Below are 288,358 nucleotides of genomic sequence, written 5' to 3' on the forward strand. Positions count from 1 at the left end.
AGGAAACAAAAGTTCACGGGAATGTGGAACTCAGTGCCTGAAAGGGTGGGAAAGGCGGAAACCCTCAAAATATTGAAGAACTATTTACAGAAGCAATTGAAACACAGTAGCATACAAAATTATGTGCCAAGTGCTGAGAAATGGGGTGAGAATAGATTCATTTCTGATGACTGGAGTGCTGTAAAATCTCATCATACAAAAAAACTAAGGGTAAAGATTGACTAATTTATGGCACACATATAACACTGAAATTACAACTATTTATAAATAAAAAGAAATGTGCTGCTTGCAGCCACGGTGGACGGTGGGGGATTATGCTACAGTTCCCTCTTACTCCAGTCCTTCCCCCTCCCCAGTACACCTCAGGTCCTCTCTTTCCCTGACAGTACAGTACACTCTGGGCTCCCTCTTCCTCATGGTACAATACACACTGGGCCCTCTCTCTCACACAGTACAGTATATTCTGGGCCCCCACATTCTGAACTCTCCCACTCCCACTCACTGAAAACGTGTTGCTGGTCAAAGCACAGCAGGCCAGGCAGCATCACAGGAATAGGAAATTCGACGTTTCGAGCATAAGCCCTTCATCAAGAATGAGAGAGAGTAGCCAAGCAGGCTAAGATAAAAGGTAGGGAGGAGGGACTTGGGGGAGGGGCGATGGAGGTGGGATAGGTGGAAGGAGGTCAAGGTGAGGGTGATAGGCCGGAGTGGGGTGGGGGCGGAGAGGTCAGGAAGGAGATTGCAGGTTAGGAGGGCGGTGCTGAGTTGAGGGAACCGACTGAGACAAGGTGGGGGGAGGGGAAATGAGGAAACTGGAGAAATCTGAATTCATACCTTGTGGTTGGAGGGTTCCCAGGCGGAAGATGAGGCGCTCCTCCTCCAGCCGTCGTGTTGTTATGTTCTGCCGGTGGAGGAGTCCAAGGACCTGCATGTCCTTGGTGGAGTGGGAGGGAGAGTTAAAGTGTTGAGCCACGGGGTGGTTGGGTTGGTTGATCCGGGCGGCCCAGAGGTGTTCTCTGAAGCGTTCCGCAAGTAAGCGGCCTGTCTCCCCAATATAGAGGAGGCCACATCGGGTGCAGCGGATGCAATAGATGACGTGTGTGGAGGTACAGGTGAACTTGTGGCGGATATGGAAGGATCCCTTGGGGCCTTGGAGGGAAGTGAGTGTGGAGGTGTGGGCGCAAGTTTTACATTTCCTGCGGTTGCAGGGGAATGTGCCGGGGGTGGAGGTTGGGTTGGTGGGGGGGTGTGGATCTGACGAGGGAGTCACGAAGGGAGTGGTCCTTGCGGAACGCTGATAGGGGAGGGGAGGGAAATATATCCTTGGTGGTGGGGTCCGTTTGGAGGTGGCGGAAATGATGGCGGATGATACGTTGTATGCGGAGGTTGGTGGGGTGGTAGGTGAGAACCAGTGGGGTTCTGTCTTGGTGGCGGTTGGAGGAGCGGGGCTCAAGGGCGGAGGAGCGGGAAATGGAGGAGATGCGGTGGAGGGCATCGTCGATCACGTCTGGGGGGAATCTGCGGTCCTTGAAGAAGGAGGCCATCTGGGCTGTGCGGTGTTGGAACTGGTCCTCCTGGGAGCAGATGCGGCGGAGACGAAGGAATTGGGAATATGGGATGGAGTTTTTGCAGGGGGCAGGGTGGGAGGAGGTGTAGTCCAGGTAGCTGTGGGAGTCAGTCGGTTTATAGTAGATGTCTGTGTTGAGTCGGTCGCCCGAGATAGAGATGGAAAGGTCTAGGAAGGGGAGGGAGGAGTCTGAGACAGTCCAGGTGAATTTAAGGTCGGGATGGAAGGTGTTAGTAAAGTTGATGAACTGTTCAACTTCCTCGTGGGAGCACGAGGCAGCGCCGATACAGTCATCGATGTAGCGGAGGAAAAGGTGGGGGGTGGTGCCAGTGTAGTTGCGGAAGATGGACTGTTCCACATATCCTACGAAGAGGCAGGCATAGCTGGGGCCCATGCGGGTGCCCATGGCAACTCCCCACCTCCTCCCACCCTGCCCCCTGCAAAAACTCCATCCCATATTCCCAATTCCTTCGTCTCCGCCGCATCTGGGCCCTCTCCCTGCACCCCCCACTGCTGCCTCACTTCACCAAGGACCCGGGTTTGAGTTCAGCCTCGGACGACTGTCTGTGTGGAGTTTGCATATTCTTCCCGTGTCTGCGTGGATTTCCTCCGGGTACTCCAGTTTCCTCCCAAGATCCAAAGATGTGCAGGTCAGGTGAATTGGCCATGCTAAATTGCTCATAGTGTTAGGTGCATTAGTTGGGGGTAAACATAGGGTAGGGGACTGGGTCTGGGTGGGTTACTCTTCAGAAGGTCGGTGTGGACTTGATAGGCCGAAGAGCCTGTTTCCATATTGTAGGTAATCTAATCTAACAAGATAGTACACTCTGGGCCCTCTCTCTCCTCCCTACAGTACAGTACACTCTGGGCCCTGTCTCTCCCCCTCACAGTACTGTACATTCTGGGCCCTCTCTCTCTCCTCCTCACTGTACAGGACAGTCTGGGCACTCTCTCTCCCCCTCACAGTCCAGTAGACTCTTGGCCCTCACTCCATCACAATATAGTATACTCAAGGCAGTCTCTCTTTCTCTCCCCCACCTGCACAGTACAGTACACTGGCCCCTCTCTCTCCCCCTCACAGTATAGTACACTCTGGGCCAACTCTCTCCCATTACAGTACAGTACACACAGGGCCCTATCTCTCCCCAACACAGTGCAGTACACTTTGGGCCCTTTGTCTCCCCATCACAGTACAGTACACTTTGGGCCCTTTGTCTCCCCATCACAGTACAGTACACTCTTATACTCTCTCTCCCACTTACTGTTCAGAACACTCTGTGACATCTCTCTCTCTCTCCCCCTCACAGTATAGTACACTCTGTGACTTCTCACTCTCCCCCTCATAGTACAGTACTCTCTGAGCCCCCACAGTACAGTACACTCTAGGCTCTCTCTCTCCCCCTCACAGTACAGTACACACTGGGCCCTATCTCCCCCCTCAAAGTACAGTATATCTGGGCCCTCTGTCACTCCCACAGTACAGTACACTCTAGACACTCTTTCTTCCCCTCACAGTACAGTACAATCTAGGCCCTCTCTCCCTCACAGTATAGTACACTTTGGGCCCTCATCCCTCACAGTACAATACACTCTGGGCCCTCATTACACTCACAGAACAGTACAGTCTGGGTCCTCTCTCTCCCCTCACAGTATGAAACACACTGGGCCCTCACAGTACAGTACACTCTGGGCCATCTGTCTCCTTCTCACAGTATAGTACACACTGGGCCCTCACTCTCCCAGGCACTGTACAGTACACTCTGGGCCCTCTCTCTCCATCACATTACAGTACACTCTAGGCCATCTCTCTCTCCCCCTCATGGTACAGTATACTCTGGACCATCTCTCTCCCTCACACAGTACAGTACACTCTGGCTCCCCTCTCTCCCCCTTACAGTACAGTACACACTGGCCCCTCACTCCCTGACAGTACTGTACACTCTATGCGTCTCTCTCCTGCTCATTGTACAGTACATTCTGGACCTTCTCTCTCTCCCTTACAGTACAGTACACTCTGGCCCGTCTCTCACCCCCTCACAGTACAGTACACTATGGGCAATCTCTTAACACCTCACAGTACAGTACACAGTGGCCCCTCCTCCCCCCTCACAGTTGTGAATTCTGGGCCCTTTTCTCCCCCTCACAGTATAGCACACTCTGGGCCCTCCCCCGACCACTGCTGCCTCACTTCACCAAGGACCCGGGTTTGAGTTCAGCCTCGGACGACTGTCTGTGTGGAGTTTGCATATTCTCCCCGTGTCTGCGTGGATTTCCTCCGGGTACTCCAGTTTCCTCCCAAGATCCAAAGATGTGCAGGTCAGGTGAATTGGCCATGCTAAATTGCTCATAGTGTTAGGTGCATTAGTTAGGGGTAAACATAGGGTAGGAGAATGGGTCAGGAAGGGTTACTCTTCAGAGGGTCGGTGTGGACTTGTTGGGCCAAAGAGCCTGTTTCCATATCATAGGTAATCTAATCTAACAATACAGTACACTCTGGGCCCTCTCTCTCTCCCCCTCACAGTACAGTACACTCTGGGCCCTCTCTCTCCCCCTCACTGTACAGTACACTCTGGGCCCTCTCTCTCCCCCTCACAGTACAGTACACTCTGGGCCCTCTCTCTCCCCCTCACTGTACAGTACACTCTGGCCCCTCTCTCTCCCCCTCACAGTACAGTACACTCTGGACCCTCTCTCTCCCCCTCACTGTACAGTACACTCTGGGCCCTCTCTCTCCCCCTCACTGTACAGTACACTCTGGGCCCTCTCTCTCCCCCTCACAGTACAGTACACTCTGGGCCCTCTCTCTCCCCCTTACTGTACAGTACACTCTGGGCCCTCTCGCCCCCTCACAGTACAGTACACTCTGGGCCCTCTCTCTCCCCCTCACTGTACAGTACACTCTGGGCCCTCTCTCCCCCTCACTGTACAGTACACACTGGGCCCTCACTCCCTGAAAGTACTGTAAACTCTATGCGTCTCTCTCCTGCTCATTGTACAGTACACTCTGGCCCCTCACAGTACAGTACACTCTGGGCCCTCTCTCGCCCTCACAGTACAGTACACTGTGGGCCCTCTCTCTCCCCCTCACAGTACAGTACACTCTGGGCCCTCTCTCTCCCCCTCACAGTACAGTACACTCTGGGCCCTCTCTCTCCCCCTCACTGTACAGTACACTCTGGGCCCTCTCTCTCCCCCTCACAGTACAGTACACTCTGGGCCCTCTCTCTCCCCCTCACAGTACAGTACACTCTGGGCCCTCTCTCTCCCCCTCACTGTACAGTACACTCTGGGCCCTCTCTCTCCCCCTCACAGTACAGTACACTCTGGGCCCTCTCTCTCCCCCTCACTGTACAGTACACTCTGGGCCCTCTCTCTCCCCCTCACTGTACAGTACACTCTGGGCCCTCTCTCTCCCCCTCACTGTACAGTACACTCTGGGCCCTCTCTCTCCCCCTCACTGTACAGTACACTCTGGGCCCTCTCTCTCCCCCTCACTGTACAGTACACTCTGGGCCCTCTCACTCCTCCTCACAGTACAGTACACTCTGGGCCCTCTATCCCCCTCACAATACAGTACACTCTGGGGCTTGTCTTTCCCCCTCACAGGACAGTACACGCTGGGCCCTCTCTCCCCCTCACAGTACAGTACACTCTGGGCCCTCTCTCTCCCCCTCACTGTACAGTACACTCTGGGCCCTCTCTCTCCCCATCACAGTACAGTACACTCTGTGCCCTCTCTCCCCCTCACAGTACAGTGCACTCTGGGCCCTCTCTCTCCCCATCACAGTACAGTGCACTCTGGCCCCTCACAGTACAGTACACTCTGGGCCCTCTCTCTCCCCCTCACTGTACAGTACACTCTGGCCCCTCACAGTACAGTACACTCTGGGCCCTCTCTCTCCCCCTCACAGTACAGTACACTCTGGGCCCTCTCTCCCCCTCACAGTACAGTACACTCTGGACCCTCTCTCCCCCTCACAGTACAGTACACTCTGGGCCCTCTCCCCCCCTCACTGTATAGTACACTCTGGGCCCCCTCTCTCCCCATCACTGTACAGTACACTCTGGGCCCTCTCTCTCCCCCTCATTGTACAGTACACTCTGGGCCCTCTCTCTCCCCCTCACAGTACAGTACACTCTGGGCCCTCTCTCTCCCCCTCACTGTACAGTACACTCTGGGGCTTGTCTCTCCCCCTCACAGTACAGTACACTCTGGGCCCTCTCTCTCCCCCTCACAGTACAGTACACTCTGGGCCCTCTCTCTCCCCCTCACTGTACAGTACACTCTGGGGCTTGTCTCTCCCCCTCACAGTACAGTACACTCTGGGCCCTCTCTCTCCCCCTCACAGTACACTACACTCTGGGCCCTCTCACTCCCCCTCACAGTACAGTACACTCTGGGCCCTCTCTCTCCCCCTCACAGTACAGTACACTCTGGGCCCTCTCTCTCCCCCTCACAGTACAGTACACTCTGGGCCCTCTCTCTCCCCCTCACAGTACAGTACACTCTGGCCCTCTCTCTCCCCCTCACTGTACAGTACACTCTGGGCCCTCTCTCTCCCCCTCACAGTACAGTACACTCTGGGCCCTCTCTCTCCCCCTCACTGTACAGTACACTCTGGGCCCTCTCTCTCCCCCTCACAGTACAGTACACTCTGGGCCCTCTCTCTCCCCCTCACAGTACAGCACACTCTGGGCCCTCTCTCTCCCCCTCACTGTATAGTACACTCTGGGCCCTCTCTCTCCCCCTCACTGTACAGTACACTCTGGGCCCTCTCTCTCCCCCTCACAGTACAGTACACTCTGGGCCCTCTCTCTCCCCCTCACTGTACAGTACACTCTGGGCCCTCTCTCTCCCCCTCACAGTACAGTACACTCTGGGCCCTCTCTCTCCCCCTCACAGTACAGTACACTCTGGGCGCTCTCTCTCCCCCTCACAGTACAGTACACTCTGGGCCCTCTCTCTCCCCCTCACTGTACAGTACACTCTGGGCCCTCTCTCTCCCCCTCACTGTACAGTACACTCTGGGCCCTCTCTCTCCCCCTCACAGTACAGTACACTCTGGCCCCTCTCTCTCCCCCTCACAGTACAGTACACTCTGGGCCCTCTCTCTCCCCCTCACTGTACAGTACACTCTGGGCCCTCTCTCTCCCCCTCACAGTACAGTACACTCTGGCCCCTCTCTCTCCCCCTCACAGTACAGTACACTCTGGGCCCTCTCTCTCCCCCTCACTGTACAGTACACTCTGGGCCCTCTCTCTCCCCCTCACTGTACAGTACACTCTGGGCCCTCTCTCACCCCCTCACTGTACAGTACACTCTGGGCCCTCTCTCTCCCCCTCACTGTACAGTACACTCTGGGCCCTCTCTCTCCCCCTCACTGTACAGTACACTCTGGGCCCTCTCTCTCCCCCTCACTGTACAGTACACTCTGGGCCCTCTCTCTCCCCCTCACTGTACAGTACACTCTGGGCCCTCTCCTCCTCACAGTACAGTACACTCTGGGCCCTCTATCCCCCTCACAATACAGTACACTCTGGGGCTTGTCTTTCCCCCTCACAGGACAGTACACGCTGGGCCCTCTCTCCCCCTCACAGTACAGTACACTCTGGGCCCTCCCTCTCCCCCTCACTGTACAGTACACTCTGGGCCCTCTCTCTCCCCATCACAGTACAGTACACTCTGTGCCCTCTCTCCCCCTCACAGTACAGTGCACTCTGGGCCCTCTCTCTCCCCATCACAGTACAGTGCACTCTGGCCCCTCACAGTACAGTACACTCTGGGCCCTCTCTCTCCCCCTCACTGTACAGTACACTCTGGTCCCTCACAGTACAGTACACTCTGGGCCCTCTCTCTCCCCCTCACAGTACAGTACACTCTGGGCCCTCTCTCCCCCTCACAGTACAGTACACTCTGGACCCTCTCTCCCCCTCACAGTACAGTACACTCTGGGCCCTCTCCCCCCCTCACTGTATAGTACACTCTGGGCCCCCTCTCTCCCCATCACTGTACAGTACACTCTGGGCCCTCTCTCTCCCCCTCATTGTACAGTACACTCTGGGCCCTCTCTCTCCCCCTCACAGTACAGTACACTCTGGGCCCTCTCTCTCCCCCTCACTGTACAGTACACTCTGGGGCTTGTCTCTCCCCCTCACAGTACAGTACACTCTGGGCCCTCTCTCTCCCCCTCACAGTACACTACACTCTGGGCCCTCTCTCTCCCCCTCACAGTACAGTACACTCTGGGCCCTCTCTCTCCCCCTCACAGTACAGTGCACTCTGGGCCCTCTCTCTCCCCCTCACTGTACAGTACACTCTGGGCCCTCTCTCTCCCCCTCACTGTACAGTACACTCTGGGCCCTCTCTCTCCCCCTCACAGTACAGTACACTCTGGGCCCTCTCTCTCCCCCTCACTGTACAGTACACTCTGGGCCCTCTCTCTCCCCCTCACAGTACAGTACACTCTGGGCCCTCTCTCTCCCCCTCACTGTACAGTACACTCTGGGCCCTCTCTCTCCCCCTTACTGTACAGTACACTCTGGGCCCTCTCTCTCCCCCTCACAGTACAGTACACTCTGGGCCCTCTCTCTCCCCCTCACTGTACAGTACACTCTGGGCCCTCTCTCTCCCCCTCACTGTACAGTACACTCTGGGCCCTCTCTCTCCCCCTCACTGTACAGTACACTCTGGGCCCTCTCTCTCCCCCTCACAGTACAGTACACTCTGGGCCCTCTCTCTCCCCCTCACAGTACAGTACACTCTGGGCGCTCTCTCTCCCCCTCACAGTACAGTACACTCTGGGCCCTCTCTCTCCCCCTCACTGTACAGTACACTCTGGGCCCTCTCTCTCCCCCTCACAGTACAGTACACTCTGGGCCCTCTCTCTCCCCCTCACAGTACAGTACACTCTGGGCCCTCTCTCTCCCCCTCACAGTGCAGTACACTCTGGGCCCTCTCTCTCCCCCTCACTGTACAGTACACTCTGGGCCCTCTCTCTCCCCCTCACAGTACAGTACACTCTGGGCCCTCTCTCTCCCCCTCACTGTACAGTACACTCTGGGCCCTCTCTCTCCCCCTCACTGTACAGTACACTCTGGGCCCTCTCTCTCCCCCTCACAGTACAGTACACTCTGGGCCCTCTCTCTCCCCCTCACTGTACAGTACACTCTGGGCCCTCTCTCTCCCCCTCACTGTACAGTACACTCTGGGCCCTCTCTCTCCCCCTCACTGTACAGTACACTCTGGGCCCTCTCTCTCCCCCTCACTGTACAGTACACTCTGGGCCCTCTCTCTCCCCCTCACTGTACAGTACACTCTGGGCCCTCTCACTCCTCCTCACAGTACAGTACACTCTGGGCCCTCTATCCCCCTCACAATACAGTACACTCTGGGGCTTGTCTTTCCCCCTCACAGGACAGTACACGCTGGGCCCTCTCTCTCCCCATCACAGTACAGTACACTCTGTGCCCTCTCTCCCCCTCACAGTACAGTGCACTCTGGGCCCTCTCTCTCCCCATCACAGTACAGTGCACTCTGGCCCCTCACAGTACAGTACACTCTGGGCCCTCTCTCTCCTCCTCACTGTACAGTACACTCTGGCCCCTCACAGTACAGTACACTCTGGGCCCTCTCTCTCCCCCTCACAGTACAGTACACTCTGGGCCCACTCTCCCCCTCACAGTACAGTACACTCTGGACCCTCTCTCCCCCTCACAGTACAGTACACTCTGGGCCCTCTACCCCCCTCACTGTATAGTACACTCTGGGCCCCCTCTCTCCCCATCACTGTACAGTACACTCTGGGCCCTCTCTCTCCCCCTCATTGTACAGTACACTCTGGGCCCTCTCTCTCCCCCTCACTGTACAGTACACTCTGGGCCCTCTCTCTCCCCCTCACTGTACAGTACACTCTGGGCCCTCTCTCTCCCCCTCACAGTACAGTACACTCTGGCCCCTCTCTCTCCCCCTCACAGTACAGTACACTCTGGGCCCTCTCTCTCCCCCTCACTGTACAGTACACTCTGGGCCCTCTCTCTCCCCCTCACAGTACAGTACACTCTGGCCCCTCTCTCTCCCCCTCACAGTACAGTACACTCTGGGCCCTCTCTCTCCCCCTCACTGTACAGTACACTCTGGGCCCTCTCTCTCCCCCTCACTGTACAGTACACTCTGGGCCCTCTCTCTCCCCCTCACAGTACAGTACACTCTGGGCCCTCTCTCTCCCCCTCACTGTACAGTACACTCTGGGCCCTCTCTCTCCCCCTCACTGTACAGTACACTCTGGGCCCTCTCTCTCCCCCTCACTGTACAGTACACTCTGGGCCCTCTATCCCCCTCACAATACAGTACACTCTGGGGCTTGTCTTTCCCCCTCACAGGACAGTACACGCTGGGCCCTCTCTCCCCCTCACAGTACAGTACACTCTGGGCCCTCTCTCTCCCCCTCACTGTACAGTACACTCTGGGCCCTCTCTCTCCCCATCACAGTACAGTACACTCTGTGCCCTCTCTCCCCCTCACAGTACAGTGCACTCTGGGCCCAGTCTCTCCCCATCACAGTACAGTGCACTCTGGCCCCTCACAGTACAGTACACTCTGGGCCCTCTCTCTCCCCCTCACTGTACAGTACACTCTGGCCCCTCACAGTACAGTACACTCTGGGCCCTCTCTCTCCCCCTCACAGTACAGTACACTCTGGGCCCTCTCTCCCCCTCACAGTACAGTACACTCTGGACCCTCTCTCCCCCTCACAGTACAGTACACTCTGGGCCCTCTCCCCCCCTCACTGTATAGTACACTCTGGGCCCCCTCTCTCCCCATCACTGTACAGTACACTCTGGGCCCTCTCTCTCCCCCTCATTGTACAGTACACTCTGGGCCCTCTCTCTCCCCCTCACAGTACAGTACACTCTGGGCCCTCTCTCTCCCCCTCACTGTACAGTACACTCTGGGCCCTCTCTCTCCCCCTCACAGTACAGTACACTCTGGGCCCTCTCTCTCCCCCTCACAGTACAGTACACTCTGGGCCCTCTCTCTCCCCCTCACAGTACAGTACACTCTGGGCCCTCTCTCTCCCCCTCACTGTACAGTACACTCTGGGCCCTCTCTCTCCCCCTCACTGTACAGTACACTCTGGGCCCTCTCTCTCCCCCTCACAGTACAGTACACTCTGGGCCCTCTCTCTCCCCCTCACTGTACAGTACACTCTGGGCCCTCTCTCTCCCCCTCACAGTACAGTACACTCTGGGCCCTCTCTCTCCCCCTCACAGTACAGTACACTCTGGGCCCTCTCTCTCCCCCTTACTGTACAGTACACTCTGGGCCCTCTCTCTCCCCCTCACAGTACAGTACACTCTGGGCCCTCTCTCTCCCCCTCACAGTACAGTACACTCTGGGCGCTCTCTCCCCCTCACAGTACAGTACACTCTGGGCCCTCTCTCTCCCCCTCACTGTACAGTACACTCTGGGCCCTCTCTCTCCCCCTCACTGTACAGTACACTCTGGGCCCTCTCTCTCCCCCTCACAGTACAGTACACTCTGGGCCCTCTCTCTCCCCATCACTGTACAGTACACTCTGGGCCCTCTCTCTCCCCCTCATTGTACAGTACACTCTGGGCCCTCTCTCTCCCCCTCACAGTACAGTACACTCTGGGCCCTCTCTCTCCCCCTCACTGTACAGTACACTCTGGGCCCTCTCTCTCCCCCTCATTGTACAGTACACTCTGGGCCCTCTCTCTCCCCCTCATTGTACAGTACACTCTGGGCCCTCTCTCTCCCCCTCACAGTACAGTACACTCTGGGCCCTCTCTCTCCCCCTCACTGTACAGTACACTCTGGGGCTTGTCTCTCCCCCTCACAGTACAGTACACTCTGGGCCCTCTCTCTCCCCCTCACAGTACACTACACTCTGGGCCCTCTCTCTCCCCCTCACAGTACAGTACACTCTGGGCCCTCTCTCTCCCCCTCACAGTACAGTGCACTCTGGGCCCTCTCTCTCCCCCTCACTGTACAGTACACTCTGGGCCCTCTCTCTCCCCCTCACTGTACAGTACACTCTGGGCCCTCTCTCTCCCCCTCACAGTACAGTACACTCTGGGCCCTCTCTCTCCCCCTCACTGTACAGTACACTCTGGGCCCTCTCTCTCCCCCTCACAGTACAGTACACTCTGGGCCCTCTCTCTCCCCCTCACTGTACAGTACACTCTGGGCCCTCTCTCTCCCCCTTACTGTACAGTACACTCTGGGCCCTCTTTCTCCCCCTCACAGTACAGTACACTCTGGGCCTTCTCTCTTCCCCTCACTGTACAGTACACTCTGGGCCCTCTCTCTCCCCCTCACAGTACAGTACACTCTGGGCCCTCTCTCTCCCCCTCACAGTACAGTACACTCTGGGCCCTCTCTCTCCCCCTCACTGTACAGTACACTCTGGGCCCTCTCTCTCCCCCTCACTGTACAGTACACTCTGGGCCCTCTCTCTCCCCCTCACAGTACAGTACACTCTGGGCCCTCTCTCTCCCCCTCACAGTACAGTACACTCTGGGCGCTCTCTCTCCCCCTCACAGTACAGTACACTCTGGGCCCTCTCTCTCCCCCTCACTGTACAGTACACTCTGGGCCCTCTCTCTCCCCCTCACAGTACAGTACACTCTGGGCCCTCTCTCTCCCCCTCACAGTACAGTACACTCTGGGCCCTCTCTCTCCCCCTCACAGTGCAGTACACTCTGGGCCCTCTCTCTCCCCCTCACTGTACAGTACACTCTGGGCCCTCTCTCTCCCCCTCACAGTACAGTACACTCTGGGCCCTCTCTCTCCCCCTCACTGTACAGTACACTCTGGGCCCTCTCTCTCCCCCTCACTGGACAGTACACTCTGGGCCCTCTCTCTCCCCCTCACAGTACAGTACACTCTGGGCCCTCTCTCTCCCCCTCACTGTACAGTACACTCTGGGCCCTCTCTCTCCCCCTCACTGTACAGTACACTCTGGGCCCTCTCTCTCCCCCTCACTGTACAGTACACTCTGGGCCCTCTCTCTCCCCCTCACTGTACAGTACACTCTGGGCCCTCTCTCTCCCCCTCACTGTACAGTACACTCTGGGCCCTCTCTCTCCCCCTCACTGTACAGTACACTCTGGGCCCTCTCACTCCTCCTCACAGTACAGTACACTCTGGGCCCTCTATCCCCCTCACAATACAGTACACTCTGGGGCTTGTCTTTCCCCCTCACCGGACAGTACACGCTGGGCCCTCTCTCTCCCCATCACAGTACAGTACACTCTGTGCCCTCTCTCCCCCTCACAGTACAGTGCACTCTGGGCCCTCTCTCTCCCCATCACAGTACAGTGCACTCTGGCCCCTCACAGTACAGTACACTCTGGGCCCTCTCTCTCCTCCTCACTGTACAGTACACTCTGGCCCCTCACAGTACAGTACACTCTGGGCCCTCTCTCTCCCCCTCACAGTACAGTACACTCTGGGCCCTCTCTCCCCCTCACAGTACAGTACACTCTGGACCCTCTCTCCCCCTCACAGTACAGTACACTCTGGGCCCTCTACCCCCCTCACTGTATAGTACACTCTGGGCCCCCTCTCTCCCCATCACTGTACAGTACACTCTGGGCCCTCTCTCTCCCCCTCATTGTACAGTACACTCTGGGCCCTCTCTCTCCCCCTCACAGTACAGTACACTCTGGGCCCTCTCTCTCCCCCTCACTGTACAGTACACTCTGGGGCTTGTCTCTCCCCCTCACTGTACAGTACACTCTGGGCCCTCTCTCTCCCCCTCACAGTACAGTACACTCTGGGCCCTCTCTCTCCCCCTCACTGTACAGTACACTCTGGGCCCTCTCTCTCCCCCTCACAGTACAGTACACTCTGGGCCCTCTCTCTCCCCCTCACAGTACACTACACTCTGGGCCCTCTCACTCCCCCTCACAGTACAGTACACTCTGGGCCCTCTCTCTCCCCCTCACAGTACAGTACACTCTGGGCCCTCTCTCTCCCCCTCACAGTACAGTACACTCTGGGCCCTCTCTCTCCCCCTCACTGTACAGTACACTCTGGGCCCCCTCTCTCTCCCCCTCACTGTACAGTACACTCTGGGCCCTCTCTCTCCCCCTCACTGTACAGTACACTCTGGGCCCTCTCTCTCCCCCTCACTGTACAGTACACTCTGGGCCCTCTCTCTCCCCCTCACAGTACAGTACACTCTGGGCCCTCTCTCTCCCCCTCACAGTACAGTACACTCTGGGCCCTCTCTCTCCCCCTCACAGTACAGTACACTCTGGGCCCTCTCTCTCCCCCTCACAGTACAGTACACTCTGGGCCCTCTCTCTCCCCCTCACAGTACAGTACACTCTGGGCCCTCTCTCTCCCCCTCACTGTACAGTACACTCTGGGCCCTCTCTCTCCCCCTCACAGTACAGTACACTCTGGGCCCTCTCTCTCCCCCTCACAGTACAGTACACTCTGGGCGCTCTCTCTCCCCCTCACTGTACAGTACACTCTGGGCCCTCTCTCTCCCCCTCACTGTACAGTACACTCTGGGCCCTCTCTCTCCCCCTCACAGTACAGTACACTCTGGCCCCTCTCTCTCCCCCTCACAGTACAGTACACTCTGGGCCCTCTCTCTCCCCCTCACTGTACAGTACACTCTGGGCCCTCTCTCTCCCCCTCACAGTACAGTACACTCTGGCCCCTCTCTCTCCCCCTCACAGTACAGTACACTCTGGGCCCTCTCTCTCCCCCTCACTGTACAGTACACTCTGGGCCCTCTCTCTCCCCCTCACTGTACAGTACACTCTGGGCCCTCTCTCTCCCCCTCACAGTACAGTACACTCTGGGCCCTCTCTCTCCCCCTCACTGTACAGTACACTCTGGGCCCTCTCTCTCCCCCTCACTGTACAGTACACTCTGGGCCCTCTCTCTCCCCCTCACTGTACAGTACACTCTGGGCCCTCTCTCTCCCCCTCACTGTACAGTACACTCTGGGCCCTCTCTCTCCCCCTCACTGTACAGTACACTCTGGGCCCTCTCACTCCTCCTCACAGTACAGTACACTCTGGGCCCTCTATCCCCCTCACAATACAGTACACTCTGGGGCTTGTCTTTCCCCCTCACAGGACAGTACACGCTGGGCCCTCTCTCCCCCTCACAGTACAGTACACTCTGGGCCCTCTCTCTCCCCCTCACTGTACAGTACACTCTGGGCCCTCTCTCTCCCCATCACAGTACAGTACACTCTGTGCCCTCTCTCCCCCTCACAGTACAGTGCACTCTGGGCCCTCTCTCTCCCCATCACAGTACAGTGCACTCTGGCCCCTCACAGTACAGTACACTCTGGGCCCTCTCTCTCCCCCTCACTGTACAGTACACTCTGGGCCCTCTCACTCCTCCTCACAGTACAGTACACTCTGGGCCCTCTATCCCCCTCACAATACAGTACACTCTGGGGCTTGTCTTTCCCCCTCACAGGACAGTACACGCTGGGCCCTCTCTCTCCCCATCACAGTACAGTACACTCTGTGCCCTCTCTCCCCCTCACAGTACAGTGCACTCTGGGCCCTCTCTCTCCCCATCACAGTACAGTGCACTCTGGCCCCTCACAGTACAGTACACTCTGGGCCCTCTCTCTCCTCCTCACTGTACAGTACACTCTGGCCCCTCACAGTACAGTACACTCTGGGCCCTCTCTCTCCCCCTCACAGTACAGTACACTCTGGGCCCTCTCTCCCCCTCACAGTACAGTACACTCTGGACCCTCTCTCCCCCTCACAGTACAGTACACTCTGGGCCCTCTACCCCCCTCACTGTATAGTACACTCTGGGCCCCCTCTCTCCCCATCACTGTACAGTACACTCTGGGCCCTCTCTCTCCCCCTCATTGTACAGTACACTCTGGGCCCTCTCTCTCCCCCTCACAGTACAGTACACTCTGGGCCCTCTCTCTCCCCCTCACTGTACAGTACACTCTGGGGCTTGTCTCTCCCCCTCACAGTACAGTACACTCTGGGCCCTCTCTCTCCCCCTCACAGTACAGTACACTCTGGGCCCTCTCTCTCCCCCTCACTGTACAGTACACTCTGGGCCCTCTCTCTCCCCCTCACAGTACAGTACACTCTGGGCCCTCTCTCTCCCCCTCACAGTACACTACACTCTGGGCCCTCTCACTCCCCCTCACAGTACAGTACACTCTGGGCCCTCTCTCTCCCCCTCACAGTACAGTACACTCTGGGCCCTCTCTCTCCCCCTCACAGTACAGTACACTCTGGGCCCTCTCTCTCCCCCTCACTGTACAGTACACTCTGGGCCCCCTCTCTCTCCCCCTCACTGTACAGTACACTCTGGGCCCTCTCTCTCCCCCTCACTGTACAGTACACTCTGGGCCCTCTCTCTCCCCCTCACTGTACAGTACACTCTGGGCCCTCTCTCTCCCCCTCACAGTACAGTACACTCTGGGCCCTCTCTCTCCCCCTCACAGTACAGTACACTCTGGGCCCTCTCTCTCCCCCTCACTGTACAGTACACTCTGGGCCCTCTCTCTCCCCCTCACAGTACAGTACACTCTGGGCCCTCTCTCTCCCCCTCACAGTACAGTACACTCTGGGCCCTCTCTCTCCCCCTCACTGTACAGTACACTCTGGGCCCTCTCTCTCCCCCTCACAGTACAGTACACTCTGGGCCCTCTCTCTCCCCCTCACAGTACAGTACACTCTGGGCGCTCTCTCTCCCCCTCACAGTACAGTACACTCTGGGCCCTCTCTCTCCCCCTCACTGTACAGTACACTCTGGGCCCTCTCTCTCCCCCTCACTGTACAGTACACTCTGGGCCCTCTCTCTCCCCCTCACAGTACAGTACACTCTGGCCCCTCTCTCTCCCCCTCACAGTACAGTACACTCTGGGCCCTCTCTCTCCCCCTCACTGTACAGTACACTCTGGGCCCTCTCTCTCCCCCTCACAGTACAGTACACTCTGGCCCCTCTCTCTCCCCCTCACAGTACAGTACACTCTGGGCCCTCTCTCTCCCCCTCACTGTACAGTACACTCTGGGCCCTCTCTCTCCCCCTCACTGTACAGTACACTCTGGGCCCTCTCTCTCCCCCTCACAGTACAGTACACTCTGGGCCCTCTCTCTCCCCCTCACTGTACAGTACACTCTGGGCCCTCTCTCTCCCCCTCACTGTACAGTACACTCTGGGCCCTCTCTCTCCCCCTCACTGTACAGTACACTCTGGGCCCTCTCTCTCCCCCTCACTGTACAGTACACTCTGGGCCCTCTCTCTCCCCCTCACTGTACAGTACACTCTGGGCCCTCTCACTCCTCCTCACAGTACAGTACACTCTGGGCCCTCTATCCCCCTCACAATACAGTACACTCTGGGGCTTGTCTTTCCCCCTCACAGGACAGTACACGCTGGGCCCTCTCTCCCCCTCACAGTACAGTACACTCTGGGCCCTCTCTCTCCCCCTCACTGTACAGTACACTCTGGGCCCTCTCTCTCCCCATCACAGTACAGTACACTCTGTGCCCTCTCTCCCCCTCACAGTACAGTGCACTCTGGGCCCTCTCTCTCCCCATCACAGTACAGTGCACTCTGGCCCCTCACAGTACAGTACACTCTGGGCCCTCTCTCTCCCCCTCACTGTACAGTACACTCTGGCCCCTCACAGTACAGTACACTCTGGGCCCTCTCTCTCCCCCTCACAGTACAGTACACTCTGGGCCCTCTCTCCCCCTCACAGTACAGTACACTCTGGACCCTCTCTCCCCCTCACAGTACAGTACACTCTGGGCCCTCTCCCCCCCTCACTGTATAGTACACTCTGGGCCCCCTCTCTCCCCATCACTGTACAGTACACTCTGGGCCCTCTCTCTCCCCCTCATTGTACAGTACACTCTGGGCCCTCTCTCTCCCCCTCACAGTACAGTACACTCTGGGCCCTCTCTCTCCCCCTCACTGTACAGTACACTCTGGGGCTTGTCTCTCCCCCTCACAGTACAGTACACTCTGGGCCCTCTCTCTCCCCCTCACAGTACACTACACTCTGGGCCCTCTCTCTCCCCCTCACAGTACAGTACACTCTGGGCCCTCTCTCTCCCCCTCACAGTACAGTACACTCTGGGCCCTCTCTCTCCCCCTCACTGTACAGTACACTCTGGGCCCTCTCTCTCCCCCTCACTGTACAGTACACTCTGGGCCCTCTCTCTCCCCCTCACAGTACAGTACACTCTGGGCCCTGTCTCTCCCCCTCACTGTACAGTACACTCTGGGCCCTCTCTCCCCCTCACTGTACAGTACACTCTGGGGCTTGTCTCTCCCCCTCACAGTACAGTACACTCTGGGCCCTCTCTCTCCCCCTCACTGTACAGTACACTCTGGGCCCTCTCTCTCCCCCTCACAGTACAGTACACTCTGGGCCCTCTCTCTCCCCCTCACTGTACAGTACACTCTGGGGCTTGTCTCTCCCCCTCACAGTACAGTACACTCTGGGCCCTCTCTCTCCCCCTCACAGTACAGTACACTCTGGGCCCTCTCTCTCCCCCTCACTGTACAGTACACTCTGGGCCCTCTCTCTCCCCCTCACTGTACAGTACACTCTGGGCCCTCTCTCTCCCCCTCACTGTACAGTACACTCTGGGCCCTGTCTCTCCCCCTCACTGTACAGTCCACTCTGGGCCCTCTCTCCCCCTCACTGTACAGTACACTCTGGGGCTTGTCTCTCCCCCTCACAGTACAGTACACTCTGGGCCCTCTCTCTCCCCCTCACTGTACAGTACACTCTGGGCCCTCTCTCTCCCCCTCACTGTACAGTACACTCTGGGCCCTCTCTCTCCCCCTCACAGTACAGTACACTCTGGGCCCTCTCTCTCCCCCTCACTGTACAGTACACTCTGGGGCTTGTCTCTCCCCCTCACAGTACAGTACACTCTGGGCCCTCTCTCTCCCCCTCACAGTACAGTACACTCTGGGCCCTCTCTCTCCCCCTCACAGTACAGTACACTCTGGCCTCTCTCTCCCCCTCACAGTACAGTACACTCTGGCCTCTCTCTCCCCCTCACTGTACAGTACACTCTGGGCCCTCTCTCCCCCTCACTGTACAGTACACTCTGGGCCCTCTCTCTCCCCTTCACAGTACAGTACACTCTGGGCCCTCTCTCTCCCCCTCACAGTACAGTACACTCTGGGCCCCCTCTCCCCCTCACAGTACAGTACACTCTGGGCCCTCTCTCTCCCCTTCACAGTACAGTACACTCTGGGGCTTGTCTCTCCCCCTCACAGTACAGTACACTCTGGGCCCTCTCTCTCCCCCTCACAGTACAGTACACTCTGGGCCCTCTCTCTCCCCCTCACAGTACAGTACACTCTGGGCCCTCTCTCTCCCCCTCACTGTACAGTACACTCTGGGCCCTCTCTCTCCCCCTCACAGTACAGTACACTCTGGGCCCTCTCTCTCCCCCTCACTGTACAGTACACTCTGGGCCCTCTCTCTCCCCCTCACAGTACAGTACACTCTGGCCTCTCTCTCCCCCTCACAGTACAGTACACTCTGGCCTCTCTCTCCCCCTCACTGTACAGTACACTCTGGGCCCCCTCTCCCCCTCACAGTACAGTACACTCTGGCCTCTCTCTCCCCCTCACAGTACAATGTATTACACTCGAGATCCTCTCGGTCACTGTAGCTTCAGTAAATAAATATTAGATTACATTCCGTGTGCACTTTGACCCCTCTCCCTTAGTGACCAAACCGCGTCAGTTTTGGGAGAGCCCATCACCGACAGAGGGGCGCCGCGAAAATCTACTCATCGATAAAACTGGACCCTGGTCTGTGGTGGCTCCGTGAGGTAGTTTTAGAAGGGTATTGTGATTATCGATGTCAGCGCCTGTGTTCCCGTGTCCTCAGTGGAGCAGACCCTGTGATAGCGGGAAAAGATGCCCCCTCCCTGATCTGGCACATTGCGCCGGCCCGAGGTGAAAATGGCTCCTGGCAACGGCGAGGCGGAGCGGTGAGGGAGACAAATATCATCACACATAGAGAGACAAACATAACCATCATCTCACACACACAGCGAGAGAGAGAGAGAGAGAGAGAGACAAACATAACCATCATCTCTCACACACAGCGAGAGAGAGAGAGAGAGAGACAAACATAACCATCATCTCTCACACACACACACAGCGAGAGAGAGAGAGAGAGAGAGACAAACATAACCATCATCTCTCTCTCACACACAGACAAACATAACAATCTCACACACACAGACACACAAACACAAACATTACCATCATCACACAGAGAGACACATACACACACACACATACACAGAGACACACACACACATAACCATCATCACACAGAGAGAGACACACACATAACCATCATTATACACAGAGCGAGAGAGACATAACCATCATCACACACAGAGAGAGAGAGAGACATAACCATCATCACAGAGAGAGAGAGAGAGAGACATAACCATCATCACAGAGAGAGAGAGAGAGACATAACCATCATCACACAGAGAGAGAGAGAGAGAGAGAGACATAACCATCATCACAGAGAGAGAGAGAGAGACATAACCATCATCACACAGAGAGAGAGAGAGAGAGAGACATAACCATCATCACACAGAGAGAGAGAGAGAGAGACATAACCATCATCACAGAGAGAGAGAGAGAGAGACATAACCATCATCACACAGAGAGACATACACACACATAACCATCATCGCACAGAGAGAGACATACAAACATAACCATCATCACAGAGAGAGACACACACACACACAACCATAATCACTCAGAGAGACACAAACATAACTATCATCACATACAGAGAGACACACACATAACATCATCGCACAGAGAGAGACACACACTAACATAACCATCATACAGAGAGAAGTACACAAACACCATAAAGGCAAGGGGGAAAAGAGAGAAAGGGGGAGAGAGAGAGGGAGAGAGACACGGACAGAAACATCTTCATACACTCCGGCGGGGGCTGCTGGGGTCAGGGACAGACATACATTTGCAGTTAGGGAGAGGGACACGAACACATTTATAAATTCGGGCAAAGAGTGTCAGAGACGAACAGACGCGGGGTGAGGTGGGGTTGGGTGGTGGGGAGTGATCAGTGACAGTCACGCCAAGGCGTTTGGGGAGGGGGTTGTTAGAGACAAAGATAGAAATACTCATAGAAACATTAAAGATAGGGAAAGGTGGAAGAGGGAGATTAGACACACACACACCGGTGAGAGGGTCAAATAAAGCCTCAGGTAGGGACAAAGACTTAGGGAGCGAAGTGGTGTCAGTGAGAGACACGCACGCACAGCCATCCAGAGTTGGGGTTCAGAGAAAGAGGCTCACAGCAACACGGTGAGACACAGACAGGGAGAGAGGCTGTCGGAGGGAAAGAGACGGTAGAGGGTCATATACATAGAGATATACATACAAGGTCGGGGGGAGGGGTTCAGAGGCAAAGTGTGCCACAGATAGGGCAAAGAAAGACAAACAGGGAGAGATAGAAACACACAGAGACGGGCAAACAAGAAGACACAGACAGCGTTGAACGGGACATAAAAGTCCGACAAACCAGGAAAGAGCGGGGACAAGTGCCATGTCCGACTCTGAGGATGAAATTCACGACCGGCAGCTAAAAATCGTCATCTTAGGTGACGGCGCCTCGGGAAAGGTGAGTGGTCGAGATCTTGGTCTGTGGATCAAAACCCAGTCAGGGGCCCTGTCTTGTTTGCTGGGATCCCTCACTACTGCGAACATTGATATAAATCATTCCTGATCCTGTGTATTAATTCATATTTTATATTGCAGACTTCTTTAGCAATGCGTTTCGCCCAGGAAGCTTTTGGAAAACAATACAAACAAACAATTGGATTGGATTTTTTTCTGAAAAGAATATCTCTACCAGGTAAGAACATTTAACAAAGTTTCATTCTGTGCACAGTGTAACAATATTAGTTGGAACAATATTATATGCTTAGTATACATATTGGATCCGTGCGAATTTCCCGTATTGTTTTGAATTCTTAGCCCAACATGTATAATGAAAAATGTCCCTGTGAGTTATCACCAAAGTGACACATTTGGGTCTTTGCCTTTCTTGGAGACGAGATTTTAGAGTTGGGGGACCTCAGGCAGGTAGACCTTGCATTGGTAGGGCGAGAGATGAGGTGTTTTTCTGTCCTCTGGAGGCCAGTTAAGAAACAGCATCCCAGCTCATCACCAACCGGTAAGAGGAGATGCTTGATGGGGCTTCTTTCTCTCCATTGTATGCTCTAGCTGAGCAATAATGTGACGAAGTGCTAAAGCCCATTAAGGGCCTCAAATTATCATACTGGTGGATGGGCTGTCCATTGCTTTCCCTACTGCTGGTGGGGAAGATCCAGATGGGTGAATGCAAGCAGGTCACCCACTGGATTCAAGGTTCCACCCCCACCCCCATTTTTAAAAACATTACTGATGGGAAAGTGTTAAATTAAGTCTGGAATTAATGATTCAGATAGATGTTGTTGCATATTAAACTCCCAAAAGCAGCAGTGATTTCATGATCAAATAATTTAAGTTTTATTAAGGGAGAAATATTGCCCAGGAAACAAGAGAAAGCACCCATTGCTTGTCTTCAAAATGGCCATGGGATCTTTTGTGATCATTTGAGAGGGTTGACAGCACTTTGTTGAAGATTATCTGGTCGCCGTCTCTTTACTGTGGGAATTTGTTCTGCACAAATTGACTGATGTGTTTCCAACATTCCAAGACATAGAAAGTACCTAACTATCTGGAAAATGCTTTGTGATTTTCTAGGATGGCATGAAAATACTGTAGAAATGTGAGTTTGTTTTCCCCCTTCTCTCACTTGCTTTTTCTGTCTTTTCTTTTTCTCATTTCGTTCTCTATCCTTTGTCTTTTCAGTTTTCAAAGATATCTATTTAAACCTTGAAACACTGCTGTGAGTCACTGAATTGCACTTTTATTTTGTGTATTATAGCTACAACTTTCATTTGGAAACATTTTAATTTCAGGGAGCATTGATGATTTTTTTGCTCAATTGGCAGTCTTCTCACTCTGCATTGAGATCTCTACTGTATGGACATTGAGGAAAACAGTTTTTACAAAATTTGTGAAGGAATAACTTTGGCTGAGCACCCTGGAGTCTTGCCCATTGGAAACGTACGTCAGAACTTTGGGCACATGCCTATATGGGGACAAAACTGGCTGAGTGATAAGAAATGGCAAGTAGTGTTCAATGGACATTTTTCAGGTGGGAGGAAAGTTTGTAGTGGAACTCCCCAGGTATTGGTATTGGGACCCTTGCTTTTGCTATTAATATATCCCGACCTTGCTGTGCAGTGGACGTCTTCAAAGTTGGCAGATACGTCAAAATTTGGAAGAATTGTGAACTGTGAAGAAGACAGTGTTGCCTTCTAAAAGGATATAGTCAAGTTGGAAAAGTGGACAGATAGGTGGCAGATGAAGTTCAATGCAGAGAAGTGTGAGGTGATACATTTTAATAGGAAGAACATGTGAAAGACAATATAAAATAGGGAGTACAAATCTAAAGGGTACTTAGGAGCAAAGGAACCTGAGTATATTTGTGCAGAGATTACTGAAGGTAGCAAGAAAGGTTGAGTGAGCAATTAATAAAACATGGCATTTATCCTCTGCTTTATTAATAGGGGCACAGAATACATGAGCAAGGAAGTAATGTTAGTTTGCTGAAGACACTTGTTAGATTTCACCTGGAGTATTCTGTACAGTTCTAGTTGTCACATTCTTGGGAAGAATGCAAACACATTGGAAAGAGTGCACTAGTGATTTAAAAGGATGGTTCCAGGAATGGAATATTTCAGTTATGATAACAGAATGTAGAGATTGGAAGTGTGGTTCTTGGAGAGTGGAAAGTTAAGAGGAGATGTGATCCAAGTTTCAAAATCATGAATGGGCTGGGTAAAGTGGGAAGGGAGAAACTGTTTTCACTTGTAAGAGGATTAAGAGTCAGAGGCGACAGATTTAAAGTGATTTAAAAAGGAGCATCTGTGATGTGAGGGAAAAAAATGTTTTCACATTGTGAGTAGTTATGGTATAGAATGCACTGCCTCAAAAAGTGGCGGAGGCAAGTTCAATTGAAGCATTCAAGAAGGTATTAGGTAAACATTTGGATAGAAATAATTGCAAAGATATTAGTGGGGGGGGGGGGGGAAGAGAGCAAGGGTGTGGATGGTCAAGTAGGGAGATTGGCATTTGGTAATTTTTTTTGAAGAGTTGGTGCAGACATGTTGGGCTGAATAACTCTTTCTGCTCCATAACATCTCTGTGAATCTATAATGTGATTTTTCAATATTTGTGAGGTGCGGTTTCTTCTTCCTGTCTCTTCTTGCATGCTTGAAGACAGAGTAGGTTTGTAATTGTTTTTGTTGTGTGAATTGAATAGAGTTTCCTCACAGTTTTTGAAAGGATTGCTTGTCACTACAGAGCCTTTTAGCCCAATCAAGCAGCAAATGCTATCTTTGATTACTGTACATCTATTAGTCCTGGACTGTATAAAGGAGAAACTTCTTTACTTAATTTTTTAAAAATATATATTAATGGTCAAACCGAGCAGACAGGAAAATATAGAATTGAAAAACTTAAAGGTATCAAAAACAAAGCTGGGGTGAGAAAAGTAATTTGGAGTCAAGAAATAAAATGACTTGCAGTTTTATTAGTTGTTTTATTTTCAAAATAAGAGCGAATGTTGTATTATAACCTCATCAATTTTTAAGGAATTGTTTTTGCACTGTGTATTTGTTTTTTTAAATTTATTTTAGTATCTATCATTCCTTTCTAGAGAGGTTTGTATATATTTCTCACAATAGATTTGTCAAGTTTTGAAATGACTTGGTAGGATTTCCATGTCCCATAAAAGATAAGAATGAGGTGAAGCTGACTGTATCATGTACAGTTCAGTGCTTCAAGCATCTCCAGTTTCTGACTGAAAAGAAAGCTCTCTTCTAAATTAATTGTCAGCTTCTACAATAAGATAAAAGACGTGTTATGGATCCTGTTAGATTAGATTTTCTGCTTTTTGCTTAATAAGCATTGAGAACCTTGTCTTACTCTCATTAGAAGTTGGCATTTTGACTTGTGTGCAGTTTAATTTGTTTTCCTTCCATCAGCATCTAATTATGAACAGGACATTGGTTCGGCCACTGTTGGAATATTGCATGCAATTCCGGTCTCCTTCCTTTTGGAAAGATGTTGTGAAACTTGAAAGGGGTCAGAAAAGATTTAAAAGGATGTTGCCAGGGTTGGAAGATTTGAGCCATAGGAGGAGGTTGAACAGGCTGGGGCTGTTTTCCCTGAAGCATTGGAGGCTGAGCGGTGACCTTATAGAGGTTTATAAAATCATGAGGGACATGGATAGGATAAATATGGATGGGGTAGGGGAATCCATAACTAGAGGGCATAGATTTAGGGTGAGAGGGGAAAGATATAAAAGAGATCTAAGGGGCAACTTTTTCACGGAGAGGGTGGTACGTGTATGGAATGAGCTGCCAGAGGAAGTGGTTGAGACTAGTATAATTGCAACATTTAAAAGGCATCTGGTTGGGTATATGAATAGGAAGGGTTTGGAGGGATATGGGCCAGCTGCTGGCAGGTGGGACTAGATTGGGTTGGAATATCTGATCGGCATGAACGGTTGGACTGAAGGGTCTGTTTCCGTGCTGTACATCTCTATGACTCGATGTAATACTCAGGTAAAATTAATCTGTGTGCAGAAGAAATCATCCATTTAAAGCTCAACAATCTCTGTCACTAATGTGGCCAAATATAAGGATTTTGTTAATGTGTTGTGATCAAGCAGAGGGGGGAATTATCACTGACCCCAGAATCTTATGCATGGAAGGAGGCTATTCAGTCCGTTGTGCCTGCACTAGCTCTTCAAATGAGCATATGGCAAAAATGCTATTAAAGCTGTTGCCGGGGGATTCAAGATGGCGGCGACCCAGCAAGTCTGAGTCTACAGTGCTCCTCCCAGGACTTGGGCAAAGTGGATCTCCCACCCCCACCACACTCACCAAATCATCTAAAATAGCTTTTATTTAATATAATTAGTTGTTTGGTAGTGTTAGTATTAAATTTAAATAATCTAATCTCTTAGGAAAAATGACTAAAGGGAGGAGAGCCCACAGCTCTCAGCAAGCAGGAACCCCTCCCCCACCCTCTCCAGCTGCAGCTGAGGTGTCCATAGCCGCCCCGGGGGACTTACCGACAATAACAAGCCTTGTGGAGATGATCACCAAGCTGGACGCGAAAATCGATGCATTTATCAAGGAGTCCCGAAATCGATGGGAATCACTCTCGGCTGAGCTGCAAAAGCATGGCCGAGACATCCAGGAACTCGAGCGCCGAGTCGGAGGGGCGGAGTTAAAGGCCGCGACCTCCGAGACTGCAGCTCAATCGGCCGCGGATCAGGTCCGGACTCTCGAACAGCGAGTCCGGACCTTAGAGAATTACATCGACGACCTCGATAATCGAGGTCGCCGAAAAAATATTCGTTTGCTGGGCCTTCCCGAACGGGAAGAGAAAGGTCAGCTCACAGCATTCCTGGAACAGTGGTTGCCACAACTTTTGGATCTGGAGGCTGGATCAGGCCAGGTGTGGGTAGAATGGGCCTACCGGGTCGCAATACGCAGGCCTGGCTCACGCCCGGTCCTGTTCCGGCTGCAGAGCTATAGGGAGAAGCAGATACTCCTAGATGCCTCTAGAAATCTTGGAAAAATCCCAAAGCCATGATCTATAAAGGATCCAAGATCATGTTATTTCAGGACTTCTCCCTGGCTCTGGCTCGAAGGAGGAAGGCGTTCGATGAGGTGAAGAAGTGTTTAAGGGACTTAAATATTCAATACTCCTTACGCTACCCAGCGACGCTATGTTTTAACCACGAAGGATCCGGGTATAATTTCAGATCTCCAGAAAAGGCTAAGGAATTTTTGGACTCTCTTAAATAAATCGTAAGAGACAATGTATGTTGGCTTGCCTTTTCCCCACTCCGATTTATATCCCCCCCCCTTTTTCTTTTTCTTATCTTACTGTTTATTATTATCTTGGGGAGGGGGAGAGGGAATTGTTTATTTGCTCTCCATTTAACGATTTTCTTCCCCCCCTTAGGGTTCTTCTATTTTATTATTATACGTATGTATGTGTGTATGTACATATATGTGTGTATGCATGTATGTGTATATATGTATATATATATAAGCCAGAGGGTTTAGTTAATGTTGGTGGGGAGAGGTGGTTACCTTATTCTATTTTACTTTTGTCTCTAGGAGCGGGGTTATTTTCCTTTGCTATTTTATATTATTATATTTAATTATAATTTGTTGAAGTTGTAATTTTATAGTTATATATGTTTGTACATGGTATTAATACTACCAAATATACTCAGGTGTGGGTGGGGGTAGGGTGCTCACTGTTAACTCTAGCTCTGTATTATATCTGAATTCTCCTCATCCGATGAAGGAGCGCCTGGGTCAAGGGTGGGGCACTGATTGGGAGAGGATATGATGGACCGTTGGAAAAGAAGTGATACCCCCTGGGAACAAGGGGGATAATCTCCATTCAAATATGTTTTTTTTTATTATTTAGAAATAGTTTTCTTTTTATTATACTGTTATGAGTGTATTAGAGAACCTTTATTTTTGTAAATTCTATATGCTCTATGCTTGGGATGTTTTAGATAGGGTTTCCCCTCCCGAGGGGTCTCGGATTTACCCGGATGATTATGGTTGATTAGTCGGCTAAGTGGTGCACCTGGAATGTCAAATAGGAAGAGATTATTTTCTGTTCTCTCTTTCCATATAAGGAAAAATATTTTGGTAAACTGGGTGGCTGAAGGTTCCCCTGGATTTTCAAATTGGCACAGATTAATTATGGAATGTATTCCCTCGACTTCCTTATAAATATGGTGCACCGAAAGACCGAATTATTTTATAAAATATGGCAGCCCTTTTACATAGATATTTTGGCTATCCTAACAAGGGCTTTTATTTAATTGAGATTACAAACATGGCTGGTCCGGGGCCCCTTGGGAGAGGAATCCCGCACGAATACGGGTTTTGTTATATATGATGTTAACACATTCCGAGCAAGTATTTCAATATCCAACTTCTATGGTAACCGTTGGGTTTTTTTTTTCTCCCCCACTTCTTTTTTTTCTCTCATTTTCTCTTATTTGAAAGATGTAAGTGATTCAATTCTACACTCTGGCTAATTGTAGGTTAGATTAGTAGTTAATTGAGTTTTGTTTTTTCTCTCTCGGTATTTTTCTTTTGTTAAATTTTGATTATTGTATATTTAAGATTTATTTATATATCAATGTTGGTACTTGAGAGTTTTGTTTATTTTTGTAAATTTGTTAAAATGTTAAATTTCTAATAAAAATATCTATTAAAAAAAAGCTGTTGCCACTCAGAGACAGACCACTGAACCACATCAGCCTGTTTTGTCTTTGCAATACATAAAAACTAAAACTTTCAAAGACCATCAAAATTGACCCCCATGATTCCTTAGCTGAGTTTTGAATAACCAATGCCAGTCTTTGAGAATAATGAATTCTTGACAACCAGTTTGTATCTTAAAATAACTTAGCAATTTATGAACAATGCAATAACTTTAGTCAAGCAAAATTAAACAAAGTTAAATAGTTGGTCTATGATATAAATCCAAATATCTTTATTTTCAGCTCCAGCTCCATTCACACAAAGTACAGGCAAACAAGCATAGTTAAGGGATAAATTTGAAAAAACAAAATTCTACAGGCACAGATAGTGATCTCTTCACTGATTTTTTGAAGATGTTGATCATTCAAAACCTTTCTGGAGGAGGGTCACTGAACTCAAACTATTTACTTGGCTTTCTGGCTACATGGACTGAGAAATGGCAGATAGAGTTTAATTTAGATAAATGTGAGGTGCTGCATTTTGGGACAGCAAATCTTAGCAGGACTTATACGCTTAATGGTAAGGTCCTAGGGAGTGTTGTTGAACAAAGAGACCTTGGAGTGCAGGTTCATAGCTCCTTGAAAGTGGAGTTGCAGGTAGATAGGATAGTGAAGAAGGTGTTTAGTATGCTTTCCTTTATTGGTCAGAGTATTGAGTACAGGAATTGGGAGGTCATGTTGCGGCTGTACAGGACATTGGTTAGGCTGCTGTTGGAATATTGTATGCAATTCTGGTCTCCTTCCTATCGGAAAGATATTGTGAAACTTGAAAGGGTTCAGAAAAGATTTATGAGGATTTTGCCAGGATTGGAGGATTTGAGCTATAGGGAGAGGCTGAACAGGCTGGGGCTGTTTTCCCTGAGGCCTCGGGGGCTGAGGAGTGACCTTATAGAGGTTGACAAAATTCTGAGGGATATGGATAGGACAAATAGACAAAGTCTTTTCCCTGGGGTCGGGGAGTCCAGTACTAGAGGGCAACTTTTTCACGGAGAGAGTGGTATGTGTATGGAATGTGATGGAGGCTGCTACAATTGCAGCACTAAAAAGGCATCTGGATGAGTATATAAATAGGAAGGGCGTGAGAAAGTTGCCCCTTAGGTCCCTCTCACCCTAAACCTATGCCCTCTAGTTCTGGACTCCCCCACCACAGGGAAAAGACTTTGTCTATTTATCCTATCCATGCCCCTCATAATTTTATAAGTCTCTATAAAGTCACCCCACAGCTTCCGATGCTTCAGGGAAAACAGCCCCAGCCTATTCAACCTCTCCCCATAGCTCAAATCCTCGAACCCTGGCAACATCCTTGCAAATCTTTTCTGACCCCTTTCAAGTTTCACAACATCCTTCTGATCGGAGGGTATCCCTTTCTGTCATATTCATTATCTTTAAATGTAGTGAATGTGTCGTATTCATCTGTATTCAATTACAGTTCGGTGATGCATTCTATCTTAGTGATCTCCAAGGCAGATGATGCTGTTGGTTTCAGTGAGGTTTCTGCTGTGTTTTTCTGCCATTACTTTCCTATTGCTGCAACCTCTTGCAATCTTTTACACAAGCATTTTTCACCGCTTTTGCCACTATCCAAAGTATATGCCTTTTTCCTGTTTCTTTTGCTGATTTGCCACCAAACATTTGAATATTACATCCCAAACTAGTGCTCTTCTTAATACCAGCCTTTTATTCTCCCTCCAAATAGTTCTACATGACAATCCCACTACTTAAAAGCCAAATATTTAAACAGTATTATTTTCTAACAAACAGTAAGCCATGGGAGATCTGTTCATTTTTATCTTCTTTCTTTACAACTCCTATGGTGACTTCTTCTTGGGAGGCAAAACAAGGGTGTGATTTGGTTGCAAGGGCCATGCTGTCACAGTGTTTGGATGGCTTAAGTAATGAAGGTACAATTAATGAGGTGATGTTGGGTGTCTAGTAATAGGTATATTATCTTCATTCTTAAATTGAGAGTCCTTTAAAATTGCAATCTTATTGCACAGTGTCTATGCCAACTCTTTGAAAGAGCTGTGCAGTTTATTGCCACACACCAGTTTTTCCATTACTCCACAAGTCAGTCATCTTGAATTATATGTCTGTCATCATTTGAAATTTCCTCTGGAATTTGATTTTTGCTCCAGATATGTGTAAAGTAATTTCTGCTGATTTCCCCTCTTTTTTTGCCAGTTACTTAACATCTATGACTTCTGATTACCAACTCTCTTGTCAGTGGAAATCATTTCTCCCTACTTGCTTTGCTAAAATGACTCATCGCTTGGAATCTTTTCAGGGGTGGGAACAATTTTTCCCTATCTACTTTGACCAGACCACATTCAATTTTGAAAACACTGTCAATTTTCCTCTTCAAGGGAAATGATCTGAACTTCTCCAATCTGTCTTTACAACTGTCATTTCTCATCATTCATGTAAACCTGATCACTGCTTTCACATCCTTCTTGAAATGTGGCAACCAGCATTGTACACATACTCCAGCTGAGGTGTAACTAGCATCTCATACAAGATCAGCATAACCTCCTTATTCTTGAATTCTGTGTTGCTCTGAATAAAGCTCCTGCTCCTGTATGCTTTTTCAACTGCTCTTTCTACCTGTCCTGCTTCCTTTCATGATTTTTGCACATATATACCAAGATTTATTTGCTCCTGAATTGGAAATCTTACTTTTCCTGAAATATATCAATGACTTTGATGTGCAGGAAATAATTTCAAAATTTGCAAATGATACAGAACTTGGAAGCATTATCAACTGTGAGGAGGACAATGTAGAGCTTTAAAAGAATATGAACAAATTGGTGGAATGGACTGAAAAGTGGAACATGAAATATGAGAAGTGTGGAAGTGATACATTTTAGTACAAAAAGCAAAAAGGAGACTATAAAATAAATAGTTTTATTCAAAAGCAGTATGTAGGAGCAAATAAATCTTGGTCATGAAAGGAAGCAGGACAGGTAGAAAGAGCAGTTTAAAAAGCATACAGTTCCAGGGGCTGAAATATCAGGAGAACCCAGAGAGAATACCTTTTGTTATTCATTTCCTCTGGTTGAGAGCTTGACCATAAGTGGTAGCTCAGTGTTTAGCACTGTTGCTTCTCTGTGCCAGGAACCTGGGTTTGATTCCACCCTCAGGCAACTGTCTGTGTAGAGTTTGCACGTCCTCCCTGTGTGTGCGTGGATTTTCTCTGAGTTCTCTAGTTTCCTCCCACTGTCCAAAGACGTGCAGGCTAGGTGGATTGGCCATGCAAAATTTCCCATGGTGCCCACGGATGTTCAGGCTAAGTGGAATAGCTAGGAAAATGCAGGATTACAGGGATATGGTGGAGGTGGGTTTGGGTGGGCTGCTCTTTCGCGATTGATGTGAACTAACTGGGCCGAATGGCTTGCTTCTACACTGCAGGGGATCTATGATTCTATGAAACCATACTTGGACAGCAACAAAGTAGTTGACTTAGCTCTTGTATCTTCAGTGTAACTGTGTAATTGTTTGCTGTATTCACGAGAGTGGCTGAGATCATTCCTTTGACGTTTTAGTCCTCTTCCCTTTTTGAGCACAGTTGTTTTGCCTGCAGTTCATTATTTATAAACACTATGTAGGGGCTGCAGGGAGGAGTTCACTTTTTGATCTCTGAAAATATTTCCAATAAGATTCCAGACTGGGTGCTGAATAATCGGCATCTTTGGTTACACACTGTGAAAGGCAAAGAAGTTCACTATTCTTTTTTCTATCTACAGAATGTATTGCAGCAGTTCACCAGGGCTACCTTGAATGTGTTGCATAGTTCTGTGATGAAGGTGGATAAGAGCAGTAACACTGCTTACACTGTAGCATTTGCAAGTTTCTTTCTAAGTCGTCCTGCTATAATTTGGATCTAGGTATCACTATTCCTTTATCACTTGGTAAAAATTCTGCAAATTCTTACCTCACATTATCTGTGCAATGCTAGCTGTGGTTCAAGAGGGTCTGGGCAGCTAGGAATAGGTGTTAAAAGTGATTATGCCAGAATTTGCATTGAACCTTGTACACACTGAATATTTTGATACAGACACTGTCTGCTGCTGCACACGTTTTTCACCTCTGTGTTAAATTTACTTATTTTGATAAAAATATTTAGATAAAGACCTTTGAAAATGTAAATTTCAGACAGTTCATTGAATTTGCTTCAGAAACGATCCGCTTCTATGAATTATTTATTTTTCAAAACTTCTTACCTTCGCATTTACATAACAAGTTCATAATTTCTTTGGCTTAAGTTTGAGATGCAAAAGAAATACCCTTCTTTCTCTTCGGTGGCTGGCAACATAGACTCACACCGACTTAGGTTACAAATAAAAATACGAAAAGATTAAAGTTGAGTGCAAGCATTTTCAATTCCTTGTGAAATATTTAGCACTGAAGAATTAAAACTTGAGGATTTTTAAATAGATTAACATATTGCTGATTGATTGGCAACTATTTGTGGAAAAAAAATGCTAAGTGTTTTGAAACTATCAAAACGTCAAAATGATGGTCAAGGAGCAATCGCTGCAAAGGGTCAGCTTGAAAGAGATGAGTTATTGTTCCATTTTACATGGTCTCATAGAGTTTTGATTAATATAAAATATACCTTTTCTTAAAGGATCCACTGTAAAATATGTTTTAACTAGTCATTTGGGTGACATCCAGTAAATAAGTTTATTCCCATGAATGGATTATTTCAGTCTTCTTAATGAAAAATAGCCAAAGTAATGTTTTTAGTTCCATCCTTGGCTTTTGACACTTAAAATAAGGTTAAGAGTTGTGCCAAAAATATTTTACAACGTTAATGCAAGTCCCAGTGGTGGTTTTAAATTCAACCCAGTATGAACTGGTCAGTGTGCTGGCCTAATGTTTTTAATGCAATGAATGTAAAATTTGTTGTTTTTTGTTTATTTCCTCTATTCGTACAATTTGTCACTTTCTTCCTGTAATATATGGTTGTAGAAAAGAGAGACAGTCCTTGAAACTCTCTCAAAAAGATTTCTATTGTGCGTTTGTTAAATGTCTGCTCTCGAATGTATTAACTGTAGTTGCCAAATGTAGACTGCTGCAAAATACATGGTCCTAAACTTTAAACACTGAATTTTTTGGTTAGTCTGTACTTCAGACACTAATCTGATATGAATAGAAATATTATATGGCTTATTGCATATTCACTTTTATAATGGCTAATGTAAACATATATTTAATATCTAGATTATTTTGTGTCTCCATATTTAGATACTGTGTAAACTATTTGCATGATTTTAAGATTACATTTTTGTAAGAGATGAGACAAAATAAATACACATCCAGTGATCCTTGCATTTAGTTATTATAGTTATTTAAATGAGGATTAATAACTAAGCAGCCGGTTTGATGTGTCGACCTTGTATTTTATATTTTGATCAACCTTTCAAAGGAAGCAATTCTATCTACGACGATGGTTTCACTTTAACTTTTGCTACTTCACCAGCATTGTGGCAGAATGGGACGTTGACTGAAATCATTTACTTGTTTTTGTGTGTTGGAAAATTTAATTTTAGTTCATGTACAACTGGTTCTAAATGTGGATGTAGGTTTGCTCATTGAGCTGAAAGGTTCATTTTCAGACTTTTCGTCACCATATTAGGTAACATCTTCAATGAGCGTCCGGATGAAGCATTGCTGATGATTCGAAGATGTTACCTAGTATGGTGATGAAACGTCTGAAAATGAACCTTCCGGCTCAGCGAGCAAACCTACATCCAGAACCTCAATCTGAGCTACAAATCGCTGGTTCTAAATGTACTGATCTCTTTCTTTGTATAGGTAATTTAAATGTTACACTGCAAGTCTGGGATATAGGTGGGCAAACTATCGGAGGAAAGATGTTGGACAAGTACATTTATGGAGCTCAGGTAAGAACTTTCTGATTAACCTCCATAAATACTGAAATAAGGTAAGTATCTAGATTTAATATTAATATTAATTTTATATTCTGTAATAAACATCTAGATTGTAAAACTTTAAAATAAGAATATTTGTGCATTTCTACGACTTTTAAGTCATTGCCCTATTGAAAGAGATTCTTGAAATGATTTGAATTTCCTTATATTTACAGAGACTGGGTTGTGCAAGAATGTTGTAGAACTGTAGAATCTAACTGAAAAAGTTGCATAATCAATAAGTTTTGTGGAGATGCATTTAAATTGGTCAATGTTCATAGTTGTAGACTAATGTATTAGGTTGTACGTAGAAGTCCACGTGTAATGCAAAAGCCTTCTATATGTCTTACCATTGTTGGCAACTGTTGCTGGCAGAAGTGGTATGCATTTAAGCAAACTGTCTGTATTGTGCTTTATTACATGTTAATTGTATACCTGAAAGTTCTGTTGTACTCAGTGCAAAATTTAAAATGGTACACCTACGACTAAACCAAGAGTAGATATGTGGTGTTTTGCGTGGGCATAATGAATTCAGATTTAATTAACACCAGACTTAACATTTAGTTTTAATGTAATTATTTCATGAATAAAACAGACCTTACCTTGAATTTCTTGCAACTTTGTATAGTTATCTTTGGGATTCCATAATAGTGTTTTGATATGTATAATATTTAAGACCATAAGACATAGGAGTGGAAGTCGGCCCATTGAGTCCACTCCGCCATTCAATCATGGCTGATGGGCATTTCAACTCCACTTACCCGCATTCTCCCTGTAGCCCTTAATCCTTGAGGAGTGTAATTTTGAGGAATGTATTTTTGATTTCAATATTTAAAAATTATAGTAATAGGTTTGAAGTTATTAAAGTCACAGGATTAAATATGCCAATGCTGATTTGTTCTTTTCAGCAGAATATACCAAAGTGATAAGATGCATTTGACTGACACACCCTTCTCATTAAGAAACTTGTGGACTAAATCTTCAGAATGTAGAAGTTGTGTATGCTTTTCTTTAAAGTTTTTTGTCAGCTTATTTCTTGAAATAAATATTTTTGAGTGATCCTGTATTCGCTTAGTATAACAGAAATTGAGTATTGCTGATAAAAAGTACATTTTAAAAACTTTTTGTCTAACATTTATCATAACAGATAAAACAATACCATATTTCAAAATAAACAATTGTGTGTATTCATACACTGAGACGTGTCCTCTTCAGAAAAGCAAAACCAAACTAATAAATACACTTTGGATTCAGACTCCATTGTTTCAGTGTGCATTGTAGGAAATTCAGCTTTGTGTGACCAGTACATTGTTGGAATTCTTAGGTAGCCCGGATCACCCACTAGGTCCCTGGTTGTGATACTGGACTTAAGTTAGTAAATGTGGTGTGATAAAATAGGAGGCATTTGTTTCAGGGGCAAAGAATCTCAGTGTTTATTGAAACACAAAATTGAATATTTATATAAAATAACAGAAAAGTGAACATATCACCAGAAAACCAAAGAAAATGGAAAATTACAAGCACTGGAATTAATACAGTCAAGAACAGATGCTAGTACTAAAATATACTATTATTCTGATACAAGTTAGTTACTGCTACACACAGAACAGCAATATAATCCCAAGTACCTGAATAAAGAGACCTTCCTGACCTTGGTTGCCCTGCACCATTGCTAATCCACCCTCCACTTCCTGCTAACGAGTTGGATTTTGGAGTCTCAATGAAATTGAGCTCACCACTGGAACAGTACAATGTTGAAGTGCAGGTGTCCTGTTCCTGATCTCCATAACTTGTGCGCTGGTGAGGACTTTGGATGCTGCAGGCCTTCAGTCTTGGCTGTGTTTGCTGATGTTGTAAGATGCGTTTTGAATCTGTCGGGTGAATACCTCGATTATTCTTATTTCTAGTGGTTCTTGCAAGCATGTCTTTGCTTTTGAAGATGTCTGAGATCAGGGTTGCAGATCAGGTTGGTGTTGGTGCTCTTGGGTGTCTTCGGTTGTCAGGTCTGTGGTTTGTGGCCAGTCAATGGAGGTTGGAGATGGCTGGGAGGATCGTTCTCGATGTGGTGGTCTTCTCCTGGCGGTAGTTGTGGAGAAAGCTTTACTCGTCTGTTTCAACTACTTCTGACTTCTCTCTCCTTTTCCCCTGAAATAAGGTCCTCCAATTATACAAAGTGGAAGACCACTTCCCCACCAAATCTGAATTTGGTTACTGAGCTGTTGTTCCTCCTCTCGGGGCTGAATGAGTCTCCTGACCACTGAATGAGGTGTGAACGGTTCTCTGATTAAAATTACTGGTTTTGATACTTTTGAATGTCCAGTTTGGATAGATGTAGGTTAAAGTTTTGTTGGTAGTGTGAAGATCACATTCAAAGGCAAACAGGTTTGCATATAGTGTAATGGTGTGGAATGTTCAGTATCTCTTGTGTTCGAGTAAAGGGATTAAATGTTGACTGGTCTTGTATTTTTGTAGGGTTGAGAGTGTGGTGTTGGAAAAGCACAGCAGATCAGCTAGCATCTGAGGAGCAGGAAAATCGACATTTTGGGGGAAAACCCTTCATCAGGAATGAGGCTAGGAGCCTCGGAGGTGGAGCGATAAATGGGAGGGCGTGCTGGGGGGCTGGGGGGGGAGATAGCTGAGAGGGCGATAGGTGGATGGGGGTGGGGGTAATGGTGATAGGTTGGAGGGGAGGGTGGAGCAGATAGGTGGGAAGGAACATGGACAGGTAGGACAGGCATGAGGGTGGTGCTGAACTGGAAGGTTGGATAAGGTGGGGGGAGGGGAAATGAGGAAACTAGTGAAATCCACATTGATGCCATGGGATTGGAGGGTCCTGAGGTGGAAAATGAGGCATTCTTCCTCCACGTATTAGGTAATTAAGGATTGGCTATGGAGGAGGCTTAGGACCTGCATGTCCTTGGTGGATGGGGAGGGGGAGTTGAAGTGTCCGGCCAAGGAGCGGTGGGGTTAGTTGGTGCGGGTGTCCTGGACATGTTCTCTGAAGCGCTCTGCAATTGGCCTACTTGCAGAACCCTTCAGAGAACACCTCTGGGACACCCACACTGTGGCCGAACACTTAACTCCCTCTCCTATTCCACCAAGGACATGCAGGTCCTGGCCTTCCTCCATTGCCACTCCTTAACCTCCCGACGCCTGGAGGAAGAACACCTCATCTTCCACCTCAGGACCCTCCAATCTCATGGCATCAATGTGGATTTCACCAGTTTCCTCATTTCCCCTCCCCCTGCCTTATCCCAGTTCCAACCTTCCAGTTCAGCATTGCTCTCATGTCCTGTCCTACCTGTCCATCTTCCCTCCCATCTATCCGCACCACCTTCCCTTCCGACCTATCACCTTCACCCCCACCCCCATCCATCGATCGCACTCTCAGCTACCTTCCCTCCAGCCCAACCCCTTCCCGTTTATCACTCCAGCCCCGAGGCTGAATACAAGAAAATTCAGGGAGGTTCTACAAAGACAAATTCTATCTGGGTAAAGATACAAAAATGAAATATAAGCCTACAATTAGCTATGTGCAGTACAGACTGTAAAACAATGGGATAAAATTAAAATTATATGCAAGGTAAAATAAGATAAACTGAGAGATACAAGGGGGAAAGGCAGGCAGACAGTCAAATATAAAGCAAAACAACTATGTCTGCCATATTTAATAATTATTTTCCTAATAACAAAACACACACATATAGACACTGTAAGGTGGGGCAAAATTTCCCCATCAGATACCCTGGACTAAAACCCTCTGAACTTGGGATACAAGTTTGTGGAATTCATGTTTGAATTAAGATTCACCACTGATCCTTTTACTTCTTTCTTTCCTTCCACATAATCATAAATCCACATTCTCATAAATTCTTCAGAATCATAGGGGAGGTGATTGCTTAATGGTATTATCACTGGATTATTAATCCAGAGATCCTGGTGATTTCTGGGGACCTGTCTTCAAATCCTATGGCAGATGGTGGAGTTTGAATTCAATTTTAAAAAAAATCATGTGGACGTGCTAGTGTTCGACTGGCATGGACAAAGTTACAAATCACACAACACCAGGTTATAGTCCAACAGGTTTATTTGGTAGCACTGCCTTTCGAGGCGCTGCCTCTTCATCCAAATAATGAAATTAAGAGTCTGTTGATGACCATTAATCCATTGTTGATTGTCAGAAACACTCATCTGCTTCACTAATGCCTTTAGAAAGGAAACTGCTATCTTTACCTGGTTTGGCTTATCTGTGACTCCAGACCCACAGCAATGTGGTTGTCTCTGAGCAATTAGACATGGGCTTAGCTTGTGTTGCCCCCATTCAATGATTGAATAATAAAGAAAAGTCACAAATGTAGCACAGAATATAAGCATTCAGTCATCAAGGCTGTATTATGTTTTGTTTTTGATTAGAGCTGTTAAAGTAATCCAAACAAAAGTAGAAATTTCTGGAGAAACTCAGCAAGTCTTGCAGTGTCTGTGGAGAGAAAGCTGAGTTAATGTTTCAAATCTAGTGACCCTTCTTCAGAGTTTCTTCAGCAATGTTTGTTTTTATTTTAGATTACCTAGTTTGTTTTATTAAACTAATCCAAAACCCTACAGTTTCCCCATATCCCTGTGATTCTTTCTCAATGATGTGGAGGTGCCAGTGTTGGATAGGGTGGGCAAAGTCAGAAGTTACATGATACCGGGTTACAGTCCAACAGCTTTATTTGAAATCACAAGCTTCTGGAGTTTATTTCAAATAAACCTGTTGGACTATAACCTGGTATTATGTGACTTCATTCTTTTTCAAGTCTTTATTCCATTGTCCTTAGAAGGGCACTATTGAATCTGTTTTCATCAAATCTTTGCCCAGTGCAATCCAGATCCTAATGGTTTGGTAGATTGTTAAAAACAAAAGAAGTCCTCATGTTTCTTCCCATTCCTTTACGAAACAACAGAATGCATGGACTTTGCAAAGGTTATTGGACTGGACAGCATTTTAGCAATAGTACTGAAGACTTGTGCTATTGATATATCCATACTAAGTTTAGGAAGCAGACAGGGAGCCCTCGAAGAATACAAACATCTCAGGAAAGAAGTCAAAGAGGAATTAGAAGGGATAAAGGGGCCATAAGATATCTTTGGTAAACAGGATTAAGGTAAACCCAAAGCTGTTTTATGCGTACATAAGGAGCAAGAAGGTAGCAAGGAAAAATATAAGACCACTCAAGGACAAAGGAGGAAATTTATGTGTGAAACCAGAGGAAATGGGTGATGTCCTTAACGAATACTTTGCATTAGTGTTCATAAAGAAGGAGGCCATGGTGGACGTTGAGTCTTGGGAGGAGTGTGTTGATAAACTGGGGTATATCAGTATAAAAAAGAGGAGGTGCTGATGTTTTAAAAAGCATTAAGGACCTGATGGGATCAATATCAGAATGCTGAGGGAGGCAGGTGAGGAAATTGCTGGGACCTTGTTCAAAATCTTTGTATCTTCTTCAGGCACAGAGGACTGGATGATAGCCATCACTGTTCCTTTGTTTTAAGTGCAGCAGTGATAATCCAGTAAAATACAGGCTGGTGAGCCTTATGTCAATGGTAGGGAAATTACTGGAGAAGATTTTCAGGGATAGGATTTACTACATTTGAAAAGATATGCACTTATTAGTGATAAGCAGCATGGCTTTATGTGGGGAAGATTGTGTCTCACAAACTTACTAAAGTTTTTTGACAAAGTGACAAAGATGATTGAACTTTAGCAAGGCCTTTAGCAAGATCCCTCATGGCAGGCTGATACAAAAGGTGAACAAAGTCAAAAATCACATGACACCGGGTTATAGTTCAACAGGTTTATTTGAAACCACAAATCTTCGGAGCTCCACTCTTTCCTCAGGCAGCCAGTGAGAGAGAATACACCAAACACAGAATTTGTAAATAAAAGATCAAAGGATTATTTGCATAAGTCGTATGACCTTTTGATCTTTTACTTATAAATTCTATGTCGGATGTATTCTCTCACTAGCTGCCTGAGGAAGGAGTGGGGATCCAAAAGCTTGCGATTTCAAATAAACCTGTTGAACTATAACCCAGTGTCATGTGATTTTTGACTTTGTCCACCCCAGTTCAACACCACCATCTCCACGAAAGGTGAAGTCACATGGAATTCAGGGTGAGCTGGTAAGATGAATACAGAACAGGTTTGGTCAGAAAAGACAGAGAGTAGTGGTGGATGTCTGTGACCAGTGGTGTTTCACAGGGATCAGTGCTGTGACTTCTGTTGTTCATAATATATATGAATGATTTTGAGGAGAATGTAGGTGGCCTGATTAATAAATTTTAGGCTGGAGACTCGGTGGAGAAATGACAGAATAAGTTGAATGTGGACAAATGCGAGATGATGTATTTTGGAAGATCTAATGTAGGAGGGAAGTGTACAGCAAATGGCAGAATGCTTCATAGTATTAATGTATAGGGGGTTGAGGCATACAGATCCATAGTTCCCTCAAAGTGGTAACATAAGTGGATAAGATGATCAAGAAGGCTTTAGTATGCTTGACATCATCAGTCAGGATAGAGAGTATACAAATTGGCAAGCCGTGTTGCAGCTGTATATACCTTTAGTTAGGCCTCAATTGGAATATTGTGTACAGTTCTGGTCACCACACTACAAGAAGGATGTGGAGATTTTGGAGTGGGTACAAAAATAGTTTAGCAGAATATTGCTTGGAGGATATTAGCTATGAGGTAAGATTGGACAAACATTGTTTGTTTTCACTTGAACATCAAAGAATGAGGGACAAGCCAATAGAAGTTTACAAAACTATGAGAGGCATGGATAGAATAGATAGTTAAAGTCTTTTTTCCAGAATACAAATGTTAATTACTGGGGGATGTGGTTTAAGATAAAATGGGGTAAGTTTGAAGGAGATGTGAGAGGCAAGTTTTTTTTACATAGATGGGGTTAAGTGCCTGGAATGTGGTGCCAGAGAGGGTGATGGTGATGAAGGTGGTGGCAGATACAATGGCACTGTTTAAGAGGCATCTTGCGACATATTTGAATAGGCAGGGAATAAAGGGATACTGACTACATAAAGGCAAAAGGTTTTAGTTTAGAAAAGCATCATGTGTTGGTGCAGTCTTGATGGGCTAAAGGACCTGTTTCCATGTTGAAGTGTTCTTCGTTTTAAGCTGTTCCAGTTTAGTTCCAACGTTGACATCTAGCCACTAATGTAGAAAATTGTTCAGATTCGTCATGTCCACAAAAAGCAGGAAAAAGTCAATTCGAAAATTTACTACCTCATCATCAACTCAATCGTGAGGGAAAGTTTGAGTCATACTGAGTACGAAGAGTGGTTGTGGTTATTGGAAATCAATCCTTTTACCCACAGAACATCACTGCAGCAATTCCTCTGTTCTATGCCTAACCATGTCCAACTGTCTCACCAATGACCTATCCTCCATCATAACATCGGAGTATTTGCTGGTGATTGCTTTTTTTTTGCATCAGTCATGACTTAGATACTGAAGCAGTCTGGGTACATGTGCAACAAAACCTGGGCAATATTCCTGTTTGGGTTGATAAGTGACAAGTGATATTCACACTTTAAGTACCAGGCAATAACTTTTTACAACCATTGCTCATGGCTTCAAGGCCCACTTGCTCCATAACATAACATGGCTAAACACATTGAATAAAAAATATCTGTGAGTACTTGACTTGAGTAGACTCAGAGGCTGAGAATGATGCAATGAATAACCTGTGCCTTGGTTTTTCTAAGTTTGTTTGCCATCTACAAAGCAGAAGTCAGGGATGTGATGAAATATTCTTGACTGGCCTGGATGAGTGCAACTCCAACAACACTCAAGAAGTTCAACCATTCAGGGCAAAGTAGCTCATATGATTGCCAACTCTTCTACTCCCTTCAATACTCACTCCCTCAATTTTTGATGCACAACTGTTCAGTGTGATTATCTACAAGGTTAACTGCAATAATAAAAAAAGTCCTGAGACAATACCTTCTCATTTGATGACCTTTACCACCTAAGAGGATAAGGCACAAGACATATAGGAACACACCCATCTGTAAGTTCTCCTCCAATATACATACAATCCTTGGTTGGAACTATATTGTTGTTACTTCAGTGTTGCTGGATCAAAATCCTGAAACTTCCTTTTTCCCTAACTGCACTTTTGGATCACCTTAGCATGTGATCAGTTTGGATGGGCAATTAATGCTGTCTTGGCGAGTGGAGACAACATCATGTAAATGAATTGAAAGAAAATCATCTTGGATTTGTAGGAGCTTATTTTTCATTATCTAACTTACATACTAGTGTAGTGTAATGATTTTAATGAGGTCAGACAGCTGGACATCATAGAATATGAGTTCGCCGATTGGTGCTGTTAATCTGGTCCATTCAGGGAACCCTGGATGACATAAATAATTTGAGTGCCAAGGATACTGGCATTCTGGTGCCTGACTCTGTCTGAGGCAATACTATAGTCAAAGAATGTTCATTTGTAAATAAAGGGTGAGTTCATGATTGATTACTAGCCTCATTTCACCAGCTAATACAGAGATTTAACGACAATAAGTATTTGTACTGATGTTTGGGGTGCATGGACTTGTGGAACATCAGAAATACAAGAACTCACCAATAACTTGAATTTCCATTAACCTTAAAGTACACAAGAAAAGCATTACTTTCCTACAGTATGTACATTGGCTCACAACATTAGGCATAAGCAAACAACAAAAGCTTTATTTCAAGATAATAGACACACACAAGCCATTGTCTGAAACACCTCTTCCAAAGTCTAGATTAGAGTGGTGCTGGAAAAGCACAGCAGTTCAGGCAGCATCCGAGGAGCAGGAAAATCGACATTTCAGGCAAAAGCCCTTCATCAGGAACACAGGCAGAGAGCCTGAAGGGTAGAGAGATAAATGAGAGGAGGGTGGGGGTCGGGAGAAAGTAGCATAGAGTACAATAGGTGAGTGGGGGAGGAGATGAAGGTGATAGGTCATGGGGTAGGATGCAGTGGATAGGTGGAAAAGACGTGTGAGACCACAGCCAATGCTTTTCTAACATGTACACGTAATTTGAAAATTTTACCCAGGCAGTTACTGTTTTTTTATTTGTATCTCCGATCTCAGTCTTGGATTTAAATTTATCAATGGACAGTGAATTTGCGACAGGTTCCATTACCTTATTTTCCCCTAGTTTAATCGATTTTGAACATAGTGATAGTCCGAGGGTCATAGAGATTTACAGCACAGAAACATATCCTTTCGTTCAACTTATCTGTGCTGACCAGATATCTTAAATAAATCTAGTCCCATTTGCCAGCATTTGGTCAATATCCCTCTGAACCCTTGCTATTCATATACCCATCCAAATGCCTTTTAAATGTTGTAATTGTACCGGCCTCCACAACTTCCTCTGGCAACTCATTCCATACGTGCACTACCCTCTGCGTGAAAATGTTGCCAATTAGTTCCATTCTAAATCTTTCCCCCTCACCTAAAACCTGGAATCCCCCACCCCGGGGAATCAGCCTTGTCTATTTAGACTATCTCTGCCCCTCATGATTTTATAAACCTCTATATGGTCACCCTCAGCCTGAAATGCTCCAGGGAAAATATCGCCAGTCTTTTCAGCCTCTCTCTACAGCTCATAACCTCAAATCCTGGCAACATCTTTGTAAATCTTTTATGAACCCTTTCAAGTTTCACAACATCCTTCATGTAGCAGAGAGAGATCAGAATTACATGCAGTATTCCAAAATTTACCTAATCAAAGTCCCGTACAGCTGCAACATGACGTCCTAACTCCTGTACTCAATACTCTGATCAATAAAGGCAAGCACACCAAACACCTTCTTCACTATCCTATCTATCTGCTACTCCACTTTCAAGGAGCAATGAACCTGCACTCCAAGGTCTCTTTGTTCAGCCACACTCCTGAATACCTTACCATGAAGTGTATGAGTCCTGCCCTGATTTGCCTTTCCAAAATGCAACACCTCACATTTACCCAAATTAAACTCCATCAGCCACTCCTCGGTGCATTGGCCCATTCGATCAAGATTCTGTTGTAGTCTGAGGTAGCCTTCACCATCCATTACACCTCCATGTTTAGTGTCATCTGCTAACTGATTAACCATACCTCCTATGTTCACATCCAAATCATTCAAATAAATGACGAAAAGCAGTGGACCTAGCATCGATCCTTGTGGCTTAACAATTCTATATCACCACTCTCTGTCTTCTACCTTTGAGCCAGTTCTGTATCCAAGTAGATAATTCTCCCTCTATTAGTGTACTGTAACCTTGCTAACTAGTCTACTGAGACGAACCAGTAGAAGTCCATGTAGATCATATCCACTGCTCTGCCATCATCAATCCCCTTTGAGACACGATTTCCCACACACAATGCTGTGTTGACTATCCCCAATCAGTTCCTTACCTTTCCTAATACATATAAATCCTGTCCCTTAGGAGGCGCTCCAACAACTTGCCCACCAACAATGTTAGGCTCACCAGTCGATTGTTCCCTGGCTTTGAAGAAATATTATCTATTTCTTAGATAATAGCACCATGTTAGCCTATCTCCAGTCTTCTAGCTGTAGCTGAAGGAAAAAGGACTCTGGGTAATTCACAATGAAGGACAAGAAAACATTGTGGTTGTAAGAGTTGCTCCATTTTTGAGGTATTTTCAGCATTGGAGCTGATTTCCTTGAATTCTAGGAGCAGTCATTACTGTTTTATGAGCTGTTACATTGTTTTCCAACTTTGGGGGAAAAATGGATTAAAACAATGGCAGTTTAAAAAGGAGGAAGACAGACAAAGGTAGTGACAACGAAATGAGGACATGCCACAACCCAAAGGACTAGCCACACTACTATACACTTCTGAACTAACAGCCAGACTACTGAGACCACTAGGCACACAAACCAACAGCCACTCTCAGACAACAACTCACCAGGACGAAGGACCTGATACCCAGCATGAGCAAAACCAATGTAGTGTACAAAATCCCATGCAAGGACTGCACAAAACACTACATAGGACAAACAGGAAGACAGCTAACGATCCGCATCCATGAACATCAACTAGCCACGAAACGACATGACCAGCTATCCTTTGTGGCCACACACACCTATGACAAGCAACACGAGTTCGATTGGGACAACACTACTATTATAGGACAAGCCAAACAGAGAACAGCCAGGGAATTCCTCGAGGCATGGCACTCATCCACAGATTCAATCAATAAGCACATCGACCTGGACCCAATATACTGGCCACTGCAGCGGACAACTGGAACTGACAACCAGAAGCGGCAGATACAAATCACTATAAATGTCGGAGGAAACATCACAGAAGCGCTTCACAGGAGGCTCCCAAGCACTGAGGATGTCACCTAGACGGTGGACGAAACATCTGCAACACAAATTCCCAGCTCGGCGAACAGAACCACAACAACAACGAGCACCCGAGCTACAAATCTTCTCCCAATCTTTGAAGGTAGTGACCACATGGGAAGTGATTCAAACGGAGAAAGAAATCTATACTGCTGTTGACCCAGCAGTAATCTTCCCAAATGCTGCCTTTGCCGTTTAGTTTTAAGTATCCCTGGATGTTGGAGTTTGTTCTAAGAAAAATAAGCAAACGGTGAAATGTACAGCTGGAGAAACCTGCATGTGGGAGTTCACAGCAGGGGAGCAGCTAAGTGGCTTTTTAAAGTGTAACCTTACTGTATATCTTTTATAAATCTACAGTTGTGAGGAGAGTGGGTTCTTTTTTGATTACATGTTTTATTGATTTCTCTCTCTTGTTTAAACTTTGTAAGTATAAAAGCATAGGTACTAAGCAAGCCTAGAGCAGTGTTTTTAGAGCAGTAAGACTGCTATTTTCTGGGTTTGTCAAGTGTTCAGGTGCCTTTAGTAGAGTGATATGCTCTTCCTGTTGGATGTTGGGGATTAGGGAGAGTTTCTATGTTACTGATGATAATGTCTGCAGGAAAAGTGTTTGGTTGCATATCCTATGGATCACATTGACCATTTGCAGTGGCAGTTAGAGGCAATGAGGAATTTACAGGAGCTTGGGGATGTGATGGATGGTAGTTGCAGGGAGGGGGATCAACCAAAGATATAGTCAGTTAGTTGGATGACCTCCAGGAAAGGTAGGAGAGGGAGGCAGATTGTGCAGGAGTCTCCTGTGGCTATCCCCATCTCAAGCAAGTATGCTATTTCGGAAAATATATATGTCTCAGGAGTACATAACACCGATAGCCAGGTTTCTAGTACGGAGACTGGCTCGAATGTAAAGTGTGTCAGGTTCCAAGCAATCGATTGTGATAGGAGATTGTAGTCAGAGGCACAGTCAGATGATTCTGCGACCGAAAGTAAGTCATCAGAACAGTGTGCTGCCTCCCTGATGTCAGGATAAAAAATATTTTGAGAGGGTGCAGAATATTCGCAAAGAGGAGAGGGACCAGTTGGAGGTCATTGTACACATTGGAACTAATGACATAGGAAGAGAAAAGGACGCGATTCTGAGGAGACAATACAGGGAATTAGGTAGGAATTTAAAAAGGAGGTCCTCAAGGATGGTAATATGTGATTACATCCAGTGCCACAAGCTAGTGAGGGTAGGAATAGGAGGATAGAGCAGATGTATGCATATTTGAGGAGCTGATGTATGGGAGAAGGGTTCATGTTTTAGGATCATTGGAATCTCTTCTGGGGTAGAAGTGACCTGCACAGGAAGAATGGATTGCACCTGAATTGGAAGGGGACTAATATACTGGCAGGGAGATTTGCTGTAGCTGCTCAGGACGATTTAAGCCAGTAAGGAGGGGTGGGTGGGACCCAGGGAAATAGTGAGGAAAGAAATCAGTCTGAGACTGGTACTGTTGGGAAAAGGAGTAAATTAAACAGAGCAGGCAAGAGCAAAGTAAAGAACAAGGTAGGACTGATAAATTAAACTGCATTTATTTCAATGCAAGAGGCCCAACAGGAAAGACAGATGAACTCAGGGCATAGTTGGGAACGTGGGTTTGGGATATCATAGCAAATACAGAGACACGGCTCAGGGATGGACAGGGATGGCAGCTTAATTTTCAGGTTATAGATCCGGTAGGAAGGATTAAAAGGGGGTTTCAGAGAAGAAGGTGAATTATGTTTTTAGGGATAACATCATGGCTGTACTTTGGGAGAATATTCCTGGCAATGCATCCTGCGAACTTATTTGGGTGGAACTGAGAAATAAGAAAGGGATGATCACCTTATTGGGATTGTACTATCGATCCCCAAATAGTCAGTGGGAAATTGAGAAACACACTTTAAAGCAGATATCTATTATCTGTAAGAACAATAGAATGGCTATGATAGGGGATTTTCACGTTCCAAGCATAGCCTGGGGCTGCCATAGTGTTAAGGGCTTGGATGGAGAGGAATTTGTTAACTGTGTAAAGAAAATTTTCCGTGACATCGATGACTGTATCAGCGCTGTCTCTTGCTCCCACGAGAAGGTTGAACAGTTCATCCACTTTACTAACACCTTCCACCCTGACCTCAAATTTACCTGGACAGTCTCAGACTCCTCCCTCCCCTTCCTAGACCTCTCCATTTCTATCTCGGGCAACCGAATCAACACGGACATTTACTATAAACCGACTGACTCCCACAGCTACCTAGACTACACCTCCTCCCACCCTGCCCCCTGTAAAAATGCCATCCCATATTCCCAATTCCTTCGTCTCTGCCGCATCTGCTCCCAGGAGGACCAGTTCCAATACCGAACAACCCAGATAGCCTACCGCAATATCCACCCAGACGTGGTCGACGATGCTCTCCACCGCATCTCCTCCACTTCCCGCTCCTCCGCCCTTGAGCCCCGCACCTCCAATCGCCACCAGGACAGAACCCCACTGGTCCTCACCTACCACCCCACTAACCTCCATGTACATCGTATCATCCGTTGTCATTTCTGCCACCTCCAAACGGACCCCACCACTAGAGATATAGTTCCCTCCCCTCCCCTATCAGCATTCCGAAAAGACCACTCCCTCCGTGACTCCCTCATCAGGTCCACACCCCCCACCAACCCAACCTCCACTCCTGGCACCTTCCCCTGCAACCGCAAGAAATGCAAAACTTGTGCCCACACCTCCTCCCTTACTTTCCTCCAAGGCCCCAAGGGATCCTTCTATATCCACCACAAATTCACCTGCACCTCCACACACATCATTTACTGCATCCGCCGCACCCAATGTGGCCTCCTCTATATTGGGGAGACAGGCCGCCTACTTGCGGAACGTCTCAGAGAACACCTCTGGGACACCCGGACCAACCAGCCCAACCACCCTGTGGTTCAACACTTCAACTCCCCCTCCCACTCCACCAAGGACATGCAGGTCCTTGGACTCCTCCATCGCCAGACCGTAGCCACACGACGGCTGGAGGAAGAGCGCCTCATCTTCTGCCTAGGAACCCTCCAACCACGAGGGATGAAGTCAGATTTCTCCAATTTCCTCATTTCCCCTCCCCCCACCTTGTCTCAGTCCCAACCCTCGAACTCAGCACCACCTCCCTAACCTGCAATCTTCTTCCACCACCGCCCCCCACCCACTCCGGCCTATCACCCTCACCTTAACCTCCTTCCATCTGTCATGTTTCCAACGCCCCTCCCCCAAGTCCCTTCTCCCTACCTTTTATCTTAGCCTGCTTGGCACACTTTCCTTATTACTGAAGAAGGCCTCATGCCCGAAACGTCGATTCTCCTACTCCTTGGATGCTGCCTGACCTGCTGTGCTTTTCCAGCAACAAATTTTCAGCTCTGATCTCCAGCATCTGCAGTCGTCACCTTGTACCAGAGAAGGTGCTAAACTTGACCCACACTTAGGAAATAAGGCAGGGCAGGTGACCAAGGTGTCAGTGGGGGAGAACTTTGGGGCCAGTGGCCATAATTCCTTTAGTTTTAAAATAGTGATGGAAAAGGATAGACCAGATCTAAAAGTTGAAGTTCTAAATTGGGGAAAGGCTAATTTTGATGCTATAAGGCAAGAACTTTCAAAAGTTGATGGTGGGGGGTGGGTTGCAGATGTTCACAGTCAAAAGGACAGCTGGAAAATGGGAAGCCTTCAGAAATGAGATAACAAGAGTCTGAAGAAACTGTATTCCTGTTAGGGTGAAGGGCAAAGCTGATCGGTGTAGTGAATGCTGGAAATTGAGGTTTTGATTAAGAAAAAGAAGGAATCATATGTCAGGTATAGACAGAAGTGATTGAGTGATTCTGTAAAATAAGCAGTAGGAGTATACTTAAGAGGGAAACCAGAAGGGCAAAAAGGGGACATGAGACAGCTCTGGCAAATAGGGTTAAGCAAATCCAAAGGGATTCTACAAATACATTAAAGACATAGGGTAACTAGAAAGAGAATAAGGCCTCTTAAAGATCAGCAAAGCTGCCTATGGGTGGAAGTGCAGGAGGTGGAGAACATACTAAATAAGTATTTTGCATTAGTGTTTATGTGGAGAAGTATATTCAAGATATAGAACGTGGGGGAATAAATAGCAACATCTTGAAAAGTGTCCACATTACAGAAGAGGAGAAGATGCTGGTTGTCTTAAAACATGTGCAGTTGCATCTTCAAACACCTGCCTGACAAATCGCTGCTTACAGACTCTTGATTGCTGGAGTTAGCTGGTAGTGATAACCCAATTTCATGTAAATTCACATTCGGATAGTTAAATTCATTTAAGTTCTTTTATTAGAAGAAACATTTTTTTTATAATTGGGACTGTTCAGTTTCAAAGTGACCTGCAAGTGTCGATTCAATGTTTTATTTCTTGCCAATACAAAAAGCAGGCAGCTGGTTTATTTATTGATGGTTCATTGTTTGAATGGTTAACAACAATGCAGCTCTACATTCTTTGGGATTTTTAGCCCCTACCTCATAAAATTTACAGAGAATGAGTCTTTATTTAAATGAGTCAAGATTAGAGAGGTGCTGGAAAAGCACAGCAGGTCAGGCAGCATCCAAAGAGCAGGAAAATTGACGTTTCGGGCAAAAGCCCTTCATTAGGAAACATTGATTGTCCTGCTCCTCAAATGTTGCCTGATCTGCTGTGCTTTTCCAGCACCACTCTAATCTTGACTCTAATCTCAAGCATCTGCAGTACTCACACCCACCTACTTTATTTAAATGAGTTGAGTTGATATTTGTGGAGAAATATCAACATGTATCCTTTCAGCTATTCAACTCTTGACCTAAAAAGCATAATTCTAGAAATAGTCAAAGGTCAGGCAACGTATGTGGAGAGAGAAGCTGAGTTACCATTTGTATCAGTGATCTTTTGTCAAAACCAGACCAGCATTAAATGGGAAATGGGAGCAGGGTAATGCTGGTAATGATTTTGCGTTGCTATTTACTCTTCTTTGTGATCCATGTTTTGCTTCTTTATTTGTCCCATTCCCACTTCTGCCTAGCATAACATTTGGTTTGCCATTTTAATCAGCTCTGCCTTCCATCCTAACACAGTCCTTCCTCTTTGTTCTTTCCTGTTTCCTGTTTGGAGGTGAGCTATAGCATGTGAGTGGCTTCCTATTGTTAACCACAGGCTCTTCAAGCACTATTCTTGGCTCACAGTTAGAAGGTAAAGCAGTTTTCTGTCAAACCCTATACTGAAGCACTGTTTATAAGTTTATTGTTGCAGTTTCCTTGGCAACAGGTTTTCAAGGGTTTAAAAATGGATGTTCAAATATACAAATTTTGTGAATTTTGATGTGTTTGACATTTTCTTTCTGAACTTAAGTGGGCAGCTTTCAAAACACAGTCATGACAACTTCTGGAATGTACTCTTTTCATGGATAAAATGATCCTGCTCAACAAAGGCAGTTTAAAAAAAATCTCAGATCAATTCATATTCTTAAAGAACAAAGAAAAAGACAGGAATGGTATTTCTAAGCGTTATTCAAAATTTATTTTATTTTATCCACTTGAGTTGAAGTCTTCCTGTTGAAATTAGTACGAATTATATCATAAGTGAACTGGTTAACTGCTTGCTTGACAAATTTGCTTTAAAATGTTAATCTCATAAACCAGGCCTTTAATGGTACAGTGTTGGTTTTGAAGACTGTCAAGTGAGGTCTGACAGAGGATTAAGATAGTCCACTATTTAACATTGTCAAACAGGGCTTTCTGCTAATTTCTCCTGGATTGTTATTTAAATCTTGTGTAGATCTTGTGGCAAGTATTGACACTGTCTTAAAGGGTTTGGAGAGTTGGATTTAGCTGTGAAAGTGATCCAAGATATGTTAGCCAAAATAATCAAGCATAAGAAGGTACAAGAAAACCCTGATATTTTTTTTTCTTGTCATTTTGGCAGTGTAAAACTAAAAGACCCAAATCCTCTGGGGAAAAATATACATTTCTTGTGCAGTACATACTGGAGCTTCGAAATCACTTCTTCCCTTAATGTAATGCTGAATATTGCAAAATGTCTGTTTTATAGAGGCATGATTGCTGTTGAGCATTAATGAATTTCAGTGATGGAAAATGGCACGTTAAATGTTAGTGTGCTGTCAAAACATTGAAGTATATGTGTCTGTTTTGAGGCTTGTGTTTCCTCTGCTTACCAGGAGTGACAGAACATTGAGTGGTCCTAAAATATATGTGATTTTGGCATAAGGGGGAAGAAACAAAAAAAATGTTCATCAGAAAAATCTGGATTATTATATAATAATTACAGTCTGGACACCAGTTATTTTACCCAGTTAATTCACATCTTTGTCCTTAATAAATAATGATGCTAATCATGTTTAGCTGCATCATTCTCATTTCTCTTTTATTTCCATGTCACTTAATCACATTTCTCACGCATTCTTGAGTGTTGATTTTGGTTATTGCTTCAATCGCTATTTCTGGCGGTCCATTCTACAGTCTGACGTCTCTCTGTTTTTGTTTTAATAAATGTATATCATGCTTTGTCTCCAAAATCTGTTAACCTCATCTGATATCTGTAATCCTTTGTTCTGAATGGTTCAATCCAAGGAAATAGATTGTTTGTTTCTATCATCTCTGGCGCAATGCTTTTTGACTTTGAATACCTCGATTGAATCACTATCGTCTCTTCGATGTAGCAAAATGTGCACTAATGTTTCAACTTTTTTTGGTGTTTGTTTTCTTTATAGTTATTGAAATCCTATGTAAATCTGAATTGCTGTCACTGTTTTAAGAATTCTTCCTGCACTGTGGAGACTTAAATTAGATGTAGTGCCTCACCTGTGATTTTAGTAAAAATTTGCTTGAATTCATGTCTTCATCTCCATTTAAAAAAATTCCATAGCTTTTGCCATAAATCCTGGTTATGGCCGTAACCAGTTGAGCTACTTTTAATAACTTGTGAACTGGTCTATCTAATTTCCCCTGCAATTCCATATCTTCCATCTTTGAGTAAAAATGCATTTAAATGCATTGAAGTCCTTCTGCCAAAGTTTACCAGTATTCTCTTACAATGTTACTTTGGCTTTCAGTGTGATTTACTATGCCTCCTAGTTTAGTACAACTCCGTCCAGGCCTGTGTGAAAATCATTAATGTCCTTGGTGATCAGAAATAGACCATTGTGGAACACAGTTAACCACTCTCCACTTTGCTCATTTTTATTCTTGCTTGTCTGTCTTTTCCCAGCTTATAACTTTTCAAATTTACTTTTTCCTGTGCTGTCTTAATTCTTGCTGTATGTTATTTGTGTACTTTGTATGTTTCGACCCTTTCTATTTAATCTTTGAGTGCCGTTATTTTTCCTGCTTTCTCCTTTCGTGATTTAGATGATTCCTTAACATTATAATTTTTGATTGAGAATAAAACATTAATTCGTATCATAATAGTCCATCATATCCATGGTCACATTTAGTAGTGTACAGGAAAAAAATGTTTAGATCCATATGTGGAGAAACAACGATCACAAAAATCCACCAAATTTTAGTGGGAAAGTTTAAGAAAATGTAAGCTTGATCAACAGATATAATAAAACAAAATGGTTCATCATGAATCAAGATGTTCAGTTCCCTCTTAAAATAATTAAAATAGAGAATTCACTGAGCAGAACAAACTTAGAATAATTTAAGTACTGTGAGTGCCTATCCAAGAGGCATTTAATTAATAATAACATTTTTAAAGTGCAAAGAAGTGTTCTATACTACTGTGCATCCCTAATTAAGCATAAATGGACAGTATATCCTTTGGAGACTTAAACATTGCAGCCCATTTATGAATTACAATATTTAACTGCCAGCATCTCTCACTGGTCCACTGGATAAAAATAGTACTGTATTAGTATGTTTTTTTTTGCCTTGTTTTTGACCAACTGGATGTTTTTAAACTACATTCACGAACAGTATCAGAAAAAAACCCTTCTTTATATGGAAGCTGGAAAGATGGTGTGTAATAGTTTTTATACAGTGGAAGACTAAACATTCGTTCATGATTATGACATAAAGTAGAATTTCTAAAATGGTGTGTGGCGTTATTTGTTTGTGCGATGGGGCAATAGTGGGTGAAGAAGAGGTGTTGGGTGCTGGATTTTAAGTTTAGGTGGTTGTCTGTGTCTGTTTGTAGGGTTGTATGTGAACATGCATTTGCACCCATACTTTTCATCTCCACCTTCATTGGGCTAGCCCACTCAAGTAGCGTGAGAGAGTATAACTCCCATTTCATTGCATTAAAGCACAATCAATTCTGTATCTAGGGATAACAATCTAGGAATTTTATTAATGCAGTGGACAGTATGTTTATTACAAAAGAATAGTGATTTAATAAGCATTGTCAATTGCTGAAAATGCTTTTTTTAAGAAAGACTGTGTCCAGTCTGTTTCTTAGTACAGTAAATTAGATTTTTTTACTGTACAACCTTTGAAAAAGACACTTCCCGGTGCTTCTTTCAGTAGAGAAAAGAATAATTTGAAGTGGTTCAAACTCTGATAATGCAAATTCAACATGTTTATTGTCATGTGAAGGTGTGTCAGTATTTATGCAATTTATTGCACAATTATCCAGTACAATTTAGTTTTGAAAATGGGGTATGAGAATAATTGACAAGAGCGAACACTTATTCCCCATATCTCCTCTTGAAATATGGTGGTAAGATGCCGTTTTGAAATGCTGCAGTCCCAGCTGGTGTAGTACACTTAGACTCTGTTTGGAAGGAAGTATTTTAAGAAGGGAGCAATGATTTTTAATACCATCATTACAGACTGTAAAAACATGAGTCATGCTCAATGTAACTTAGGCTGACAATTCTTTAATCCTTTGCATTGTTTTGACTGATTTCAGGTGAATTTCGTTTTTAAACCAGCACAAGCCAGTGAACATTCTAAACTATTGTACTTATTTTAACATTAAGATATAACCTTAAATCAACCAAGATACTTTTAAAAATAAAACTCCTTTATAAGTGGAAAGCACATCAGTTTACCTTTTAAGAATTCTAAAAAGAAGCATCAAATAATTCCACCTGCAATTGCAACTACATTCAATATTGAAGAATTTTCCTGATTGCTATACTTTAACTAGAGCTGGGTTATTGTTCTGAAGCTTCTAAGATTGATTGCTTGTGTAAATCACAAGAATATTTCTTTGTGGAGGTAACAAAATTAAATTTTTAATCTCTGATTTTTGTGTAAGTTATGGTATCTTGATTGTACTTAGCAGGCTGTACCTTTTTTTTTAGATGTATGTTCACTTAGAATGAAGCACTTTGTGATTCTCTAAAGGTATTGCCCAAATTATTAAGGTGCAGAAAGAGGCCATTCAGCCAATCGTGCCTGCACCGGTTGTTTACCGCATGCCAATGTCTTGCCCTTTCCTCATATCTTTGCAAAGCATTTCTGTGGAAGCAATCATCCAATGCCCACTTGAATGCCTCAATTGAATCTGCATTCACCACATTTCCAGGCAGTGCATTCCATGCCCTAACCTCTCACTATATGAAAGAGTTTTTTTCTTGCTTTGCACATCATTTTAAATATGCCCTCTTGTTCTTTTCTCTTTTATAAGCGGGAACAACTTCTCCCTAAATTATTATTAATATCATTGATACTGAACGGTAGCTCAGTGAATTTCATTGGAATATAATCACAACTCTTGAATATTCTTACATCTTAAATGATAATGTATTAGTGTGGAAAAAGGAGAAGACATTGTTGGATTCAGTATGGAGTATGTTAATATACACATAATTTTAATTCAATAAGATCTTCTCAGGTCAAGTAAGATGAGATTGAGTCTTTTTGGTCAGTACTAATCAACCACACAAAAGATATTAAATGCTAAAAAGCGTGTTTAAAGTAACATCATCTCCATTGTATCATGTGTCACAATGATTTATAAAGTCTGACCAAAATGGAAAGTTAATGCTAAAATTTAATTTTTCATGATGCTATGAATGGTATAATGATATTCTTATATTGTAATTAAGTTACAGTAAATATTCAGGATTTTTGAATGTGCATTAACATTGTGGATATGAAATGTGTGCCATTCTGCAGTGAATATCTTTCACTTTTTTCTCTTCAAATTTGAGGGGATGAAATTATTACTTTTAATTAATGATCCGTTAAAGAATCTGGAAGTTTACTGGTGAAAATTGAGACAGTAGAATAAAAAGGTCATATGTATATATTATTTCATTTGTTCATCTGTTGATCAGCAATGTCTGCATTATGCAATACAATATTGAACATTGTTTTAACAATTGTGATCATAATGCCTTTAAAATACTATGGTTAATCCCTTAAGAGTACTTTCTTTAAAAGTCTTTGACAGATCCCATGTTAATTATTGTTACTGTAATATATGTACATTTCAAAACCAATGTTGATTCTGTTGATAATTCTCAAGGAGAATTACCAAAAGCTGAAATTGATAAAATGGTCATGGTTTATCACTAAAGTAAACTTGTACAGGTCTAATTATTATATTTGTTTTCTTGCACTAGAGCTATTACTAATATTACTTTTGAAGTGTAGTTTCATTGTTTTCATTCTTCCTCAGGGTGTCCTATTGGTCTATGACATCACAAACTACCAGAGTTTTGAAAACCTTGAAGACTGGTTTGCCATAGTGAAGAAAGTAAATGAGGAATCTGAACAACAGCCTGTAGTTGCATTAGTTGGAAATAAAAGTAAGTAATTTATTAACTTGAAAAGCATTTTTTTAAATATTGTGAATAATATTCAAAGTTATTTTAAGACTATTCCACTAGGTATTGAGTAGTATTTGTTGCCTTTAAATACATAAAATTGATAGTTAGGAAAAGGCTTAAAAGGCTCATACATGCCTGTCTACCATCAACTCATGCCTCCCACTTAACTTATTCCTTAGAATTCCTTTCTTCCATGTTTCAAGAAGTTTTTTTTTGTGTACTCAACTTTCTGGATCAGTATCACTCCATCTCCCTTCTAACTGCCAACTGACCCTGAATTATTACCTTTTTGTGTACCTGGTATCTACAGTACAGCGGTGAAATAAAAACCTTTTCTTAATTTTACTGTAGATTAATATTTGTTTTTATGACCTATAACCCTTTATGTTTTCACATTAAATAGTTTGCATTCATATCCTAAATTAGTATTTGAATCATGTGTTCTGACTCAAAGATAGAAGACAGAAGGTGGTGGTGGAGGATTGTTTTTCAGACTGGAGACTTGTGACCAGTAGTGTGCCACAAGGATCATTGCTGATCCCTTGTTTTTTGTCATTTATATAAGGATTTAGATTTGAACATAAGAGGTACAGTTAATAAGTTTGCAGATGACACCAAAATTGGAGGTGTAGTGGACAGCAAAGAAGGTTACCTCAGATTACAACAGGGTCTTGATCAGATGGGCCAATAGGGCAATGAATGGCAGATGGAGTTTAGTTTAGATAAATGTGAGGTGTGCATTTTGGAAAGGCAAATCAGGATAGGACCTATACACTTAATGGTAAGCTCCTGGGGAGTGTTGCTGAATAAAGAGATCTTGGAGTGCAGGTTCATAGTTCCTTGAAAATAGAGTTGCAGATAAATAGGACAGTGAAGAAGGCATTTGGTATCCTTGCCTTCATTGGTCAGAGCATTGAGTATAGGAGTTGGGAGGTCGTGTTGCAGCTGTTGAGAACATTGCTGAGGTCAGTTTTAGAATACTGCATGCAATCCTGGTCTCCCTGTGATAGGAAGGATGTTGTGATACTTGAAAGGGTTCAGAAAAGATTTACAAGGATGTTGTCAGGATTGGAGGTTTTGACTAATAGTGAGAGGCTGTGTAGGCTGGAACTATAATCCCTGGAGTGTCAGAGGCTGAGGGGTGACCATACAAAGTTTTATTAAATCATGAAGAGCATAGCTAGTGTAAATAGACAGGTCTTTTCCCTGAGGTGGGAGAGTCCAAAACTAGAGGGCATAAGTTTAAGGTGAGAGGGGAAAGATTTAAAAGAGCTCTGATAAGCAACCTTTTCATGCAGAGGCTGTTGCAAGTATGGAATGAGCTGCCAGAGGAAGTGGTGGAGGCTGGTGCAATTACAACATTTAAAAGGCATCTGGATGGGTATTTGAATAGGAAGAGTTTAGCGGGACATGGGCCAAATACTGGCAAATAGGTGGGTTACTCTTCAGAGGGCTAGTGTGGACTGCTTGGGCTGATGGGCCTGTTTCCACATTGTAGGGAATCTAATCTAATCTAAAATAGGACAAACTGAGGTTAGGATATCGGGTTGGTATGGATGGGTTGGACTGAAGGGTGTGTTTCCGTGCTGTACATCTTTATGACTCCAATCCAAATGATTCAGTTGCTTACCAGTAACTTGATTCAGTAACTTGATTCTCGAAAATTAAAGTTCTCCTGATCAGTTTTCTATCACGTTTTCTAGCACATCATTTGTGGTACGGATAGCATATTCCAGATTTGGATTTATCTATCTGATGAAGTCTGAAATCTGATAATTACTTGGTAACTTCCTGAAAATTTTATATATACACAATGGATGCTCTAAACACTGTGACTGAATTTGCAACATAGAATTATTTCTTGTTACATACATGCTTATTATTGTCTGCTGTAAATCCATTAATTTACATTAATATCCAGAATAAAATCTACTGTTCTTTGTATTTGGCCTGTACGTTTTGTTTAATTTCTGTTCTTATCAATGTAAAGTAGTTTCATATTGACGGCGAGATACATTCTGATTTTTTAAAAACTCCCTATCTGCGTTGTGCATGGATACTTGAGAGACTGCTTTGGTTTTAGTATTTTCCCATTCAGTTTTTCTCTCTACCTGCAAAGGTTCATGTCTCTTGGTGCCTTGCCAAGTTGCCGTGTTTTACTTTTGGACTGAAAGAGACCAGCTTGTTAGTGCTGCTGTTGTAAGGGGAATATTCTCCTTGGGCAATCCTGAATGTTTGAGGATGACTTGCTTTCATTCAGATTTGATTGAACTTAGCAGACATTTCAAAACCAATGAACAGTCTACAACCCTGACCAGATGTGGGACAGATGGTGTTTGAGTGGTCAGATAAACTAGTTGTTTGGAAGTTTATGCGTTCTCTATGATGCATTGACTTCACCTCTGTCTGTTTCAAAGTCCCTATTACTGTCTTCCTGATTAAATTCTGTCCATTTCAAAATGATTAAAAGTTGGAACCCCCATGAATTGGTGGGGTTTACTTTGTTTCCACATGGTGACGTCAGTGCTGCAGCCCCAGCAGTAGTTCCTGTAACATAGTTGGCTTTCCTCAGGTGCTGGACTTATGCTTGAAATGTTGATTTTCCTGCAGCCGTGATGATGCCTGACCAGCTATGCATTTCCAGTACCACACTCTTCGACTTTCCTCGGGTGCAGGACATGATGAACTTTGTACATGCCATGTTGAGAGGCCCATATCATAACATAACTGAGTTTATGAACAGAAATGGCTTCCATCCCATTGATGTGCAAGTAATCTGTGATCACCAGTTGCACTTGTTAGAAATTTGTTTACAGTATCTTTTCAGCTGCTGTGATAGCTTCATCCTTGAAAACACTTGTGTTCCTGTTGCGTTTGAGGGACCAACTACTTGATAAATAGTTACTGAGGGTCAAAGGCTATACTTGCCAGCCATGGCTGATGGTTATGTAATCCCCTAACTGTAATGTAGATACAGTGTAGATACAATGCTTTCCATTTTTCGACCAGAGCCTTGGTAGAGCATATGACAGGCCTCATGAAACTGAGATTTCACTGCTTGGATCAATCTGGGGCACAACGTACAGTCCAGACAGAATGTGCTGCATAATCCCAATATGCTGTGCTTTGCACGGTTGGAGCTGGCAAAAGGGGGATATGATGGACATTGACGAGCTTAAAGCTTAGGAGAAGTATTTCAAGGAGGATCATGAGGACATTGAATGGGAGGAATGTCATCGTCCGCACGATAGAGCATAGAAGCATTAGATGTTTCAAGCCAGAGAGGACTTAATTGACACCGATATCAGTCGAAGACAGCTGGGTACAATGATCATTCATTGACTATAAAATGTTGGTACTGGACATGTGAGTAGCATGTTTCTATGCTGAGAGGCAAATGCAGCTTCTGATTGTTTGCTTGATTTCAGTTCACTTTTAATGTTGCTGAATAAAGATGAATGTTTTCATCTGCTTAAAGTCTTCCTTATATGTGATGGTCCCATATTGTACAATGATGAGATGCTTGGTTACAATGAGTTTCTGGGAATGATTAACAGTTACGTAGGTGGTTCTAAGAGGAAATGTAGCTAAGGACAAATAAGGTGTGTGGCCTCGTGCATAAACAGTGATTGGAATGGAAATGTGCAGTTCAATGTGCAAGATTGTGTCAACCATGCCACCTGTGTGTCAAGAGCAGTGTTAATTTGTGGCTGTTGTGCCACCATGTTGACAGTGAAAGGCAACTCTAGACTGCCAGTGCTTGACTGATTGCATGGCCTGAAATTGCAGTACGTCCCAGGAGTGATGAGTATTATTCCCTACAGTGAGTGAGAGAATTGGGCTAGCATCAGGCAAAGGGATTGCATAGGAGCATGGTACATTTTGTCAATTTCTGGTAAGATTCAACCAAATTCAATCAAAGTACAAAGACCGGTTTAAGACTGGTCAATACCTAAAATAACCTAGTTAGCATTGTGGAGGAAAAGTACTCTAGAGTTATTCAGCAGAACTTTGGATCAATGGGGCAGGTCAGAGACTGGGAATACTGCCAGATACAACTTCAACTAGCAGAGTATTTTCCCCTGGTTCCCCGTGCCTTCAGTTTTGCAAGACCTCCTTGATGCCACACTCAATCAAATGTGGCCTTGATGTCAAGGATAATCAGTCTTAGCTCACCCTTGGAATTCAGCTGTTTCGTCTACATTTGGACCAAGGCTATAATGAAGTCAGAAACTGCGTAACCCTGGCAAAACCAAACTGAGTGTCAGTGAGAGATTTTTGCTGAGAGTACTGCTTGGAACCATTACTGCTGACACCTCACTGATGATGAAATAGATTGTTAGGGTGGTAATTGGCTACATTGGATTTGTCTTGCTTTTTATTCTGTGGGTCTGGAGACACATGTAGGCCAGTCCAGATTTGGACTTCAGGGACATTAGTGAACCAGATTGTCATAAAAAAATCTACAAGAGTTTCATAGTACTTGTTCAATTTTTTTTATTGCAGATTTAAAAAAAATTTTTGAATGCACATATCATTGTTCAAAACCAGGTCCCTCAGAACATTACCAGGGTCTGTGGTTTACACAGTCTATTACAATTGATATTAATTTGATTGGCCTTTTGTTTATAGAATGCGTTTGATTTTCCTTCATTAATATAGATGCCATATTATCTAGCAGCGAGTTTGTACATCCCTGGACATTACGGGCAATTTAGCATGGCCAATCCACCTAACCTGCACACCTTTGGACTGTGGGCAGAAACCCAGGCAGAATGTGCAAACTCCACATAGACAGTCGCCTAAGGCTGAAATTGAACCCGGGTTGCTGGTGCTGTGAGGCAGCAGTGCTAAGCACTGAGCCCCTGTGCTGCCCTCTGAGCCACCGTGCGCCCCTATGTGAAAAAGGTGCAAATAAGGATGTCAATAGAAGAAAATGGATCTGATCTGCTAAGAGCAAAGTCAACAAGACTTGACGTATGGTAACTTGGCAAAGTTTGATCAACATAGCTGAGAATGGTTTAATCAAAAAGTAAATTTGGGTCAATCTGTAAATAAGCAGATTAAAAATTACTGTAAATGACAATATGAAGAAAAACATTCCAACTAGATAGGATGCAGTTATGAATTTCTTTGTAAGTTTAAAGCCTATTGTGTATATTTGAGCAAAAATTGAGTTTCTAAGATTTACATTTTTTATTCAACAAGTAGTCATTTTGAAGATATTTATATGGGAAAAATTAAGCATCATGAAACTGTTAAGATCTCTCTTTCTGGGATGGTGGAGTGGAGATGGTGTAGAGCGGGATGGGAAATGAGGAAAACATTTGTGCTGAAGTCAGTAGTTGTACCCAAAGCAGAACTTCAGCATTTGGAAACATGCCAAAGATTGCTAAACTAATTTGAGACAATACTCTTGCAAGTTGAGAGATTGCTTTCTAATTCAAAAATTTTGCTGTAGGTTTATACTTCAGTCAATAAATCTTATTTTATGTAAGATAATTTAGTACTATTATGTGGTATTTAGGGGATATCCAAGAGCTTTCTGTGCTGTGAAAGCTATTTTATAATGACACTTGATGAAGATTAAACCTGGAGTTGATAGCTGAGAGGAAATTTGTACAATTTAGAACTGGTGTATAGAAGTTGAATGGAAGTCAAAAGCTAATTTAAACTTTAGGCTATGACAAATAATTGGTGACTTATAATGTTCAGCTTTTCCTCTCTCCTTGCTTTCTTCCAATGTCAAAAATTAAAATTGTCTCTGAAATCTTTGCCAAGTTATTTTAAGCTACGTTGTATATTATAGAATGGAAGTCAGTACTTGCATTCTAGGGTCTGATTTGCTGCTTGACCTGCAGTTAACCTTTGACGTCACGCTACATCGTTTCGTCACCAAGCTGAAATTTTGCTTACTTAAGACAGAATTTATGGCCTTGAAAATGCCCCTTATGAGGAGAATGATGCAGTATGTATTACCTTGTATAATAACTCACTATTTTTAAAGAGAAAACAATTTAACAATGCCACAAGAAATCTACTGTTTCATTTATATGCAAACTTATCTTGTTTGTCAAAAGCTTATGGATATGGTTTAATGACAAACAAAGACAAAAATTTGGGGATGACAGAGTTAATTTGGATATATTATTTTAGATGCAGCTTGGGAAGCAAACATTTTATGGCATAACATTCAGCAAAGTTGATATTGTGAATAGGTAGCTATGCCAACAATTCATTGCATGGACAGGTCTTGTTTCATATTAAGAGAGGAGATGTTCCACACAAATACTTGACTTTGTCAGATGCAAGACATTGCTAATGCTGGTCCAGAAAACTTTCTGATGAACTTTCCCCAGACTTTATCATTTTAAATTATTAGCATGGTCAACTCCAAATTGCCTGAAATTTTTTGTTCACAACACATTTTTGATATCATCAATTGTACATGGATTAATTGATTTGGAAGCTCTAATAAAAAAATCTGATATGCGTAAATAGTTCAGCCAGTTTAAAGCCTTTGAATTTGCAAATTAATTTATATTGTAATCTATCTTTGTTTAATTGTATTTATTAATAATGTTTCATGTAAACTAATGTCCTTTGCTAGTGGGAAAGTTTACAAGAAGTTAATTGAATTAATAGAGATCATTTTTGATGTTTCCTGGTATTAAAAAAATATAGAGTAAAAAATGAGGTCTGCAGATGCTGGAGATCACAGCTGCAAATGTGTTGCTGGTCAAAGCACAGCAGGCCAGGCAGCATCTCAGGAATAGAGAATTCGACGTTTCGAGCATAAGCCCTTCATCAGGAATAAGAGAGAGAGAGAGCCAAGCAGGCTAAGATAAAGGGTAGGGAGGAGGGACTAGGGGGAGGGGCGATGGAGGTGGGATAGGTGGAAGGAGGTCAAGGTGAGGGTGATAGGCCGGAGTGGGGTGGGGGCGGAGAGGTCAGGAAGAGGATTGCAGGTTAGGAGGGCGGTCGACCAACCAACCCAATCACCCTGTGGCTCAACACTTTAACTCTCCCTCCCACTCCACCGAGGACATGCAGGTCCTTGGACTCCTCCACCGGCAGAACACAACAACACGACGGCTGGAGGAGGAGCGCCTCATCTTCCGCCTGGGAACCCTCCAACCACAAGGTATGAATTCAGATTTCTCCAGTTTCCTCATTTCCCCTCCCCCCACCTCGTCTCAGTCGGTTCCCTCAACTCAGCACCGCCCTCCTAACCTGCAATCCTCTTCCTGACCTCTCCGCCCCCACCCCACTCCGGCCTATCACCCTCACCTTGACCTCCTTCCACCTATCCCACCTCCATCGCCCCTCCCCCTAGTCCCTCCTCCCTACCCTTTATCTTAGCCTGCTTGGCTCTCTCTCTCTCTTATTCCTGATGAAGGGCTTATGCTCGAAACGTCGAATTCTCTATTCCTGAGATGCTGCCTGGCCTGCTGTGCTTTGACCAGCAACACATTTGCAGCAGTTAAAAAAATATAGGTTGTTCATAAAGAATAGTGTCTTTTAATGTCTGACCATTATATGTTGCTCTTCTAAAATAAGGTTATTTTGGAATGATAGCACATGAATTTTGTATGAAATTATTGATTATTTTGTTCTTCCAAGTGCCAGACTCAAGGCAATTAAATCATACATTGCTCAGGGCACCACTGTGATTTTAACAATTATCATGGTTGCATTTCAAACACTATTAACTATAGTATCTAAATAATAACAGGCCTGTAAACCCAAGATCTATGTAGTAAAGCTGCCATTCAATTAGAATTTGTGATATTGTGCAAAGTTGCTTATATCCAACATATATTTTACTCAATGGAATTACTTGAAGCTAAGTTTGCAAGAAAATGATAATGAGACTCCCGAAACTCTCTTTTTAAGAAAGCAAAGTTCCAGATTTAAGTTTGAACAGAAGCATTAATTGCCAAGGAATTGTGAAAGATTTTATTTTTAAATCAGCTTTGCAATTAATTTTTAATAACTAAAGGCTTAAGGATTTAGTGTCGTAGAGTCGTAGACACATGCAGCATGGAAACAGACCCTTCGGTTCAACTTGTTCATGCAGACCAGATATTCCAACCCAATCTAGTCCCACTTGCCAGCACCCAGCCCATATCCCTCCAAACTCTTCCTATTCATATACCCATCTAGATGCCTTTGAAATATTGCAATTGTAATTTGTTTTAATAATTTGTGAAATGTTACTTAGCAAGTCTGCATGATCATTTGTTCCGGGATATTTGTTGATATTATCTTGATGTTTAATTATTGTGTACTGTTGTAGAGTGGCGTTTTCTTGCAAATGAAGTTCCAAAATCAGCAATTTTTTTTTGGAAATGGCTGAAAAAAATAATGTTCAGCATTTATTAATTTTAACTCTTTTTGATAATACTTCAAATTTTGTGACACCATGATGTACCAACAGGAATGCAGAGTACTGGGCGAATGGTAAGATTCTTGGGAGATCAGATGAGCAGAGGGATCTTGGTGTCCATGTAATAGATCCCTGAAAGTTGCCACCCAGGTTGATAAGGTTGTTAAAGACCATACGATATCTTAGCTTTTATCAGTAGAGGGATTGAGTTTCGGAACTATGAAGTAATACTGCAGCTGTACAAAACTCTGGTGCGGTTGCACTTGGAGTATTACGCACAGTTCTGGTCACCTCATTGTAGAAAGGATATGGAAGTTTTGGAATGGATTCAGAGGAGATTTACTTGGATGTTGCCTGGCATGGAGGGAAAGTCTTATGAGGAAAGGCTGAGGGATTTGAGGCTGCTTTTGTTGGAGAGAAGAAGGCTGAGGTGACTTAATTGAGACATATAAAATAATCAGAGGGTTAGATAGGGTGGACAGTGAGAGCGTTTTTCCTTGGATGGTGATGTCTAGCATGAGGGGACATAGTTTTAAATTGAGGGATGATAGATATAGGACAGATATCAGAGATAGTTTATTTACTCAGAGAATAGTAGGGGCGTGGAACACACTGCCTACAATAATAGTAGACAGGCCAACTTTAAGGGCATTTAACTGGTCATTGGATAGACATTTGGATGAAAATGGAATAGTATATGTTAGATACCCTTCAGATTGGTTTCACAGGTTGGTGCAACATCAAGGGCTGAAGGGCCTGTGCAGTGCTGTAGTGTTCTATGATTAAATGGCAGGATAATCATAGAATCCCTACAATGTGGAAACAGGCCATTTGGCCCAACAAATCCACGCAGACCTACCGTGACATATCCTCACTCAATCCCCTACCCTATTACTTTACATTTGCCCTAATGTGCCTAACCTATTCATCCCTGAACACTATGATCAATTTTGCATGACCAATTCACCTAACCTGCACATCTTTGGACCGTGGGAGGAAACCCACGCAGGCACTGGGAGAATGTACAAACCCCACATAGATAGTCGCTTGAAGCTGGAATCGAAACCTGGTCCCTGGCTCTGTATGGCAGCAGAGCTAACCACTGAGCCACCATACTGTCCAATAGTAATAGTGCTGAGATTATTAAAGGATCTTATATCCTTATATGAGATAAGTATAAAATTCATTATTTCTCATTCATATTATTTGAAATAATTGTGTTTCACTCGGCAGTCAGTCATCTTTTAAAGTCATTCAATGTCCGTTAATGTCAGCCAGTTCAACATGGGACCCCCAAGGCAAAACGCTTAGCCTAGTTGGAGTCAGTGTCAGATTTCTTTGCTTTTCTCACCATCTGATTTGAAATCAGACTCCTTAAGTGTCAAACGAACTTTCTCAGTAGATTTATAGTAAACATAAATTAACCCAGGTTGCATGGGAGCTGTGTATGTTATAATTTATGACTCTGAAGTGGGTTTGGGGCTCTGGTTATCTGTAGCTTCTACGTAGGGGTATGAATTATCAGGCACCAATGTACTTCAGATGGATGAATGATTTCTGCTGCTGAGACGTGGAGATGCTAACCAGATCTACTCACAAATAAAGACTAATAACACTTATTTTTAAACAGTGTTCATGACAGATGAGTGCGAGGAGGAGAGTGGATAGAGTCTAATTAAGAATGTTGACTGTATGTGCTCTTTAGTTGTGATTGATTAGTACAGAAGTGCTATCTCTGCACACGGAAATGATGCTGTGATACATTGCTAGGTGAAAGGTTAAATCTCAAAGCATGTTTTAATTTGTATGCACTGCTGTTGGTAGTGATGCATTAGCCTCAAACTTTACCGTGATACCGTTTTCTAAAACTATTTCTGCAATCTATTTATAAACTTAGTATAGTGGAATACAATTAATCTCCCCAAGGACAGCAGTAGGAGGTAATATTTGTATGTTTTTCTTTTGCATATATGTATTTTAAAAGAAATATGGCCGATCCAGTAGTTAATAAATAACTCTATGGCACTTCATAAATCTTTAAACTTTTATTAATCATTATTCCACTGAAAAAATTAATTGGGATGCCTTTTGCGAACAGTAGCTGTGCTTTTCCATACCTTGAATTTTGGACCTTTTGCAGGATGTTTCTCATTTGTTGGCATACTTTTACCTTGACATACAAATTTACTGAAATAAATATTCTAGTGCCAACATTCAGTAAGAATTGTGCATTTTTGTGTGTGTGGAGGAGAATTTTTCATTTTCTCCTTTCAGGTGTTCATTTTTCACTTTCCTTGCCTGTTTTATGGTTGATTGATTTTAAAACTTACTTCTTTTAATCTGTCCATTTGGTCAACATTAAAATTAACATCCATGCTTTCTCAAGAAGCATTTCTTCACAACATCATATGTTAAAGGTATATTTCATTTTTTTTTGTTTACAAACAATTGTTTCTGTCATCTCCGAAAAGATGGTGATCTAGGGAGCTAGAATTAGATTTAAATTAATGCCTAAACTAAGGAAAGACAACTCTGGTTTCTGTTTCTGATTGTTGTGTGGTGCCGCTTTTGGCAAATTACTCCAGGATCAGGATTTACAGTAATGGTTCACTATCTTGCCAGAGTTAACACTTGATTAAGGTTCTGGAGATAAGCCTTACTCCTGAAAATGTATAAGTGAACACTTTGAGAGAAGTAGGGAGGGTAAAGACAATAAATTGAAGGGAAAATACTATTCTTGCTTTATTTGGGAAAAAGTAAACTCTAAGACTTACTGTTGTAAACTAATATTATTTTAGAAAAACTTAATTTTTGATATGGGAGCACTTTACAATTTTAAACATGGAACAATTTCCTATTTAATTTTATTGGAATTGGATCGTCCTATTTTATTTGAATTATAACAATGCATAAAGAGGCCATTTGGCTCATCGAGTCTGCACTGACACTCAGAACAGCATCCAGCCCAGACCCACCCTATTCTCGTAACCCACATTTACCATGGCTATTTCACCTATCCTGCATATCCCTGGACACTATGGATAATTTAGCATGGCCAATCCACCTCACTTGCACATCTTTGGACTGTGGGAGGAAATGAGGGTACCTGGTGGAAACGCACATAGACACTGGGAGAATGTGTAAATTCCACACAGACAGACACCCAGGGCTAAAATCAAACTCAAGACCCTGGCACTGTGAGGCAGCAGTGCTAACCACTGAGCCGCCATGCCGCCCTTCGTTGCTTTTAGTCTGAGCCCAAGTTCTGGTCACCTCCCTTTTTAATACTTCATCTGATTATAATCCTCTGACTTAGTCACTGACACCGTTCCAGTCCAAGCTTGAGGAACAGCACCTCTTCTTTTGCTTTGACACTTTATAACTTTTGTAATTTAATATTAAGTTAAACAATTTCATAGAATATGTACTGTCCCCTTTTTGTTGGACAGAAATTGTTTGTAATGATTCTGCTATTCACATTGACAGCTCCAATAGACCCATCTTTTATTTCTTTATTATTTCCTTCCCCACCCACTTTTGACCAATGTCATCATCCCTTTTGTTAACACTTAACCTGTACTACCTTTGGTCTTATTTCAGGCATTTCCTTCTGTTGTTTTGTTCCTTTCCTCAATTTCCTAGACTTGGTACTTGATTGCAACATATTGCAACATCTCTAAATTTTACAAGTTCTGAAGAAAGGTCATTGACCTGAAATGTTAATTTCATTCCTGTTGCAATAAGTGCTGCCCGACTTGTTGTTTATTTTCAGCATTTTCTGTTTTATTTAGGGTTTCCAGCAGTATTTGGCCTTTGTATATCATCTGTATTTGGATAATGCAGTCATTGACCATAAGACATAGGAGCAGAAATTAGGCTATTCAGTCCATCACGTCTGCTCTGCCCATTCAATCATGGCTGATACGTTTCTCAACGCCATTTCTTCCTGTAACCCTCATTCCCTTGATACTCAAGAAACTACCTATCTCAGTCTTAAATACACTCAATGACCTGGCCTTCACAGTCTTCTGTGGCAATGATTCCATAGATTCACCACTCTCTGGCTGAAGACATTCCTCCTTATCTCCGTTCTAAATGGTCTTCCCTTTATTCTAAGGCTGTTCCCTCGGGTCCGAGTCTGTCTTATCAATGGAAATATCCTCCCAACATCCACTGTGTCCAGGCCATTCAGTATTCTGTAAGTTTTAGTTAGGTCCCCACATATCCTTCTAAACTCCATCAAGTATATACCCAGAGTCCTCAAATGTTCCTCATATGCTAAGCTTTTAATTTCTGGAAACATTCTCATGAACCTTCGCTGAACACAGTCCAGGGTTCTTCCTGAGATATAGGGCCCAAAAATGCACACAGTGCTCCAAATGTGGTCTGACCAGAGCCTTATAGAGCTTCAGAAGTACTGCTTGCAGGTGTGTATTTTGCTTCAACTGTATTTTTTTTGTAAATATATTTATTAGCAATTTTTTTAACTTTACAAACATAAAATTATTGAAACAAATCACAAATATCCGTATAATAAAAAGAAAAAAACACAAATTACAATACAACTACTATCTACTGACTACCAACCTACTGTATAATACAAAGCAAACCCTAACACTGTACAAAGCAACACCAAAAAAAAGAAAAAAAACACAAAATACAGAACAGCTATGCTCGGTGCAAGGCTCCCAAACAAAGGAACGGGAGCGCTGTATACATACCCGTATTGACTCGGGAGACACCCTCCAGGGCCCAGGGCTTGACAAATCTAATCATCTTGGTTAAACAAACGCCCTAGTTAAGATAACTGATAAATCGATATCCAAATAATTCAGGTAGGGCTGCCATGTCTTATAAAAATGGTCTGTTGTGTGGTGCACCATGTTTGTGAAAAAGTCCAAGGGAATGTGCTCCATCATTAATTTCTGCCATCGCAGCAAGCCCGGTGGGTTCTCAGACACCCAGTTCATCAGAATATTCTCCCGTGCTCAGTGTGCAAGAATATTAAATAGTTTCTTCCCATGCCCGTCTAAAGACGGTAAATTCGGTAGACCTAAGAGGAGAGATATCGGGTCTACTTTGACTTCAGTCCGCAATAGCCTCCCTATCTCTCCCGCCACAGTGCTCCAATAAACACGGAGCCTGTGGCATGTCCAGAAGCAATGGGTAAGAGTACCTACACTTATTTTACATTTGGGGCTCACTGAAGATGCCCCTTTTTTAAACTTCGTCAGACGGTCTGGTGCCACTTGAGCCCTGTGCAGAACTTTTAACTGCGTAGAGCATGTCCTGTTACAGATTGCGATCTTTTGAGTATTCTCCCATATGTTCTCCCATGTTTCAGAAGAGATATCCACTCCCAGCTCTTGCTCCCAGACCTCACATAGCCGGTTAATATCCTGCCAGGCCCTACCACCCAGCAGGCGATAGAGAGTACTAACCGAAAGGGTGCTTGTGGAGCTTAGCAACAACCTCTCTGTATTGGGCTTATAGGGCTTAGTGAGAAGTGTAGTCTTCTTCTGGATGAAATCCCTAACCTGAAAAAAACGGAAAAAGTCTCTGCTGGGCAACCCGTATTTGCGGCTCACTTGCTCAAAAGACAACATAACCTCCCCCTCAAACAAGTCTCCCAAACTAGAAACTCCTCTCACTGCCCATACTTTGAACCGAGTCCATCATCCCTGGTTGGAACCCTGGCATGCCAACTATAGGTGTAAGTGGTGAAGTCTTGGATAAACAACCCTCACTCTGACGCATCATCCTCCACGTCTTGACTGTACTAATGACAGTGGGATTTCAGCAGTAGTCCATAACTGTCCTCATCTTATCCATGAACAATATGTTAATAAGAGGACACTTTGCTTGGGAGGCCTCAATATCCAGCCATATTGAGTTTGGATCGTTACCTACCCAATCACAGACAAAGGACAGCAGGGAACTCAATTGATACCTTCTGATGTCTGGGAAATCAACTCCTCCCCCTCCATGAGGGAACTGCAATTTAGTAAGTTTGATGAGGGACCACCCACGATGCCAGACAAAGGAACTAAACCACCCCATAAGCTTCCGTAGCGTTGACCTGGGAGACGTTATAGGGAGCATAAGCATGGGGTAAAGCAAACAAGGAAGAATGTTCATCTTAATGAGAGATATTTGGCCCAGCCATGAAATTGGAAGAGCCTCCCATCTCTGGAGCTTTCGCCTAATATTGTCGAGCAAATGAGCAAAGTTAGTCCGAAATAACAGATCAAACTTGGGGGTAATAAAAATGCCTAGGTACCGGAACCCTGCCCTTGACCACTTAAAAGGGAACTTAGAGCCGCCTTCAACTTCTGGCACATCCTTAATGTTCCCCAAAGGCATAGCCTCCGATTTTGCAGAGTTAATCTTACATCCTGAAATAGTCCCAAATGAATTGATACATTGTGTCAAATGGGTAACAGAGGTGATCGGGTTCGATAAAAACAGAAGGACATCATTTGCGTACAATGTAATCTTGTGTGCCCTCGATCCCACTTCCGGGGTGGTTATGTGGATGTTCTGATGCATGCCTCTGCCAGCGGCTCTATCACCAACGTAAACAACAATGGTGAGAGGGGGCAGCCTTGCTGACTACCCCTACCAATTGTAAAATTCCCAGACCTCACCTCGTTAGTGATGACCGCGGCCAGAGGGTGGCGATATAAAACCTCCACCCACCTAGCAAAGACTCCACCCAACCCGAACTGTTCTAAGACATAAAAAAGATACGGCCATTCCACCCGGTCATATGCTTTCTCTGCATTTAAGGAAATCACCAACCCCTGAATCGATCGTTGCTGACAAACTTGGACCACATTCAGCGCCTTCTAATATTATTAGAGGACCTACAGCCCCTTACAAAGCCTGTCTGGTCCTTTTTAATAATATGGGGCAACACCCTTTCCAACTCAGTGCCAGGATCTTGGACAGAATCTTGAAGTCTGAATTTAATAGAGAGATGGGCTTGTATGAGGCACAATCCTCAGGAACCTTCCCCTTCTTAAGAATTAAGGAAATATTAGCTTCTCTCAAAGATGGTGGTAGGCGTACATCTCCAACATCGGCCCTGACAAAATCCCTATAAGCGCCTTATACAACTCATCCGGAAGACCATCAGGGTCAGGCGCTTTCCCACTCTGAAGTTGCCTGGTTGCCTCCTGTATTTCCTGAACTGTGAAGGGGACATTAAGGAGAGAGGCTGTTCCATGGTTACCCCTGGGAGGTGCAGGTTCTTAAAAAAGGTCTCCATTTTGGCACTCCTGTCTTCGCAACTTTCAGACCGATACAATTCAGAGTAAAAGCTCCGAAAAGCCTCATTAATCTTTTTAGCATCGTACGTAAGGACTCTGGCGCTGTCTCTGATTGCAGTAAAGGATTGAGGAGCATGTTTTTTCCTAGTCAAGTATGCTAAATACTTCCCAGGCATATCCCCATATTTGAACAGCCTCTGTCTAGCAAATGGAAATTCTTTCTTTGTGTTTTGTGTCAAGTATTGAATTTAAGGCAGCCCGAAGGGCTGTGATCCGCTGTAGCTTAGTCACTGAAGGCCCCGCAAAGTGTGCTGCCTCCGTGGCTTTCAACCATGTCTCAAGTAGACGCTGCTGTTCCTCCTTCTGTCATTTCCAGCTAGCTGAATAGGAACTAGCTAATCCTCTAGCAAAGGCCTTAGCAGTCTCCCATAGCATGGATGTACTAATAGCCATGCCTGAGTTGATAGTCAAGAATTCTTGAAACTCCTTCAAAAAGTATTCCACAAATTTGGAATCCTTAAGGAGAAAAGGGTCCAAATGCCAGTGCCACAAACCTAGCCCCTCACTCTTGGCCTTAACCTCCAAATATACTGCCGCATGATCAGAGATAGCTATATTCCCAATTTTACAACCCATAATCGAACCCAGAAGCGCCAAGGGAGCCAGAAAGAGGTCAATCCTTGTGTGACATTTATACGAGTTTGAAAAAAAGATGTAGTCCCTGCCGGTAGGGTGAAGACATCTCCAAATATCCACCAGCCCCAACTCCTCGCGTAAGTCAACCACCTACTTGGCCTGTGAAGAAATAATTGGGGGCCCACAAGGCATCCTGTCCACTGAGTGATCCAAAAGACAATTAAAATCCCCCACTATAATAAAGTGTTGTGTTCCAAAAGCGCTCGACTTAGAGAAAACACTAATCAAAAATTTGAGGGAATGCACCAGAGGACAGTAGACGTTTAAAATGCCATATTCCTCCCCATGTATCAGGGCTTTAAATATCACAAACTGTTCCTGCTCATCTTTCACTTGCTCTAATAATGTGAACGGAAGATTTTTCTGGATAAGTACCGCCCCTCCCCTACTTTTAGTAGTAAAGGATGAAAAGAATACCCGGTCATAACCCCTCTGAAGTAATTTCAGGTGTTCCCCATCGTCAAGATCGGTTTCCTGCAACAAAGTGATATCAATCCTTTCTCTTTTAAGGCTAGAAAGCACTTTTTTCCTTTTAATATGCAAATGACTTCCCTTAATGTTCAAGGTGCACCATTTAATAAGACACTTAGCCATATCCCCTTTCAGACACCCTTGAACCTCTCAGAGGAGAACCCTGCTTACAAAGCACCGACCATAAGGAAATAAAGACTCATAGAATCGAAAAACTATATATAAAAAATCTACTCTATCGTGACTATAAACAACTATTACTACCAAAAAATTACAAAGAAAACCAACTATAGAACCTTGAATGCAAGACTCTTCCCCCTGCCCATAGGGGGCACTCACCCTACTCATCCCCTCCTTCACAGCTCCTTCAAACCTGGACTGTGCCCCAGCCTTAGGTCAAAAAAAAAACAATGAGATGATCCTTAAATCAAAAGACAAAGTCAGAATGAGCACTCCCACCTATCCCTGGCTTCATGACACTCCTACTTGTGACTAAAAGAAAAGCAGAACAAACAAAAAAATGGAGAGAGACAACAAAGGACATCCACAAAATTTCCCATCAGAAAATCCAGTTATTAACAAAAAATAGGAACAACTTATTCCAAAGTCTTTTCCCCCTTTCCAAAAAGGAAATTATGAGGGAGAAAGAAAGGAATTAAAAAAAAGAAGGGAAAACATAAGGAAAAATAGAAAAGAGAACAAACATTAACTATATTCTTCAGGCTGATCCATCTATTTTAAAGTGTCCACAAAGATTTTAGCTTTATCTGCCGAGTCAAATGTATAAACTGAGTCCTCATGGCTGAAACGAAGTACTGCGGGGTATCTCATGGAGTACTGGATGCCCAGGTTCCTCAGCCTCTTTTTAACTTCATCGTAGGACTTCCTCTTTCAGATTGCAGCTACTGTAAAATCCGGGAAAAACATGATTTTTGACCCCATGTACAGGAGTGCCTGCGGATCTTTTCCCAGGGATCTGGAAGCTTCTATGACTTTTGCTTGTCCTTATATGAGTGGAAGTGCACTAGGACCAGACGAGGATGCTGCACCGGCCCTGACCTTTGCACTGTAACCCGCTCTGCCCTTTCAATCTGAAGCCTGCTGGACTCGATGTGAAGGCCCAAAAACTTCGGCAGCCAGTTTTCAAATAAACTGACTGGCTGCTCACCTTCCTCACCTTCAGGGAGCCTGACAATTCGGAGATTTATCCTTCGACCTTGAATTTCAAGGTCGTCGATATGGTTTTTGCAAGACCCGCACCTCTCGCTCCAGCACCTGGATCCGCCTGGATGAGCACTCCATTGCAGCTTTAGTTCGACCCTCCACCTCCTCCAGCCTCTCCCCAAGGTCCTGGATCTCCTGCTCGTGCTTCTGCAGCATGGATGCAATAGGTTGCACTTGAGCACGAATCTCCCCATGGATTTCCTCAATCACAGCCGCAACTTTTAAGGTAAGTCTCTCCATTACTGCAGCCGATTCTAGTGAGTCTTCAGGTCCCCGGGGGGGTTCAGGAGAGGCTGCTTCTGCTTCTGCAGTCTCTAATGTGGTAGGTGCTGCAGGGGATTGTCCTCCCTGCTGCTGTTTGCTTGCTCCTTTTCCCTTAGGCATCCTTCCACTCCCAAATATTAACAAATATGTGTTCCGTAAAGGTTTTAAACTAATAATTCCCCCACATAATTTGGCCAGGTAATGCAAAAAACACCGGTTTGCCTTGGCTTTTAGGAAGAGCTGTCCACAGCAGTCCTACAGAATCGCCGCCATCTTGCCAAGTCCTTCAACTGTATTTTATCTTGCCCAGTGCTTATTCCCTCTCTCATCCATAAGAAGTTGACTCTTGGGATACATTGCCTTGGATACTAGTTACTCTCTGAATCTCAAAACGTGTGAATATTTGGCTATGGGACGTTTAGGGACAAGCAAATCTGTTGTGAATGTATGTGAACTTCCAGCAATCAGAATTGGAATCCTTGGATAAATCGCTCTTCTCCCACTTCAGTATTAGGGGCTAGTGAAGTCAGTTGTAACGCCATTGCTGCTGCAGTCTGGGTTGAATTCAACTAAAAACAACAAATACTGCAAGGGATGAATATTGGACAAAGACTTTCTTGATTTCAGTGGTTCAGCTATGCATTGGATACACTTGCTGAACAATGAATGAAATTCTGTATCAGCTTATATGCTCTCTGGTTGATATTCAAAGTTACCATCACTGAATACCAAACTATCAACATCATTGGGGTTACCATTGATCACAAACTCAACTAGACCCATCACATAAACACAATGACTACAAGAGCAGATCAGAGGCTAGGAATACTGTGGCAAGTACCTCACCTCCCCACTCTCCAAAGCCTATCCATCATCTACAAGGCGCAAGTCAGGAGTGTGATGGAATACTCTCCATTTGTCTGGATGGGTGCAATTTTTTATTTCACGTGCGAATCACCCTCTGTGTAAAAACAAATTGCCCTCATTTTTTTTAAATCTCTCTCCTCTCACCTTAAAATATGCCCCCAAGTCTTGAAACCCTCCATTCTAGGAAAAAGCAACTGCCACTAACTCTTTCTATACTCATTATTTTATAAACTTCTCAAAGGTTGCCTCTCAATCTACTATATTCCAGTGAAAATGTCCCTGCCTATCCAGCCTTCTTTATGACTCAAACCTTCCATACTCAGCAACATTCTGATAAACTGTTCTGAACTCAACTTCCAGCACCACTAATCCTGCATGCCAACTGCACTGCCTAATCTCTCTAACTTCATCAAAAGTGACAACTGTGCCACTCACTTTCATCTCCCTCAGTACCCGTCTCTCATTCCAGAATGAAAATAGCCCCCAAGGCCCGGAAAGATGAGATGGATGGTGGGCTGTCTGACATGCAACCGCTCATCACACCTGATGTGGGCAGCATCCTGACTGCCCCAATAACTGACTGACTATTTCCATGCCTCTGGACTGGTATTGGAGAATTGCTGTGAACGGATCCCCTGAAGACAATCTCTGTTGGCTGAGGACTGCTGATGACTGACAAGCTTTCACCCTCTGTGCCTGTGTTCAATGACAAGACAAGACAGAAGTAACATGGCTCTGGTATTTCTGGTTGAAGAGACAAAATGCAAACGGGAAAGGCCAGTCAGTTCAAGACAGTGATGTTATGAGTATTTCGTAAGCTCAGAATGAAGAACACTATGACAGTGAGTAAAGTATCTGGAGATGTAGTCTGGTCCACTCCCTGAGCTGAGTGCCTTGTCCCTGAGTACAGTGTCCATGCTGCAGCACTGATAGTTACTGGTGCAGCACTGAAGTATAGGAATATCCTTTTAGTGGATTAGAGTGTGCCATGAGGACTTTTTTGTCTCATTTTGGTTTAGGTTGTTTTCCTTTCCTTTTCTAAGAGTCAATGTTACCATATTGATATGTACCCACGACAAAATAGTCGTCTAAAACTCATCATCCGTGTTTACAAGTGTAGAATTTTTGGGAATGTTAAAAAGACCACTCAACTACATCATCATGAAGTTATGTTGAAGTGTCTGACCTAAATATTATTTCAGTGTGAATAATTTGATTTACATTCTGAAGTATCTAATTTGGGGTGTAAATTCCTTCTTCATCCACCTTCATTTGACTTATAAATCCAGATGTATTCACATAATCTTTGGCGCACGTTGGATGCCAATGTCTGAGGACAGGGGTCATGTGTGGTCTGCCCCTATGGAGTGTACCCAGTATCCAATATGGAGGCTATATGAGGCATATGATGAGCTGAATTTGCCAGCTACCTGCTCTGGTTTTCATGTCAAGGTTTCTTGACATCTAACTTGTTTTGTGAGTTTGGTAAGATGGAAAGCCAAATATTGGGCCATCAGCAAGGTGTTTATCAAGTGATAATCCCCTAAAATTGGTAACTATGTCTAGCGAGAAACATGACACACCACTTGTGAAAAGCTTAAAACATGAAGTGAGATGCTCTTGATGTTGAGTTGGTCCTCACCAGATTTCTCACCTGATTATGCTACAAGTCCTGCAGTAGCCCATATTGCTTAGACCCCAATGAGAATCTCCCTTGGTTGCAGCAATTGGTTAGGATCTGGAATGCACAATTTGAGAGTGGTAGGAGCAAATTCAATTATGATGTTTTGATCATAGCCTTGAGGAACGATTGCTGGACTAGGGAGAAAATGTTGGATTGTGTGACTAGCTGAGCAGTTCTTATAAGAAAGCAGTATGGACTTGCTGATCAAAATGGCCACCTTCTGTGCTTTATGCACCATTATATGATTCAATGTATTATACAAGTAGTAGCTACATGATCTGACATGTATGCTAAATTGGCTTCCGCTGGTGTTTCAAAGAAGTTGTTGTTTCTGGCTCTAGCCTGTATGTTCAACAGTTGTTATATTACATTATGAAGCTTTTTACTGCACTAGTGGGAATAGTTGTGCTACAAGAGACGTATGGCGAACAAGATGTGGTGCAGTGAATTGGGTTAAGTCTAAATCAAAATTGTTTGATGGTCTGCAATGTCTGGCAGCTTTGGGATGCTGCTTGGATGTCTTAATTCTGACTTGCTATAATTTGAAAATAAATGTCTGCCATGAAGCAAATTGAGGGGAAAAATCATTTGCGTCTACTAAGAATTCTCAATAGTTATTATTCCCTGCATCAAAATTCTTTCCCCAACAGCATCAGAAAATGCAGACAGGATGTTTTCATTATAAGTATGAGGTAGGAAGTTCTCCTATGGATTTCAGTTTATCTAGCAAGTGGCCTAGACATAGTGACCAGGAAGGTCTTTAAGTTGACCTCCGAGCCCATATTGAGCCAACATAATTATACTTTAATATCTCTAGTTTAGAAAAGGAAAATAAGTTACCCAGCATTACCATTCTTGATATGTATCCACTGCAGAGTAGTCTTGTAAGACTTATTATCAATGTTTACTCGGATAGAATTTGTGGGAATGTTAAAAAGACCGCTCAACTTCTTCATCATGTCACTGACGTTACATTTTAGTGTCTGATCTAAACATTATTGTTGTGTGAATAATTTGATTTACATTCTCTGAAGTACCTAATTTATTATGTAAATTCCATTTTCATACATCTTCATTTGACTTGTATATCAGGATGTATTCACATGATCTTTGCAATTTTACTAATTGCTGTAAAGATATGACTGACTTTGTTGCTATCAACACTGTCTTCATATATAATTAGTCAAATTTGAAGAGGTAAGCGTGTGGTGTTTTCCTGGTAATTTAGTTTTTATTTGTTAACCATATTTTAATCATTAGAATGAAATGAGAAGACATCTTAAGATTTTGAATCATAGAAATGTAGCACGGAAACAGAATCTCTGGTCCAAATCGTCCATGCCGACCAGATAGCCCAGCCCAAATCTAGTCCAACCTGCCAGCACCCGGCCCATATCCCTCCAAACCCTTCCTATTCATATACCCATGCAGATGTCTTTTCAATGTTGCAGTTGTACTCGCCTCCACTACTTCCTCTGGCAGCTCATTCCATACACGTGCCACCCTCTGTGAAAATGTTACCTCTTAGGTCTTTTTTATATCTTTCTCCTCTCACCTGAAACTATGTCCTCCAGTTCTGGTCTCCCCTACCCTAGGGAAAAGACATTGCCTATATATTATATTCATGCCCCCCATAATTTTATAAACCTCTATAAAGTCGCCCCTCAGCCTCCAACGTGCCAGGGAAAACAGCCCTAACCTATTCAACCTCCCCCTATAGCTCAAATCCTCCAACCCTGGCAACATCCTTGTAAACCTTTTCTTTCAAGTTTCACAACATCCTTCTAATAGGAAGGAGACCAGAATTGCACGCAATATTCCAAAAGTGGCCTAACCAATGTTTTGTACAGCTGCAACATGACCTCCCAACTTCTGTACTTAATACTCTTGACCAATAAAGGAAAGCATACCAAGCACCTTCTTCACTATCCTAGCTACCTGCGAGTCCACTTTCAAGGAGCTATGAACCTATACTCCAAGGTCTCTTTGTTCAGCAACACTCCCTAGGACCTTACCATTAAGTGTATAAGTCCTGCTAAGATTTGCTTTCCCAAAATGCAGCACCTTGCATTTATCTAAATTAAACCCATCTGCGATGCCTCAGCTCATGAGCTTATGTGATCAGGATCCCATTGTAATCTGAGGTTACCTTCTTCGCTGTCCACTGCATTTCTAATTTTGGTGTCATCTGCAAAGTTACTAATTATACCACTTATGCTCACATCCAAATCCTTTATTTCAATGATGAAAAATAGTGGACCCAGCACTGATCCTTGTGACACTACACTGGTCACAGGCCTTCACTCTGAAAAGCAACCGTCCACCATCACCCTTTGTCTTCTACCTTTGAGCCAGTTCTGTATCCAACCAGCTAATTCCCTCTGTATTGCATGTGATTTACCCTTGCCAACCAGAATCCCATGTGGAACCTTGTCGAACGTCTTACTGAAATCCATATAGATCATGTCCACTGCTCTGCCCTCATCAATCCTCTTTGTTACTTCTTCAAAAAAGACCGCCTTGCTGATCATTGAGGGGCCCTATTCTCTCTGTTGTTACCCTTTTGTTCTTATTGTATTTGTAAAAACCCTTTGGATTCTCCTTAACTCTATTTGCCAAAGCCATGTCATGTCCCCTTTTTGCCCTCCTGATTTCCCTTTTAAGTATACTCCGACTGCCTTGATACTCTTCACAGGATACATTCGATCTATTCTGTCTACCTGACATAAGCTTCCTTCTTTTTCTTAACCAAACTTTCAATTTCTTTAGTCATCCAGGATTCCCTACACCCACTGGCCTTTCCTTCCACCCTAACAGGAATATACTGTTGCTTGACTCTCATTATCTCATTTCTGAAGGCGTCCCATTTTCCAGCTGTCCCTTTACTTGCGAACATCTACCTCCAGTCAGTTTTTGAAAGTTCTCGTCTCATACTGTCAAAATTGGCCTTCCTCCAATTTAGAACTTCATCTTTTAGATCTGGTCTATCCTTTTCCATCACTATCTTAAAACTAATAAAATTATGGTCACTGGCCCCAAAGTGCTCCCCTACTGACACCTCAGTCATCTGCCCTGCTTTATTTCCCAAGAGTAGGTCAAGTTTTGTACCTTCTCTAGTAGGTACATCCACATATTGTATCAGAAAATTTTCTTGTACACACTTAACAAATTCCTCTCCATCTAAATCCTTAACGCTATGGCAGTCCCAGTCTATGTTTGGAAAGTTAAAATCCCCTACCATAACCATCCTATTATTTTTACAGATTACTGAGATCTCCTTACAAGTTAGTTTCTCAATTTCCCGCTGACTATCACGGGGTCTACAATACAATCCCAATAAGGTGATCATCCCTTTCTTATTTCTCAGTTCTACCCAAATAACTTCCCTGGATGTATTTCCAGGAATATCCTCCCTCAGCATAGCTGTAATGCTGTCCCTTATCAAAAATGCCACTCCCCTCCTCTCTTGCCTCCCTTTTCTGTCCTTCATTTGTACCCTGGAACACTAACTGCCAGTCCTGTCCATCCCTGAGCCACGTTTCTGTAATTGCTATGATATCCCAATCCCATGTTCCTAACCATGCCCTGAGTTCAGCTGCCTTCCCTGTTAGGCCTCTTGCATTGAAATAAATAAGTTAAATTTATCAGTCCTACCTCGTTCTCTGTTTTTTCCCTGCCTGCCCTGACTGTTTGACTCACCTTTGTTCTCAACTGCACCAGTCTTCAATTGATCTCCTTCTTCACTATCTCCCTGGGTCCCAAACCACCCCCCTCCCCCACCCCCCACCCCCCACCTCTCTCTCTCTCTCTCTCTCATTCATACACACACACACACACACACACACTTCCAGTTTAAATTCGCCCTGCCAGTATATTACTCCCCTTCCAATTCAGGTGCAATTCGTCCTTCTTGTACAGGTCACTTCTAGCCCAGAAGAGGTTCCAATGGTCCAAAAATGTGACTCTTTCTCGCATACACCAGCTCCTCAGCCATGCATATATCTGCTCTATCCTCCTATTCCTGCCCTCACTAGCTCGCAGCACTGGGAGTAATCCGGATATTACTATGCTTGAGGACCTTTTTAAACTCCTGCCTAACTCTTTATATTTTCCCTAAAGAATCTTATCCTTTTTCTTTTCTATGTCATTGTTTCCAGTGTGGACAATGACCTCTTGCTGGCTCCTTTCCCCTTGAGAACATTTTGCACCCTTTCTGAGGCATCTTTGATCCTGGCACCCGAGGGACAATGCACCATTCTGATTTTTCACTGCTGGCCACAGAAGTGATTGTATGAACCTTGGATTAGAGAGTCCCCTAACTCAGTTGATCTCTTGGAACCTGACGTACCCCTCATTGCATTAGATCCAGTCTCGATACTAGAAGCTTGGCTGTTCGTGCTATATTCCCCTGAGAATCCATCACCCCCTACATTTTCCAAAACAGCATGCTTGTTTGAAATGGGGATAGCCAAGGAAGACTCCTGCACTACCTGCCTATCTCTCTTACTGTTCCTGTAGTTAACCCATCTATGTGACTGTATCTGCAACTTTTCTCCCTTCCCATAACTGCCATCCATCACATCCCCTTTCTCTTGTAAATTTCTCATTGCCTCTAACTGTGTCTCCAACCAATCCATTTGATCTGATAAGATTCACAACCAAAGGCATTTATTGCAGTTATAATCCTCAGTAACATGTAAACTCTCCCTAAACTCTCACATCTGACAAGAAGAGCATGTTACTCTCTTAAAGGCTACTTTTTGCATCTTTCAATCTACAGATTAGAAAATAGCACTGTCTCATTCCTGTATAAAACACTGCTTCAGTCTAACTTAATACTTATGGCTTATATTTTTAAGTTTAATCAAGATACATATCTCAATAAAACATATAATCCAGAAAGAACCCACTCTACTCACTGCAGCAGACTTACAGCAAGGCCCCAAGGCCACACTTAAAACTATTCACTTATCTGTTTATGTGCTGTGACCTCTCCAAAAGGCTTCTCCAAGATCAGTTGTGAATTTCACTGTTTGTTAGGTTTTTCTGGACACACTCTGATGTCCAGCGATACATGAATTCAAACAGCTAAGTCAGTAACTGCGCAGATTCACTGCTGTGTCAGTTAGCAGTGTGGGTATCTCTCTCTCTGTCCTGCGCTGACTGATCATGTGCTGCCTTTGAAGTAAGTTAAACTATTGATCCCTCTCGATTACATTTCTCATTTAATATATGTAACTGCTGTTTGGGATTCCTTATTATCTAGATCAATTCTTTCTAGTTTGTTGCCATATTTAAAGTACATGACATTATTCAAAAATAAACAATTTCATTTTATTGTGTAGTTAGCCTTCCTTCTTTCCTTGTTATTCCTTAATGGCTGAGGATTTTAGGAAGGTTATACTCATCAGTTGCAGGCCCACTGGTGACTAATCACCATGACCACGACCAGCAGATTATGGTGCTGGAGAAGCTGTAATCATTGCTGGAGGCACTTGGATCTATCCTTCTTTTCTTTTTCAGGCTAGCTCTTTGCTCAGTCTTGAAAATTTCTATAGCACTCCTGATGTAGCATCACAAGGCAGCAGTATCCATGATTTGTGCTTTGTGCTCGAGATGGTTGATCTGACACTTGGAGAGGGACATCCTTAGGACGTCCTTGAAATGTTGCATTGTGCTTATCAGTTCCAGCAATCAATTCAGTGTACAAAGCATTCTTTGGAATTTTGTCAATGTACAGGCAATTTCACTTTATGCTGTTAACCAACATTTACTCTCAAGTGCAGAGTTTTTTGAAAGTAGTTTTTTAAAACTATCTTTCATATTGTACAGAACCTCATCAATATTCAGAATCTTTTCTTTGGTTTAAATTTTGTGTATTGTTGATCTCAAGCCAATTTCCACAATTTTTGTTTCAGTTTTGTTTCTGTTGTTTTTCTTTCTTATGAGGAGAAGGTCTGTATGACTGACTTCTGTATCTAAATTGACAAAACCGTATAAAATTGAAAACCTTTGGATAATATTGATTAAAGCATTTAGCAGGATTTGCCAAGGACTAAAATGTTTACTAATAACTTCCTAATTTTCAAAGATTCTTTCCATTTTAAGCATGATTTAGTGCAAATTTATTTTTATATCTATGATAGCACTATTTACCATTGACTAGCTTTATGCAGTGTTTAAACTTGATTGATCTCTTCAACTTAGATTTTAGGAGCAAGAATAGATCATTTGCCTTTGAGGCCTGCTTCACCATTCAGTAAGATGATAGCTGATCTGATTGTGCTCTCAACTCCATTTTTCTTTCTGTCTCACATACCCATTAATCAGATTCTGCCATGAACAAATTAAATGACTAAGCCTCCACAGTTTTCTGGGTAACAGAATTCTACATGCTCACAACCTTCTTTGTCTCTGTTTTAAAAAAAAAGTCTTGTTTAAATGTTTCCCCTAGCTCTAGTTTCCATCATAAGATGGAAACATTTTCCTAATATCCAACATCAGAATCTTGTCTTTCATTCAGAATTTTCTAAGCTCCAATAGGTACAAGCTTAAACTATTCAACCTTTCTTCATAGGACAAGTATTTCACCCCAGTAGAGTAAACCTCTTTGAACTGCTTCTAACAGTTATTTCCTTATTCAAATAAGAAGACTAAATGTACACAGTACTCCAGATTTGGGCTCATCAAGGTTCTGTACAATTACAGTAAAATGAAATCTGGAATATTCTATTCCCTTTGTAATAAATTCCAATATTTCATTTACTTTACAATTATTTTCTACAATAGCTTGCAAATAATAAGCTTATCGTAGCACCAAGCATACTAAATACTAATGCCACGTGTTAAGCTGAGTACTTTAAGATCAAAAATGCTTTTAATGTTTTTTTTCTGTGGAAAGTTAAGGAAAATGTATTAGTTTATATAAATAGATTCATCTTAATTTTATTTTATTCATTCATTGGATGTGTGTGACTGGAAAGACCAGAATTACTGTTCATTCCTAATTGCCCTTGAAAAGGAGGTGATGGGTCATTGGAATAAAACATTTATAAAAGTCATGTTTCTAATCTAACATTTTTAAAAAATAAATAAATTTAGAAGAAAAAATGTTAAAAGGTCTTGAAATAATTTTAAAACACGACCTTCTCACAACTGTTTTGAAAGTTGAAATGTACATATCAGTGTTGTTAATGACCTGGATTTTAAAAATTATTGGTAAAGTGACCCTGCAACTTCTTTCTACCTCAAAACACCAACTCTAAAATATAGTAGAATCATAGAATCATAGAGATGTACAGCACGGAAACAGACCATTTGGTCCAACCCGTCCATGCCGACCAGACATCCCAACCCAATCTCGTCCCACCTGCCAGCACCCGGCCCATATCCCTTCAAATCCTTCCTATTCACATACCCATCCAAATACCTCTTAAATGTTGCAATTGTACCAGCCTCCATCACTTCCTCTGGCAGCTCATTCCATACACGTACCACCCTCTGTGTGAAATAGTAGTGAAAATATAATAATGAAAATACTGTTCGGAAAATTGAAAATGATTTGTTGTTCATAGGCAGTCAGCCAAAATTCTTATCATTACTTTCCTTATAATCTTGATATCAGTGAATAAAATAGCTCAGCTATTCAGAATAGAACTTGTAGATTTATGTGCATATAGTAATCACACAATTGCTGAGTCTTTTCTAATTCAGTTATGGTGAACAATGACAGCTTCACCATCATTAGAACTGCAAAATGCTGGTCAAGCACATCTGGTTATCCAAAGAACAAGTTTTAGCAAAAGAAGAGCTTCTTTAAAATTTAATATTGCTTTTGCTCTGCCAGCATGTGTGTACCAAATAAATAACTAAGCTGGTCATTTCATTAAACTGTCCAGATAGTCCTGGGATAACTCGTGTTTTGGCAGCATGATTTGGCTGTAACATTGCTGAAGAATTAGGCAACAGTATTTTCGAGAATGCTTATTTCTGTTCGCAATAGCACGATTTCAGTGGGGATCGGTTCATGCACTTCATTCTGCGCATGCACTGCTGTTTGCGCTGAAGTCTCTGAACCGTTCTGCACATGTGTGATGTCAGTGCCGGTCTTCTCGCTGTACTGCGCATGTGCCAATGTCAGCTGCCAACAGAGCAGCTTTCCGTGAGAGCTACTGCACACAGGGCAGCGTTCTTACATTTTTTAGACGTATTGTTAAATTTACCATCATTTCAGGCTGTGCTATACTTTGTTTTAAACATTTTAGTGATTTTTGAGCGATCAGGAGCGATATTTTCACCTGGTCTGCCCCTCACCCCACTTCTCCCATGGGCCTGATTATTTATATTAAGTGAATTTCTATTCAGCGAGAGCTTGCTGGAGCGCAACTATGTTATCGGAGAACTAACTGTATTGTAGGGATCCTGGTCAATGAGAGCACTTCAATGAAGAATTTTCTGTAATTTCAATGTTCTGGTCTGAATGTGTTGATGTAAGTGATAAATGACTGACAGAACACAACACTACCCTTAAATTTCAAGTAGGCTCAAAATATGTCTTAAAATTAGCCATTTTATAATTTTCTATTTTTAAATAAATCATTTCAAGCCCGAAACATACTACTGTAGCATTATAGTACTCAAAGTAAAACAACATTAATACTAGTGCAATAATTACCAAAAAAATTTAACAATCTACTCTGGTAGCACTCTGGGATTCCCAGAGGCTTTATTTCTGCAATTTGCAAATTTAAGACATTAAAAGAAAGATTTGCCTCATTGATTAGGGTGCTCTTTGTGGTCACTATCCTGCGCAAAAAGGTTAAGTATTAATGGAAAATGTTCACGTTTTCATTACTCAAAGTAAACACATTCCTTGTAGATTTTCTTTTGAATTCAGATTTACAGTTAGATTCAATGTATTCATTCATTTAACCATCCAAAAAGCAAATATTGTTACACATACTGTGTATAAGAAGTCTTTTTATAACTACTTGTGTGGTATGTCACAGATCATTAACTGTGAGTAACCACCTGATCTATAGTAGACTGGTTGTATCATTACAGTTAAATAGACTTTTATTCTAACAGCAAAGCCTGCTGATTTGTGGTAAAGCCTGTGCTAACTACTGTGGAATCTCTTTAGATTGCGGTATAAGATGAATGATCAAGCAGGATGATACGAAATGCTGCAATAATTTAAACTAGATTAATGAGGCAACCCAGAAAGTTGCTCTTTTCAAACATGAGGGCACACTGTTTTCATTGGAAATTAAAAATAAAAGCTTTTGGAAAAGTCATGGAGTTTGTATATGTAATTTGCCAATAGATATACAGTTATAACATGTCACATTATGAACCAATCAGTGCATAATTTTGAAGCAAAATGTCAAGTGCAAGATAGTTTAGTTTTTGGTTTTATATTTCTAAGCATTGTGAATTCGAATTTGGGTTTCTATGTGAAGGAAACTAAACTAAAGTTACTACTTTTAAATATTCATTTTGATTTTATATTGTCATCCTGTTGGTATACCAATGTGGAATGACTACAAGTAGGACTTTAATGGGTGGTTTAATCAAGTGATAACAAAAATACCACACTCTGTGTGCAGTGATTTTGCCATGACTAGGCTTTTCAGTGTGCAACATGACAGATGGTAATATATTAAAATTTTTACTGTACCATATTGAAATCAATTTGCATGCTTCTTTTCCTTTCTCCTTTACCTTTTGTATGGCGGGCCATTGTGTTAATCTTATGTTGCTGTTCAGATTAAACCATATTGCTATATTTTTTGATCAGTTCCAATTTATGGTAGTGATGATACAACGTCAAACCTACTTCTAATCTGTGTATTGTTAGTTGCAGTAATAATTTAACTAATTGTCAATGAAACTCCATTACGAAACTATATACATAAAAGTCACGTGGTTTCTTGAGAAATGAGCTGATTAAGCCCAGTGTTAATGTGAATATCAGTGAGTATCCTTTTTTACTTCCAGATCTTCACGTTTCTACACTTGTTACAAGAAATCATATACTTGATATTTTTCAGAAAATATTTTTGTTCCTTGTAGCTAATTTTTCTTCAGTTTTTTACATGTTATTTCACGTTTGGCCTCTTGTCAATCAATGCCCATTTTGTTTGTTGTTCCTGAAAGGATTAGGGTATGTCCTCCTGAACCAAAGCAATCTTAGTTAGCCAATCAGTAACTTTTATTCATAATTTCGGTGTGACAACCTTTTTTTAAATCATATGCTTTCACAATTATTCTAAAAATTAGAGTAAATTAAATGTGACCACTGCTAACTGTAATGATTGTAATGAGGCCAGTCAGCTGGACCTCATAGACTATAAGTACCCTGATTGAGGCTGTTAATCTGGTCCAATCAGGGAGCCCTGGCTGACATATAAAAAAGGTGAGTACCAGAGATACTGAAACTCTGGTACATGACACTGTATGAGGCAGTACTAAATTCAAGGACGGTTCATGTGTAAATAAAGGATGACTTGGTGATAGGATACTAACCTCTGTGGAGTTATTTCAGTGGCATTGCGAGTAAAGCACCATCCTGAAGAAACGTGCTTGCAGCAACCATATTTGAGTTGGGGTAAGCATTTCTAACCATCATGCATTTGTTTGTGAAGCTTTACTTGTTTGACCCTGCCATCGAGAACTCGGCCCACTACGTGGAAAGAATATGTTATCTTTTCTGGGCAAACAACGTCGTGGCAGATAAAAACAATGAGTAATTATCCTGACAGCCTTTTCTGTCATTAGGAGCCTAACTTGCCCTGGGGGAACAGATAATAAAACTTCTCAAGAATTGATGGACCTAATTCAGAAATATTATGATCTCAAGCCTCCTCTAATTCTGAGATGCTAACGCTTTTGCTCGGGTATTCACAAACCAAGGGAATACATATTGGGATTATTGACCAGGTTACGATGACTTGCAGAACGTTTGACTTTGGTTTAACAGTTAATGAGATTTTTAGAGACCATCTGGTATATGGCATTAATAATGTACATATGTAAAAATGCCTACAAGCTGAAGCCCAACTAGACTCCAAACATGTACTACAACTGGCCTTATCACTGTAAAATGCACCGTATTGAGCATACGATTTGCAGGATATTCAGATGGAAATAGACACCCTCGCCAGTCGAACTGAGCATGGGGAGCACCACATGAGTGCAGGTAATTGCATAATCTCACTCAGGACATACCCTGATCAGAGGGATTCTTAACCCCAAAACAAAGCCAAGCAGTTAAGATTTTCTTCAGGATCCTGGCCAGCAAGCCATTGTAGTTGTTGGTCAGTATAAGGCTTCAAGACAGCAAAATAGTCCAACTAGAACTAAATTGAGTAAGATAACTCTTAGGCAGTATCCAGGAGAGTTCATACCCAGTAAAGTCCATCTACACCAGGTTTGGAACAGCTAAATTGCTTAGCAACATCAAAATCAGAACCAACCAAGACAATCATCTGGTTAAATGGTCATATGGTTCTAATGGTGCTTGATAACAGTGCTGCCATATAAGTGATTGCAGAACCAGTTTTTAATAAAATTCACTCTGTACTCCAACCCTTAACTTTATGCAGGACCCATGGCTAGACAAGCAGTAGCTTTCATTGAAGTAAAGAAACAGCCATCATCCCATAAGGTGCTAGCACATTGTGATCCCAAGAAAGATCTGGTATTGACAAAGGGGTAATATTAGCTCAGAGGTGGCCCAATGGAGAGGAGTTCCTAATAGTGCAAACATCCAAAACTTTAACTAGTGCAGAGCATAAATACACACAGAGAGAAAAGGAAGCATTGACGGTCGTACATGGAGTGAGGAAGTTCCACCGATACCTTTGGGCAAACATTAGTTATAGGAAAAAAACCTCAAACCCATAAGACATAGGAGTGGAAGTAAGGCCATTCGGCCCATCGAGTCCACTCCACATTCAATCATGGCTGATGGGCATTTCAACTCCACTTACCTGCATTCTCCCCGTAGCCCTTAATTCCTTGTGACATCAAGAATTTGTCAATCTCTGCCTTGAAGACATTTAGCGTCCCGGCCTCCATTGCACTCTGCGGCAATGAATGCCACAGGCCCACCACTCTCTGGCTGAAGAAATGTCTCCGCATTTCTGTTCTGAATTTACCCCCTCTAATTCTCAGGCTGTGTCCACGGGTCCTAGTCTCCTTGCCTAACGGAAATAATTTCCTAGCGTCCACACTTTCCAAGGCATGTATTATCTTATAAGTTTCTATTAGATCTCCCCTTAATCTTCTAAACTCCAATAAATACAATCCCAGGATCCTCAGCCGTTCCTCGTATGTTAGACCTACCATTCCAGGGATCATCCATGTGAATCTCCACTGGACACACTCCAGTGCCAGTATGTCCCTCCTGAGGTGCGGGGACCAAAGCTGGACACAGTACTCCAAATGGGGCAGTACCAGAGCTTTATAAAGTCTCAGTAGCACAACGGTGCTTTTGTATTCCAACCCTTTTGAGATAAATACTACTAGGTCTGCTTAAAGAGACCAAGGCAGTGCTGCCCATGGCTTCACGGTGCATTCAGCAGTGAGTTCTAATGCTAAGTGGTTATAATTACTGGTTAGAACGTAATTTGGGAGGTGAGTAGCGAATGCAGATGCATCGAACTGTCTCCCATTAGCAGGTACATGCAGTGGTACTTCCAATGGAAGAGTCGGTCATGATATTACATTTTCTGGATGTGCTTCCAATCACAGCTAACAATATAAGACATTGGATACAAAGATTCAGTCCTTTCAAAACCAAAACAGCTGATATTGATGGGGGAACCAAATGGCTGTTACATCTAGAACTTAAACCTTTTTGGACCTGGAAAACCCAGGACACAGTGGAGGCTGGCACATTATTATGGGGAGCAAGAGTGATTGTCCCGAGCAAAGTTCGCCATCAAATACTCGCTGAACTCCGAGGGGTCTCCAAAAGAATAATGTCGGCGAGGAGCTATTTCTAATGGCCAGGCCTCAATGCAGACATAGCTGTATTGGTGGGGCTGTGCCCAGAGTGTTCAAATATCGCTGCCAGCTGCTCCCCTACATTCATGAAAAAGGCTGCATAAACCTTGGATTTGGTTGCATGTGGTCTAAGTTGATCCTTTCATGGATTCAATGTTCTTAGTCATTGAAAATGCCCACTCAGAATGGTTGGGTGTGTATAGAGTCCATTTGTCAAACACTGGGATGATGGTAGAAAAACTGTGTGCATCTTTTTCAGCACACAAAGACCCAGAAGTGGTGGTCACAGATAACGGGCCATCATTTACCAGCAGGGAATTTGGTTATTTCTTAAAGTTGAATGGGATTCAACATAAAAGGAAACCCTGTATTACCCATAATTGCTTTGCAGAAAGAGCAGTCCAAACTTTGAAGGCTGGCTTTAACAAACAGCCTACAGACTCATTAGATACCAAGATGTCACAGTTCTTATTTCATTGCAGCCACCCTAAATGTAAGTACACGGATAGCACCAGCAGAGTTGCTAATGGGTAGAAGAATCCATATCAGACTTAAGTCTGATCTTCGTGGACATAGAGGAGACGGTGAAATGGCACCAGGATCTCCAATGCTAGGCACAAGCATCTGCCAAGCAAGACAGACAGTTTGATACAGTGGAGGAAGTTTGGTGTAAGAATCACAGAAATGGCCCTATATCAGTAAGAGGCATCGTCGACGTGAGGCCAAGACCAACGACATATGAAATCCAGGCAAGTGTGATGGCCTTGAACAAGCATATGTACCATGTGAAAGCTGCGCATTCAACTTAGGTTGCAGGAGCAAAACATGGGCTGCCACTCGAAACGTTTGGAAAGGTTACCAGAACTCGTGGATTCACCGTCTTTGTCAAGCATTGTCGTGTCTTCAGAATCAGAGACAGACATGACGGATGTAGCTGCCTAGACATCTTTGCTGCTGGAAGAAGATAGTGAAATTTTTTTCAAGGTGCTCCTGGCACAAGAGCCAAGCTCCTGTGCATTACACACCATCCATATTGTGTGCCAAGTCCGAGAAACCTGACCCAGTGCGAAGAGGCTCTCAAAGAAATAAGATTGGCCTATGTCCTCAGTTTCGGATGGGAGCGTGGGGATGTGAGTAGAATATGAGTTCCCAGATTTGGACTGTTAATCTGGATCAATCGGGGAGCCCTGCCTGACAAATAAAAAGGATGAGTGTCAGAGATACTGACACCCTGGTACCCAACTCCAAATGAGATGGTGCTTTAGTCAAGGACTATTCAAGTGTAAATAAGGGAAGATATTGTGACAGGATACCAGCCTCAGTGGAGTTATTTCACAAACAATTGATAGAATCCACTGTTGTGGTTCTGCTCGCCGAGCTGGAAGTTTTTGCTGCAAACGTTTCGTTCCCTGGCTAGGGAACATCATCAGTGCTGTTGGAGCCTCGTGTGAAGCGCTGCTTTGATGTTTCTTCCGGTATTTAAATAAATACCGGAAGAAACATCAAAGCAGCGCTTCACACGAGGCTCCAACAGCACTGATGATGTTCCCTAGCCAGGGAACGAAACGTTTGCAGCAAAAACTTCCAGCTCGGCGAGCAGAACCACAACAACGGATACCCGAGCTACAAATCTTCAATCAGATTTTAAATAGAATCCACTTCTATTGAAAGGTCCTCTGGCTATGAAATATTAATTTGTTTATCTTTCCAAAGATGCTGCTTTTTTTTCTGTTTTTATTTCAAATTTCCAATATCCACAATATTTTACTCATTGCAGATTTTAATTGTTCATTTCTAATAATTTGTTCATGTTAAATATTTGTTTTGGGGGGAATTTCACAACCAGTGTTCAACTAATTCATAGTTAGTAGATTTACAACCTACTTAATATTGGAAACTATATTTCACACATTTTTAAACAATCAACATCCAAGTTGTAAGTACAGATTTTAAGAAGCAGCGCCATTTTGGGGGCAACTAAATCTGATAGCAAATAGATGATAAGATGTTGAATTCATGTCCTTATGGTTGTCTGGAATGCTGGTTGATCACATTGCGCCCCCACTCCCAGCTCCACACCCACACCAGATCCCAGCTACCAGCCCTGCCGAGTTTTCACCATTCCTCCAGACCTCACCCTCACTGAGGACTAACGATCAGTCCTCAGCAAAGGACTTACCTTCATCCCCCTCCGTCCTTGGAGCCTCGTTCCCCCCACCTTATCCCAGACTGTTTCTACATTTCAAATTACAAATTACAAATGCCGGAGGAAAGATCACAGAAGCGCTTCACAGGAGGCTCCCAAGCACTGAGGATGTCACCTAGACAGGGGACGAAACGTCTGCAACACAAATTCCCAGCTCGGTGAACAGAACCACAATAATGAGCACCCGAGCTACAAATCTTCTCCCAAACTTTGATCACAAAAGTTTTTTCTAATTTTGCACTTTGGCTTTAAATATTGAATTCAGCACTTCACTAATGAAAAGCAACTCCCTTATATCTCTGCATTTACATATTATTGATGTCCCACCTTTTCTTAGTTATATACCACTTTTCTCCTCCATCAAGAAATATGGCACAAATTCCCAACAAGTTAATCCAAGTGGGTACTTGACAGCTGCAGCTTTTTGAATGCATGTCATGGTCATCATGCTTCACCAGAACAGCGCCCTACATGGACACCAGTTGACACTGACAAATCACTGGCTTCGCTGGATCATTGTACCTGCTCTCGAACTAACTCGCACATTATTTCAACTCTTCACTACTTTCATTCAGAACTCGTGGGCAATTATGACTTGTATGTTCAGTTACTTTGCATACAGGAATAAGCAAGCATTTCATGCGTCCACACATGGACACATGCATTTTATGGCTCTAAGCTTCCATTCTTAGCCCTCACTCCTTTACTACTTATGTACAAGTTAAACATAGAACAGTTGCTAGCCTTTTACTGTTTACTTTATATTGCTTTTTTAGTGTTCAGGTCTTGTGCTTCATTTCAGGCTCCAGTTTCTGTGATTTGTGTTGTTTTTAAGCACAGAAGGATAGGTGGGCATCTTGTGACAGTCTGAATAGCCAGTCCTATGATGTAATCTGTGATTTTGATGTACAATTTTTAATGTTATTTGTTTTGAGTTTGTGTTTCTGTTTTTTTGACCTAATAACTGGAGGGTTTTCTGTGCATCTAAAGTTAATTATTAAGTTTAAGTATTTCTGTAGCCATGGTGATTTTTGTTTTAAAGTTTTGAGACCTTGCTTTGGAATGATTGGATTTTGTATATTATGAATGAACTTGTGTTTCCATGACACAGCATGGTAAATAATGGGGCCTTAAAGTTTGTTAGAGTGTGCTGGAACTTGTTTCTTTTATGCCCAATGGAAAGCTCATAGCTGAGAGAGAGAGAGAGACACTTTGTCATTGAGTGGAACAGTTCTAAGAATAGATTGGCTGTGCAGAAAATGGTCTTAAGAAGGGAAGGATATTATAGTGAAATAGGTAACTGTAAAAGTATTAGTTATTGTCAGTCCCAGACCAGGAGTATTGAAATAAAACCATGAAGCGGTTATTTAAAGCTGAGAAAGTTTAAGTTCTAACCTAAGAATTAAAGTCAAAAGTGACTTAAACCTACCATGCTATTAAATGCAGGGATTCTGTACTGAGTATTATATACAAGCTGAATACTTTACCAGAAGTGTGTTTTGGCTGCCATTGAGAAACTATTTTGTTTCTTTTCGATTTATAAAGGGGTGTCTTGAGATTAATGAAATTATACTTTTACTATGTATTTAAAATCTTTGCATTTGTTTTATTTTTTGCTTGGGATTATTCTATCTTCAATCTTATGTTAAGACCTTTTGTTAAATTGTTAAAAGCAAACTCCGAACTTCTGTTTCAACAAGAGACCACTTTGGTTAAACCAAACACAGGTTCCTGTTTGGGATCTGACTTATCGAGTAATAACATAAGCTGGGATTATAACAATCTATAAGTCAGATAGGGTTGGGTATGTTAACGTCTGGCAATGTGCTATGTCAGTGTCAGATCTTAACATGCCAGCAGCTTATTCAGTAAATACATTGCGCACAATTAAAACAAATGGCCAAACTTTAAGGGGAGCAATTAGTAAAAGGATGGTAAAAGGAATACTAGGGTGAATTAAAGACTAAAAGGAGATTTACACTTAAGAGGCAAAAAGCATGGCTGAGGTTTTAAATTAATACTTTGTATCTGTCTTTAACTTGAAGGCAGATGCTGCCTGGGCCATGGTGGCAGAGGAGGCAAATTAGTCACTATATGGTTTAAAATTGGTAAGGAATAGCATTTGGATAAGCTATCATACTTGAAGCTGATATGGCAACAGAACCAGATGAGATGCATCCAAGGATATTGAAGGAAGTGAGAGTGGCATTTGGAGAGGTACTGGAAGTTATCTTTCCATTTTCCCTTGATTTGAGGGTGATTCTGTGGGATCGGAGAATTATAAACATTGCACCTATGTTCACGATGGATTGTAAAAATCAGTCAGTTTTAACTTCAGAGTTTGGGTAGCTTTTAGAAGCAATTATTCAGAATAGAATTAATAGTCTTAAGGAAAAACATTGGCAAATTTAGAACAGTCAGCATGGATCTAAGGGGAAATTGTGTTTAACTAAGTCACTGAAGTTTTGAAGAGGTAACTTGATTAATGAGGGGAAGACAGTGAGGAGGTTTGCGTGAAGATAAAAATCACACAACACCAGGTTATAGTCCAAAAGGATTATTTCGAAGCACTAGCTTTCGATGCACTGCCTCTTCATCAGGTGTTTGTGGAACATGACCATATAACATAGAATTTATAGCAAAAGGGTTACAGTGTCTGGAGTTGTAATGATATATTAAAAAAACGTTTGGTTAAAAGTCACACAACACCAGGTTATAGTTTCTAAACAAATTTAGATTAAGTCTTTCATCTTTTACAATGGGATATGGTGGTTTCAGGTCTTTAATATGTAAATCACAGAATTGCATTCTCAAGGTGGTGTCAGCTTATGTAATAATAAGTGTCATCTCAGCTCAGACAATGCATTAAATGTGTGAAGGGAAAGTCTGTACCAATGTTGAGTCAATTCTGTTTCTAAAGTGGGGCTCACAGAATCTTACATGGATTTATGCAGTTATTGAGCAAAATAAAATGTAATTCTGCAATGAATACATTGGGTGAATACAAATTCACCCCATAAACTTAGATTTGTGCATGTGCAGGAGAGACAGAGTGGATGTCTGTATGTGCGTATGGGTGTGAGTGCATGTGAAAGAGTGTGTGTATGTGTGTTTGTAAGCTTGGTCAAGTATGTGTATGAGTGTGATGAGGTATAAACCTGTGAGAGGGTGAGTGCGCGAGGGGTCCATGTGTGTGCATATGAGAGAGAGCTTGTGTATGAGTGAGGGTCTGCGTGAGTCTGCGAGTATGTAGGTTTGTGTATATGTCTGTGTGTGTGTGAGAGAGAGAGTGTATAGTGAAGTGGTATCACCTGTAGTGTGACAAGAACCTAAGGTCCCGGTTGAGGTCTTCCCCATAGGTATCCAACTTGGCTGTCAGCCTTTGCTTGGCCACTTTGCGATGTTGATTGTTCCGAAGTCCGCCTTGGAGGATGGTCACTCAGAGGTCCAAGACCAAATGTCCCAGACCACTGATGTGTTCCCCGACTGGGAGGGAACAGACCTGTCTGGTGATCTTTGTGTGGCGTTCATTCATCTGTTGTCATAGTGTCTGTCTAGTCTCGCCAATGTACCAAGCCTCAGGGCATCCCTGCCTGCAGCGTATAAGATAGACAACATTGGATGAGACATGTGAATGCATGCCGTGTATATGGTGCGAGGTCCCCATGTGTAATGGTGGTAACCGTGTCAACACTCCGACTCGTCTTGCAGTGGCTGCCATGACAGAGTTGTACGGTATTGTGGTCAATGTTGTCCTGAAGGTTGGGTGGTTTGCTGCGAACACTGATCTGTTTGAGGCTTGGTGGTTGTTTAAAGGCAAGTAGAGGCGGAGGGAAGGCCTTGGCAAGTGCTTGTCCTCATCGATAATGTGTTGCAGGCCACGAAGAACATGGCGTAGTGTTTCAGTTCCTGGGAAGTACTGGACAACAAGGGGTACCTATCGGTTGCAGCCTGTGTCTGTCTCCTGAGGAGATCATTGCAATTTCTCGCTGTGGCACGTCGGAACTGGTGGTCGACATGTTGAGCACCATACCCTGTTCTTATAAGGGCATCCTTGAGCAATTTCAGTACAGTCCGTCATGTTCCTTCTGATAAGCCTGATGGTGGGACGAAACTCATTGATATCATGTGTAGTTGTTTCTGTGCCTCCTTGCCATGGGTCCAGAGGCAGAAAACGTTGTCAGTATATCTGGTGCATAAGGTTGATTGGAGGACCTGTGCAGAAATCTTGTTCGAACTTGTGCATAAAAATGTTGGCTTGTTGGGGGTGCAAATTTGGCCCCACTTTAGAAATAGAATTGACTCAACATTGGTACAGACTTTACCTTCACACATTTAATGCATTATCTGAGCTGAGATGACACCTACAGTCATAGAGTCATAGAGATGTACAGCACAGAAACAGACCCTTTAGTCCAACTCGTCCATGCCGACCAGTTATCCCAACCAAATCTAGCCCAGCTGCCAGCACCTGGCTCGTATTCCTCCAAACCCATCCTATTCATATACCCATCCAGATGCCTTTTAAATGTTGCAATTGTACCAGCCGCCACCACTTCTTCTGGCAGCTCATTCCATACATGTACCACCCTTTGTGTGAAAAAGATGTCCCTCAGGTGTCTTTTATATCTTTCCCCTCTCATCCCAAACCTCTGCCCTCTAGTTCTGGACTCCCTCACCCCGGGGAAAAGACTTTGTTTATTGATTCTATCCATGCCCCTCATGATTTTATAAACCTCGATAAGGTCACATCTCAGTCTTTGATGCACAAGGGAAAACAGCCCGAGCTTATTCAACCTCTCCCTATAGCTCAAATCCTCCAACCCTGGCAACATCCTAGTAAATCTTTTCTGAACCCTTTCCGATAGGAAGGAAAGCAGAATTGCATGCAATATTCCCAAAGTGGCCGAACCAATGTCCTGTATCGCTGCAACATTTTGCATATCCTTTTGCACTTAATGTATTTGTAAAAACTCTTTGATCTCCCAACTCCTGTACTCAATACTCTGACCAATAAAGGAAAGCATACCAAGCGCCTTCTTCATTATCCTATCTACCTGCGACTGCACTTTCAAAGAGCTATGAACCTACTCTGTTTAGTAACACTCCCTAGGACTTATATACTTAATGGTAAGTCCTGCTAAGAGTTGCTTTGTCAAAATGCAGCACCTCGCATTTATCTAAGTTAAACTCCAGCTGCCACTCCTCAACCCATTGGCCCATGTGATCAAGATCCCATTGTAATCTGAGGTAATCTTCTTTGCTGTCCACAACACCTCCAATTTTGATTTCATCTGCAAACTTACTAATTATACACTTATGCTCACGTCCAAATCATTTATATATATGATGAAAAATAGTGGACCCAGCACTGGTCCTTGTGGCACCCCACTGGTCACAGGCCCTCGCCCTCCACCACCACCCTTTTTCTTCTACCTTTGAACCAGTTCTTTATTCAAATGGCTATTTCTCCCTGTATTCCTGAGATCTAACCTTGCTAATCAGTGTCCCATGGGGAATCTTGATGAACGGCTTACTGATGTCCATATAGATCAGGTACACTCACACACAATGCCATGTTGACTATCCCTAATCAGTCCTTGCCTTTCCAAATACATGTACATTCTGTTCCTCAAGATTCCCTCCAACAACTTGTCCACCATCCATGTCAGGCTCCCCGGTCTATAGTTCCCTGGTTTGACCTTACATCCCTTCCTAAACAGTGGCACCGTGTTAACCAACCTCCAGTCTTCTGGCACCTCACCTCTGATTATTGGTGATACAAATATCTCAGCAAGGGGTTCAGCAATCACTTCCCTAGCTTGCCATGGAGTTCCAGAGTACACCTGATCAGGTCCTGGGGATTTATCCACTTTTGTGCATTTCAAGACATCCAGCACTTCCTTGTCTGTAATATGGACATTTTTCAAGATGTCACCATCTATTTCCCTAAATTTTATATCTTCCATGTCCTTTTCCACAGTAAACACTAATGCAAAATACTCGATTAGTATCTCCCCCATCTCCTGCGGCTCTACGTAAAGGCGACTTTGCTGATCTTGAGGGGCCCTGTTCTCTCCCTAGTTATCCTTTTGCCCTAAATATATTTGTAAAAACGTTTTCAATTCTCTGTAACCCTATTTGCCAAAGCAATGTCATGTCCCCTTTTTGCCCTCCCGATTTCCCTCTGAAGTATACTCCTACTGCCTTTATACTCTTCTGAGGATTAATTTCATCTATCTTGAATATGCTTTCTGCATTTTCTAAACCAAACCCTCAATTGCTTTAGTCATCCAGCATTCCCTACACCTATCAGCCTTTCCTTTCACCCTAACAGGAATATACTGCCTCTGGACTCTTGTTATCTAATTTCTGAAGGCTTCCCATTTTTCAGCCGTCCCTTTACCTGTGAACATCTGCCCCCAATCAGCTTTTGAAAGTTCTTGCCTAATACCGTTAAAATTAGCCTTCCTCCAATTTAGAACTTTGACTTTTGTATCTGGCCTATCCTTTTCCATCACTATTTTAAAACTAATAGAAGTATGATTGCTGGCCCCAAAGTGCTCCCCCACTGACACCTCAGTCACCTGTCCTGACTTGTTTCCCAAGAGTAGGCCAAGTTTTGCACCTTTTGCTAGTAGGTACATCCACATACTGAATCAGAAAATTTTCTTGTACACACTTAACAAATTCCTCTTCATCTAAACCATTAACATTATGGCAGTCCCAGTCTATGTTTAGAAAGTTAAAATCCCCTACCATAACCATCCTATTATTCTTACAGATAACTGAGATCTCCTTATAAATTTGTTTCTCAATTTCCTCTGATGATTAGGAGATCTGTAATACAATCCCAACAAGGTGATCATCCCTTTCTTATTTCTCAGTTCAACCCAAATAACTTCCCTGGATGTATTTCCGAGAATATCCTCCCTCAGTACAGCTGTAATGCTGTCCCTTATCAAAAAATGCCATTCCTCCTCCTTTTTTGCCTCCATTGCTGTCCTTCCTGTAGCATTTGTATCCTGGAATATTAGGCTGCCAGTCCTGTTCATCCCTGAGTCATGTTTCTGTAATTGGTATGATATCCCAGTCCCATGTTCCCAACCATGCCCTGAGTTCATCTGCCTTCCCTGTTGTGTCTCTTGCATTGAAATAAATGCAGTTTAATTTATCAGTCCTACCTTGTTCTCTGTTTTGTCCCTGCCTGTTTGATTTGCTTCTTTTCTCAATGTACCAGTCTCAGATTGATCTTTTTCCTCACTGTCTCTTTGTGTCCTACCCACCTCCCACCTCCCCCACCTTCATAGTCTAAATCATCATGTGCAGCTCTAGCAAATCTCTTGCCATATATTAGTCCCGTTCAAATTCAGATGCAATCTGTCCTTGTAGAGGTCACTTCTACCCCAGAAGAGATTCCAATGATCCAAAAATGTGAATACTTCTCCCATACACCAGCTCCTCAGCCATGCATTCATCTGCTGTATCCTTCTATTCCTACCCTCACTAGCTTGCAGCATCGGGAGTAATCTAGATATTACTATTCTTGAGGGCTTCCTTTTTAAATTCCTGCCTAACTCTCTATATTCTCCCTTCAGAATCTTATCCTTTTCCCTTCCTATGTCATTGGTTCCAATATATACAATGACCTCCTGCTGGGCCCTCTCGTCGTTGAGAACATTTTGCACCCTCTCTGAGACATCCTCAATCCTTGGAACCTGACGTACCCCTCAGTGCATTAGAGCCAGTCTCGATACCAGAAACTTGGTCGTTCGTGCTACATTCCCGTGAGAATCCATCACCCGCTACATTTTCCAAAACAGCATGTTTGTTTGAAATGTGTATAGCCACAGAAGATTCCTGCACTACCTGCCTACCTCTTATACCTTTCCTGGAGTTAACCCATCTATGTGACTTTATCTGCAAATTTTTTCCCTTCCTATAACTGTCATTCATCACATCGCCTTGCTCTTGTAAATTCCTCATTGCCTCTAAGTGTGTCTCCAACTGATCCATTCAATCTGATAGGATTCGCAATCAACGACATTTATTGCAGATATAATCCTCAGTAAACTCTCCCTAAACTCCCACATCTGACAAGAAGAGGATATCATTCTATTAAAGGCCATTTTTTGACTCTTTAAATCTTCAGACCCCCAAATAGCACTGTCTTATTCCTGTATAATGCACACTGCTCCAGGTTAAATTAGTACTTATAGCTTATATTCCTAAGTTTAATCAAAAGATATACCTCAATGAAACATAGATATAATCAAGAAACTATCCACTCTACTCACTACTGCAGACTTACTGTAAGGCCACACTTATAAATATTCACTTCTCTGTTTCTATGCTGTGACCTCTCCCAAACAGGTTCCTCCAAGGTTAGTTTTCCCAGATGCACTGTGATGTCCAGCAATGCATGAATTCAAACAGCAAAGGCTGTAACTGCGCAGATTCACTGACGTGTCAGTTAGCAGTGTGGGTTTCTTTCCAACTATCTTTCCCTCTCCTGCGCTGACCTCACCATGTGCTGTCTTTGTCTGTTCCTCTCCCTTTTAAATGTGCTGTTGTTTTGCCTTGTTTTTCTCCGAAGTTCCAAAACAACGCACCAGCATCCAAAACAGTAATTGCTACTCCTGGAATTTGAGGAAATCACCTATTTATTAGATAAGCTGATGCCACTTTGAGAATGTAATTCTGGGATTTACATATTAAAGAACCTAAACCACCATATCACACCTAAAAGATGAAAGACGTAATCTAAATTTGTTTAAGACCAATAACCTGGTGTTGTGTGCTTTTTAACTGAAGTAGTTTAATATATCATTCCAACTCCATGTAACCTTTTTGCTATAAATTCTGTGTCATATGGTCATGTTCCACATCCACCTGATGAAGAGGCACCACCTCAAAAAGCTAGTGCTTCCAAATAAACCTGTTGGACTATAATCTGGCGTTGTGTGATTTTTAACTTTGGCCACCTCAGTTCAGCACCGGCACCTCCAAATTATCACAAAGAACAATTCTAGCTTTAGTCTCAGGAATTGGAACTGGGCAGTAAAAGGGGTAATCAGTGGAAGAACACTTTAATGATAATCATAATTTAGTTAGATTTGTGTTGTGAAAAGGTTAAGGAACAGTAAATGGAGAAAGAAGACCAAATATTTAAAAAGGTATCTCAGAATGTATAGAATAGTTACTCTTCCAATGGAAGAGAAAATTTCCCCATTCACCACCATGTGTGATTAACTTAAGTTTTTAACGATGTCATCAGACTTGAAACATAAAATTGTGCCAAGATAACTAGCAGGCCAGAAGACCGGACAGAATATAAAAAGCAGCAAAAATGCCTAAAAGATTAATAAAAAGGGGAACATTAAACTGCAGTAGAAAGCTAGCTAGAAGTGTTTAAAAAATGTTGAAAGTTTCTATTGATATTGTTTAAATAACTTGGTCCTATAGAAATTAGTTTTGGAAATGAATAATGAAAAATAACAAGATGGTTTTTTAGATTAGATTAGACTTACAGTGTGGAAACAGGCCCTTCGGCCCAACAAGTCCACACCGACCCGCCGAAGCGAAACCCACCCATACCCCTACATTACCCCTTACCTAACACTACGGGCAATTTAGCATAGCCAATTCACCTGACCCGCACATCTTTGGACTGTGGGAGGAAACCGGAGCACCCGGAGGAAACCCACGCAGACACGGGGAGAACATGCAAACTCCACACAGTCAGTCGCCTGAGTCGGGAATTGAACCCGGGTCTTCAGGCGCTGTGAGGCAGCAGTGCTAACCACTGTGCCACCGTGCCGCCCATGGTGTAATAGTTGAACAGGAATTTTGCACCTGTCTTAACCTGTAGAGGATATAAATAACATCCGAGTAATAGTTGTAAATCAGCAATTCAAGGAATGGAGAAATCCAAGAAAATTACCAGGGAAATGGTACTGAGTAAACTCTTTGAGGTGCGGGCAGACAAGTCCCCACATCTGTCATCGGAAAAAATAATCAAAGGTATAAGTTACGCTGTTACAGAAGGGAATTTTTAAATGTTTAAGTTATTTGGGCAGATGCAACATGCTTTTTGAAAGGTAAATTCTATATAAACTATCGGGCTTCCTTATTAAAGTAATGTCCTATGGATGAAGGGGAGCCAATTCTTTCATTTCCAGAGGTCTTTGATAAGATGCCACACCAAATGTTATTAGAAAATTAAATCTCATGATGTAGGTGGTGCATATATACGAGATTGACAAGCTAACAAGGAAACAGTGTACTGCGTTCGGCTGCATCCACACAGCTTCATCATTGTCTTTCTAGTTTGGTAGCTAGGTCACATCATTTTTGAATTTGGTGGATCCTCCTGATGTTCTTCCACGAGAGACCACAGCCCACGTATCTCTATCCTTGTTCCATCCTGGGTGACTGTGTCGGAAGACGAGCCATGATCCTGTTGGTCAACTCGGAGACAGGACCCATCAGTCGATGTCGAGTATCGGAGGACGTGCGGGACTTACTCAGCGTGATGCTCTCTAGCTGAGATGTGGTGGACGCAGAAGCGACTGTGCCAGTTGTGGCAGCAAAGGAGCACATTGCCAGGATCTCCGGGGTGATGTCGAATGGCGGTGACTGGCGGTGACTGGCGGAGCAGAGAAGGTGAAGGCTATGGAATGGGAAAGGTGAACTTTTGAAGCTGTGCCAGTTTCAGTAACATCAATTTAATGTCAATTTATTCAATATGTTGCAATTTATATAATTTAATTAGTAATTTATACTGTAATCCAAGAAGGCGCCAGAGTGTGGCGACATTATGCACTTTTCACTATACCTTGGGACAAGTGACAATATCAAATAAATCTATTTAATCTATTATATCTAGTCATAAATGAGTCTTTTTTTGGGTCTGCCAGAGGAATCATCGCTGGGGCTTCAACTTCTTAGAATATTTATGAAAGATTTGAAGGTATGCTTTGTTGCATTTGCTGGTGACAGAAAAATAGTTATGAAAATAAGTTGTGGAGAGAATATAAGGATGCTGCAAAGGCATATAGAGTGGTTCTGTGAGTGGGCAAAAACCTGGTAATGGAGTATAATGGGAAGATGTGAAATTGTCCTTGGCAGGAAGAAAAAGAAAGCATATTGTCTAAATGCTGACAGATTGGAGAGCTCTAAGATACAGAGAGATCACTAACAGTACTGAAGATACAACGAAATCTAATGGAATGTTCTTGTTTAGTGCAAGGGAAATTGAATACAAAAGTAATGACGTTATTCTTCAGTTGTACAGGGCATTGGTAAGACCACATTTAAACTATTATGTACAGTACTGAGCTCCTTATTTAAGGAAGGGTGTGAATGCATTGGAATCATTCAGAAGCCAGAGAATGCTTACCAGACTATTACCTGGAATAGGTGAATGGTGTTGTGAGGAAGGTTAGACAGTCTTTTTTTTATGCACTGGAATTTAGAAGAGTAAGCAATGACTTGACTGAAACATACAAGATCCCGAGGAGTCTTGACAAAGTCGATTTGGAAAGGATGTTCCCTCCTGTGGAACTTTCTGAAACAAGGGGTCACTGTTTCAAAATAAGCGTCTGACCATTCAAGACCAAGATAAGAAGTTTTTTTCTTAGGAGAGTCTTGGGTATTTGGAACTTGCTTATTTAAAAAGTAGTAGAAGTAGAGTCTTTGAACCTATGGAAGGTTAAAGTAGATTCTTGATTAGCGAGGAGGTAAAATGTTAATGTAGGTCAGAATTTTAAGTAATCAGATCAGCCATGATCCCATTGAAAAGTAGAGCTGGTTCGAGAGGATAAGTGCTTATCCTTGAAATGTCAACTCTTCTGCTTCTTGGATGCTGCCTGACTGGCTGTGCTTTTCCAGCGCCACACTTTTTGACTCTGATCTCCAGCATCAGCAGTCCTCACTTTCTCCTACTTCTCCTAATTTGCCCACTCATGTATATGAGAAGTCAATGTTACCAAGATGTGACTTAACAAAAGCCAACTGGAATAGCTACTTTAAGGTAAATCAATTTCACCGCAGTAGGAGGCTTTCAAGGAGAATCTGAAAAGGATTTAGAAGAAAATTATTGCCATATAAAAGGAACTCCCAAACTAGTCCCACCCCAAATGCCAAAGAATTTGTAGGATAAGGCCTAAAGGATACATATGAGATACTGAGAGATCAGTGCTCCAGAAAATCTACAGGAATCTCAACAGTGCACGTATGAAATTTAATGAAAAGGGAATAATTGGCATGAAAACATTGCAAGTTGCAATAAGGAAAAGCCCAAAAGATGCTTCCTAAATACATTATGTGCTGGTGGATAAATAACAATACCTTGGATTGATGTCGCTTTTTTGACCTAATTAAATGTCCCAAGATGCTTCACCAGATCTTTATAAAGCAAAGTATGAACTGAACCATAAGGAGAAATTATCTGAATCAGAAAGAGATGACGATAGGGAAGCCTTAAAGAGCAATTTAAAGAGACAAATTCAGTAGAAAGTCAGAACTGTGCAGGGAGAGTATTTTGTAGCTTGGGGCCAGGACCCATTGAAAATTCAGATGGACTCGAGGCAAGAATTGTGGCTTCAGTATTTCCAATATTTAAATTATTGAATTTTAATCTTTGATATTCAAAATTTAACTGAGGAAAGAGGAGAACTGTTTAATGGACAAAAAAAAACAAGTTTGGAGATCATTGTTCTCGCAATAGAGAAGAATTATGCAGATGTTGTAGTTCAAGTGGAGTGTGAAATATTGTGTGGTATTAATAAACTGAGAGAATACTTGTAATGGAATTTAGCATCTTTTGAAGGCCTAGGTAAATGGTATTTTTAGCTCCTATTAGAAGCAAAAGGAGATAGCTGGGGCTTTAACCAAATTTTCAATTCTTTGTGGCTGCAGATCTGAGGTTGGATGGCTGCTAATAATATACCATTATTTAGAAATGGAGAGTTGGACACAGAAATCGAGGAACTACAGGGTTGTTTGCCTAACCTTGGGCATGTCATTGGAGCAGGTTCTGAGGGACAAGATAAATTACCATTTAGAAATGCATGAATTAGTGAAAAACAGTCACCAAAAAATTTATAAAGGTTGTTTAGTGTTTCATTTTGTTTTTCTACCTAACTAACTTCATTGATTTATTTGAGGAGTTAACAAGCAGGACCAATGAAGGTAGTGCATTTGATGTAATTCATATGGATTCTGGCAATGCTTTTGACAAAATCTCATGTGGTAGACTGGCAAAGTAAGAGCTCATGGAAATTCAGTGCCAAGCAACTAGTTGGATCCAAAATGCTTCATGGCTGGAAGCAAAAGGAAGTGATTAGGTGCTTCTCATAAATCTATACCACACTCCCTTCAAGACCAATATATCCTTTGTTGTAATGTCATTGGGAACCAGTAACTTCCTTAAAAAAAGGTAGTTGAAATTCAGCGTCCCAGTTATTTTCTAGAAGACTAAAGTTGAAAGATTCTTCAGTTAAAAGCAGAACAATTTTCTTCCTATGTACGATTGAACAAACTACACTATCACTCTTATATTTTAACATCTAAAACTAACATGAGTTCATAGGTATAATATAAACTATAAGTTGCACCTTAAATGGCAGATAAATAAGTCAGGAGAGTGATGGAATACTCACCACTTGCCTGGTTCAGTGCAGCTCCATCAGGAGCCACCCCAGCTCCAGATGAAGAATAGTTTCTTTAAATATGTTTTCTTTCCCTCATCTGAAATCTATGCCTTCTTGTTATTGACCTAACTGCAAAGGGAAAAAGTTCCAGTACTTTCCAGGGTCCTCTATTCATTGTGTTCTTCCTTGCCTTAATAGTCCTTCCAAAATGCAATTCAAATGCATCACTCACACTGTTCGAGATCAAATTCCATCTGCAATTGTTCTGCCCATCTATATCACCCTGTAATCTGAAGCTTTCCTCCTCATTATTTTATCACACCCCCAATTTTTGTATTATCTGTGAATTTATTAATCAAGCCTTCAACACTTGTGTCCAGTATACAAACGTTCTCTAAACGTTCATTCATCCTTCTGTATTCCCTTCCTGCCTTTGCCCAAGTGCTGCTATTCAGTGCACTAAGAGATGCAAAGTAACTGGCAGAAGGCTGCTGAGTTTCAATTGAGACTTAAGATAGCCTTGCAGCATGGTCTGGTCCTGGATAGCCCAGTTGCAGATTAAGCTAAATAAAAAAAGTGAACGAACTACAGAGGCTGGAAATCTGAGACAAAAGCAGAAATTGCTGGAGAATCTCAGCAGGTCTGGCAGTATCCATGGAGAGAATTCAGAGTTAACATTTTGCAATCCTGTGGGTGGTGGCCTTCTGTATTGGTTGCTTGATGGGCAACAGCGAAGGCAGTGATAGGAAGACAAATCCTGTCTCTTGAGAAAGGGCAGCAGGTCCATGCTGCGCAAAGTAGTTGCAATTCTCTTGGCACTTCAGCAGTCTCAGTAATCTACTTGTGGACAGGTATCCAATTGTTTTTTTTTAAAAGAGATATTTCTGTTTCATAGAGCTTTTTATTGCTTGAAGGGTAATTGAATTAAATAAATGTATGCAAATGCCTTTGACAAGGTTCCATACAGGAGATTACTAGACAAGGTTCTGTGCTGTGAGATTATGGGATTATGAGATTATGGCACTACAGGTTAAGATCTGATCAAAGTAAAGCAAAGATTTAAAAGTAGATGGAAGTGAGAGTGACATCCCAGATTGTTCTGAGGCAATTTGTTTGCTGTGTGTATCAGTGACTTATATATATGTTTAAGGAAGTGGTGACAATGCCAATGGAGACAATCTTTCACAAAGTGGACATTGAGCAGCAGTGTATTCACTGCAACTAATACTCTGATGTTCTTTGCAAGAAACCCAAGCCAATCTACTTACCAGATCTCATTTGTGCTTAAAATCAGTGCCCAAAAATAATTATAGCATGGCTTAAGAAATCTGCTGTTCTTCTGTGGAACAAACTAAAAACAGAAGACAGTATTTTGAGGAAAATGAGGCATAGACAATTGACATTGAGTGAGAAAGGTCTTATCCATGCTCCGGTCCTTCGTAAACCTATCTGGTTTTGGAATGGCCTGAGCAATCCCTTAGACTTTGCAGTTTTAAAATGCTCCATGTCTAGTCCAAAGGGTGTGGTAGGTTCGGTATGCATTTTGACCGATGTCCCTCAAAGTTTGGTCTGATGCATGTCATAAGACTCAAATTTTCATTTTACAAGTAGGCTCCTGATTGAGAAAAGCAGACACGTTGGGAACAGGAATAGGATGGTTAATTTCAATGCCATTATGTTTGTAGCTCTGAATGCCTGGTGGGAGACTCTGGCCCCATATTTTTGAAGGCCAAAGGGACCATTGATAAAATGAGCAATAAGACAAAATATGGCAGAAGTCAATGTTGTTATGCGTGAGATTGATTGAATAAAATATCATAATTAATCATACTCTAAATGGAAGTGAGTTTACTGCTGAGGAAGAGCAGAAAGAATTATACCAAAAAAAACATGGAAGGCAGCACTTTTAATTGAAGAGGATTGGTTTGTAAACATAATTTTGAAAAGAGTCCTCAGACTTACATTTGAAGCATTGACTTCTGTGCCTGGATATTGAATGTTTAAAATTATGAAATGATAGAAGAACATAGAATACAATGTTTCTACTAGTTGAGTTGCAATGAGGGATCTTGGAGGTTATATACATTGCATTAGAGGACAGAGCAATGTCTTTCTACTGAAACTTCAGTCTCACAATTTAACTTCCAAAATTTCTGGGGTTGAAATCACACCAGCATTCAAGATTGTGTTAGATTGAATGAAGGTAAAGTGTTTAAATGGATAATTTTGATCAAACTACATTCTCATATGAAAGATAAGCACCAAAAGAAGTTCTTGATTTAAATGGCACACAGGAAATTATTCTTCCGTAAACGTGTTGCAGACAGCATATTGCAATCCAGGTGCTTTTTGAAGGTCTCCTGGAGTCAGTATTATGACATATGTTCCTCTTCTGTTTTTGTAGACCTGGAAGAACAGCCTGTTGCTCTGAACATGGCCAATACTCCTGGCATATTGCACCACTGTCACCAAGTATCAGTGCAACACAAAACCCAAACGATTTACATGGTGAGCTTGAGGAGATATTTGTACCATAGTTCACAGGTGAGGAGCAGCAAAGGTAGTAGTAGAAAAGGAGCTGGAACATACTGTCCCAAAGAGACCAGTCTATTTCTTCCTTAGCTGCAGTTCTAGATTTTGGTTCCAAATAAAATAGGTTTCAGTCACAACAGGTTGGTCTACAATAGTCAAGTGAACCTGTCTAAAACACTCTACAAGATCTGAATAAAGTTGTGGAGGTGTTTTCAGTGGCATCTATACCACTGATGATGAAAGATTATCTGCCAGCTCTCTGCTATGGAAAATGGATTAAGTCTAGAACCATCTTCAGCAAAGCTTCTAGTGACACAGGTATGAAGTTGAAGTACAGTATTTCTCAAATTTTCTGATCTGCTTTTGATCAATCCCATCAAAAAACAGTGTGTGATATAGGAGTTAGCTTCAGGGACATTAGCACTATCTCAAGTATAAAAAGTTTCAGTAGTTTTTCCTTTGTTCAGAAATGACTGAGGTAGACATCTCATCCCCTATTTCTTTGTGTTAATTTGATTGATTGAAATGTCCACACAATGTAAGAATATGAAACCTCTGGATGACTAGAGAGCTTTTAGAAACAGGAGTTTTCCAGGAAGCACATTCTCTTGTCGATAACAGTCATGCTAAGTACAGCAAGAGGCCCTTCTAACACAAGAAAATATGGTTTTCAAAGAAGAGATTTAGGGTGTCTTTATATCTTCTGGGTGTGTCACATGACTTAGATATTCTTTCAAAAAATGCTTCTTCAGTCAACTGTTAACAGAATTAAAACCAAAAGAACACCCTTCTGACCTGAGGGTCATTTATAAAGTTGGCCTTAGGGCCTGAGGAACTCTTTCAGTGATGTCCTGAAGCTGCAACGACTGACCTCCAGATGACAACCACTTCCTGGTGTGCAGGTGTGAATCTACCTAGCGGAGAGTTTTCTCCCACTTGATGCCACACTTGTCAAATGTTGCCTTAATGTCAGGGACAGCCATTCTCACCTCACTATGGGAGTAAGGAGGCAAAGAGCTGAGTGTGCCTGGTGAAGCTAAACTGAGCATCAGTGAACAGAGTATTACTAAAAAGTGCAGTTGAGTACCCTTCCATCACTTCACTGATTTTTGTTAGTATACTGATCGTGTGTGATTTGGTCAGGTTGATTTTGTCCTGCTTTTTGTGTGTAGGATTTACTTGGGCAGTTTTACACATTTCCAGGAGAATGTCAGTGTTATGGCTGTGTGGAATAGCTTGGCTAATCATGCCTGTCATTCAGTGCTATTGTTAAATGTTTTCAGTGCCTTTGAGCTATTCAGTGGTTGAGCCATTTCTAGCTATCATGTGGAGTGAATCAAATTGGTTCAAGTTTGGCATCAGTGATGCTGAACACCTTTTGGAGGAGGCTGAAATGGATAATCCACGAAGTATTCAGGCTGAAAATTATTGCGAGTGCTTCAGTCTCACCTTTTGCACGCCATTGAGTGTGGAGATATTTGTAGAGCCTCCTCCAGTGAGTTATTTAATTGTCCACCATCATTCACAACTGGATGTGACAGTGCTGCAGAGCTTAGATCTGCTCCATTTGGTTGTGGAGTCACTAAGCAATGTCTATCACTTGCTGTTTATGCCGATTTTCACATTAGTAGTACAATGTTGAAGCTTCAGCAAGTTGACATCTCATTTTTAGGTATGCCTTGTGCTATCATGGCATATTGTCCATCGAACATGCTCTTGACGTAAGGCCTCTGTTTTGAGATATGAACATTTTGTTGACTTATGATGGCCATTTATGACAGTCAAATTATTATACTGCACATGATGTCAGTGGTATTTATAAGAAAAGTTGCACTGATAACGAACTACTAGAAAGTGAACAGGTTACAAACCAACGCCCTTAGAATGTTCAATGGCAACATGTGCTCAAGCTCAGTAACTGTCCCAAATGTGCAGTTGCTGCAGATATAAATTATCATGCTTATAAAAAATGACATGATAATCCAAAGACCATGTGTCATATATCCAAGGTTGCGAAAGATAAAAAGTTAGGTGGAAGAATGAGAAGGGTGCAACAAGTCAACAAAGGAATATGAATAGACTAAATGATGGGGAAGTGCTGGAAAAGCACAGCCAGTCAGGCAGCATCGGAGGAGGAGGAAAATCGATGTTTCAGGCAAAAGCCCTTCATCAGGGCTTTCATCAGGGCTTTTGCCCAAAACGTCGATTTTCCTGCTCCTCAGATGCTGCCTGACTGGCTGTGCTTTTCCAGCACCACTCTAATCTGGACTCTGACTTCCAGCATCTGCAGTCCTCACTTTTGCCTTAATGAGTGGGGAAGAAGATGGCAGTTGGAACATAATGTGGTTTGTAACTCTGTAGTAAGAAAGGAACAAATAGAATATTCTTAAAATTGGTGAGAAACTATTAGAAATGGGAACTCAAAGGGATTTTGGTGTACTTTGTACAGAAACACAAAGTAAACTTGTATATACCTAAAACAGTTTTGAAGACAAATAGTGTGTTAACCTTAATAGAAGAACGTTGGAATACATACAGAAGAGAGTTTTGCTGAGATTTATAGGGCTTTAGTAAGACTTCACCTGGAGTATTGTGTATGAACATAGAACACAGAAAATAGAACATTATAGTGCAGTAGAGGCCCATTGGCCCTTGATGTTTCATTGACTTGTTGAACCAGTCTGAACTCGATCTATATTATACTATTTCATTTTCATCCATATGTTTATCCAGTGACCATGTAAATGCCTTTAAAGTTGGTAAGTCTACAACTTAGGGCGGCACGGTGGCACAGTGGTTAGCACTGCTGCTTCACAGCACCAGAGACCTGGGTTCAATTCCCGCCTCAGGCGACTGTCTGTGTGGACTTTGCACGTTCTCCCTGTGTCTGCGTGGGTTTCCTCCGGGTGCTCCGGTTTCCTCCCACAGCCCAAAGATGTGCGGGTCAGGTGAATTGGCCATGCTAAATTGCCCGTAGTGTTAGGTAAGGGGTAAATGTAGGGGCATGGGTGGGTTGCGCTTCGGCGGGTCGATGTGGACTTGTTGGGCCGAAGGGCCTGTTTCCACACTGTAAGTAATCTAAACTGTTGCAGACAGGGCATTCCATGCTCCTACTACTCTCTGAGTAAAGAAACTACCTTTGACATCTGTCCTGTATCTGTCACCCCTCAATTTAAAGCTACATCCCCTCGTGCTAGTCATCACCATCTGCCGAAAAAGGCTCTTACTGTCCACCTAATCTAACCCTCTGATTATCTTATATGTCTCAATTAAGTCACCTCTCAACCTTCTCTCTAACGAAAATAGTCTCAAGTGCCTCAGCCATTCCTCATAAGACCTTCCCTCCATACCAGGCAATATACTAGTAAATCATCTCTGAACCCTTTTCAAAGCATCCACATCCTTCTTATAATTGCTGTGATCAGAACTGTACGCAATACTCCAAGTGCTGTCGCACCAGAGTTTATACAGCTGTAATATGACCTTGTGGCTTCGAAACTCAAACTCTCTACCAATAAAAGCTAATACACAGTATGCCTTCTTAACAAACCTCTCAACCTGGGTGGCAACTTTGAGGGGTCTATGTACGTGGACACCACGATCTCTCTGATCATCTACAATGCCAGGAATCTTGCCATTAGCCTAGTACTCTTCATTCCTGTTGCTCCTTCCAAAGTGAATCACCTCACATTTTTCCACATTAAACTCCGTTTGCCATCTCTCAGCCCAGTTCTGTAACCTGTAACATCCTTCGGCACTAACCAAACTCCACCAACCTTAGTGTCATCCACACATTTACTAACCCATCCTTCTATGCCCTCATCCAGGTAATTTATAAAAATGACAAACAACAGTGGACCTAAACTAGATCCTTGTGGTACACCACTCGTAACTGAACTCCAAGACGAGCATTTCCCATCAACCACCACCCTCTGTCTTTCAGCTAGCCAATTTTCAAACCAAATTGCTAAATCAGTCTCAATCCCATGCCGCCATATTTTGTGCAATTGCCTACTCTGGGGAACTTTATTAAATGCCTTACTGAAATCCATATACACCACATCAACTGTTTTACCCTCATCAAGCTGTTTGGTCACTTTCTCAAAGAACTCAATAAGGTTGTGAGGCACGACCTATCCTTTACAAAACCATGTTGACTATGCCTAATCAACTCATTTTTTCTTCTAGACGATTATAAATCCTACCTCTTATAACCTTTTCCACACTTTACTACAACTGAAGTAAGTCTCACTGGTCTATAATTTGAGGGTTTTCTTTACTCCCCTTCTTGAACAAGGGGACAACATTTACTGTCCTCCAATCTCTGGCACTATTTATATAGACAATGATGACATAAAAATCAAAACCAAAGGCTCTGCAAACTCCTCCCTAGCTTCCCAGGGAATACTAGGATAAATCCCATCCAGTCCAGTTGACTTATGTATGTTCACACTTTCTAGAATTGCTAACACCACCTCGTTGTGAAACTCCATCCCATCTAGTCTAGTATCCTGTATCTCAGTATTCTCCTCGACAATATTGTCTTTTTCTAGTGTGAATACTGACAAAAAAATATTCACTTAGCGCTTCTCCTGTCTCCTTGGACTCCACGCACAACTTCTCACCACTATTCTTGGTTGGCCCTAATCTTACGCTAGTCATTCTTTTATTCCTGATATACCTACAGAAAGTTTCAGGGTTTTCTTTGATCCTATCTTCCAACAACTTCTGATGTTCCCTCCTGGCTCTTCTCAGATCTCTCTTTAGGTCTTTCCTGTCTAACTTGTAACTCTCAAGCACCCTAACTGAACCTTCACATCTCAGCCTAACATAAGTCTTCTTCTTGACAAGAGATTCAACTTCTTTAGTAAACCACGGCTCCCTCGTTCGACCACGTCTTCCCTGCCTGACAAGTACATAATTATCAAGGACATGTAGTAGCTGTTCGTTGAGTAAGCTACACATTTGAATTGTGCTCATCCCCTGTAGTTTCCTTCCCCATCCTATGTATCCTAAATATTAAATATTTCTAAGGCTAGATGAGGAGAAATTTCTTCAGTCAGATGATAGTGAACCTGTGAAATTGTCTACAACATGAGGTTGTGGTGGTCAAGTCACTGAATATTTTCAACAAAAAAAAGGCTGCCAAGCAGTGTGGCAAGAGAGTGCGATTATCGCGTTAAGACAGAGGATAAGGCATGATCGTATTGAAATGGCTGAGCAAGCTTGATGGACTGGAAGGATCACTCATTCTCCTATTTTCTATGTTATCAAAAAAATTAAAACTGAGCCACATAAGATATTTGGCCAGCTGACCAAATGCTTCACTGAAGAGCTGGATTTTAAGGAGCTTTGTGAAGAGAGAGGAGAGGCCAAGAGGTAGTAACATTTTAATGGAGAGAATTTCACAATTTAGGTCTTTAGCCAAGAACTAACAAAGGCATTGATAATGATTTCAGTAGCAGATACCCAATTCCATCTGTGCTTCAGGTTAAGTTATAATAGCTGGTAATGATGACTTTGTTGAGGGAAGTGCAGGTTGAAATTGTAGAGGTTCTTGACAGTCTTACAGTTGCCTTTGGATATGGTGCCAGAGAACTGGAAGAATGAAAGTATTATATCTGTTTCAAGTGTTTCAGAAAGTGATGGGAATAAATCTCACTTACAGCAGGGGCAGAGAAACCTTTAGAGACAATAATCCACAGCAATATTAATTAACAATTTGAAAAGTATATGTTAATAAATGAAAGCTAGTATGTTTCTTTTCAAATTAAATCATTGTTGGCTGACTTGATGCAATACAGAGGTGAGGGTACTGCAGTTAAATGTATATGAAGATTTTTAGAAAGCAATTGGAAAATGTCACAATAGACTTTGTGGCAAAATTTAAACCCATTGGATTACAGGGGCATTGGCTTGGTACATGATTCATGAAAGAACAAAAATGGAAAGCAGCAGTGAATTATAGTTGAGTCATGTTTCCTGATGATTAGTATTGAGAGCATTGCTTTTTTTTAGATATAGGTAGTTCTTCTATAACGTGATGGTTGCATTTTTGTGCAACCCCACGTTATAGAAAAATCACACTTTTGAAACAGCGCTTAAAGTGTTGGTGATGTAATTGTGTTACAGCCAACACAAGTTTTAAAAATTCATGATTTAGCAAGTGCCCCCATTCATGAATCGCATTACAGCAAATTTGCTTCAACAACACCCGCGTTCTCGCAGAACGAGATATATGTATTAATGACCTAAATTTCAGTATACTAAATATAATTTCAAACCTGTAGATTACGCAAAACCTGGAAATGAGAACCATGAGGAATAAAGTGGCAGTTTTTGAGAGGAAGTAGACTGATGAATTTAATGCAGGAATGTGGCAAAAAAGCCAGAGGTGACACAAAGGAAAATAATTATGCCGTGAGTCATTATGATTTAAAACATGCTGCCTGATAAACTGGTGGAAACAGATTCAATTATAGCTTTGAAAAGTGATTTGCAGTATAAAATTGGAGTACGCATAAATTGTGAAAGAAAACTTGTAGTGCTGTGAGGAAAGAGCAAAGGAGTGTGTCTAATTGAAGCGTTTTTTTAAAAAGGCAGTACAGGCAAGATTGGTTCAGTAATTGTGCTCTATTGTTCTACAATTCTATGATGCAGGATATGTTGAACTCTTCAATATGAAAGTAATATGATCAGGTTTTACAGCCATTGAGTATATTGAATACATGAAAACTTTGTGACACAATGTGTTGTGCAACCTGTTAATGTACTGACCATGAATTCACTTTCAGTCTGTTGATGTGAACAAGCTTAAGACTGCTTTCCTCCAGTCTCACAATAATGTATCTATCTTTACCAACTGTACATTTTTCAAATTTATATGACTAGGTATTACAGTGCCTCTTGTTTCATTAGTTTGTACTATTTAGTGTTAATGTTGCTATGCACTTCACAATATTGTACATAAAGGTACTTTAAGATAAACAAATACAGGGAATTAAATGAATGTATTTCATCTGTTAGTAACTAATAGCAGTCTGTCAGAGGCATCTGAGTGAAGGCATAAACAGTTTATTTTGTGTTTGGAATTACTTCCTGGGGGTAGTTAATGTGACACACAGTTTGTCAGAAATGAGTAAAACCAGATCAGTGAACCAGATTCTTGCCTAATGCAGCAGAATTACAAAGGATATGCGTAAACTAATTGTACTCCTTTGCTTAAAGGAACTAACTAAGTACAACCAACTTGTGGAGAAAGATTCTTTGTTTATGCAATTCATTAAAAAAATCATTGTAAAGAATTTACAGATCTTGAGTCTTCCTCTGGTGGCATTGTTATGTGAACGTTGTGGTTTAGTCAGCAACATACACAGCTGTAAACACTTTACAGGGAATGCCTTGTATTTTGAAATGAATTGTAACCTCCAACCTGGTATGGCTTCCATCATATTAATATCCATTAGTCTTCATGAAATGTTGTTTGTAAGCAATGGCAAAACTCCTAATAATTACCACTAAGTGTCTTCTGCATTACATTATAATGACTCCCTTTTCCCCTCCTTTCTTCAGTTTTACAAAAATGTGTTTACTTCAACTAAATAAATTTTGTTCTTCCTATATACTGTCACTCTCATTCAAATGAAAGGTCAGCTAGTTGGAATGCAGTTGATTCATTCAATACCTAGATTAAAAGCAAACTAAAATTATGTATGACTAGAATCTTTGTTTTCGACACAGAACATGAAAATAGTTATTGTGGTTAATAAGTAAATAGCTAAATGCACAGTATGCTTGCGTTTGCTTGCAATGGCTCTTTATTTTGCTTCCTTCTCCCTGTGAACCCAGGAAAAGGAGCTTTACTAAGCATCTAATGGGGAAGTGTTTTCTCTGCTGTGATGAACAGAAAATATCAGTGTTCATGAGTAGTCAACGTTGGCTCAATTGGTAACATGCTTTCATTTGAGTCTAGGAGATCATGATTTCAGCTTGCACCTCAGACATTTAAGTGCAATTAGGTTGAGATTTCGCTGTAGCATTGGGGAAATCTTATATCATTCTTCGGATGAAATTATAAAGTGAGACTGTTTCTGCACTCTCTGGAGAATGTAAAACTCAATGAATTATTTTGAAACTGCTTTTCCTAGTTTTTCTCAGCAGACATTACTGATTATTTGGTCATTATTAATTGGTCTGCATTGACTGTGAAGCTAGGAGTTGAGAGAATGGGGGAAGTTAGATGAGGAAGGAAATAATTATAAATTCATTGAAACAAATATGTTTAATTAGTAGAAAAATTGCAGTATAAATGTTATGCTGCAACTGCAGCATGTAAGAGCTCATGGATACCACAGGCAATCCATAGCCCCCAGATCTTCAGTAAATTTCTATAGACCTGCAGCGTGAGGAGCTTCACTTCAAAACTTTTTGATTGAGTTTGAGCTATAGTATAAAGTGTTCTTTTTATTTTACTTCATTTTAGGTTGTGGACTTTAATGAAAGAAAGGACTATCTTAAAACCAAGGACTTTAGAAAAAAGAAATTGCTGCTATTTCAAAACCAGGGTTGCTGAGACTCATTGCACGTAATGTTTATACTACTGCTTTGTTCAAGTAGTGGGAGAAGCTGTTTGTAGACAGGTCAGCCTCTTGAGGTATGTGCAAAGTGCGATTTAGTTGGCAACAGGTAAATGATTGACTTGTGGAATTGAGAAAATTTGTGGATGCTAAAGGTCATTAACCTGATGACCACTATCTGTTTGACTCATGGCAAAACAGTTTGTCGGTATGAATGAGACAGTGAGAAGTCTTTTGACTTCTGGTAAAAAGGAGTGGTGACCCTCTCACTCTCTGCAGTAAACATACCTATTGATGAAAAACAGCTTTTTTTTCTCTCGTCTACTTGCCATAACTCTTTAACAGTAACTTACAGACTTTGCAGTTAGTGTACCAATCATCTGTAGCTATTCCAAAGAAGGAAAAGAACCTGGAGAAAAGAGAATGAAGAACAGAAAGCCTTTTCATGCAGAAGTATTGTCCCATCAAACCCTGTGAACTTTAGTTTTCTTTCACCCATAACATCAGTTTTTTTTTCTGTTTGTTTGCCTGTGTCCATAAATATGTGTAGAGTCAATAAAGTGTTGTGCTGGAAAAAGCACAGCAGGTCAAGCAGCATCTGAGGAGCAAATGAGTCAGGGTTAAGCTTGAAACGTCGACTCTCTTGCTTCTCAGATGTTACTTAACCTGCTGTGCTTTTTCCACCGCCAACTTTATCGACTTTGACTTCTCCAGCATCTGCAGTGGTCACTCTGTCCATATGTATGTGTTGGGGCGAGGGTGGGTGGTGGGGTTGGTTGGTGAGGAGGAGATGGGGAGCAGGATTGGGGGTGGTTGAGGATTCAGTTTTAACTAAGAGTTACATGTCAGTAGTTCATATTTGTTTATCTGTGGTTAGAATCTCTTTTTTTGTAACATGTAGAAGTGTCTATTAAGTATAGAAATGTAATCCATGTATTCTCTTAACCTGGATCAAGTAAGTTGGAGATACAATTTTTAATACATTTTTTTTACAATGTTTAACTTTTGTAATGACTCCAGAATAGACAAATTTTTCAGCATGTTACCCAGTGAACTGTAATAACAAACATTGCGACTCATTAGGGAGGGGGAATGTTATCTGGGTGCTTTGTTCCAGAAGGCAGTCATACCACTTAGATTAGCATCATCTCATTTGGTCAGTGGTTCTGTACACGATTGAGATGGTGGGAGTGGAGGAGACTCAACTGATGCAATTGTCCAACAAACTTGAGATTTTTTCAGCTATTATGAATGAGTGCAAGGGTGAGTGAGGTGAGCAGACTAATAGTAATATTATGGTACAGAAACTATTCAAATGGAGGGACTTAACAGAGTGAGTAATTGTAGAGAACAGTATTTTCATGATGATTGTCACACTTCTCTGTCACCAAGAACAAGAATTCAGTCGGCGTTGTTGCTTGCCCGGTGACAGGGTTCAGAAATTCTGCTCAGAGCTGAAGAGGACTTGCAGTGGAAAGGGGAGGATCCAGTTGTCATGGCCCATGTAGGTACTAATGACATGGGTAGGACTAATCAGTTTAGGCATTCCTGATGAAGGGCTCCTCCCCGAAAGGTCGATTTTCCTTCTCCTCAGATGCTGCTTGACCTGCTGTGCATTTCCAGCACCACTCTAATCTTGACTCTAATCTCCAGCAGCTGCAGTTCTCACTTTTGCTTAAGCAGTTCTGCATAGGCATATGAGGAAATGGGCACTAAATTGAAATGCACAGCACCGAAAGTAATAATTACCTGAACCACATGCATATTGACATTTTGTAAAGAAGATTAGCAAGATAAGCTCATGCCTCAGGGACCCGTGTGGGAGACATGTATTTTAACTTGTGGGACACTGGCATCAATAATAGGAAAGTTGGCACCATACTCTTGAGACAGACTTCACCTGAATAGTGCTGAGGCAAGTTTTCTAATGACTCATATCATGACGGAATTGGAGTAGGATTTAACCTGAATTGAGGGGGTGAAATGAATTGTGTTGTGGAAAATTGAGTGCATTAAATGGAAATAACAAGGTAATAGATCAAGAATTTATAACCTCAAAATTTCAGCTCACTGCCAGTTAGGAAAGCCCTGATCTAATACCATCTTCAGCCTATTTCTTAAGCCATTCATGAATCTCTTTTCCTGTGAGATTTATTTCTTGTTGGACTGTAGATTTATTAAGATTCATGCAGGACTTAATGTGGTAGATGCAGAAAGAATATGTCCCTTGCCTGGGTGGGGTAGGGTAGGTTTCATAACTGGGTTACAGACTCTGAATAAAGGGAAGGTCATTTACAGCTGGGGTGAGGAGGGATTTCTTCCTTCTGAGAGTTGAGAATCTTTGAAATGCTCTTGCCCTGTGGCTGTGGAGGTTCAGGTGTTGATTATGGTCAAGATTGTGATTGACACATTTCTAAATATCAAAAGTATCAACAGATATGGAGACAGTGCAGAAAATGGAGTGAAAGTAGTTAAGTCATGATTTTTTGAATGTAAGAGAAGGCTTAAGTAGCTGAATGGAGCACTGCTGCTTCTACATTTTGCATTATTTATGAGTTCTTGCTGTCAGAAAACTAGCTTCCACATTTTTTTGCATTGCAGCTATCTACACTTCAAATGTACTTAATTTGCTACAAACCTCCATGACATCAGAATGATATATGTTAGTGCAGGTCCAGATTTATATCGAGATCAGAGGAATAGTTAGGCTAAAGTCATTGGAAACTTTCTTTGCTGACTTTGAGGTTGATTGGATCTCAAATTTATTTTGCTTAACAGCTACGATATTCTTCTCCCATTTTTGTTCTGTTCTACCACCATTAAAAGGACATGCTGTCATATATATGCATCACATGTACCAAGGTCACTTGTTCTTTCTACATTCTTAGGAGAAGAACATGCGTCTGTTACTTCTATTCATTTGTATCTTTTTAAGATGAACATTTGTGTATAAGACATGGAATTTTATAAGTAGAGGGATTGAGTTGCTTGCAATAAGTAGAAAAAAGTGTACTATCCTGCATATTATAAGGTCATTGATGCCTCTAAACTTTGACTAGTAAATGTGAGTGATCTATCATGCCATCTCAGAATTTCTGGATTACTGTCTAGAACATGCAGATTTTGAATCATGATCAATATATATTTGGAAGTATTGAGCCTTTGCCAAATTTTATTTGTGAATTTATTGGATGTTATGAGATAGTTTGTTTAAAAAATCTGAAATACCAGTTTTCTACACATTTCACTTTGCTTTCTTCCATAATTTGAAGGTCTGGTTTTTGTTCCCAGTTTCTCTTAAACTGTCTGCAAATAAAGTAGATTGTTTCCACTGGTCAGAGAGATAGTAATTGTAACAGAAAAAATTAAGATAACCAGAAAATAAAGAGGAACTTAAGAAAAGTATCAGAGGTTGTTAAGATGTGGTATTATTTACCACTGCTGAAAATGTGTTGCTGGCTAAAGCACAGCAGGTTAGGCAGCATCCAAGGAACAGGAAATTCGACGTTTTGGGCCAGAGCCCTTCATCAGGAATGAGGAGAGGGTGCCAGGCAGGCTAAGATAAAAGTTAGGGAGGAGGGACTTGGGGGAGGGGCGATGGAGATGTGATAGGTGGAAGGAGGTCAAGGTGAGGGTGATAGGCCGGAGTGGGGTGGAGGCGGAGAGGTCAGGAAGAGGATTGCAGGTTAGGAGAGCGGTGCTGAGTTCAAGGGAATCGACTGAGACAAGGTGGGGGGAGGGGAAATGAGGAAACTGGAGAAATCCGAGTTCATCCCTTGTGGCTGGAGGGTTCCCAGGCGGAAGATGAGGCGCTCTTCCTCCAACCGTCGTGTTGTTATGTTCTGGCGATGAAGGAGTCCAAGGACCTGCATGTCTTCGGTGGAGTGGGAGGGAGAGTTAAAGTGTTGAGCCACGGGGTGGTTGGGTTGGTTGGTTCGGGCGTCCCAGAGGTGTTCCCTGAAGCGTTCTGCAAGTAGGCGGCCTGTCTCCCCAATATAGAGGAGGCCACATCAGGTGCAGCGGATGCAATAGATGATGTGTGTGAAGGTGCAGGTGAATTTGTGGCGGATATGGAAGGATCCCTTGGGGCCTTGGAGAGAAGTAAGGGAGGAGGTGTGGGCGCAAGTTTTGCATTTCCTGCAGTTACTGGGGAAGGTGCTGGGAGTGGAGGTTGGGTTGGTGGGGGGTGTGGACCTGATGAGGGAGTCACGAAGGGAGTGGTCTTTGCGGAACACTAATAGGGGAGGGGAGGGAAATATATCCCTGGTGGTGGGGTCCGTTTGGAGTTGGCGGAAATGACGGCGGATGATGCGGTTGGTGGGGGGTGTGGACCTGACGAGGGAGTCATTTACCACTGGTTGTTGTTGATGCAGAGTCCATAAATTCTATTAAAAGTGAATTGGGCAGTTGTTTGCATAAAAAGCGATATTGCAGGATCGCTGAGTACCATGAAATACAAAATGTGAAGAGTATTGTATCTTAACAGAATCAAAAGTAATGTCAATGAATCAAGCAAAGCAAGCCGTTTCATCAGCTGTGATGAATTTGCTTTTAGGAAGTGTTATGGAACTAAGAAGATTATAGCAATGATGAGTGTTTTCAGTGACAGAAGCAGAGAATACAAGCAAACATTACGCACACTGGGTAATGCATAAACTCAACCAGGTAAATTGGTAGAAGCTCATTGTCAGTTAGGGAATAGAAAGGCTTGTAAAAGATCAATTGTGAAGACTGTAAGATCAAGTCCTAATGGCTTGCAAGGCAAAAGATTGACAGATATTAATGGATAGAATGCATACTGTGGTTAAAAATATATGGAATAAAATATAACGAAAACATGGTGGAAGTTATGAAAATTGGAATGGTACTGAGAAAGCAGAGATCAAGATATAAGATCAGTAGCAGGCACAGGTATTACAATTTAAGTACCAAGGAAATGTTGGAAGTGGAGTAGCATTGCCAACGAATGTCATTATATCTTATTTATGAAGATTTGTTGAGTGTAAGCATAATTAAAAGATCTGAAAATAATTATCAAAATTGAAGACTCTTGTTGCACACATTTGGAATATAGACCTTGACAAAAGCAAAGATTAGGACATTTTGAAGTGGAAGAGGGTAGAGCAGGTCAGCTGGGAGAGAACACAAACAATGAAGAAACTTAAGAGTGCTGAAAGAGGGAAAAACATTTGTAAATATGATCAACTAATGGCAGCATGGTTGAATTGGCTTTATATTAAGCCATGAGAAATGCTGAAGGAGGAATGTCTTGCAGCAATTGTACAAAGTGTTGGTGAGACCACAGCTGGAGTATTTCTGCAGTTTTGGTCACCGAGGAAGGGAGCTCTGGCTATGGATGAAGTGCAGCCAAGGTTTACCAGAGTGATTCCTGGAGTGGCAGGACTGAGTTATGAAGAGAGACTGGATTGCTTAGGATTAGGAACATTGGAGTTTAGAAGAACGAGGAGCGATCTCATAAAATAAAATTCTAACAGGACAAGAAGGGAAATATGCTGAAATGAATATTCCCAATGATGAGTTTGACCAAAACGTCTGTTTCCATGCTGTATGACTTTATGACTGCAGAGTCCATAACCAGAGGTTACAGTTTAAGGATACAGTGTAGGCCATTTAGGATTGAAATAAGGAGAAGTTGCTTCATCCAGGGAATGGTGAGCCTCTGAAATTCTCTGTCACAGAAAGTGGTTGAGACCAAAACATTTAATGTTTTCAAGAAGTTAGATATAGTTCTTGGGGCTAAAGGGATCAAAGGAAATGTGAAGAAAGTAAAAACAGTGTACTGAGTTGGATGAATAATCATGATCAGAATGAAAGACAGAGGAGGCTCAAGACTGAATAGCCTACTCCTTTAATTTTCTATTTCTATGTTTCTATGATTGAAGAAAGACTAGAGGAATGTAGATCAAGAGGAAGAACTAGAATTATGATAAACAAATTGAAACTGAAAATGAAAGGCTTCTACAATCAAACAAAGAGTGGAGTCCATCTGTGAAAAAATGAAGAGAGGATCTGCTCTTATGCAGATCATAAGTAAGCAGAAGGGTATAATTAGGTTCCAGAAAACTCTGGAAACACTCAACAGGTCAGACAACACCTGTGGGTAGCAAAACAATTCGATGTTTCAGGTCAATGACCTTTCATCAGAACTAGTATAATGACTCTGCTCTTCTCTTCTCAGATGATGCCTGACTTGCATTTTCTGTTACTCATTCAGTTTCCTAGCATCTGCTGTTAGACTTTAACTAGGTTGATTGTGGAGAAAAATATCTGCAAGTTTAATGGCTGAATAACTTATTTCATTACAGTGACATTCTGTGATTCTCTAAGAAGTTTAGAGGTAGTGGATGAAAATTGAAATGATTAAGTATTCTGAGGCATGATGGCTTCTGTGTTAAGGCCAAGGAGGTTATTCATTGTGGGGCATGGTATTTTCCTGTTCATAGATGGTCTGCTCATGTTTAATAGCAGATACATTTTAAGGTTGGGCACTTAGACATTGTCTGAGTAGTGCAGTGTTTATTATGCATAGATGTTTTATCCTCCTACAGAAGATTACTAACAAGGATCAATTCTCAATGTAGCCTGACTAAGAGCAATCCATTTGTCATATATCGAAACAGGCTCCATAAACAAACTGCTAATGAATCTGAGACCATTTTGACTTTTCTGTAAACATGAAAATTCTGACACTCATAGCATCTGTCTCTGGCCAGCTTCAAAATGAACCAATACTGAAAGCAGTGATTGAGCAAAATATATTATTAAATAAATTTATTGCTTGTAGACCTGCAAGTATACAGATTCATGCAGTACTTAATCTGCTTTCGTCTGGCACTATTCTCTGGGGAATGAAATGTTGCTGGGAAAAATGTACATTTCATGTAATTGAATCCAATTCTAAAAGTTATGCCAGTCATTTAATGTACATTGAAAATGAAATAAGCAACCCTTTTCACTACTGTTGTATTACAAAGCTGTGAATTATGTGTATATATTGCTTAAGCATGAGCAATCTTGAAATGTCTGTCAGAACAGTACTCCCATCTAGTGAAAGTTACTGTTTTTGCATCCATGAAATTGTTCCTGACCTACACTGCACTTAATAGTGTGTGTGTGAGATGAGTTTTATCGACTTGACTTTTGCTTAGCATATTAATATTCAATATTCAGACTGTCTTTCAATTTTGTTGCCACATGGAGATGGCGAAAGTGAGGACTGCAGATGCTGGAGATCAGAGCTGAAAATGTGTTACTGGAAAAGCGCAGCAGGTCAGGCAGCATCCAAGGAGCAGGAGAATCGACGTTTCGGGCATGAGCCCTTCTTCAGGAATGAGGAAAGTGTGTCCAGCAGGCTAAGATAAAAGGTAGGGAGGAGGGACTTGGGGGTCTTGTCTCAGTCAAATCCCTCGACCTCAGCACCGCCTTCCTAACCTGCAATCTTCTTCCTGACCTCTCCGCCCCACCCCCACTCTGGCCTATCACCCTCACCTTGACCTCCTTCCACCTATCACATTTCCAATGCCCCTCTCCCAAGTCCCTCTTCCCTACTTTTTATCTTAGCCTGCTGGACACACTTCCCTCATTCCTGAAGAAGGGCTCATGCCCGAAACGTCGATTCTCCTGCTCCTTGGATGCTGCCTGACCTGCTGCGCTTTTCCAGCAACACATGCCACATGGAGATGGAGAGTCAAGCCAAATCAGCCTCCCTATCCCTATATTTGCAACATAATAAAATTGAAATACTGAATGACCCTCAACAAAAACAAAGGTTGCTGGAAAAGCTCAGCAAGTCTGGCAGCACCTGTGAAGAGAACTTAATGTTTTGGATTGGTGCCCCTTCCTCAGAACTGCAAAATGACCTGCAAAATTGCCCCAATTGTTTCTAACCAGATTTTTAAAATAACTGGCCAGCATTTATTATCCATTCCTAGTTGCTTTGAGAAGTTGGTGACGAGCTGCCTTCTTGAACCACTGCAGTCCGCATGCTGTAGGTTGACTCACAGTGTCCTGTGGGAAGGAATTCCAAGATTTTGACCAAGTGACAGTGAAGGAATAGCAATATGTTTCCACATCAGGATGGCGAGTGGCTTGAAGGGGAACTTGCAGGTGATGGTATGTGCTGCCCTTGTCCATCTTGGTGAAATTGGTCATAAGTATGGAAAGTGCTGACTATCTGGCAGCCACAGTCTTTCTGTCAAAAATACAGTTTAAAACTATAATAAACTTCAGTGCATCTCTGCTTCTCCAACACATTCATTGTTAGACGGATTGGCACCATAACTGCCTCTGAAGCACCAATTAATATCCAAACATCTGCCATGTGTTCGAAGGACACTGCGTCTCTGGAATCAAAATATCTACACCATTCTTTGAACAAGAATTAACCTGCAGTTAACTTCCAGTTTGTTCTTTTTTTAAAAAAAGGTGCTAGTCACAACTCAAAGATGACCTTGAGCTCTCAACTCACAGTTCACAGTTCCAAACCAAAAATGATAGCAAGAAAAATAAAAGAGATGTAAGCATAAATTACGAAACAATACATATGCATTGAAGCGACCATATTTTTTTTAAACTTTTGTACAGTGTCTTATTTTAGTAGACATACTGTTACAACTTAAAGCAAATGATGTTACATTTCAGATCTGTCAATAGTTTATTATGGTCACCATTTCTGGTGTTTGTTGTGGAAAAGCACATGGAAGATATAGAATGTAGGGAAATAGGTGGTGACATCTTGAAAAATGTCCATATTACAGAGGAGTAAGTGCTGGATATCTTGAAACACATAAAAGTGGATAAATCCCCAGGATCTGATCAGATGTGCCCAAGAACTCTCTGGGAAGCTAGGGAAGTGATTGCTGGGCCTCTTGCTGAGAAATCTGTATCACTGATAGTCACAGGGGAGGTGCCAGAAGACTGGAGGTTGGCTAATGTGGTGCCACTATTTGAGAAAGGTGATAAGTACAAGCCAGGGAACTATAGAGCAGCGAGCCTGACGTCGGTGCTGGGCAAGTTGTCAGAGGAAATCCTGAGGGATAGGATGATTAAGGATAGTCAACATGGCTTTGAGCATGGGAAATCGTGTCTCGCAAACTTGATTGAGTTTTTAGAAGAAGTAACAAAGAGGATTGATGAGGGCAAAGTTGTGGATGAGATCTATATGTACTTCAGTAATACATTCAACAAGGTTCCCCATGGGAGACTGGTTAGCAAGGTTAGATTTCATGGAATACAGGGAGAACTAGCACTTGGATATAGAACTGGCTCAAAGGTAGAAGACAGAGGGTGGTGGTGGAGGGTTGTTTTTCAGACTGGAGGCCTGTGACCAGTGGAGTGTAACAAGGATCGGTGCTGGGTCCGCTACTTTTCATCAGTTGTATAAATGATTTGGATGTGAGTAAAAGAAGCACAATTAGTAAGTTTGCAGATTATACCAAAATTGGAGGTGTAGTGGATAGCAAAGAAGGTTACCTCGGATTACAAGGAGTGGCAGGTGGAGCTTAATTTAGGTAAATGCAAGGTGTCGCATTTTGACAAAGCAAATCTTAGCAGGATTTACACACTTAATGGTAAGGTCCGAGGGAGTGTCGCTGAACAAAGAGAGCTTGGAGTGCAGGTTCACAGCTCCTTGAAAGTGGAGTTGCAGGTACATAGGATAGTGAAGAAGGCATTTGGTATGTTTTCCTTTTTTGGTTCATGTATTGAGTACAGGAATTGGGAGTCAGAAGGATGTTGTGAAATGTGAAGGGGTTCAGAAAACACTTACAAGGATGTTGCCAGGGTTGGAGGATTTGAGCTATAGGGAGAGGTTGAATAGGCTGGGGCTGTTTTCCTTAGAGTGTTGGAGGCTGAGTGGTGACCTTACAGAGATTTATAAAATCGTGAGGGGCATGGACAGGGTAAGTGGACAAAGTCATTTCCCTGGGGTGGGGAAGTCCAGAACTAGAGAGTACAGGTTTAAGGTGAGAGGGGAAAGATATAAAAGAGACCTAAGGGGCAATCTTTTCGTGCAGAGGGTGGTGCGTGTGTGGAATGGGCTTCTAGAGGAAATGGTGGAGGCTGTACAATTCAACATTATACGGCATCTGGATGGGTATGTGAATAGGAACGGTTTGGAGGGATATGGGTTGGGTGCTGGCAGGTGGGACTGGATTGGGTTGGGATAGCTCATTGGCATGAATGATGGACCGAAGCATCTTTTTACATGCTATACACCTGTATGTCTCTATGACTCTGTATTTGCATAGAAGCAATGAATCCAGTGGTGACAAGGATATTTTTTAAAAAAAGCTTTTATGATTGCATTACTGTTTTAATTTTGGAATTTGTTTAAAGTCCTCCTTTCCCTACAAATCAACTGTCGAAAATTCAAATCCTTTTCAAGTATCAATAGCTGTAACTACAAGCAGTTGAAATCTCTTAATCTTTTGTTAATGTTTATTTACACAAACAGCCAGAATTGCCAATCAAGCAGTGTTTTCCCTGGGGCTCAGCCATTTCAAAGGTTTAGTGGATTTTTGGGCAGTCAGCCAGGCCTCATTATGAATTCTTAGCTGAAAGCCATGGTATTGATTAGACTGTTGAACAGCTGCAAAATAGTACAGAATGGTAAGGAAAATAAAAATACAATTTTGTTTTTACTTCTGTTTGGTTTTACAATCTGTTTAATTTCTCATATGAAAGAGAAATGGTTAAATTTTAAAATACATTCATTGAATACAAAACAGTAATATCTCTCTTTTCCTCCTAGTTGACTTGGAACACATGCGAACTGTGAAGACAGAAAAGCATCAACGATTTTGCCAGGAAAACAACATCAGTGGTCATTTTGTGTCTGCCAAAACCGGAGATTCAGTGAGTTGGAACATTTAAAGCATTTTAAAACAGTGTGTTTACTTTATATTAACAGAAGTGGATAAATGGAAAAAGAAAACAATGATCTTGAACCAGACTTGCAAAGAATCAGTAATATGGAAGACATTTCCACCTAATTAATTTATGGGTTGCTTTACTTGGTCACAGTGTCTAAAATGCTATATTTTTCTTGGTCAAGAATATTAGATTTGCACAAATAAGACAAAATTCCAAGATTGACTTGAATTGATGCCAAAATGCATACATGTCATGGCAAATGAATAGGGAAGGATATTTCTGATAAATGGATGTTTAATATTTGCTGCAGTTAAAGAATTTATATTTCAATTTTAATTGTTATCATGTTGTACAGTATATATTGAAAACACATGGGTCTGGACTTTCTGATGGCCAGCCAGTCTTCATTCATGTGTAGACATGAGTTGAAAGTAGGCCCCTGCGGAATTTCCATCCGAGCACACTCTGAAGGAATTGCCTGGGAATTTAAAGATTCTGCTGGGCAAGTCTTCTACATCTGGAGCCCTCTTAAAGTCTCAATTTCAGTCAAGAGTTCAGAATGTACCAATTACATTCAGGAAAAGCTGAACTATTAAATACTAAGTCTAATTCGTGAGTAACTATTCAACTGATCCCATTCTTAACTCAAATACACCCTCAACTGCACTTTGCCTAGATCATTTAGCTGTCAAGATACTGACCTGACACACCCATCTTTCTCCGCTGCCTTACTCTTACCCCTTCTTCACCCCCTCAGGATTCAGTCACACTTTCTGTGTTCTGAATCCCACTCCTCTTCAACTCAGGATGGCCCACCTGCCTCCTGCTGCCAGCCTGAACCTATCCTTCTCTAGTTATGCAGCTGACCCAAAATTTCTGCTGCTTAACATACCTTTTTCCTGCTTCACAAATAGCCTCTCTTCCACCACCAGACTCAACATTCACCCTTGTTGCTTCTGTTGGACCTGATTTCTTTTATCCTTCTCAATTCACCCTCAACATTACACCATTTATCTAGCCAACTGGTCAGTTGACACGCTACTTCCTTTCTTCTTGGCATCCTAACCTTTATTTACCTGGCACCCTACCCTTAACATTACACTTACTTTAAGTACTTGCCATCTGATAGCAGTTGTCAAAACAGCTGTCTGGATCTTTAAATGTCAGAATATGGACAAAGACTGCTGTGAAAAGTGGTAGTGGTTTTTCTTCCCCCAACAATTCTGCATTCCAAAACAACTTTTATTGGTCAGAGTATTCAGTACAGGAGCTGGGAGGTCATGTCCTGTACAGCTGCAACATCAGTTAGGCCACTGTTGGAATTTTGCGTGCAATTCTAGTCTCCATCCTATCGGAAAGATGTTGTGAAACTTGAAAGGGTTCAGAAAAGATTTACAAGGATGTTGCCAGGGTTGGAGGATTTGAGCTGTAGGGAGATGTTGAACAGTGTGGGGCTGTTTTTCCTGGAGCGTTGGAGGTTGAGAGGTGACCTTATAGAGGTTTACAAAATTATGAGGGGCATGGATAGGGTAAATAGGCAAAGTCTTTTCCCTGGGATGGGGGAGTCCAGAACTAGAGGACATAGGTTTAGGGTGAGAGGGGAAAGATATAAAAGAGACCTAAGGGGCAACTTTTTCACACAGAGGGTTGTACGGGTTTGGAATGAGCTGCCAGAGGAAGTGGTGGAGACTGATACAATTGCAACATTTAAGAGGCATTTCGATGGGTATATGAATTTGAAGGGTTTGGTGGGATATGGGCCGGGTGCTGGCAGTTGGAACTAGATTGGGTTGGGATATCTGTTCGGCATGGATGGGTTGGACCGAAGGGTCTGTTTCCATGCTGTACATCTCTATGACTCTATAACTATCAGAATGGAAGCATGGATATGCGTTTCTGAAATGAGCTGAATGACAAACTGCTTAACATTGGCATTCCTCAGAAATTACAGCCTTTATTCTAACGAGCCAATTGCTAAATGGCTATTTGTCCTATGTAAACTACAGGTGGTCTTCATTTTAATCCATCTTTTAAATGTCATTTCATTTGAACATTGATTTATTTCATGAACAAGCAATCAGATCATCCATAACCTGATAAAGATGAGGCTGAATGACTAAAAGTATTGGTATTACCTTCTATGTTCTCAAAATATTTTATCTCACCCTTTATAAAACTGATATTTTTCATGTTGGAGAAATAAATTCTCTATTTGATTTTAGAAACGTCATCACATCAATTAATGCAAGTTATTTTTTATTAACTTGTACTGAATTCCTGAACTAAACTATAGCAGTTTATTTCTTAAATAATTTTGTAAAATTCTATTGTTTAACAAACATATCTTTATTGTGCCAGAATTAGCAGTGGCAATGAATGACTTATGGTTTTTGGAGTGCCAATATTTTTATATATATATATATATATATTAGCAGGTACATTAGTTAAGTTATATATGCCCTATGTTACATCAAAAAAAAATGTTGCATGTTCTCGTCACAATGCTGATTCATAGTGATGATTATTTTTTCAGTTTGGTATATGGTTTTGCAACTGGGTGCCATTTTGGGCTGTGTCAGTTGATAAAGTTAGATTGTTTTCAAGCCACTCAAAAAAAATGCATGTAATTTTTTTTATCCAAGTTTTTGTCATATCTACTTTGTTTTGATTTTCATCAGTTTGGTTAGGACTTGGATAAAATATTTTTTATAAAATACAATACATGATAAACTTTGGGATATGGGTAGACCTAATTTAAATGTCCAATGATGGGATGGAAAAAGGATTAATCTAGTTATTTTGGCAGCTGTATATATTTGCTTATTTCTGATTCTGTTTGATAGGTATTCCTCTGTTTTCAAAGATTTGCAGCTGATATAATTGGTATCAAGCTAAATAAAGCAGAGATTGAGCAATCACAGGTATTGTAAAATCACTGAACTTAATTACTTTATATTAACTTATTAAAATGTTTTAATCAACCTATTGCTGTCTCAGAAATTTTATAGTTCACTTAATGATTTCATGAAGAAATAAATTAACATGTAATTTATGAAGTGCTATTCCAGAATTTATTCAAGTCAAGAGTGCATCTATGAAAAAAGAATTTCAGAAACCAATGACATACTTATGAAACAGTTACTATCCATTTATATAGGCATTATTACAAACAAAACCTGTTTTTCTTACTTTATATTCTTAAAATAAATGGTGATATCGTTTCTGTTTTAAATACACAGTGCATTGATTGGAGCTAAACATTTCTATTGCCATCCAAAAGGAACAAAAGAATAAGGAACATTTTAGCATATGAATAAGACGCATGAGTAGACTATTTGTCCCATTACGCCTGCTCAGCCATTTAATAAGATTGTGGCTGATTTGGTTGTATCTACAAATCTGCATTCCTGGCTATACTAATAATCTTTTATTCCCTTGCTTACCAAAATTAATTCACCTCTGCTATAGAAGTATTCAAAGACTCTGCTTCTATGATCTTTTCAGGAAGAGAGTTCCAAAAACCTATGATCTTCTTTGAGGCAAAGAAGGCCTCCCTTCAATTTTAAGTGGGTTTTTAATGCATTTTTAAACAGTAACTCCGAGTTATTGATTTTCTAAGAAGAGGAAATGTCCTCTTTTTATCTACTCTGATATGACCCTTCATATACTTGAATGTTCAATCTTATATATTTCAATTGAGACAAAGTAGCAAATTGAATATAGAATCACAAAAATCCCTTTACTTCCATATGTTTATTCTCAGAATGTAAGCGCATTGCCATCATTACATATTATAGCATGGATATTTCAATGCTGTACGATGCCTCAGGGTGAAGCAAGGTTCCTGAACTCTTCAGTCTTACTCCAGCAGTTCATCGTTATCTCTTATAGCATACATTACTGACTTTTAATAAGAACGTAAGAATAGAAACAGAAGTAGACTATTTATCTTTTTGAGCATGTTCGTAACTGATCTGACTCCATTTCACGTTCCTGTCTGATCCCGATATCCCAATCAAGTATTCTTCCCAGTCTTGAATATAATTATGAGATGGAAAGTGCACAATTCTAGGGAAGAGAATTCTGAAGGTTTACAGTGGTCTGAAGAAATTTTTCCTTATCTCAGACCAAAATAATCAATCCTTTATTCTATGGCTATGCTCCCATGTTATAGATTTTTAAACTGGTGGAACAACCAGTCTATCCTGTCAAACCCCTACAGAATCTGTTTTAATAAGATCATTTCTCACCTGAACACGAGAAAATATATACTCTGTTTATTCAGCATGTCGTCAACATAGGATAAGCCGTTCATTCCAGGAGCCAACGTAATAAAGATTTGTTGTACCACTTCCAAAGTAAGCATACCTTTCCTTAGATATGGAGAGGAAAACCGAGCACAGTGTTTCCGTGTGATCTGATCAAAATACTATAAATTGTAGGAAGCCATCCTTATGAGTTACACAATATGTCAAAGCTTCATTAGGAGCTTGTAACATACAACAATTGCAGCAACTTGCATTTACGTAGTGTTTTAATGTATAAAACTGCACCAAGATCAGAATGCTGCCGAATAAACTTTGACATCAAACCACTAAAGGACATATTATGACAGATGATAAAAGGCTTGGTCAAAGATAGGTTTTAAGGAGTGTCTTAAACAAGAGAGGGGAAAAGTGGTGGAGACTTTAGGGAAAAAATTTCTGGTTTACAGATTAGGTAGCTAAAGACACAGCCATCATTGGTGGGTGATTAAAACTAGAGATGCATGAAAAGCCAAAATTGATGGACTGCAGAAGATTGTAGGGCTAGAGGAAATCCTGGAGAGGAGTTGGGCAAGTTCATGAACACATTGAATTTGAGGATGAACATTTTACATGAAAGTATTACCATCTGGGGTTATTGCTGGGTGAGAAACCCACGTCAATCAGCAAGGACCAGTGAACAAGGCTTTCAGCTTAGATTGAAATTCCATTAGTCTGATATTTAAACACAGACTGCAATATTACTTGTAAATCTTTTGTATCAATTGTGAGAATTGTCTCACACACAGTAAAAGTAAAACATAAGAAAATAGCATTAATATTAGATGCAATAATGATTAGCACAAATTTTAATTCAGGGTGATCACGTACTTTTGCCAATGCAAGGCAAAGTAGAATAGATCTGGAAGTTTTCATGAAACTGAGAGGGATATGATATGATAGTAATCATGTAGACATGGCTTCAACAGAGACAAAGCTGAGAGCTAAATACAATAGAATTGTATTGCCCATTTCTCCAACTTACAATTCATATTATCTATTAATTCGAAAAAGTGTTTTAAACTCTTTAAAAAGCAGACTTCATGCATGAATGAAATAAACCTAAGTTTGTTTGGGTGTGGTAGTGTTTGGGAGATTTATACCACTGGGAAATGTATAAGGTCTGGCTACAACCAGGTGCTCGCTCTATGGGCAAGTTGAGTTGTCTGACTCTAGGCATGAAGCTCTAGGTCAAATCAGAGGTCAGTTTTTTGACTTGCAGTTCAGTTAACAAAGTTTAAATGGGAGGTTGTCATAGTCTGATGGCCTGACAGCTAATAATAAAACTTGAATTTTTAAGTCAGGTAGTTTCAGGAAAATGAATGATCACAAAATGGATTTAGTCTGATAACAGGGCTCGTGTGCATTATTTTGTTTTATGTTATGAAATAGATGAAAGATCACTGCAAATGATTTGTTTATTCATGAATTATTTGTAAATTAAGTTGGATTAGTCTGGTATAATAAATATCATGAAGATGGTTCAGAAATCCCACTCTCCCTCCAATTTAAGCTAATTAAAATAGTCAGAAAAGCTCAGTAAGAACTTTTAATGAGTTGTAGTTCTGATTTGAAGGGGTTGGCCATGATACCCACACTCAGAGACTGAACAGTTAAAGACAGACTGGTACATGTTGGTGAGCTGTCCAAAGGTGTCACCTGACTCCGTAATATGTTCAGTGGTGCAGAAGGAGACTGGATCAGAGAGTACCTTGGCACTGCACATGTGAGGAGAAAATGGTAATTAATACCAAGGCTTTAATGTGATCAGCACCCCATGACATTAGAAGTGAGGACCAAGACTGCCGAGGAAAATTGGGTAGCCATTTTCCCCTTAGAAATGTTCCAGCTGGCAATTGAGACACAACTCTCAGATTCTGGAGCTAGTGGTGTTGAGCAAGAATATTCTTCTCAGGAGACTCGGGTTCATTTCCCGCCTCAGGCGACTGACTGTGTGGAGTTTGCACATTCTCCCCGTGTCTGCGTGGGTTTCCTCCGGGTGCTCCGGTTTCCTCCCACAGTCCAAAAATATGCAGGTTAGGTGAATTGGCCATGCTAAATTGCCCGTAGTGTTAGGTGAAGGGGTAAATGTGGGGGAATGGGTTTGAGTGGGTTGCACTTTGGTGGGTCGGTGTGGACTTGTTGGGCAGAAGGGCCTGTTTCCACACTGTAAGTAAGTAAGTAAAAACTGAACTCTGGGCATTGAGAGGGGACAGAGAGGGAAAAAAAAGGGCAGAACGGCAACAGAATTGAATTCTCTGAATTTACTACTGAGCTACTTGGAGATAACTGAGAAACAGTGCTGCAGGGGGTTATAAGTCTTCAAGCATATCGTCAAACATTTGTGGTCCTCATGCAGAAGATCTTGCATCTTGTGATGCTGGTCACCATGGCCTGCTAGTGACCATCAAAATCAGTGTGACCTTGAATGCATTCACTTTTGGCTCCTTTCAATACTCATCTCAAAAGCTTTGCCTCCAATGGATTCTTCCAAATACAGAGTATCATCAGTTGCACCCACTGGCAATCGAGGCACCCAGTGATTGGCCAGTGAGATCCATTAGTAGGAAAGATGCACTCGCGCAATATCCAACTAGTCTCCAACCACAACAAAAGTTCTGCATTTGTTAGCATGTTTTCCTGCTAGATGCCACAACTATTTCATCTTCTGCTAGTTTATGCTGCCTCAGTCTTCATTTGTGGATAGATCCAAATGGATGAGAAATTCCATGAAGAGGTGGAAACTCTTCCACACTCTTACTCACTCTTCCACAGGAAAACCAGATATAGGCACAAAGGTGACAAAACCAGTGTCACCTGCTTACTTCTGAAATCATGTTTTCGCTCTGCTAAAATAGGGGGCTTTGGTAAAAACTGTAAATCTGCCCCTTAAAATAACATGCTTCCATTGGATGTTGATGTGAATCCCACAATTCATCTGATCCAATACCTATCTCACTGGCTGTAGTAGATGGAAAAAAAATGATGAAGGATTTCCTCAGGTTCTCCACTTCCAAGGAACTACGAACCTGCACTCCAAGATCTCTTTGTTCAGCAACTCTCCCAGGACCTTCCCATTAAGTAGATAAGTCCAGCTCTGATTTGCCTTTACCTCACATTTACCTAAATTAAATTGGCCATTGGTCCATCTGATCAAAATCCTTTTGTACTCTGAGGGAACCTTCTTCGCAGTCCAGTGCACCTCCAATTTTGGTGTCATCTGCAAACTTACTAACTATACCTCCTATATTCACATCCATATCATTTATAGAAATGAGTGTTAGGAGCGATGACAGAGTGGACCAGGCTGACATGAAGGAAGCTGTCTCTGCAAATGTTTCCAATAGAGGGAAAGAAAAGATGTGTTTGTTGGTAGCATCCTGCTGAGGTGGCAGAAATGTTGAAGGATGATACTTTGAATGCAGAGATTGATGAAGCAGAAAGTGAGAATCGGGGGAATCTTATCATTGTTTTGGGAAGGGGAGGTGGTAAAGGTGAGGGCAGAATTTTGGGAAATTGGTCAGATAAGGCTGAGACATCTGTCAGCTGAAGTGGAGGGGAATCCTCAATTGAGGAAAATGGAGATCATGGTGGAGCACACTAGTGGAAGGTGTCATTATTGGAACATTTGTGACAGAGATGGAGAAACTTGCAGAAAGTAAGGTGTGAGGAAGTTTAGTCGAGGTGATTGTGGGAGACAGTGGACTAGTAATGAATATTGGTGAATAGCCTATCCCCAGAGATGAAAACAGAGAGGTCAAGGAAGAATCAGAGATGGACCAGATGAGGGTGGGAGCAAGCTTAAAATTGGAAGCAAAATTAATAAACTTTTCCAATTCCAGACAAAAGGAGGAAGCAACATCACTGTTGTGAGTGGAATTAAAGCAGGGAGGAATGTTTCTTATTCTCCAAGCATAGCTAGCACCCATGCAAGCACCCATAGCCGCACTCTTGACTTGTACAAAATGAGATGAAGAAATTGTTCAAAGTGAGAACTGAGCCCTGCCAGGCAAAGGAAGTTGGTAATGGATGGAGACTATTCAGACCCAGTTTCAAGATAGAAATGGAGAGCCTTCAGATGATCCTGCACATCCATGGTGAAAAGGAGGTGACTAGGATCAGAAAACTGGAAACTGTGGAACTGATCTATAACACCCAAAAAAATCACAAATGTAAGTGGGAAGAGACCTGAACAAAGGGGAAATAAATAAAATCAAGGTAAGAATAAATAATTTCAGGAACAGGTTGAAACAATGGGTCTGCCAGGACAGTCCTCTTACATTTTGGAAAAGAAGTAGAAGTGGGCTGTGGATTAGAAGTGGTTTGAGGATTATAAGGTGGGAAGCTGTGGAGGTATAATCTCTCGGGGAGATGAAATCTGTGACCGTTCTCACAACAGCTTGATGTTCAACGGTGGGGTCTGAAATAACTCCCCAGAAGCTGGCATTCCCGTCACCAAATCACCCTTTATTTATATGTGGAAAGTCCTTGACACTGATCCTGCTTCCTCAGAGTTGAAAATGTGTTGCTGGTTAAAGCACAGCAGATCAGGCAGCATCCAAGGAATAGGAAATTCGACGTTTCGGGCATAAGCCCTTCATCAGGAATGAGGAAAGTGTGTCCAGCAGGCTAAGATAAAAGGTAGGGAGGAGGGACTTGGGGGAGGGGCGATGGAGATGTGATAGGTGGAAGGAGGTCAAGGTGAGGGTGATAGGCCGGAGTGGGGTGGGGGCGGAGAGGTCAGGAAGAAGATTGCAGGTTAGGAGGGCGGTGCTGAGTTGAGGGAACCGACTGAGACAAGTTGGGGGGAGGGGAAATGAGGAAACTGGAGAAATCTGAGTTCATCTCTTGTAGTTGGAGGGTTCCCAGGCGGAAGATGAGGCGCTCTTCCTCCAACCGTCGTGTTGTTATGTTTTGCCGGTGGAGGAGTCCAAGGACCTGCATGTCCTCGGTGGAGTGGGAGGGAGAGTTAAAGTGTTGAGCCACGGGGTGGTTGGGTTGGTTGGTCCGGGCGTCCCTAGGTGTTCTCTGAAGCGTTCCGCAAGTAAGCGGCCTGTCTCCCCAATGTAGAGGAGGCCACATCGGGTGCAGCGGATGCAATAGATGATGTGTGTGGAGGTACAGGTGAACTTGTGGCGGATATGGAAGGATCCCTTGGGGCCTTGGAGGGAAGTGAGGGAGGAGGTGTGGGCGCAAGTTTTATATTTCCTGCGGTTGCAGGGGAAGGTGCCGGGAGTGGAGGTTGGGTTGGTGGGGGGTGTGGACCTGACGAGGGAGTCACGAAGGGAGTGGTCTTTGCGGAACGCTGATAGGGGAGGGGAGGGAAATATATCCCTGGTGGTGGGGTCCGTTTGGAGGTGGCGGAAATGACGGCGGATGATACGTTGTATACGGAGGTTGGTGGGGTGGTAGGTGAGAACCAGTGGGGTTCTGTCTTGGTGGCGGTTGGAGGAGCGGGGCTCAAGGGCGGAGGAGCGGGAAGTGGAGGAGATGCTTCCAGCTCCTCCGCCCTTGAGCCCCGCTCCTCCAACCACCACCAAGACAGAACCCCACTGGTTCTCACCTACCACCCCACCAACCTCTGTATACAACGTATCATCCGCCGTCATTTCCGCCACCTCCAAACGGACCCCACCACCAGGGATGTATTTCCCTCCCCTCCCCTATCAGCGTTCTGCAAAGACCACTCCCTTCGTGACTCCCTCGTTAGGTCCACACCCCCCACCAACCCAACCTCCACTCCCGGCACCTTCCCCTGCAACCGCAGGAAATGTAAAACTTGCGCCCACACCTCCTCCCTCACTTCCCTCCAAGGCCCCAAGGGATCCTTCCATATCCGCCACAAGTTCACCTGCACCGCCACACACATCATCTATTGCATCCGCTGCACCCGATGTGGCCTCCTCTACATTGGGGAGACGGGCCGCTTACTTGCGGAACGCTTCAGAGAACACCTCAGGGACGCCCGAACCAACCAACCCAACCACCCCGTGGCTCAACACTTTAATTCTCCCTCCCACTCCACCGAGGACATGCAGGTCCTTGGACTCCTCCACCGGCAAAACATAACAACACGACGGTTGGAGGAAGAGCGCCTCATCTTCCGCCTGGGAACCTCCAACCACAAGGGATGAACTCAGATTTCTCCAGTTTCCTCATTTCCCCTCCCCCCACCTTGTCTCAGTCGGTTCCCTCAACTCAGCACCGCCCTCCTAACCTGCAATCTTCTTCCTAACCTCTCCGCCCCCACCCCACTCCGGCCTATCACCCTCACCTTGACCTCCTTCCACCTATCACATCTCCATCGCCCCTCCCCCAAGTCCTTCCTCCCTACCTTTTATCTTAGCCTGCTGGACACACTTTCCTCATTCCTGATGAAGGGCTTATGCCCGAAACGTCGAATTTCCTGTTCCTTGGATGCTGCCTGATCTGCTGTGCTTTAACCAGCAACACATTTTCAACTGTGATCTCCAGCATCTGCAGACCTCATTTTTTACCCTGCTTCCTCAGAGCCAGTTCTCAGAGTGTAAGGATGTCTGAAGCTCCTGTTATTATCTGTCAGCCCGGGCCCTCTGATTAACAGCCCCAGTATGGGAACTCATATTCTATGAGATCCACCTGGCTAACTACATTGCAATCACTACAGGGTCATGATCCACAGGAGATGAGAGGAGTTTCTGAGTGTTAGCACTCAAACCCTGTCAGGTAGCAGTCAGATGACAACAGCATCAGCCTTATCAGCACTTTTGATAATCAAATTGAGGTTGGACCTGCGAGAACAAAGTTCGGCAAGGTCAGATGGAGACAGGTTAGCGTGAATGAGGAACATAGAGAAATTAAGTCAATTGATGTCATATCAACAGTTGAAGAAGTTGAGCGGAAGTCAAAAGACTGAGGGAGGAGTCCAGGAGAAGGGACAGTTATTGGAGATAGATGAAAGGGTTTTATGATGGGGAAGGACTCCCATTGAAAGAAGTGGACATAGAGGCGAAGACATTGGAAAACAGAGTTCAAGGTCATGGCATGCCTGAAATTCATTAATGGTATAAAATTGAGTCCTTTGCTGAGCACAGGAATTTGTAAAGTCACTTTCATTATGAATATGCTGGATTTCCTGACTTCAGTTACATTTGAGGAGGTGGAGGTATTACAATGCTGATTTTGCTTTTGTTCATTGTTGATTGACATCTGATCAGCTCTGTTTCAGAGATCACAATACAGGTTGATAGTTATGTTCTTCCACTGTTCTAACGAAAAGCAGCTGCTGACAGTTTATAGATTCAACCATGGAGGATCAGTGTTGCGCAAAGTACAGGAGGCTGTGTTACTAATGATATCCATTATTAGCTGTCAACCTCTGGAGAGGAAGGGAGAAAGGAGGAATTTATGACACCAGCCATGGTAGTTTTATTAAGCCATTTGAAAATCATGGAATAGTAATTCAAATGAAGAGTTTTCAATTGTCTGTAAATTAGTAATTCATATTCCTTTGAAAAAAATTGAAAAAGTTTATTCTGAGTATAGTCTATTCCTTTTTATTGCATTTTCTATAAAGATATACTCAGAGTAGATAGCAAGAAAACTCTAGTATTTTAATGAGATGTTGATTTTAGGTTTGTACTGCACTGACAAGCATGTACTCCCAAATAGATATGTTATCCAGAAGTTTGGGACCTAAGTGATAAGTTTCCCTAGCTTCCTAAAAATCCATTAGTCTTTCTAAAGGATTGTTTTAGTGGAGACATGTTGGCTGTGGAAAATGTGCGGGTGGTTCAGTGTATTGACATCTAGCCTGACCTCTTCACACCCACAGTGATTCTTATAAAATGCTAGATTCAGCACCTCACATTGGATGACAAATTACCTCATTGTTTCATTTCAGCTAAACCATTATCTTGGCACTGAAAATTTCATTGCTAATCAACGGTAGTGCATCTTTGTGCTAATAACTTATATTAAATAATTTTCTTCTCTACCCTGTCTTATTTAATTTGTTTCAAGCTCCATCCACTCTCTGACTACCTGTGCCAATACAGTGTTGGCCAGCAAAGTGGGTGGGCAGGTGATCTGCTTCCAGTTCTCTGACAGTAATAGCCTTGAGTTAGCTGCAAAGAAATATATGTGAAATGCCTAGGTTACATCAGCGTATGTATTTTATTTGTTGCTCATCCTTTAAAGAAGTAATTGTACGGCTTCAACATTGTATATTACTTAGTTCCTTTCCCATGCTTTTTACCACCAAGTTAAGCACTACTTAATTTTACAGATGTGAATTCTTATTCCTTACTTAGCATTTCCCCATATAAAGTTTACAAAAACAGAATTAAAATTGGCTAAAATTGATTTTGCACTTCATTATTTAACTTGTAAATTTCATATTTGCAGCAGTATTTTAGTTAGAGGTTATCATAATTGCAAGCAGCTTAAAAATAACTGCATTTTTACTTTGGTAAAAAGATCTTTAAATAGAAACTGAACAAAGTTAATTGCTGAGATTTGGCTCTGCCATATTTATTTGTATTATTTTGTTTGAGAGTTGTGACTTAAAATATTGCGTTCTAAGTTTATTGAAAACATTAGAAAATACTGATTCTACTTAGTCCATGATTTCTCCCAAAGGGAGTCATGTTTAAACGAAACAATATTGCTGTCTTTAGCCAGAGTGCTAGGTCAATAAAATAGCTTTAATATGTCTTTTTGCATTTAATTGATAAAATTAAGTGTAATACTTTAATGTAAGATAACTTTTCTAGTGACTGTGAAAATTGAATCTGTTTCTTTGGGTGCAAATGTAATAGTTTCTTTCTTTTATTATATTGCTTTTATTATTATTTCACTTTTGGATGCCGGGCAGATGGCTACATTTTATCATTTTTAATATTTATTTATCCATGAAAAGTGCTCATCACTGGCTAGACCTGCATTTATTGCCCATCACTAATTGCCCAAAGGGCAGTTAAGAGTCAACCACATTGTTGTTGGTCTGGAGTCATATGTAAGCCATTCTAGGTAAGAATAGTAGATTTACTTCCCTAAAGGTCATTAATAAACCAGATTGTTTTTTACAACAATTAACAGTGGATAGCATTAGAGTTGTTTTTCATTCCAGATTTTGATTCATATCAAATTTCACTGTCCACTGATGGTGAGGATTCAAACCCATATCCTTAGAACATCAGTGTGGAGTTCTGGGTTGCTAGTTCAACATGTTAACACTGCATTACAACCTCTCCGTAACTATGATACGGTGAGCATATGAGATTGGAATTCCATCTGTAACTAAGTGAAGACAGAGAGCTACCATCATGTATTTTGGTAAACTAATGAAATTTAAATAGGATCAGCAGAAATTAGCTTTCCGGGTTCATCGAATCTCTACAGTGTGGAATGAGGCCATTCGGCCCATTGAGTCTGCACTGAACCCCCTCCGAAGAGCATTCCATCCAGACCCAGCCTCGCAACCTATCCCCATAACCTTGCATTTGCTACTGCTAACTAACCCACCTAACCTGCATTTCCCAGGACACTAGAGGGCAATTTAGCATGGCCCATCCACTGAACCTGCACAACTTTGGATTGTAAGAGGAAGCCAGGTACCTGGTGGAAACCCATGCAGACAAAGAGAGAGCTCACAAACTCCACACAATCAATCACCCAAAGCTTGAATCAAACCCAGATCCTTGGCTCTCTGAGGCATCAGCACTCACCACTGAACAACCACGCTGCCTGTTCAGGAATTCTTGAAATTCTTGAGATGTCCAACAGCATCTCTGGGCAGGACCACCATCTGGGGGATCCAGGGCTGGCAGAGGGTCAGAAATATTAAAGTTAAATTTTAATTTAGACAAAGCTTTTTTTTAAACTGTGTGTCGTGTCTCCAAGAACAGTCTTGATTGATGGAAAACACAGTTGTAATAGACATAGAAACGTAGAAGGTAGGAGCAGCATGAGGCTGTTCAACTCCTTGAGCCTGCTCTGCTCGTGCATGATCATTAAGCTCAATACTCTAATCACATCCTCTCCCTATATCACTCCCTTTAGGCACAAGACCAATATCTATCTCCTTCATGAAAACACATAATGTTTTGACTTCAATCACTTTTTCAGGTAGTGAATTCCACAAGCATGCCATTCTCCAGGTAAAGAAATTTCCCCTAATCACAGCCCTTACACTTAAACTCTGACCCCTGGTACTGGACCCCCATCATTAGGAACGTCCTTCTTGCATCTCACCTGTCTAGTCCTGTTATTATTTTATAAACTTCTATGAGATTCTTCTTCATTCTTCCTAACTTCAGTGAATACAGTCATATCCAACTCAATCTCTTCTCTAATGTCAGTCTTGCCATCCCAGGAATCAATTTGGTAAATCTTCACTGACCTCCATCTTTAGCAAAAAGGAGCACAGTGGCTCAGTGGTTAGTAATGCTGCCTCTTAGTGCCAGGGACCTGGGGTTAATTCAAGCCTTAGGTGTTCTGCCCATGTAGGCATGAGTTTCCGCTAGTGCTCCAGATTCCTCACACAGTGCAAAGGAATAAGGTGGGTTGCTCTGCCTGAGTGGATGGTCTTCAAAGGATCAGTATACTATCAATGGGCCGAATGTCTCTTTCCACATTGTAGGGTTTCTCTGATTTTATTCCTTTCTCAGTTAAGTAAACCAAAACTATACACAATATTCTCGATGTGGCCTCACTGATGCCCATGCAATTGCAGCAAGACGTCCTAGTCCCTGTACTCAAATTCTCTTGGTATAAAGGCCAATGTAGAGTTTGCCCTCTTTATTGCCTGCTGTACCTACATGCCTGCTTTCAGCCTTAGCCTGGGCTCATTGTGTTGAGAGATGAGTTATTAGGTCGTGTTTCACTAGGTGCCCCTGCATTGACAGTTTCCCGAATATGGCCGTTTTGGAACTTTCCAGTCAGCCTCCAGTTTTCCCAAATGGGAGACTGCATTTGAACTGCCCTAAGCTTCCATAACTATGGAATAGACAAGATTTGGAGATGCCAGTGTTGGACTGGGGTGTACGAAGTTGAAAATCACACAACACCAGGTTGTCACAATCACCTGATGAAGGAGTGTTGCTCCGAAAGCTAGTGTGCTTCCAATTAAACCTGTTAGACTATAACCTGGTGTTGTGAGATTTCTAACAGCAATAAACAAGTAAGCCAAAGCTCCCAGCAGGTCTCCTTGCCTGCCCTCCCTTCCTGCTTTGGGTGCACACAGAGCTGCAGTGCTATTTCTGTTTTTAAACAGTGGTGAGAGGACATGTCCATATTGGAGCAATTACTCCATGTTACTAACCAATTAAAGTACTGCAAGCTGCTGCTTCTTTCAAACTGAGAAGTCACGTGACATCAGATTATAGTCCAACAGGTTTAATTGAAATGGCAAGCTTTTGGAGTGCTACTCTTTCGTCAGGTGACAAAAGCATGTGATTTCAAATGAACCTGTCGGACTATAATCTGTTGTTTTGTGACTTCTGACTTTGTCCACCCCAGTCCGACCCTGGCACCTCCACATCCTGCATGTCAAGGTGGAAATCCTCTAATTGGCAATCTAGTTTTCGGAGGGTGTATGCCAGTCACCTTTACTTGGATATAGAACCTGCCCCCGTGCTAACTGGGAAGGGAGGTTGGGTCTCTTTGAAAACCTGAAGGCCAGAGTCAGTGTGCAGAAACAGTCTTGACTTCTGTTTTATGTTGCTGAGATGAAAATTCATCCAATGTCTCACCAAAGCTATTATGGCACTTAATACAAAAACTGAAAAGAGGAATTGGCTTCAAAATTGTATGTTACCGTTAATAATCAAGTATAATTTGAAATTTGATATGCTTCAATGGTTCTGCATTTGCTGCAGTTTAAAACTTTTGGCTTCAATTATAGACATTTGTCTTAACATAAATATGGTTTTTCTTTGAATTTCAATTAGGATGTGAAGTTTAAAGATTGTATTGAAATTCAAATGTGCACAAACAAATTAGGAATTCTCTAGAGATTCCCATGATACACTGTAACTTCAAAATGGGATCTGATTGTATCTAAAGGTCTGTGGTTTGGGTTGATTTGATTCTACAAATATATTGGCAAAGAAAAGTTGACTGACCAGTTCTGTTATTAGCTGGCATGTTTTTGCAATTAGGTCTTGTTATTCCAGCAATATTTTGCAATTTAGTTTGGATGTATTGCATATTTTTCTGGATGAATAGACCAGGAGCTTTGTGATTAAATAGGACTGCTGGAAACTCAGGATAACCTTATGTGGAAGACAGTGACTCTTCTTGTGATCACATCAACAGGGAAGGTTTGATTAATTCAGACTTTTAAATAAGATGAGGTGGTGATCAATTGAAACCTTAGCAAAGCACTCATTAGCTAACCATCGTGCTCAAGATTTGCCTTTTTATAATACAGAACTCAACTCTGACCACTCAAAAGCTATTTTCTAGTTTCATGTTTATATCATTTAACCTGATAGAAGAATATGCAAAGCATCATTCATGTTGACATGGCTTCATTTAGAAGTGAATCTGATGTATTTTGAACAGATTGACATCACTTGTTTGCTGAAGAAATTACTTTTGAATACTTACAAATAATTACTTGTCCACTGTGAATCATAAAAACACAATGTTTTGCTTTTATACCACAACTTAAATTTTAAAAATATTCAGCTGCTTGTATTTTTTTTGCAACTCTGTACTGCTTGAAACAGTGGATGATGGCAGGAGTTAGGTTAGTGAGGGGGTCTTAAGAGTTAATCTCAGTCTCAATTCAAATGTTTGTTTACATTTAACAAACAACCAAAATTTAGTGTTTTAAAATGTTAAGTTATTGTTTAAAAGGAGTAGGTTTAGTTCATATGTGTATATAAAATAGAAGCAGGAGCCACCAATTCAGCCCTTTAAGCCTATCCTGCCAATTGAGAAGACCATGGCTGATTGGAATGCTTTGATTTTCACATTCCCATCCATCCCCATATTCGTTAATTCTACCAACAAGAATCTATCCACATCTGTCTTAAAAATATTCAATGGCCTCACCTCTAAAGCCTTCTGAGGTAGAGTTCCAAAGTCACTGAACCCTCAAAGAAAAAACTTCTCCTTTCTGTCCTGAAAGGACAACCCCTAATTTTAAAACATTGATTCTTACACTTAAACAGGAATATACAGGCTCTCTGAAGCAGTAACTAATTAATTAGCTGATGACCTTGAGCAGTTTTCTTTACTTTAGCAGAGCTGGCTCATGGGATGGAATCTTCCTGAATGATGTGAATATTGGCAAGTCAGTTAGCAAAATATGAGGAATTGATAAAATAAGATTTGTGATGTTTAGAAAAAGAAAAGTCAGCTTTTCCATCCAAAGTTTTAACTGCGAGGTGAGAATCCAAACGTTGGTTTGGGGTTCTGGATTGCTAATGCAGTGAGATTAGTAATGTGCCACCACATCTCTAAGAGTTTCTCAGTGTTGATAACCTATACAGAATGTGAAGTCAAGCGTTGGGTGGGTGTGGGAACTATAAATTTATTGATATAAGTGAATAAATTTAATTGATACAAGTTTGGCAGGGTAAGTGATGTCTCATGGCTGCAGCATTTTGGTAGCTCCAACAAGCCAAGGATTCCATGTCAAACACATCCGCAACAAGTGTCTGCAGCTTGAGAAGCTTCAGCTCAGAGTTATTGAGTTGAAAGTTGAGTTGCAGACATTGTGATGCATTGTGGAAGGGAAAAGTAATGTTGAAATTTGTTCCAGAGGACAATCACACCACTTTTAGTTTAGCGTCATTGATTTGGCCAAGGACTAAGTATATGACTGCAAATCAATTAGTTAAGGAGATTGAGAGGGGGGGGGGGGGGGAGAGCTTCAGCCCCTACAATTATCCAATAGACTTGAGGTCTTCGCAGCTTGAATGGATGAGTGCAAGGACTAGTGAGGATGAGCAAACTGGTGATGGCACTATGTTACGGTAAGGCATTCAAGTGGAGCGATAGTTGAAATAAATGTACTGGTAGTAAGAGAGAGACATTTCTCTGTTGTTTATGATGAGAATCCATAAAACTGTGTTGCATGTCTGGAGCCGGGGTTTAGGATATTTGCTTAGAGTTGCAGAAAGACTTACAGTGTGAAATAGAGAATGCCATTGCCTTGATCCATGTAGGTACTAACAGCATGTCTAATACTATGGAAGGGGGTGGAAAGGATGATGCAGGGGAGAACTGAATGCATGAAGTGGAAATTCCGCAGCAGTAGGTCAAGCTAGCTAAAGAAGTAATGATAGTCTGAATTTGGCAGGAAAGAAAAGCGATTGCAAATTTAAGAGTGTGTCAGCTCATAACGCCAGAGTTCACCAAGATAGTTTTTTTAAAAAGTTGCATTAAAGGCTTTGTATCTGAATGCCTGCATCATTCATGATAAACAGGTAAATTGTCAACTAAAATAGAAATTCATGCGTGTGACCTGTTTGCCATTATAGAGATATGGCTGCAAGAAATGAAAACAGTGAGCTGAATATTCAAAGACACATGATATTCAGGAAATAAAGAATTTGGGAAAACGTGGTGTATTAACTCTATTAACATTGTACTGTGATATGACCTTTGTTCTAAGGTTCAAGACGCAGCATCAGTTTGGTTAAAACTAAGCAACACCATGGGGCAGAAGTCTTGATGTGAGTTGTTTATAGGCCACCATGCGCATGTAATGTAATTCACTGTATAAATGCAAAAAATAAAGTGTATGTGACAAGTATAACACAATAATCATGAGGGATTTCAAACTGCATATAGTGTGTAAACATAATCTGTATAAATGTTATCAATGGTAAGGCTGTTTAGAATTGAGGTGAGGAGGAGGTTCTTCACTCATATGGTGGTGAATCATTGAAGTTCTTTGCTAAATTGTTAAGTCTGCTCAAGATTGGATTGATAGATTTCTACAAACAGGCAGTTCTTCCAGAATGCGATAGCTGCATTCCTGTGTGAACCTGCGCTATATAAAAATAGCACAGTACAAACAACACTTAAAGTGTTGGTGATCTAATCACGTTATAGCCAACACATACTTTAAACATTTGTGTTTTACAAACAACATTCCCTATTAATCCAATTGTGTAATAGGCAATTCACGTTAACGAAAGATGTGTTACAGTGGAACTGCCTGTATTTAAAAAATCAAGAAATATATGGATAATGCAAGGAAATTATGTTGCAGTATGACATTGATGTTGCATCTGCCATGATTTCATTAAATGGTGGAACATCTCAATGAGCTGAATTGCCTAATCCCGGTTTCTTATGTTCTTATGATTTTTGTATTTAATCACTCAGTATGAATCAAATGTATATGAAATGAGCACATGTCGCTTGAAAATCTTTTGTGCGTGTTAAGGATGGGGCGCAGTGATCAGGTTATGGTTATGTTTAAGGGCATGGTGAAATTGAGTTGGTTGTCGTAATGCATGGGGAATCATGGTTTGTGTGGCTTATTAAGGATTGGACCCTGTTGGTGCTGAGTGAAAGTGGGAAACCTTTGTGGGGAAGGTCATTGGATTGGGGGCATTTAAATAAAGTTTCCACTGTTTCTGCAACGTGGCTAGAGAAACTGAGGAAACTGACCCCCTTGATGCTTAACAGCAGTGTAATACTTCTCTTGTGAAATTTTGTTTAAATAAAAAGCCAAGATCCGTAAAATAAACTGGGCAATGTCAATTTACAGTGAGCTTCTTATTGCAGCCTGAGAACAGCAGTGTTTACAGGTGGTGTTTCAGCTCTTGGGAACCGTCAGTCCATTTCATCCATCTCAAAGAAGTGATTATTTTTATTGGCTTATTTGAAAATCAAACATGATTTTATTTGTTTGGCACTTCATCAAAATGTAATTCATCTGGATGAAGATATTGTGACTTCACTGGTTGAACAATTGAATTCAAAACAGTCAATAGAATGACCCCTAACATTTCGCTACTCGTGTCTTTTTTTTAAAGAAGTATATTATAACAAGTCAAATGTCAAACTTCTGGGTCAATATCTTTGCAGTTACTGAATAACAGAACTAATTTCTGTCAGTGCTGTTCACACGGCTTTTGGAACAACCATCAAGGTACTTTAGTTTTGGTCTGTCTGATTACTTATTTTAAGTGTTAAAATCTACACATGGGTGAGATCCCAGAAAGAAACCTGGTTTGACAGATCATATATTCAATTTTTTGCAATTGGTTGACCCAGTAATAAGTCATTGAGGCGTTTTGCCAAGAGGCTGCAGATTTTCGTAAACAACAGAACACAAGTTTATTGCATGAAAGAAGAAATAACAAACAAAAGCTATGTAAATATGTTTAGACAATAGATAGAAAGATTTTAACAGAAACATACAAACAAATCTTCAACCTGTGTCCCTGCACCATCCATGACAGACCTCCAATCCCAGAGAACTATTACTTCTATCTCCACTTCTATAAATCTTTGCTCAATTGACACTTTCCAGATTCTTTCCTGTGGAGACTGTTTTTCATGATTCCTTTCTGAGTCCACTGACATGAATCTCTCTCAATCCTGATGACCCAGATTTCTTCAGTTCTAACAGCTTGAAGATATATCCTGATTTCTCCTGACTTGGGTGCTCAACATTAATACACTTCAGTTAGTGTGATTTTTTTTTCCCCCAAACTAACTTGATTCTCCTTCTAGGAGAAAATCTTCTACATTGTGTTCTGTTTTGAAGTTAAAAACTAAACTAATTGCTTGAATGTGTTTGCCATGAATGTCTCAAGCTTAAAGTATAAATGTGTAAACACCACAGGTGTTCTCCCAGGTACTCAATTGCAATCACATGCTTTTTTGGAACTGAATTATTTAGGTCACTATTTTAAATTTACTTTATGATCTTTTCATAAAATAGTGTTCACATAATTGACTAACATTCATCTGCCTCTTTTATATATGTTATCATTTGGGACTTCTTAGAAAACACTTTCATCCCAACATCCTGCTTTCAAATGCATCTGTAATGTCCACTTGCATTTAAAATTTGTGCTATTATTCAGAATTCCCAATGTAACATTTGTACTTCCATGCTGGAATTGATTAAATCTGTCAGTTTTCGATTCCTTAATGTTTCCAATCTTCCTGCAATTTCCTGGAGCTTCCAAAAGTGAAAGATGATGTTCCTGGCAACTGCTGTGAACAAATCTGGGTGGGTGGGATGGAGGGAAGGTGATACGTAGAATGATGAGTTTTCACTTTGCATTCACAGCATGTGTCCAATGCATAAGTATATGAGAAATAAGAGCTGGGGTATTCTTTAGCTGCTCGCCAATTCAACAAGATCTCAACTGAACTTCACCTTTATCTTCCCATGCAATCCTCAAATTCCTCAGTTTCCTTAGCATACAAAAAATGATGAAGTGATCATGCCACTGGAGTTAGTAACTTTGCAGCACATGCTAATGCACTGGAGACAAGGCTTTGAATCTCATTGCAGCAATTCAAATTTGTATTCAATAAAATAATTGAATAAAACTCCTGATGGAGAGTTTATGCTTGAAACATTGACTCTTCTGCTCCTCGGATGCTGCCTGACTGGCTGTGCTTTTCCAGCACCACTCTTTGCAGCTCTGATCTCCGGCACCTGCAGTCTCACTTTCTCCTAAAAAAAGCTAGTTTAATACTAACCATGAAACTATTATTGATTGGTATAAAAACACAGCTGGTTTAATAAAAGCCTTCAGGTGTCTGGCCTGCATGTGACTCCAGATTCACAGCCGTCTGGTTGATTAATATCAAGAATGGAAGTCACTCAGTTATATCAAGCTGCTATGAATTTTCACGTTGGATCCACCATATCTCCTATGTTCACATCCAAACAAAAAAATGATCCAGTCCCTCCACTTGGCATTAACGTAGCCTTTGGAAACAACAACTGCAGAGTACTTTTTGTTAACATCTGGAAGCATGTGTTAAAATTGGAAGAACTATCTCACAGACTAGGGACCTGATCAGGTGTAAAAGCATAGCAGGTCAGGCAGCATCCAAGGAGCAGGAGAATCGACGTTTCGGTCATGAGGCCTTCTTCAGGAATCTTGAAGAAGAGCTCATGCCCGAAACGTTGATTCTCCTGCTCCTTGGATGCTGCCTGACCTGCTACGCTTTTCCAGCAACACATTTTCAGCTCTGATCTCCAGCATCTGCAGTCCTCACTTTCTCCACCTGATCAGGTGTACCCTAGAACTCTGTGGAAATCTAAGGAAGTGATTGCTGAGCCCCTTGCTGACATATTTGTACCATCGATTGCCACAGATGAGGTGCTGGACATTGGCTAAAGTGGTGCCACTATTTAAGAAAGGTGGTAAGAAAAAATCAGGGAACTATAGACTGGTGAGCCTGACATCAGTGGCGGGCAAGTAGTTGGAGGGAATCCTGAGAGACAAAATTTATGTACATTTGGAAAGGCAAGGACTGATTAGGGATAGTCAACATGACTTTGTGTGTGGGGAACCCTCACTAACGTGATTGATGTTTTGAAGAAGTAATGAAGAGAATTGATGAGGACAGAGTGGTAGACGTGATCTGCATGGACTTCAGTAAGGCGTTCGAAATGGTTCCCCATGGGAAACTAGTTAGCAAGGTTCGATCACATGGAATAGAAGGAGAACTAGCCATTTGGATACACAGCTGGCCCAAAGGTAGAAGACAGAGGGTGGTGGTGAAGGGTTGCTTTCCAGACTGGACACCTGTGACAAGTGGTGCACCACAAGGCTGGCTGCACTACTTTTGTCATTTATGTAAATGATTTGGATGTGAACATAGGAGATATAGTTAATAAGTTGCAGGTAACACCAAAATTGGAGGTGTAGTGGACAGCGGATCTTAATCAGATGGGTCAATGGGCTTTTGGAGTCTAATTCAAATATATGTGAGGTGCTGTATTTTGGAAAGATAAATCAGGGCAAGACTTATACACTTAATGGTAAGGTCCTGGTGAGTGTTGATGAACAAAGAGCCCTTGGAATGTCGATTCATAATTCCTTGAAGGGGGAGTCGCAGGTAGATAGGATAGTGAAAAAGGTGTTTAGTATTCTTTCCTTTATGGTCAGTGCATTGAGTATAGGAATTGGGAGGTCATAGTGCGGCTATACAGGACATTGTTAGGCCACTATTGGAATACTGCATGCAAATCTGGTCTCCGTGCTATCGAAAGGATGTTGTGAAACTTGAAAGGGTTCAGAAAAGATTTACAAAGGTGTTGCATGGGTTGGAGAGTTTGAGCTATAGGGAGAGGCTGAATAGGCTGGGGCTATTTTCCCTGGAGCATCGAAGGCTGAGCGGTGACCTTATAGAGGTTTATAAAATCATTAGGGGCATGGATAGTATAAATAGACAAGGTCTTATCCATGGAGCAGGGGAGTTCAGAACTAGAGGACATAGGTTTAACATGAGAGCGGAAAGATTTAAAAGAGACTTAAGGGGCAACATTTTTCATGCAGAGTGTTGCATGTATGGAATGAGCTGCCAAAGGAAGTGGTGGATGTAGGGGGAGTTAAAAACTAGAGGGCATAGGTTGAAGGTGAGAGGGACAACTTTTTCACCTGAGGCTGGTGTATGTATGGTATGAGCTGCCAGAGGAAGTGGTGGAGGCTGGTATAATTACAACGTTTGAAAGCCATCTGGATGTGTATATGAATAGGAAGGGTTTGGACGGATCTCGGCCAAATGGTGGCAAATGGGACTATATTTATTTAGGAAATCTAGTCAGCATGGACAAGTTGGACCAAAGTTTCTGTTTCTGTGCTATATATCTCTGACTCCATGACTAGTAGTAAATCAACAGCCTAACATTGTCTGGAAGGTATGATGTCTTGAGTATGGTGATATCCCCGACTCCAGCATCAACATCTCATGGGAGGATAGACTCACCAGAATGGCAGCATAGTGGTATATGTTTGGAAGGGCATTGACCTGCAAGCCTCAGCATTGACCAATGAAAATGTATCAGCCAAACGATGGCAAGGAAACCTTCTATCCATTAACACTTACCAAGATCCCTGGACTGACAAAGCAGTTCTCTTCCACATTGAGCATTGCTTGAAAGAAGCACTGATGGTGGTAAGAGCATACGGTATACTCTAGATGGCTGACATCACCTTCACTCCTTCATGAAGAGTGACCCAGTAGCACTAGTACTGACCAAGGTAGCCAAGTTGTACAAGAAATAGATTCTAGGCTGGATTGGCAGAAGATAGTGAGGGAACTCATAAGAGGGGATACCAATCTGACCTCGTTGTCACCAGTCTACCTGTCACAGATGAATTTGTCCATGATATTATTGGTAGAAGTGACCATTGCACATTCTTTCTGTATAGAAAGTCTCATTTTCATATTGAAGGTAGCCTCCATCACGTTGTCTAGCATGACAACTACTCTTAAATGGGCACGACTTTGAAACGATCATGGATCTCAAAACTGGGCATCCATAGCTGCTGTGGGACATCAGCAGCAAAATTTGGTGTGGGGTAGGTGATGGAGCATGTCTGTTGTCTTGAGATTGTGACTCCCAATTTCTAGATTCCACTCAAGATCTTATCAAACCCATAGAGAACTTCACGATTCAATTAGATAAATTTTCATTTTTCTGGACTCTACAGGCTTAGTTTATTCAATCTGAGCTTAAGTAACACCTACCCATCCTTGGATTCTGTCTGGTAAACTTTCATTGCATTTTCTCCAATGTTTATATATCCATTTGTATACAAGGAGACCAAATCTGTTCATATATACTCCAGACCTGGTTCTGTACAATTTCAGCAAGATGTCTTCACACTTGGCTTTTATTGCAAAATGATTGGTGTGTAACATATCATTTGCTTTCTGAAGTTCAGATTCTTTGCAAGCTATTTTTTTGTGATTCATTCACATTTCTCACTGTATTTTACCAAACTCACCTCATTAAATAACTGCCCTCCCTAAGCGTTCCTCAGATCTAATTCTATTCCCATCTTACAGCACGCTGTTCCCACAACTTGCCACTCGGCAGATAAGCGCCTAAAGTAAAGCATTCCTTGCATGTTTGGAAGGCTGCTGTGCACCTGGACAAATGTTGGCAATCCAATGTTGTCCCTCACTGACATTGTCATGCTGCTTATTGCATATAGCTGATATGGCTGATACTCCCTCATTACCTCAATCTCTCAACCTTATTGCTTCTTAACCACCACAGCATACAGTTTATCTACTCTTAGCTACAACCCATCCCAATGTCCTAATAATATCTCTATGTCGGTGCTACTGTGTTCCTAGTGCCCATTGTAGATTGCACCTTGTCCAGGAGGGGTACATCATATACACGCAAACAGCTGTACAATTCCAAACATGAAGCTTTATTGACAGCCAGAAAAATGGAATATAAACAAAACCAAAATGATTCCTTCACAATCTTGCGTTCTGACTAACAACTATTTAGCATTCCATGATGGTCTGCTACATCCGGCTCTCATCCACTGGAATCAGGTGTGAGTCAGGTTTTGTTTGGCCTGTAGTGCCTGATGTTGAGTTTTGTCTTGCATATAGAGAGCTTTCTCCTTCCCAATGTCCTCTACAGAGATTGGACAAACTGGATCTTTAGGTGTTAGGTATTTGAAGAATTGAAAGGTGATCTCATTAAACTTACAAAATACTTAAAGGGATACTGGAAAAGCGTAGCAGGTCAGGCAGCATCCAAGGAACAAGAGATTCGACGTTTTGGGCATAAGCCCTTCTCGTCGAATCTCCTGTTCCTTGGATGCTGCCTGACCTGCTGCGCTTTTTCAGCAACACATTTTCAGCTCTGATCTCCAGCATCTGCAGTCCTCACTTTCTCCTACTTAAAGGGATAGACAGGATAAATGCAGGTAAAATATTTCTCTTGGCTGGGCAGTCTAGAACCAGTGTACATAATTTTAAAAGAAGGGGGATGCCATTTAGGACCAAGATTAAGATAAATTGTTTTACTCAGAGGGTAGTGATCTTTTGAATTCTGTGATGCAGAGGATGTTGGAACCCCAGTCTTTGAATGTAGAAGTTGATAGATATTAAATTGTCCGTGATATAAAGGGTTATGGGATAATGTGGATAACCAGTATTGAAATGTTCGATAAATGCCAGAGCAGTCTCACTTTGTTGAATGGCCAAATCCTATTCCTATGTTCCCAAGAGGGGAAAGAAGAGAACTCTCCGTCCAAGCAGGCTGAATATAAATGGCAGAAGAAGTCAGCCATAGATGCATTACTCTTACAAACTCAAGACACTGCATGAAAAGTATCTCTATCTTGGGGGACAGGAAAGGTGAATAATATTTTTATGTGCCATTTTCGTGCGCACATGATATGCAACCTAGTGGTGGAATTGGCCACAAATGCATCCTTTAGGAAAACAGGAGACAGAAAAGCACATTAATGTAATTAACCTGTTTGTCTCATGGAACAATGGTTCAGTTAGCAGCTGTTTTGCTTTGTTTATGAAAAAGAGAAGAGAGAAGCCAATTTATGCAGAACCCCAGGCAAAACACTGAAATGCATTAGAGACCGTTCTCAGTCAAAGAGAGCACAAGGAGGAAGGCATATAAAATCAGCTGCTGTTTTGCTGAATTACACCAGGCAAACTGCACGTACTGTAACCACAGAACCAATGAAGAATAAGGAACTTTCTCTCGCTCTCCAGAATCCTCCTGACCAAAGTCCACTCCACAGGCAAAGACCAATTATAGGTCTACAGAAGTCATCACAGTTATTGAAACCGACTTCAAGTTTCAATGACTTGGCTTGAAAGGAGAATCTTCATGATTGCAGCAATCTTAGAGTCTTTCACCTTTACAAGTATCTTTATCTTTACCTACTTTTGTATTTGTGAATTTTTAATTAATAATTTTATCAATTTTATGTGTTTTTTATGTGCTATAGTTTTGCAATAAAGTAACCATTATCTTCTTTAAGGCTAAAACTTTCTTGTTGACTATTTTAAGTGGAAATTCTCAAACTAAAAGGCGACTACATGAGTTCTTAGTTCATGAACTACTCTGAGGATATGATTGGTGTTGATATATCAAGCCATTATGAGCACTCACATCTCTCTGCTTTCTCTCTGTGTAGGAGAAGAGAGAATGTAATTAGTTGACAGTGTGGTGTGGTGTGGTGTGGCCCTCCAGTGATTGTCACTTTACTGACCACTAACAATGTGTGCCCTCATATTCCACCTGGAAAAAAGGCTTATTCCTAGAGCTTATGGATGTCAACAGTGAGCTGTGGTGAGAACCTGAGTCTCCTGATTTGCTGATGCTCAGGCCTGTCTATCTGGGAGATTGTTTTAGGGCTTCACCTGCATTCAGCATGAAAGCAGTGTCAGTTCTGTCCAGTGGAGGAATGCATGGCTGAGCAAAAGCCAGCTGGTACTGCTGGTGGTGTTGCTTTTTGTGGTGGTTTTGGTGATGGTGTTGCTTCTCCTCTTGTCCCTTATCAAAGGTGAAAGATGGAGCTGTGTGAGCTGAACCAATGCAATGATGAAAGTTGGAGCAGGGAAGTACAGCTGAATTTGACTAGAGTGTTAGGTAGATACAACACATCCCTGAGAAATGGTGGGTCCAAACTGAGCATCACTTTTTAGCGGATTTAACTCTATGTGCCAACCTGCGATATATTGCTTTTTTTGTCAGTGCAGTAAAATACAGTTAAATTAAAGAATTGCATTATTCACAATGCTTTTACTGTTCAAACTGTATTTAAAGCAGTTTTCATATTTTTATATAGAGATAAAGCAGACAATTATGTAATACTTTAAATTGTACATCATGCAACATAAATTTATCTTTTTAACCACAAGTTAATTCGGTTCTTTATTCTGTAAAGAAAAATTATGGTGTATAGGTTAACTCATTACTTATTTTGTCCAGTACATTTCTTTCACTGTAGTTATACATTTCAGTTTGAATTTATTAATTGTCATTAATTAGCATTACTGGTAATCCATTTAAACTAAGTGTGTTATTAGTGGTGATAAAACAAAATCATGTGAGAAATTTGTGCTTCACTGTTTTATTTTGCTATAATTGATGATCAATTTACTTGGTACCTGTAGCTGTGAAATGTTTCAAATCTGTCTTCATTTGTTCTTTTCATTCTTTTTCTCTACTCCCTCATTCTTTTGCATTTCTGGAATCTTTTTGTTGACAGCATATTGTCAGGGCTGAGTTGGTAAATTACTCACATGATGCGAATCTATCACAGAATTCTGCACAATTCCGGAGTAAAGTGTGCACCATGCAATAATTCAGGTACTACAGCAGAAGCTTGAAGCAGTTAGTTCCTCTTTGAAAATGTTTCATCAAGTGAAGGACCAAATGTGGTTTATTTATAAAGCATTATTTTATCATAAAATGAATTTAGCTTAATCTTTATTTTATGTACATTTACACCATTCTATATGGTAAATGTTACATTCACTTAGCACGTTTATATAGAGATAAAAATCCATAATGTATAATTAACACTATTTAGTATATTTTCTCTGTCTTTTGTTTACCAAAACCTAACTCAAGCAGAGTAAGAGACAGTTTATTAAGTGTTGTATGTCTATTTTTATGGACTACTAAGCTAATTCTATCTTTTATTGCCTTACTGGGCGCGCAATGTAATGATACATTATTTACCGTTCTCGCAATTGATAAATTTTATTATTAGCATACTGATAATTTCAAATAAATCTATTTTGACTTATATTTTATGTTTAATTTGTTGAACAATCCATAATATCTCTCTTTCTTTCTTTTTTGACAGCGTGTAGTGAAGGCAGATATTGTGAATTACAGCCAGGAGCCTGTGGTGAGAACTGTGAACCCTCCTAGAAGTTCAATGTGTGCAGTTCAGTGATCCCGTCATATCCCCATATTAGTACATTTGGCAAACCTGCTTCATTCACACAGGCCCATTCTTTCTCAGGAACTTAGTTTTGACAGCAACCATCTCAGTAACACAGTAAAAGACTTCACGGACTGACTGTGTTACCGTATGCTGAGAAATACAAGGCAGCCACTGTCCACTACAGAGATGCAAGAGGTTGGACCACACATATGAGTATAATTTTCAGAATTGAGTTAGGAAAGAATTTTCACCATTTTGTTTCAGATGATGGTGTAACTGCATCAGATATGTCTTTTATAACTACCAAAAACCTAATTTATTCAGTAGTGCAGTTTAATGTATATCAGCATTTACAGAATGTTTTAACTCCATGCAAATTAACCTGAAATAACAAGACATAAAGTTTTAAATACCAAAAAGGTCCAGCACATTTTTATTGTAATTTTTAAATAAGGAATATGGGCTTTGTAGCAGATTGCCACAATGATCCAAATCCTAATGAAAGAAACTCCTTGGGCAAATAAAGAGTCAAGCCTGTGAAAATTAATTTGGCTATTGAGCTTAGAACTCCATAAATTTACACTCACATAGCATCCAATTGCATTTTGAATACTCTGAATGATTTTGTCCTTACTTACTTGCCTGGCTGCTTATTACATACATTTATCAGTCTTTAAGTACAACTTTTATTTGATTAAGTTTGCTTTAAGTAATTCAAATTCAATGTCCTTCTAGTCTAATGTAGTATTCTAGGTATGCCTTACTTACACCATTGAATACTTTACATACTTTTGTGAGGTTCTCCCTAAACTATTTTATTTCCAGAGTTTTGCATTACATTTTATTTTATGGGTCTTTTCCTTCTGCTTCCGGAAATCAGGCGTGCTTTTGACCTTTTGCATCCTTTCCTCTATATATCTGTTGGCGGACCTGCCTGTGTGTATTTTGTAAACACTTTTTGTGACACGATCTGAGACTGTACATTACAAAGCCCTGGAATAATGCCTGTATCTGTGTGTTCTACTGTTTTGTCAAGAGTCTTAGTATTGTTTTACTATTTTTTGTCTATACTATCTCATCTTTAAAAACAATGAGTACTATTATCATTGCAGAGTGTTTTTCAAAATATGCATTTATATGGCAATTTTGCCTAGTTTCAATGCCAAATTTTCACTATATATCTGGCAGCCTGGTCTAACTTCACGCCAGTGTGAGAATTTCTGAGGAGAGAACTCTCACTTGCTTGGATTTCAAACTGTTTGGAGTATAATTTTGATCCTTATAACATTAGTGTGTGGAAGTTGTTGGCTTCATGTTATAAACAGTTGGATTTTAGTAACCAGGATAGGAACATCATGCAAAAATGTACATGATGTACTTAAAAAAAACTTCACTCAGTTAATGTGTACTCCTTCATATTTTTCAAATGTCTTTCTACCTATCCTTCTACAAGTTGTCACTGTTGTTAACATAAGCACAACACTACCCTGCCCTATCACTGCTGGAATTTAAAAAGCCCAAACAAAATGAGGTGTAAAATGCTGAAACGTTAGGGCACTAAATGATCATTTCCAGTTAGAAGTTTCAGGGCCTCAGTTGTAACCTGATTTTCTTTTTAAACCGGCTTCTTATCCTGGTTTTATCCAAGATCTGTTGTGGATTTAGTCTAATTCCTTTTCACTGGAAATGGTAGATACTCTGAAATCTCAAATAAACAAGCACTACCATATGAAGATCCACCATCAACTTTATCTGGACCATTCACCAGTAAATCAAGGAGATTTGTCAGGTGTTTCCTACTTTCATACTGGTTATTTCTTCAGTTCGTGCTGCTCAGATATTGTCTTGTAGAATAATTTCCATATTTTTATTATATTATTGATATTGGAGCTTTCCTAAGTTAGTACTGTTCTATGTTTTGTTTTCTTTCCAAATTTTATTGATAATGCAACTGATTTGTAACTGATGGTATATATTGGTCTTGTTCTTTATGACTTCTTACACATCTCTGTACTTCACAGCTGTCAGCTTGGGTATGCAGTAATATAACACTAAACACATTTCACAAGTCTTTGTTTTACAAACATTTAAACATAATGTTTAAATGTTTGTAAATTTCATAGTAAGTAATATTTTACTCTTGCTAGGTACACACAGATTTTTTGCTTTCATGTATATTTTGTTTTAACTGTCTATATTTCAGCACAAACTCCATTGCATTCTATTTGATGCCTGAATTATCGCAGCAAAAAAGGACTCTAGACATTCACATTGTGTACTAATTTGTAGATATTTTCGAATCAACTTGTTCAGAGATTTTACTTTACACCTCTGGAGCAGGTGAGACTTTAACCTGGCCTCCGTGGCCCAGAGATAGTACACTACGACTGTATTCTTGCATTCTGTGAAAGCAGTCAAATATATGTGCTTCGTTGGTAGCATTTTGAACCAAGTCCAAATGCGGTTTAGCAAAGCACAATCTTCATGAACAGATGAAAGTTTTGCAGTGTCAACTCCACATAAGTACAGTGTATAGTATATGGTTTCAAAGTAGCAGTTAAAAGTGTACATAATATTTCGATCACTTTTACTATAATCTTTCTCACTAATATTCCAAACAAGGTACTATATGAGTTCATCTTACTAAGGACCATGAATTATATTATAAAATAATTATCTACAATCTTTTGCAAACATCAGAATTCCTACTGTAATATAAATGATTCATTGTATCGAAAGTAGTTAACTAGATGCCCAATATTTGCAATATCAACGACACAGTATCAATAGTTTAAAAACATTTTTTATATTTCAAAATGATTTTTTGTTATGTATTGCATAAAAATAGAATGACATTGCATTTTATTACAGACTTTCCAAGCATATCTCACTGCTCAATGCACAATATAAAGGATGTAGAAAATAAACTGCTTAAAATATTGCTAAGCTGATGTTGTAACATTGATGTAATTGTTCTTGCATTGTAAATTTTATTCAAGTTTTATTTGTATACAAATATATTAGAATAAAAATGTTTTACTGCTTTGTTGGAATGTATTAGTACATATAAAATGAAATCAATGAGATTTTCAGAAGTTGGCATGATTGATTCATTGAATATGTTTGAACACAATGTATGGTAAACAACCTGATGTTTACTGAAGGTGTTTCAATTTAACTTTTTTACATTGCTACTTTGAAATATTCAATATTGAAGATTTTAAGAATTTTATTTTAATTAAAATGAGTCAACTTAACAATTTGAAGAGTGGTTCTTTATTCTACAAAGGCAAACTATGCTTTTTTGAGTCTTTCCAAAGTCTGTTTTTAGCTTCATGTTTGTCAAAATTTTATGTGGCTCATAATTTATCACTCTAAACTGTATCACCTGGCAAATAATCATGTCCATTTATGAAGCTGGGTACTCTGTGCTCTCTGAAGGATTTTGATGATCCTGTCTTGTCTCCAGGGTTCTAATCAAGCTGTTCAGCCTGGACCTCCTGCAGTACCTTTAAGTGGCCATCATTCCCATAGACACCATTGATATTGAAAAGCTGCCAACCTAGAGTTGCTCAGAAACTCAACACCAGATAAATTTGGTTGACATTACATTGGGGTAGAGAATACCCCTGCAGTGAGATTGCAAGTTGTCAGTGCCAGCTAGTGGAAGGTCCTATCAGTGTGACTGTTAAATTCCAGTCGTAGAGCATTTACACTGTTTTCCCTGGGTTTGTATGACACTTTTCGCTAAGTTACAGAGGATGGCTGTGAGAACCCAAGCAAAAAATCAGTTTTTGCTGCACATTCTCAAGTAAGGTCACTGGCTAGCAATTAAAAGCAAATTACACAGCAGGTCTTCCCTCTGTTTAATGGATAACATTTTAAGTGTATGCCCTTGCAACTTATTATGAAAGTTTGTGCTAAGAAAAGGAGACTTTAGTGTGGATTTTTTTAGTGTGATGGCTTAATTGATGGGTATTGGGATTATTGATCAAAGTCGGGGTAGATATAAGGTAGGGGGAATGGGTCTGGGTGGGTTACTCTTTGGAATGGACTTGTTGGACCGAAGGGCTTGTTTCCACACTGCAGGGATTCTATAACAAAATGAGATAACAAAGTTTCTGTTCGTTCAGCATGACATCCAGTTTTCAGGTCAAATTTTGGGCTGGAACCATAAATGTCTGCCATTTTGTTACTAATTATATTTAATTTGACTCCAATTACATCAGTTAGTCACCCAGGCAATTTCTCAGCTGTTTAGACAATAGTAACCTATCCCATATAAAATAAGCACAAAGGTTTCTATCGTGTGTTGTTCTAAAGTTGGTTTAAGGAGTTTTTGAATAAAATCTGGTAATCTATAATGACCAATTTTGATCCTTTTTAAAATTTGTTTCTTTCCAGTTTCTATTTACCTAGCCAAATGCTTTTTGTTATTTTTGATCTGCCCAATATATTTCAATAATGAGTTTCCTAGGATATCAATGGTTCTATTAACTTCATCTCACCCCACCCCCCCCATCACCCCCAACTCCCTGCAGCCAGGTAAATCTTTCCAGTCAAATTGATTGTCAGCCTAAGACCCCAACTCAGAGAGAATTTAGTCAGGGTTATGAATTATAGACTAGGTGCTTCAAAAATAGAGAACTCTCCAGGTAGGTTGTAACAAACAACTTATCAACAATGATTGATATCAGCAAATAGAATTATTAGGTTAGAATTCTAAGATACTGCTTTCTGTTTCTGGCATTGTGAGAAATTGAGTATGGGACAATAATCTTTTTAATATTTATGAATATTTACTATAAGTATCAAATTCGGATCATAGAGTAATCAAATATGGTTATGACAATTCTACTTTAAATTTATATACCACCTTAAATTCACTTTAAGAAACAATTGTGTACTTAAGCTAATTTGTGAAAAAGATTATATTGTCAGGACAATTTATTCACAGGATGGAGTATGTTTGTCTCGGTGGAAGAGGAGGTCTCAAGGCAAGGACCCCAATTCTCAGGGGTCATTCAAAAACTACTACTCTGAACGGTGTGTGTTATTCTCATTTCATTCTACCTTGCCTTGTAGTCCACTCAAACAGCATTTTATTGTTTATTGTTAAATCTTGGAGGAAAAAGAATTCTTGATAAATCATAATAACACTCTTTTTAGGTGGTTTGCTTTGGCATAAACAACCTCACAACTACAAGGCTAGTAAGACCATTCCACAGTTCCCTTTCTTTGCATTGCTATCTGAGAGCTAGCCCCTGGGAAAAATTCAGTGTCATGCACTGATTGGGGTCTGAGTTAAATTTAACACCTTAATTGCTGATTGAACTTGGTGATTCACTTTGCAAATCTTTTATATTTCCTTTATGAAAAAGGGAATGAGGAATGTGAGCAAGAGTCACATGCAAACCAAACGTAACAGCTTAGTGGTGATTGATTTCCTTTCTCCATGAATATGAATAAACCAGTGGGTTTTTGCAACAATTCAGAAGCACTAATTGTCATTCTTCCTAGTGCTGAGCTATAATTTATCACCTTATATTGAAATTCATTTTGCTGCTTATCATGGCACAATATGAATTTCCATTCTTTAACTTGGAAAGTCAGCAATATAACCTTTGCTATGTATATACAGTTATAAAAAAAAGTATGTTTTGTGCCTAAATTCCAGCTTGCTGAAGAATAGCAGGATTCAATGGGTTTGTTTTAGCTAGTTAATGTTATGAGCATCAATACAGGTTGTGCAAAGTGATGAGGTCAAATGGAACTAGGAGTTACTCATTAAACTGGGAAAGCTGAATCAGATGTTCAAACCACTTATTTTCCTCAAAGCTAATTGATTGTTCATGTAGATTCCACAAATAACAGCAAGGTCTTGGCTCCACTCAATCTGATGTCACACGGTATTTGGATGGGGCCAAAGGAGTCTGTAATGAGATCCCGATGGAGACAGACTTGTCACCTCTGGCCCCTGGTGGCCTTTGTCATTATACCTAACTAGGCAATGTAAATTGTACCTATTTCTATCATGTAATAAACTACATGTTGTGTAAGACAAATGCCTATTCTCATTAAAACTCAATAATGGTTTATCCTCTACCATTGCCAATGAGATTGGTGCTTAGATTTAGCAGTGCAGTAGTAGTGTCCCTACGTCTAGGGTACAAGGTTCAGGTTTTTCCTTTGAAGGTGTGTCATTATGTGACTGTACAAGTTGAATAATAATATCAGATGAGAAAGGGGGTTAACTGCAACGGTTGAAGTGCATCATCAACCCAATGTTTTGACATAGTTCTGTTGGTTTTGAAACAATTCTAGAAAAGGAAAGGTCTAATATAAAAGTTAAAATTCTTAATTGGAGTAAGACAAATTTTGATGGTATGAGACAGGAACTTTCAAGAGCGATTGGAATAGACTTTTTGCAAGTAAAGGCACAACTGGCAAGGGGGAGGTTTTCAAGAGTGAGATAACGAGAGTTCAGAGGCATTATGTTCCTGTTAGAATGAAGGGTAAGGCTAGTAAGAGTAGAGACCAATGGATGAATAAAGATATTGAGGCTCTGATCAAGAATAAGAAGTCATATATCGGTAGAGACAATTGGAATCAAGTGAATGTCTTGAGGAGTATAAGGGGTGTAGGGCTATTCTTAAAAAGGGAAATCAGGAGGGCAAATGGGAAATGAGATAGCCTTGGCAGATAAGGATAATCCAAAGAGATTCTACAAGTACATTAAGAGCAAAAGAACAACTAAGGAGAAAATAGGGCTCCTTAAATGTTGTCTGAGTGTGAAACCAAGGGAGATGAGAGAAATACCAAACAAATATGTCATGTCAGTTTTTTTCTTTAGAGAAAAATTAAGGCTGGGGATCTTGGGGAAATAAATATTGATGTCTTGAAAACAGTCCACATTACAGAAGAGGAAATGTTGGAGATCTTAAAAAAATATGAAGGTGGATAAAGCTCCAGGACTGATCAAGTGTATCCCAGGATATTGTGAGAAGTTAGGGATGAAGTTGCCGGGGTCTTAATATGGATATTTGTATAATCTACAACCAGGGATGAGGAGCAGGAGGACTGAAGGATGGCTAATGTGCCTGTATTTTAGAAAGACTGTAAGGAGAACCCTGAGAACTATAGACCGGTTGAGTTTGACATTAGTAATGGGTAAGTTGTTGGAGGGAATTCTGAGAGAGAGGATTTATATGCATTCGGAGAGGCAGGGATTGATTAGGGATCGTCAGTATGGCTTTGCGCATAGGAACTCCTATCTCACAAACTTGTTTGAGATTTTTGAGGATGTAACCAAAAATATTGATGAGGGCAGAGCAGTAAATGTTGTCTACATGGACTTCAGTAAAGCTTTTGAGAACGTTCAGCATGATAGACTAATGAGTAAAGTTAGATCACGTGGGATTCAGGGAGAGCTTGCCAATTCGATGCAAAATTGCTTAATTTGAATAAATGAGGTATTGCATTTTGGTAAAACAAACAGGGGCAATTATTAACTGTATAATTGGGCCCTGGGTGGTGGTGTCTAACAGACAGACTTAGGGGTTTAGGTACAGAGTTCTTTGAAAGTTGTATCAAAGATAGACACAGTGGTCAAGAGGCTGTTTAACACCCTTGCTTTCATTGTTCAGACCACTGAGCATCGGAATTGAGATATCAGGTTGAGGTCGTACAAGATATTGTTAACAGTACGTTTGGAGTGCCTCTGTACATTTCTGGTCACTCCACTATTGGAAGAATATCATTAAATTGGAGAGGCTTCAGAAAAGATTTATGAGGATGTTGCCAGGACTGGAGGGTTTAAGTTATATGGATTGACTGGGATATTTTTCACTGGAGCATAGGAGGTTGAGAGGTGACCTTACAGAGGTTTATAAAGTCATGAGGGGCACATCAAAGGTGAGTAGTAACAGTCTTCTTCCAAGGGTTGATGAGTTCAAAAGTAGGGAAGATGAGAGGAAAAAGACTTAAGAGGAACCTGAGGGCCAACCTTTTCATACAAGAGAATGATGTGTGTGTGGAACGAACTGTCAGAAGAAGTGATAGATGCAGGTACAGTTGTAATATTTTAAAGAAATTTGGCCAAGGACATGGATAGGAAAGGTTTGGAAGGATATGGGACCAATGCAGGCAAGTGGGACTTGTATTGTTTGGGAAACTTGATCGGCATGGAATGGCTGGACCAAAGGGTCAGTTTCTGTGCTGTATGACTCAATGACAAGGAACTGTATTGGGTAATGTTTGCAGATGGCAACAAAATTAGAGGTCTAGTGGATAGCGAAGAAGGTAACCTCAGAATACAGCGGGATCTTGATCAGATGGGCTGAGGAGTAGCAGATGGAGTTTAATTTAAAGAAATATGGGATGCTGCATTTTGGAAAGGCAAATCAGGGCAGGACTTAAATACCTAATGATAAAGTCCTGGGGAATGTTGCTGAACAGAGACATTGGAATGCAGGCTTATAGTTCCTTGAAAGTGAAGTCGCAGGTAGATAGGATAGTGAAGAAGGCGTTTGGCATCCTTGCCTTTATTGATCACAGCATTGAGTACAGGAGTTGGGAGGTCATGTTGTAGCTGTACAGTACATTGGTTAGGCCACTTTTGGAATGTTATATGTAATTCTGGTCTCCATCCTATCCGAAGGGTGTTGTTAAACTTGAAAGGGTTCAAAAAAGATTTATAAAGATGTTGCCAGAGATGGAGGGTTTGAGCTATAGGGAGAGGCTGGTACTGTTTTCCCTGGAGCATCAGAGGCTGAGGGGTGACCTCCTAGAGGTTTATAAAATCATGAGGGGCATGGATTAGGTAAATAGACATGGTCTTTTCCTTGGGATGGGGGAATCCAGAACTAGAGGGCGTAGGTTTAGGGTGAGAGGGGAAAGTTATAAAAGAGACTTAAGGAGCAACTTTTTCATACAAAGGGTGGTGTGTGTATGGAATGAGCTGCCAGAGGAAGTGGTGGAGGCTGGTATAATTGCAGCATTTAAAAGGGAACAGGATGGGTATATGAATAGGAAGGGTTTAGAGGGATATGGGCCAGTGCTGGCAAATGAGACTAGATTAGGTTAGTATTTCTGGTCAGCATGGACAAGTTGGCCTGAAAGGTCTATTTCCACGCTGTACATCTCTATGACTCTATGTGACAGAATTATTTAATTACCTTAAGGCATGTTTAGGTAGCAGTGATCATAATATGATTAAATTTTATGTGTAGTTGAAAGGGACAAGTGTGGTCTAAGACTGCAATTTTATATGTAAATAACAGCAACCATGTGGGCATGAAAGTTGAGCTAACTGAAGTTAACTGGGACGTTAGTTAAGAGATCAGTTGTCAAACCGTAGCAGACATTTTAAACGTAATAAGTACATTGCTGGTAGAAAGAAAATTTCCAAAGGAGGTCCCACCATCTGTGGTCAACTAAAGAAGTTAAAGAAAGCATGAAACAATGAAAAACATGTACTTATAGAAAGATGAGTGACATGTCACTGACTAGTCAGAATATAAAGAACAGCAGAGAATGACTGCAAGGTTAATCTATGATTAGTAATCCACTTTGTTTGACCTTAAGGTTACGTAAGTCCCCAAGGACGTTGTCACTGCTCAAACTAACAAAAAAAAATTTTTTCTCTCTCTGCCCTGAAGTGGGGAAAGAATTAGAATGAGGGGAAACAATTTCGAGCAAATAGAATGATAACATTTTTTAAAATTTATGGCCCGGTGTGGTGGTCTCTCAGTGTAGTGGTCTCTTGGTGTGCTGGTCTTGTCTCGGTGTGGCAGTCTTGTCTCCGTATGGAGGTCTTCTCTGTCTTTAGCGTCCAAGTGTTGCAGCAGCCCAGTGTTGCTGAACAAAGAGACCTTGCAGTGTAGGTTCATAGCTCCTTGAAAGTAGATAGGGTAGCGAAGAAGATGTTTAGTATGTTTTCCTTTATTGGTCAGAGTATTGAGTACAGGAGTTAGGAGGTAATGTTGTGGCTGTACAGGACATTGGTTAGGCCACTGTTTGAATATTGCATGCAATTTGGTCTCCTTCCTATTGGAAAGATGTTGTGAAACTTGAAAGGGTTCAGAAAAGATTTACAAGGATGTTGCCAAGGTTGGAGGATTTGAACTATAGGGGGAGGTTGAACAAGCTAGGGCTGTTTTCCCTGGAGCGTCCGAGGCTTAGTGGTGACCTTATAGAGGTTTATAAAATCATGAGACGCATGGCTAGGATAAATAGACAAAGTCTTTTCCCTGGGGTGGGGGAGTCCAGAATTAGAGGGCATCGCTTTAGGGTGAGAGGGGAAAGATATAAAAGCGACCTAAGGGGCAACATTTTCATGCAGAGGCTGGTAGGTGTATGGAATGAGCTGCCAGAGGAAATGGTGGAGGCTGGTGCAATTGCAACATTTAAAAGGCATCTGGATGGGTATATGAATAGGAAGGCTTTGGAGGGATATAGGCATGGTGGTGGCAGGTGGAACTAGCTTAGGTTGGGATATCTGGTCAGCATGGACAAGTTGGACCGATGGTCTGTTTCCATGCTGCACAGCTCTATGACTCTATGGTCTCGTCCAGGATTGGCAGTCTCAGCCCGGCATGGCAGTCCTCTTAGCAGAGGCTTCTGCTCTAGTATTGAGTGCCCCACCATGGCAGTCTTGTCTCAGCTGGGTCTTAAGGGTATTCCATCAATCCTAAATCAGCATTCTCCAACACCAGGAGCCATTAACTGAACTGTGGTGAAAGCTGTCTTAATATTATCTCTTTTTAAAATTATCGTGTTTGCCCTCTGTCATTGACGTTGGTGCCATGGTGTGGTGACTGATAAAGCTTTTTACTATATTTTTCATGTAAAAGTACACCTGACAATAAATTTCTCCTCTATTTCCAGTCTAAATCTCTTATGATTAACATGATGTGGGGACACCCATGTCCCAGGCATGAACCAACACTCATAATTTGGGCCGTAAATTACATACATTTCATCCATCTGAAGCTTTGTATCTGTCTTCTGAGCTTGGTTCATTTGGAAGGCTGTTGGTAATCAGCAGCCACAATGCACGATATGCCTTTCAACTTCCCAGCACATGGCTGTATGTCAAAAATCAATTGTCTTTTTTAGTCCTTTGGGGATTTAAGATCACAAATCAACATTTTATTGGCACTACATTGCTGGACATAGTGATTGGAACCTTGGAAAATTCAGGGCCCTGTATTTCATTCTCTAGTCAGAAATGTACAGATTGAAGGTTTCCTACAAACCCTACCCAGAAAAACTGTTCTGCATGGTGGGCTGGTCCACCCCTCAAGGATAGCACAGGCTCTGACTCTGGGTACAGACTGGGTACAAGGCTGGTCTCTGTGCACTACCACTGTCTGGATTGTTAAGATTAGATTAGATTATTTACAGTGTGGAAACAGGCCCTTTGGCCCAACAAGTCCACACCAACCCACCGAAGCGCAACCCACCCACACCCATTTACCCCTTTGCCTAACACTACGGGCAATTTAGCATGGCCAATTCACCTAACCTGCACATTTTTGGATTGGGAGGAAACCCACACAGACACGGGGAGAATAAACAAAAATCCCTTACTTGTCACAAATCCCCACCTCACCTTCACAATTCCCATTCTTGTCAATATATAGCAACTTAGACCACCTATGCCCCTTTAGCACATCCTATGGTCTCCATATAACCTATTCTCTCGAATCATCCCTATGGCCTTTTATAGCTTCTATGCTAACAACACGAACCAATGCAAATGCATGCCACATTTTGTGCTTCACTCTCCATATTGAGTCAACTAATATCCGCCATGGGCAAACGTAATAGGCATGCTGACATAAAATACATTTATATTTATTGATTATTTAAAAAGTGATAAAAATTGATACAAAAATTGATTCAAGATAATACTAGGAAAATACACCTTTTGTCTAGGTGCATAATCTCTTATGAAAACAAAATTTTTCTTCTTTTTATTTCGACATAAGCCCATTGTGAAAATGACTGAGTAATTAATCATGCAGTATACATTCTGCAATGTTTTCATAAACAGATACTTTGAAATACCAAGAATTTTCCTTTAATTTCACATTTTTGAAGCAATTCCTTCTCATCCTAAAGCTATGCCCTCTAATTCTGGACTCCCCCACCGCAGGGAAAAGACTTTGTCTATTTATCCTATCCATGCCCCTCATGATTTTATAAACCTCTATATGGTCACCACTAAGCCTCGGAAGCTCCAGGGTAAACAGCCCTAGTTTATTCAACCTCCCCCTATAGTTCAAATCCTCCAACCTTGGCAACATCCTTGTAAATCTTTTCTGAACCCATTCAAGTTTCATAACATCTTTCCAATAGGAAGGAGACCGAATTGCATGCAATATTCCAACAGCGGCCTAACCAATGTCCTTTACTGCCACAACATGACCTGGGCGGCACGGTGGCACAGTGGTTAGCACTGCTGCCTCACAGCGCCTGAGACCCGGGTTCAATTCCCGACTCAGGCGACTGACTGTGTGGAGTTTGCACGTTCTCCCCGTGTCTGCGTGGGTTTCCTCCTGGTGCTCCGGTTTCCTCCACAGTCCAAAGATGTGCGGGGTCAGGTGAATTGGCCATGCTAAATTGCCCGTAGTGTTAGGTAAGGGGTAAATGTAGGGGTATGGGTGGGTTGCGCTTCGGCGGGTCGGTGTGGACTTGTTGGGCCGAAGGCCCTGTTTCCACACTGTAAGTAATCTAATCTAATTTAACTCCTGTACTCAATACTCTGACCAATAAAGGAAAGCATACTAAACGCTTTCTTCGCTACCCTATCTACCTGTGACTCCACTTTCAAGGAGCTATGAACCTACACTGCAAGGTCTCTTTGTTCAGCATCACTGGACTGCTGCAACACTTGGTCGCTAAAGACAGAGAAAACCTCCATACGGAGACAAGAGGGATGTAATTGTCAGGCGGATGTGTGGCATAGGTCCAACATTGTTATGAGTTTGTCATTGGAATTTTGAAGCTATGATTGCCATTTTGCAAATTGTTTCTCACCCTTTATCCATACATACATGTCAGCAAGGATGATAATCTCAGTAGTCAGAGGTGGGAACCTTGCCTGATTTTTCTCCTACTTCATGAAAAATTGAATAATATTTTAGTGACTATTTCAACCCTGGTTTTGATTAAAAATTCAGATCTGGGACTTACCTGATCTATGATTCTATACCACATTATGTAGCAAGGTTTCCCACAAACTCTGTGGAATGTAGCTTCATAACTCTTAGTTACAACAACACAACTCAGTAGATTACTCAATGGTGTATGTAATCAGTGTTCTTTTTGCATTTCTACATGTCCTTTCTTTTGCATAACTGACAAATCATTTGGCCCAATACCATAAATAAATGCAGAAAATTCAGGTGGGTTCTTTAATAATGTTTTTATTTTAAATATTCAGTATGCCCTGATGATCTCTGTGACTCAGACCCAGGATAATCTCCATATAATGGAATCTCGTGTCATGAGGTCCTTCAAGACTCCTATTTGTATTGATATTCAGAATTGATGTTGATAATTAATTGTAATTATCTGTTTTCAGCTTTTGCTGTTGGAACTAATGACCAGCTTCAGTATAACATTTTGACACTTGGAACAAATTGGTCAGATTCAGTTCACATTCTATGTTTTGCTTCAGAGTTTCCCCACACACCTCAGTAAAACCTTTCCCTTGCTTAATTTGTAACCTTCCCAATGTATATATACCTAAAAAAATGCTAGAGATTCATTCTTGATCCAAAACTGATGCATTAAAGTTTATCAATTTATGAAAAGTTTATAGTTGTTTCTCATTTATGTTCAAGTTATCAGAATTTCACAGCATTTACCAACTAATTATTTCCTCTTTCAAATCTGCACCTTTATGGCCAATAGTTTGGAACCAGCAAGTTCCTCATGATAGATTAGATACTGGGGGGGACATCTTAATCAATCATTTATATTCATTGGGGCTGATTAGTTTATTCTGCTCGGTACCTGTATTAAAGGATAGTGCAGCCAAACAGGATCTTTCATGGCAAATGGAGGAGGCATTCACTCAGAAAATGAATAACAAACATTCTTTATGTAGTTCAACATGAGAAGCTTACATTCTTGTATTAAAAGTTGTGTTAGATTTATCACCACAATTTGTGCCAATGCGCTGGTAGAGAAGTTTGGACATAAATATTTAATAATTTCATATGGGAAAAATTAAGAGATTAAAACATCACATCAATTTCTAGAGAACCTTTGCAAAACATTTACTCCTGGATTTATAATAAATCAGTTCAATAAATAATTCACCTATAAAATTGAAAATGCAACACTAATGCTATTCATCACATCGATATTTTTAACATACTTATCCTACTGCTGGAGTGCACGGTGGCACAGTGGTTAGTACTGCTGCCTCACAATGCCAGGGACTTAATTATTATTACCTTGGGTAACTATGTGGAGGCTGCACATCCTCCCTGTGTCTATGCGGGTTTCTTTCCACAATCCAAAGTTGTGCAGGTTACACAGATTGGTCATGCTAAATTGCCCATAGTGTCCAGGGTTGTGCAAACTAGGTGAATTAGGCATGGGAAATGCAGGGTTACGGGTATAGGAGAGAGGTGTGGATCTGGGTGGGATGCTTGTCAGGGGGCCAGTACAGACTCGATAGGAAAACGGCCTCTAACTACACAAAAGGGACTCTACCTTGCATATGCCAGACAAAGTCAGGGCCTAAAACTGATATTGTATCATTGATTATTAAATGCTATATCTGTAAGCATAAAAAACAATTCATAATTTTGACAAACTTAATCGTTCATTTGAACATTCAAATGTTTTTAAATTTAAGGAGCATCGGTTTTGTGAAGTTGTGGTGCAACTCCAGTAGATGTCACTTGTAATCTAATTTACAGGATAAACTTGGGCTATGTGGAGCTTTATTTTGAAAGGTCTACTGTACTTTTGAGCCTGTGTATTGCTTCAGTCACCCTAACACTTTCAAGTACATTTCCTCAACCTTGCACTGGGATGAATTCATTGTTATTTACAATGCATTGAATTTGGCACTTGAGGCAAATAAGGGATTATGTAGCTATGACCTGTTACCATTGTACAAATGGGGAAACTAAATCCATTTAAAGATGCCCTGGTGGTGTTAACTGAGAAGCATCTACTTTAGTCATTCATGCAAAATACCCCAGAAGCAACATCACTGAGATATAAATCTCCAGCATATCCACAGTCACTTCTTAAACCTGAATATTGACAGAATTAGAGGTTTCACAGTCAACACCTTTTCTTCAGGAAAGCTAAGAACATTAAACCCCGTGTGGGCAGCACGGTCGTTAGCACTGCTGCCTCACAGCGCCAGATACCCGGGTTCAATTCCCACCTCAGGCGTCTCTCTTTGTGGAGTTTGCACATTCTCCCCGTATCTGCGTGGGTTTCCTCCGGGTGCTCCGGTTTCCTCCCACATTGGCCATGATAAATTGTCCGTAATGTTAGGGGAAAGGGTAAATATAGGGGAATGGGTCTGGATGGGTTGCGCTTCAGTGGGTCGGTGTGGACTTGTTGGGCTGAAGGGCCTGTTTCCACACTGTAAGTAATCTAACTAATAAACTTCTTGAATAGTGAACTGCATTCTGTGTTAATGTATCACTGCACTGAATCTGCTTTCAGGTGACCACCTACTCTGTACTTCAAGTGGTAACATACCAAAGCACTGTGCTCTTCAAACAAAGAAACAGAAATAACTTGATGTTCTTATCTGTAATCAGTAAAAGGTAGCCTTGGGAATTTACATCACTGTATGTATATTTGAATGCCAAGTGATTTGTAATCAAAATCCAAGCGCGTGAAGATATTATAGTTGCATAATAGTTGAATATGTCAGTTGATATCCATTCTCTGGAACAATTCCACTTCCATTTCAGTTGCAAGCACTAAACTAAGTAATTAATTGTTCCAGAGCCTTTCATCGATGTTGAGAGATTAGCCAAGTTCAGGTGACTACTCAAACCTACCTTCACTTGTCAATGTGCACATTGGTCTTTGTACAGTTCCACACATAAAAGATTACCCTTATTAACATCTCAAACAGGGTCTGAGTCATTTGCTTACCATGCAAGTCTGACGTTGAAATAGGGAAATTCAAGGCCATCCTATGGATGATGACATTCCTGATGAAGGGCTTATACACAAAACGTTGACACTCCTGCACCTCGGATACTGCCTGACCTGGTGTGCTTTTACAGTGCCACATTTTTTGACTATGGATAATGACAGCCCTGATCAGATATTGTTCGTTTTATGTTATGCAAACTCATAAAAGGCCCTAAGGCAGTTGCACATGGTCCTGCCATGGTCCTAGGTTACCTCAGATTACTCTGGAATGGTCAGGTATCACAAATATTTGAGCAACAGGAAAAGCTAGCTGTTTCACACTGTTAATCAGCATTGCAACATGCGGGGTGTTCACCACTAAGAGGATGCTGCTGTCAAGCAAAAAAGTCACCCTGCTTGTCACACAAATGAATAAAGTGCTATGTTTAGTACTGGTGTGATGCCAAGCATGTAGGCCATACACTCTAAAGATTGGTGGATTGTATTGAATAGCATTTTCCCTTAACTGTTTGAAACAAGCAGGGCACTGAATGGAAACAACTGTGCTAAACCTAAATAAGAGTAATTATGTAGAGATGAGGGCTGAATGGGTTAGGAAAGGAGTTTAGCAGAAAAAAATGATTAAGGAACAATAGTACATGTTTAAGAAATAATGGTGGCTATTTAAGAAAATTGTTCATGGCTCACAGCTAAGATATATTCCAGCGAAATTGGAGGGGAAAAATATATAAAGTTGCAAAATTAGTGGTAAATAAAGAGAATGGCAAAGTTTTAAATTCCAGCATAATTTGACCAGGAAAATAACAGAGAGAAAATTTTTAAAAAACAACAAGGGGAGGAGGAGACACAATTCTAGATTTAGTTTTGGGAAATGAAGACAGGAAAGTGGGTGAAGTGACAGTGGGTAACCATATCGGGGATAGTGACCACAATTCGGTTTAATTTTGAACTATTATGGAAAAGGAAGGTGTTAACTCAGAAGTCATAGAGTCATACAGCACAGAAACAGATCCTCAGTCCAACTCATCCATGCCAACTAGGGACCCGGGTTCGATTCCTGTCTCAGGCAACTGTCTATGTGGAGTTTGCACATACTGCCCGTGTCTGCATGGGTTTCCTCCAGGTGAAAGTGAGGACTGCAGATGCTGGAGATCAGAGCTGAAAATGTGTTGCTGGAAAAGCGCAGCAGGTCAGGCAGCATCCATGAATTTGTGGCAGATATGGAAGGATCCCTTGGGGCCTTGGAGGGAAGTAAGGAGGGAGGTGTGGGCGCAAGTTTTGCATTTCTTGCGGTTGCAGGGGAAGGTGCCGGGAGTGGAGGTTGGGTTGGTCGGGGGTGTGGACCTGATGAGGGAGTCACGGAGGGAGTGGTCATTTTGGAACGCTGATAGGGGAGGGAAGGGAAATATATCTCTGGTGGTGGGGTCCGTTTGGAGGTTGCAGAAATGACGACGTTTGATACGATGTATATGGAGGTTGGTGGGGTGGTAGGTGAGGATCAGTGGGGTCCTGTCCTACAAATTCACCTGCACCTCCACACACATCATTTACTGCATCCGCTGCACCCATTGTGGCCTCCTCTATATTGGGGAGATAGGCTGCCTACTTGCAGAACGTTTCAGAGAACACCTCTGGGACACCCGGACCAACCAACCCAACCACACCGTGGCTCAATACTTCAACTCCCCCTCCCACTCCACCAAGGACATGCAGGTCCTTGGACTCCTCCATCGCCAGACCATAGCAACATGACGGCTGGAGGAAGAGCGCCTCATCTTCCGCCTAGGAACCCTCCAACCACAAGGGATGAAATCAGATTTCTCCAGTTTCCTCATTTGCCCTTCCCCCACCTTGTCTCAGTCAAATCCCTTGAACTCAGCACCGCCTTCCTAACCTGCAATCTTCTTCCTGACCTCTCCGCCCCCACCCCCACTCCGGCCTATCACCCTCACCTTGACCTCCTTCCACCTATCGCATTTCCAACGCCCCTCCCCCAAGTCCCTCCTCCCTACCTTTTATCTTAGCCTACTGGACACACTTTCCTCATTCCTGAAGAAGGGCTCATACCCGAAACATCAATTCTCCTGCTCCTTGGATGCTGCCTGACCTGCTGTGCTTTTCCAGCAACACATTTTCAGCTCTTTCCTCCAGGTGCTCCAGATATGGAGAAGAGCCAGCACTTGCTGGAGAGAGTCCTTGGATTTCAACACATGACTTGTCATGTTCTTGTCATGAACTGCCATTTTCCCCCTGATCAAACATTTTAGGAATAATAGAGAGTCTTAGAAAATTATGTTTTTCATTGAAATATTAGATATCCTTATGATCTTTTTCCTGATGTTACTCAATACATTGTCCAGGAGACGAATTTTTCATTGCGCGAAATTTTCAGACAATCCTGATGAGATGGTGATCCTTGTGGGAAGGATAGTTCAATTGGTCTGTCAGTTCCTGAGCTAAAAGGTGGATAAAGGGTTCACTTCTAGTTCTATTCCTGTTCAATGGACCCTTGCTGAAAGTTTAGGTATTGGATGGGAATAGGATAAAAAGATAGATGTTAAACCCACAAAGATGTGCAGGTTAGGTGAATTGGCCATGCTAAATTACCTATAATGTTCCGGGATGTGTAGGTTAGGTGCATTGGTCTGGGGTAAATGCAGAGGAGTGGGTCTGGGTGGGTTACTCTTCAGAGGGTCGGTGTGGATTTGTTGGGCCAAAGGGCCTGTTTCCATTCTGTAGGGATTCTATATCTATATCCATTTCTATATATATATATCCATATCTATATCTATATCCATATCTATATCTATATCTATGTCAGACCAGCAAGTAATATAAAAATAGATAGTAAAAGCTTTTTTAAATATATAAAAATGATAAGAAAGGCCAAAGTAAACATAGATCCCTTAGAAAGAGACTAAGAAGTTAATGAACCATGAAATGGCACAGAAATTGAATAAGTACTGTGTATCAGTCTTCACCGTAGAAGACATTAATTGAATTCCAAAATTACTAAATAATCAAGGGAGGAGGAAATGAATGCAGTAACAGTCACTACAGAAAAGGTATTAGGAAAACTAATGGAGCTAATGGCCAATAGCTCCTAGACTTGATGTGTTGCTACAAAGATGGTAGATACACTTTTACAAATCTTCCAAGAATTCTTAGATTCATGAAAAGTCCCAGCGAATCAAAGAACTGACTATGTTTTATAAATCCCCTATTTAAAAAGAGAGTTTAAAAAAAGGCAATTTCTGCCAATGCCTTATTCAAAAGGAAGAGACATTATTTTATTTATAAAATAAACAGGTAACATTTGGCCAGTTAACATCTATCATTAGAAAATTTTGGAGTATCTGCTCAAGACTGTAATAGCAGAGCATTGGAAATATATAATTAAACTAAGCGGGAGCAACATGTTTTCATGGAGGACAAATCATGCCTGACAAATTTATTAGAATTCTTTGAGGAGGAATCAAGCAGGATAGATACAGTGGAGCCAGTAGAAGTGTTATATTTTTGGATGTTGAGTATTTTGGGCCATGTACTGTTCCTGATGGTTCACACTACCTCATATATACACATGAGTTACTAGATCTGTTTGAAATCTGTCCCATTTAACATGGTGATAGAGCTGTACAAAACAATAGAGGGTATTCTCAAAGTGAAGATGACTCTTAACAATCAGTGTTCACTTCCCAATCAATCAGCACTCTCCTCTCATGCAGTATAAATGTTAGTTTTTCCCTTGAATTGGTATTTTTGCAAAATGTCCTGATAAATTCAAGGTGAAAGCCTAGACAATTTTTGTTTCAGCAACACTCAAGCCTTTCTTAAGGTGAATGTAGCATCAAGGTGCAATTCTTTTCACTTTTAAAAAAAAATTTGGTGTTTATCTGACGTCCCAATTGTTCAATACACAAAGAAGCTGTACATTTGGAACTGTGCTGACTAAACAGGAGGGTCCCAAGATACTCGCTTGTCATTGTTGAGGTAGCTCTGTTCAACTAGAACAGTGGTACAAAGAAAAGCCAGCACTTGCAGGAGAGAGTCCTTGGATTTTAAACATGACCTTTTTGTCACCAACTACCATTTTTCCCAGATCCAACATTTTAAGAACAATAGAGAGTCTTAGAAAATTGTGCTTTTCATTGAAATGTTAGATATCTTTATGATCTTTTTCCCGATGTTACTCAATTCAGTGTCCAGGAGACAAATCTTTCATTGCTGGAAATGTTTGGACAATCCTGTTGAGATGGTAATCCATGTGGGAAGGATAGTTCAATTGGTCTGTCAGTTCCTGAGCTCAAAGGTGAGCAAATGGATGTTAAACCCTGATTTCCAGAAGAAACATCTACATATTTTAGGAGTATCTAAACCAGAGAACAGAGAAATGCATACAGATAGTGCTTCTTTTGTTATGAATGGTATGCTCTCACTTTGAGATGACTCTGTGTACTGCACCTGTAATGGCACCTACATGTGCAAAATCAATTAACTAGATGCTGTCCCTTTGTCTTATAGGTATTAGTATGGTTCACCAGAAATTGTTTGGCTGCTGAGCCACAAGAATGTGGTTTCCAGCACTGCTCCATGATTTCAGAACATAATACTCACTAACACTTCAGTATGGGCAATAATGAGAGACTGCAACATTGTTATAGGTACTGCCATATAGACAAGAAATTAAGCTCGGCTGAGGAAGAGGTTTGGATCAGGCATCAAGCCCCTCTACCCAATCAAGTGGGTGTAAAAGATCCATAGTACTTGTTTAAAAATAAGTGCAGATATTTTATGCATTCCTGTCAAACATTTTGAGCCCTTGGCCTTAACTAAAACCTCAAAAAACAAGCAGAATATTTGGCCATTCTTGTCATTGCTATTTATGGGATTTCACGATGTGAGTACTTCTGACTATACTTGCCTGCAAAACAACAATGAGGACATTTCCAAAGTTAATCATTAGTTCTGAAGTGTTTTTGAATTTACCAAAGTTTGTCATAGGTGATACATACATGTAAGTCTATCTGAAGTTTACAGCCTTTGAGCACAGATTCACAAGAGTCAAGACTTAAGGATTCTCAAAAGCGTAATGAGATACATTAGATTCTAACTATTTAAAGTTCAGTCTATTAATCAGACTAACTGACTGGCTCATCATCAAATGTGCCCTTGAGTACTGCAGCCTGCCTCAGGTTTTGGGTTACAAATACATTGATGTGGAAGACTGAAACCAAATAAGTTTTATCATTAGGCCCATCAACTTCGGTCTACCTTGACCTCATACAAGCATAACTGACTTCCTTCCTCAAGAGAATAGCCACCACTTGGTGATTAGGCACTTGACAAGTGTCGACATCAAGTGTACAAGCATGCGAATTAGGAGCAGATGTAGATGATTTGGTCCCAACAGTCTGCTCCACCCATTGAATGAAATTTTGGCTGATTTCTTTGTGTTTCATATTCCACATTCCTGTCAATTCCATTGCTTAGTGGGCAGGAAATAGTAGGAAGTCTTAGGCAGCAGCAGCACAAACTTTCCACAACATGTATATTTTTTTCCAGCAACCTGCCTCAACTTGGATACACATATCACTAGTAAGTTAACTAGTTAAGAATTTCAATATAGTTGTTCTCTACTTAGTTTGAGCTGGAGGTAGAGGCTGAAGAGGCTGGGGCTGTTTTCCCTGTGGTGACCTTATAGAGGTTTATAAAATCATGAAGGGCATGGCCTGGGTCTTTTCCCTGAGATGGGGGAGTCTAGAACTAGAGGACATAAGTTTAGGGTGAGAGGGGAAAGATTTAAAAGGGACCTAAGGGGTAACGTTTTCATGCAGACGGTGGTGCATGTATGGAATGAGCTGCCAGAGGAATTGGTGGAGGCTGGTACAATTGCAACACTTAAAAAGAATCAGGATGGGTATATGAATAGAAAGGGTTTAGAGGGGTGTGGGCTCAAACCCTCCAACCTTGGCAACATCCTTGGAAATCTTTTCTGAACCCTTTCAAGTTTCACAATATCCATCCTTTAGAGGGAGACCAGAATTGTACACAGTATTCCAAAAGTAGCCTAATTAAAGTCCCACAAAGCCACAACATGACTTCCCAATTCCTATACTCAATACTCTGACCAATAAAGGAAACCATACCAAATGCCTTCTTCACTATCCTATCTACCTGCGACATAATCCTTTACTTCTGTCCTGACTCCTTTCTCTCCATCCCAGAATAATAATAGGTTCCCCTTCTCCTTACTTTCCCCCATACTCGTCTCCACCTTCAAAGAATCATCCTTCCTATTTCCACCTCCAATAGCCTGCCAGCACTTCCTTCTCATTCTCCAAGGCCCCAAGCATACCTTTCAGCTGAGGCAGTATTTCACTTTCAATCTAGTCTACTTTATTCATAGCTCTCAATGTGGTCTCCTTTACATTGGTGAGACCAAACAGAGATTGGTGGCTGCTTTGTGGAACCGCTCTGTCCAATTTGTGGGAATGACCTGACCTCCCAGTTGCTTGCCACTTGACAAAAATTGTTGTCATGCTAACATTTCTGTCCTGCAGTGTTCCAATGAAGCACAACACAAGCTAGAGAAACAACACCTCATTTTCTGCTGAGGCACTTTATAGTCTCAAGGTTTCAACATTGAATTCCATAACTTCAGAAACTGACTGTATTATGTTTGTTCTCTATTCTAATTTCACTCGCTCAAGCACCCACTCGCTTCCCAACATAAACCCCTTCATAGTCTTGTCTTGTTTTCCTTGGTCTTAGTAGAGAAGATACATTCTCTCCTTTTCATACCTCAATTTCCACCCATTTGATATTTCTTTTTCTTTTTCATCTCCATTAAAAACCCTTTTATCTTTTGCACAGGACCTTTCCATCTGCTCTGTAGCTCCTCCTTTGCCTCTGTCTTATAAATAACATATATATAAAACCTTCTCCTGAGGCCCAACTCCCCTCCCATTTATCTCTCCACCCCGGAGGCTCCCTGCCTTCATTCCTGATGAAGGGCTTTTGCCTGAAACATCGATTTTCCTGCTCCTCGGATGCTGCCTGACCTGCTGTGCTTTTCCAGCACCACTCTAATCTAGACTGATTTCCAGTATCTGCAGTCCTCACTTTTACCCAAACATAAAACACTTCCAGTTCTGAAGAAGTCACATCTGAATCAAAATGTTAACTGTTTATTTCTCCAGAGATGCGACAAAACCTGCTGAGTTTGTCCAGCATTTTCTTTTGCTTATTTCAGATCTACAGCATTCGCAGTCATTTACTTTTGTAACATCCATAAGGCATTGTCTGAGTTAACAGAGAAATTGTACTTTTCTTTGATTGCTAAGGATTTACATACTTTAACTTAAAACTAGTCGCACATACAAATGCCCAGCACAGAGCACATAATAGGACAACAAAAGCACTGCAGAGGGTGGAAATCTGAAAAACGAACAGAAAATGCTGGAAATACTCAGGTGGCTAAGCCAACCTGTGGCGAGAGGTCATTTCTAATCCATGTTTTGTGCTAATTTTGCTGACCTCTTTTTTTTTCTCTCTCTGTGTAGATGCTACCAAATTGCAGAGCATTTCCAACATTTCCCACATCTACTTAAGGTCATACAGTCATAAAGGTGTACAGCATGGAAACAGACCCTTCGGTCCAACCCGTCCATGCCGACCAGATATCCCAACCCAATCTAGATTTGAATGAAAGTCATTCCTTTGTCAGCCATAAAAAACAGTCAGACTTTTTGTGAGCCTCTTGTTCACATTCGGGAATAAAACCAGCAGCAGCTTCTTGAGCATGAGAAGCCCAGTGTGAGTTGGCACATTTGACATAACATTAGACATGAACCTCTGAGAAAAGAATTATGATCTGAAGAAAGCACAAGCAATCAGCAAAAATAATCCATGCTTACACAATCACTTTTAATTTAAAAAGGAAGAAATATGAATAAAAAATGAGCATTAAAGAGTGTCAAGAACAGAAATGATTATTAAATTCTTTTAGGCTTTTCCCTTAAGAAGCAGTGCTAGAGAAAGGCAGATTAGGTACCGAATCTTGGTCACCCAGGAAATTTGGGCAGACTGAAACTAACCAAGGAGCTTAACTAGCCTGCACTTGGCAGCCTCTGTCTTTGTGTGTGTATTTGTGTAGCCGGCTCACTCCCAGTATGAGGGTTCTCTCTCACACACTCCCTCTCTCTCTCTCACAGACACTTTCACATTCACATCATGAGAGAAGATATTGAATAGGAGAGCGAGGGCAGGTGGGGTGGAATGGGGACAGCAATGGAAGGAGCTATCATTAACCACTGTGTCCAACAGAGCAGTAAATGGGTCATCACACAAGGTAGGCAAGAAAGAAGGGACTGGGGCACTGAGTGCATCCTAATGGCTAATGATTGCTGCAGTTCAGAATGACAGAATCTTTAGCTGATTAGCCTGTCAAGTAGGATGGGCTAATCACCAGAGCGACTGTTGTGTGCACTGGCCCTCTGAATGTCAGGTTACTTGGCCAATGAATCCAGTAATCCCTCCCCATGAAAAATAAGGTGTGGGCCCCAGCAATTAACACCGTCCACAATACCTCTTCAGGGCTCTGAGGTGTCTTACTGTCAGCACTGACATATGCTAAGGCCAGTGTAAAATTAATGCATCAACTCTTGGAAAATCCTACAACTCAAGCAAAAGGATTGGTACTTGACTTAATTTCAGCTTGTGGTGTATTAAAATTGCACATTGACAGGAATCTACACCTTTGAAGGGGATGTATCTACAAATAGGTGTTGCATGCAATTTAATGCACTCTGGTCGCCATGCCTTGTTGAATAGAAGCATAATTTTGTTACATTCCTCTGTGTTTTAAAGTTTTTGCCACACATAGATGGCTTGATTCGAATTGTTAGCTTTGCATATTTTCATCGCACATCACAGGGTAATGACAGAAAGATGTGGCACTCGGATTTAACTTTATTTGTGTTAGGAACAGTTTTGAACAATTCAATTGAAATCCTGACTGAAGGAAAATATCAGCAATGCCCAGATGATCATAAATAAAAACAGAAAAAGCTGGAGAAACTCTGCAGGTCTGGCAGCACCTGTGTGGAGAGTAACAGTGCTAAGTTTTTCAGTTTAAAATGTGTTTATTATGATGTAGTTAGATTTTTAAATGTTTTTTTCCCTATTAAAAATTGGAAGATGTCTTGTTTAGAAAGTTTGGCTAACCTCGCCAGTTTCTACAAATGTAAGCTTGAACGAAATGAAAACAATGGCCAGAACTTTAATTCCTCCCACAACTGTCCCAACATAACTTGTGGTTGACCTCTGTACCTGATACCAACCAGACAAGCCCTTGATCTTGTAAGCACTACTCCGAACAATCAGAAACACAATACGCCCAAGCACTCCTCCAGCCAACCTGTGATCTAATACCTCCCCAACAACACCAAGGATCTTCCATCCCACAGTGATCTCCCATCAGCCATCATCTCCCTCTGTCCTTGCAGCTTGATCCATCTCCAGTCTCCAGCTGTGCCCTTCTTGGTACCCAGGGCCACCAGGGAATAGTGAGAGAGAGAAAAATAAAGAGAATCCTGCTGTTGACTTCATATTCTTTGTGCATTTTCCAGCTCCCCAGCTGTTAGACCCCAACCACGCAGTCCCACCCTCAATCCTCCTCACCCCCACTCACCTTCTGTAAATTTCAGCACCATTGTCTCAGTAGTGAGAGTTGTATAAATATTAGAGTGTGTTGTTATTTGAGTACTTTGTTATACTACGTGTACATTTAAGGAGAAAAGTTGAGCTTAGAAATATATATCAAATATTATTCCTCTGAGGAATTTTGCTGAAACATCTTGAACTAATGAGGCAATTAATACTGTAAATAATGAAGCATTTGCTTTTAACCATTTTTAAATCCATCTTATTTAATTCAGACAAAAGGGGCACTATCACTTTAAGCAAGTAATTGAGAAAAGTGCAGTGCTGCCCAAGGGTATAAACAGCAGGAGAGGAGCAGGTATTCATGGGATCTGCATGAAACCTAACTATAACAGGTGTGGTCAGTTCCTCAGACTGTTCCCAGAGATTATGAAACCTCCCCAGGGAAACATTAAATGAAGCAGTCATGATCAAAGAGCCTAGTATTGTTTAGGTCTACATTTATCCCAAGGTTAAAGTACAGACTAAACACAAGTGAGATCTCATTATGAGTGTTTTACTGTTGCTAATTAATTAGGTTAACTTCTTTTGCATGTTATCTCTAACATAGTTTGAGCTAATGCACAGAAGTTAGTTTTTAATAATAGTAAGTTAAACAATTATATGTTTCAAACCGATAAGTAAGGAAAATAAGATAGCCATCATTTTATATGTTAATAAAAACCTTTTGTACATTTTTGACTGTACTAATGCCTACAGCATTGAATAGTATTGCAAATTGTAGCTTTTAACCAATACCTTCACACCTGCAATAGCTCTTTCACGACATACACCAAGAATTCTATTCCACTGATCATTTCAGAGTATTTTCAACATTATTATTATGTGAAAATAATCAAAACTTTCATAACAAAGGCAAAAATTTCAATATCTCAAAGGCATATTTTAAGTATTAAAACTTTACGTGATAATTTTACAAATCATTCAGATATGAAAATAATTTGTTAAACTTAATTTTATATTCTTTAATTGTTAAAGATATTCAAATGAGTCATTTTTCACATTATGTAAAGCAAAATATTTTAAACCTAACATTCTTCCCAAAAAGACGGCTGTAGGCAAAATGAATAATTCAGTAAGTCCTGGCTACAACTGAAGCCTCTTTATATTCTTAAGTATCACTTTGGCTTTGGGTCATTAGGCTGCTGATCTGCAAGTGTTTTGGGAGAAAGCGGACTCTGCCAACTGACTAGAGGTAATAGGGTTACATAAACTGCAAGTCTGTTTGACTAGTAATAAGAACACAGTAAACTGATCAGTTAGTCCAAGGGATTAACACACGGCCTCAATACATTAGTTTTCTTGAATCCTTGGGACACAATCCCAGGACAACAGTGTTACTCACATTTGAAATACTATTATGTTTCACTTTCCCGTCCATGTAAATGACTTATTTTACCTGGTGTGTATATGCCTGTCAACATCACATCTTTGGAACAGTTAGTGTAAAATAGGTTTAAATCCAAAATCCAATATGGAAAAATATACTTTGGTGTTTATCATGCAGCACTGCAGAATTCAAATGATGGGGTGAACAAAAGTTCATCCAAATTAGCTTCAGGATTCTGCTGACACAGTGGGTGCTGACCTCAAGGAAACCCTCAGTGTGTTGCCAACAGTTCCCAACTGAAGTCTCTGTCTTTGCTGCCAGGTAACACATGCTCCAAAACAGGGGGAATTGGATTACACACTACTTACAACAGAAGGGCAGCTAAATAGCTTGTGGTAATAACTGAACGTTTAAAGCATAAGAAAAACCCGGAATATAATTCTCAAATTCCATGTCTGAATTCTGAAGTAGAAAAGATCTTTTACACTACCTCAACTCTCCTTTTGTTGTCTAAGTGCACAGTGGCTGAAGTACTATGAACAAAGGAATACCTTTTACATTTTCATTGTGATTTTGACTGTGAATATACCATATTTAAGATATTTACATTTAATTTTATCTGTATGCTTTAATTTGATAAATAACTATATCACAAATATGGTAAAACAATGCTAATGTCAACAAGTATAGAGCGGTTCTCGGAGGAAAGAGTTAAAAAGGTTATGAATCACACAATGCCCCGTCCCAGTAGTGTGTTTTTGGAAAGTACATGATTTTAACTTTGCTACCATATTTATAACATATACGTGACCCGCTTATACTGTTCAGATGGCCATCGAAAATACTTGAGAAGTTGAGGATAAAAAAGAAAATGAAACCAAATCTTGATGCAATTAATGCATTTTATTTATCAAAGTTTAATGAATTAATATCAATGAAAAATCAACTTCTAAAATCAAAAATGGTTCACATACGCTATTGGAATAGAGTGTTGCTCTTGTGGGGACTCTTGTGGCACAGTGGTAGTGTCTCTACTGTTGAGCTTGGAGGCCTAGATTCAAGACCTACCTGTTCCAGCTGGGTGCAATAAAACCTCTGAGCAGGTTAATCAAAAAATATAAAAAAGAGACAAGTTGCCCTTCTGCACAATTCCAGTGCTTGCCTGGAAAATTAAGAGCAATTACATCACACGTTAAGGCACTGACTTGCAGATCTTATTTTTAATCTAATTATCATAAAAATGAAATGCAAATGGGAATTGGCCAAGTTCGAAGATGATATGTCAGATGAGGCCATACAATCAGAGAGGACGGTTCTGAAACTACACAGTGAACTGAACAAAGTGTTCAATGTTGAATGAAAAATAGTTCATTTGAAGAAAATCAAATTATATTTACACAGAAATGTGTACAGCAATGCACAAAGAACGCACAATCTGCAACGCACATTGTCCATGGGTGGAATTTAAATAGGCAGAACCTTAAAGGGATCTGAGCTCTGTGGGCTATGAAGAGATTTGAGGCACAGCCAGATGAAAAGTCTGGAGCAGCCTTTCCTGAAGTCCGGAGTGCCTTGTTCCATCTTTTATGATTTGCTAAGCGGGGAAATGCATTTTTCCAGTAGCCAGCAGTGCATTGCCGATTAGTTGCATTATTTGGATACAGAACTCGCTCAAAGGTAGAAGACAGAGGGTGGTGGTGGAGGGTTGTTTTTCAGACTGGAGGCCTGTAACCAGTGGAGAGCCACAAGGATCAGTGCTGGGTCCAATACTTTTCATCAATTATATAAATGATTTGGATGTGAGCATAAGAGGTATTGTTAGTAAGTTTGCAAATGACACAAAAATTGGAGGTGTAGTGGACAGCAAAGAAGGTTACCTCAGATTACAACAGGATCTTGATTAGATGGGCCAATGGGCTGAGGAGTGGCAGATGGAGTTTAATTTAGATAAATATGAGGTTCTGCATTTTGGGAAAGCAAATCTTAGCAGGATTTCTACACTTAATGGTAAGGACCTAGGGAGTGTTGCTGAACAAAGACACCTTGGAGTGCAGGTTCATAGCTCATTGAAAGTGAAGTCACAGGTAGATAGGATAGTGAAGAAGGTGTTTGGTATGCTTTCCTTTATTGGTCAGAGTATTGAGTACAAGAGGTGGGAGGTGATGTTGCGGCTGTACAGGACATTGGTTAGGCCACTGTTGGAATATTGTATGCAATTCTGGTCTCCATCCTATCGGAAAGATGTTGTGAAACTTGAAAGGATTCTGAAAAGAGTTACAAGGATGTTGGCAGATTTGGAGAATTTGAGCTATAAGGAGATGTTGAACAGGCTGGGGCTGTTTTCCCTGGAGTGTCGGAGGCTGAGGGGTGACATTATAGAAGTTTATAAAATCATGAGGGGCATGGATAGGGTAAATAGACAAAGTCTTTTCCCTGGGGTGGGGGAGTCCAGAACTAGAGGGCATAGGTTTAGGGTGAGAGGGGAAAGGTTAAAAGAGACCTAAGGAGCAATTTTTTCATGCAGAGGATGGTACGTGTATGGAATGAGCTGCCAGAGGAAGTGGTGGAGGCTGGTACAATTGCGTCATTGCAAAAGCATTTCGATGGCTGTATGAATAGGAAGGATTTGGAGGGATATGGGCCTGGTGCTGGCAGGTGGGACTAGATTGGGTTGGGATATCTGGTTGGCATGGACGAGTTGGACCGAAGGGTCTGTTTCAGTGCTGTACATCTCTATGACTCTACGACTATTGCTTGTTAAATGTCTTATGAATGGCCCAACATACATCATTAATATCCAGCTTTCTATCTGAATAAAGGTACTAAAAATGCTAGTCATCAAGAAATCTTGTCGTGGAAAGCAGTGCAGCCTCTTGATGCTTCGGATCAAACAATGTCTTGGCACAATCTGGCAGCAGCTGTATGCATCAGTTATCCTGAAATTTTCCAATCCCCTCAAGATCCTCACAGCACCTCTCCAATCCATCTGCCTTGGAAACACAGCCATGCATTGCAGACAGAGCTGCAGTGGAACACTTTGTGCAGGGACAGACTGGTAAAGGTAAAACCATCATAGTCTGACCAGGCCATAGGGATGCTCTTTCATTAAAGAGAGATGGTTGCTGGTGGTTTAACCTGAGAGTCATCACATCTCAGGCAAGGAAGAGGTTGAGAAAGATTTACCTTCATGGAAACCTCAGTCAATGTGGGAATTAAACTGATGGTGTTGGCATCACTCTGCACTACAAACTGGCCATCCAGCCAACTGAACTAACCAACTGCCTATGGGACAGGTACCCAGCTCTTGGATTGGGCCAAGCTGCATGACAGTGTCACTCGCTTAGTGCTCACACACTTAGTGCCTGTCCGCGTGCTTGCAGCATCAATGCCTTGTCATGCCATGCCATGCCATTCCTGTTAGAATGTTGGCGCTTCAGCCAGAGTCAGAGCTTGTCAGTGCTGCCGTGTTGACGTGTTCAGGAATGACTGAATGAATAAATGAGGAAAGCCCTTCCTGATGAAGGGCTTTTGTCCAAAACATTGATTTTCAGGCTCCTCGGATGTTGCCTGACCTGCTGTGCTTTTCTAGTGCCACACTCTCGACTCTTATTCAAATACAGACTGATTATAGTGTGGTGTGGGAAACTGGGTAGCTGTGATTTTAAAGAAGGGGGCAAGCAACTGACTAGTAAAGTTAAATGATTATAAAAATTAAAAACATAAGGACTGAAAAGCAAGTGAACATTAGAATGGATTTCCAGGATGCATTGTTGCCATGTTAGCCTTGCGTAGTCAGCATTCTGTCATCTGCCTCACCACGAAAATACATTAAGTGTGTGAGGCTAGTGTATCTGCATGGTAGATATCAGATTCGGTAAGATCAATGACCAGGCTAAGAGGTGGCAGTCACTATAGAATGAGGAGGGAAGGAGCAGACCACTTATGGTTCTTATCCCACTGCCACTGGTACTTTTCTCAATCAGTCATGGTGGCCCTATTCCACATAGCTATCTTTACCAATAAAAGTTGCTGCCTCCCCAAGGCTTGGTTAGGGCTCCTGATTAGGAATCCAGTCACCTCTGGAGGGATGCATCAGCAGCAAGAGGAGGATTGGTGAAAGATTCCCCCCCACCCAGCACCCAAACATGACCCTCTAATCTTTGCGGGACTTGCCTGAATGGCCTCGGAGAACCCCACAAAACTGACCTCAATTCTGGGCCCTCCTCCAACCTTGCTGCTCTGGGTCTGCTGCTTTCTCAATGGTTGGCCACCACTCCTGCTGGCACTGAAGAGTTGCTGACTCACTGATCGACCAGTGGCACTTGAAAGTGGGGCTTCTGCCCTTAAATGGGCCAGTTCACTGCCTGAAAGGCATGAAATGGTGTCAAGGTTTCTAAAAATGGCACAGTTGGAAATGTTCCCAGCTTTTCAATCAGCTAATGGGACCACTGCCTCAGCCATTAAATTCAGCTAACTTTCAATTACAGTACATGTTGAGTAAATATTACATATGCTGGGGATTTGCATTTTAAGTGGAAATACCAAAGAAACTCAGCAGATCTGGCAGCAAATGTAGAAAGAGAAAGAGTTTCAAGTCTGATGTGATTCTTCTTCTGAACACAGAATGCACAAATTTAAATAAAAGGAGAAGAGATTAGATTGAAAAAAAGAGAGGTAAAAGATAGGAAAGTTATAAATAAAAAAATGTATTTTTAAAATCATCAACAACAATTAAGATCTGAAGAATAAGATTGCAATTAAAGTTTCAATAAAGATTAAATTTTAAATTTTCAATGACAGAGGATGCTAGATAGTAATTATCACTTATCACATCATTAACAGTTTATAGAACATGGAATGGGTAGAACTTAGCTTTGTGTTGAGTTCAGTTTGTAATTTAGTTTGGAAGGACAAGGGCAGCACATACTTGGGACAGCTACCACCTGCAAGTTCTCCTCCAAGCCACTTCCCACCCTGTCTTGGAAATAGCTGTGCCTTCCGTCAGTGGCACTGCATCAAAATCCTGGAACTCCCAGCCCAACAGCATTTTAGGTGTATCCATAACAAATGGATTGTATGGTTTAGCAAGTCAACTTACATCCATGTCTTCAAGGAGTGGTCAATAAATACTGACTTTGTTAGCAATGTTCAATCATATGAATAAATAATAAAATAAAATTGTCAGAAAAACTCTGTCTCCTGTGTTCAATCCATTTTAATATTGAAGCAGACTGCAAGAGGAAGTTTTCACGAAACTAAGAGTAGAGCAGTACAACACAGACTTGCCCTTCATGATTTAAAAAGAATAGTAAACAGGACATGGAAGTCCTGCCCCAATTCCAATTGGTGGCAACTTTTAGCAACACTGGAAAGAAGGTGGGACAGGGGTCTCCTCCAATTGTCCTATGTTGCCTGCTTCAATAATGCAGTAAGCGGGTCTCTATGCTACTCCAGTTTTCAATCTTTCTGAGTTTTTTGGAAGGTGAAGGTGTACTTTAGCTCAGAAGTATCGTGAATCATGGGAAAGCAATGATTTGGAGTCAGAAATGGAATAAAATCATTAGGAGATGTTATATCACAAACTATATATGTTTTAATGCAGTGATTGATAAGACATTGTTTTGTAAAGGCATATGATCATTACATTGAATAGTTTTGTGAAAATGGCAAAGTCTTCAGATGTGATAGAGTTCATTACCCACTGGAAAAAGCACTCCTCTGGTTTGCACAACAGTGAAATTTAGATTTGTCTGTGTGAATTGTTCCCTTCTTATTCACGTTTCTCTTTGGTTAAAATCAGGAAAAATAGTTTAGCTGTTTCAAAGCTTTGGCATTTGGCTGAGCTTCTAGTTAACTTCAAAGACTTTAATGTACTCAGTTCTGCAGGTTTTGTTGACGCAGTGTTCAGTGGAATCATATTTTTAATAATTGGCTTGATTTCTAAACCCACTAACTAATTCAGCCCAAGAGTAATGTTATTGACAAAGCCTTCAAGGTGAATATGAGTTTTGTTATATCGATGAATTCATGAACGGTTATGAGGATAATGTTTTAAAATATATTTCAAAGCATTGTTTATTTTGACAGATGTATGTTTGTTCAAAGATTTCCCAATGTTATTACAGGGTTTGTGCTTTATGTTTATAAACGATAATAGGAGAATGGTTAAGGGAGCAAGGATGGGGGTTAGGGGATGAGGAAGCGGAGGATGGTGAAGTGGCTATGGTGCTGAAGGAATGGTGATGTAAGAGACTCATGGGCCAAAGATTATCAGCCTTCACATTGATCTCTCGAAATAAATCACTAGAAATATAAAGGGCTTATACACTTAATGGTAAGGTTCTAGGGAGTGTTGCTGAACAAAGAGACCTTGGAATGCAGGTTCATAGCTCGTTGAAAGTGGAATTGCAGGTAGATAGGATAGTGAAGAAGGCATTTGGTAAGCTTTCCTTTATTGGTCAGAGCATTGATTGTTGGAGTTGGGAGGTCATGTTGCGGCCATACAATACATTGGTTAGGCCACTGTTGGAATATTGCGTGCAATTCTGGTCTCCTTCCTATCAGAAAGATGTTATGAAGCTTGGAAGGGTTCAGAAAAGATTTACAAGGATGTTGCCAGGGTTGGACAATTTGAGCTATAGGGAGAGGTGGAGCGTTGGAGGCTGAGGGGTGATCTTATAGAGGTTTATGAAATGATGAGGCCATGGATAGGATAAATAGACAAAGTCTTTTCCCTGGGGTGAGGGAATCCAGAACTAGAGGGCGTAGATTTAGGGTGGGAGGGGAAAGATATAAAAGAGACTGAAGGGGCAACTTTTTCATGCAGATGATGGTACATGTATGGAACGAGATGCCAGAGGAATTGATGAAGGCTGATACAATCACAACATTTAAAAGGCATCTGGATGGGTATATGAATAGAAGGGTTTGGAGGGATATGAGCCAGGTGCTGGCAGGTGGGACTAGATTGGGTTGGGATATCTGGTCGGCATGGACGAGTTGAACCGAAGGGTCTGTTTCCATGCTGTACATCTCTATGACTTGATGACTCTATCACTGTCCCAGCAAATGAACATGGGCCTTTTAACCTCACTACCTCTGGATCCATCTGTTTTCATCTGTGTTGCAAGAGGCAGTGACTCTAACTACAACCTGTGTCAACCAGCCTTGCATGAAAATGGTGCTTGTCAGGCAATGGAATCATGATGTTGGGAAATCCCCTGGATCCTCATTCTTCTCTCCAAGATCAAACTCAAGATAAAAGCATTAGGGACAACACATGATTACACTAGCTGAGGAGTGAAGAATGGGGTAATTACAGGCACAAGAAAACAGGTCTATAAATATTACACTTCTATAATTGTGAAAAAATTAATTAGTAAATTTGGAAACTAACATGCAATGTCATGGTTCTGAAAGAGTTAATGTTGTGTTAATGTTGACGTTACACCAGTTCCACCCAATCTGACAGAGAAACAGTTGGTCTTCCATGATGGCTGCTGTTCCAAACCTATTTGTAATTATGTCTAATGAGCTAATGTTCATTGTATCTATTACTATCACAAAATAAAAGATATGTAAGATAGCTGCCTCTTGTTGAGACTCTCCAGTGTTTTCTGCTTCTGCTATTGATAATTATGCAAGTCCTTTGACTTAGCAGATAAAGGAGGATTGGTAGCTGTGAACTACCTCAATCACAAGTGTTATGGACCAGGCCAGACCCCCTCAAAACATTTCAAGATGGTAGCCCAGTCCCTAACTTGGCTCGTTGTTTTAAGCAGATGTAAGGTGGATATTCCAAGAGGGATGCAGCTGGTCAAGACCACTCAGTTTTAAACAAAACAGAATTCATTTACAGACTACTGAATGAAACATGAATAAAAGAGAACAGAATATAGAATAACCTAAGCTATCTGAAAACTGAATCAACTCTATCGCAACTTAATGATGCTGTTTCAATTTCCTGGAATATTCCCATGAACACACCCCTTAGCAGAAAGGAAAAATCAAATGCAGGCTCTGACAGGAGAGGTGTCAGAGAAAATCAGCTAGAGATCACTCACTTAGTGTAGCCTCTTTTCATGCCAACTGCTGTGTCTCCAGGTTCCCAGCTAAAAACTAAACCAAACCAGAAAACATCCCTGAACTGGGAGATCTGGCCAATCTATTCCATTGTGCAAGTGTTTAAAAAAAACGTATCCTTCGATCAGTTAGTATGGAAGTACGAGTTACCTAATAGAGACCTCTTTCGTTTTTTCAAGTTAGGCATTTTACTCAAAAAAGGACCACACTTTTGACTGATCCCTACAAGTCTGACATAGAAAGAGGGGTACTAAGGGCTAAGAGTACACTCTCTGTCACTACTTTATATCACCAATTGGGGGGTGCCACCTCAGATGAGTCTGATCGACTCTGCAAGATGTGGGAAAGAGAGCTGGGTGTTGAAGTTTCTTCAGAGGCATGGGAGGATATTTGGGAGAATGCAAGGAAGATATCAATTTGCAATAGGATCCATGCTTTACAGTTGAAGATTCTCTACAGGGTCCACTTAGCCCTAGACTGTTTGTCAAAATTTAAACCATGGATATCTTCAGCATGCCCCAAGTGCAAGGTCTGTATGGGTACTCTTATCCATTGTCTTTGGTCTTGTGACAGGCTTCAAACATATTGGAGCTATATGGGGGGTGCAATGGAGAGGAGTTTAGGTGTAGGGGTGGAGAAGGACCCTATTTCACTGCTTTTGGGCCTACCCATTGTATTTCCTGCAGACTCGCATAAGGCAAAACTTTTCAATATTCTTACATTCTGTGCAAGGAAGAATATCTTGCTAGGTTGGATATCAGAAAACCCCCCAGGCCTGTCGGGTTGTTGGAGGATTGTTATGGAGCATATTCCCCTGGATTTTCTCACAAATATGGTACACCACAAAACTGAGAATTTTTACAAGACATGGCAACCCTTTTTGAAATACCTGGGCACAGATGCATCTGCCACACTAACAAGGGCTTTTATATAGCCGTAACGATTGTGTTTCATGAGTCCAATATCCAGGGAGGAGGAACTGTGAATGTATGAGTGTTTTGTTTGGCTGGGCTGAGTTATTACTATTTATTTATTTGTTGTTAGGTATTTATTTAGTTTGTTAAATAGCTAGTTTAGGTTTTTAAAAATTTTATACTTCTCTATATATGTTTATACATTCGTATAGGAGGGTGGGTTAGGGAATTTTTTTTATTATTTGGGTTTAGTTTTGTACTATTTTTGTACTGTTTTGAATTGCATTGCTTTGTGTTTGTTGTAATATTTAAAATCTATTTTTTCTTAATAAAAATATATTATAAAAAAAACCTAACATCTTTTCCCTGATTGTTGCCCCAGGCAATATCTGTCAGCCAAAACAAAGTGGCCTAACCGAGACAAATCGGAACCTCTGCTTTTTACAACCCTTCTTGCAAAAAAAAACAAGTTAAACTTGTTAAAAGAGCAGCACTGTCATACCTCCCTCCTTAAAAATAAATGAACCATCAATATCCAAAGATGGCTACATTTTAAAACCCCTTAATCTTACACTGTTAATACACTACAACATATTTACATTAAATTTACAATAATTCAGCAAACATGCACTACCACATTCTATTTCAGTCCATTTATTCCTGCCACCAAATGCTTCCAGTTCTCATTTGAGTCTCAACAATGCATCGGCAGTTGCGTTTTCTCATCCAGCCACACAAATAATTTTCAAATTGAATGGCTGTAACAACAAGCTGCATTGAAACAGTCTGGCATTTTTGTCCTTAAGGTTTTCCAAACTTGATTCTTCACTTTGCGTTGTAAACAGTAACACATTCACCTTTGGCTTTCCTTCCTTGTCAAAATAGCCTTTGAGCATGTTCACATGACACACTCTGTGGGTTTCCTTTCTGTCTGGAGTGCTTGTCAAATAGATCACCTCACTCAATCTCCTTTCAACTTGATAAGGTCCATCAAACCTTGCTTTTAAAGGCTCACCTTTCACTGGAGGTAACACTAACACTTTATTTCTGATAGCAAAATTGCATGTTAATGATTTATTGTCTGCTTCCTGTTTCATTGCATGCTGCGATACTCTTAAATGCTATCTAGCCAACTGTCCCGCTCCATTTAACTGTTCCCTAAAATTTGACATATGTGGTCTCTGAGTTCAGACTCACCAATTTCTCCTTCATCAATTTTACCGGGTCTCTCACTTCATGCCCAAATATCAATTCAAATGGGCTGATTTTGGTCGATTCATTTGGTGCATCTCTGATTTCAAGAAGTACAAACGGTTTCAAACTCTGGAGATCCAGGGGTATCTCCTGTTAAGGGGATCTGTTTAAAGAAGGGGTCCTGATGTCTTTTGAACAGCTGCATCAGAAATTTGGACTACCTAACGGAGACCTCTTTCGATACTTCCAAATTTGAGATTACATACAAAAGAAGACTACATTATTCGATAGTCTTTAAAGATCAGAGAGAGAATGTAGAGTGCTACGGCCAATGGGGCTATCTTCGGTCAGCACTAGTTATCATTTATTACATGATGAAGTATCGGGCGATATGAACAATCTGCTTAAAACATGGGATCAGGATTTGGGACTGGAAATCTCTATAGAAATGTGGAATGACATTTGGGAAAATACCAGAAGAATCTCCATCTGCAACAGAACTCAGGCCATTCAGTTGAAGATACTTCATAGGGCCCATATAGCACCGGACCGATTGGCAAAATTTAAGCCAGGAGCACGTCCAATGTGTCCCAAATGTAAAATGGAGGTGGGCACTCTTGTACACTGCTTATGCACCTGTCATAAGATCCGTAGATATTGGACTAAAGTAGCAAGTGCCTTTCCTCTGGGGCTCGGAGTTTTTAAATTGCTCCCTGTTTAGGAGACTGCAGCAGCACACTGGGCCTGTGCCCCTGCCCCCAGAACCATCCCCGTCCAACACCGCTCTCCCCTCCCCCCCAGAACCCCTTTCAACACCGCCTGCACACCCTCCCCGCCACCCCATCCCGGTCCAACACTGCCCACCCCCCACCCCCCAGCACAAAGCTTGCAAGCCCCCACCCCCCTCACCACCCCCACCCATCCCCAGTACCCTGTCCAACCCTGCCCCCCAAACCCATCTTCCAAACCTGCCCCCCAAATCCATCCAACCCTGTCCCCACTACTCAAACTAGTCCAACCCTGCCCCTGCCTCCCAACCCCACCCCTCTCCCATTACCGCCCCCTTGTCCAACCCTGTCCAACACCGCTCCCCACCCATTACTGCCCCCCTGCTCCCTCCAACCCCGTCCAACACCACTCACTCATCTGCCTCCACTCCGTCTCCCTCTCCGGTGCAGCCGGACTGTACACCAACAACAAAACTGCTGCTGCAGCTGCCTCTGTGGGGTGAGTCTCCAAACAGTGCGCGTGCACACACACACACACACACACACACACACACACACCTTTTAGTCAGGTTCCACATTTGCCCTGTACAGGACATTGTTGGAGAGATTATCTGGGGAAGGGGAGGTTTGGGTACACCCCTCTGTAGAACTCCAGGGAAAGTGTGGGGAGCGAGAGAGGGCAGGAGGTCAGTCATTTGGAGATGGTGCCTGTTTAATCACTGTAAACAAAAGATGCGATCATTGTTGAAAACTTATCTTAGATGTAATGTTGCTATTGGGACCTTGAGATCTCCTTCAGATAATCTGATTTTTGGATAATTGGTATTCTGATAATCGTGGTTCCCCTATATATTATGATTTGGAGATGTCGGTGTTGGACTGGGGGTGTACAAAGTTAAAAATCACACAACACCAGGTTATAGTCCAACAGGTTTAATTGGAAGCACACTAGTTTTCGGAACGACGCTCCTTCATCAGGTGATTGTGGAGGGCTCGATCGTAACACGGAATTTATAGCAAAAATTTACAGTGTGATGTAACTGAAATTATACATTGAAAAACTGATTGTCTGTTAAGCCTTTCATGTTAGAATACAGTGATAGTTTCACTTCTTTCATGTGTAAATCACAAAACCATTTTTTAAAAAAGTTGCATTCTCAGGTTAGCTGTTAACAATGATGATAGCTGGACAATATGTTGAAGGTATTGGCCCCCTGTGTTCTCTGTCTATGCCATGATGCTTAGATTGATTCTAATCTAAAAAGTGAGATAATGGAGTTTTACATGAATTCATGCAGTTTTTGAGCTCAGAGTTCTACATGAATGCATGCAGTTTTTGAGCAAAATACAATGTAACCCTGCAAGTACAAATTCACCCCACAAAATATATGTGTGCATGTGGGTCTTTGTCTGTCTGTCTGTGTGTGTGTCTGTCTGAGTTGGGGGTTGTGAGTGTGAGAAAGTGTGTGTGTGTGTGTGTGTGTGTGTGTAGTGAGTGCAGAGTGTCTTAAGTCTGTGGGGGGTGCATGTGTGAGTGTGGGAGTGTGCGTGTCTGTAAGGGTGTATGTGGGTGTCTGTGTGCGTGTCTGTGTGTATGCGAGAGTGTGTGTATGTGTGTATAGTGCAATGGTGGTCACCTGTAATGTGACATGAACCCAAGGTCCCAGTTGAGGCCCTCCCTATGGGTACCGAACTTAGCTATCAGCCTCTGCTCGGCCACTTTCCTCTGCTGCCTGTCCCAAAGTCCACCTTGGAGGATGGTCACCCAAAGGTTCAAGGCTGAATGTCCTGGACCACTGAAGTGTTCCCCAACTGGGAGGGGACCCTCCTGTCTATTGATTGTTGTGCGGTGCCCATTCATCCATTGTCGTAGCCTTTGCTCGGTTTCCCCAATGTACCATGCCTCCGGGCATCCTTGCCTGCAATGTATAAGATAGACAACGTTGGCTGAGTCACATGAGTACCTGCCATGTACAAGGTGGGAGGTGTCCCCACGCGTAATGGTGGTATCTATGTCCACAATCTGACACGTCTTGCAGCATCCACTGTGACAGGGTTGTATGGAGTTGTCCTGAGATCCCGGCAGCTTGCTACGAACAACGATCTGTTTGAGGTTTGGCGGTTGTTTAAAGGCAAATAGTGGAGGTGTGGGGAAGGCCTTGGTGATTGGGAAGGTGTAGGGAAGGCATGGTACATTGGGTACATGGTACATTTCGGGATCTATTGGTCAAAAGTGTTCCATGTAATCAACATAAAATAGAATTTTGATGGATAGCATTGTTAGAGCGTTTGCATTATTAATGAGGAGAACCATCAACAATTGACTGGAGATTTCACTTAATCATTTAGCAGTGAAGTGCTTCTGGCTTTTTTCTTGCGTGTCTGTGAGGATGAAGCTGTACTCTGTGTGGTCGTCCCAGGCATTCTACCTCCTATAAGGAATCTGCCTAACAACATTTAAGCCAGGAATATATCTGAACGCTGAGGCAGGTGCAAAGCTTGCTTACCACTGTTGCTATGGTATGCTGTCTAAAGATGAAACTGCAGCCTGAAGTGTTAGATGAGGTAGCCAATATACCAACATAGGGTGTGGAAGTAAATTGAGGGAAAGCACTGTGTAAATACTTACTCATGTGTTGCACACATTGATTTCTGAAACCATGCAATGTGTTGTACACTTCTACAATATTTGAGAGTAAGGGAGACAGTGGTTGTACAGTAGCATGGCCCACCCATTGTGGAACATGCAGAAACAGCTTTCTTAAAGAAAGTACTTTTCACCACAGATTCAACACAAACTGGTTTCTGAATAAACTGTTCACTTAGAGTGTGATAAAGAAAACTGATTATGCACAGAACCAATGTTACCAAGATGAAAAGGAAACTTTATTTTAAAATAAATGCTCAGTTTTAATTATGAGAAACAAAATGTGTTTCCTTACTGTCTCAACATATAGTCACTCAGAAAGCAAATATAGCTTTAACATAGTAATAAGAGTAAAGAACCAAGGATGCATGAAATATGAAACAAAAACAAAGTGCTGGAGAAACTCGCCGGGTCTGGCAGCATCACTAGAGTGTTACACTGTTAATGTTTTGATTCTAATAGAACTCTCCTTCGGCAATCTGAAATGCTTGAAGCTTTGATGTATTCTATCTGAGATGGACATCTGGTCCCAGGAAAGAAGAGGAACAGAAAAGTAAACACTGATTTGCTACTCTTAAATAAAATAATTTACTTATCACTGTATTAAATTAATTCATGAGTCTTCATGAAAAAACAAGTCCACTTCTTCCTTGCCATCATTGGGTGGTGAAGTGCCACACTGCTGTGCAGCAGTGGATTACTGCAATTATAACCACTGCAGCAGTAAACCTATCACTTCCCCGCTCCTGAAATATAACACTTAGCTTGGATAATTAAAATGTCCTGTTCAATTAACTAGCCAAGAACTTGGAAAACACATATGAATGAGGACAAGAGGTTTTCATACCAATCATGAATATAACCTGCAATATTTTGACTTGAATTCCTGTGCTAATTTCTGACACTAATGTCTCCAATTTTGATATCAATCCAACATCTTACTCTAATGTTATCACGAAGTATACGTATTTCTGCTACAAAGATCGCAAATCTGACTTTCAGAGCAATTGCAGAGACTTTAGGTCACTATTTAAAAATGCTTTTTATCTATTTGTTGAGATAGGATTCAACAAAACTTGTCAGAGCATTTCTTCGTAGTTTCCTTATTGTGCATAATTTTTTCTTAGTCCTGTCCATCATGCTTGAGAATAAATGACAGGAGGCTGATGAGTTAGGAATTAAGATTTCTTGTGTGTAACTGAGAAGCATGCATTTTGCTTATGCTATTCTCTGCCATGTATACTAATCTGACAGCCTAACAAAAAGTGATTGTCTCACTGTGCTTTGTGCCATTGCTTCAGAGAGGGCTGCGGTGATCTCAGTTTAACAGCTGAGCAATTCTGGCACTAACTTCCGTCTTTTACAAACAGCTTTGTAATACATTTTGCATTGTGTTTGTGAAGAGAGAATCCACCTTACAGGCAGATCATGACCAGATGTAGTTGTGGCTGAAGAAACTGAATCCAATGTCCATCTACTCGAGTAGCAGTTGATGAGCACAAGTCATTGGTTCCCACACAGGAAGGTGACCTCTTTAACAGTTAAGGCTAGCTGATAACTTCAAGATCCCCAGCAATATAAAATGAATTCCTTTCAGGCTCTTGAGTCGTTACTGACTGTTGACAGCCCAGCCAGTTGCAGATTATTTTGGATAAAAGGAGCTGTATCGTTTTCCTTTAGCTGGAGGGAAAAACCACTGTAATATGTAACTGAGATGGAACTTTTCTTCAAAACCCAATACAGAAAATAAAAATTTCATAAGTAATTTGTATAATTAAACTGAAAGTTTTCAGCACCTACAATGTAAAATGAGTTGCTTGAGAGAACCTGCTAAAAAACTAAAATAATTTGCAAAATTTTAACCTTTACCTCAATGCATAAATATGCAGTAATTTAAGTTCATGGACAATAGAGTTCATGGACAGAATTTCCATGGGTCCTGTCCCATTTGCAACAACCCTACCACAGTGCTAGAAGGTTAACTACAGAAGTGAAGAGGTGAAAATCAGATCAGCGATTCTACAGAGCCTGAAAAGTGGGAGGGCTCAACACTTGAAAACCTCAACTGAGCCTATGGTCTTCACTGCTAAGCTACCAAACACAGATATGAAATGCAATTAGACTGTAAGACCAGGGAAGTAGGAGCAGAAGTAGTCAATTGAGCCTATTCAGTCTGTTCTCCCATTCAATGATATCACATTGTTCTGATATTCCTCAAATTCATTTTCCTGCCTTTTCTCCATAACTCTTCTTTCTTTATGCAGCTATTGATGATTTAATTTTCTTGATCAGGAAATGATGCCTGACCATTAAGATACAAAATAGCAACTAAGAAGCTGTACATTTCACATTTCAGAATCAGTATATACATACAAATAAATTACAGATGAAAGCCTCAATATCTTTCCATTTTTGTATGAATAGTTTTAGTTCCTTACATATGTGTCCTTCAGTTCATTGTGAAGAAGCAATAGTTCTATGCTAGTGTACTATTGCTTCTCATAGAATCCTTACAATTCAGAAAATGCCACTCAGCCCATCATGTTTGCTCCTGACCCTCTGAAGTACAGTCCACCCAAAACCACCACACCCCCACGCTATCCCTTGAACCCCATATGGAGTTTTGAACATGGCTAACCCACCAGGCTCTCACATTCCTGGACACTACAGGCAATTGTACTTGGCCAATTCCACCTGATCTGCGCATCCTTAAACTGTGGGAGGAAACCGGAGCGCCCAATAGAAACCCATGTAGAATGGGAGAATGTGTAAACTCCACACAAGCTGGAATCAAACCCATGTCCCGAGTGCTGTAAAGATGCAGTGCTATCCACGATGCTCTCTCTTGTGAGAAGGTTTGCATGTTCCATCCCCTTTCTTGGACTTAAGGGAAAATAAAATCAATGCTGATTTTCCAGTGCACTGTGAGGGAGCCCCAAAATGATCCTCTAGATGAGATATTGAACTATGACTCCATCTGTCCTCTCAGGCACATGCAGAATATTCTATCTTTGACATTGTCTTTGAAGAAGAGCAAAGGAGATATTCCTAGTGATTTGGTCAACATTCACCTCTCAACCAGCGTTATAAAAGCAAAATATTTCATCATTGTCACAGAGATGCTGAATTGACTGTAAAGCACTTTGGGATTCCCTGTAGTCATGCAAGGCATGATATATATTTGAGTTTTTTTTATACATTCATCAGTAGATTCCAGAAGAACTATATCTGGAAATATGGCAATTGTATGGAATGTGACTTTTGTTAGCTTAGGATGAGGTATTAGATACACATCTTGAGAATACATTAGGAACAATGCAGAGGGAAATAAGCTGGGAAGTAGTCTGGGAAATATTATATGAAGGGAAATAATGGAACTACTGATACTCATTGCAGATGATCAAACAGTGGAGATATATTGATAAAGAAGGATATTTGTCAAAAATGTACTAATTTTTACAGATAGTCTGGGATAAAGATGATGTATGTGAACAGAGTAGAAAACGCTTTCTCCTGTTTAAAAAAACCATGGCCCTTTCCTTGGTTAATATGCTGCAAAAGAATAAGGAAACTGAGGTGGACCAAAGACACTGCGAGAATAGAAGAGCCATTGGGACAAACCACTATAATAATTTTCCTTAATTCTTTCATGGGATGTGGGCGTCACTGGCTAGGCCAGCATTTATTGTTCAAACGGTAAACAAGAGTCATCCACATTTCTGTGGGTCTGGAGTCACATGTAGGCCAGACCAAGTAACAACAGCAGTTTCATTCCCAAAAGGGAGTTTATAAATCAGATAGAATTTTCCCAACAATCAGCAACAGCTTCACAATTATCCTTTGACTTTTAATTCCAGATTTTTCCTGAATTCAAATTCCACTATCTACCATGGCAGGATTCAAGCCAAGGTCATCTCTGGATTAATAATCTAGTGATAATAGCAATAATGGCCACAAGGCCATTGCCTCCCCTGGAAAGTCACGCTATGAAAAGTTAATAAAGGTCGAAGGTAAGAATGCTAGACTGAAAAGGGAAGGTTCTGTAAAATATGATAGAATCTGCCCCACATCAAATAGGCAAAATAAATGGGATGACTAGTTGGCAGCAGGGTGTCTAAAATGTGATAAGGTAGGAATACAGGCCATTCTCTTCTAACGCGGGTTTCGTTAATGTGAATTCACTGTAAGGCAATTGACAAATTGGGGACGCTGTTTCAAAAGTGTGAACTTTTAAGGCATGTATTGGTTATAAAGAGATTGCAGCCCCATTATTTTAAATGGTGCTGCTATAGGAATTTTCTTATAACACAGGATTGCATAAGAACGGAACTATTGTATTATAGCAGAACTGACTGTACAAGTACAGTATAGTAGTGCTCCCATCCAGTTCATTGTTTGTGTGTTTTACCACAGATTTTAGCTGTAAGAGTTAAAGTTTAACTGCAGAAATGGGATAAATGCAGCTGAAGCGTATGGAAGTCTATTCCACCCACAAGTCAGGATAATGCCGCTTTAAGAGGTAGACAGCTAGAAAGGTATGGTCAGGAACAAGTGGACTTGCTGAGCTCCAGGTGACGACCTACAATTATTGCTTTGACAGTTAAAGCAACATTGGTTTAAAATGTAAAGAGAACTCTAAAAGGTTGTAATTTCCATTTACTTCATTAAATCACAGAAGAAATTGTAAATGCGAAATGTGTAACCTAAAAGTCAGCATAAGTAGAATTTAAAGCAGGTTATGTTATGATGGAATAAAAGTAAATTACTGCAAATGATGGACATCTGAAATGAAAACGAAGTCCTGGAGAAACTCAACAAGTCTGGTGGAGAGAGAAATGGAGCTAAAGTGTTGAATCTAATATGATTTTTATTTTGAACTCCAGTTCTTCTCTAAACCTACATGTTAGAATTTAAGTTGCACATATAGTGTATGTGGTTTAGTTCTGTATACTGATTTAATCATTATTTATATTTGTTCTGTTCAAGTTTGTGTAATAAAGGCTTTTTTGGTGTTTCAATTCAGCCCTGGAATCCTGCTGCTTATTTTCTTATCCTTGGGGGAAGCCAGAAATGTTTTGCAAATCCCACTGCCTGGGCTGCAGCACTGACCTCACCATGTGGATAGGAGGTGGAGTGGTGTGATCTTGCACAGATTGAGTTTGTAATGTCCTTAATACATCTATGAGTTGAGGATTGAGAGATTCCGCACAAGTCCCTAGTGGATGCTTGGAATGAGTCAGTTGCAAAAATAATAAATTCAGTTTCCCTTTGAAGATCACTGGGTTGGGACAGCCATGCGATGCTTTCAGCAGAAGTCCTGTTCCAGCAGATGGCACAGTTCTGTTATGGTGTGTCCTAGCATTTCCTCAGTCTTTGTTTGCTCTACCATTCAGCTCTCTGAAGGAAGTAATTGTGAAGTCCGTACGCTCTTGGTCTTTTAAACCACCTCTGCTTTCTTGGGAGATCTTTTACTGCAGCTTCTCCATGTGGAGGGTGTTAGCATTCATTGGAGATTGCTGTTGTTTCTGGGCTTGTTGATAATATGAATTCACTCCATTGTTTCTACGCTGTCTTTGTATTAACGTGATAACACCTACTGTTGTTGGAACCATTTGGAAAGGATTCATTCAACCTATGTGAACACTTTGTAGAGACTGCAGAAGCAGTTTACAAGAATGATTCCAGAAATTAGAAACCTTTCAGTTATGAGGATAGATTGAAGAGGTTGGGACTGTTCTGCTTGGAGAGAAGAAGTTGCGAGGCAACTAGATAACGGTTTTCAAAACCATAAGTGGGATAAAGCAAATATGAAGATGTTGTTCCCACTCATAAAAAAAACGAGAGGACATTGATTTAAAATGCAAACAACGCAAGCATAATGTGAGAAAAATATTTTATTACACAGTGAGTAGTTAAGGTATGGGATGCAATTTCAGGAAATGTGGTGGAGGCAGGTCCAATTGAAACATTCAAAAAACATTGACTGGTCATTTGGATATTGCAGGGATATAGAGAAAAGGCAGGAGATTGGCACTCAGTAATAAAACAAATACAACGCGGTGGGCCAAATGGCTTGCTTCTGTGCTATAACAATTCGATGATTCTGTTTTCCTTGGAAAAATCATAAACATTATAATTTATCAGTGACGTGATTCCTGAGCAGTCACATTAAACACAAATGAGTCTTTACCAAAGGCCACATCGCCATGTGATATAGAGGAGCCAGGCCATGAAGCACCTCTGCATGGGCCGCTGGGGTATTACACCTTATGCAGATATAGGCACAACAAACCTCCTCCCAAATTAACTTTGGATATTGGAACTGTGCAGTGCATCATTGAACTTAAAGACCCATGTTCTCAAATGCTTATGTTTCGCTTTAAGAGGAGAACAACTCCATCTCATTGTGTAGCTTTGAGAGCTTTGGAATGTCTTTGAGAATTGAATAAGGTAGGGGGCACTTTTAAGTTCATCTGTGATTACTTCTGCTTCACAAAACTGAGTTGGATTAAATTATGATGAACCATGACGTTGCTTTGGTCGGTCAATGCATGAGTTGCTCATGCAGAATAATTTGATGGAAGATGTGTGTCATCATTGAAATGATGGATGCCTGATTTATACAAACACCTCTTGAGGGCCTCATATCATCCACAAATGTACCCATCCTCATAAAGAAAACAAAACAAACTTACCCACCCACTCTGAATGAGAAGGCAGAGATTTTTCATAGTATTGAACTTTGGTTTAAGATAGAGCAGAATCCAGGTCACACTCTTGAGAGTAAGATCCAGGCTCCTGTTTAATGCCTTATCCTCTGGCTTACCGTATTGCCATGTACATTATCACAATCTAATGTCCCCCATTGAAACTAGGGTGGTGGTGATATGTGAAACACCCCACTCTCACAGTACTCACGCTCTCTCATCCAATATCAGATCAATATTTTGAGCTGCTCCCCCTTCACCATTACTCTATATCCCTTTTTACATCCCAGCACAATGGTTATAATTCTTATACTTACAATCCCACCAGTATGAACTGGTCCCTGTTAATCCCCTTGACGTCAACTGCCCAAACTTCCAGCCTTGAACAGATGAGTAAGGACATCCCAACTAAGGATGTCACAGCTCCCTGACAAATGATTTAACAGCTCCTGACAACTCCATCTGTAACCCCTGGACTGGTGGAGGGATTTAATTGTGGCCCAATTCCCAAACCCTAATTGCCCCAATGTGCTTGATTAACTATGGTCAGTGTGGTGCTGGAAAAACACAGCAGGTCAGACAGTGTCTGAGGAGTAGGAGAATTAACATTTCAGGCAAAAGCCCTTCCACGGGGCTTTTGCCTGAAGGGCTTCCTGATGAAGGCCTTCAGCCCAAAACGTCAATTCTCCTGCTCCTCGGGTGCTGCCTGACCTGCTGTGCTTTTCCAGCACCACTCTCTTGACCTCTAACATCTGCAGTCCTCACTTTCTCCTGACTGTAGTCAGTCCCTCTTGACTGATGTTGGTGGCACCCATAGTGATTGACCATAGCTCCCCCTTCACTTGACTGACGGGTGCTCCCTAAACTTTTGCTGAAGTGCATGCAGTGTGTTTGCCATATAAAATGCTGGCAAATTCTATTGGTGTGCCATTGATGCAGTGTGGTGCTGTTCAACTCCTTGACTATGCAGCACTGGCAAGCATGACAAGCTGCTTAGCTTTCTGTCAGTGCTAAAGGGCAATGCGAGGCAGAGATCCTCAACCCCCACTCCTATTCCATACATACAAGATAACCATCTGCAGTATGTGGCAGTAGGTGTAGTATCCCTTTTATGAAGTGAGTGCTATGAAAGCAGGCTCAGAGTACTGAGATGCATTCTGTGTAGATGAGGGAGATGAATCTATGTTCTTGTGTGACCTGGCAGAAGTGTTATTGTATTGTAGGGTGTTGGTGAATGCCAAAGTGCAGTTATAAAGGGCTGAAGTATGATCTGACTTGATAATACAATGAGCCCTGTGTTTTGTGATCCGGTTCTAAATTCCCTCCATGGAAGATGGAGGCAGTCACTGCGCATGCAGAGTGCTCCGAGATATTGCAGAGTGATGCTGAATGTGGACACCCAGAGTAGACAGCTGCAGGTGCCAGTTAAACTCTGACATCCAAGTTGGAAATCAGCACCAAATTATTTCCCACTTGTACCGGGAGTATCATGGACTGCACAGAAATGAGGTGATATTTGCTAATAATGAGTTATTAGATTAGATTACTTTAGATTAGATTACTTACAGTGTGGAAACAGGGCCCTTCGGCCCAACAAGTCCACACTGACCCGCCGAAGCGCAACCCAGCCATACCCCTACATATACCCCTTACCTAACACTACGGGCAATTTAGCATGGCCAATTCACCTGGCCCACACATCTTTGGACTGTGGGAGGAAACCGGAGCACCCGGAGGAAACCCACGCAGACACGGGGAGAACGTGCAAATTCCACACAGTCAGTCGCCTGAGTCAGGAATTGAATGCGGGTCTCAGGCGCTGTGAGGCAGCAGTGCTAACCACTGTGCCACCGAATGCATGTAAGAAGGGGCTTTTCCACTTCCAGGGGAGATTCTCGTCTGGTCATTGAAACGTTAAAAAGAAAATTGGACTTGTTTCTCGTAACATTGCAAATTTAATTATTTCCATTCTTGACACATTTTTCCAAATTTCTTGCCATTGCTGATGTCATTCATGGGTTTCATCACCTAGAATACAGGAGGAAGTGATAAATCTCCTCAAGAAATAATGGTTCAAAGGCTAAAGTAGTTTATGTAGTTTTCGGCCCGCCAATATAGAATGGATATATAGCCATTTTGAAAATGTAGCATAGATTACAAAGGATAATGTCAGGGGTTATAAATAACAGTTATGAGGAAAAAAATATAGATTTTGGGATTACATCCATTGGAGCACAGAAGGAAAATTGGAAATTTGACAGAGGTTTTAAAAGTTGTTACAACAAAGAGTGGGCAAAGCCATGATAGGGCTAATGACCTGCTTCCATGTCATAACCTTCGATTGCCTTAACTTTTACAAGTTTGTTCAGGCTTTTCAGGTCGACTGTCATGAAAATTAAATTGACTCGACTCAACTATTAGCAAGAACAACCAAAAAGAGCTTTATTAATTTTTCTTAACCTCTGCGTTGCAGAGGGGTCACATGCACTTGACCACAATGCCTTGTGCAAGGGCCCTGAGCATAATTCATATACTTGTCTTATACTGTTTCTTACCATGATCTCAAGGACAAAGGCTGTGAAGACTTGAGTTGTTATTCTTTTCATTCCCTTGTTGTGGACATACTGTTCTTATATTTTTCTCTTGTTGAATGTTTACAAAGTTCCACAGAGACGAGCTGTCCCTTGACTGCAGACTTCAGCAGTGTGTCAGAAAGTGTTAAATTTAGTAAAGCATTGTCTTCAGATTTCAGAGTAAATGGATTTCAGAGTAAATGTTAATTTTATTCATTTTCCATTACACTTGGCCAACATTTATTGGTCAGCTTCAATTTGCATTGGGAAAGTGACCTTGAACCATTAAGGTCCAAAGGTGTATGTCGACACTTGATGCTATTAAGGTGAGAGCCCCGAGAGGTCAATGCAGTGACACTGAAGGAAGAATGATACATTTCTAAGTCAGGATGGACAGTGGCTTGGAAGGGAACATGAAAGTGATGGTGTTCCCATGTATCTGCTGCCCTTTTTCCTTGTGGATATCTTTTTTTTAGCTGTTCCAATTCAGTTTCTGGTCAATGGTAATCCCCACGATGCTGACAGTGAGGCAGTTCAATAATGGTAACACGGTTGAATGTCAGGGGGTGATGGTTAAGTTGTTTGAAAATAGTTATTGTTGGCACTTATATTGTGTGAACATCCCTTTTGTCCATGGGACTTCCTGAATTTGGACATGGGTGGCTTCAGAATCTGAGGAGTTGTGAATGGTGCTGAACATTGAACAATAATTGGCGAACATCCTCACTTCTGACCTCATGATGGAGGGGAGGTCACTGATGAAGCAGATGAAGATGGTTGGTCCAAGGACACTCCCCTGAGGAATTCCTGCAGAGATATCCTGGAGCTGAGATGATTGACTTCCAACAACCACAATCAAATTCCTGTGTTCTAGGTATGACTCCAACCAGCTTAGAGTTTCCCCCCACCCTGATTCCCATTGACTCCTTGGTGACACTCAGTCAATTATAGACTTGATGTTATGGGCTGTCATTCTCACTCCAGCTCTTTTGTTCATGTTTGAACAAAAGCTGTAATGAGGTCAGAAGCTGAGTGGTCCTGGTGGAACCCAAACTGGGCATCATTGAGCAGGTTATTCCTGAGTGGGTGATGCTTGATAATACAGTTGATGATACCTTCCATTATTTCACTGATGATTGAGAGTAGACTGATGGTGGGCTAATTGGTCGGGTTGGATTTGTCCTGTGTTTTGTACACAGTATAATCCTTGGCAATGTTATTCACTGTGGGTAGATGCCAATGCTGTAGCTGTATGGGAACAGCTTGGTGTAGAGATTTGTCAAGTTCTAAAGCATGTTTTCAGTGCTATTGCTGCACTGTTGTCAGGAACCATAGACTTTAAAGTAGTCAATGTCTCCATCCTTTGTGGAGTGAATTAAATGAACAGTGCTACTGTGATGCTATGGACCTCTGTTGGAGGCTGAGATGGATCATCCACTCAGTATTTCTAGATGAAGTTTGTTGATCTGAAGATCTTTATGAAACCTCCTCCTCCAGTGATTGATTAATTGTTGTAACTGACTGGGGCAGGACTGCAAATCTTAAAGCTAATCCGTTGTGAGATTGTTTAACTCACTTAAATCTATCATTTGCTGCTTATGCAGTTTGACACACAAGTAGCCCTGTTTTGTAGCTTCACCAACATTACACTTTACCTTTCGTTTTGCCTGGTGCTGCTTGTGGCATGCCCTCCTACATTTTTCATTCAACCAGGGTTGATCCTCTGGCTTATGGTAGTGGCTGAGCGGAGAACACGCCAGGGCATAGGGTACAGATTGTGCTAGAGTACAATTCGGCTGCTGATGGCCCGTAGTGTCTCATGGATGCCCACTCTTGAGTTGCTAGATCTGGTTGAGGTTTGTTTGGCGTGGTGATAGTGCCACACAAGGCGATGCAGGGTATTCTCAATGTGAAGATGGGATGTCGTGTCCAGACTGTGCGGTGGTCATTCTTACTGATACTGTGAAGGACAGATGCATCTGTGGTAGGCACACTGGTGAGTATGAGGTCAAGCTTACTTTTCCCTTTTGTGGTTTCCCTCACTATCTGTTGCAGACCCATTGCTTAGGGCTAAAGTCAGCGGGTGCATAACTCCAGTTTGGTGGCATGCATGAGAGCATCTTGCTAGAAAAAAATTGTTTAGTACTTACTCGGCTCAATCAGGAGTGGCAGTGCTGGGACAACCTTGCTGATGGATCCAAATTTCCCCACTCTGAGTACATTCCATGTTTTTGTGACCTTCAATGCTTTTTCCAAGTGGTGTTCAGTATAGAGGAGCATTGATACATCAGCCGAGCGAGGAATAGTACAAGGGAACTATCAACAGTTTTTTTTTACTTCTGTTTGATTACATGATTTCATGGGATTTGTAGTCAGTTTTAAATAGGGAAGTATTGAAATAAAGTCCTGATTTTAAGCTTTGTAATGTAATATTAAGATTTAATGCAGAGACAGTAAAGATTTATTTCATTATACATTCACACAATAATGCATATTTTAGCCTTTACCTTAAAAACTTACACCATAAAAGTCTGGTTCCTCTGTTTTAATTGCAATATTTATTTAGTTACGCAAGTGTGGCACGTGAGGAGACATTTATTTATTTATCTGCCTGTGGAATCAAAGGAAAACATGTTTATTTACTTTCCAGGAACAAATTAAAAGAACAATTTTTTTCTCTCTAGCAAGATCTCTTAAAATGCTTTCACGCATGCCAAAAAACTGGAGATATGCATCCACTGACCTAGCCCTCAGCAATGGAAACAAATACCTTTGTCCTTCAATGCCTTGCAACACACAAAATTATCTGTTTATTCCACTATATTTACATCAAGTCAAACGTGCTCTGAATAAAGAAGTATGTTGCGTGGACAGGTCATTGTCCTGGTACACAACCTCTTTGTGGGTGAACTAATTGCGAATGTTGAGGAGTGAGGCAACACCCTGCAGACCTGAATACATTTCTCCATGTCCAGTCAGTGCTGGACTCTGACCTCCTGCTTCCCATGACTGAAGTCTACTTTAGATGACATGATTTTCTTTTGTGATAGCCTTGTGTCTTGCACCATGGTGGTTAGCTCTATGAGAATGCATGGTTCAAGAGTGAAATGTGGCTGAGATTCTCATTGCCAGAGTGGATGCCTGAAGTGTTTCTGGAACTTGTTATCAATGTATATCAATATGTTTGATGAACGAATGCTGCTTTGATTTATCAATGCTTTTGGAAATTAATGGAAGAGGGTGTTGACAATCTTATCAAGCAGGGTTTGAACAGTAATAGTTTGCTCACTGACACCCAGATGGGTTGTCTAAGAGCCATGCAGCTCCTGGCTCATGAAAGCCTTGGTCCAAACATGGAAAAAAGATATGATGAGAGTCATTGCCCTTCATGTTAAGGTTGCATTTGATGCAGTGTGGCAACAAGATTCCGAGCAAAACTAGAGTTTATGACATTCGACAGAAAATCTCTCCACTGGTTACCATTATATCTAGCATGGTTGTGGTTAGTGGAAGGCACTCATCTCAACTCCAAGACATCGCTGCAGGAGTTCCTAAAGGTAGTATTAGGCCCAGCTATCTTTAGTGGTTTCATCAATAACCTTCACTCCAACATGATATCAAAATGAGGATGTTCATAATGTTCAGCACTTTTCATGACTCCTTAGATAATGAAGTTGTCTATGTTCAAATACAACAAAATGTTGATAATATCCAGACTTGGGCTGACAAGGGGCATGTAACATTCACATCACACAAGTGCTAGGCAAATACCATCTCAAGCCATAAAGAATATAGCCATTTACTCTTAACATTCAATAGCAAGACTAACAACAAATCCCCCACTATCAATATTCTGGAGGTTAACATTGACTACAATGTTAACTGGGCCAGTCCTATAAATAGGCGAAACTGAGGATTGCAGATTAGAGTCAAGATTAGAGTGGTGCTGGAAAAGCACAGCAGGTCAGGCAGCATCCAAGGAGCAGGAAAATTAATGTTTCAGGCAGGAACCCTTCATCAGCCCTTGATCATCACATATATAACTAGCATGGCTACAAGAACAGGTTAAATGCTTTGAATTCTGCAGTAAGTGACTCAATTCCTGTCTCCTCAAATCTGGTCCAACATCTACAGACACAAGTCAAGACTGTGATGGAATGCTTACCATTTGCCTCAGTGTATCAGCTGCAGCAACACTCAAGACATTCAACACTGTTCAGGACATGGGCAGCCCACTTCATTGGCAACCAGTCCACTGCTGTCAACTGTCACTCTTTCCAACAATGATGAATAGTGGCAACAATAATGTTACCATCTACAAAATAACATCATAGAATCCCTACAGTGTGGAAACTGGCCCTTCAGCCCAACACCAACTGTCCAAAGAGTAACCCACCCAGACTCATTCCCCTAAAGAATGCACCTAGCACACACATCCCTGGACCGTATGGGCAATTCAGCTCTGCCAATTCACCTTAGCTCCACATCTTTGGACTGTGGGAGGAAACTCACACAGACATGAGGAGAATGTGCAATCTCCACACAGAATCACTTGAAGTTGGAATTGAACCCAGACCCTGGCACTGTGAGGAAGCAGTGAGGTCCAGGTCTTCTCACCAAGTCTTTTTTGACAGCATATTGAAAGTGCATGATCTCTACCATATAAAAGGGCAAGTAACACTATCACTTACAAGTTAGCCTCCAAGCTACACATAATCCTGATTGAGAACAATACTGCCTTTCCTTCACTGTTGCTGCATGAAAATACTGGAGCGCCCTCCCTAAATCTAAAAGACTGCAGCAGGTCAAGAAGACAGCTCATTATCACCTTTAATCCAGCAATGGCCAAAACCCAAGAATGAAGAAAAACAAAATATATTCCTTGTTAAATGTTTACACACAATAACAACCTTATCACATCATTTTCAAAAGTTCTGAAATGACTGCATATTTTGACAGAACTTTTACATTTGTAAATAGGACAAATAAGCTTTCCGATCCTAAAGTATCAAACTTTGGAATCAGTCAAGATTTAAATCAATGTCTATTGCTAGTATATATAACATTAACACAAATAAAGATAGCATTAGAAGCTATAATTTATTTTCTCAATATTCTTTCTGTCTGTCTCATTGTTAGGAATGCTGTTAAAAAAAAAGTGTCATGCACCAGACCATCCCCACATTTAGTCTGTAATAGAAAATTACAAAAATGATTGATACCACATGCTGAGAATGCTGGAAAGATTTTATACCCATTTCAGACTAAAAGGTTAAAGCGAGGAAACCTAGACATGGAAATAAATAAAAGGTTGTATTTCTGAATTGTAGATATTAGACAAATACAGATTCAGAAAGGTCATATTTCTCTGCCAACTGTTGAAAGGAACAAAACCTTGACTGTTAAATAGATTTTTATCCAAATTAATGTCAACCTATGATTGTGTTTTCAAGGATTACTTATTTTTGCAACATATACATGGGTCTATTCTACAAACATTATAGCCAGGTGAGCTAGCCAAGTGTATAAGGCAAAGACCTCCAGCCTGATTTAGTGCGTAGACTAAATTGATACCATCAGGAAATCTACCTAATGTTGAAATCTTCTCACCTATGTAGCTGCTGGAATGGCAGGGCTATTTTTAATTTGGGTATGTGATGACTTTGTCCACTGGGCCTTCTCAGAGGAAATCAATTACTTGCATATCAGCAAGCTCTCAAACCAATGAGGAATGTGTCTATTCTTGCAAAAGGAGGAGTTTTACATTAGAGGGACCATTATAAAAGTTCAGTATCACTTTGGTAGTTGAGGAGATACCAATATCAGGAATGGAGAGATGCCTTGGGAAGGGAGTGTGGCCCTGGAAAAGCACAGCAGGTCAGGCAGCATCCGAGGAGCAGGAAAATCGACATTTTCTGCAAAAGCCCTTTATCAGGAATGAGGTTTATTCCTGATGAAGGGCTTTTGCCTGAAACATTGATTCTCCTGTTCCTTGGATACTGCCTGACCTGCTGTGTTTTTCCAGTGGCACACTCTCCACTCTTATCTCCAGCATCTGCAGTCCTCACTTTCTCCTAGATGACTTGGGAATGCTGTTTCCTTGTATTGAGTGATGTGGTTGCAGGATTTGAGGAGCTGCGGTGAGGTGAGTCACCCAAAATGGGAGGAAGAGGACCGCCTCTCCAACAAAGCTGATGTGGATGGCAGTGACTGAGGAAGCATGAAGTGTGGTCTCACCAATCTGGAGATGTTGTATGAGGAGAATATCAGTTGAGTGACTTAGTATTGAGTCTGAACACATCTGAACAAGGGACAGGTTTGCTCACTCCTCTCTGCAGTGCTGCCAGGAACCAGAGGGGGCTGATAAACATTGCAAGTAGACCATAGTTTCCAGGTAGCCTTCTTTTGCCAATTGAATGCAAATCCATTAAGTTTTGTGAAAGAGAGGAGTTGGAGGAGGACAGCACAGTTGATTGTGTTAATAGATTTAAGGTGGATGAGTAGAAATAATCCACTACGGACATAGTTGAAGATGCCGTATCTGAATCCAATCTGAACATTTCTCTCAACAGGTGCTGCCAGATTTGCTGAGTTCCTGCAGCAACTTCCGTTTTTGGATGCTGCTAGTTATCTAAATACCTGATTGGCACTTAGTGTGATGGGCCTTCTCCAAAGGCTGTGACAATGGCTCATTGCCTCCCCAGTCACTAGACCATGACCCTTGTTGACTTGATTAAATTCCAACCCCCGACTGTAGGGAATGGATGACAACAAAGTCAGAAATGGATTTGGTCCATTATGTCTGTGCCAGGAGACAGGAGCTATCCAGTCTGATCCACTTTCCAGACTTGATTTATAGTCTGCCAATTGTGGTATTCCAAGTGCATTGTCAAGTATTTTTGAAGTTCCGTGGGGGTTTCTGCCCCTGCTACCTTCTGGCAGTGAGTTTCAGAGCCCTACCACCTTCATTGTAAAATTCTATGATTCACAGGAGACCACATATACAGCTTGTGTGATGAGACTAGACTCATGCAATTGGAATTTTCCTCAACATGCCTGGGGTGTGCAGGACTGGGAACCATGAAAGGTATTTTCTTGTCAAGTTAAAGCTGTTAAGGATTTTTCTTCCTGTGACATAGTATCCATATTAATATATACTGAAAGCACACCTCACAACACAATGTGGCTTTTCAGATGATCCAGTGCTTGAAGGTGAACTTTTTCTGAGGTGGTATTAAGTTCTTACCTCCAGCTATAGTTACTTAACATGAAGAAAAATTATTGCTGTATCGATCACTTTTAGAACTCCAATTTTTAGCTAAATGTGACATGGCACATATCACAATGGGGATGTTCTATTAAACATATTTGCTCTCGTGCATTAGATTATGTCATATCATTAGTGCTAAGTTATACTTTAAGGATATCACATTCAATTATATGAAGTTTTAGAACCGTAACGATTACTAATGGAGATAACTACCTTTGGCCAATACAAATGGTCATAGAGACAGGTTACTAGTTGTAAAAATAGGATCCTGCTTTATTATGAGGCTAACTAATAATGACAAACAGGGCCTTTGAGAGTAAGACTAATGACCTACCTGGTTTTCAGAGATGAAATATGCACTCACTTTTCACAGCATGCTTCATTTGAGAAACCAGCAGCTCACTTCCGCTCTTCACACTGTCACAGGAAGAAAAAAAAGGTGGAAAATACAGAGCACATACAGGTCCGTTTCTTCACTCCACAATAGGGACTCTGTTTTACTGTTACAGTCTGGCACACTGTCATTGCTTTACCCTATTTCCAAACTCCTTGCCTTCCAGGCTTTTGACTGGATGCCAGAAACAATTAATCAGGTCCATTTTACAGCTGAACAATAATCAAACAAAAACTGTTGAGATATAGATCACCCAGATTGAAGATTTTCACAAGTAGAAAACAAAGTCATCAGCAGATTCCAGCATGATTAATGATCTTTATAGTTTAAAAGTAACCCTCTACTGAATAACTGGTGCACTATCAGTGAACCTTTTAAGAAGGGTACCAAATACTTTTGTCAACCATTTCATAACCAACCTATTGAAGCACATTTGGCACAGTATCTTAGTACTTAAATAAGCATCTTTATTCTATTAATTGAATGATTGATTGCCTGTAACTGATAACACTCAATCCCTGTACTGTATTTCTGCTTTTGTATTTTATAAGAACAGGTTATAATTTTGCAATAACAGTTTTATCTTTTCTATATTTATACAATTATAAATTTAAAGTTGTTACAGGGGTCATCTAGTAGCTATACTATTACAGTATCAGATCCTTGCCATGAAAGTGTAATTTAACTCCCAGTCTCAGGTGTTATTCATCTTTAAACATCTATTAAAGGTTAGAGTTCAGATTAATAAGGGAAAAGAAATGATTATAGACTTTCTCACAATTTTCTCTTGTCATAAGCAATATAATTAAACACTCTTTGTGATGGACTGTCTGTCCTAATTGAGGAGGGTATCATAAATTTAAAGGTGAAGTCTCCACAGTGTTAACAGACCATAGGGCTGCTTTTTCATTACAGAGAGATGACTGGTGGTAGTTTAACCTGAGAGTCACAATGCCTCAGGCAAGGGGCAATGTTGAATAGATTTGCTGGCATGCTAACCTTAGCTGGTGTAGAAATTGTTGGGGTCACTAACTGGCTGCCTGGCCAACTAAGTTAACTGATCCCTTGCTAGTGTTAGGTAAATGAAAAATACATTTAGGATTTCTGCCATTTTCAGACAGTGAATTCTGTATCTTTACCAACTGCTTTGTCAAACTATTCATTAAAATAAATTGTAGATGCAAACCATTAGTTACAGTGAAACATGATGAATATATATGATGGTAAAACACCAACTGTGATTTTAATCTGGGACTAGATTGGTGTGAAGTCTGGAGATTGGTGCAAACTGCAAACGTACCAGTTGATGCCTGAAGCTACATTTGAGAGAAATTGATCTCATGAACCTTTTTGTTCATTTTTAGTGCCTTTAGATGACCAAGTGGTGTATGCAGCTCACATAATGGCAGGACAAATCATATTGGATGCATTCTTAGTCAGGACTTAGTCTGTGCACAGTGAACGTTCACGAGAATTATGCCGAGTAGGAAGATCACAACATCAATCAGTGCCATGTACTGAGTTCATGCCAGCTGTGCCATTTTAGAACTCAATGTTTCTGCTAATGCCTTCTCTTAACCTCACTTGGTATTGTATTTCCTTATGCTTACACAAACAACGTGCTCCTTTGATTTGAAGAAATGAAACTGTATACAAACATTATCTAAGGGTGGAATTTCCCTGTATTTTTCTGAGTGTGGGAGCGAGAATATTAGGTTATCAATCACCCACCAATCAGCTCATTAAGAGCAACCCCTGGGTTTTAAAATTTATCGGTTGAGGCCTACTCCTCAGAGGCTCCTGCAGGACAAAGTGAAGTAATTTTCTAATACTTGTGACTGGGGGTGCCAAGGAAAGTAGGTCAGAGGCTTTCAGAAGCCACACTCACCCACCATCCATGCTTCTAACTGGCCCCCAGGTTATAGAAATTAGGGACCAAAGCCCCAGCTTGGCAAGCAGGTCACCATGTTTACCTCATCACCTTTCCCATCCACCATGAAGGCAGATGGTTTGGAAGGTGATGAGTTGTAGCTTTTCAGGGGCCTGTCATTGACCACTTCAAAGCCCTGTTTGCTGGTGATTGGAGAAAGTTGCCATGGACCTTCTCATCCAGCACTGATTTGCTAAGGAGGTGAGAAAACGGTGAGTTTCGTTCCAGGATCAAGTCGCCCTGTTATTTTTGGGTACGTTTCTTGCCACCATCAGGAAGGGGGTTCACCACATCGAGAGGTGAGTTAACATGTCTGATTGTTGGGACTGCTGGTTTCTTCTGTCGGAAGATTAAAGCCTGTCTAATGATAGACAAAATAGCTCATTCCAGAGGTCACATGAGAGTGACTACTCTTTGCATTAAGGCCATATTTAACTGAGTGTGGAGTCAGGAGCTTTAACAAAATGTAGGTCAATGGGAATCGAGGGAACACTTTCTGCTGGTAACGGAAAGACCTGGCACAAAAGATGATATTTGATGTTGATGGCGATCAGTCAGGACCTCACTGCTAGCTCCTGAGTTCCTGAGTGTTCCCGAGTCCAAACATCTTCAGCTGCTTCATCAATGACTTTCCCTCCATCGTAAGGTCAGAAGTGGGAGTGTTCACTGATAGTGTACAATGTTTAACACCATTCACATCTTATTAGATATTGAAACAGTCCATGTCCAAAAGCAGCACAAACTAGACAATACCAGACTTGGGTTGGTAAATGGAAAGTAACAATTACCATCTGCAACAAGAAAGAATCTAGCCATTGCCTCTTGACATTGCACTACCTCACTAATGACATCCAGCAGGTTACCAGTGACGGGAAAATAAACTAGGACCTTAAATCTTGAGTAATCTTCTGGCTGCAAGACCAGATCAGATGATAGGAATCATGCAGTAACTCACCTCCTGACTTCCCAAAGTCTATCCATTATCTACAAGACACAAGTCAGGAGTGTGATGGAATACTCCCCACCTGGTCTAGGTAAGTTCAACTCCAAGAACACTCAAGAAGCTTGTCACATCCAGGACAAAAACAGTCTGCTTGATTGGTACCACATCTACAAACATTCAAGTGGATAGAATACAAGAGCAGATATATACTAATGAGACTCTATAAAGGTCTGGTCAGACTGCATTTGGAATATTGTGAGCAGTTTTGAGCTCTGTATCTAAGGCAGAATGTGCTGGCAATGGAGGGGACCCAAGAGGTTTACAAGAATGATCCTGTGGATGAAGGGTTTGTCATACGAGGAGTGGTTGAGGACTCTGGGCCTGCACTTGATGGAGTTTAGAAGGATGACAGGGTACCTCATTGAAACTTACAGAATACTGAGAAGCCTGGGTAGAGTGGGCATGGAGATGTTTCCACTAATTGGAGAGACTAGGATCTGAGCACACAGCCTCAGAGTGAAGGGACGAGATAAGGAGGAATTTCTTCAGCCAGTGAATTTGTAAAACCCGTTGCCATAGAAGGCTAACCAAGTTATTGAGTGTATTTAAAACAGAGACAGATAGATTCTTGACTAGTATGGGAATTGAAGATTACTGGGGGAAAGCAAGAGAGTGGGGATAAAAAACAGAACAGCAGTGATTGAATAGTGTAGCAGACTTGATCGGTTGAACATAGAACATAGAACATAGAAAAATACAGCGCAGTACAGGCCCTTCGGCCCTCGATGTTGCGCCGACCAAATCCTACCTAACCTACACTAGCCCAATAACTTCCATATGCCTATCCAATGCCTGCTTAAATGACCATAAAGAGGGAGAGTTCACCACTGCTACTGGCAGGGCATTCCATGAACTCACAACCCGCTGCGTAAAGAATCTACCCCTAACATCTGTCCTATACCTACCACCCCTTAATTTAAAGCTGTGTCCCCTAGTAACAGCTGACTTCATTAGCGGTAAAAGGTTCTCAGTGTCTACCCTATCTAAACCCCTAATCATCTTATACACCTCTATCAAATCTCCCCTAAACCTTCTTTTCTCCAGTGAGAACAGGCCCAAGTGCCTCAGCCTTTCCTCATACGATCTTCCTACCATGCCAGGCAACATCCTGGTAAACCTCCTCTGCACTCGTTCCAATGCCTCCACATCCTTCCTATAGTATGGCGACCAAAACTGCACACAATACTCCAGATGAGGCCGCACCAGAGTCTTATACAACTGCAACATGACCTCAGGACTCCGGAACTCAATTCCTCTACCAATAAAGCCCAGTACACCATATGCCTTCCTCACAGCACTATTTACCTGGGTGGCAACTTTCAGAGATCTGTGTACATGGACACCAAGATCCCTCTGCTCATCCACACTACCAAGTAGCCTACCATTAGCCCAGTAATCCATCTTCTTGTTACTCCTACCAAAGTGAATGACTTCACACTTAGCTACATTGAATTCCATCTGCCACCTTTCTGCCCAGCTCTGCAACCTATCTATATCCCGCCACATTCTTCTTCACTGTCCACAACTCCACCGACCTTTGTGTCATCCGCAAACTTGCTCACCCAGCTTTCAAGCCCCTCCTCTAGATCATTTATAAAGATAACAAAAAGCAACGGTCCCAAAACAGATCCCTGTGGTACACCGCTAGTAACTGCACTCCAAGATGAACCTAGTCCATCAACTACTACCCTCTGTCTCCTTCCAGCCAGCCAATTCCTAATCCAAACCTCTAATGCACCCTCAATGCCATACCTCCGTAGTTTTTGCATTAGCCTACCATGCGGTACCTTATCAAACGCCTTGCTAAAATCCATATGCACCACATCTACTGCTTTACCCTCATCCACCTCCTTAGTCACCTTCTCAAAGAACTCAATAAGGTTTGTGAGGCACGACCTGCCCTTCACAAAACCATGCTGACTATCCTTGATCACATTATTCCTATCCAGATGTTCATAAATCTTATCCCTTACAATTCTCTCTAAGACTTTGCCCACAACAGAAGTGAGACTCACTGGCCTATAGTTACTCGGGCTGTCCCTACTCCCCTTCTTGAACAAGGGGACCACATTCGCTATCCTCCAGTCTTCTGGTACTATTCCCGTTAACAATGACGACATAAAAATCAAGGCCAATGGCTCTGCTATCTCCTCCCTAGCTTCCCAGAGGATCCTAGGGTAAATGCCATCAGGCCCAGGAGACTTATCTATTTTCATCCTTTCCAGTATTCCCAAAACCTCCTCCCTACATACTTCAAGGCCATCCATTCTAATCACTTGTGACTCAATATTCACACCAGCAACAGAGTCCCGTTCCTGAGTGAATACTGACGAAAAGTATTGATTTAGTGTCTCACCAATCTCCTCCGCCTCCACGCACAACTTCCCACTACTATCCTTTACTGGACCGATACCTACCCTAGTCATCCTTTTATTCCTGACATACCTATAGAAAGCCTTTGGGTTTTCCCTAATCCTACCAACTAAGGACTTTTCATGTCCCTTTCTCGCTGCTCTTAGCTCTCTCTTCAGATCCTTCCTGGCTACCTTATAACTCTCAATCGCCCCAACTGAACCTTCACGCCTCATCCTTACATAGGTCGCCCTCTTCCCTTTCACAAGGGATTCCAATTCCCTATTAAACCACGGCTCCCTCACAAGACCCTTTACTTCCTGCCTGACTGGTACATACTTATCAAGGACACACAATAGGTGTTCCTTGAACAATCAATGGCCTTGATCAAGAAAGCTCAGTTTTGACCATTCATGTCTTGACCTCAACCTTCTTGAAGTAGCAGTTGGAGTTCAATCAGTTACAGTGGTTAATGGTGTAAAAAAAAATCAGTTATGTCAAGTTTGTCCAAAGACAGACCAGTCAGTGAATACCAGTCCTGGAAGAAAGAACTGTTGAAAAATCCATCAAGGGGCAACTAGTAGAACATTTAATTGGGTTTCCTGTAAAAAAAAATCTGTTGGGGATAAAACAGAGTTAATGTTTTCAGTCTGGTGACTCTTCATCACAACCAATTCTGAAGATTCAGGATGGATTCAGGACAGATGTTGCCAGATCTGCTGAGTTTCTTCAGCAATTTCAGTTTTTGTTTCAGATTCCCAAACTTTGTAGTTCTTTGTTTTATTATATAAGAATGGGAATTGGTTTAGCTCAGTTAGCTGGATGATTGGTTTGCAGCAGTAATGTGATATCAACATCAAGGATTCAAACCCCATCACCAGTTTGAGGTGACCATGCAGGTCTCTCCTTCTCAACCTCTCCCCTTGCCTGAGGTCTGGTTGCCTTTGAGGTTAAATCACCACCAGTTGCTTCTCTCAAATAAAAGTGCACTCCTATAGTCTGGTAAGACTATGGTGACAGAACAAATCTAAGAATCTGTTGAGATTAGGTATGCTGATGTAAGAAGTGCTTTCATGAAGTCAACTTGTCCATGCTAACCAGTAATCCTATATAAATTTAATCCTAATTGCCAGCATTCAGCCCATATCCCTCTATACCCTTCCTATTCATGTATCTATCCAGATGCCTTTTAAATGTTGTAATTTGTACCAGCCTCCACCATTTCCTCTGGCAGTTTATACGTGCACCACCTTCTGCATGAAAAAGTTGCCCCTTAGGTCCCTTTTATATTTTTCCCCTCTCGCCTTAAACCTATGCCCTCTATTTCAGGACTCCCCCAACCCAGGGAAAAGATTGTGCTTATTTACCCAATCCATGTCCCTCACGGTTTTACAAATCTCTTTAAGGTCACCCCCACCCCCCTCCACCACCCCCCCCACCCCCCACCAGCCTTCGATGCTCCAGGGAAAACAGCCCCAGCCTGTTCACCCTCTCCCTATAGCTCAAACCCTCCAACCCTAACAACATTCTCATAAATCTTTTCTGAACCCTTTCAAGTTTCACAATATCCTTCCTATGGGAGGGACACCAGAATAGCACACAATATTCCAATAGTGGCCTAACCAAAGTTCATGTGACTGAAAAGAGCCAATGCAAGGAAGCCAAAATAGGCTCAAACAAATTCCACAAGAACAAATGACTAACTACAAATGTTGGCATTTACCAATATTGTATTCATGATATTAAATCAGTTATGGATCGAATGAATCCTTAGAAGAATATAAAGGCAGGAGGAGTACACTTAAGAGAGAAATCAGGAGGGCAAAAGGGGGATATGAGATTGCTTTGGCAAATAGAATTCAGGAGAATCCAAAAGGGTTTTTACAAAAACATTAAGGACAAAAGAGTAACTAGGGAGAGAATAGGGCCCCTTCAAAGATCAGCAACTTATAGAGGTTTATAAAATCATGAGGGGCCTAAATAGACTAAGACTTTTCCCTGAGGTGGGGGAGTCCAGAATAGGTTTAAGGTGGGAGGGTAATAGGGACATAGGTTTACGGTGGGAGGGGAAAGATGTAAAAGGGACCTAACGGGCAGTTTTTTCACGCAGAGGGTGGTACTTGTATGGAATGAGCTGCCAGAGGAAGTGGTGGAGGCTGGTTCAATTGCAACATTTCAAATACATCTGGATGGGTATATGAATAGGAAGGGTTTGGAGGGATATGGGCTGGGTGCTGGCAGGAGGGACTAGATTGGGTTCGGATATCTGCCATGGACGAGTTGGTTGAAAGGGTCTGTTTCCGTGCTGTACATCTCTATGACTCTATGTAGGGGGCTGGTTAGCTCAGTTTATTGGATGGCTGCTTTGCCATGCAGAGTTGCACAAATAACATGGGTTTAATTCCCAGACCAGCTGAGGTTACATAAAGGCCTCTCCTTCTCAAACCCTTCCTTTACCTGAGGCATGGTGACCCTCAGGTTAAACTACCACCAGTCGCTTTTCTAACAAGACAGCAGTCCTCTGCAATGATGGTGATTTTTCCTTTGTATTATGTTCAGTGATTGAATGAGAATACATACTTAGAGCACCCAAAGCATTCTACATTCATAAATAACTAATTTGTTTGTAATAGTAAACTATTTCTTTCAGCTTCCCTTTGGAGAGATATCCTGTAATCAATGCACTACAAATACTTTGGGATTACCAAGTACACAACCTGGACTCAGTCAGTGATGTGGTGGCTTGGGGTAGTTATGGAGTCATAGAGAGGTACACCACAGAAGTAGACACTTAGGTCCAACTTGTCCATGCTGACCAGATATTGTAACCTAATGTGGTCCCAACAGCCAACACTTGACCCATACCTCTCTAAACCCTTCCTGTTCATATACCCATCCAGATGTAATTGTGCCAACCTCCATCACTTCCTCTGGCATCTCATTCCATACATGCACCACCCTCTGTGTTAAAAAGTTACCCCTTAGGTCCCTTTTATATCTTTCCCCTCTCACCCTAACCTATTTCCTTTATTTACCTTGTCTGTTTATCCAATCCATATGCTTCATGATTTTATAAAACTCTATAAGGTTTAGGGCCCGGGTGTCCTTGGAGAAGGAGCACGCGGTGTCCACCAACACCCTGGAGTTGTTCAGAGAGAGGTGGGCGCCGCAGGGAGTGGAGTGCATCATTTCCCCCTCCAACTCTATTTTGATTTAGTCCCTGCTCTCCCCTTCACTGTTTGATCACACAGCATTGCCCTTTGATGTGAAGGGCACTGCTTGTCACTGGCCACTCGGGTGTTTTCCTATTTTTCCTGGTGGTGGAAATTAAATAAAGATTAAAAAAATATAAACAGGAGAATTGCCCTTTGATGTGAAGGGCACTGCTTGTCACTGGCCACTCGGGTGTTTTCCTATTTTTCCTGGTGGTGGATATTGAATAAAGATTTGTACACTTTGTGTCTGTCACTGTGTCTCACCCCTGCACACACACACTATGGGTGCTGGGGAAAAAAAAAGCACTACCGCAGTTAGGCGGTAGTGTGGGGATTAATAAAAAAAAGAAAAAAAAATTTAAAGAAAAAGAAAAAAAAAGAAAAAAACTCTATAAGGTCACCCCTCTGCCTCCGAGACTCCAGGGAAAACAGTCTCAACCTATTCAGCCTCCCCCTATAGCTCAAATCATCCAACGCTGGTCATATCCTTGTAAATCTTTTCTGACTCCTTTCAGATGTCATAACATCCTTCCAATATGAAGGAGACCGGAATTGCATGCAAGTTTCCAAAAAATGGACTAACCAACGTCCTGTACAGCCACAACATGTCCTCCCAACTCCTATAATCAATGCTCTGACCTATAAAGGAAAGCATATCAAACATTTTCTTCACTATCCTAACTACCTGCGATTCCACTTTCAAGGAGCTATGAACCTACATTTCAAGGTCTCTTTGTTCAGCAACACTCAGTTGGACCTCACCATTAGGTGTATGGGTCCTCCTCTGATTTGCTTTTTCTCAAGAGAATTTGAAAATCTCATTGTTGATTGTGAAACCTGTGATTACACAGGATTGTCAGATTTGGTAAACTGAAGAAAGTGACAGAAATTAAGGAAGTTCGCAAAATGATGCAGATGGAGAGAAAAATAATAGAGCAACAGAATCCATTTAAACTATTGACAAATTGTTAAATGAAGTTATTCAGTTTTGCTGCAGGTTTGCTGATGAAGCAATGCAAGTTCAAGGTATATTTTAATTGTGCACCATCCAAGGGGGAATTATCAGGACCAGTCCAGAGCTGCATCAGCAACACTTCTTAAGACGCTTGACTAAAGATTGAATATGGTAGGTTCACCTGAGACAATGGGTGAAGGAAATCATTCAACCTAATCTATAAGATACAGTGAAGAATTTACATACTTCCACACAGATATTAATACTAGGGGAGGACTTAAGTACCATCACCATCACTAGAGAAGCAATGTTTGACAAACTAATGGGATTAAAGGCAGATACATCCCCCGGTCCTGATGGCTTGTATCCTAAGATCCTAAAACAGGAAGCTACAGAGATGCTGGATGCATTGGTTGTGATTTTTCAAAAAGATTCTTGGTTTCTGGAGAAGCACCAGAAGGTTGGAAAACTGCCAAAGTGGCATCCTTACTTAAGCAACGAGAGAGGCAAAAAATGGGTAACTGTGCACAGATTAGTCTAACATCTATTGTTGGGAAAATGTTAGAATTATTTATTAAGGAAGTAATAGCAGAACATTTGTAAATTATCACCTAATCAAACAGAGTTAGCATGACTTCATGAAAGGGAAATTGCATCTGACTAATTTATATGTGTATTCTGAAGGAATTCGCAATAAAATTGGATAGAGGGAAATCAGAAGATATGTTGTATTTTCACATCCAGAAGGCAATCAAAAAGGTACCTCATGAAAGGTTACGATAGGAGTCCACCAGAAATAATATATCGGTATGGATAGAAAATTGGCTAATGGGTATGAAACAGCCAATGGGGAAAAGGAATGCTTTTTCAGTTTAGCAACCTCTAACCAGTGGGGTCCAATACGGAGCAGTTGCTGGGATCACAACTGTTTACAATACATATTAATAACTTGCAGGAAGGAAGTAAATGTGTTTGTGAAAGTAGCCAAATTTGTAAGTGACATAAAAAGGCAGATTAAATAAGTGGGCAAAAAGTTGGCAAGTGGAGTGTAATGTGGGAAAATGTAAAGTTGTTCATTTTAGAAGGAAAACTAAAGAACAGAATATTATTTAAATGGAGAAAAGCTGCAGAAAGCTGCAACACAGAGAGTTTGGGGATTCTAGTGCTCAAAACAGAGGAAACTACCATATACGTGCAACAGGTAATTAGGAAGGTGAATGGAATATTAGTTCTGAAGAAGGGTCATTGGACATGAAACATTGACTTTGCTTTCTCCTCACAGGTGCTGTCAGACTTGCTGAGTTTCTCCAACTGGTTTGTAATTTAATATTGTCCTTTATTTCAAGGGAATGGCAGTAGAAGAATAGGGAAATCTTACTACAGCTGTACAAGGCACTGGTGAGACCACATCTGGAGTACTGCAACAGTTTTAGTCCCCTTAATTAAGGAAAGGTATTTTGGACCAGACTAGCTTCCCTCAAAACATATTCAGAAGAAAGCTTAGAGCTTATTTTTTTCTTATTTTAAAGGTAAATGTAAGGTGCTGTGTTCCAGATGCAATTTGATTGGTAAAATTACTTGTTAAATAAAACAGTTTATTCATGCACTATACATAAAATGCAACAACAGAAAAGTAAAGGAAAGAATTGGCTTAAATGTAACACTATTGGAAATGCTTAACAAAATAATAGATATAGTAACTATTACTAATTAACTGCTCCAATAAAATAACATCCCATAAACACACTCTTGGCAAAAGGCAAACTCAGAAAACAGATAGTCTCTCATGCAACTCTCACAGCCCAGGAAGAAAATCATCAAGAGAACTCAGAGTGCGTAGTGGGGAGAGATGTACTACATGAAAAGACCTAGCAATAACTGCTAGTAAAACCCTAAGAAATTAAAACTTCTGGTTCTGTGGGAGATTGACCCCACCCATTCAGGCTGCTTCTATTGTTCCAACTTTAAAGAAAACCAAGGTCTCACAAGCTGTTTACTTTATGGGTTTTCAATAGACATCTCAGTGCCTCTGTGTTAAAATCTTTCTTTAAAAAGAACCAGGACAAAATAACCTCTTAAAGCCATTGTATCATCACATAATTCACTGGAGGCAGTTGAGAGAAGGTTCACTGGGATGATCCCTGTTATGGAGGGATGTTTTATGAGCAGAGGCTAAACAAGTTGGGACATATTTGCACTTATTTTGAGCGGTTTAAGTATAAGAATAGGGAAGTCTTACCACAGCTGTACAAGATACTGATGATACCACATCTGGAGTACTGAGACAATTTTGGTCCCCTCGCTGGAATTTCAAGGAATGAGAGGTGATCTCATTGAAACATATGAACTTCTTAAGGAGCTTGACAGGATAAATGCTGAGAGGGATTCTCCCTCATGAGAGACTCTAGGACCAGAAGGTATATTCTCAGAATTAAGGGGCATGAATTTAATACAGAAATGAGGACGAATTTCTACTCTTCGAGAGAAGAGTGCCTTTGGAATCCCTTGTCACAGAAAATTGTGAGGGCAGAATCCTTTTGTATATTTAAGGCTGAGGTAGACAAATTCTTGATCAGTACAGTATCTGCCATGATCAGATTGAATGGCAGAGCAGGCTTGCAGAGCTGAATGGCCTACTCCTGCCCTTGTTTCTTATTGTCTTATGTTCTTATGAGTCAGCACATTGAGAATAACGATTTGCTTTGACTGAAAAAGAGCTCTAACTCCATAGAGCCAACACTGAAGGGGAATAGCTGTTGTCCACAGATTCAAGGCATGATCTAAATGAATCTACATAGCACAATGATCCATTATACTGTCAAGTAGAAGCTGCTTCGCTCAGAAGTGCAGGATACTGCAAAAGATAATGTGCCTGTTTCAAAAGGATAGCTGTGTCCATGGAGGCAATTCGTAACAACAAGTGTCCCTGGATGATGTATGGAGAAACCACCTGAAGCACCGGTAAAGAGCTCCTCTGCAAAAGATATGCAGGTCATTAAGGGTTCTCTACATAAGGATCAACTACCTGGTTTAGCAGAAACGATGTCCTTGATGAAGAATACCAAAAGATAAAACATCCTCTAATAGAGGGATACTTTACAAACTACAAAGAGTCAAGACCAGAATCAAGGTCATTAATCCTTAAGCCAAAGAACTACCAAACTTCCAAATCTAAAGGAACACATTCTAGAAGAACTGTGAAAACCTCCAAGCTGCCTGAATTTGTGAAGTCAGAAACATGGGGGAGGTGGAAGAGGGTAAATGTAATTAGGAATGTTATTGTAAAAGTTAATGTAGGAAACTGCATTAAGTTGTAATAGATTTGATAATGTCATAAGGACTTAGAAGTCAGAATGCTTTCAGATATTGTATAGTGAAGACCTAAATCCTACGTCTTCTCATAATCTTCATAACAACTTCGACTTGCCAAAGAAACTTGTGCCTGATTGTTATCAAGTAAAAAATGAGGTCTGCAGATGCTGGAGATCACAGCTGCAAATGTGTTGCTGGTCAAAGCACAGCAGGTTAGGCAGCATCTCAGGAATAGAGAATTCGACGTTTCGAGCATAAGCCCTTCATCAGGAATAAGAGAGAGAGAGCCAAGCCGGCTGAGATAAAAGGTAGGGAGGAGGGACTAGGGGGAGGGGCGATGGAGGTGGGATAGGTGGAAGGAGGTCAAGGTGAGGGTGATAGGCCGGAGTGGGGTGGGGGCGGAGAGGTCAGGAAGAGGATTGCAGGTTAGGAGGGCGGTGCTGAGTTGAGGGAACCGACTGAGACAAGGTGGGGGGAGGGGAAATGAGGAAGCTGGAGAAATCTGAATTCATACCTTGTGGTTGGAGGGTTCCCAGGCGGAAGATGAGGCGCTCCTCCTCCAGCCGTCGTGTAGTTGTGTTCTGCCGGTGGAGGAGTCCAAGGACCTGCATGTCCTCGGTGGAGTGGGAGGGGGAGTTAAAGTGTTGAGCCACGGGGTGATTGGGTTGGTTGGTTCGGGCGGCCCAGAGGTGTTCTCTGAAGCGTTCCGCAAGTAAGCGGCCTGTCTCACCAATATAGAGGAGGCCACATCGGGTGCAGCGGATGCAATAGATGATGTGTGTGGAGGTACAGGTGAACTTGTGGCGGATATGGAAGGATCCCTTGGGGCCTTGGAGGGAAGTGAGTGTGGAGGTGTGGGCGCAAGTTTTACATTTCCTGCGGTTGCAGGGGAAGGTGCCGGGGGTGGAGGTTGGGTTTTATAATCTGTTACCTGAAGTGGGAATTGAACCCAAGTCTCTGGCGCTGTGAGGCAGCAGTGCTAACCACTGTGCCACCCAACTATTGTTGGTTTATATAATCTGTTACCTGAAGTGGGAATTGAACCCAAGTCTCTGGCGCTGTGAGGCAGCAGTGCTAACCACTGTGCCACCCAACTATTGTTGGTTTTATAATCTGTTACCTGAAGTGGGAATTGAACCCAAGTCTCTGGCGCTGTGAGGCAGCAGTGCTAACCACTGTGCCACCCAACTATTGTTGGTTTTATAATCTGTTACCTGAAGTGGGAATTGAACCCAAGTCTCTGGCGCTGTGAGGCAGCAGTGCTAACCACTGTGCCACCCAACTATTGTTGGTTTTATAATCTGTTACCTGAAGTGGGAATTGAACCCAAGTCTCTGGCGCTGTGAGGCAGCAGTGCTAACCACTGTGCCACCCAACTATTGTTGGTTTTATAATCTGTTACCTGAAGTGGGAATTGAACCCAAGTCTCTGGCGCTGTGAGGCAGCAGTGCTAACCACTGTGCCACCCAACTATTGTTGGTTGTTAACCCAACCTCCACCCCCGGCACCTTCCCCTGCAACCGCAGGAAATGTAAAACTTGCGCCCACACCTCCACACTCACTTCCCTCCAAGGCCCCAAGGGATCCTTCCATATCCGCCACAAGTTCACCTGTACCTCCACACACATCATCTATTGCATCCGCTGCACCCGATGTGGCCTCCTCTATATTGGTGAGACAGGCCGCTTACTTGCGGAACGCTTCAGAGAACACCTCTGGGCCGCCCGAACCAACCAACCCAATCACCCCGTGGCTCAACACTTTAACTCCCCCTCCCACTCCACCGAGGACATGCAGGTCCTTGGACTCCTCCACCGGCAGAACACAACTACACGACGGCTGGAGGAGGAGCGCCTCATCTTCCGCCTGGGAACCCTCCAACCACAAGGTATGAATTCAGATTTCTCCAGCTTCCTCATTTCCCCTCCCCCCACCTTGTCTCAGTCGGTTCCCTCAACTCAGCACCGCCCTCCTAACCTGCAATCCTCTTCCTGACCTCTCCGCCCCCACCCCACTCCGGCCTATCACCCTCACCTTGACCTCCTTCCACCTATCCCACCTCCATCGCCCCTCCCCCTAGTCCCTCCTCCCTACCTTTTATCTCAGCCGGCTTGGCTCTCTCTCTCTTATTCCTGATGAAGGGCTTATGCTCGAAACGTCGAATTCTCTATTCCTGAGATGCTGCCTAACCTGCTGTGCTTTGACCAGCAACACATTTGCACCTGATTGTTATCATGCAATGAACTGCATCGTGTTTGGGACAAGACTCATTAGCAGCTTTCCTTTATAACTATCAGCCAATTAAACTCTTATACCCAGACAAAGAAAAAGACCAAAATACCTCAACACAAACTGGTAATATTGGCATTGCAGCAGATATAACCAAGATAAACCCAGCAACTATAAAATGCCTCAACCAACTATGGTGGGCAAGATTTTAGAACTTACGTACTAGAACAAAATTAACATCCATTAGATTAATTAAGGACAATCAAGACAGATTTATTCAAAGAAAATTGTATTTAATTAATTTCAGTGGTATGAACTTCCAAAAAACAATTGATACCATGTGACATTAAACATTGTCAGCAAAGCTGAAAACCACATTTTAAGACCAAAGAGAACAATATAAAGTAGGGGGTATCATTCTAAATGAGACTCTGGGGTTAAATGCAGGCAAATCTTTGAAAATAAATGAGCACTTTGAGCTGTTAAAATGGAATATGAAATCTTGGTCTTTATCATCTTACTTTGTTGTCGGAATTTGAGTATCATTGGTAAGGTCAGCTCTTATTTCATAGCTAAACACACTTGAGGTGTTTGTGGTGAGCCACCGCTTGAACCACTGCATCCAGTAAGTGCATTCAACGCTGTTCATTTTGGGAGCTGCAGGATTTTGATCCAGTGATGGAGAGGGAGAGACGGTATAGTTCCAAGTCAGAATACAAGCCAAACCTGAATGGGAACTCACTGATGCTGTCATGTACATACTGCTCTTGTTCTATGAGATTAGAGAGGTTTCAGGTTTTGAAGGTGCCATGAAGTGCATCTTCCCCAATTACTGCAGTACATAGTGTAGATGGCACATTCTGTAACCACTATATTGGTGGTGGAGGATTTAAGCAATTGAATAGGTTACTTATCAAGCAGGCTACATTGTCTTGGATGGTGTCAAGTTTCTTGAATGTTGTTGTAGATGTACTCATCCAAGCACGTGTAGAATTTTGCATCACTTCTTTGACTTGGGCCTGATGAACAGCTTTGGAGAGTCAGAAGGTGAGTTACTCACTTCAGGATTCCAAGTTCTGACCTGGTTTTGTAGCCACATTATTTATGTGGTTAGCCCAATTAAGTTTCTGCTCCATGGCAATGATCGCTGGGTGTTGAAGCTGGGATTGGGTGATAGCAATGCTTTTGAATGTTAAAGGAGACATTCTTGGATTCTGTCTCATTGGTGATGTTCATCTTCTTACATTTCTAAGCGATCAACCTAAATCTGAATATTGTCCAGGTCTTGCTACATGTGTACACAGACTGCTCCAGTATAGGAGAAGTTGGAAATGATGCTGAACACCATGAAAACCTTAACTAACATCCCCATTTCTGATTTCATGTTGGAGGGAAGGTAACTGATGAAGTAGTTGAAGACTGTTAGGCCTAACTAACCGTCCCAGGAAGCAGTGAGGTCCCAGAACTGTCCAAAGCATTCAACCATTTCTAGACATCAGTAAGACTGAATTGAATTACCTTAAGACCAGCATTTTATTTATTAATATTTCAGAGGATGTCAGCATTGCCACTACTTCCTCAGGAAGTTCATTCCACACAAACTATCTTGTATAAAAGTTTGCTCCTCATGTCTTTTGTAAATCTCTCTCCTCTCACCTTAAAAATATGCCCACTTGTCTTGAAATTCCCCATCCCAGAGAAAAGACAACTACTATTAACCCAATCTATACCTCTCATTATTTTATAAACTCATATAATGTTGCCTCTGAACCTCCTATGCTCCAGTGAAAAAGTGCCAGCCTATCCATCCTCTCCTTATAGCTCAAACTCTCTATTCCTGGTAATGTCCTTGTAAATCTTTTCTGAACTCTCTCGAGCTTACTAATATCCTTCCTATAACAGGGTGACGAGAACTGGACACAGTACTCCAGAAGAGGCCTCATCAATGCCCTATACAACCTCAACATGATGTCCAAATATTGTTGGGTTTGCTTAGTATTGTCTACTCCCATTGATAACTGCATATGGCTGGAGCTTGGATATGAACCATTAATTATGGGATCACTAGCTTATTGCCTCTAGTATATTCCCTCTGATGTTTACAATGAAAGTGATCCTTCATTGTAACTACCCCAGGTTTATATTTCAATTTTTGTTATGCCAGGTGTTGGTCCTCGTCAAGCCTGCTTTGGAAGTCCCTCCACTGATTAGTTAATTTTCCACCGCTGCTAACAATTAGATGGGAGAGGACTGCAGAGCTTTGGGTGTGGGACAATTTGCTTCTGCCTGTGGTATGCTGCTTCTGCTGCTCAGCATAGTCACACCTTCACCAAGCTCGCACCTAATTTGTAGTTACACTTGGTGCTGCTCTGGTCATAACCATCTCCGTTCCACATTGAACCAGGGTTGAGCCCCTAGCTTAGAGGAAATGGTAGATTTGCCAGGCCGTGAAACTACAGGCTGTGGTTGAAAATCATTCTGCTGCTGCTAATGGCCCAAAGCCTTTCATGGATTTCCAATTTTGAGCTTTTAGATCTGTTCTCAGTCTGTCCCATTGAGTTTAATGTTTGACCTTTACAACATCATGATGTGAAGAGAAGACATAAGGGACTGTGCTTCTACTGATACTGTAATGGGCAGATGCAACAGTGACACATGAATTACAAGGATAACATTTTGAAGGTTGTTCCTTCTTTTAGATTCTGTGATCTCCTGCTACAGACCCAGTCTAGCAGATAATGCTGCAAGACCTGGCCAGCTCACTTAGCAGTGATGTAATCAAGCCAATCCTTCACCTAGGTACATTTGTACCTTTGTTAAGCTTGGGGGATCATAAAATCAGTGGCCAATGTGGAGAACTGATTCATTAGCTGAAATTAGGAAATAGGTAAACAGCATGTATCCTTGACCTGATACGGTTAGATTTCATAGGACCTGAAGCATGTTGAGGGTCCAAGAATCACTTTGTCATGACTGTATGTCACTGTTGAGATGTGCAGTATACAAAAACACAGAAGTTTTATGAACATTTTTAACACTGATTTGACCAGAATTGGAGTAATGGTCCTATTTGTGGCATTGTACTTTAGGAAGGTTTTGGAAGAGAGTGAAGAAAATGTTTGAAAATATTTCCAGGGACAGAAGACTTCAGCTACATAGATAGATTGAAGAAGCAGTGAAAAATGGAACGGGATTTCATAGGGTTGTTCAAAATCATGAGGAGTTTAGATGCTTTACCAGGCAGTTGTGCTCCCTGCACTGCTTTTGCGATTTGAATAGCTTACAAAGTACTGAAGCAGAGGCTTCCTCAAACCACTCAAGACCAACTCTGCTGGGTGAGACAGGTGCTTCTCAACCACCAGAAATAGCTCTATCCTGAACTGAGTTGTGGTAGAAGACTCCCAGGAAAACAGCAGAAATGCTTTAGGGATGTCATCAAAGCATTCCTAAAGAATTCAAACATCCCTGTCAACTGATGGGAGATCCTGATTTGTGACAATCCAAAGTGGAGAAAACTCTTTTGGCAAGGTACAGAATACATTGAGACATTTGGCACTGGTTTAGTTGAGGTGCCATGGACAGCACAAAAATACTCCAAAAAAAAACCTAACTACCTAAATCTTTAAACCTCATGTCCTTCACTTGTGACAGAATCTGCAGGTCATGCATTGGACTTATCAGCCTTCCCAGAACACATCAAATTGTATTGGAGTCAGGTTATTCTCCCATCTAATGTACTGCATAAAAAAAATACAGAAAATGGTTACAACAGTGGAATGATTGAGAACTAAGGGGCATAAATGTAGGTGATTTTCAAAAAAAAATCAAAAGGTGATAGGAGGTAAAATCTTCTGTACAGCAACTGGTATGCACAGACTAAAAAGGTGGTAGAGGCAAGACTTGTTTCTCATTCCTGGGATGTGAGTGTTGCTGACAAAGGCCAGAATTTTTTTTACCCATTCTTAATCTCCCTTGAGAAACTGATGGTAAGTTGCTCTTGTCCATGTGGTATAGGTGCATACCAACTGCTGTTGGGAAGCAAATTGTGACTTGCAAAACTGGATAAGCACCCAAAAGGAAAACAAATGCCAGGCGACAAAGGGCAGTGCCTCCAAAAGGAAAGCAAATGTGGGTTACAAATGGCAGTAACTTGGGAGTGGAATTGGCTAAATAGCTCTTGCAGAGAGCTGGCACAGATTCAATGGGTCAAATATGCTGTAATCATTGTGTCATTCTGCATAGTGAATCAGCAACACTTATCAAAGCTGGAAGAATGTTGAGATGGAGAAAAGTATTCACTGGTGTATGTATCCGGGAGAAGAACGGCACTTAGTTTTAAAGCAAGAAATAGGCATCTTGACAAGGCACTCAAAATAATGACCATTAATGTGAAACCTTGACCTCAGGAAACAAGAAGTGTCAGCCTTCCAATTAGAGCAGTTCACCCCTGACCTAAATTGCACTGTAACAGAAATATGATGTATCCCGTGAGTATTTTTTGTAAATAATTTTGCTTGCTGTATCTTATAGAGTCACTGACAGGTACAGTTACTGACAAGGACAGAGAAAGTTTGTGCATGGTGCTTTCCAAAGTAGCATGGGAATAAAGGAATTCTGTTAATCTTTCTTTACAGTGCATAAGTTTTTTTTTGCGTGTGTGTGTGTTATTTGGGAACAGAACAGAGGGAAAAATCAGATTCTCAGATGAAGCACTGAAAGCTTCACTTGGCTTTTCATTGACATTTTCGTAACTAATTAGCCAAGAAGAAGCTAGATTGGCTCCTTATTTTTAATACCCAGCCAGCGCCTGGTGGTACAGTGGTAGTGTCCGTATCTCCAAGCCAGAAAATCCAGTTTAAATCCTACCTGCCCCAAAGGTCACAGCATGTTTGCACAGATTGGCTAAAATATCTCTAATTGTCAGTCAAAGAAGCATTTGAAAAACAGAACGCCTTGAACTGCATTTTCCTCATTGCACATATTGATGTTGAAATTTTCTGAACAGGTAAAAGCAATTTGATTGACCATTTCACGCTGCAAACAATAATCTTTTCCACTGAAGCCTCTTACATGCTCTTGGTGAAGACCTTCTTTACTCCCAATTGTCCTGCACTAGAGGTCCATTGTTCAGTCAATGGATGATGTTGCAAATTAAGTACATACATGCCATGGATTGTGTGACCTGGTATCAGTAACACAAGCACTTCTGTGGAAGAATGATTATTTTGGCAATGCCCTTGACATTTGGTGCAATTGCTACAAACTTATAATTTCCACATTGAATTATATACAGACACAATACATTAGTATGCAATAGTAAGCCATAAATTATATTGAAGGAGTCAGACTGGATAAAGTAAATCAGACTGAATGCTAGCATACTCCTACATTCCTGTTATGCATCATAACTCTGAATTAAATAACCACTTTGTACACAAGCTTTCTCAGTCACATTAGTGAGTAGCTGCAATGACTCATGTGATTGAGGTGCTTGTTTTGGCAGCAGTAGCCTTACAGCAGCAAAGGAAAAAACAATTTATTGACAGGAGAATTTGGAGGATGAGGTATTAATCTTACAGAATTTACCACAAGGGTGAAAACTGCTTGCACTGTGAGGGCACATTTGGAGGGAAGTGACAGCCGGTAATGATCATGGAGATGTTGGGAAAGGGCCATGTCGGGCAAGAAGGAATCTGTAACCTCAATCTCTTATTTTGTGGACATTGCTTCCACTGTTGTGTCTCATTTGGTGCAAATCATTGGAGAAAAGATAACCAGATGCTGCAACTTTATATAATTTTTGATCAACAATGCCTCTACCTGTGGGTTCAAAGACTATTAACGATCAAGAGGTTTTAGGTATCTGTATTCACTTTGAAATTGACAGCTGAATGAGGCTAAGTATAGATAGACCTTTATCAATTTGTCATTCCTCAGGTAAATTATCTTCTTGAAGTAAAATTCCTTGAGCTAATTTCAAAAATCTTCAAGAGAGTCCCTGTGATAAGGGGCAGGGGATGGTGGTTCACTTTAACTTGCCTGACATTATTGAACCAGAGGGGACTTGACAGGATAGATGCAGAAAAGCTGCTTTTCCCTTCTGGGGAAAAGGCATAACCTCAGAATAAGGGGTCACTCTTTTACAACAGAGGAGAAATTTCTTCTTTCAGAAGTAAATGTGTGGAATTGCTTATTGAAAAGTAGAAGCTTAGAAAATAGAATGGGGAGTAGGATATTTGGTCGTTTGAGCCAGCTGTGGCATTGAAATGTTATTATGGTTGATCATCCAACTCAAAACCCTGCTTCTGCTTTCTCCTCATACCCTTTGATCCCTTAAGTCCTAAGAGCTATATCTAACTCTTTCTTGAAAACATTCAATGTTTGACCTCAATTGTTTTCTGTGGCAGACTGGCTCACCATTTTTTGAGTGAAGAAATTTCTCCTCTCAATCTTAATAACAAGTAGTTTGCTTAAAGAGAAATTACCAGTTTTAAAGTGTGTACTTGTAAGCTTTGAGCAGGCTTGTTTTCAAGAGGTGCTTTGAAACAGTAGCTAAATTAAGAACTGGCTGAAGCTGGATCCTCACTAACCGAGTGAGCTAGGCCCTTTGTGTTGGAAACACATATAAGTAGAGTCTAGATTGGAATGGTGCTGGAAAAGCACAGCAGTTCAGGCAGTATCTGAGGAGCAGTAAAATTGATGTTTCGGGCTAAAGCCCTTCATCAGGAATATAGGCAGAGAGCCTGAAGGGTGGAGAGATAAATGAGAGGAAGGTGGGGGTGGGGAGAAAGTAGCATAGAGTATAATAGGTGAGTGTGTGGCTACTAAGAATAGCTGGTCGTGTCGTTTCGTGGCTAGTTGGTGTTCATGGATGCGGACCGTTAGCTGTCTTCCTGTTTATCCTATGTAGAGTTTTGTGCAGTCCTTGCATGGGATTTTGTACACTACATTGGTTTTGCTCGTGATGGTACAGAGAACACCGAGTTCACCACAAAAGTATACAGGAAAGCCACACACACCAACCAAGTCCTAAACTACCAAAGCAACCACCCCAACACACACAAAAGAAGTTGCGTCAAGACACTGTTCAAAAGGGCCACAACACACTGCAGTACACCAGAACTGCAAAAGAGGAGAAGAACACCTATCCAATGTATTTGCCAAAAACGGATACGCCCGCAATTTCATCAACAGATGCCTAAGGGAAAGACAATGGAATGAGGACATGCCACAACCCAAAGGACTAGCCACACTACCATTCATCAAAAACATTTCCGAACTGACAGTCAGACTACTGCGACCACTAGGACTCATAACAGCACACAAACCACCAGCCACTCTCAGACAACAGCTCACCAGGACGAAGGACCCGATACCCAGTATGAGCAAAACCAATGTAGTGTACAAAATCCCATGCAAGGACTGCACAAAACACTACATAAGACAAAAAGGAAGACAGCTAACGGGTCCGCATACATGAACACCAACTAGCCACGATACGACATGACCAGCTATCCTTAGTAGCCACACACTCAGATGACAAGCAACATAAGTTCGACTGGGACAACACTACTATTATAGGACAAGTCAAACAGAGAACAGCCAGGGAATTCCTAAAGGCATGGCACTCATCCACAGATTCAATCAATAAGCACATCGACCTGGACCCAATATACCAGCCACTGCAGCGGACAGCTGGAACTGACAACTGGAAGCGGCAGATACAAATCACTAAAAATGCCGGAGGAAACATCACAGAAGCGCTTCACAGGAGGCTCCCAAGCACTGAGGATGTCACCTAGACAGGGGACGAAATGTCTGCAACACAAATTCCCAGCTCGGCGAACAGAACCACAACAACGAGCCCCCGAGCTACAAATCTTCTCCCAAAAATTTAAGTGGCATTTGGACGGGTATACGAATAGAAAGGGTTTGGGGGGATATGGGCTGGGTGCTGGCAGGTGGGACTAGATTGGGTTGGGATATCTGGTCGGCATGGATGGGTTGGACCGAAGGGTCTGTTTCCATACTATATATCTCTATGACTCTATGACACTAGAGGATAAGGATTAAGAAAGTGAATGGAGCTAAAGGCTAATAAGCTTTTTGGTTCTGAAGTGTTGCATCTTAGGATTTTAAAGGAAGTAGCTGCAGAGATAGTGGATGTTCAAGTAATAATATTCCAAGAATGTTCAGAAAACAAGCAAACACAGAATTTGAAAACTGCCAATGTAACATTAATTAAAAGGCCAGTTAGCTTAGCATCTGCCATTTGTAAAGTGTAAAGATGTTGCAGCAGAAATAAAAAGTGCAGAGGCAGTATGACTCATAGAGGAAATCACACCTGCCAAATTTATTGTAGTTCTTTGAGCTAGTAATGAGAAGAGTAGATCAAAATGAACTAGTAGATGCAAAATATTTGGACTTCCAAAAGGCATTTGATAAAATACTGTACATAAGACTACCTAAAAAAAGGTAACAGCCCATGGTATTCATGGCAGTATATTAACATGAATAGAGGATTGTCTAATTAATAGAAGACAAAGAATTAAGAGAAGAGTGGCATTTTCCAGTTAGCAACATGTAACTAGTGGAGTGCACAATTATTTTCAATATATATTAATGACTTGAATGAGGGCTTTGAATGTGCTCCAGCAAAGTATGCAGATGACACAAAAATGCATGGGAAGTAAACTGGTGAAGATGACAAAAAGAGGCTGGAGAGGATATAGACATGTTAAACAAATGGGAAAAAAGCTTAACATATAGAATATAATGTTGGAAATGAGGTTAAGCCCTTTAGCAAGAAGTTGATAACAACTGAACATTATATAAGTGAAGAATGACTGCACAAACCTGAAACACAAGGATTTGGAGGTCATGGATCACAAAAAACAAACATCCAAATGCAATGGGAAGCAGGGAAAACAAATTGAATGCTGGCCTTTATTTCAAAGGGAATTGAGTATAAAGGCAGGGAGTACCTTCTGAAATAACACAAGATGCTAGTCACACCACAACTGAAACACAAAACGTTCAGTCCCATTGTCTAAGGAAAGATACGTTGGTATTGAAGGCAGTCCAGAGAAGGCTCACAGGGTTAATCCTGTCTACAGAGGGATTTTCTTATGAGAAGGAGCTGAATAGATTGGGCCTGTACTCACTGGAGTTTAGAACAATGAGTGGAGACCTCATGAAAGCCTGTAAGATTGGAAGGTAAATGTGGAGAGGGTGTTTCCCTCTGAGAGAATGATTAAGATGGAAGGCATAATCTCAGATTAAGGAGTGATCCATTTGAAATAGATGAGAAATATTTTCTGTGAGTTTAGTATTTTCTTTACTCCAGAAGAATCTTGAGATTGGGTGGCTTACTTAACTCAAGGTTGAAATAGAAGAAAATTTTCCAACAATAACGAAATCAAGGGTTCTGGGAATAAAGCGAAAAAATGGAGTTGAGGATTGTCAGATCAGCCCTTATCTCATAGAATAATCGAATCCTGAAAGTGTGGAAACAGGCCATTTAGCCCATCAAGTCCACACTGCCCCTTCAAGGAGCATCTCAGCCAGACCCATCCCCTACTCTATTCCTGTAACCCTGCATTTCTCATGTCCAATCCACCTAACCTGCACATGTCCAGAGCACTTCGAAAACCCATTCTGAAACAGAAAATGTGCAAACTCCACACAGACAGTTGCAAACCTAGCCCCTGGCACTGTGAGGCAGCTGTGTTAACCACTGTGTGGCTCTTAAAGAAAGTAGAATTCCTATGGTGTGGAAGCAAGCCATTTGGTCCACTGAATCCGCACCAACCCTCTGAACAGCATCCTACCTGTACCCCTACATTTCCTATGCCTAATCCACCTAGTCTGCATATCCCTGGACACTAATGACAATTTAGCATGGCCAGTTCACCTAACTTGCACATTTTTGGATTTGGGAGGAAACTGCAACACCTGGAGGAAAGCTACACTGACATGGGGAGTATTTGCAAGCTCCAAGTCGATAATCACCTCAGGCTTGAATTGGACCCGGTTCCCTGGTGCTGTGAGGTAGCAGTGTTAACCACTGAGCCACCACGCTACCCATCTAATTGAATGGTGGAGCAGACTTGATAGGCCAAAAGGCCTACCTCTGCTCCTACATCTAATCATCTTACATTAGAAGCTCCACAAAAGGTATCATAACAGGACACTTGGCTAAGTTTACCACATTCAATGAAGATAGTCTTTACTGTTTGATAGGTATGAACTTAAGACCAAAGGTCATATTGAACTTCCTTGCTCAAAATCTCACAATAAAGCTCAAAACGAAATAGCTCAAAGAGATTGTACTTACGAAGCAATGAGAGTTGGTAACTGGGATTCATTACTGAACTGGTTACAACTACAATTTGGGAAGATATTTTCATTAGTTAGTAATCATGGAGTTGCTTTAATATGATGTAATACTGCTGGTTGCCAAAGTGTGGGTCTTACATAATGAGTGTAATTCCTAAGATAAATTTACCAGATTTGCTAAGGCCAGTGGAAGGAAACCTGCAGTAAAATCTGACAAGTTAACTTTTGTCTTTGTCTCTACATTGTGTGCATTGACAGCCAGCAGTTTTAACACAACATAAAAATAGGTGCGGCTTTCTCTGTTGATTCTTCAGCATAATTTAGCCTTATTTTATTGTATTATCTGAGAAAAAGGCATCAAAAGCTAAACTAACAGACATTCCTTATCAGTCCTGAAGCACACTGTTTTTTCTTCACTAAAGTTTTCACCATCATTGATATCAAATATTCCACTGGAGCCCAAATAAATTGAAACTATAATCTGAATTGCGAAGCATCTAATTGTGATTGTTGTTTGTGAGATTTACACTATCCAAACTTTTTAATACAGTTCACTCATTTCTAATGAGATTCACACCACGTAAGGCTTGGCATCACCTTAAATAATGCTTACTTTATGCAAGGTAAGTTTAAAATTTGATAAACAATTTACTGTGCTCCATAAATTTGCTGAGTGTGCTTCTTTCCTGGGGGAGAAACTGCTTCATAACTATTTCCCCATACAACAGTTTCTCTGAATAATTTCTTTTTAACACTGTAGATAACTTCAGCCTTACAATCCTTAACATACTCATTGATTTGTATTCATTGAGTTATTGCAGAATTCCAAGGCCAAGCAGAGACAATTTATGTTATTGCTTCAACGTGTTCACAAAACTGCTTCTTTTCCAGGAATGCACATTATTTTTCAATTATTATTTGACGACTTTGAGAGTGAGAATGAAGGTTGGGGGAAAGTGACAGAGCTTCCAGTTTATCCTTTTTATGTGGAAGTAGCTAACATTTCTTGCCACTTGTCCAAATAATGTAGTCCAGGTAAGCATAAACCAGTGAGCCACTAGCCTTCAAAAGTTCCATTTTGTGTAGCTTCCTTCTTCTTCAGTTAAGAATTAAAATTGTGAGGCCATTATGTGAATTAATCATGGTGCTTATGATATGAATGAACATATCAACAGTTCTAGTGTTTACAATTTCAGACAGGGAGGACTGGTTTAAGGACTTTGTTTATTCAGTGTGAACACATCTGTTGCTGGAGGTAATCTCACTGAAGTACTATCATTTCAATATTTCATTTTTGTGGGTTGTGCTGCTGTTATAAGTATGGAGGTCCAAAGTTTACTTCTCACAGGGCACATGACAAATGTTATGTGCAAACCTCTCGTGCTCCAATCTCATATTGCAAGAGTTAGGAAAAGAGATCATTGATTGCCAAATGTTTTATTCCCACTACTGATGCTTTGTCTTATCTCACCCAACCTGTCTTTACATAGATTAATGAAACCCATCTCCTATTATCTTGATCTTCAGATCATTCCATTGCTAATCACTCAAGTATCCATTCTGGCTCTGATTATCTCCGCTACTGAAGGTAGGTTGAGATATTGTTTTTATCCCTGTTGGATAGTCTCTCTGTCTGTAACCATTTTGTAAAATCTAATGAACAGAATTCAATTAAATTTGATATACAAATAGGGTATGGACAAGGAAAAAGTGATCAGGCTTTAGAAAAGCAAATCCAGATTCTAGGATATTTTAAAAGGATCCACTAATATCATGGAAATAGGAAGAATTGTCTGTTTTAAAGAAGGCTGTAGGTTGTTATATTTAGAATGTTTTCAATTATTTTAAACTGTGGTGGATTGTTTCAGCTGTTTTGGTGGAATTTGTCACTGCTGTTGAAATGTGATCAGAGTTTTCAGAACGGGTCGTAGGATATGGAGTGGCCTGAAGCTTCCACAGTGAGATGGAAACTCTTAACAATAAGTTTTCTTTTTAGTTTTGTGGTTACAGTGCATCAACAAGGAAGAACTGCATATTTGTGTTAACACAGTGTGGTGGAGAGATGTAATCGTTTTTGTACTTCAGATTTTATATTGCTTTTTTTCCTTTCATCATTATACAGTGTTTGATATCGTGAACCACGTTAAGGTCCTCCATTTTCTCACCTCCATTGCAGAGATGCATGGAAATGTCAACAGTTGCGTCCCCAGCTGTATAAATGTAGTGAGTAGATTGGCAGCAATGTTTTCTCTTTTCATACCTGTACCTTTAGTTCTAGAGTTACCAAAATATCGACATTTGGCTCTTTGCTTAATTTACAGGAGGTCCTTTGATAATGCCAGTTTTTGCTCCAAGGCTGCTTCCCTATGCACAACTGGCAAGCATGAACACTGTTGCTTCATTGCCTACTTTGACAAAACTGCCATCTCAAACTCGGAGGAACAAATAATTGCAAATGCTGAAAACAAAAGATGCTGGAAATCACAGTGGGTGAGGCAGATTCCGTGGAGAGAGAGTAATCTAATGTTGAGTCCAGATGACTCTTCACAGCTCTGATGAAGAGTCATCTAGACTCAAAATGTTGGCTTGCATTCTCTCCATGGATGCTGCCTGACCCGCTGTAATTTCCAGGGTCTTTTGGTTTCTGCCAGATCAATCTTGTCAGATTGCCTTTCCAATATCAAGCTATGGATGAGCTAAGCATTCTCCAAACAAACACTGGATAAACAAACACCATTATTTTTCACAGCCAACATAAATACCGTGCTCTTCCCGTTGATTCTATTACCCCTCCAGACAATTTGTTCAGGCTGAAGCAGACTATCTAAAATCTTCACATTTGTTCTTCCAGTTTTGTAACTAAGACCATACATCATATTGATTCCTATTATTTTCATTTGGACAACGTAAATCCTTATCCACATATCAGATTGAAAATAGGCAATGTTTTCCTTGCTGGCTTTCTGTCATCCAGTATCCCCAAGATTCTAACTTTCCCAAAATGCAGTCACCTCTATTTACCTAGTTCACTCATATCCCACATCCTCAATCCTCACCTTCAAATCCTTCAGAACATCTCTCTGTGCATCTCTGCAATCTCTTCCAAATACAACTCTCCTTCAGGACCATATGACCTTCTAGCTCTCACCTTTTGTGCTCTTCCCATCCCATATTTTCTTCCCATTATAAGATATCATTGTACCTTCTTACAAGGATTTTGGTCCCACTCTTCATTACGCACTTTCTGTTGTTTTGTTGTTACAAAATTTTGAAATATAAGCTATTTTAACTTCATTCGTGGTTTGACGACCAATTTCTAACTCCGTCCAAAGCACCTCTGATATTTTATGCTTCCAAGCCTTTGCATGACATCAAGATGTAAAATATATGGTTGCATGTGTTCGGGTTTTATCTGATTTATCATTGTAAGACATGAAAGAAAAAAATAATGCACATATGTCTCCTTATGTAATCAAATGAGTTTTTGGGGCACATTGCAAACAATTAGAGTTATAAATAGAAGAATTTCATGATGAGGGGTAGGTAATCGTTAGAGATTATTCACATTAGAAATATTTCAATGAGATGCTGTGCTCTGTTTTGTTATTATTGGATGTCAAAGTCTTTTCTGGGTTAAGCAGTGAATGCAGCTAGAACATGATTCCTGTCTTCTCCAATATAAAAATAACAGTTCTTAAGGAGTAATGAAAAGCACAAATAATCTCTCCATGGAAAATGTAAAAGAAATACAAAAATTAAATGTCTGTCAGGTTAAAATATATAGTGTATAGAAAAAACCTAACAAATGAAATGATTGTTTGTGTTGCAAGTATTCCTCCTTTTCACTCGTTCTATTGAATATTCCTTATATAGAAGTCCTCTACCATTCAACAAACCTACAATAAAAATTCTACTTTGAAGGCTTACTTTGCAGAGTACAGAAATGTTTGCATAATTTGACTAAGGGGCACTTGTTAACTTAATGGGATGTTTAGCATTAGACCTCATGTAAAAGATTATTTTAATAGTATAAACTAAGGAAGATTCCTAAAGTAAGAGAATGTTAATATTTGCCCCTTTGCTGGAATTTAACATCTTCATTATTTAAGTAAATAGTATAAAGACCTCATAAGTTGTTTAGACTAAATCTTATGTTTAAGCACTTTTCTTCAACATTCTTTACAAATGTTGTAATCAGATTTATTACAGTGTGTGAAAAAACCAAGTGTGCAGATTCTTTTCAGTAAGCTAAATAAAAGTTGACGGAAGCTGGTTTAACTCAAGGCATTTTGGCAAATGTCTTGAAAGGATTGTTCCAGAGTTAAGCTCATGGAATAACTCTAAGCTAATGTAGCAGTATCAACAATAATAAAGAATCAATTGATGGCTATTTCAAAACTCTAGTTCAAAAAATGCTTAGTAAAAGCTTCTAAAAATAATTCAACTGAACTACAATAAAAGCTCCTCTAATTTATTGGAGAGCTTATGTAAACACCTATATTATTTAAACACTGTCAAAGTATGACTTTGGTAGTTTATTAATTCATAACCAACTGAAATTATTACAGGCTCTAAAATTAAATCTGCACAAACAATATTTGGAGTACAAATTTTGGATAAATATTTCAGAAAATGGGAATTCAATCTTCTATAACATAAAAATATCATGACTAAAAAACTGAATATCAAAGATCAAACCTTGATCTGAGCATACTCTGATCTTTAACTTCCTGCAATTGACACAGAGTAATCAGTCATCTCGATTCAACCTCTCAATTCTATAAGAAGAGATCATTCCTTCTGTAGTACTTAGTTGCTGTTATGAAAGGTATTTGTTTAGGTTGCATCTTATTAATAATGCATAGTGGATGTCATTACACAGCTTTAATTGGAAATCTTTGAAAACATTAATTCATTAACATCTAATTATATAATTTTCTCCTTCTCCTTCCTCTTATGCACTCCTGAAAACCATCATTCTGACTGAGAGATAGTCTTCTTCACTCTTCTTTGGAAGAGTTATTTTTAACTCAAAGCATGAGCTCTCTTTCTCTCTCCAAATATACTTCCAGACCTGTTGTGTCTGTCCTGCACTTTCTGTTTTAATCTCTTATATTGCACCTTGGTGAATATCTGGGCTGTATTTTTCTGGGGTTCTTCAGAATTGAGGTCGTCATGTACTCACCCAATGTCTGTATATTCACATTTGTGGCAGGTTTCCATGCCTAATGAAGGCAAAGTTGATTAAAGTGCCCTCACCAGGATATTAGTTCATATTGGTTACCTTAATATTGACCAGATTCAAGAGATCTCAAATAAAACAAAGAACTGAGGAAAACTGAAACAAAAACAGAAATTACAGGAGAAACTGAATGGGTCTGGCAACATCTGTAGAGTAAAACCAGAGTTGGTGTTTCAAGTTCAGTGACCCCTCTTCAGACTTGAACCATTAACTCTACTTTTTCCCTACAGATGCTGCCAGACCTGTTTTCCTGCCTCAGGCGACTGACAGTGTGGAGTTTGCATGTTCTCCCCGTGTCTGCGTGGGTTTCCTCCGGGTGCTCCGGTTTCCTCCAACAGTCCAAAGATGTGCGAGTCAGGTGAATTGGCCATGCTAACTTGCCCGTAGTATTAGGTAAAGGGTAAATGTAGGGGTATGGGTGGGTTGCGCTTCGGCGGGTTGGTGTGGACTTGTTGGGCCGAAGGGCCTGTTTCCACACTGTAAGTAATCTAATCTAATGCTGCCAGACTTGCTGAGTATCTTCAGCAATTTCTGTCTTTATTGAAGTTATGAGCTTGTGTGGCTCAGTGCTGCTCAGGGTGAGATATTTCTATTTTGAACCATCAGGGAACTGATTTTTTAAAAAGAAAATTTTAACATGTTCAGTATATCTTCTATTATCAATGCAAGAATGATTGTAACTACTGAAAATTAAAGCAAGGCTTCCATTTGTATTAATATATTCAGAGATGGCACTGATTGAAGCCATTTTGGTATTTATCAGTTTACAGTCTCTATAGATCAAGAAATAAGATATGATCCTTTTTCACATCATTAAGCAAACCAGTTAGAGATCCTGGTTAACAATGTCTCCTTTTCAGGAGATGTCTTTCAAAGGCACAAAAATAATTTTTGTTTAATGTGTGACTGATATCTGGCATCCAGTACTGCAATGAGTGGAAGTGACATTCAAATCAAAATTGGTAATTATATGGCCAAATTCTACTACACCACAGTGAAAGCGGTGGGGGTTGTGTGGTGTTGGTAAGTGTTTGTGAGGGGGTCGGGGGGGGGGGGGGGTGTGGTGGTGTAGTGCTAAACTATTTGGAGCTGAAGATGAGGTGCATGGATTGCCTCTTGCTTTACAGTGCCATGATATTTTGCCTAAGACAGTAAGATTGAAGACAACCCACTCACCGTGAGGCCAACTGTCCCACTTAATTAGATGGCCAAGATTCTGTTCCTGCTCATACTGAGTTTGTAGGTGCAGAGGTGCATGGCATCTCCAAGACATTGGGCAACTGAATGATTAACCCTGGTGACCTCTCTGTGAACCTGGTGAGAAGGCCCTCTTGAAAATCATATGGCTAGTACCTTCCACCAGGCTAGGGCCACCATGTTCATACCTCCATGCTCTCATCATGTCTTCACTGGGCATATAAGAATGGCTCCAATAACCTCATCAATGCTCACCTTACTCTTGAGAGTAGCATCTTACCATCTGCTTCTTTTGGCTTGGTGCAGTTTTAGTTGTGGTCATAACTACCAAAGCTGTTGCTGGGGCTAATGAACAACTGGCATTCCAGCTTTTGGCAGCTCATGACATTGGGATCTTGTCACTTAAGTAAACAGAAAACCAAAGGCTGCTTATTAGGAGCCTGATGGACGTAAAATCCAGCAAGGTCTGCACAAAATAGCTGAAGCAAACTTGCCCCAGCATGCTCTGGTCTATAGACAAGCCACTATCACTCCAACAAAATCCTAGAAATTTAGAAAATGGTTTCCTTCTGTGCTGTTGCCATTTAGCCCTTCATGTCTTTCTTGGCACTCTGCAATCAGCTAGCCCAACTTCCACATCCTTTTTCTATAGCTCTACATCTATTTTCTTCTCAGATAATTATCTTGATTCCTGTTACAATGCCATGATTACATTTGCTTCCATCACATTCTTTGGACGTTCAATCTATATTCTAACCATTCATTGCATGAACCTGTTTTCTTCTTGTCACCTTTGATCATTTAATCATTCAGTTGAAATCTGTGTCCACTGATTTCGCCTCTTTCACCAAAACAAGCTATTTCTCTCTATCTCTTCTTAGCCCTCTTATTGTTTTGAACATTTCTATTAAAATTCCCTTCTCTAAGGAAAACATCTCCGAATTTTCCAAACAATGAACACAACAGAAGTTACTCATCCCTAGAATAATTCTTGTAAATCTTTTCTTCATCTTCTTTAATGCCTTTACATCCTTTCAAAAATGTTGTGCCCAGATTTGAACACAGTATTTCACTTTCATTCAGTGTTTTAAAGGTCCACTTTCATATCCTTGCTTTTGTACTTTATTTCCCAATAGTCAAGCTGAGGATCCCATTAACCTTACTAACCACTCTCAGCCCTGCCACCTTCAACAATTTATGTTTTTATACACTGGGTGCCTTTGGTTATGCAGCCCTTTTAGATTGTAATCTTGATTTTATATTGCTTCAAGTTGATTATCCCTACTAAAATGTATCACTTCATACGTCTCTGCACTGAATTTTTTTGTTGCATATCTGTCCATTTAACCACACTGCCAATGCCCTCTTGAAATCTACCATCACACTCACCACAGTCCATAATACCTCCAAAATTTGAACCATCTGAAAATTTTAAAGTGTGGCCTGTACACTCAAGTCTAGATCATAAATACAATCAAATAAAAGTAGTGATCCAAATATGCTTATGCTTTGTCCTTAACAAATGTCTGCTTCCCACACTTGTCCAAGTGATTGTTCATTTTGTTCCAGGCTGATAACAAATTTTTCCATCAAAGTTTAACAGAGTAACTTGAAATCACTGGGTTTGTCATGACACGTTTTTTGACTAAGGATTCCAGAGTTCTACTGTACTATTTCTGTGTGAAAGTTCTTAACTGGAGACTCCCTGGTTCACAGCACTGTCCCTGTCACCAGTTTTCAATTGTCACAGGATGTAGCAAATGGACCCTGGTAGAAGCCTCTGAGAGACTTCATTTACCATGGGTCCTGGGATCCACATAACTTTGGCAGGTTGCTGGTCAGATTTCAGTGATATGTTCAGTCACAATGTCCAGGATGACCTTGCCACTGTAGCCTTCTTTCACCTTTACATCTGGTGATATCATTAAAGTGCCATCAGACTCAGACAATTCCATCATTCTAACTGAAGCATTAGTTGAATGAAAGAATTGCACATAAGGCAAACAGGAGACTGCAAATGATGAAAACGTTCATTGAAATAGTACATCAATGTTACTTTGGACATTAAAAAAAAGTAGGCAAACGAGAGTACTGCAGATGCTGGAGATTAGAGTCGAGAATGTGGTGCTGGAAAAGTGCAGCAGGTCATGCAGCATCTGAGGAGCAGGAAAAGCAATGTTTCGGTCAAAAGCCCTTCATCGGGAGTGATTCCTGATGAAGGGCTTTTGCCCAAAACATCGACTTCCTTGCTCCTCGGATGCCACATGACCTGCTGTGCTTTTCCAGCATCACACTCTCAATAAAAGAAACATAGTCCACGAAAAGAATAAAAAGATGATGAAAAGAAGAAGGGAATCAGAGAGCTAGCGTAAAGTTTAATAGGATGACTTAAGTTTATTACAGGACAAGGACACAACACTGGAAGATAAACATTACTACCTTAATACTTCACCAATAAGCATCAGATAATTAAAAAAAAATGTCAAAACTGCTGCCCACACTAATTAATTATGTCATTTGCATTATAGGGCAAATAAATATTCTGCTATTAATACAATATTAACAAGTGTGGACTTGTTGGGCCGAAGGGCCTGTTTCCACACTGTAAGTAATCTAATCTAATCTAAAAATGAAAAATGACTATTTATTTTTCTTGTGACATGCCTGTCATAGGAAAGCAAGTAAATAATTATTTATTTCCTGATCACTAGTTATTATAAATTAAATGATCAAGCAAAACTGTACAAAAGAAAATTGAATATCTGTTTGCTTTTTGGCATTTAAAGACTGAACACGTGCTATAGATTTTTTCCAAATAACTGGCAGTTATTTGTAGGCACAGTCTGATCATTACACTTCAGCATTGTTAAGTTTTATGTTTCACAAGCAATTAAGTGGGACCAATTGTCTCTTCAATAATTTAAGAAATTAAGGAAACACAAGCATTTTATTTCAACAGGATGGCATATAAGATTGCATATTACAGCAGTATGAAACAAACCTCTAAAATAATGTTTCCAAGTAAGTTTTATTCTGTTTCTTCTGCAGTCTACACTATTAATTCATAATCTTAGTCTTCCTGAAGAAACTAGTTGATCCATACAATACTACATTCCTGCTAAAACACCCAAAAAATCTCTATTAGCCTCCTCTACCATGCTTCATTTTCCCTGTTTCTGTGCTTGCTGTAAATTTGAAATCTCTAAAATCTCCCTGCTTGAATGCAAGTCATTGATCTGACTTGTTAACTCTGTTGCTTTCTCCACAGAGGCTGTTTGAACTGCTGAGTTTTTGTTGAGTAAATCCATGACATGTGGGAATTGCTGGCTTGGCTAGCATTTATTACCCAGGGGGCAGTTATATGTCAACCACATTGCTGTGGGTCTGAAGTCATATGTTGACCAGGCTAGGTAAGGATGGCAGATTTCTTCCCTAAAGGATTTTGATGAATCAGATGAGGTTTTCTGACAGTTGGCAATATTTTCATGGTCATTGTTGACTGTAATTTCTAGATTTTTATTGAGTTCAAATTCCACCAGCTGTTATGCATCAGACTAAACCCCCTTCAAGTATATCAAGGAGATAGCTGAGACCCTAACTTTAATCTTATTTAAAGGCTGTGTTCCAGATGTGATTTAATTGGCTATACTTTAAGCAAAACACACTCTTCTCACACCCAGTTAAAATACAAACAAAAGAATGAAGGATTGGTATAACTTTAACTCTGGAAAACTTGACAGAATAATTGATTATTCCTTGTTGGAAAAGGCAAATTCAGTAAAATAGATTGTTTCACATGCTATGTTTCTCCTGTTTAGAAAAGTCTAACAGAATTTTTTTTGCTGTGGCTGAGAGAGATGTATGGCTGCTTCCACAGCCAACTTCAAAACCCCAACTGAAAGTTAAACTAAACCCTGGTCAGCGGGAGCCTAACTTCACTCAGCCATGCTGCTTCTATTCTTCTATCTTTTTAAAAAAATCTCCCTGGGCCACACAATCTGTTTACCTTATTGGCTTGGAAGAGACAAATTGGTACCTATGTCTCAAGCTCTCTTCAGAAAACAAAAAAGGACAGTATACATCTCTTGAAACCATAGTATCATCACTAATCTGCCACAGGGGCATTTGAACCTAGGCCCCAGAACATTACATGAATGTTTCCATCATTTTCTGTTTTTGATACATATTTGTTCCTGAAGTTGCCAAATTGACTTAAACCATTTCTTAATGTAGCACACATCATCTCTGGTCTTCAGAACATAACATCCAGAATAATGATAACCGATTTGAGACATCAATTTATTCTTTTCACAAACCAGATAGAATCTGCTCAACCACTCACTCTACCTGCAAAGTTTCTCCCTGTCTCACTGATTAAACCAAAGAAATCTTGAGAAAATGTGCAGTATAACCTATGTCAAACTTACCAACCTGCAACATGTTGAAAAGATGAAATTTGTGCTGGTATTTGAGGATGTGGCATTTTGTAGAATGATCAAAATAGCTGACCCATCATTGGTTTTGATCTGCAGCAATATTTAATATTGGGATTTCAGGACTAAAATAGGACAGTGAGAAGAATTTCAAGTTGCAAGTCTGAAGCAAAATATGTTCTCCAATTATAAATCCTAGATCAATTGGTTGTTTGGCATGAGACCCCATAGTACCTAACGTACATTACTCTTCAAATCCTATAGAGCATTGGATTGTTTTTCTCCACATTTATCTCTATATAAAAACCAATTTCATTGCTTAGATGTTCATGCAACAATTTTTAAAGGTAATGAATTGATATATACAGTATGATTGCTTTAGCCAAATGTCTTGTCATTAGACCATAAAACCATAAGATATAGGTGTAGAAGTAAGGCAATTGAGTCCATCGAGTCCACTCCACAATTTAATCATGGCTGATGGGCATTTCAACTCCACTTACCCGCACTCTCCCCGTAACCCTTAATTCTTTGCAAAATCAAGAATTTATCAATTTCTGCCTTGAAGACTTTTAACATCCCAACCTCCACTGCGCTCCATGGCAATGAATTCCACAGACCCACTACTCTCTGGCTGAAGAAATCTCTTCTCATTTCCGTTCTAAATTGACCCCTTCTAATTCTAAGGCTGTGCCTACGGGTCCTTGTATCCCCGCCTGACAGAAACAATTTTCCAGCATCCACCCTTTCTAAACCATGCATTTTCTTGTAAGTTTCTATTAGATCTCCCCTCAACCTTCTAAACTCTAACAAATACAATCTTAGGATCCTCAGCCATTCATCGTATGTTAGGCCTACCATTCCAGGGATCATCCGTGTGAAGCTCCACTGGACACACTCCAGTGCCAGTATGTCCTTCCTGAGGTGTGGGGCCCAAAATTGGACACAGAGTTCTAAATGAGATAATTAGTGCTTTATAAAGTCTCAGTAGCTCATAACTGCTTTTATATTCCAACCCTCTTGAGATAAATGACAACATTACATTCACTTTCTTAATCACGGTCTCAAGCTGCAAGTTAACCTTTAGAGAATCCTGGACTAGCACTCCCAGATCCCTTTGTACTTTGGCTTTATGAATTTTCTCACCGTTTAGAAAATAATCCATGCCTGTATTCTTTTTTTCCAAAGTGCGAGATCTTGCATTTGCTCACATTGAATTTCATCAGCCATTGTCTGGACCAATCTCCTGTACTGTTTAAGTCTTTCTGCAGCTTCCCCACCTCCTCAGTACTACCTGCCCTTCCACCTAACTTTGTATCATTGGCAAACTTCACCAGAATGCCCCCAGTCCCTTCATCTAGATCATTAATAAAGTGAACAACTGCGGCCCCAACACTGAATCCTGCGGGACACTACTTGTCACCCTGGCTGCCATTTGGAAAAAGAACCTTTTATCTCAATTCTCTGCCTTCTGTCAGACAGCCAATCCATATCCATGCCAATATCTCACCTCGAACACCATGGGCCCTCACCTTATCAAAGGCCTTTTGGATGTCTAGATAGATAACATCCACTGGGTTTGCCTTGTTACCTCTTCAAAGAATTCTAACAGGTTTGTCAGGCACAACCTCCACTTACTAATCCACGCTGACTTGTTCTAATCTGACCCTGCACTTCCAAGAGTTTAGAAATCTCATCCTTAACAGTGGGTTCTGGAATTTTACCAACAACCAAGGTTAGACTAATCCGTTTGTCATTTTTCATTTTTTGTCTTGATCCTTTCTTGAACAAAGGGATTACAACAATGATTTTCCAATCATCTGGACTTTCCCTGACTCCAGTGATTTTTGAAAGATCACAACCAATGCCTCCACTATTTCCTCAGCTACTTCCCTCAGAACTCTATGATGTAGCCCATCGGGGCCAAGAGATTTCTCAATTTTTAGACCTTCTCTCTTTTGTAATGGCTACCATACACAACTCTGTCCCCTGACTCTCCTAAATTGTTGGGATATTATTCCTGTCTTCCACTGTGAAGATTGACGCAAAGTATTATTAAGTTCTTCAGCTATTTCCTTATCTCCCAACACTAGCCTTCCTGCATTAATTTGGAGTGGCCCAATGTCTACTTTTGCCTCTCATTTGTTTCTTATGTATTGAAAGAAACTTTGACTATCATTTTGTAATATTACTAGCTAGCCTACCATCATATTTGATCCTCTCCTTCTTTATTTCTCTCTTTGTTATCCTCTGTTTGTTTTTATAGTCTTGCCAATCTTCTGATTTTCCAGTGTTCTGGGGCACTTTATAGGCTCTCTCTTTCTCTTTGACAAATTTCCTGACTTTCTTTGTCAGACATGGCTGTCTAATCTGCACCCCCCCAAGATAATCTTTTTTTCTTTGGGATGAACCTCTGTACTGTGTCGTCACACCCAGAAACCCCTGCCATTGTTGCTTTACTGTCTTCTTTGCTAGGTTCTACTTCCAGTCAATTTTCGTCAGTTCCTCTCTCACGTCCATGTAATTACCTTTAGTAACTGTAGCACTATTACACCCGATTTTGCCTTCTCTCTTTCAAACTGCAGACTGAATTCTATCATTTTATGATCGCTGCCTCCTAAGTGTTCCCTTACTTTAAGATCTTTTATAAAATCTGGCTCATTACATAGCACTAAGTCCTGAATAGCCTGCTCCTTTGTGGGCTCCATCACAAGCTGTTCCAAAATGCCTTCCTGTAAGCATTCCATGAATTCCATAATTGTCACTGTTATGTCGAAAAGAATATTCCTTATAATCTTGTGATTTAGTTGAAGCTTGCTAATTTTAAACTCATGCTTGATCCGATTAATCAACTTTCATTCTGGTCACATGATTAATTTTCATCAATAATTAAGACTCTGGGACATATTTTTTCTTCATCGTTTATAACTAAGAAAACAAGCTTACCTCTCTGATATAGAACTTAAAGCTTTCCGAACATCTTTGAGATTTTTTTCTTAACCTTCTCCAAGTCCTGAACACTATTAGTTAGATAATTGTGACATATTTATCTCATGGTATATTTTCATGCTTTTGTGCTTTATTATTTAACAACCTCCACTCTGTGTGGAACTCATCCATAACCCCCAGAAAAGGTCCAACCCTGATTCTTGACTATTCTTACATAGACTAGCCATAGCTGGATTGGGAGTAGTTGAGAGCTACAACTTGCATTAAAATAACTATAGTAATGCTAAATAAAAGGCCTTGGATACTTGTTCCAATGAGACCTTTCAGAAAGTACATTTTTGTTTGCTGAATGTGGATTAGATGATAGTTGATGTTAAGCTCCTTCTTTAGTCGTATAGAACACAAATGGTCAGGTTCGTGGAAATTCAGTATTCCATTAGCAATCATAAAAACAATCACACATGTTTGAATATCTCATGGGAGCCAGAGGCAAATTCTGAAAGAATAACATATGTATATGAAAAAGGAAAAAAAAAGGAAACTTGTAAAGTACAAAGTGCTTGCCAGTGACACCTACATCCCACATAAATGAATAAATGAAGATGAGGGTGGCTTTTCATCTCATTGGGAATTTATATCAACCCGTGAATAACCTTATTTTCTTCTGAATATTTTAAACAAAGCGTGGTATTAAATCAGTAGCTATTGGCTAATTATCATGGGATACCACAGTAAGTACTAAGCATCTCAAGTTCTTATGCTTATCATGTTTTGTTCCTTTCAAAATTAAAAGGAGCTGAATAATGTTCATGATACACTGCCACAAAGCAACAATGGCAGCCATGGTAACAGAACCCTCCTTATTGTCTGACTAGCAAAAGAGGCAATTAAAAAAGATTGAATCGGTCATGCACTTATGTAAAGCTTGATGCCTGTATTCATTGCAAAATGCAAACTGCCTCTAACAATCATTTAACTGAATGTCAGCCAAATCGCATCAAGTGTTTTCTGAATATTTCATGACCAGAGGTTCATCGATAATTTATAAGTATTATTGATTGATGATTGACTAGTGTCTATGGGAAAGTCCTATCAGTTGACACCCTTAACATGCTGACAGTTTTAAACAATTCATTGGCCTGGAGTTTAGAGTCAGTGACATCGGAGTTATAGACTCATAGAGTCATAGAGATATACAGCATGGAAACAGACCCTTCAGTCCAACCCATCCATGCCGACCAGATATCCCAACCCAATCTAGTCTCACCTGCCCGCACCTGGCCCATTTCCTTCCAAATCCTTCCTATACATATATCCGTCCATTTGCCTCTTAAATGTCGCAATTGTACCAGCCTCCACCACTTCCTCTGGCAGCTCATTCCATACCCGTACCACCCTCTGCGTGACAAAGTTGCCCCTTAGGTCTCTTTTATATCTGTTTCCTCTCACCGTAAACCTATGCCCTCTAGTTCTGGACTCCCGCACCCCAGGGAAAAGACTTTACCTATTTACCCTATCCATGCCCCTTATAATTTTGTAAACCTCTATAAGGTCACCCCTCAGCCTCCAACGCTATAGGGAAAACAGCCCCAGCCTGTTCAGCCTCTCGCTATAGCTCAAATCCTCCAACTCTGGCAACATCCTTGTAAATCTTTTCTGAACCCTTTCAAGTTTCACAACACCTTTCTGATAGGAAGGAGACCAGAATTGCATGCAATATTCCAACAGTGGCCTAACCAATGTCCTGTACAGCTGCAACATGACCTTCCAATTCCTGTACTCAATAGTCTGACCAATAAAGGAAAGCATACTTCACTATGCTTTCTTCACTATCCCATCTACCTGCAACACCACTTTCAAGGAGCTATGAATCTGCACTCCAAGGTCTCTTTGTTCAGCAACACTCCCTAGGACCTTACCATTAAGTGTATTATTCCTGCTAAGATTTGCTTTCCCAAAATGCAGCACCTCGCATTTATCTGAATTAAACTCCATCTGCCACGTCTCAGCCCATTGGCACATCTGGTCCATATCCTGTTGAAATGTGAGGTAACCCTCTTCGCTGTCCACTACACCTCCAATTTTGGTGTCATCTGCAAACTTACTAACTGTACCTCTTATGCTCGCATCCAAATCATTTACGTAAATGACAAAAAGTAGAGGGCTCAGCACTGATCCTTGTGGCACTCCACTAATCACAGGCCTCCAGTCTGAAAAACTACCCTCCACCACCACCCTCTGTCTTCTACCTTTGAGCCAGTTCTATATCCAAACGGCTAGTTCTCCCTGTATTCCATGAGATCTAACTTTGCTCATCGGTTTCCCATGAGGAACCTTGTCGAACATGCTCTAGGTATTCACCTCACATACAGCTGTTCAGAGTTCTTGTGATGTTTGACTGGAGGCAATCTCACAGGGTGCAAAATCTTTTCCTTTGCAAAATGGTTGGTGTTAGATCTAGTAGCAAGATGTACCTCCACTGAGTATGGGTCAGGTAGTCTTGTGTGAATATGTACGTCTCAGTTTCTTGCTTATGTGTGCACAAATCAAACACTGAACCTTTTTGGAGTTCTGCAAATCACTCCACACTTCAGTGACACCTTGATTAATATTCTCCTGCGGGCTATTCAGGAGAAAAGAGATATCACTGTTTTTTGGGCAACAGGAGGCTATCTCAACTGACAAAGGCAGCCTGGACCCAGGTTCCCTTGTCGAAGCCATGCTGACTCAGCTCTATCTTACCATGCACTTCCAAAACTCCACAATCTCATCTTTAATAATGGACTCTAAAATCCTACCAAAGATCAAGGTCAGGCTGACCAGACTATAATTTCCCTGCTTCCAAATTCAACAAAAATTTTACATGAGCCATTTTCCAGTCCTTTGGCACCCTCCCTGACTCCAGTAATTCCTGAAAGGTCATCAGCAATGCATCCTCAATCTCCTCAGTTATCTACTTTAGGTTTCTGAGGTGTGGTCCATGTGGTCCAGGTGATTTATCCATTTTCCATTTCCAATATGTATTTATGAATTGCACGAGTATGGAAGTTGATGTAGGTCACATGGGCTGTGAGGTTTGAGCTCTGCCCAGTAATCAAAGCCCCCACCCCCCTCCACCCCCTCTTTGTCACTTCTAAACTTTGTGGCACTCTCTGTCAAACCCAAAACGGACTGACTTTCCAAACATTCTCAAACATCACTTTGAATTGTGACTTCAGTGTTCAACATTACCCTCTAAGCCCGAGCCTTAAGCATAACTAACCATTGTACTGCTCTGCTTTTGGAAAGGCCAGGGTGGTATAGAGGCTGCAGTCTTCTAAGTCCTCTAACAGATTATCATCTCCCTTATTACATATTGAGTTTTCAGGCCATCACAATTATTGCTCCCCTACAGCCCAGGATGCTGCCTCCACTCCCCAACAATAAGCTTCCCAACTTCCCTCCAGAACAGTAGCTCATGAAAAACTCCTTGGCTTTTTTTGAGCTGACCCCAAAATTGATTGCAGCCCATATGCCTGACTTAAATGTACAGATGGGATGGGATGGGCTTTATTGTCATGTGCACTCAAATGAGTGCAGTGTAATGTCACCACTTTGGCGCCATCTTGGTAGAGGCTACATTGGTACATTTACTTTAACTGCTTGTGAAAGAATTGAAAGAGTAAACAAAAGGTATAGTTTATGAATACAGGATTTTAAAAAGTACTTGAATTGCTCAAAGTCCAGAATAAGAATAAGTAGTATCTTTAAAAAAGTATTCAGACTATAGTCCTTTACAATGAGTCTGTGCCCACCAGGTTTCAGAACACGAGGCCTTACTGCCTCCATGCGCCAGGCTTTGGCCTGAGACTCACATCTGGGACTCGGACTGCCTCCCATTTCACGCTATGACCCGCAACTCACCTCCAGAACTTGCTGCCTGTGCTGCCATGGTCTCAGACTCCTCTCCTGTGCTAATTGGACTCAGGCTCGCCTGCATTCTCCATTCCTTCCTGGTAAGTTTATGAAGTTATAGGTTGTGTGGGATGGGGGTGGAGTGGTAATGGCAGGTGGGTGGAAGAAAAACTGCAGAAAAATAGAAAAAAAAAGAAAAAGGAAAAGGAATTGGTGAAGCGGAGGAGCTGAGGCTGGGGCGTCTTACTCTGCCACCATCTTGGATCAATGTGTGACCAGGCCCCTGACTGATCTACATGATTCCTCAGACTGGTTGAACCGGATTGAAGACTTCCCATGGCCTACTCCCCTGATCATCGTGATATGGTCCCCCGAATCCTGACTGCCTGAAGCGGCTAGCTGACTCTGTCCAAGCTCCTTAACAGATAGTACTGTCTTCCTTGACTTAATGGGTCGAGACCCCGACTGAAAGCTGTGTCCGTGGATTTGACTGAGAACTACTCCCATCAGACTTTGATTCATTGCCATTTGGTTGAATTGCATTCAGTTTGCTGCATACTCCTTGGCACAAGGTGCCAGTGTAAGAATGACATAGCATGATGCAGTACAGCAACATGTCCATCGCCCAACTTGAATGGGCCTTTTGACCATCGAGACAAATTATCTCGCTTTGCATTTGGATTAAAAGGCAAGTCAAGACAGAATTAGTGTGAACCTCTTCATTCTGGTTATGGGGGCAAAGTGCAAAAAGGGCAAGGAAAGGCTAGGCACTAATACTGTGAGCATTCAAGCAGTTACAAAGTAAGTGAGCATCAAGAGAGCAAGCAAGGAGCCCTGAGTCACATCCCAGTAAAATCTATGTGAAGTGTGCCTTTCCCTGCACACTAAGGCATACCAATGGAATGTGCCAGTGCATTACAAAGCAAAGCATTCAAGTGCGGGCCCATATTGTAAGTGGATTGGAGATGCACCATGAAACTAAGAAAAATTGGGAACATTTCCCAACACCAACACCAATGGATTGAGGTACAGGTGGTTGCTGTTATATAGGATACCCTATGCTCTTGGTGACTGGTAAGCAAATATAGCAATATACTTCTGAAGAAAAGGGACTTTGAAAATGTTAAGTCTATCTCTCTCTTTCCACAGATGCTGCTAAATCTACTGAGTTTCTTCAGCATTCTATGTATTAGTGTTTGAGAATGTCACTACTGCCAATCTCATCCTATTTCTCCAACTTTCTTACCTATGCCCATATTGATTAGGAGTTTGGATGATCCTGCCTATGGAATTTATTCAATCTGTGCCATCCACATTTTTGATCAATAAATGATGGTAGGCTGAAGATGGGAAAGCAGATTTGAGACCACAGCCTAATTAGCTTTAGCAAAGACTTGGAGGGCTTTTAATTCTTATGGCTTGTTCTATTATGATCAGAGGGTGTTAACCTTGCATTGTGATTCCTACATCCATTTTCAATGCCTACCAGCATTAGCCTCATACAGTCTTCCAATCAAGCATTTTAGTGTAATCGCAAGCATCCATTGTTACATGTTTGATGTTGTCAGTATTTTCTTTGATGTTTTGTAAATAGGGGGATGATTGTGGGAAGAGTCTTGTTAAATTGAATTTCCCTGCACCCCGGACTTTAATTTGTTTCTTTTATGCTCCTTTAAATATTGAGAGCTATGCTGCACAACATTTTCATCCTGGGCCATCCTACCCTTTGGTATATGCCTGATGATCGATTGCATGGAAAGTTGAACAACAAGAAAAGCTGGAGTCTAACCTCTTCAGCACAAAAAGCTGAGGAGTCACAGAACTGAGTTGCATTGTTGAAAAGAATAATGACAAACAATATGTGATCTTCAAAGGTGGTGACTTGAAAGAATACCCTTTACTGAATGATAATGCTGGAAGTAATCGGAGATGCTGGATATGGGCTCTTTTCAATTATTTTGAAACTTGGACTTGAATTGGAGGTACTGTGTTGACATTGGCTGGGCAAATATTACCTAAACTTCCTTTCCCTGCACCAGAGAGGACTCTTATACAAAAGCTCTAGTTTTGACTTAAGAAAATACATAGCTGTTGTATGGCTTTGAACATCATTTGAAATTAAAAATATCAGAGCAATGCAAATCTTTTACCTATCAGATATTTTCAATCAGGATTCATATTAACATTGCACAATTAGATCAAGTGCTCTTTGACACTGTACTATGCTTTATTTGCTCATTGTCAGTGTCCTTTTACAAACTAACCTATGTAGATAATTATTGCCAGTTAAAATTACATGACATTCATATTTCCCCCTGAAGTTCAAGGTATTTTTGGTGCAGTTAATCACTAAAAGATGGCAGCTTTACTGCACTAATTGGAGAAAATCTGTTAAACATTATCATGGTCCATTTCAAGTGCACATTTCAATTAAAACAAAACTTTGCCTGTGATTTTTTTTCCCAGAAGAAACCATCAAGGCAGTTAAAAGGATACTGGGGAAATGGTTACAGATTACATAGGTCAGAAAAGACTAAGATTACATCATTAACAGATTTTTTTTTCCTAAACAAGAATGTTTATGTGATTGGAGGTGAAATGTTTCTGTCTGTGGAAATGCCGATGATCGTTTAGCATGCATACTTATTCTGGTGTTAGCTGTGCTGTTGTCACAATTATGATAAATGAGCTTTTTTGGTCATTAATGGACCGTAGGAATTTATAAAGCTGCTAATTCTATCAAACAGCTGTCTTCTCAGGGTAGTTAAGAATGGACAGTAAATGTTGGTTTTGCCTGAACCTGAGAACAAACCAGTGGAAAAGGCTTTAAGGGCTGAAGTGTCTACTTCCGTTTTGCTGTTAAGCTTGTTCTGATCAACAAAAGTTAAATCTGGCAGATTTATAACAGGCAGGCTGTCCACTCCATTCCGTTAAAGTCAATGTACTGAAGGTCAACATTACCATACATATGTTGTTACCTTTGAAGCTGTTGCGATTTTGGAACACAGGAAGAGAAATGGGCCTGTCAGGCCAGGTGCAACATTACTGTTCATGTTTGCATTTGCTCCTTTGTCCCTCAATTTCAGATTTGGATTTCAGAATAGATTTGGCATCAATTATCATTTGCAAAAGAACATTCTAAACTTCATCCACGCTGTGTGTGAAATGGTTCTGTCATTTGGCTCCAATTTTTGACCATGGTCCTTGAGCCTAGATGCCACAGCCAGCAGAAACATTTTTAGCTATCTGGTTGATTCCACATCGTATCATCAAAACTTTGCTCAAGTCACCTCTTAACCTTTTAATTTCCAATCCCATTTTGTGTAGTTGCTGCTAGTTACTTAACCCTTGGAATCATTCTGATAAAATCCACACTGCATTCTGCTTCATCTTAAGGTCAATGTGCTCTTCCAAAGGTGAGTTGCTCCAAATTGCTCATGGTACTCCCGGTTTGGCTTAACCATGTCTTTGTGTAGTTGAACCATGGCTTTAACGCGTTGCATTCTATCTCTGCAAATATAAACAGGCCAGCAGTCTAAGAGCTTTGAGTGTTATTTTCTGTAACTGATTATTTTAATGATCTATCTACATAGACTATGTTACTAATTTGGTACATTATAGTAAATATGTCAGCAATTGTAGAGAGATTGTAAGATTATCTTTTAATAAACAAGAATGTTTATGTGATTGGAGGTGAAGTGTTCGGTCTGTGGAAATGCCGATGATCGTTTAGCATGCATACTTATTCTGGTGTTAGCTGCGCTGTTGTCATAATTTTGATAAATGAGCTTTTTTGGTCATTAATGGAGCAACTATTTTTTAATTTTCCTGTCAGTAATGAAAATGAAGCAATATATTTATTAAAGACTCAAAAACACTGTCATAAATCTATTTTCTAATTAACCAAGGATGAGAAACTCAAGGATGATGCAGGAGACCTGAAATTGTGACTCTATTCTTGATGCAAAGTGTTGTTTGAGATCTGTTCTGTTTGAATAAGTCTGGCATGGAGGCTTGACATGATTAGTACACACCACTTCTGATCCATCATTTACAAGGTCAATTAGCAAGGCACCACTGTGCCAAGTTAATGTGCATATCTTAGTCAAGTAGGCATTCTTCACAAACTCCCAGACCATTATTGCTACAAGGCTAATTGTCAATGATCAGAGTTGAGCTTGATCTGGGGGTAGGGTGCTGGGCTGCGAGATACTGCTAAGAAACAGGAACATAGGAATTCTAGATGATAATTTCCCTTCCTTAGTACAGAAATTCAATAGTTCACTTAACAAGCTTACTGCCACTTTGGGATACTGTGCATTGAAATTCTAAGGTACAATTCAACATTACCTTGAATTGCGATTGAATGTATTCACTTTACAGCTACACTCTCCATTTTTAGACATAGATAAATGTAGGATTAGATTCACAGATGGAATCTTCGCACGCCCTGAATGACCATGGTGAAAACAGAAATTACTGGAGAAACTCATCAAGTCTGGCAGCATTAATGGAGAGAAAACTGAGATAATGTTTTGGGTCCAGTGACCTTTCTTCAGAACTGAACTACGTCAGTGTCACACCTGTACCATGTGCCATCAGCTTACACAGCAAACACACTCAACCAAATGGCTATAGACCAACTCAGTCAAGTCAAGACAGACTGCCATTAGTCCGAGGGTCCAACCATAATCAATCAAGGGTATGATCTGATCTCAGTACAGGGGCTTCGACATAGTCAGTCAACTACTTTGGTGCCTTCAGTGTCAGGGTTTCTAAAGCATTACAATCTCGGGAGTGTGCGATATTCAAACCTGTGGGTCCCTGTTTCCCAGTCTGAAGATTAACATTAAGCCAGTCATGGAGCTGCACTGAGATCAGTTAGGGATCCGGTTACTCAGCAGTCAGGGGCTGTCATCTCAAGTCAGTGAAGGGGGGCTGGAGTCTGTTTACTGAAGGGATAGTTAACAGGAACCACTGCTGTGATGGGCAAGTTGAGAAGTCAATTGTGGTTACTGGAGGAAGTATGTTGGGATGGAGAGGGATAATAAATATGGTCGGCAAAACTCAACACATAAGGGTGGGAGATAATAGTGTGCTGTAGGGCATAGAATCACAGTCATACAGATATACAGCACGGAAACAGACTCTTCAGTCCAAATCGTCCCTGATAACCAGATATCCCAACCTAATCTAGTTCCATTTGCTAGCACTTGGCCCATATTCCTCTAAACCCTTCCTATTCATATACTCATCCAGATCCCTTTTAAATGTTGCAATTGTACCAGCCTCCACCACTTCCTCTGGCAGCTCATTCCATATGTGCACCACCCTCTGTGTGAAACAGTTGCCAGTTAGGTTCCTTTTATATCTTTCCCCTTTCACCCTAAACATGTGCCCTCTAGTTTTGGACTTCCCCACCCCAGGGAAAAGACTTTGTCTATTTGTCCTCTCCATTCCCCTCATGATTTTATAAATCTCTTTCAGGTCACCCCTCGGCCTCTGACAGTCCAGGGAAAAAAGCTCCACCTATTTAGCCTCTCCCTATAGTTCCAATCCTCCAAACCTGGCAACATCTTTGTAATTCTTTTCTGAACCCATTCAAGTTTCACAACATCCTTCTGATTGGAAGGAAAATACATTTGCATACAATATTCCAAAAGTGGTCTAACCTATGTCCTGTAAAGCTGCAACATGACCTCCCAACTCCTTTACTCAATGCTCTGACCAATAAAGGAAAGCATACCAAATGCCTTCTTCACTAACCTATCTACCTGCAACTCTACTTTCAAGAGACCTTCACTCCAAGGTCTCTTTGTTCAGCAACACTCCCTAGGAGCTTACCATTAAGTGTATAAGTCCTGCTAAGATTTGCCTTTCCAAAATGCAGCACCTCAGATCTATCTAAATTAAACTCCATCTGCCACTCCTCAGCCCAGTGGTCCACCTAATCAAGATCCTCATGTACTCTGAGGTAATCTTCTTCACTGTCCACTACACCTCCAATTTTGGTGTCATCTGCAAACTTACTAACTATACCTTCTATGTTCATGTCCAAATCCTTTATATAAATGACAAAAAGCAGTGGACCCAGCATTGTGGTACATCACTGGTCACAGTGGGAGGTATATTAGCAGTGGTCTCCACCAACCCGGTGTCAATGGGATTTGGGGGGTTGAGGAACCAGTGCATAATGACGGTTAGCATAACTAAGCTATCGACCTGGGCATCAAAGGGTAATTTGGGGAGATGCAGACTTAAATGGAAGAGTTGGGTGGGAATGTGTGGATGTTCAGAACTAATGGGCACAAGAGAGAGTTCACTAAAACAAAAGGAAATGAGAAATGGTCAACACATCCAAAGTGGGCAGTTTAAATGTTTTCTTTTCTGCAATTACATGCATCAAGAACTTACACTGTACATGCTTAAGACATCCCCCATCACGAAGGACTCAAAGCCCTCCGCTTCTTCCTTTCCCGCCGCACTAACCAGTACCCTTCCACTGACACCCTCCTTCGACTGACTGCATCCCCCATCACGAAGGACTCAAAGCCCTCCGCTTCTTCCTTTCCCGCCGCACTAACCAGTACCCTTCCACTGACACCCTCCTTCGACTGACTGAACTGGTCCTCACCCTGAATAACTTCTCTTTTCAATCCTCCCACTTCCTCCAAACTAAAGGAGTTGCCATGGGCACCCGCATGGGCCCCAGCTATGCCTGCCTCTTCGTAGGATATGTGGAACAGTCCATCTTCCGCAACTACACTGGCACCACCCCCCACCTTTTCCTCCGCTACATCGATGACTGTATCGGCGCTGCCTCGTGCTCCCACGAGGAGGTTGAACAGTTCATCAACTTTACTAACACCTTCCATCCCGACCTGAAATTCACCTGGACTGTCTCAGACTCCTCCCTCCCCTTCCTAGACCTTTCCATTTCTATCTCGGGCGACCGACTCAACACAGACATCTATTATAAACCGACTGACTCCCACAGCTACCTGGACTACACCTCCTCCCACCCTGCCCCCTGTAAAAACGCCATCCCATATTCCCAATTCCTTCGTCTCCGCCGCATCTGCTCCCAGGAGGACCAATTCCAACACCGCACAACCCAGATGGCCTCCTTCTTCAAGGACCGCAGATTCCCCCCAAACGTGATCGACGATGCCCTCCACCGCATCTCCTCCACTTCCCGCTCCTCCGCCCTTGAGCCCCGCTCCTCCAACCGCCACCAAGACAGAACCCCACTGGTTCTCACCTACCACCCCACCAACCTACGCATACAACGTATTATCCGCCGCCATTTCCGCCACCTCCAAACGGACCCCACCACCAAGGATATATTTCCCTCCCCTCCCCTATCAGCGTTCCGCAAGGACCACTCCCTTCGTGACTCCCTTGTCAGATCCACACCCCCCACCAACCCAACCTCCACCCCCGGCACCTTCCCCTGCAACCGCAGGAAATGTAAAACTTACGCCCACACCTCCACACTCACTTCCCTCCAAGGCCCCAAGGGATCCTTCCATATCCGCCACAAGTTCACCTGTACCTCCACACACATCATCTATTGCATCCGCTGCACCCGATGTGGCCTCCTCTATATTGGTGAGACAGGCCGCTTACTTGCGGAACGCTTCAGAGAACACCTCTGGGCCGCCCGAACCAACCAACCCAATCACCCCGTGGCTCAACACTTTAACTCCCCCTCCCACTCCACCGAGGACATGCAGGTCCTTGGACTCCTCCACCGGCAGAACACAACTACACGACGGCTGGAGGAGGAGCGCCTCATCTTCCGCCTGGGAACCCTCCAACCACAAGGTATGAATTCAGATTTCTCCAGCTTCCTCATTTCCCCTCCCCCCACCTTGTCTCAGTCGGTTCCCTCAACTCAGCACCGCCCTCCTAACCTGCAATCCTCTTCCTGACCTCTCCGCCCCCACCCCACTCCGGCCTATCACCCTCACCTTGACCTCCTTCCACCTATCCCACCTCCATCGCCCCTCCCCCTAGTCCCTCCTCCCTACCTTTTATCTCAGCCGGCTTGGCTCTCTCTCTCTTATTCCTGATGAAGGGCTTATGCTCGAAACGTCGAATTCTCTATTCCTGAGATGCTGCCTAACCTGCTGTGCTTTGACCAGCAACACATTTGCAGCTAAGACATCTGTAATCATGGCTTTGCTATGTGAAGCTGCGACAAATGTAAATCCTCGTGACAAGCAATCAACCATGCCATTGGTCATTAGAGATCAATCATAGACAAGTCTGTGAAACAGAATTGATCAAAAATGATCTTAAAATTATCACCTGCAGGCTCCAATTCACACAGACAATCCAAAATATCATAAGCTGTACAACGGTTATGGAGTTGATTTCGTCTCATCTTGAACCCTCCTTGATGAAGGGCTTAAGCCCAAAATGTTGATTCATCTTCTCCTCCCATGTTGCCTGACCTGCTGTGCTTTTCCAGCGCCACACTTTTCAACTCTCATCTTGAGCAGTAAGCTTCACCAGCATGCATTTAAAAGCAATGTTGTCTTTCTTTCTGATGTAGATTAGATACTTACAGTGTGGAAACAGGCCCTTCAGCCCAACAAGTCCACACCGACCCTCCGAAGAGCTACCCACCCAGACCAATTCCCCTACATTTACCCCTTTACCTAACACTACGGGCAATTTAGCATGGCCTATGCACCTAACCTGCACATCTTTGGACTGTGGGAGGAAACCAGAGCACCCAGAGAAAACCCACGCAGATTCGGGGAGAATGTGCAAACTCCACACAGACAGTTGCCTGAGATGGAAATTGAACCTGGGTCTCTGGCGCTGTGAGGCAGCAGTGCTAACCACTGTGTCACCGTGCCGCCCATCTGTGCCACCGTACTGCCCATAATGATGTGGAGGTGAGGGTGAAAAAGGTTTCAGCAATCCTCCCATAGCTACACTCTCATTCTGTATTTTGTGACATGGCCTGTGTTGCATAAATCGGAATAAGGTCCACAATGTCAATGGTACAGGCATTCCATGAACCTCCTTGTTGGAGTCCTCTGTGTCTCCCATGTATGGAGGAATACACTAAACAATCATTTATGAGTGATGTGACTGCTCATGTTGCTATGTAATTTGTTCTATTTTTGATATTCCTCACCCAGGTTCATTGAAACTATCACCTATGGATCCTGCCACAGCAGGAGGTTATTGTCACTGTGGCTGTGGTGCAATGAAGGCATAGAGAAGTTGAGGATGTACCAGGAAGCACACAATCAGTAGCAACTCCAGAACCTGTCAAATAGCCTGCCCATGAAGAAGTCATTTCTGTAATTCCCCTCAGGATGCAGAGGAGGTTTAGGAGATCCAGAGTATATCATCCTCAATGCTGTTCTCTCCAGGTGAGCAGACAAAGTGCGACTGCAGACTGAGGAACTGAGTATGTTCTGGGCCACCCTCACAGAACTGTGCCAACTGTTGAAGCAGTTTTCGTGACCTGAAAAAAGGTGGGTGGTCATCTTGTCATGGTGTCTGTCAAGGTGATAACTGTGCTAAGTCTTTGCGAATGGCTGCTTTGAAAGTTCCATTGGGATCTTTATGGGATATCACAATCCTCAATGCTTGGATGTATCAAGGCTATTAGGGATGTAATTTATGTCAGATCATATCACTTCGGCTCACTTCCCTGTGACAGAGTCAGTGCTGCAGCCAGGGGCACAAGGCTTTACCCACATTGTTGACTCCGTCCAGCTGCAGGGCACTACAGGTTGTCCGGACATTGCATTGAGAGCACCATAAAATAATCAGCCATATTGTCAAAAGAGGAGGTCGAACTCCTCTCTTAATTAAAACTAAAAAACAAAAAAGTCTGTGTCTTTTCATAATCTGTCTCTCAGGCAATTGTCTGTGTGGAGTTTGCACATTCTCCCCGTGTCTGTGTGGTTTCCTCTGGGTGCTCTGGTTTCCTCCCACAGTCCAAAGACGTGCAGGTCAGGTGAATTGACCATGTTAAAATTGCCCCCACTGTTAGGTGCATTAGTCAGAGGGAAATGGGCCTGGGTGGGTTACTCTTCGGAGGGTCAGAGTGGACTGGTTGGGCCGAAGGGCCTGTTTCCACACTGTAAGTAATCTAATCTAATCAAAAGTGTGAGGGAGCGAAAGAGGATCCTAATTTTCAGTACTTAAAGAAAAATAACAATTTATTTTGCCAATTCTAATAGTGAACACTAAACAAAACTACTAACAAACTGAATATTCTTTCCCCTAATTGAACACAATTCTATTAACATGCTGTTCCAATGACATATTTATTAAACATTTCATTAATTTAATCTCAAGTCCATAGTTCCTGTCATCTCCACTGTCTTCAATTTTCCATCTGCTGATCTTTCCAGGTCATCTTCTTTCTTGTTAGTGCGAGTATTTCTTTATACAGGAAAAGGTACCTTTTGATAGAGAGTCTCATCTTATTTTTTTGACAGCAAGATGTTGGATGGACAATTAGCTCTCTGACTCTACAGCAGTTACTCAGCTTTTTGGTGGCAGTTCCATTCTCTAATGGTAAAAGTCATCAGTGATAATTACAACCATATCTTAGAGATCTGCACCAAATAGTCTGGATGCTACCATGATACCTCTCTCTTGATGATTTGGAGATTTAGACTTCACCTCTGGGGCCAGATGCCTTAAAGGATGGCTGCTGGGAGAAAAGGGAAAGCCTTTCCAAACATGGTGAATGGCTCCATTACACATCTTCCAGACTGAAGGTGAATGCAGATGTAATGCAGCTCATTCTTCCACGAGGGCATCATGCAACCAACAATAGATCTTATCAAAATGAGCTTCTGAAAACTGTATCTGACTGGGGTTCCTTGAAGTACAATCCAGTCAGAGTGTCCCACATAATCATTGCTCTGCACAACTGAAGTGGGCAGCGAGGTGATGTGATTGATACTGGAAGAGAAGGAAGAGTTTTCTGAGGAAGGAGATGTGGGCATTGAGTAGCAGGAACATTACCTTCGGAATGATATGGGGTACAGCATAGGGGGTACAGCAAAACAAACAAAACTTAATTAACACCCACTTCTAAAAGATGTAAACTTGGCAAAATCATTGTTTATTAACTGTAAATGTATTGATTTTCAAAATGTGAGCAGTCTCTTTAGTCGCAGAAGCAAATTCCTCAGCCTAGTTTGTGATTTGAATGTGGAGTAATTGCTACTAGACAAACAATTGAGACTAATAGATGAATTTAAGGAGGATGCTAGATATATACTTGAGAGAGAAAGGGGAAGAAGGATATGTCAATGTTGTGAGCTGAAGTGGGAGACAGCTTAAGTGGAGCGTAAACACCGGCTTCGATCTGTTGGCTGTATGGCCTATTTCTGTATTGCAATTACTATAAAATATTACTTATTTGCAAGCCAGTGTCTATCTGCTTGGCTTCTTCATGTAATCTACACCGTAACTCCCCATACCTGCAAACGTGAAATTACTCAATCTTTCACAGACAATGATCTTTAAAAATAAAAATAATTTCATAAAGGGGTAGAAAAGCTAAAGTGAAATGGTAAGAAAAACAAAATGTACAACATGATGAAAGGCAGAACTGTTTATAAGAAGTTTCTTTTGCAGAATTGCAACAAGGCCAGAAAAATGTAAAATATTTTAGCAGGCCAGCTACAAGATGAAGTGCATTGTAGAAAACTATGCACAACCACCCAAATCAAAACACAACTTGTCCAACTGACAAAAAAAGAAATGACCTTGGCTGTGTTTAACATTAAAAGGTCACCAAGTTACTAACACCTGCTCGCTCTTTTAAGAGTTTTTTTGTTGTTATAATAACTTTCAGCCTTACAGTTCCACTACACTGTTTCACTCAGTATGTTGCCTAGAATTAAATGCAATGAAGTGAAGATAAACAACAAGTCAACTTTCTGACAGCAAAAGTATTACCGGGGTTTTGCAAAAATGTAACAGAGAGTGAAGTATCATGGCCATACTTTCGTGTGAAAAACAAAGTGCGCGGTTTTTGGTCTTTAATCCTTGAGTCAAGGAAAGTCAAAACAGCATTGCAAAATGCAACTTAAGACATCGAAAACATTCCACGTTCTCTTGTTGGTGAAATGTCTACAAATCCTACTTAAAGTATGACACTCAACTTCAAAGTAGTAGGGTTTAGAAACTGCTGAGGGGTTGATGGGGTGGAGTTGGTACAGTGGCTATTGTGCCATTCTTTAAATTTTGGGCCCAGGTTTGGATCCAAAAACAAGAATGCTTCCTCTGATAACTGTCTAGAATGATATTGTATGGAATGAGTTTGACTTAATCAAGCACTTTCAATTGGACAATAGGTACATAAATGTTGGAAATATTCTGGTCATTTCACTCAGAAAGACCACGCAGAGCTGAATCTTACTTGAGAGTTTGGTCAGGTTTCATCGAGGGCTTCTCACCATAGGCCCCAACTAGGTCTCTAGCCATATCTTACCAAACCTGCCTCATCATGTACCTGCCCTGTCACTGTAGTACTGCCTCTCAATTCTTTACTACACACTTTACGTGGAACAGCACACCACTCAGTGGGTATCCCCGGATTAGCTGGGACCCTGGCACCTGGACTATTTTTAAAAGCCCATTGTGCCCCAGGACAATTCTCATCAGTCCCTTCACATTTCCTAACATTTGCCCCAGAAACGGCCAACAAGGGAAAATTGACAGCACTCTTCACAGACTGGAACCTTGAGGTCCTGCTGGATGGGGCAATGCAGAGGTGGGACTTCCTCATCACACAGCACCAACGGGGGAGCTCTATGCCAGCTTATCTTAAGGATGTCGCTCTTGATCGCGACAGTCTCAGCGGCCAGGAGGAATGCCCAGAAATGTAAGAAAATAGGTCAATGATCTTCTGCTAGCATAAATGCCACCACGTTTTCTCCAACACCTCATTCCATCTCTGCTACTGCACTTATCTCCCACCAAGGCTCATGATGTACTGCTCTCAACATTTCCCGCAACATCTTCCATCGCTCGCTGTCTGCCACTCCAAACTCAGTCATCACTAGTTCTGCAAATCCTTTGCACTGTCTACTCTCTTACTTAGCTCTTCAGCTGCAGCAGCACTAACAACTGTGCTTCGCACTCTCCTCCACCTTAATATCCACCTGTCTCTCATTCCAGGAAGGAAACAGTGCACAAGAGGGCAGAAAGAGTCAGCACGGGTGGTAGGATGCCTGATATTCAGCTCCTCACTGTTTAAAGAGAGGAACCTGGCTCTGACTGCCTGGAGCACCTAATTAACCCAGCGCAGGACCCTGGCCTGGTATCAGAAGATGCCCTTGACTGACTGTGCCAGAAATCTCAGAAAGCTTGGTACCATCATGGTTGTCAGTAATCCTCAGTCATCTCAAGGGAAGTTGCCTTTGGTGAGGGTACATGAACATTTTAAATTTATTTTCTCATGGATGTGGGTGCCGCTGGCTAGACCTGCATTTATTGCCCATCCCTAGTTGCTCTCAAGAAGGTGGTGGTGGTGAGCTGCTTTCTTGAACCATTTGCAGTCTATGACATGAGGTAAGAAATTCTAGGATTTTGAGCCAGCCACAGTGAAAGACCAGCGATATATTTCCAAGTTAGGGTAAGTGGCTTGGAAGGGAACTTGCAGGTGGTGGTGGCCCCATATATCCTGGACAAAGCAGCCCACTTGTTTGGCACTATATCCAGAAGCATCACTCTCTCCACCACCAATGCCCAGTAGCAACAGTATGTACTAGTTTCAAGATGCGCTGCGGAAATTCACCAAAGATCCTGATACAGTTCCTTCCATACCCACAACCACTTCCATCTAGAAGGATGAGGGCACCAGTTACATGGGCACACCACCACCTACAAATTCCTCTCCAAGTCACCTATCATCCTGACTCGGAAATTTCTCACGATTCCTTCATGGTCGCTGGGTCAAAATGTTGGGTCTACCTCCAGCACATGGAGTGCAGCGGTTCAAGAAGGCACTCACAATCACCTTCCAAAGTCAACTAAGGACAGGGAATAAATATTGACCCAGCCAGTGATGCACATGTCCCAACAAGAGTAAATTTTCAAAAAAAACTTCAGGTACCCTGACCTGGACAATGGTCATTGTCCACTGTCGACCATGATAAATTGAAAACAAAAACAGAGACCGCTGGAGAAACTCAGTGGATCTGGCAACATCTATGGAGAAAAGCAACGTCAACATTTCAGATCCGGTGAGTCTTCTTCAGAACCACAATAATCTTCCTGGCTATGGGTCTGCACCATCTGGCATGGGAACACAATAATACCGTGAGCCTGGTTTCTCTGATTGAGGAGCAAGGCACAAAAACATAAGGTATGGCAAGGCAGGGAATGACAGGAGTAGTCAGGTAGCTCAGGGGAATTGAGTGCTATGACAGTATATGAACAGCCTGGAGATGCAGCCTGGTCTTTTCCATGCTGTACATCTCTATGACTCTATGACTCTATAGTCCAGTGCAATGACTGTGAATTCTTAATGTTCAGCCTCTTGTGGTGGGTGTTATGATAGGAAGGTGAACACTTATGAGGCAAGATGTGCAAATAATAAGTTCTTGCCAGAAACTCGCTTTGACACCTGGAACTTAGCTCAAAGTTGTAGCAAGTCTTCATAATTTCATGATGGGCTACACTGGACTTGTCACGATATTCTGCCATATTTTGCACCATATTCCATGTTTTTCAGGCCCCTATAAGATTTTGCCCTAGATCTCTGATATTGGAAATCATAAATAGTTCAACTAGAGTCTGAAATATTACTGGTAGTGAGCATTGTTAAGGAGACTGGTTTGCTGGGTTAGTCATAACCCAATGGGATAAATATATTCTCTATAGTTCTTTGTGTGAGTCATGAGGCACTAGATTGATACCTGTATACTCAGTTCTGCTATAGCAGTACAGTCCCATGTTATAAGAAAATCATGTAATAACTGCACCATTTAAACTAATGGGGCTGTCACGGGATCCATTACTTCTTCATGAAAAGACTCGATTCCTCTGTGGAATTTTACCTGATTATATTATATTGTATAAGATTAAGCTTAACAACAATGATGCTATTAACTCGTTAAGTGTCATGGGATCCGTCTACTTCTCCATGAAAAGACTCGATTCTTCTGTGGAATTTTACCTGATTATATTATATTGTATAAGATTAAGCTTAACAGCAATGATGCTATTAACTCGTTAAGTGTCATGGGATCCGTCTACTTCTTCATGAAAAGACTCAATTCTTCTGTGGAATTTTACCTGATTATATTAGATTGTAGCAACAATGATACTATTAACTTTTTATTGTATTTTAGCCTAGCAACAATTAAGTATAATTATGACTACGTGGCAGCTGCTCTTTACCAGCTACTTATCAGCTACTTATTGTTTTCTCAGCTAATTAAGTGTTTAACGCGACCTATAAACAATGCTGACCGAGGCACAGTTTGAGATTCCAGTTCTTTAAACAAATGATGTAATTGCTTAACTTAGACTGTAAGGGATAAAAGCAGAGCTAAAACAGACAGAACTCACTCTTGTCTTGAAACACAGACAATGAGTCACCCAACCATCCTCTGAACCACCAGGCTTGCAGAAAAGACACATTTGTGCAAAATACAGACCAATCGGATGAAGCATACGGACGGCTAAGAGCTTGCTGAAATACGCCTGCCTAAAAGATTCTCGGTTGAGGCACTGCATTCTAGCCTGAAGAAGATACAATCTGAACCAACTAGCTGAAACACGCTAGTCTAAGAAGATCCCATTTGGGACACTCAGGTATTAAGCTCTGCTTTTATCCTAGGTATCTTTTAAGAACATTCAAAAAGGCTGTAACGATTGTGATTAACTGAAAACATCTGATTGTGAGTATTCAACTTATTATATTGATAAATTTCTATTATATTTTACACCACACACTTCGTATTCGCCGAACCTTTATTTGATAAGATATGTTTACCTTTGTGTTGGTATGTTAAGTCTAGAACTTAGCTGAGAAGGCATTAGGATTGACTTAAAGTGAATCCCTCTCACTCCTAGGTGAAAGGATAAACTGAAGGGACCTAGAGACCTGCGATAAACCCAGCCGAGTTTGTAGCTATCAGGACCATACAGTCAATAGGGACCACTGGTAAACTTGACAGGTAACGGCCTCAGGTATATGCCCGAGGTACTGTAGTTTAATCCGGTAGTAACCCATACCTATTGAGGATATCCACCTGAATAACATAACAATTGGCGCCCAACGTGGGGCTCGAGAGATTGCACTATCTTGAACCTCACGGCGTAAATATTATCTTTGTCACCAAATAAACTCCTTCTGTAGGGATATAGCGAATAGTACAAAAAAAATAAAAGCCCCTCAAAAGGAAAAAGAAAATGGCCAATATACCTGCCTATTATTTTAAAATGATTGGGCAGAAATAGTCGCAGCAGGAAACGACAATATAGTCTCCCCACCTAACCTAAGAGGTCAGGAGGTAAGACTGAGGGCAGATGAGTCAGTCCTAGAAGGACTAAACAGACTCAATGGAGAACCTATAGCAGCAAGACTCCGATACAGGTTCAGAATAGAATATGTAGATGGAACTCACCATCACTATGATGGATGTATACCAGCAGATGGAACTGGAAACCCCCTAGAACCAGCCCACCAGCAAACCGCTGGCGTTCTACCAGCTCAACATACGGTAACAGTAATTAGAAGAGAAACAGACCTAAGGGGAAGAGAAGTACCGCTAGTACCAGGCATGTCAGAACATGCCTGGGCAGAAGATATAGCTCAGCAAATTATAGTGGCAGCAGACAGAGTGCTCCAAATACCCCAACTAAATAGAGTAGCAGCACAAGTCCTCGTGGCGCAACATGCTGTAGAAAAAGCCCGATGGCTAATCAATAATCCCAGGCCCGGACAAGCCGGACAAGCACCACAACCGGTAGCAGCCCGCCGTGTGTACGGTGATCCCTCACTGAAGAATTTTAAAATCTGCTTCCTAGACTTTCCCTCAGATGACAGAGCAGCAATAAAATATATAATTCAACATTTCGAAAAACTAAAAGCCTTCTTGGTAGGACTAACCCCCCAAGAAAATTCAGATTTATTTAAAGCCCTGGATTGTCCTGCTTTAGATCAGGAACCGCACACCACCATAAATCTAGTTACCATACTCCATGAAGCCCACAACTGGGTATATGGAACCCAAAGAGCAGAAGCAGCCAACAAGATATTCAAAACACTCCTGGAATCAGGGAGAACAATGCTCCAGGTAGCACAATCCGCTGAAGATCTAGAAATAAACTATGTCCAAGTCAGGTCGCAATTATTCAGACAATTCCAGAACGAAGGCCATGCAAACAGGCTCAGGGAAGCCACAAACAGAGCACTAGGACAGGGACAAAACCCATGGCAAGTATTCAGACAAGAATTAATCAACTTAGGAGAAGTCCTCAATCTATCCCTAGATAGAATAGGAAAACAAAATCCCCACGGACCGCAACCAGAAGCCAAGGAAAGGAAATCAGAAAAACCTAAATCAGAAACCTAGACCAATTCCAGGAGTAAGCCCAAACTATTTAGGGAGAAACCCCATTCCGAATTATCAAGACCCAAGAGCTAGAGGGGGATACCAACCTCCACTACAGCCAGCCCAGCAACCACAACAACCTAGGGAATATAGGCCACCCCAACAAAATTTTAGACCTAGGCCTCCAAATGGACAAGTTCAACAAGAACGATACAACCTGAGACCCAGAAACAGTCAGGGACAAGCAATAACCTCTGGATCAGCCAGAGTGCAAGCACAAGGGGACGAAAGGAATACAGAAGGGCAAAGAATCCACCAGAGAGGGATGGTGAGAAAACCCAGACAGACAGCAGCAGAACCATGCTACCCTCAAGAACAAGGAAAAATAGAGGGGTATAAACCCCACAGACAGCAATGGCTCACAATAATGCTAGACACAGGGGCAGAAATGTCATTAATGGACAAAAGTTTGGCAGAAAAACTAAACATACCAAAAGTAGGAACAGAACCTTATCAGGGCATAGGAGCACCTGTAAAATGGGCAGATGTAGGAAAAATCAAATTAATCCTAAAAAATGGAAAACAAATAGAGACTAAAGCTCTAATTATAGAAGGTCTAAAAGACCAGGGAGAACCAGTAATATTAGGATGGGAAGACATTAAAGGACACAAACTACTAGAACAAACAGAAGACAAAAGAACAGAAGACTTAAAAGAAATTTTAGATAAAGAAAGCAACCCCAAAATCAGAGCAAAAATAAAACACCTAGTGCAAACTCACTGGGAAATCTGGCAAAAAGACTCATACCATTGCGGTAATCTAAACATTGATCCCACTCCCACAGGAATGGGACACTTCAAAATCAAAAAGAAGTATGGCATCAACAAACCAGAGATAGCTAGGGAAATCCAAAAAGTCATAGAAAGACTTGAGGAACAGGGAGTCCTAATCGAAAAAGGATCCCCATACAATACACCCATAATTGGAATACCAAAGCCTGATAAGCCAGGAAAGTACAGACCTGTCTGTGACTACCGAGACTTGAATTCAGGATCAGTGCCCTTCTCGTCATACTTTAAAGGAGCTCAGACTACATTGAATACCTTAAGAAGGGAGAAATATAAAACTACCCTAGACTTATCAAATGGATTTTGGAGTCATCCAATCCCAAAAGAAGAGTGGCCATATACAGCCATAACAGACACCCTAGGGAGACAATTAGTTTGGACCAGACTCCCTCAGGGATACCTAAACAGCCCAGTAATATTTTCTGCAGAAGTCAGAAAAACAGTACAAAACTTAGCTCCGCCAGGACAAATAGAATGCTATGTAGATGATATTTATATCACTCATGGTGACCTAGAAGAACATTTTGCCTGCCTACATAGAATAATGGAACACCTGTACCATAAGGGATATATAATTGGACTAGCAAAATCCCAGATCGCCAGAGAAAAGGTAAAATACTTAGGAGTGGAACTAACCAATGAAGGGAAAGGACTAACTGAAGAATACAGTGAAAAAATAGCTGATATTCAACCTCCTACCAAAATTAAAGAATTACAAGCAATATTAGGCCTATGTAACTATGCCAGAGACCTTGTCCCAGGATATGCAGAAATATCTAAACCCCTGTACAAAAAACTAACCGAGAAAGTATTCTCATGGACTGAAGAAGATCAAAATAACCTAAATGAACTAATCAACCAATTAAATAAAGCAGAAAACATGGGAAAGCATGAACCAGGGAAAGACATTACACTAGAAGTAATTATAGGGCAAGAAAGTGCCACCGTAAGAGTAACCAGTCAAGGACAGAACAAACCCTTCCAATGTATCTCTTTAAACTTTACAGAAACAGAGAGGAAATACCCAAAAATAGAAAAAACATGGGTAGCCATAACTAGAGCAGTGGAACCCATCAGAAAAATCCAAGGGGAAGGAAAGATAATAATCCTCACGGAATTGGCAGAATTACAATCCAAACAACAAAAAATAGAAAGGAGCCAAAGGGTCCACTCGGCCAGGTATGAAAAATGGGATATCCTACTAGCTGACCCCACTATAGAAATACAGCCCCTTACAGGAAAAACAGATACTTGGTGGACACCGAAATATAAACTAGCTGCTACTGAAGAAAAAACTGAATTCAATCCAGATATGTACATCTATACAGATGGTAGTGCCCAAAGAGGCCTGGATAAACAAGGTAAAGAAGAAAAATTAACAGGAATAGGAATAGTAATCGGTACAAAACTAAACAATGAGTTCCAAGAAGAAAAGGTCTTAGAAACAAAAGGACCACTGGGAGGTTCAGCCCAGAAAACAGAAGTAAAGGCGTTAGAGTTAGCCTTAAAAGAAGCAAGCCAATTTCCTGCAGAACTCCAAATTCTCGTTTGTACAGATAGCTTTTATGCCAGTAGAGGCTATAACGAGGAACTAGATAAATGGAGTGAAAAAGGATTCCATGATTGTAGGAATCACCCCATACAATATAGACAAATATGGGAAGAAATAGCTAGATTAAAAGAAAACCTCCCAAATGTAAAAGTAATACATGTCAGAGGACACCAGAAAGAAGGTGAACACAAAAAAGGAAATGATCTAGCTGACCGAGCAGCCAAAGCCGCAAGTTTGGGAAAAGAATATAAAATAAGAGTAATAACTAGGCAAATGAAAAAAGAGAATCAGGACAAAGAATTGGAAGACTTACTTCAGGGCAAGGAAGTAAAAGGATACCCTAAAAATCAGGACTACTGGGAAGAATCTGATGGGGTAGTCAAAACCAAATGTAAAGATCAAACCACAGAACAGGCTAAGATAATACCCCCTAGGAAAGGGAGAAAAGAACTTATCAAGACGGCCCACGAAGGCTTAGGAGCCATGCATCCAGGAATAAAAACCACTTAGTCACACCTAAAGCAGAAATACTGGTGGCCTGGGATAAATGCAGAAGTTAAAAGATATTGTAATGAATGCAAAACTTGCCTAAAATATAATATCAAGGAAGGAACTAAAAAAGAACCGAAAATTATTCGGTCACAAAATATGGAGCCCGGGGATAAATGGATAATGGATTTTATCGGCCCATTGCCGACCTCTCACGGGAAAAAGCCATTTAAAAGACCGAATAAATATTGCCTAGTATGTATTGATGAATGTACCGGATTCACCACCCTGATCCCAACAAAGAGTTGTAGGACACAAGATGTTATAGAAGCTAGTGAGTTGATTCTGGTCGCTAACGGGCCTCCCAGAGTAATTCATACAGACCAAGGACCTGGCTTTAAAAACCAGGACTTTAACATGTGGTGTACCGCTCATGGGATACAGCTTGAGTTTAGCACACCTTACCATCCTGAATCAGCAGGAAAGGTAGAACGGAGAAACCAAGATGTCAAACTAGCCTTGGCAAAATTATTGTGCACTCGCGGTGGTAGTTGGAGTCAATGGTTGAAGGAGGTGCAGCTGGCCATCAATAACACACCCATAGATCTCTTAGGAGCAGAGAACCATATAACTCCGCACTATTTGAGATATGGAGTACAAATGAATACAGAAAATAAGCCTGAAATAGAAACCCAAACTAAACTTAAAAAAGAATGGATAGATCTCCTAAAAACTAAAAAAGAAGAATTAAGACAACAAAGGGAACAGAAAATTCAAGAAGACAGAAAATTTTGGCAACCTAAAGTAGGAGAGAAGAGAAAAAACAAAATAAATCAGGAAGAGCCTTTAAAGCCCGCTATCATTTGCCTCAACAGATAATCCAAGTAGGAAATAGGACAGTGACAGTTGGGAAGGAAGGTAAGGAAAGGACTTTATCTGTAGATAATATAAGACCAGTTAACAAAGACTAAGAACATGGCAGATTGGATGGCTGTATATTTAGGAGAAGAAGAGAAACACAGGGAACAAATGGAGGGATTTTTAACCTCCAAGAGAGATGTAAACAGCAGAAATGAAAAAAAATTGGAAACAAATATTTAAAGGAAACAAAAAACAAAAACAGAACAATATGGAGTTAGGACAATTAGGGAAAGGCAAAAGGATACCAAAAGTAAAGAAACCCTCCTAAACTTAAATCAAAAAAAAGAAAAAAAATCCCAAGAAAGAAGAGACTAAGACGATTAAACAAAAGAAACTCACGGCAGAACACTGCTCTAAGTGTAATATAGTTCAACACACCCTACTATTTATAGTATTAGCCTTTCTAACTATAGGATGGATACTTCAGGCAGTAATAAAGCGCAGCCTGGAATGTAACACAGGTAATAACCCCGACAGCAACAGTAACTCGACAAATTCAGCAGGAATGCCTCTAATAATAGGAGGATTAACCCTATCCAACATGGCCCTAGTAATGTTAGGACTAATTACGATAAATGTTGCGCAAGCTCAAAAATATGAAACTTGGACAGATCCAAGACCCTCAGCAGAAATGATAGGAGAAGAAATTATAGGACACACATACACCTTAGACATAATAGTTTTAAAACAGGAGCTTGTGAATGAAAACCAAGAACAAGATCAAAGACTAGATAATCTTATACAAAATTGGATAGACGAATTACTATCTTATAGTATACAAAATGTTACAAAAAATGAAGAAACCTCAGAGAGAGATAGATGGCTCTACTGTTTATACAAAACGTATAACTGTTCAGACTATCAGAGTCCAGGATCGAAAAACCACTATAACTGCTCCTATCCAAATATTGGCAACCCCCTAAATAATATGAACACTCACCAACCGATAATACTATATGCAAACTCTACTTGGCACTACCAAGAAGGAGGTGACCAAGGACAAAGATGGAATGCCACAGGTGACACGGATCAGGTTTACCTCACCCTACTAAGACAAGATAATACGCAAGTTCAAGGATTAGGAACTTATTACCTTAAGAAAATGTTTAAAGAAAACGAAACACTGATAATATGCGATCCTACCATCTTTAACCAATCCAAGTCCAGAGAAGAAATAGGAGAATTACTAAAGAAACCAGTAAACTTTACGAAGTTATTCAGACAAGATATAGATGTCTGTAACCACTTTGCCTTAGGGTATGAAGCAGAATTATCCTTACCTAAAGAGACCAAGGGAAAGAATGGGAAGATGTAAACCACAAGAGACAAACAAATGAATCCTGTTACTATTATTATAAAAATAACACCCATATAATTGGATGCACCGATAAAGCCACACAATGTTATAGTCCATCAGGATACAATACCGCTCTCCTCCAAAACTGCCCAAATGATAAAAGAGCAAAAAGAAATGAAACCCATGGACCATGGTCCTGCAAGATTCCCAACTCAGGAAAACTCTGTACTGTTACCATTGGGGCAGGATGTACTGCTACAAAACAAAGCAGAATGCCACCTTTTGGGAACAATCTTCTCCTGATAGATGGCTGGTGATAACCACAAATCAAAAAAGCAATAACAGCAACAATAATGATAATAATAATAATAATAGACAACAACAGGCAGAAGCATATATTAAGGATTTATTCAAAAATCAGAAAATACAATGGGAAAACTCAAAAAACCTAATAATAGAGGTGATAACAATCAAAAAAGACCAAGCCTGGCAAATTGTCTTTAATGACCTTAGAAATCAATTAAATGTAATAACTAGACGATGGTTGCATAACACCGTAAGAACAGAAAACAGGACAACAGCTGATTTAACCTCAAGGGTATACAGATCCCACGTGGAAAACAAAGATCAACAACTAAAGATCTCACTAGTAGAGATCAAATCCATTCTCACAAACGAAAATTACGAAACTAAAATAAAACAACCAATTTGGCAAAGCCTAAAAAATGGGTGGCTGAAAAAGGAAAAATGTATTCAAATTAACAATCAGCCTCAACTGATCGAATTCTCTAATTTAATCCTATTAAAACCCTGTGATAATAACACGGTTCAATATGTTAAAAAAGATTGCCAGATAGAGTACTCCCATCTGGAAATACCTGGCTAACAAACCAGTCAGGAGAATTTAATGTTACGACAGGACATGTCGGATGTAATGGCAAAATTATGAGACAAAACAGAGAAACTTATAAGAATCCGGCAGAAAAAATTAATCTAAAAATAGAAAAACCCAAACCTGACCTAGAACATTTTGAAAGAATGCTAACCATCTATTCAGAAAAGCAATGGATGGAGATAACCTTCTCGGGCCCAACGGATGACGAGAAGCTAAAAACCCTCCAGAACCTAATATCAAAAGAAAGGAAGGCTGACCAAAAAACTCTACAGGAAGAGATAAAAATATGGGTAGAAGAATCAAGAAAAAATTGGTATGATAACTTGCATATTAATGCAGGGACTATGTCAGTATTACAAACTACTGCAAACATTTGGGTGCAAATCTATGATTGGATTTATTGGATTCTATCATGGCTTGGCCTAGAACAATATACACCGCTCTTAGTGGGACTTATCCTACTCTGGGTGTTTGTGGACGTAATTTGGCCATTTCTCAAGCCATTAATCAAGGGATTGATTCCAGAATGAAAATAAACCACATTCTGCTTCCTCGACCGGCAAGCATGGTTGAAACCACAACCAAATACCAAGAAGTCCTAGACTTCCTGGGAAAACAAAACCAATACTTACTTGGGACTCTGAACTATTGTGAAGAAACGGGAATTCCTCGAACCAATGTGGTATTTTCTCCCACATGAAAGAACAATTTAGCCCTGTAGTCATGCCCGTAAGTCTATGGGACGCCTACTGCCACCACCTACCCATTATAGGAGGAAACATTCTGATAGGACTCCAGCTCCTTTGGGGCTTGGTAGAATATAAATGGGTCCATTTGACCCTAGGTATAGGACTAATTCTCACAATTATGATTGGCTTTGAATTTAAACGAAGAAAATTTGAAATTACTATGGGAGAATGGGGATCGTTTTTAACACTGATCTCCTCAACCATAATCATATCTTTTAATTATGAACCAGAATGGGCCATTTATTGTGCTACCATTCACTTGATTCTAAAGACATTAATTGTCTGTCATTCGGTCTTAACACAGACCTCGAACCAGGATAAACCTTCGTTTGTCCAAACCAAAAACCAAACCAAACCTTTGAAACACAGACGCGACCCGTCTCTGGGTGACGCTAAACCAGAAAAACAAAATAAGTCCAAGCAGCTACCACCTTGGAAGAAACCAAAACCACAGAAAACCTGCGTACCAAAATGGAACCAAAAACTTACATTACTGGAACTCAACAAACCCTCTGCATCTATGCAAAAAAAAACAACCTCAATATTCCTTTATCAATATCCAAAAATTAAAGAATGGGTAACTAGAAAGAAGGAAACCAACACCACACGGAATACGGATGGTGGACTGAGCCAAGAACAGTTCTAAAAGAACACAACATTGGACAATGTTTAAATTGTAATGGACGTAAAAAGGCACAGAGACTAATATGCACATTTTGCTCAATGCTATTCGAAGAATTGAATATGAATATATTACTTTCTGTATGCAAACCAACAAAGATGTTGCCAGACCCAGATTTGATCAAAGGGGAACGCATTCGACAAACACCCCTTTCAAAAGAATATATGGTACAGTATGACCGTAGAAGAGGCCATAACCTGGCTGAACACTTAATGATACTCTCCATAGGAAAATATACCTTTGTGGACTGTCTGAACTATGTTGTAAAACTACAAAAGCGGAATGAAGAAAACCTAACTGACCTAAACATGCTCCGATCCAACATAAAACAAGACGAGTTTAATTACGTAACCAGGGAAGCCAACAGACCGTTACCTCATCCACAAATCGATATGATAACCGAATGGTCAAAATGGACATGGCCACCTAAAGCCATAGAAACGGTGGTAACTTATACATCACCGACCCATGATTGGAAATGGACGGAAAGAGAATATAAGAACCCACCTGGATACAATGACTGCCTCCTGAGGGAACCCCGGAGACAACACAAAATATCCCCGTACATGGCATGCGAAAGAGACCGCAAACAGGATCTCAAAGACTACCATGAGTACAAAATGAGGATTCTGAATGAAAGACCAAAACGGATGGTCCAACAAACTTCATGGTACAGTTGGAAACAAGATGGCTGTCAAGGCCCCGAACCAAAACCAACATGGAAACCAGAGGTCCGGCTCTTTGACCACCAACATGATTGGAAACGAAATCCACTGATGAAATTCGTCGGAACCCCAACAACTGAATCTGATCATGAAACCCGCCATGGGAAGTCTGACTCAGAATGATTATGCATAATTAAATGAAATGTATGCGTTGATTTAATGTTGCCTTTTCCGCTTTACTCACAATAGCTCTCATAATAAGAGCGTCAACTGCAACAAACTACACCGCTGATGAATAAAGTGAAGATAATAATAATGGAGCGCAGAAAAACGAAAAACTCCTGATACATGCTGCTATTGGTACAACAATCATTGTAGAACTCTGTTCAGCTATCATTTGAACTTTTTAAAGACACATGGTGAAATCTCGCTTTTCAAGAGGGGGATGTCACGGGATCCATTACTTCTTCATGAAAAGACTCGATTCCTCTGTGGAATTTTACCTGATTATATTATATTGTATAAGATTAAGCTTAACAACAATGATGCTATTAACTCGTTAAGTGTCATGGGATCCGTCTACTTCTCCATGAAAAGACTCGATTCTTCTGTGGAATTTTCCCTGATTATATTATATTGTATAAGATTAAGCTTAACAGCAATGATGCTATTAACTCGTTAAGTGTCATGGGATCCGTCTACTTCTTCATGAAAAGACTCAATTCTTCTGTGGAATTTTACCTGATTATATTAGATTGTAGCAACAATGATACTATTAACTCTTTATTGTATTTTAGCCTAGCAACAATTAAGTATAACTATGACTACGTGGCAGCTGCTCTTTACCAGCTACTTATCAGCTACTTATTGTTTTCTCAGCTAATTAAGTGTTTAACGCGACCTTTAAACAATGCTGACCGAGGCACAGTATGAGATTCCAGTTCTTTAAACAAATGATGTAATTGCTTAACTTAGACTGTAAGGGATAAAAGCAGAGCTAAAACAGACAGAACTCACTCTTGTCTTGAAACACAGACAATGAGTCACCCAACCATCCTCTGAACCACCAGGCTTGCAGAAAAGACACATTTGTGCAAAATACAGACCGATCGGATGAAGCATACGGACGGCTAAGAGCTTGCTGAAATACGCCTGCCTAAAAGATTCTCGGTTGAGGCACTGCATTCTAGCCTGAAGAAGATACAATCTGAACCAACTAGCTGAAACACGCTAGTCTAAGAAGATCCCATTTGGGACACTCAGGTATTAAGCTCTGCTTTTATCCTAGGTATCTTTTAAGAACATTCAAAAAGGCTGTAACGATTGTGATTAACTGAAAACATCTGATTGTGAGTATTCAACTTATTATATTGATAAATTTCTATTATATTTTACACCACACACTTCGTATTCGCCGAACCTTTATTTGATAAGATATGTTTACCTTTGTGTTGGTATGTTAAGTCTAGAACTTAGCTGAGAAGGCATTAGGATTGACTTAAAGTGAATCCCTCTCACTCCTAAGTGAAAGGATAAACTGAAGGGACCTAGAGACCTGCGATAAACCCAGCCGAGTTTGTAGCTATCAGGACCATACAGTCAATAGGGACCACTGGTAAACTTGACAGGTAATGGCCTCAGGTATACGCCCGAGGTACTGTAGTTTAATCCGGTAGTAACCCATACCTATTGAGGATATCCACCTGAATAACATAACAGCTGGAATCACGTTATAACCAATACATGCTTTAAAAGTTTACATTATAGAAACAGTGTCCCCAATTTGTCAATCCTGTTATAGAAAATTTGCATGAATGAAACACATGTTAGAGCAGAATGACTGATACAAATATTTGTGAAAGCAATCAGCGTCAAACTTTACATCTCTCCACACTATTTCTAATGCTGCAAACTGTCTCCCATGGACACCAAATGCATCCCTCTGCAATCCATGGATATTGAAATCAAGGCTGTACGAATCTCACCTCAACCCACGTGAAATATCCTTGAACCACTTGCAAGATGGTTTTGCAGTTCCATGATGCACCTGGAATATGCTGGAACCTTTGGTTGGAATGCTGCTTTATGGACACTTTGCAGACAAGAATAGGCACCCAACTTATGCCCTAGATTAATTTGCATATCAGGGACCCTGCCTAATAGACCATAAGACCATAAGACCATAAGACATAGGAATGGAAGTAAGGCCATTCGGCCCATCGAGTCCACTCTGCCATTGAATCATGGCTGATGGACATTTCAACTCCACTTACCCGCATTCTCCCCATAGCCCTTAATTCCTCGAGACATCAAGAATCTATCAATCTCTGCCTTGAAGACATTTAGCGTCCCGGCCTCCACTGAACTCTGCGGCAATGAATTCCACAGGCCCACCACTCTCTGGCTGAAGAAATATCTCCGCATTTCTGTTCTGAATTGACTCCCTCTAATTTTAAGGCTGTGTCCACGGGTCCTAGTCTCCTCGCCTAACAGAAAAAATTCCTAGCGTCCACCCGTTCCAAGCCATGTATTATCTTGTAAGTTTCTATTAAGTCTCCCCTTAATCTTCTAAACTCCAATGAATACAATCCCAGGATCCTCAGCCGTTCCTCGTATGTTAGACCAACCATTCCAGGGATCATCCGCGTGAATCTCTGCTGGACACGTTCCAGTGCCAGTATGTCCTTCCTGAGGTGTGGGGACCAAAACTGGACACAATACTCCAAATGGGGCCTAACCAGAGCTTTATAAAGTCTCAGTAGCACAACGGTGCTTTTATATTCCAACCCTCTTGAGATAAGTGACAACTTATCTTAATCACAGACTCAACCTGCATGTTTACCTTTAGAGAATCCTCGACTAGCAGAAGATTAGATTAGATTACTTACAGTGTGGAAACAGGCCCTTCGGCCCAACAAGTCCACACCGATCCGCCAAAGTGCAACCCACCCAGACCCCTACATTTACCCCTTACCTAACACTACGGGCAATTTAGCATGGCCAATTTACCTGACCCGCACATCTTTGGATTGTGGGAGGAAACCGGAGCACCCGGAGGAAACCCACACAGACACGGGGAGAATGTGCAAACTCCACACAGTCAGTCGCCTGAGTTGGGAATTGAACCTGGGTCTCAGATGCTGTGAGGCAGCAGTGTTAACCACTGTGCCACCGTGCCGCCCACTGTGCCACCGTGCCGCCCAGATCCCTTTGTACTTTGGCTTTATGAATTTTCTCACCATTTAGAAAGTAGTCTATGTTTTTATTCTTTTTTCCAAAGTGCAAGACCTTGCATTTGCTCACGTTGAATTCCACCAGCCATTTCCTGGACCACTCTCCCAAACTGTCAGATCCTTCTGCAGCCTCCCCACTTCCTCAGTACTACCTGCCTGTCCACCTAACTTCGTATCATTGGCAAACTTCGCTAGAATGCCCCCAGTCCCTTCATCCAGATCATTAATATATAATGTGAACAGCTGCGGCCCCAACACTGAACCCTGCGGGACACCGCTTGTCACCGGCTGCCATTCCGAAAAAGAACCTTTTATCCCAACTCTCTGCCTTCTGTCAGACAGCCAATCCTCAATCCATACCAGTAGCTCACCTCGAACACCATGGGCCCTCACCTTACTCAGCAGCCTCCCGTGTGGCACCTTATCAAAGGCCTTTTGGAAGTCTAGATAGACCACATCCACTGGGTTTCCCTGGTCTAACCTACTTGTCGCCTCTTCAAAGAATTCCTACAGGTTTGTCAGGCACGACATCCCCTTACTAAATCCATGTTGACTTGTTCTAATCAAACTCTGCTCTTCCAAGAATTTAGAAACCTCATCCTTAATGATGGATTCTAGAATTTTACCAACAACTGAGGTTGGGCTAATTGGCCTATAATTTTCCATCTTTTGTCTTGATCCTTTCTTGAACAAGGGGGTTACAACAGCGATCTTCCAATCATCCGGGACTTTCCCTGACTCCAGTGACTCTTGAAAGATCTCAACCAATGCCTCCACTATTTCCTCAGCCACCTCTCTCAGAACTCCAGGATGTATCATATCGGGGCCAGGAGATTTATCAATTTTAAGACCTTTTAGCTTTTCTAGCACTTTCTCTTTTGTAACAGCAACCATACTAAACTCAGCCCCCTGACTCCCTTTAATTGTTGGGATATTACTCATGTCTTCTACTGTGAAAACTGATGCAAAGTAGTTGTTAAGTTCTCCTGCTATTTCCTTATCTCCCATCACTCGGCTTCCAGTATCAGATTGAAGTGGCCCAATGTCTACTTTTGCCTGTCGTTTGTTTCTTATGTATTGAAAGAACTTTTACTATCATTTCTAATATTACTGGCTAGCCTACCTTCATATTTGATCCTCTCCTTCCTGATTTCTCTCTTTGTTATTCTCTGCTTATTTTTGTAGCCTTCCCAATCTTCTGATTTCCCAATGCTCTTGGCCACTTTATAGGATCTCTCTTTTTCTTTAATACATTTCCTGACTTCCTTTGTCAGCCATGGCTGTCTAATCCCTCCCCAGATAATCTTTATTTTCTTGGGGATGAACCTCTGTACAGTGTCCTTAATTATACCCACGAACTCCTACCATTTTTGCTCTACTATCTTCCCCGCTAGGTTCTGTTTCCAGTCTATTTTTGTCAGTTCCTCTCTCAAGCCCTCATAATTACCTTCATTTAACTGTAACACCATTACATCCGATTTTGCCTTCTCTCTTTCAAACTGCAGAATGAACTCTACCATATTATGATCGCTGCTTCCTAAGGGTTCCCTTATTTTAAAATCTTTTATAAAGTCTGGTTCATTACAA

At 41.5% G+C, this 288,358-nt stretch overlaps 1 protein-coding gene across 1 annotated transcript; it reads left to right on the forward strand.

The window, feature by feature from the left end:
* The first annotated feature begins 20,705 nt into the window (after positions 1–20,705).
* rab28 (RAB28, member RAS oncogene family) lies at positions 20,706–157,821 on the forward strand. The gene is made up of 7 exons (XM_060831869.1): positions 20,706–21,258; positions 21,396–21,492; positions 33,877–33,965; positions 56,035–56,164; positions 127,803–127,906; positions 130,768–130,845; positions 157,026–157,821. The coding sequence occupies exons 1-7, from the start codon at positions 21,184–21,186 to the stop codon at positions 157,116–157,118; spliced, it is 666 nt and encodes a 221-aa protein (XP_060687852.1). The 5' UTR covers positions 20,706–21,183; the 3' UTR covers positions 157,119–157,821.
* The last annotated feature ends 130,537 nt before the right edge of the window (positions 157,822–288,358 follow it).

Source organism: Hemiscyllium ocellatum, chromosome 1 (genome assembly GCF_020745735.1).
Source record: "Hemiscyllium ocellatum isolate sHemOce1 chromosome 1, sHemOce1.pat.X.cur, whole genome shotgun sequence".
Taxonomy (NCBI): Eukaryota; Metazoa; Chordata; class Chondrichthyes; order Orectolobiformes; family Hemiscylliidae; genus Hemiscyllium; species Hemiscyllium ocellatum.

What these genes read in the sequence shown, in the direction of transcription:
- rab28 (XM_060831869.1), top strand. Translation starts at nt 21,184, where the DNA reads ATGTCCGACTCTGAGGATGAAATTCACGACCGGCAGCTAAAAATCGTC. An exon ending in AGTACATTTATGGAGCTCAG is followed by an intron (nt 33,966 to 56,034) that starts GTAAGAACTTTC and finishes ATTCTTCCTCAG; the next exon opens with GGTGTCCTATTGGTCTATGA. An exon ending in CAGAGATTGAGCAATCACAG is followed by an intron (nt 130,846 to 157,025) that starts GTATTGTAAAAT and finishes CTTTTTTGACAG; the next exon opens with CGTGTAGTGAAGGCAGATAT.